Source organism: Carcharhinus amblyrhynchos, chromosome 25, assembly GCF_965287045.1.
Source record: "Carcharhinus amblyrhynchos chromosome 25, sCarAmb.v2.hapA, whole genome shotgun sequence".
Taxonomy (NCBI): Eukaryota; Metazoa; Chordata; class Chondrichthyes; order Carcharhiniformes; family Carcharhinidae; genus Carcharhinus; species Carcharhinus amblyrhynchos.
The window spans coordinates 10,197,549-10,449,633 of NC_137348.1; the positions used below are offsets into that span (position 1 = coordinate 10,197,549).

General features: G+C 43.6%; 1 protein-coding gene and 1 non-coding gene across 2 annotated transcripts; both read left to right on the forward strand.

Annotated features, from left to right (window-relative positions):
• The first annotated feature begins 27,523 nt into the window (after positions 1–27,523).
• Positions 27,524–27,644, forward strand: LOC145358466 (U6atac minor spliceosomal RNA). The gene has a single exon (XR_013889486.1). It is a non-coding gene; the product is annotated as a U6atac minor spliceosomal RNA (small nuclear RNA).
• A 7,205-nt stretch (positions 27,645–34,849) lies between these two features.
• Positions 34,850–179,621, forward strand: ass1 (argininosuccinate synthase 1). The gene is made up of 15 exons (XM_080211813.1): positions 34,850–34,931; positions 39,773–39,885; positions 57,818–57,886; positions 60,539–60,727; positions 67,819–67,875; positions 71,098–71,172; positions 93,872–93,942; positions 94,250–94,280; positions 106,490–106,580; positions 109,515–109,599; positions 115,192–115,256; positions 151,257–151,388; positions 167,626–167,782; positions 178,287–178,352; positions 179,432–179,621. The coding sequence occupies exons 2-15, from the start codon at positions 39,778–39,780 to the stop codon at positions 179,481–179,483; spliced, it is 1,248 nt and encodes a 415-aa protein (XP_080067939.1). The 5' UTR covers positions 34,850–34,931; positions 39,773–39,777; the 3' UTR covers positions 179,484–179,621.
• The last annotated feature ends 72,464 nt before the right edge of the window (positions 179,622–252,085 follow it).

Consider the following 252,085-nt stretch of genomic DNA (forward strand, 5'->3'; position numbering starts at 1 on the left):
TACACCTCCCTTTCTCCCCTCTTCCCCACGCCTCCCCTCCTATACTCTCCTCCTTTCCACGTCTCCCCTCCCCCCTCCGCCTCCCCTCCCCCCTCCGCCTCCCCTCCCCCCTCCGCCTCCCCTCCCCCCTCCGCCTCCCCTCCCCCCTCCGCCTCCCCTCCCCCCTCCGCCTCCCCTCCCCCCTCCGCCTCCGCCTCCCGCCTCCGCCTCCCCTCCCGCCTCCGCCTCCCCTCCCGCCTCCGCCTCCCCTCCCGCCTCCGCCTCCCCTCCCGCCTCCGCCTCCCCTCCCGCCTCCGCCTCCGCCTCCCGCCTCCGCCTCCGCCTCCGCCTCCCCTCCCGCCTCCGCCTCCCCTCCCGCCTCCGCCTCCCCTCCCGCCTCCGCCTCCCCTCCCGCCTCCGCCTCCCCTCCCGCCTCCGCCTCCCCTCCCGCCTCCGCCTCCCCTCCCGCCTCCGCCTCCCCTCCCGCCTCCGCCTCCCCTCCCGCCTCCGCCTCCGCCTCCCCTCCCGCCTCCGCCTCCCCTCCCGCCTCCGCCTCCCCTCCCGCCTCCGCCTCCCCTCCCGCCTCCGCCTCCCCTCCCGCCTCCGCTTCCCCTCCTGTCCACACCTTCCTCCTCCCTACGCCTTCCCTCCCCCAACTCCTCCCTCCATCTCCCCTCCTCCCCCACCTCCCCTCCTGCCCCCCACCTCACCTCCTGCCCACACATCCCCTCACCTCCCCTCCTCCTCTACAACTCCTGTCCTCCCCTACACCTCTTGCCTCCCCATGCCTCCCCTTCTCCCCTACACCTCCCCTTCTCCACAAACCTCCCATCCTCCTTACACTTCCCCTCCTCTCTATGCCTCCACTCCTCCCCGTGCCTCCCATCTTTCCCACACCTCGCCTCCTCCTCATGCCTCCCCTCCTCCCTCTACCTCCCCTCCCTTCCTCCCTCTACCTCCCCTCCCTTCCTCCCTCTACCTCCCCTCCCCTCCTCCCTCTACCTCCCCTCCCCTCCTCCCTCTACCTCCCCTCCCCCCTCTACCTCCCCTCCCCTCCTCCTCCCCACATCTCCCCTCCTCCCTATTTCCATTCCTCCTTACCCCTCCCCCCTCCCCTCCCCCTCCCCCCCTCCCCCTCCCCCTCCCCCCTCCTCCTCCCCCTCCCCCCTCCTCCCCCCCTCCCCCCTCCTCCCCCTGCCCCTCCTCCCCACGCTTTCCCTCCTTCCTCCCCTTCCCCTCCTCCCCACACTCCCCAGCTTCCTCCCACCTTTTTCACCCCTTTAAAAGTTACCAATTCTTCAGGCCTAATGTCTCCTTCTGTGGTTTTGTGTCAAGTTCTGTTTGATTACCCTCCAGTGAAGCACCTTGTGATCTTTCATTCTGTTAAAAGCGTTATCTAAATATTAAAACAGATTGGTGTCCTTGATGTTTTCTTCCTCCGATTGGCCTGCTGTATCTAGCACGATAAACTCACCTCCCGGAAAACAGAAGGAGGATGTACTGCTTTGCAGAGATGAAGAAACAGCCGTCTGCTGCAACACCCAGCACCCTCCAGCTGAGTAAATGCAAAAGCTTTTAATGTCTTTGGTGACCTCACATCACTTACGAGAAATGACAAAATTCCAGGCAACCACACCGAAGTCTGTCAGGGAAGTGAAATTTAGTCCAGCTCTTTCTGATTTGTCATATAATCCAAAGTTCCTCAATTGCCAGTTGCAACCTTATCAAATTTCAAAACTGGGACTGACCTCAAAGAAATACTGAGCGTTTATTTGGCTTTCTTAATTTCTGAGTAACTTTCCTCAAACCTATTGACACTCCCATTCCCAGATTGAGCCTATCTCAGCCTATCCGTTACCAATCATGATCCTAAAATGGCTGCCAGGAAGTGTATGAGTAAAGCTTGGACAACTCTCCTTTACCCTGTGCTCTCTGAGCTGACCTCCAGTTTAGGAATGTATCTGCACTGGGGTAAATCCCAGCCATTAATTTCCCTTTAGCTACTCACTGTGTATCCCCAGTTTTCTTTGCTCTATCATTGGTGGCGAAGTCTTGAGCTGCCCCCTGCTATATCCTCGCTAAACCTCTAACTCCACTTGTTCACCTCTCCTCCATTAAGAGATTTCTTACAATCTGCCTCTTAGATGAAGCTTTTGCTTATTTGTCCTAAGACCATAAGACATAGGAGCAGAATTAGGCCACTGAGTCTGCTCTGCTTTTCAATAATGGCTGATTTTCTTCTCACCCCCATTCTCCTGCCTTTTCTCCATAACCCCTGATCCCCTTATTAATCAAGAACCTATCTGTCTCTATCTTAAAGATACTCAGTGACCTGGCCTCCACAGCCTTCTGTGGCAAAGTGTTCACAGATTCACCACTCTCTGGCTGAAGAAATGCCTCCTCATCTCTATTTGAAAGGATTGGCCCTTTAGCCTGAGGTTGTGCCCTCTGGTTCAGTGGAAACATGCTCTCCATGTCCACTCTATCCATGGGAGGAAATTGCGAGGCATCTTGAAGGGAATTGCTTGATAGAGCAGACACAGCACGGTTTCATTAAAGGGAAGTCGTGTCTGACAAATTTACTGGAGTTCTATGAGGATGTGTCTCGGGCGGTGGATAGAGGAGAGCCGGTGGATGTGGTCTTTCTTGATTTTCAAAAGGCGTTTGACAAAGTGCCTCACAAGAGGTTATTGCAGAAGGTCAAGGGACATGGAGTTGGGGGTAGGGTGTTAGCGTGGATAGAGGATTGGTTGTCAAGTAGGAGGCAGAGAGTGGGGGTCAACGGGTGCTATTCGGATTGGCGGATGGTGACTAGTGGAGTGCCCCAGGGGTCGGTGCTGGGGCCTCAGCTTTTTACCATTTATATAGATGATCTGGAGGAGGGAACCGAGTGTAGGGTGTCGAAATTTGCTGATAACACCAAGATTGGGGGAACGGCAAATTGTGCGGAGGGTGTGGAGAGTCTGCAGAAGGATCTAGATAGGCTGGGCGAATGGGCCAGGAAATGGCAAATGGAATTTAATGTTGGCAAGTGTGAGGTGGTCCACTTTGGTAGGAAGAATGGTAGGAAGGACTATTACTTACGGGGCGAAAAACTGCAGCAGGCGACGGTGCAGAGGGACCTCGGGGTCCTTGTGCATGAGTCGCAAAAACCCAGCTTGCACGTGCAGCAGGTGGTCAGGAAGGCGAATGGGATGCTGGCCTTCATAGCGAGGGGGATTGAATATAAAAGTAGGGAGGTCTTGCTGCGGCTGTATAGGGCATTGGTGAGGCCGCAGCTGGAGTACTGTGTGCAGTTTTGGGCGCCGCACCTGTGCAAAGATATTTTGGCCTTGGAGGGAGTGCAGAGGAGGTTTACTAGGCTGATACCAGAGTTGAGGGGGTTGAGCTATGAGGAGAGGCTGAATAAACTGGGCTTGTACTCGTTAGAGTTTAGAAGAATGAGGGGAGATCTCATTGAGACGTATAAGATGATGAATGGGATGGATAGGATAGAGGTGGAGAGACTCTTCCCGCTCAGAAAAGACAGTAGGACTAGGGGGCACAGCCTCAAGATAAAGGGGAGGCGGTTTAGAACGGAGTTGAGGAGGAACTTCTTCACTCAAAGGGTGGTGAATCTCTGGAATTCCCTGCCCGTTGAAGTGGTGGAGGCTGCCTCGCTAAATATTTTTAAGACGCGGGTTGATGGGTTTTTGATAAGAGAGGGGATTAAGGGTTATGGGGAGAGGGCGGGAAAGTGGAACTGAGCAGCGACAGATCAGCCATGATCTTATTGAATGGCGGGGCAGGCTCGAAGGGCTGGATGGCCTACTCCTGCTCCTATTTCTTATGTTCTAATGTTCTCATCCTTCTAAACTCCAATGAGTACAGACCCAGAGACCTCCTTTATGAGGTTTGGTGGTAAAGCTTGACCCTTTGTCAGAACTGAGAGCAAAAAGAAGACCCCCACCCCCCCAGCCTCCGTCCTCTGCTTCCAAGGGAGGTTCCCCGGTGCTGGGATTGGTGAGGCATGTAAAGTGCATGGACGTTGGTGGGACTGGAAGATCTCACTGGCAGTCAAGGGACAGCTTTCTGTACTGCCGGAAAGCTCACTGCGGGTGGGCTGGAAAATCCCCACTCAGAAAATTTAACTATCTCCTCTTGACATCCATTGGAATTCCCATTGCTAAATTCCCTACTGCTACATTGTGGCACCCCAGCATCATAAAGAGAATTCAGGAACAAGAGATATTTATTGATCAGAGAAGCTTGGTCCAGAAGTTTGCAGCCCTTGGCTGCCCTAGTACAGCAGCTGCAGTCCTTACATGTCTGCTACACGCCTGCTACATGTCTACTCAATGATTCTACCTGAGGGAGGACTCCATCCTTTGGTGTGATCATTCACTCTCCATTTCTTCATTCACTCTCCATTGGCCCCTCAAGTCAGGTGACTCATCACCATCCTGAGCGGGGGGTCACCATTGACCAGAAACCTAACTGGACCAACCACATATTTACTGTGGTTACAAGAGCAGGTCGGAGGCTGGGAATTCTGCAGTGAGTAACTCACTTCCGATTCCCTAATTCTACCAGCTATAAGGCACAGGTCAGGAATGTGATGGAGTACTCTCCACGTGCCTTGATCTGTGATTTGGCTGGTACAGTGGTTAGCACTGTTGCCTCACAGCGCCAGGGACCTGGTTCAATTCTGGCCTTGGGTCACTGTCTGTGTGGAGTTTGCATGTTCTCCCACTGTCCGCGTGGCTTTCTCCAGGTGGCCCGGTTTCTTCCCAAATGCAAAGGTGTGCGAGTTAGGTTGAGTGACCATGCCAAGTGTCTGGAGGACTTGCAAAGTAAATACCTGTGGCTACGGGGATAGGGTCTGGGTGGGATTGTTATCAGTGCAGGCTTGATGGATCGAATGGCCTTTTATGACTCTATGACTCAATCTTCCAATAGCACTCAAGAAGCTTAACGTCATCCATGATGTTCAGCTTCATTGTCACCCCATTTTCCACGTGAAACGTTCACTCCCTCCACCACCAGTAACAGTGGTGACACTGTGTACCTTATACAAGATGCACTGCAGCAACTCTTCAAGCCTCCATCCACAGCACCTTCAAAACTATGACATCCAGCACTGCAAAGGGCAAAGGTAGCAATTGTGTGTGAACACTGCCACTTCCAAGCTGCTGGCCATGCTCCACACCCTCCTGACTTGGAACTAGATTGCTAGTTCAAGATCGTTAGGTCCCTGCCTTCTGCTCGATGATATTTGGGGATGAGCAACAAATGCTGGCCTTGCAAATGACACCCACGGACTGTGAATGGATAAAAGAAATTCAGTGAGTACAGTGGTCCAAAAAATACTCACTAATCTTCCTCCAGTTTTTCTGGGCAATCTTCCGATGGAGAACTTGTGCAGATTTCAGACAGTGCAGGAAACCTTGGAGACATCAGCGAAGGGAATCTGCACAGAAACCATGCCCCCTTTTTAACAGCACCAGCTGCCACATTCTGGTATGTAAAGGCTTTAAATGTTCCAAAGCTTCTCTGAAAGGTTAGGAGAGAAGGTAAGTGAGAGGGTGAGTAGTTCGAGAGGTTCAAGTTTTTAAGTGTCCAAATCACCAACACCCTGTCCTGATCCCCCCCCATGCTGACACTATAGTTAAGAAAGCCCACCAATGCCTCTACTTTCTCAGGAGACTAAGAAAATTTGGCATGTCAGCTACAATTCTCACCAACTTTTACAGATGCACCATTGTAAGCATTCTTTCTGGCTATCTCACAGTTCGGTGTGGCTCTGCTCAAGACCGCAAAAAACTACAAACGGTCATGAATGAAGCTCAGTCCATCATGCAACCAGCCTCCTATCCATTGACTCTGTCTACACTTCCCGTTGCTTCGGAAAAGCAGGACCCCATGCACCCCGGACATTCTCTCTTCCACCTTTTCCGTTGGGAAAAAGATACAAAAGGTCACATGCCAACCAACTCAAGAACAGCCTCTTCCCTGCTGCCATCAGACGTTTGAATGGACCTACCTTGCAATAAGTTGATCTTTCTGTGCTACCTATCTGTAGACTCATTACTTAGCATTTCTGAACGTCACATAGAATCATACAGTGCAGAAAGAGGCCATTCAGCCCATCGAGTCTGCACCAACCACAATCCCAACCAGGCCCTATCCTACATATTTACCCACTAATCCCTCTAACCTATGCACCCCGGGACACAAAGGGGCAATTTAGAATGGCCAATCCACCTAACCTGCACATCTTTAGACTGTAGGAGGAAACCGGAGCACCCGGAGGAAATCCACGCAGACACAGGGAGAACATGCAAACTCCACACAGACAGTGACCCGAGCTGGGATTCGAACCCAGGTTGCTGGAGCTGTGAAGTAGCAGTACTAACCACTGTGTTACCGTATTACCCATGGCCTTTTACATAACCCAGCCAAACCTGGATACGAAATATATATACTGGTAGAAGTGAACATTGCGTGACTCTCGATATACCTCAACTTTATGACATGCAGAAACTTTGCAAATGGCAGTGTAAAGCAATGCGGTTACCAACTTTAACTGGCCTCACCAGGTAAAAAACAAAGAATAAGCACTGAATGACACGATGAACTGGCTTATCCAGGTTTGGCTGGGTTATGCAAAAGGCCATGGATTGCAGAATGCCAAATTAAGAGTGTTCCACTCAAGTTTCAAGAATCAAGTAATCAAGTCAGACTAAAACTAGAACACCAATACTCTGAAGCTAGAATCAGCTTGCTAAGCACTGTCAGTAGTGGGGTTTCAGTCCATTATGACTGTAACACTACATTCTGCACTCTCCCCTTTCCTTCTCTATGAATGGTATGCTTTATCTGTATAGTGCAAAAAACAGTACTTTTCACTGTATGTTAATACATGCTAATAAATCAAATCAAATATAATTGGGGAAGGGGTCAAGGTAGATAAAGAGGTGGGGTGGGTAAGGTAAATAAATGGATAGGGGGTAGATAGATAAAGGTGTGAGGGCAAGATAATTGAGGTAGTGGTGAAGGTAAACAATGGGGTAGGGCCTAAGTTAAATAGGGTAAGGGATAAGGTAGATCAGGGATAGCATGGGTAAAATAAATGGGTTAGGAGGGGATAAGGTGGATAAGGTAATCTGGTTAGGAGGGGTTAGGGTGGGTAAGGTAATCGGGTTAGGAGGGGATAAGGTGGGTAAGGTAATTGGGTTAGGAGGGGTTAGAGTGGGTAAGGTAATCAGGTTAGGAGGGGGTAGGGTGGGTAAGGTAATCGGGTTAGGAGGGGTTAGGGTGGGTAAGGTAATCGGGTTAGGAGGGGTTAGGTGGGGGTAAGGTAATCGGGTTAGGAGGCAGTAGGGTGGGTAAGGTAAATGGGTTAGGAAGGGATAAGGTGGGTAAGGTAAATGGGGTTAGGAGGGGTTAGGGTGGGTAAGGTAAATGGGGTTAGGAGGGGTTAGGGTGGGTAAGGTAAATGGGGTTAGGAGGGGTTAGGGTGGGTAAGGTAAATGGGGTTAGGAGGGGTTAGGGTGGGTAAGGTAAATAGGGTGGGCTGGCAGCTGGGTATGTTGTTGATGTTGGGTCGAGGAGAGTCAGGGGAGAGTCAGATAGTGAGGTCCAGTTGGGGAGTCAGGGGTTGAGGGGAGTGTCAATGTGTTGAGGGTTAGTCAGAGGGGGAGGAGATTAGGGAGAGTCAAGTTTCTGATGTATCAGGAGGTTGAAGGGGAAGATTGTGGGGAGTCAGTGGAGTGATTGGGAATGTGAATTGTACCATTACCCAGGAGTTAAACTAGGATGTCTCTATCTAACATTTCCTGGGTAACTTTCCAGGTAAATAGGTCAGTGACTTGGAGACTGTTACTGAGGATAAGAGGCGCAGAGGAAACGGCTTTGGGACTTTCAATGTGTTTTATCGTGCGCACTGTGGGGGCAGTGGGGTTACATGTGGGGGCAGTGGGGTAATTACATGGGGGGCAGTGGGGTAATTACATGGGGGACAGTGGAATGGTTACATGGAGGGCCGTGGGGTATATGGGGAGCAGTGGGGTAGATGGGGGCAGTGGAATAATTACATGGGGGACAGTGGGGTACATGGAGGGCTGTAGGGTATATGGGCAGCAGTGGGGTAGATGGGGGCAGTGGAATAATTACATGGGGGGCAGTGGGGTACATGGAGGGCTGTAGGGTATATGGGCAGCAGTGGGGTAGATGGGGGCAGTGGAATAATTACATGGGGGACAGTGGGGTACATGGAGGGCTGTAGGGTATATGGGCAGCAGTGGGGTAGATGGGGGCAGTGGAATAATTACATGGGGGACAGTGGGGTACATGGGGGACAGTGGGGTACGTCTTGACTCTGACCACCTGGAGACAGAAAGATCACTGCCAGTGTAGGAGATAAGAGAAAACTACATAAATTGCTGATTCATGTGTAATAAAAGATAATTAGTAAAGCTAAGTGCCCACAGAAGGTTGAAAAGAAATCTGTTGTTTTCCTCTTTATCTCCTGCTCAGAATATGTTTGTTGGTTCTTCTATCCGATCTTGCAATGTTTTACACTTAATCTGAATTACCCCTGAAGTAAACAGTTCAATGATTTGGACTTTTTAAGGCTTATCTGTTCTTGGAACCCGATTATTGACTGTACTTATCGAGGTGATTTCAGCTCCTGGGAGTTTGCTGTGGTAATACGAGACAGCACTCAGTGTATCCGTTCACCAGGACTCTGGGGTGAACTATCAGAAACGGAACCACAGCCAGGCATCTGAGTGTGGGCAGAACAGAGTGAGGAATTAACTGAAAGGGCGCATTGTGAAAGTGTGGGCAACTGGAGGAACTGAATAGATCTTTTTGAGCAACATTTTAAGAGAAGTTACGGAATCCTCCTCCCCACCCCTACTCAGTGACGCTGCCCAGTTTGCTAATAATGGCTCTAAGTTCAGGCTCCTTACTCTGCCAGCTATAGTGAAACACCACAAGGTAATCTCGCTGCTGATTACCTGTTGTCCTACCTATCTATAGGCTCATTACTCAGCATTTCTGAACATCACATGACCTGATACATAACCCAGCCAAACCTGGATAAGTAATATATATACTGGTAGAAGTGAACATTGCGTGACCCTCGATGTACCTCAGCTTTATGACATGCAAAAACTTTGCAAATGGCAGTATAAAGCAATGCGATTACCCAGTTTAACTGGCTTCACCAGATAAAAAACAAAGAATGAGCGCTGAATGACACGATGAACTGGCTGCGCCTAAATTGCATAATGCCAAATTAAGAATGTTCCACTCAAGTTTCAAGAATTAAGTAATCAAGTCAGACTAAAACTAGAACACCAATACTCTGAAGCTAGAATCAGCTTGCTAAGCACTGTCAGTAATGGGGTTTCAGTCCATTAGGGTGAACAGACAAGTCCTCAAAGAATCCAGATCACTGAATTTCAAAGGCAATTCAGATTAAGGGCTCTACAAGACACAAGAACAGATGTGCTCTGAACAGGAGACAAAGATGAAAGCCACAGGTTACTTTGCAGCTTTCTACTGACAACTTAGTTTAACGGCTATCTTTTTTATTCCACAGAAGTCAGCAATTTGCCCTCCCTCCATTACACTGTTCACTGCCACCTACTTGGGAGTCTGAGCGCAATTTGGATCACTGCCTCACAGTTTTTGATTAAACTGTTAGATGAGCTGGGGCACAAACTGGGTGGAACACAAGGATCACAGTTAACCCGTGTAAACATACCTATTATAAACAGGAGTAGGCCATTCGGCCCTTAGGTCTGCTCCACCATTCAGTAAGATCAGGGCTGTTCCACATTCTGCCTATCTGTGATAACCTTTCACCCCCTCTTGTTAATCCAGAATCCACCCAGCTCTTCCTTAAAAATATTCAAAGGTCTGCTTCCACTGCCTTTTGGGGAAGAGTTCCAGAGACGTGCGACCCTCTGAGAGAAAATAATTCTCCTCGTCTCCGATTTAAATGAGTGACCCCCTTATTTTTGAACTGTGACCCCCTAATTCTAGACTCACCCACAAGAGGAAACAACCTCTCTTCATCCACCGTGTCAATACCCCTCAGGGTCTCAAAGGTTTCAATCAGGTCGCCTCTTACTCTTCTAAACTGTAGTAGATACAAACCTCCACAGTCCGATTTTTCCTCATAAGACAACCTGTCCATTCCAGGTATTAGTCTAAACCTTCTTTGAACTTCTAAAGCATTTACATCTTTCTGTTAAAAAAAAGATCAGTACTGGACACAATACTCTAGATTTAGTCTCACCAATACCCCATCAACTGAAATATAACCTCCCGACTTTTGTAATCAATTCCTTTCGCAATAAATGATGACGTTCTATTAGCTTTCCTGACTACTTGTGGTACCTGTATACAAGCCTTTTTGTGATTCATGCACTACATACCCAGATCCCTCTGAATCTCAAAGCTCTGTAATCTTTCTTCATTTAGATACCATGCTTCTTTTTTATTCTGTCCTCCAAAATGGACAATTTCACATTTGCCCATATTGTGCTCCATTTGCCCGGTTTTTGCCCACTCACTCAACCTACGTCACTTTGGTAACCACCTTATGTGAGGACAATAATCTCTCCCTCAATGTCAACAAAACGAAGGAGATAGTCATCGACTTCAGGAAGTGTAGTGGAGAACGTACCCCTATCTACGTCAATGAGAATGAAATGGAAATGGTTGAAAGCTTCAAGTTTTTAAGTGTCCAGATTACCAACAACCTGTCCTGGTCTCCCCCATACCAACAGTGTGGTTAAGAAAGCCCACCAACACCTCTACTTTCTCAGAAGGCTAAGGAAATTTGGCATGTTTGCTACAACTCTCATTAACTTTCACAGATGCACCATAAAAATCATTCTTTCTGGTTGTATTACAGGTTGGTGTGTCTCCTGCTCTGTCCAAGACTGCAAGAAACTGCAAAGGGTCGTGAATGAAGCCCAATCCATCATTCAAACCAGCCACCAACCCATTGACACTGCCTACACTTTTGGCTGCCTCAGAAAAGCAGCCAGTATAATTTAGGACCTTACACACTCTGGACATCCACCACCTTCCATCAGAAAAAAGGTACAATAGTCTGAGGACACATACCAACCGACTCAAAAACAGCTTCTTCCCTGCTGCCAGCAGACTTTTGAATGGACCTACCATTAATTTGATCTTTCTCTACACCCTAGCTATGACTATAACACTACATTCTGCATTCTTTCCTTTCCTTCCCTTCCCTGTGAACCGTATGCTTTGTCTGTATATCGCGCAATAAACAATACTTTTCATTGTATTCTAATATATGTGACAATAATAAAATCAAATGAAATCAAATCTTAACAATATCTTCGATAGTCACGGGTGAGGTGCCTGAAGATTGGAGAGTGCCTTTGTTTAAAAAGGGCTGCAGGGAAAAACTTGGGAACTACAGGCCAGTGAGCCTCACATCTGTGGTGGGTAAATTGTTAGATGGTATTTTGAGAGACAGGATCTACCGGCATTTAGAGATGAAAGGACTGATTAGGGACAGTCAGCATGATTTTGTGAGTGGAAAATCATATCTCACAAATTTAATTAAGTTTTTTGAAGGGATAACCAAAAAGGTAGATGAGGGCAGTGCAGTCGATGTTATCTACATGGACTTTAGCAAGGCCTTTGACAAGGTACTGCATGGTATGTTGTTGCATAAAGTTAAAAGTCATGGGATCCAGGGTGAGGTATCTAAATGGATGCAAAATTGGCTTCTTGAGAGAAGCCAGAGGGTGGTTGTAGAGAGTTGTTTTTCAAACTGTAGGCCTATGACCAATGGTGTGCCTCAGGGGATCAGTACTGGGCCCACTGTTATTTGTCATTTATATTAATGATTTGGATGAGAATATAGGGGTTATGGTTAGTAAGTTTGCAGATGACACTAAGATTTGTGGTATAGTGGACAGTGAAGAATGTTATCTCCAATTGCAACGGGATTTTGATCAATTGGGCCAGTGGGCTGACGATTGGCAGATGGAGTTTAATTTAGATAAATGCAAGGTGATGCATTTTGGTCGATTGAACCAGGGCAGGGTTTACTCAGTTAATGGTCGGGTGTTGGAGAGAGTTACAGAACAAAGAAATCTAGGGGTATGTGTTCAGAGCTCCTTGAAAGTGGAGTCGCAGGTGGACAGAGTGATGAAAAAGGCATTCGGCATGCCTTTCTATCGGAGGATATTATTAAACTAGAAAGAGTGCAGAAAAGATTTACTAGGATGCTACCAGGACTTGATGGATTGAGTTATAAGGAGAGAAGGTCTATTCTATATGAATAGTCTGGGACTTGTTTCTCTGGAGCGTAAGAGGCTGAGGGGTGACCTTTTAAAGGTCTGTAAAATAATGAGGGGCACAGACAAGGTAAATAGTCAATATATTTTCCCAAAGGTAGGGGAGTCTAAAACTAGATTTAAGGTGAGAGTGGAGAGATACAAAAGTGTCCAGAGGGGCAATTTTTTCTCACAGAGGTTTGTGACAGTCTGGAACAAGCTACCAGAAGTATTAGTAGAGGCGGGTACAATTTTATCTTCTAAAAAGCATTTAGGTAGTTACATGGGTACGATGGGTATAGAGGGATCTGGGCCAAATGTGGGCAATTGGGATTAACTTAGGGGTTTTAAAAAGAAGGGTGGCGTGAACAAGTTGGGCCAAAGGGCCTATTTCCATGCTGTAAACCTCTATGACTCTATAACTTGTTTTCCTACCTATTGTTGTGTCATCAGCAAATTTAGCACTATCAGCTGACCTGGCCCTCTGTATGAGATGGGCAGCATGCAAACATAATACCTAAATTTGTGTGAGGCAAACACTATTTAAAGCTAGCTTTCTTTTCTTAAAGGGGAGGTGGGTGCCAGCTGGAAAAGACATTTTGAGCAGGAATGGTACAGCAGTGCTCAAAGGGATTTAAAAGGTGTCCCAACAGTTTGGCAATCTTGCCTCCAGCAGATCAGATTTTAGCATGGCCAATGCTCCTAACCAGCATGTCTTTCAGACTGTGGGAGGAAACCGGAGCACCCAGAAGAAACCCACGCAGACACAGGGAGAATGTGCAAACTCCACACAGACAGTGACCAAAGCTGGGAATCAAACCCGGGTCCCTGACACTGTGAGGCAGCTGTGCTAACCACTGTGCCTATCATTGCTTGCTAGCATTGTAATTACCAGTGGTAGTGTCTCTTACACTACCTCCAGGGAAATAGCAGCACCTCTTTATATTCATTTATATTAATGATTTGGATGAGAATATAGGGGGCATGGGTAGTAAGTTTGCAGATGACACCAAGATTGGTGGCATAGAGGACAGTGAAGAATGTTATCTCCAATTGCAACAGGATCTTGATCAACTGGGGCCAGTGGGCTGATGATTGCAGATGGAGTTTAATTTAGACAAATGCAAGGTGATGCATTTTGGTAGATTGAACCAGGGCAGGACTTACTCAGTTAATAGTAGGGTGCTGGGGCAAGTTACAGAAGAAAGAGATCGAGGGATACATGTTCAGAGCTCCTTGAAAGTGGAGTCACAGGTGGACAGAGTTGTGAAGAAGGCATTTGGCATGCTTGGTTTCATTGGTCAGAACATTGAATACAGGAGTTGGGACATCTTGTTAAAGTTATACAAAACATTGTTAAGGCCACTCTTGGAATACTGTGTGCAATTCTGGTCACCCTATTATAGAAAGGGTATTATTAAACTAGGATGCTACCGGGACTTGATGGATTGAGTTATGAGGAGAGGCTGAATAGACTGGGACCCTTCTCTGTGGAGCATAGGAGGCTGCGGGGTTATCTTATAGAGGTCTATAAAATAATGAGGAGCATAGACAATGTAGATAGTCAATATCTTTTCCCAAAAGTAGGGGAATCTAAAACTAGAGGGCATAGGTTTAAGGTGAGAGAGGAGAGATACAGAAGTGTACAGGGGGGCAATTGTTTCACACAGAGGGTGGTGAGTGTCTGGAACAAGCTGCCAGAGGTAGTGATAGAGGCGGGTACAATTTTATCTTTTAAAAAGCATTTAGATAGTTGCATGGGTAAGATGGGTATAGAGGGATATGGGCCAAATGCGGGCAATTGGGATTAACTTAGGGGTATTAAATAAAAAGGGTAGCGTGGACAGGTTGGGCCGAAGAGCCTGTTTCCAATCTGTAAACCTCTATGGCTCTATGATTTTATGACTTTGTCTGGCCAGAGAACCAGTGGTCCCTCTAAGCTGCACAGTCTGAAAGTTCCAGCGCTGGCTGCAGACAAGTCAGTCCCTCTAATTTACTGTTCATTCACAGCCTTGTTAAAAAAATTAAAGCTACCCACCTTTAAACCAATTGGCTCTGAAACGTGTTTGAGAAAAATCCAAACTTTAATGTGTAGATACAAGCTATCAGTTGTCTGACTGTTTAACCGAAAGGAACGCTTCTTATGAGAAGTTATTGGTGGTTTTAGAGGAAGGATGCTTTGTGATGTAAGCCTTGGCAGTATCAGATTTATTTATTTTCCTTCAAGATTTTGTAAAGATGCTGTTTGATATATGTACTTGTTTTTATTTCTTTTAGAATCATAGAATCCCCGCAGTGCAGAAAGAGGCCACTCGGTCCATCGAGTCTGCACTGACCACAATTCCATCCCCGATAACCCCATGGATGAGGCTTCATGGCCTCGCTTGGGCAAGACTGGAAAGTCCTGCCCGAGGTCAATGAAGATTTCTGTCGGACCCTCATCCACTCCGATTCTGTGGCATGCGCGGTGTTAGAGATTGGGCCCAGCTAATCCTCCAGACACTAAGGGGCAATTTAGCATAGCCAATCAACCTAACCTGGACATCTTTGAACTGTGGGAGGAAACCGGAGCACCCGGAGGAAACCCATGCAGACACGGGGAGAATGTGCAAGCTCCACACAGACAGTGACCCAAGCCGGCAATTGAACCCTGACACTATAAGAAGTGAGAAGGCAATTTGTTGTTGTTGCAAATGCTGTGACAGTTGAGTACATGCTTCAGTTTTGCTTGATATAACCTGGGGAAAGATTGGGGCACATTTTTAGGAACCAGTCTGGTGTGGGCAAGATGGATGGGGGGGATGGATGTTTGGAAGGAAAAAGTAGTCTGCATTATCTGCTATTCTGTATTTGATGAATAAGCCTATGTTGAAGATAGGCTGGTTCCAGCTTCTCCCTTTAGCATATGGAGGTTTATGAGGGTAAGGTGTCCTGCTCTGGGGCCTACAGGTCTGCCTGTGAAAGGTGGCAGACTTCAATCAGCACTTTCTCCATAAAGTGGAGACAGACACACAATTCCTCGCTGAGGTGGAGTTGGGAAAAAAGCTCCCTGAAGAATCTGCATGGATAAGAAAAAGAACAAAGAACAAAGAACAACCCAGCACGGGAAACAGGCCCTTCGGCCCAACGAGCCCGCGCCGCCGCATCACCCTACACCTACTCTACCCTGCATGCCTACGAATGGGACCCTACTCAGTCAGATTCAGGGAAGAAATAGTGTCAATTTGGTAAAAACCGATTAGCCTAAGAGCACATCTTTGGGGTGTGGGAGGAAACCGGAGCGCCCGGAGGAAACCCACGCAACCACAGGGAGAATGCGCAAACTCCCACAGACACAGGCCCAAATCCGTGTGTCTGCACAGCTAGCAGTGCTAGTCACTGAGCTGTTGCGGCGCCCGTCTACCGGTCCAGGATCAAGCACACACACCGACACGAAGTACTAGGCCACTCCCGGAACTTCCAAGAGCAGCCCACGCACGACCCACCGTGTGCATGCCCCTCGTTTGACACGAGGTGGACCTCCACCTGTGAAATAAAGACAAAAATATTAATCATACAGCCTGCCCTTTCAGTGTCTCCCGAGGTTTAACCCTATTTAATAGCCCCTACCATATCCCTCCATTCTCGTTTCACGCATGTGCCTATCTAACTGCATCTTAAACGAGTCCAACGTTCCTGCCTCCACCACCCTACTCGGTAGCGCGTTCCAGACCCCCACAACTCTCTGCGTAAAGAACCTTCTTCTCACCTCCAAATTATACCTCTCCCCCCTCACCCTTAAATGATGACCTCTCGTGTTCGTACCCAGTCTAGGGAGCAGTCTCTCACTATTAACTCTATCTATTCCCTTCAGTATCTTATATACTTCTATCATGTCCCCTCTCAATCTCCGTCTTTCCAAGGAGAATAGCCCCAGTTTCTTCAATCTCTCCTCGTAACCCAGCCCCTCCATGCCAGGCAACATCCTGGTAAACCTCCTCTGCACCCTTTCCAGAGACTCCACGTCCTTCCGGTAGTAAGGTGACCAGAACTGGACGCAGTACTCCAAATGCGGTCTAACCAACGTTCTGTACAACTGAAGCATTAGGCGGCAGCTTTTATACTCTATACCCCTTCCTATAAAGGCTAACATCCCATAAGCCTTCCTAAGAACCTTCTCCACTTGTGACGCAACCTTCATGGATTTGTGAACCTGCACTCCCAGGTCCCTCTGTATGTCTATACTCCTAATCGGCCTACCTTTTATCAGAATCTTAAGATAAGATAAGGCCTCCATGGATAAGAGTCCTCCTCCTCCTCCTTCCTGATCTCTGTGCACTTTGTCCTTTCTATTCTTCCTGCCCCATTTCCTTCCCTGGCACGTGCCAAGCAGAGTGGTAACTAACACATCTGACAATCGGAGCAAGTGTCCTGGTCAGAATCCTTGAAGTGAAGGATTTAATGGAATTGTATGGTATTCAGTGCTGGACAATTGTCCAGGGGAAGTTTGCATTTCTGGGCAATTGCCACTCGTACCTTATCTGTGAACCTCTGGATGGGAATCCTGACAGCATCTTTGGGGCTGGCCCCCCACACGATGCATAGAATTATAGAACCCCTACAGTGCAAAAGCATACCATTCGAGTCTGCACCAACTCTCTGTCACACTTCCCAGGCCCTCTCCCCCTGCCCTATCCCTGTAATCCTGCACACTTACTATGGCTAATCCATCTAATCTACACATTATTCAACACTAATGGATAATTAGGCATGGCCAATCCACCTAATCTGCTCTGGCACTCAGAAGTTACTGCCCACTTTAGATTGATTTACACACAATAAAGCTAACCTCTTCCTTTCAGTTCTTTTATGATCACAGCACAGAAAGAGTTAAGTTCTCACTGAATTGCCAAGAATATCCATTTTAAATAAAACAAACCTACTGCAGTCAAACAAGGTGAGGACAAAAAGGAGAGCCATTCCCCAATTGTCCCTGATAAGGTGGCATGGGAAGGGAGCTGGTGGTACATGGGAAAATCAACTCATGTTTCCACTTCTGAACACAATTGCATAATCATAGGTGGCTGATATATGTGTGTGAGTATCAGATAAAGACAAAACTGGGTTTGTTTGCTACCTCCACCCAGGGTGGCACAGTGGCACAATGGTTAGCGCTGCTGCCTCACAGCTTCAGGGACCTGGGGTTGATCTCTCCAGTTTCCTCCCACAGTTCAAAGTTGTGCAGGTTAGGTGGATTGGCCATACTAAATTGCGACTTAGTGCCCCAAAATGTATAAGTTAGGAGGGATTAGCAGGGTAAATGTGTGACATTACAGGGATAGGGCAGGAGGTTAGCACTGCTGCCTCACAGCTCCAGAGACCCAGGTTCGATTCCGGCCTTGGGTCACTGTCTGTGTGGACTTTGCATGTTCTCCCCATGTCTGCATGGGTTGCCTTCAGATGCCCCGGTTTCCTCCCACAGTCCAAAGATGTGCAAGTTAGGTTGATTGGCCATGCTAAATTGCCCCCTAATGTCCCAAGATGTGTGGGTTAGGTGGATGTGCCATGGTAAATGTGTGGGCCTATGGGAATATGGCAGGGTGAGGGTGTATGTAAGATGCTTTGTCAGAGAGTCGGTACACACTGGATGGGCCGAATGGCCTCCTTCTGTACTGTCGGGATTCTATGGTTTCATGATCAAATGATCTGTTATTCATCAGTTACACATAAGCCCAGATACATTTGGTGGAGCATAGTGATGGGAAACTGTAAGAAAAACTAGAACTAGGGCACAACCTCAGGCTAAAGGGACAATCCTTTCAAACAGGGATGAGGAAGAATTTCATCAGCCAGAGAGTGATGAATCTGTAGAACTCTTGGCCGCAGAAGGCTGTGGAGGCCAGGTCATTAAGACAGAAATAGAAAGGTTCTTGATTAATAAGGGGATCAGGGGTTATGGAGAAAAGGCAGGAGAATGGGGATGAGAAAAATATCAGCCATGATTGAATGGCAGAGCAGACTTGATGGGCCGAGTGGCCTAATTCTGCTCCTATGTCTTATGGTGATGAATGGCTACCAGATTCTAAAACAGCTGTTAATGATCATGATGCCTCCAGCTATGGTGTGGGGAAAAGTATACTTCACCGTCTGACAAAAGTATTACATTTTTAATTACAATCTTGCAGTTGCATCATAGAGTGAGTGGATTTTATTGATAAACATCATCTGCCTACTCCCAACAGTCCATTATTTCTCGATTCCCATTTGCTGTTTCAAGATTAAATCAGAAACGGTTTTTATCTGAGCTTCATTCAATTACTGAGAGACAAACTAAACAGCTGTCGCCGCTATTCAAAGTAATTTATGGTTTATGACATTTTGATAAGATGCTATCTAAATTTCCCTTTCTCTTCCTCAATTAAGAGTGTGTGGTGTAATCAGGATCTGAGCGCTATTTTCTCTTACTCTGTGTTGAATGGTGCTGGTTTGCTGTTTTTCTCCAAACACTGCCAAGGCCAATTAACAGTCAAAGTTTCTTTCTGTTTTAGATTCTCATCCCTTCTCAGTTTTCTACTGGCTTTCCCAACTCATGTTAAATTTCACTCCCTGAGCTCTACTGGACTTCGCTCATTTGGGTGTAGCCTATGAGGTGAACATTTTGTTTTGATTTATTATTGTCACATGTATACAGCCCATACCGACCCTTGGAAAAAGCTCTCTACCTAGGCCCTCTCTCCTGCCCTATCCCCATAATTCCTGTGCATTAATCATTGCTACTCCACCTATACATATTTGGATTGTCAGACGTTTCTTGCACGCTAGACAAAGCGTACTGCTCATAGAGAAGGAAAGGAGAGGGTACAGAACGTAGTGTTACAGTCGTATCTGCGATGTAGAGAAAGATCAGCTTAATGCAAGGTAGGTCCATTCAAAAGTCTGATGGCAACAGGGAAGAAGCTGTTCTTGAGTCATTTGGTACGTAACCTCAGATTTTTGTATCTTTTTCCCGATGAAAGAAGGTGGAAGAGAGTATGTCCGGAGTGATTGAGGTCCTTAATTATGCTGGCTGCTTTCCCAAGGCAGCAGGAAGTGAAGACATTGACAATGGACTTGAGGCTGGTTTGAGTGATGGACTGGACTTCATTCACAACCCTTTATAGTTTCTTGCGGTCTTGGATAGAGCAAGAGCCATACCAAGCTGTGATACAACCATGAAGAATGCTTTCTATGTGTAGAAGTTAGTAAGAGTTGTAGCGGACATATCAAATTTCCTTAGCCTCCTGAGAAAGTATAGACACGGTGAGCTTTTTTAACTACAGCATCCGCCTGAGGGACTAGGACAAGTTGTTGGTGATCAGTACACCAAAAAACTTGAAGCTCTCAACCATCTACTACATGAACAACTTAACCAGGATGAGGAGGGAAGACCACAGTCATGTTCACTCCTGCACCTGCAGTTAAGAAGGCAAATGGTATGTTGGCCTTCGTGGCAGGAGGCCTTGAATACAGAAACAAGAGTATCTTACTGCAACTGTACAGGGGCAGCACGGCGGCAGAGTGGTTAGCACTGCTGCCTCACAGGGACCTGTGTTCGATTCCAGCTTTAGGTGTCTGTCTGTGTGGAGCCTGCACATTCTCCTCTGGGTGCTCCAGTTTGATCTGACAATCCAAATGTGTATAGGTTAGGTGGATTGGCCATGATCAATGCACAGGGGTTTTGGGGATAGGGTGGGAGAGAGGACCTGAGTAGAGAGATTTTTTTCAAGGGCTGGTATGGGCTCGATGGGCCGAATGCTTCTGCACTGTAATGATCCCCTGCATTCTATGGATACAGGACATTGATGAGACTACACCTTGAGTGTTGTGTGGGGTTTTGGCCTCATTATCTAAGAAGAAAGAGCATGTTTGCCATTTTGGCAATATTGTCATGTGAAGATAGATTGGGTTGATCTATAGTCACTGGAGTTCAGAAGAATAAGAGGGAATCTCATTGAAATGTATAACATTCTGATAGGACTGGACAAACTGGATCCAGGGATGATGTTTCCTCTGGCTGGGAGTGGTGCGAGTGGGGGGGTGGGGTCCAGAACAAGGACAACAGTCTCAGAACATGGAGTGGGCTATTTAAGAATGAGGCGGGGAGAAATGACTTCACTCAGAGGATGGTGAACCTGTGGAATTCTCGGCCACAGGAGACTGTGAAGGAGAAACCACTGAATATATTTAAGAAGGAAATAAATTTCTAGGCTCTAAAGATGTCAAGTAGCACGGGAGAGAGCAGGGGTATGGTGTTGGGGTAGAGGATCAGCCATGGTCGTATTGATTGGCAGAGCAGACTTGAAGGGCCAAATAGCCTACTCCTGTTGCTTCTATATTTGCTAGCTAAATATGTGCACTTTCTGACGAGGATCACTGAGCAGAAATCTGGAAACAAACCCTGTCTTTATTACATTTCTCATTTGTCTGGCTATTTGACTCTAAGTCCAGTTATAATGTCCTACTGTGGCTACTGTTCAATGAATAAAGTTGGAACTCTCCTGAGCTGCATAGCTTACAATTACATCACAAAATGCTAGATTTATGCTCCCTGGATGATTCTGAACCAATACCATACAGTGTACACAGAAGGATCACGTAAGATTACTTGACTGGTCCTACCTTATAACATACAGAGTATCAGATACATTAACATTGTTTTTGATTTGTTTTGATATGATTTGATTTTGATTTGATTTATTCTCGTCACGTATTAACATACAGTGAAAAGTATTGTTTCCTGTACGCTATACAGACAACATACCGTTCATAGAGAAGGAAATGAGAGAGTTCAGCATGTAGTGTTACAGTCATAGTTAGTGTGTAGAAAAAGATCAACTTAATGCAAGGTAGGTCCATTCAAAAGTCTGACAGCAGCAAGGAAGAAGCTGTTCTTGAGTCAGTTGACATGTGACCTCAGACTTTTGTATCTTTTTCCCAGAAGAAGAAGATGGAAAGGAGAATGTCCAGGGTCCTTAATTATGCTGGCTGCTTTGCCGAGGCAAGGGAAAGTGTAGATGGAGTCAATGGATGGGAGGCTGGTTTGCATGATGGATTGGGCTACATTCACAACTTTTGATAGTTTCTTGTGGTCTTGGACAGAGCAGGAGCCATACCAAGCTGTGATACAACCAGAAAGAATGCTTTCTATTGTGCATCTGTAGAAGTTGGTGAGAGTTGTAGCAGACATGCCAAATTTCCTTAGTCTTCTGAGAAAGTAGAGGGGTTGGTGTGCTTTCGTAACTGTAGTGTCGGCATGCGGAGGTTGGGGGAGGAAACCAGGACAGGTTGTTGGTGATTGTAGTTCTGCTGAGAACCCTAATCTTTTGCCCAATTTATCTACCACAGCAAGTTAGAGCAGCCCCTTCTAAAGAACAGAACACTGAAAGGATAATTTCAAGAAAAGTTTTGGTGCAACTATGCTTGTCCCATGATCGCTAATTCTGCTTATTTTCTGGATCAACGTTTGTGTATTTTGAATAAGAAACGTGATGAGTTACGCACAAAATGGGCTACTTGGTACACTTCTTCAATTCAGGAATCATTTCTGCAAAAGCTGGCTGGAATTTGCAATGCAGCCCTTGTTGTTTAACTAAAATTACTTTGTCATTCAGCTGATAATTTAGTTGTATTCAGATGGTAATAAGTTACTATTTAACATAGATAGGGTTAGAAGATTAAACCTCTCTGCAAAGTTGAGTCATTGGGCAATGCAAACACCGTAAAGTCAAATAATGTTGGTGCTTTGGCTCCTGGTATAAGGATTTCATTCGATTTAGTTTGCCAAGTTTTTCAAATTTCTTTGAACATGTAGTTTTTCCAACTGCTGGCTCCCAAAAGGTCTTCTGCTTTTTTCTCTCTTCCCCTCGTCCCACGAGTTAATCGAGTGCAAAGGACTTAAATGCCTAACTAAAATCAGTGCAGAACAACAATCTATAAGAATTTAGAAAAAGGGCGTAGATAGATATTTGAAAAAGAAAATTTAATTAAGGATAGCATACATGAGCGTCGCTGGTGGGTCAGCATTTATTGCCCAGTCCTCGTTGCCTGAGGGCAGTTGAGAGTCAACCACATTGCTGTGGTGCTTAAATGATGTGGATATGCTGGCGTTGGACTGGGATAAACATAGTAAAAAGTCCAACAACACCAGGTTTAAGTCCAACCGATTTATTTGATGGTAAACTCACTAGCTTTCGAGGTTTCCCTCTTCTCCAGGTGAATGGAGAGTTCTGGCCTCAGACAGAGCATATAAAGCACAGACAGTTTACAGATTACTGATTAGAATGTGAATCTTTACACCTAACCTGTTGTTCAAGTCCTAAAGTGGCCGACAATGTGAGTGAAAGGAGCACTGATCACACGTTACAGAGATGTGTATTGTCTCCAGACAGTACAGTAAGTGAGGTTTTGCAAACCCAGGCAAGTCACGGGGGTTACAGATAGTGTGATATGAACCCAAGATCCCTGTTGAGACCGTCCTCATGTGTGCGGAACTTGGCTATCAGTCTCTGCTCAGCGACTCTGCGCTGTCGTGTGTTGTGAAAGCCACCTTGGAGAATGCTTACCCGAAGGTCAGAGGCTGAATGCCCATGACCACTGAAGTGTTCGCCAACAGGAAGGGAACAGTCTTGCCTGGTGATTGTCGAGTGATTGTCGATGAATGAACATTGCTCGACAATCACCAATCCTGTTGGCGAACACTTCAGTGGTCATGGGCATTCAGCCTCTGACCTTCGGGTAAGCATTCTCCAAGGCAGCCTTCACGACACACGACAGCGCAGAGTCGCTGAGCAGAGACTGATAGCCAAGTTCCGCACACATGAGGACGGTCTCAACAGGGATCTTGGGTTCATGTCGCACTATCTGTAACCCCCGTGACTTACCTGGGTTTGCAAAACCTCACTTACTGTACTGTCTGGAGACAATACACATCTCTTTAACCTGTGATCAGTGCTCCTTCCACTCACATTGTCGGCCACTTTAGGACTTGAACAACAGGTTAGGTGTAAAGATTCACATTCTAATCAGTAATCTGTAAACTGTCTGTGCTTTATATGCTCTGTCTGAGGCCAGAACTCTCCATTCACCTGGAGAAGAGGGAAACCTCGAAAGCTAGTGAGTTTACTATCAAATAAATCGGTTGGACTTAAACCTGGTGTTGTCGGACTTTTTACTGTGCTTAAATGAAGAATTCTTTCAGAGAGCCTGCACAAGCGTGGTGGGCTGAATGATTACTGTCTGTGCTGTCAGATTCTAATACGCTATAACATCCAATCATAATGCATGCATGGGTGTCAACTGTGTCTCAGTCGGTTGCACATTTGAGTCTGGATCAGAAGGTCATATGCTGGGAAGACTTGATCACAAAATCTAGGCTGGAATCTGGGGTACAGTACTGAGGGAATGCCGCACTTTTGGAGGTGCCATCCTTCAGTTAAAAAATTAAATCAAGGTCCCATCTGTCCATGCAAAAGATTCCACGCTTCTATTTTTAAACAGAACAGGGGAGTTGGAATAGAATTCCAGTAGAATCCCTATTCTAGGGACATTCTATTCTATCCTAGTACAGAAGGAGGCCATTTGGCCCATTGACTCTACACCGACCACAATCCCACCCAGACCCTATTCCCGTATCCACACATGTTTACCCTGATAATCCCCCTGACACTAATGGACAATTTATCATGGCCAATCAACCTAACCTGCACGTCTTCAGATTGTGGGAGGAAACCGGAGAATCCAAAGGAAACCCACTCAGACACCGGAGATGCGCAAATTCCACATAGACAATGACCCGAGATTGGAATTGAACCTGGGTCCCTGGCACTGTGAGGCAGCAATGCTAACCACTGTGTTACGGTGCCGCCCATTGCCTATTGTCCTGGCCAATATTTATCCTCTCAACTAACAGTGCTAAAAATACAAACTAGAGGTACAGTGTGGCACTCAGAAGCATTAAAGGCAGTATAGAGTTACACATGACATGGGAATTTTAAACAATTCATGGGAAAATACAAATTTAACATAACAAGCATGAACCTGCCTGCAAATTAGACGGGTCGAGGAAGTGAATACATTGGATTTCCCATTTTTAAGAGGGGCAAACAAGTTCAACAGGACAAGTCCAACCTTGCCAATGATCATCAGCAGTGTCATGAAATGGCACTTACTGAGTAACAATCTAATCACTGATGCTCAGTTTGAGTTCTGGCAGGACCACTCAGCTCACACCCTCAACCCAGCCTGTATGGGCAAAAGAGCTGAACTCAAGAGACAAGGTGATACTGACTGCCTTTGATGTCAAGGCATCATTTGACTGAGAGTGGCATCAAGGTAAAACTGGAGTCAATGGGAATCAGGAGAGTACAGTCTCCACTGGTTGGAGTCATACCTGACACAAAGGAAGATGGTTGTGGTGTTGGAGGTCTATCATCTCAGTCCCAGGACATCCCTGCAGGACTTCCTTAGGGTAGTGCCACCTTCAGCTGCTTCATCATTAACGCTCCCTCAATCATAAGATCAGAAGTGGGGATATTTGGTGATGGTTGCATAATGTTCAGCACCATTCACGACTCCTGAGATACTGAAGCAGCCAAGCCTTGACAATAATCAACCTTGGGCTGATATGTGACAAGTAACATTTGTGCCACACGAATATCAAGAAACGACCATCTCCAGTTATTAAGGATCTAACCATCTCCACTTCACAGACAGTGGCATTGCCATTGCTGAATCCTCCCACTATAAATTTCCTGCCAAAATTCTAAATGTCATAACAGTGTGAAAACAGGAGTCCTCTATGCCAGTCTTTTGGGTGAGTTCTGAGCTGCAATCTTCCTGCACTCTGTCAGTTGTTCTGGGGAAGCCTGCTGCAGAGCATTTGGGTGCCTTTGTGCAGGGCACCCTGATCTGACAGTGAACTAGGAGACCTCCTCCCACCACCCTTCACTGACATCGAACCCCCACACCCTCCATCAACGGCAGCATTGTCACCGTCCCAACCTACCGACACAGGTCGCCAGCATCGAGGCATCAGGGCACTCCTGATGAGTCCCCAAGCAGCCCCGAACATGTCCACTCCATTGTGATTCCTTCTGCAGCTTGCACACCCATCCACCCCTGCACGACCACCCACCTTGTACAGTTTCCCCACTGATGACCCCCCAGCTTGCACAGCTCCCCCTACATAAGCCCACTGTCATTGTGCATACCCACTCCATTAAAGCCTGACCCACTTAAATCCCTTTAGCACTGACCATAGTGCACTTATGGTGCCCAACCAGGCACTGCCAAGGTGCCAACAATGCCAGGGTGCCAGGTGGGCAATGTCAAGCTGGCACTGTCCAATGGGCACTCTATTCCCCCCCCCCCCCCACCCGACCACCCTGCGGTTTCAATGCCCTTCAATTCCTCCCAGAGTGACCACGACGCCTGGTCTCCGTTACTGCAGAGCTGTAAAGATTCTCAAGGACGTATCTCACTGGCAAAGTGGGGGAAGCATCCAGCAGGGCAGAATCAGCAGTCCCAGACTCGCTAATCGAATTTATATGAAGTCAATCCCATCCAAATAGGCTTCGTGTCCTTTATGGGATGAGATCAGATGGAAGCATTAAAAAACCACAAGGTCTCTGGATGGAGTAGATAGGGAGAAACTGTTCCCACTCTTAAAAGAATCAAGAATGGAGAGTAAATGTTTAAAGTAATTTGAAAAAGAAGCAAAAGCGATATAAGAAGTAACTTTTTCAGGCAGCGAGGGCAGCTCAGGTCTGGAAATATGCTGCCTTAAAGTGTGACAGAGGAAGGTTCAGTCGAGACAATCACAAAGGAATTAGCCTTTATTTGAACAATGTGCAGGGCTATGGGAAGTGAGTGGAAGAATGGCGCTAAGTGAATTGCTCATTTGGAGAGACAGTGCAGACACAATGAGCCGAATAGCCTCCTTCTGCGCTGTGGAACTGCTTCTAGTGATTAACTGGGCCTAAAATGAAGGGGCGTAGATTAAGAGCTGGATTCTCCGACCTCACCCGCGGCTGAGATTCTCCGGTCCCGCTGCAGTGAGCGGCAAATTCTCCATTCTCGCTGGCAGCACCAGCGGGGCGTGAGAATTCACTTGTAAATAAAGAGATTCAGGATGGAAACTGGGGGTTTTGTTTTTACACAAATGTTTGTGAGACCGTGGAATGCAGTTAGCAATTGAAGCAAAGATCAAGTCAATATTTAAAAATAGGTTAGGTGCTTGAAGGCAAGAGGAATGAAGGGATACAGGATCAGGGCGGGCACATCAGATTAGGATTCCTGCTTGTGTGGAAGATAAAACACCAACAGTAAAGACTTGTTTTTGATTATATGGGAAAGTATATGAATAAGTCTCGCTCAGCTGTGGTATTGACAGAATGAAGCAATGTAGGCGTTGGGTTACAACACTGTGTTTGGAAAAGATATTATGAAATGTTATGGTGTAAGAACTGAACATATTTGTCCTTGCATCCACTTGCAGTGCCAAAATATGTTTGAATATCAGCAGTGACTTTTACATACATTGTGCAGAGAGTGCTGATGGAAATCTGCTCACCTTGAGTCTAAAGTCTTACCAAAAATCATATTGGCCACTTGGGGTTCCCAATGTTTTTTCAAATTAAGTATACTGTACTGTGAAAGTACAGTAAGAAGTCTCACAACACCAGGTAAAAGTCCAACAGGTTTATTTGTAGCACAAGCTTTCGGAGCGCTGCACCTTCATCAGGTGACCTGATGAAGGAGCAGCATTCCAAAAGCACGTGCTACCAAATAAACCTATTGGGCTTTAACCTGGTACTGTAGCAAAAGTAAACCAACAGGTTTTTAAAGAATTTGACTAAACTTTAAAACACAACCCTTATCTATAAAGCTGTGATCCAAAAACAAGCGGATAAATATGTAAATTAAGCTGTAGGAACACATTTCACCTGTATCTGAGGAAGAAACATATTTTACACGTAAATGTGAGAAGCAAATGCTAATAATGAATAAACAAATTTGAGGTGCATTTCTACGAGGAACTGAGGATATTCTCCACAGGAAAATGGTGAATCTTCACATTAAAATTATTTTCAGCACTCCGAATATACGACAGTTGATAGATTTACCATTTAAGACAAAAGAAAAAAAAACATGATAATTGCTTTTCAACAGCAAGACTCACTTCCTCAAAAGTTAACTTGTGCAGTGTTGAGTTGTATGAAAGGAGAGAAGATTGGCACTCCCCTTGATAAGCTTGGAAGAGGCCCCAGTGGCCTCACAAAGCACAAATGGTTAAAGCATTGCCATCTACATAGTGGCATCTAACGATGTGAAAAGGGCAGCATGGTGGCACAGTGGTTAGCACTGCGGCCTCACAGCGTCAGGGACCCAGGTTCGATTCTGGCCTCGGGTGACTGTCTATGTGGAGTTTGCACCTTCTCCTTGTGTCTACATGGGTTTCCTCCAGGCGCTCCAGTTTCCTCCCACAGGCCAAAAATGTGCAGGTTATGTGGATTGGCCATGCTAATTGTGTCCCAAGATGTGTAGGTTAGCGGGATTAGTGGGGTAAATACATAGGGTTATTGGGATAGAGCAGGGCAGTGGGCCTGGGTAAGATGCTCTGTTGGAGAGTTGGTGCAAACTCGATGGACCAAACGGCTTCCCTCTGCACTATAGGGATTCTATGAAATCTCTCAGCTTCCTTGCTGTTCAAAGGCACTCCACCCCTGTTCAGACCCAGATATATTATATTCCATCCCACTGTCAACCTTTGTACAGACATATCCTGCAATCTGCCTGGTTTACAGGTGGTCTTCTCCGTACAGCCAAATTACTGATGGTTACGTGCTGGACTTGGGACACCAGACCTGCCAATTCTCACTTGCTTTCACTTCTTGATAGACACACAAAGAGGGGGAATAACTCCTGACTCATAATTATGAATTTAGTGACATAAAAAGCTCCAGCATTCTTCACTTCACTGGTTTCACAATCGATACAACTACTTTTCCATAAAAGTACTTCACTCTTTTTAATGTCTGACCTTACCAAGTGGAAAAGTGCCAGACTGATTTGACACATCAGTATGAACTGGGCAGGTGAATGAGGTGTGTGTGGGAAAGAGTAGTCAGGAGGATGAGATACTGTGTATCTGGGTCCAAGGAGGAGTAATGGCTTAGATAGAGATGGTGCAAGTCACTTTTGGGGAAATGACAGTCTGGTCTGTCTGTCAAAAATCTGATTGTCACTTCTCTTTCCCTTCTGTTTTAGCTGGGAAATCTATCAACTGATTTATTTATTTACTGGTGTCACAAATAGGTTTACATTAACACTGCAATGAAGTCACTGTGAAAACACCCCAGTCACCACACTCTAGTATGTTTGGGTACACTAAGAGAGAATTTAGCATGGCCAATACACCTAATCAGCATATCTTTTGGACTGTAGGAGGAAACCAAAGCACCTGGAGGAAACCCACGCAGACACGGGGAGAATGTGCAGACAGTGACCCAAGCTGGGAACTGAACCTGGGTCCCTGGCGCTGTGAGGCAGCAGTGCTAACCACTGTACCATTCTATGACATTGGAGTGTCAAAAATAAAACAAGTGCGTACATGGGAGGCATGATAGCACAGTGGTTTGCACTGCTGCCTCACAGCACCAGGAGCCTGAGTTCAATCCCAGCCTTGGGTGATTGTCTGTATGGAGTTTACACGTTCTCCCTGTATCTGTGTTTCTTCTGGGTGCTCCAGTTTCTTCCCACATTTCAAAGATGTGCTGGTTAAGTGCATTGGCCATGCTAAATTCTCCCTCAGTGTACCTGAACAGGCACCTCCTCAAAATCTCAATCAAATTGAGATGACCTCCCTCATACAAAACTATGCTATCTGTCACTGATAAGACCATTCAGTTCCAAATGAGTATAGATCCTATCTCTAAGAACCTTCTCCAACAATTTCACTATCACTGACGTCAAACTCACTGGCCTATAATTACCCGGATTATTCTTGCTACCTTTCTTAAATAACAGGACAACATCAGCTATCCTCCAATCCTCTGGGATCTCAACAGTGACCAATGAGGAAACAAAAATTCCTGTTAGAGGCCCAGCAATTTCCTCTCTTGTCTCCCTCAATAATCAGGGACAGATGCCATCTGGCCCTGGGGATTTGTCTACCTTAATGCTTTTTAATATGTTTAATACTTCCTCCCTCATAATGATGACTTGCCATAGAGGATTTACATACTCCTCCGAGACACCATCAATTAACCTGTCCCTCTCCTTTGTAAATACCAATGCAAAGTACTCATTAAGGATCTCATCTCCTTCCTTTGGTTCTACGCATAATTTCTCTCCTTTGTCCTTGAGTGGACCAACTCTTTCTTTAGCTGTCCTCTTGTTCCTAATATATGTATAAAATGCCTTGGAATTCTCCTTAATTCTGTCTGCCGTGCTCATTTCGTGACCGCTTTTTGCTCTCCCAACTTGCTGAGAGATTGGTGCCTTTCAGTCCCTTCTCTCCCACAGAGGGATATCTGTACACTGACTGGTGTGTCTCAGTCCCCTCTCTCTCAGGGGGATATCTGTACACTGACTGGTGTCTCTCCGTCCCCTCTCTCTCAGGGGGATATCTGTACACTGACTGGTGTCTCTCAGTCCCCTCTCTCTCAGGGAGATATCTGTACACTGACTGGTGTCTCTCCGTCCCCTCTCTCTCAGGGGGATATCTGTACACTGACTGGTGTCTCTCAGTCCCCTCTCTCTCAGGGAGATATCTGTACACTGACTGGTGTCTCTCCGTCCCCTCTCTCTCAGGGAGATATCTGTACACTGACTGGTGTCTCTCCGTCCCCTCTCTCTCAGGGAGATATCTGTACACTGACTGGTGTCTCTCCGTCCCCTCTCTCTCAGGGAGATATCTGTACACTGACTGGTGTCTCTCCGTCCCCTCTCTCTCAGGGGGATATCTGTACACTGACTGGTGTCTCTCAGTCCCCTCTCTCTCAGGGAGATATCTGTACACTGACTGGTGTCTCTCCGTCCCCTCTCTCTCAGGGAGATATCTGTACACTGACTGGTGTCTCTCCGTCCCCTCTCTCTCAGGGAGATATCTGTACACTGACTGGTGTCTCTCAGTCCCCTCTCTCTCAGGGAGATATCTGTACACTGACTGGTGTCTCTCAGTCCCCTCTCTCTCAGGGAGATATCTGTACACTGACTGGTGTCTCTCAGTCCCCTCTCTCTCAGGGATATCTGTACACTGACTGGTGTCTCTCAGTCCCCTCTCTCTCAGGGATATCTGTACACTGACTGGTGTCACTCAGTCCCCTCTCTCTCAGGGAGATATCTGTACGCTGACTGGTGTCTCTCAGTCCCCTCTCTCTCAGGGAGATATCTGTACACTGACTGGTGTCTCTCAGTCCCCTCTCTCTCAGGGAGATATCTGTACACTGACTGGTGTCTCTCAGTCCCCTCTCTCTCAGGGAGATATCTGTACACTGACTGGTGTGTCTCAGTCCCCTCTCTCTCAGGGAGATATCTGTACGCTGACTGGTGTCTCTCAGTCCCCTCTCTCTCAGGGGGATATCTGTACGCTGACTGGTGTCTCTCAGTCCCCTCTCTCTCAGGGAGATATCTGTACACTGACTGGTGGCTCTCAGTCCCCTCTCTCTCAGGGAGATATCTGTACACTGACTGGTGTCTCTCAGTCCCCTCTCTCTCAGGGATATCTGTACACTGACAGGTGTCTCTCAGTCCACTCTCTCTCACGGAGATAACTGTACACTGACTGGTGTCTCTCAGTCCCCTCTCTCTCAGGGATATCTGTACACTGACTGGTGTCTCTCAGTCCCCTCTCTCTCAGGGATATCTGTACACTGACTGGTGTCTCTCAGTCCCCTCTCTCTCAGCGAGATATCCGTACACTGACTGGTGTCTCTCAGTCCCCTCTCTCTCAGGGAGATAACTGTACACTGACTGGTATCTTTCATTCCCGTCTGAGGGAGATATCTGTGCATTGATTTGTGTCTCTCCATCCCCCTCTCTCTCAGGGAGATATCTGAACACTAACTGATGTCTCTCAGTTCACTTCTACTTTCCCTGTATTCTTCAAGCGCTTCATCTGTTTTTAGTTGCTGAGACCTAATGTATGCATCCTTTCTCTTTTTCACTAGACTCCCAATTTCCCTGGTCATCCATGGTTCCCAAATCCTGCCTTTCCTGTCTTTCATAGACACACGCTTGTCCTGCATATCGATCAACTGCTCCTTAAAAAACTCCCACATGCCAGATGTGGATTTACCCTCAAACAGTCTCTCCCAAAAAATAGCCTCCAAATCCTGCCTAATCCAGTTTTGGTTAGCCTTCCCCCAATTTAACACCTTAACCCTAGGTCAACACTTGTCCTTTTTCACAAGGGTCCAAAAACTTATGGAATTAGGGTCACTGTTTGCCACATGTTCCCCTACTGCAACTTTGATTACCTGTGTTTTTTGTTATGTGTTTTTTCCCTCTGGTAAGTGAAAGGTGAATATGTACCTATTAGTTTTTGCATGACAACCTTATAAATAGCTCATTCCAGATTGAATCCACCACCACTTGAGTTTGCTATTTCTTCTCTTCAAAAACAGAGATCAAATTACATGTTAAGTAATGAACTTTACTGTTTTTGGGTGTGGCATTTGTCTGAACCATCTTGTATTTTTCTTTAATCCCTTCCTGTTTCATAAATGGAGTAATAATCTTTTCCAGAAATAGACATTGGAAAACCCCTGCAGTGGCCTAAGGAACTGGGTAAAGAAACTTGCTGTGTCACTGTATTGGGTAGAAATTAGCTCACTGAGTTCTACCTAATTTATTTTATTAGTCATGTGCATTTAATGTTTTCTTTCAATTGATCATAACTGTTATTCCTAAAACCTTATTTGATGTCGCTAAGCAGGGTATGTCTGTGCACTTGCTCACATTGGGAACTTTGATACATGGACAGACCACCCTGAGGTTCATCAGCAGTCCTCTGTGACAGATGGGTTATGAAGGATTATCTACAAGTTGCATGTGGCAAGGACATTCTCTTTAATATTCCAGGATGTGTGTGACAGTGACAAATTGTGCTTATTGCCCATTCCTAGTTGCCATGAGATAACAAAGAACAAAGAACAGTACAGCACAGGAACAGGCCCTTCAGCCCACCAAAATCACACTGTTCTATCTAGACCAGCCACCTGTATCCCTCTATACCCCGCGGGCTCATTGGGCCGAAGGGCCTGTTTCCCAGGCTGATTTTGTTCTTTGTGTTTATGTGCCTATCCAGGTAAGACTTAAATGTGGCTAACAAATTTGCCTCAACCACTTCACTTGACAGTACATTCCAGGCTCCCACCACCCTCTGTGTGAAAAATCTTTCCCCGTACATCCCCACTGAACCTTTCCCCCTTACCTTGAACTTTTGCCCCCTTGTGATTATCATTTCTGACCTGGGAAAAAGCTTCCAACTGTTCACCTTATCTGTGCCCCTCATAATTTTATTAACTTCTATCAGGTCGTCCCTCAGCCTTCATCTTTCCAAGGAGAACAATCCCAGTTTATTCAATCTTTCCTCATAGTTATTACCGTCCAAACCAGGCAACACCTTGGTAAACCTTTTCTGTACTGTTGCCAAAACCTCATGTCTTTCTGGCAGTGTGGTTGCTGAGGTACAAATTCTTGAACAGTGGGGGTCCTTGCTCCAGTGGTGCTCCCATAATGGTGTTGTTGGGAATTCTAGGAGATTGATCTAGTGAAAATGCCGGAGTAGTGATACTTGTTCATCAGAACGATGTTCCCATGACATTGCTGCTCTTGCACCAGTGGGTGTTAGGAGGAAGATACCGATGAAGTTACATTGCAGACTTTCTTCATTGCATCCTGGAAACGGGACATATTGCAGCAAGAGTATGTTGGCAAGGACAGAAGCTGAATGCTGAAACCGGTGGCACGGGCACTAATCACACAAGATGCTCTGTCCTTGATAGTACCAAGCTTGTTGAGTTTTGCAGTGGCTGCATCTTTCCAAGAGAGTGGTGAGTACTCCACCACATGCCTACGTAATTTGCACCAAGATCTGTTCACCCATCATCCCTTTCCTTGCTGAGCTACACTGACTCTCAATTGGATTTTAAAAATTTCTTCCTTGTTTTTTAATCCTTCTGTGGCCTCGTTACTCCCTGATTTGGAAATTCATCCAACCCTACAACCCTTTGATACATCTCCACTGCACTAATTCTGGCCTCTTGTTCATTCTACCAGTAGTGGCTATGCTTTTGGCTGCCTTGGCCTTAACTCTGAAATTTCTCTCTGCCGCACTTTCTCTAACTTTAAGGTGCTCTTTAAGCTTAATGATCTGACCAAGCTTGGGGTGGCCTGTTTAATATGGATCGATGTCAAATTTTCTGGTGATGCTCCTATGAAATGCTTTGGATCCTTTACAATGTTAAAGGTGTTACATAAATACATGTTGTTATTGTAGATGGTGGAAAGACTTAAAAGAGTCTTGTAGCTCTGGTGTTATAGAATCATAGAATCCTACAGTGCAGAAGGCCATTTTGTCCATTGAGTCTGCACCAACCACAATCCCACCCAGATCCCATCGCCATAATCCCATGCATTTACCCTAGCTAGTCCCCCTGACACTAAGGGGCAATTTAGCATGGCCAATCCACCAAACCTGCACATCTTTGGACTGTGGGAGGAAACCAGAGCACCCAGAGAAAACCCTCGCAGACATAAATATGCAAACTCCACACAGACAGTGACTTAAGCCAGGAATCAAACCCACATCCTGGCACTGTGAGGCAGCAGAGCTAACCATTGTGCTGCCCCTGTTAATTTAAAAAAACTTGCATTTAAAGTTTATTTATTAGTGTCACTAGTAGGCTTGTATTAACAGTACAATGAAGTCGCTGTGAAAATCCCCTAGTCGCCACACTCCGGCACCCGTTTGGGTGCACTGTGGGGGAATTTAGCACGGTAAGAAGTCTGACAACACCAGGTTTAAGTCCAACCGATTTATTTGATAGTAAACTCACAAGCTTTCGAGGTTGCCCTCTTCGTCAGGTGAATGGAAAGTTCTGTCCTCAGTCAGTACATATAACAGCACAGACAGTTCACAGATTTTAGCATGGCCAGTATTTCAGGCTGACGGAGGAAACCGGAGAGCCCAGAGGAAACCCACACAGACATGGGGAGAGCGTGCAGACTCCACACTGGCAGTGATTTGAGCCAGGAATCGAACCAGACTCCCCGGCGCTGTGAAGCACCAGCGCTCACCACTGTGCCACAAGTGGAAGGGGTCCGGGGGGCGGGGGGGAGGGAGAGGGCGAGGCGAGCGACATCATGACGCAAGGGGCGGGGCCAGGAGGAGGGAAGGGCGGGACTAATGCTAACGGCACCGCCCCTTCCTGGCAGCTGCCAATCAGGAGCCACACCGGCCCCGCCCCCTCTCACCGCGCCCCTCCCCCCCGGCCCAAGCTCCCTGGTCTCTGTTTATAACCCGCGAGCCGGCAGCTTGTGCGCAGAAGCAGCGTGAGCGGTGCTGAAGGGTTAGAGAGTAACCGTCCGAGCGAGTGACAAGTGAACCAGGTGAGTTACCTCAGTGCAGGGGGATAATACACAGGTAAAGGTTCATTAGGCAAAAATAAAAGCTGCATCATTCTGCCTCACATTTTTTGTAACCTCAGACTTTCATCTTGTGTCTGACTTCTTGACTTTCAGTCAAGAAACTTCTTTCATTAAAGCTGGAAAATATATATTGATTATGGATTTTTAAAAATGTTCCCATCTGTTCAATTCCAAAATATAAATCAGCGCAGAAATGTACAGATTTTGTGAAATCTTTTGCAATTCCAAAGACAAATCTGCGCAGAAGTTTACAGATTTTGTAAAATCTTTTGCAATTCCAAAGACAAATCTGCGCAGAAGTTTACAGATTTTGTGAAATCTTTTGCAATTCCAAAGACAAATCTGCGCAGAAGTTTACAGACTTTGTGAAATCTTTTGCAATTCCAAAGACAAATCTGCGCAGAAGTTTACAGATTTTGTGAAATCTTTTGCAATTCCAAAGACAAATCTGCGCAGAAGTTTACAGATTTTGTGAAATCTTTTGCAATTCCAAAGACAAATCTGCACAAAAGTTTACAGATTTTGTGAAATCTTTTGCAGTACTAATCTTAACCTGTTTGTGAAATCTTTTGCAGTTCAGTATTGCCTGAACTCCTCTTATTTATTTTGCGTGTTGGGAAGGAAGACAGAAAAGCACCTCAGGGCAGATGCGAATGATGACATTCCCCTCTGGTGTTACTCAGCTTTGTCAAGTTACTTTGTAAAGCCAAGCAATAACTCCCCTGCTGTCATCATTAAAGTAGTGCCCATACTTGTAACAATCACTTCCTTTTGCAATTCAGCGTGGTAAAAGCTGACCTGTAAAACAAATGGACCTAAAACTTGCAACTGGCGGGGGTTTTGAAGTTTTTCTTTTGTTTTCAAGCTGCCTGGTCACATCACATTAAATTTAATTGCCAGAGTGGACATAACCAGCAAATAGCTGGTTTTAGTGACAGAGGTGGACAGTTTTTACAAACACACAGTTAATGAACCATTGAGGTAATGTAGGCAAAAATCATGGAAGCAATTTAATTTTTAAAAAAACTTTTCATAAATTTGAGCATTGCCGACCAGCGTTTGGTTCCTCCACGTGCTCCGGTTTCCTCCCAGTCTGAAAGATGTGCTGGTTAGCTGCATTGGCTATGCAAAATTCTCCCTCAGGCATTGAAGTGTGGCGACAAGGGGATTTTCACAGTAATTTCATTGCCGTGTTAATGTAAGTCTACTTGTGACACTAATGAATGAACTTTTACTTTGTTGCCCATTCCTAACGGCCCTTGAGAAAGTGGCAATGCTCCACCTTGAATTACTGCAGTCCGTGAGATGTAGGTATGTCCACTACTGTTAGGGAGGGAGCTCCAGGATTTTGACCCAGTGACTGAAGAAACAGTGATATATTTCCAAATCTAAATGGTGTGTGGCTTGGAAGGGAACATGCAAATGATGGTGTTCCTTTGTGTCTGCTGCACTTATCCTAGGTGGCACAAATTACGGGGAATGAAAGGTGTTGAAGAGCCTTGGTGAGTTACTGCAGTACACCTTGTAGATGGTATACATTGCTGCCACACAGGGAGCTGGAATAAAGTACTGCCAGGAGATGACAATCTCTCTAGAACGATGAATTATGATCCCTTCCAAATCTATGATGCACTTGCGAAGGAAATAATTTTATATAGTGCATTTCACCATCTCAGAGCATCCTAAAATGTTTTACAGCTACTGAGGTAGTTTTGAATTGGCTGGGCATTTATCTGGTTTTATAGCAGACAGTTGGTTTGCTCATGTGGTGACTAGGTCTGGTATTTTGCACCGTTGTACACTTCAGTGAAATACTGTCAGAGGGCCTGAGCACATTCCTTTGTCAATCTGCAGTAGCCTTAAAAGTTGTTGGAGACAGAAAACTGTGGTTAGTTTTCGTATATTCCCTTCTACCACTGACTCCTACCCAACGCACTTGTTTCTCATTTGCCTGCAACTGGGCTTTCCATCCTGGACCACATTAAATCTTTGGAGGTGATCATGTTATCCTGTATGCTGCCGCAGTGTGTAGGTAGTATTAGTGGTCTCTGGCTGCAATTGTTTACGATTTACGTAGGTGATTTGGAGTTGGGGACCAAGTGTAGTGTGTCAAAATTTGCAAATGACACTAAGATGAGTGGCAGAGCGAAGTGTGCAGAGGATGCTGAAAATCTGCAAAGAGACATAGATCATCTAAGTGAGTGGGCGAGAGTCTGGCAAATGGAGTACAATGTTGGTGAATGTGAGGTCATCCATTTTGGTAGGAATAACAGCAAAATGGACTATTATTTTAAATGGTAAAAAATTGCAGCTTGCTGCTGTGCAGAGGGATCTGGGTGTCCTTGTGCAGGAATCTCAAGGAGTTGGTTTGCAGGAGCAGCAGGTAAGGCAAATGGAATTTTGTCCTTTATTGCTAAAGGAATGGAGTTGAAACATGGCGAGGTTATGTTGCAGCTGAATGAGGTGCTGGTGAGGCCACACCTGGAGTATTGTGTACAGTTTTGGTCTCCTTATTTGAGAAAGGACTTACTGGCACTGGATGGAGTGCATAGATTGATTCTGGAGTTTAGTGTTGGCTTATGAGGAGACGCTGAGTAGACTGGGGCTATACTCATTGGAATTCAGAAGAATGAGGGGAGCTCGTATAGTAACATATAAGATCATGAAGAATAGATAAGGTAGAAGCAGGGAAGTTGTTTCCAGTGGTGGGTGAAATTAGCATTAGGGGGCATAGCTTCAAAATAAGAGGAAGCAGATTTAGGACTGAGTTGAGGAGGAATTTCTTCACACGTAGGGTTGTGAATCTGGGTTGGGAATTTCCTGCCCAATGAAGCAGTTGAGGCTACCTCATTGAATGTTTTTAAGGCAAGGATAGATAAATTTTTGAACAGTAAAGGAATTAAGGGTTATGGTGAGCAGGCGGGTAAGTGGTTCTGAGTTCATAAAAAGATCAGCCATGATCTTATTGGATGGCAGAGCAGACTCGAGGGGCCAGATGGCCTACTCCTGTTCCTAGTTCTTAGGTTCTTATGTTCCCTGCTTGTGGTGTAGACAAACTTGTCAACTAATTTGAACACAGTAAGATCCCACAAACAGCAATGAATAGATAATCTGTTTTCACTTACGTTGGCTGAGGAATCAGTGTTCACGAGGACACTGGCAGAATTTCAGTACATGTGAATAATGCTAAATACACAGATGATTGTTACATTTTCACGTTTTGATATCTTTCTTGAAACTAAGGAGGAATAATTTAGATGAATATCATAGATGTTTTTATTGAGGGAAAACTCAATAGCATATGAGAGGGAAAGGTTGGATGGATAGTTGCTGACGAAGGTGTGGAGCATAAATACTGACGTAAACCAGTTGGGTTGCATTGTGTGTTTCTGTCTGAGAAAGACCTGGCGGGAGTGAAACCATGATCCCCTGGCTGGAGAGTGTTTCTTGACCTTTTGACTAAGTTTAGTGTCCCATCAAGCTCAGGATGGGGTGCAATACCTTGTTAGCTTGGATCTTATTTATGGGGGCTATGAATCGGATTCAATATGAATTTTTTGGAACGAGCAAGGAGATGGATTCAGGTCCACCCTGTCCGTTCTGCAAATTGGTTTTGTAATTTTAGGAATGGAGGGAAAATCCATTGCAGCTCTGGTGATTCAGCATTCCCTTTATACTACTGAAATGAGAGCCTAGCTTACTTGCTCAAGTTTCTGGGATGGGGGTTGAAATCACTGGCTTCAGACTCGGCCACGGCTAACACGAGAATTGCATGTATTTGGAATAGTATGTTTTTTAATCTTGCCAAACTAATAGAGTTGAATTCATCAGCGCTGTAAACTGATCAGTTGGTTGCATTCACTCATTCATGTGCCAATCCATAAAAATCTGGTTCCACGTGCAATATTTTTAGATTGTTTGGGGAACTTGTGCATGAAATGTGTGATAAGCATTGACTTCTCCTATCAAAAGAGAAAGTGCTGGAAAATCTCAGCAGGTCTGGCAGCATCTGTAAGGAATGAAAAGAGCTGACGTTTCAAGTCCAGATGACCCTTTGTCAAAGCTCACCTGAACTTGAAACTTCAGCTCTTTTCTAAAGCATCAGAGAGGAGGAGAGAACAAAAAGGGAGGTCTCTAATATGGTAGAAGGAAGGAAAGATGAAATGACAAAAGAGAAGATAGTGCGTGGCAAAAAGGGATTTTAATGGGGCCAGTAAAGACACAAAAAAAGGTGTAGGAGAGGGCTAAATGGCAAAAGCAGAATCTTTCTCTCATGTATGGCATAGTTATCATGAATGCTATTTTGCTCTCTTAATGTCAAGAACAAAGTGAGTATTCTGTAAATCCCAATATAATGAACCAAAGTATTTATTTTGATAATTTGTGAAATAGAAGAGATGATAACTTGCTTTTTCATAAATGATTATTTGCAGTATTGGCACGAGCACTTCACTCAAACCTCAATAACACACAGCGGCAGAACAACAATCATACGTCATGGACTATTACCACCTAAAGTTATTCTGTTCCATATTTGAAAAACATGTTTGCTGATTTATACAGCTGTTTGTCCAGGAGAATATGGTTGAGTGAGCAAACTAATTAACATGTATTTTAAAATTATTTCAAATTGTTGATTTGCATTTTTAAATGGAATAAAAGCATCAACTGAAATTTCTCCTTTAGCAACTTGTAAAAGGTTAAAAAAGCAGAATTTTTTAAGAAGAAGCTATTCTGTGATTCCTTTGCCTATTGTAGCATTATCTAATGGCCTTGTTTTTTTTTCTCTCTGCTTCCTAAAGACACAATGTCTCAATCCAAAGGTACAGTTGTTCTAGCCTACAGTGGTGGTTTGGATACCTCATGCATTCTGGTTTGGCTAAAGGAACAAGGATATGAAGTTATTGCGTATCTGGTAAGAATTTGTGGAGGTTTCTTTATTAGTGCAGCCTGTAATTTGTATACAAGCTCAGCGTTCTAAAGTAGTGAATTATCAGCTATCAAATGCAAAATATGCTCTTGTTGAGAAAATTAAACAACTACTTTGCAAAATATTTTTACATTGACACAATGTGACGGAGGTGGTTGCAGCAGAATGCAACAAGCATGATTTATTGTAATAAATTACTTTTGTAACAGACACAACAATCTACTTATGGAAGTGTTTCTTGATGCTGAAAGTAATATTTAAGACTATAAGAAATAGAACAGCAGTAGATGTTTTGGCCCCTTGCACCTGCTTTGCTATTCAATAGGATCATGCTTGATCCGACATTCCACACATCCACTTTCCTGCCCTTTCCCCATAACCGTTCGTTCCCTTACTGATCAAAAATCTATCTCAGCCTTAAATATACACAAGGACTCTGCCACACAGCTGTCTGTAGCAAGGGGTTCCAAAGATTCTCAACTCTCAGAAGAAATTGCTCCTCATCTTATTCTCAAATTGGTGCACTTTTATTCTGAGGCTATGCCATTTGGTCCTAGACTCACCCATGAGGAGTAACATCCTGTCAGTATTTACCCTGTCAGCCTCTTAAGAATCCTATATGTTTCAATGAGATCACTTCTCATTCTTCTGAATTCTAATGAGTACTGAAATTACTCCTCAGAGCCCAGCATCTATTCACCAGATTCCCTTTATTTATAGACTTATTGCCAATCCTAACTTCCTGATTGGGCAGGCAATCATTACCTCAATCAGAGAGTTTATACTCCAAGAGGCCAACCTCATGGGCCTTGTTAAGGCCATTACACCCCTCCCTTCCCTTAAATCCAAGAAATTTCAGCTGTTAACACCCCTCATGAGTCGATTGCGACGTTTGTGTTGATCTGGTTCCTCCAACTTGGCGTCTAATGTGAAGTGAACTGACGCTCATCTATTATGTATGAGCTGGAGTTCCGGTTCACTCCACAGTTGGCTCCTGGACGAACTGCGATTTCAAGACCCACATGAGATGTTTTTTCTGTACACCCACTTGTATTTTGTAGGATACTGTTCCTGGTAGTCATGAAGGACCCTTGGCATAATAGTACTTTTTCGCCAGTCTTTTCTGGCCCCTGTTGTTGTGGCCTCTGCATTGGGCTTCTGGCAATCTTTTCACCTTTTTCACCCCGCCCCACCACCACCACTGTCAGATTCAGGAAGATCAAACTCAATCTAGTGTAGAATCATCTGCCCATGAGCAATTCTGCAGACTCTATTCCCATGGTGGCATGGAGGGTTGCCCTGTAATCAAATAACCAATGGGAGAGCTGCCATTTATTTAGGCTGCCAAATGTTTTTTTAAAATCATTTTTTAAAGTCTAGACTGCTCTCTCCTGGAGGCCATTTGATGATGGTATGGTGCCATCCTGATGTGCCGAATCCCACTCGACTTCATGAACCTGGTGAACTCCTGACTGGAAAAACACAGTCCTTTGTCGCAGAGCAGCAACTTCCAGCATCCAATGTGTTGAAAAGGAGGTGCAAAGTTTCTTTATCATTATTATTGTGGTCGTCAAATGCACCCTATGGACATCCATCCACTTGGAGTGGACATCCACTATGACTAGAAACATCAAGTCCATGAGGGCACGCATAATCCACATGCAACCAAGTCCATGGCCTACCTGGCCATTTCCACAGGTGTTGGGGAGCTGCTGGTGGCAACTTTTGGCACTGCTATCACTGACCCACAAGTGCTGCTATATTCACATCCATTCCCGGTCACCAGACATAGCTTCTTGCCGACACCTTCATTTTGGGTACGCCTGGGTGTCCATGTTGTAGTTCAGCCAGTAATGAATGGTGGATTCAAATCCAGCTATGAGTGACTGTGCAAACTGCACACAGACATTCTCCAGGTCTGTGTAGGTTTCATCAGGTTGCTCTAGTTCCCTCCCACACTCTAAACATATGCGGGTTAGGTGGATTGGCTATGCTAAAATTGTCCCTCAGGGGGACTAACAAAGTAACTACATGGAGTTTTGGAGATAGGGCCTGGGTGGGAATTTTGTTGGTCACTGTAGGCTCAATGGGCGAGTGGCCTTCTGCACTCTGGGGATTCTATGATTCTACTCCAATAAATGTGGAATTGGGGCAATACTGGTCTTTCCATTTCCCCCATCAGCACCAATTGTTTAACTTTTGAAGACCAGGTCCTTTTACATCCAAAGATGTATACCGTGTGTGGCCGCTAGAAGGTTATCCAGAAAATTCATTGTCATTACTGACTCTTCTATTTCTGGTACCATTGGTGGGGTGTCTGCCAAACTTAGCCTAGTCAAGACATTTACATTTATCTCCTGGCCAGTGTTACAACTAATAGTTGGAGGAGACTAAGTATAAAATCCACTGCTGGATACAGGCAATGCTATCGGTGGCATTTCCTTTGTCCTTGCTCGGAGTGGTTTGTGATCATTGACAATCACAAATTTCCACCCATAAAGTTATTAATGGAATTTTTTCAATACTGCCAATCCTTCTTTTTCAATGTGGGCATACTTTCTTTCCAATATAGCCAAGGTCCTGGAGGCATATGCTATTGTGCATTCTATCTATGTGATAATACCACTCCAATGCCTTATGGAGATGGATTGCAGGTTAGCACTAACTTTTCATAATGAGCTAAGACATTCGACGATGAATGTTATTGCTTTATTCCTTTGAAAGCCAGGTCATAGCTGGCAGACCATTCACAAGCTTGATCCTTTTCTAGCAGTTGATGTAGTGGATGGAGGCAGGATTTGGTATAAATTTTCCATAGTACGTCACCAACCCGAGAAACAAGCGTAACTACTGGATGGATGTGGGAACCTTTAATCACCTGCACCCAGTCCTCTAAAGGTTCTAAATCAGACTTATCCACTTTGTATCCCAGATAGCTCACTTGAAGTACCAGAAAACACATTTCTCCCCTCTTAGGCACACACCACCCCTTGAAAAACAACAAAGAACCTCATCCAGATTCTGTAGGTGTTCAATCTTTGTTTTACCTGTAAATGAGAATAAGAACATAAGAACATAAGAAATAGGAGCAGGAGTAGGCCATCCAGCCCTTCGAGCCTGCCCCGCCATTCAATAAGATCATGGCTGATCTGTCGCTGCTCAGTTCCACTTTCCTGCCCTCTCCCCATAACCCTTAATCCCCTCTCCTATCAAAAACCCATCAACCCGCGTCTTAAAAATATTTAGCGAGGCAGCCTCCACCACTTCAACGGGCAGAGAATTCCAGAGATTCACCACCCTTTGAGTGAAGAAGTTCCTCCTCAACTCCGTTCTAAACCGCCCCCCTTTTATCTTGAGGCTGTGCCCCCTAGTCCTATTGTCTTTTTTGAGCGGGAAGAGTCTTTCCACCTCTATCCTATCCATCCCATTCATCATCTTATACGTCTCAATGAGATCTCCTCTCATTCTTCTAAACTCTAACGAGTACAAGCCCAGTTTATTCAGCCTCTCCTCATAGTTCAACCCCCTCAACTCCGGTATCAGCCTAGTAAACCTCCTCTGCACTCCCTCCAAGGCCAAAATATCTTTGCGCAGGTGCGGCGCCCAAAAATGCACACAGTACTCCAGTTGCGGCCTCACCAATGCCCTATACAGCTGCAGCAAGACCTCCCTACTTTTATATTCAATCCCCCTCACTATGAAGGCCAGCATCCCATTCGCCTTCCTGACCACCTGCTGCACCTGCAAGAATGTCATCTTGATAAGTGGCCACCTGGGATAAACCTCCTACCATGTTGTTCATGGCTGATGGAAGATCGAACAGGCTGACAAAAACCCAGAGGGTAACTTTGTATGTTGATAGAGGCCCTTAAGAATATTTGAATACTTTTGCAATCCTTCATCCAGCTGCAACTGCAATAAGCATGACTACTGCCTAATTTTGAGAATAAGAGTACCCCCGCCAATTTTGCATGCAGATCTTCAATTGGGCATTTATCCAGCTGTGAAAATGGTTTATTGTTTGTTTAAAGTCACCACAAAGGCAGACTGAACCATCTGGCTTCAAAATAGTCATGACCTGTGCTGTCCATTTCGTATCTGGTGACTCCGGGTAAGTTAAGCTGCGAATAACTGCAAATGCCAATTGTTCACAAGCAGTCAGAAGAATGACCTGTTAGTTTTTCATCTGCCACAATGTTGTTAGCCCTAAAAAAAAGTAACGCATGCGTTCCACATATTGGGCCCCGTCCTCCAAAGCAGGGTCAAAAGAGTCCAGCTTCCTAAACAGAGGCATGATGCCTGAAAAATGACTTACCCCAAGTGAAACTGGCTGTTAGCGTGCAACTTCCTGTGGGTCGTTTCTTTTCCTCATCGCCACTGAAATAACTCTTCAGAGGCCATTGTTCCTTTACCAGATTCCCTTTATTTGCAAGTTTATCTCCACTCCTAAGAGCGCAAAGTCAGAATCCAGAGTGTCAGTAGACCGGACGCTCCTTATTATATACACAGAGGGGACAATTTAAAAGAGACAATTAAAAAGACAATTCAAAAGGATGGGAACTGCCCGATTTAAAAGACAAAGTGAAAAGAAAACTTAAAACATCAATTCAAAGTGTGATTAAAGGAGTCAATAACGCACCCCGTCCCTGCAGTGTCCAGCAGGAGAATTCCAGCCATTATTTAATTGTAGGCAGTTCAGAGAAAGTTCAGTAGGATGATCCAATGGTATGGCTAATGAGAAAAGGTTAAACAGGTTGAGACTCCACTTGTAATGACCTCAGCGAGGCCCTTGATGTTGGCCTCTTAGAGAATGAGCTGCTTGACTGAGGTCATAATTGCCTGGCAGACCCTGTTGCCATTCGGCAGTGGAGGTCCCTCTATGTAGGGATCTCCTCCACTACCTTAGGGACCTGGGGTTAATGGTACCACTCAGAAACTGCATGCTCCCTCTCCAGGGACTCCCGTCCTTGAATACAACTGTAGTAGAGGGGCAAACAGTCAGGTCACACAGTCACCCACTGCCTGTACCTGTTTATGGCAACGTTTGTCATGACCAGGAGCAGGTTCACGAGAAGGTCCTCCTCCTTTCCCATGCCCCCCCGCCCCCCGCGCACTGGATGCCCGTAAATCAGGAGCGTGGGACTGAGGTGCAAACACAACATCAACAAAAGGTTTTTGAGGAAACTAAAAAGGGTGTGCAGTCTATAACACTCAACATAGACATAGCTCACAGACTCCACAATGTTGCAAATAGGACATGTTGTTTGGGAGCCCATGAACTAATTTAATCTTTTATTGTATGGAACTGCTATGTGCACCACCCTCCACCCCAGGCCCCTAAGGTAGCGGAGGAGATCCCTACATAGAGGGACCTCCACTGCCGAATGGCAACAGGGTCTGTCAGGCAATTATGACCTCAGTCAAGCAGCTCAATCTCTAAGAGGCCAACATCAAGGGTCTCGCTGAGGTCATTATAAGTGGAGTCTCAACCTGTTTAACCTTTTCTCATTAGCCATGCCATTGGATCATCCTACTGAACTTTCTCTGAACTGCCTCCAATTAAATAATGGCCGGAATTCTCCCGCGGGTTTCTTGCCGGCGTGCGGTTACGTCAATGGGAATTCCCATTGAGAGTGGTGAGACTAGCGGATCCCAACGCTAGCAAACAATGCGGCGCTCTCACTGTGGGCAACATGCAGCTGGAAGGCCAGAGAATCTCGCCCAATATCTTTATAAGGGGACAGTATCCCAAATATGGTCTCACTAGTACCTTGTACAGTTGCAGCAAGACTGCCCTACTCTTGTACTAGAACCCACTTGAAATAAAGGCCAACATTTCATTGTTCACGATTACCTGCTGTACCTATGTGCTAGCATTCTGTGTTTTATGCACAAGTATCCCCAAGTCCCTTTGTTTTACAACTTTTTGCAGCTTTTCTCCATTTAAATAATACTCTGTTCTTTTGTTCTCCATCCAAAATGAATAACATCACATTTTCCCACATTATACCCCATTTGCCATCATTTTGCCACTTACTTAACCTATCAATATCCCTTTGTAAACTGTTTGTATCCCTCTTGCAACTTTCCATCTATTTTTGAGATGTCTGCAAATTTGGCTACAGAACATTCACTCACTTCCTCCAAGTCATTTATATATATTGTCAATAGTTGTGATCCCAGCACTGGTCCCTTTGGAACCCCACTACTCATGATGTGGAGATGCCAGTGTTGGACTGAGGTAAACACAGCAAGAAGTCTCACAACACCAGGTTAAAGGTGGAGTGGCTTTTGCGACTAAATAAACCTGTTGGACTTTAACCTGGTGTTGTGAGGCTTCTTATTGTGTGAACCCCACTAGTTGCAGACCATCAACCTGAAAAAGAATCCATTATCCCCACTTGCTGTTTCCTGCCCATTAGCCAATTCTCTATCCATGCTAATACATTACCTCCAAAATCATGGGCTCTTATCTTATGACTTAACCTTCTGTGAGGTACCTTGTTGAATGTCTTCTGGATTTCCAAATAAAGACATACTACTGATTCACCTCTATCCACTCTGAGTCTTCCTTGAAAAAAATTAATAAATTAGTCAGACATGATTTAATGAAGCCACGCTGATTTTGCTTGATAAAATTATGATTTTCCAAACATGCTGCTATTACTCCCTTAATAATTGATTCCAACATTTTTCCAACAATAAATGTTAGGCCAATCAGCTTATAGTTAGCTGTTTTTTCTCCAGAATTCAAGGGTTTTTGAAAATTACAACAAATGCATCCACTATCACTGTAGTTACTTCTTTTAGAATCCTAGGATGCAAGCCATCAGGGCTTTAGCCCAATTAGTTTGTCTAATACTACTTTTCTACTGATGATGATAGTACTTAGTTCCTCCCCCGAAAGACTGATGCAAAATATCTGTTTTAGCCCTCTGCCATTTCCTTGTTCATGGTAGGGAGATGCCAGTGTTGGACTGGGGTAAGCACAGTAAGAATGTCAGGTTAAAGTACCTTTTAAGACTTGATTACCTGTAAAGCCTCGCATTCCAACCGTTATCTTGTAAATTGAGTTTGTGTCTATATATATATATCCTGTTTGTGAACACAACTCCTCACTCACCTGAAGAAGAAATGAGACTCCAAAAGCTTGTACTACCAAATTTCCTTGTCCCCGTAATTAACTCCCCAGATTCATTTTCTAAGTTGCCACTGTTCACATTGATCTTTTTCTTCCTGTTTATATGTTGAAAGAAGCTTTTATTGTCAGTTTCTATATTCCTCAGTAGTTTGCCCTTATAGATAATTTTCTCTCTTTATTATGTTTATGGACCTCCTTTGCTGGACTCTGAATTTATCCCAGTCCTTAGGGTCTCCTATGCTTTTTCTTTCAACTTATTGCTCGTCTTAACTTTTTGGTTAACTATGGTTGGTTTATCCTTCTCTTAGAAACTTTCCTGTTACTGGGATATATTTTTGCTGAGAGTTATGAATTGCTTCCTTAAATGTCTCCCACTGTTTGCTTACTGTCTTTCCTGCTAATCTATCTGCCCATTCCATTTTAGCTAACCCAATCCCCTTTTCATTGTAATTTCCTTTATTTAAGTTAAACACAGTTGTTCCCGACCCAAATTTCTCACTCTCAAACTGAATATCATATTCTAACATGTCATGATCACTACTTCCTAGGGAATCTTTTACTCTGAGGTTATTTATTAAACCTCCCTCATTACACATTACCAGATCCAAGATAGCCTGTTCCCTGTTTGGCTCCATGACATATTGCTCTAGGAAACTATCCCTAATGCACAATGGGCAGGATTTTTGGCCATGCTCGCCCCAAGATTGAAAAATCCCATGGCGGGTGGGATGGGGAAATTCTGACCTCTGTGAATTTGTTGTCATAGCTACCCTTTCCAACTTGATCAACCTAATCAACATGAAGATTAAAGTCAGCCACTAGTATTACAGTATTCTTTTTGCACACTGCTATGATTTTCTGATGTATACCCTTTCCTATAGTGTGGCTGTTGTTGGGGATATACACACTACTTCTACCAATGTCTTCTTTCCCTTGATATATAGGGTCCCCAATGTATTTATTTTTACAAAGGTAGAAAAACATTAAAACAATTAAATTTTGAAAAAGGAGCGGATTAAGGCAGTTTGACAGTGATATCATGTTGTCTGAACTACTCCAGTTGGAAATAGCTGTATAGAATATGATACAAATGAATATTTCTCATAAGTAAAAAAAAGGGTTATGTGATCTGTGGTTTCCTGTTTCTCTTTTCCTCCTTTGATAGACCAAGAATTTGCCTTGTCTATTCCCTAGTATTCTACTTGGGGGCATGATGGCACAGTGGTTAGCACTGCTGCCTCACAGTGCCAGGGATCCGTGTTCGATTCCTGGCTTCGGTCACTGTCTGTGTGGAGTTTGTACGTTCTCTCCATGTCTGCATGGGTTTCATCTGGTTTCCTCCCACAGTCCAAAGATGTGTGGGTTAGGTTGATCGGCCATGATAAATTGCCCCTTAATGTCAAGGGGATGAGAAGGGTAAATATGTGGGATTGCAGGGATAGGACAGTACTTGGGTGCGATTGTTGCTGTTGCAGGTTCGATGGTTCAAGTGGCCTCCTTCGGCACTGTAGATCCTATGATACTGACTAGCTGTTTTTGCGTATCTATAGTCTTAACTTACAAGCACTTCAAGGAGTTGAAATGTGATCCTTTTCAATGAATATTGGCTATGTATAACACAGTACCATGTATGTATAGAGTCATCAACATCTGTTCTTTTTACTATTAATAACGTCAATCAGTATTTTTTAATACATTTGGAAAATAAATTCCACTGGTCTGAAGAATAATTCGGTCAGAATCCTCGTTTTATCAAGAATAAAATTTTAAAAATTTCTCTTGAAGTCTTACTTTAGGAGTATCCCCAGTGTTAATGCATTCTTCTCTGTTTTGATTTTTCTTTGTTTTGCATGTGCTTGAGGAATATCACCATAAATCAAGTTTAGCAGGAGTAATTTTAATTCCAGGGTGGAAATGTGGCACAGTGAGTAGCTAGCCTGATCAAGAGTGGCAGTGAGACTGGGGAGACCAAAGGTATTTTAACAGTCAGCCTAATGACACCATAGAGTTGGCTAATGTCCTAAGTCTGCCATTGCCTGCCCTCCGCCATTTGGTTATGATCAAGTATCAGATCAAGCCCAAAATGGGGTGCAATGCCTTATTTTGTCAATTTGGATATTGTTTGTCTCTCTTTTGGGGACCATGAATTGGATTTTGAATTTGGTTTTTGGAGCAAGCAAGGAATGATTTTGTGTTTTCCCAGTCCATTCTGAGCACTAGCTTTATAACTTTAAGAATTGGGTAACAAAATGAAAAAAAAGTCTGACCATAAGCCCATGAGGAAGTGGTCTGCACATAAAATCCTAGAGGCCCCACGAAAAATGGAGATGATGGATCCTGTTGGATGGTTCTCTGAGCAGACTGTCAGAGTCATTTGGCAGAATGCCTCATCAACAGAACTTGTGGGGACCATGAATTGGATTCAGTTGGAATTTGAATTTTGTTTTTGGAGCAAGCAAAGAATGGATTTGGGTTTGTTTGGTCCACTCTGAACATTGGCTTTGCAACTTCAAGAGCGGAGTAATTTTAAAAAATTGCCTGACCATTGAAATTAGTTGATGGGAGGCCACTGCAAGTAACCAGAAGCAAGGTTCTGGCATTAGTGCAATTCTTTAGGAGGGGCCTAACAGTTGAGTGAGTGAAAGAGAAGGCTGGCGCAGTGGAAGTCCACTGTGTCCTCCTCAACACAAAGGGGCATTTTTGATTCACCTGAACCTCAATAAAACTTCTAAAAAATTCTTGGCTGGAATTGTCAGGCCGTTCATGTCTGTGGGATTCTCTGGTCCTGTCAGCAGCACACCCCCACTCACGGGTTTTGTGGCTACATGATATATCAATGGGAAATCCCATTGACATTGCCGGGACTAGAGAATCCCACACTAACAAACAGCACGTTTGCACGCACCACTGGGAAACACATAGCTGGGAGGCTGGAGAATCTTGCCCCTTATCTTACCAGGCCTTTGGTCCATTTCTTGATAGCTTTGGCTTGGCTGGGAAGCTCATGCTATGGGATGAATTTTACACTCTTCCAAAATTAGTAAAATTGAATAATGGGATTCCCCTCGTGAGCCAGCCTGCCCAAACCCAGGTGCAATTTCATGCTTGGGTGGGCAGGGTTCACCTTCATCTATTAAGACTGCTTCTCACCCAGCCTCAATTCTTTCGGTGGCAACCAGGTAGAGTGGGAAAACTTGCCTCCCTCTTGGGTGGGGGGAAGCACCTCAATCTGCAGGGTCCTTCAAAGTTGGGGTGTGATTCCCCTGGGACCTTGGAGCTCTGGGCCTATCACTCACTCCACCTGTTGCCATGATCCCACTTGCCTTTCCAGCAGTCCTGAATCTTGGTTCCAGGCAGAGCACTGTAATGTCGCTTCTGGCCTCTGCAGCGCCGTGCCTGGCCAGATTGGAGAGCTGTCAGCCAAACGGATTGGCCAATAGCTCTTACAGGTGAGACTTTCTTCCAAGCCCACTGCATTCAAATGAGCAAGACATGACAGTGGGCTTCTGAGAGTTGGCAGTAGCGTGTTGTGCATTGACTCCTGCGATGCGAGGGCTGATCACTTGCCATCCTTAAAATTCTACCCTACTGGTTGCATGATTGGCTTCAATTATGCAACTGGTGCTGATTAACATGCTTAAAGAAGGACCCCCACTGGTTTTTCAGTTTTCTGCCACCTGTAATCTAAAATTGCAGTTGGGTAGATTAGAGTAGGAATCCAATGGATCAATCCCCTGCTCCCCCACCCCCAAATCATGTTTATTCTAAGGACAAGGGTTTTGAACTATCGCAGAATGATAGGTTGAAGGTGTGGCTTGATGATCAATTTGATTTCAGCTTCTTTAAATCCTATTTTTTCAAAATTAATACTTGTTCATTGCAATACCAAGGGAGTGCTGCAATGTTGGAAACACCATCTTTCAAATGAAACATTATACTGATGCCCAGTCTGCCTGTTCAAGTGGCTAGTAAAGGTCACCTTGTCAGCGTTTTGAAAAGGAGAGGTTCTCGTGCTCTTTTGTTCTTTCACCTATTGAAGTCTATTGACGAGGTTCGGGTCTGTAAATAGCTACTTTTAGTAAGGTTTACAGTTTCTCTACTACCAATGTTTCAATTTTTCTGCTTCATTAATTCTTGGAAAAAAGATATAGGAGATAGCAGTTTAATATTCTTCTGGTCCGAGATAAAATGTATAAGACTTGTCAGAAGAAACCATTTAAGCTACAAGTTAGTAGCAGTCAATAAAATATTAAGACAAAACAATTTTCAGGCAGAAAATAGTTACATTTGTTAGTGGAACAATTTGATTGTAATCAGCAAGGAGTTGCTGAGGATGATTCTGCCAACCAATTTCAACTACATATTCTTTGAAACCAACACACTACAGATTGAGTATCCATTATCTATAAATCCGAAAACATCCAAACACCACACTTTTTTTGAACCTCATTAACCTCTAGTGCAGGAAGTCTAGTTATTTAGTTAAAGTTTATTTATAGTCACAAGCAGGTTTACATTAACACTGCAATGAATTTACTGTGAAAATCCCCTAGTTGCCAAGCTCTGACACTGAGGGGCGATTTAGCATGGCCAGTCCACCTAACCAGCATGTCTTTCGGACTGTAGAGAAAACCGATGCATCTGGAGGAAACCTACACAGACACAGAGAGAACATGCATACTCCGCACAGACAGGGACTGAGGCTGGAATTGAACTTGAGTCCCTGGCACTGTGGGGCAGCAATGCTAACCACTCTTCCGCTGTGCTGTCGTCACTGCACCTTTTCAGATACCTGGTATTTATTATTCAGTGATACATCAGACTTTTCTAGCCATTTTCACTTTAGATAGTAGTTAGCTTAGGCTATTGTAATTTAAGTTTATACGCAGTATCAAAAAACTATAATTATTTGAAATCCAAAATGCAATCAGCCCGAGGATTTTGGCTAAAGGATACTTGACCTTAAGGAAGTTTTCCAAAAGCTTATTGAAACTAGAGTGCCACCTGGTGCACAACTTCTCTTTAGCAGGTTTAAAAATAGCCTGTGTTCAGCCAATCTATCAATACAAAAAGATATACAGTTCAAAACAAGCCCTTGTCCTTTGTACAAATTGAAAGAAAATGCTGAATGCAGAAATTGCATACATTCTTTCAAAGGAGAAAACCATTTATGAGCCTATAAAGTGCTAAGGAAAAAGTTTAATTACTTTATTGGTACAGGGGCGACACAGTGGTTAACACTGCTGCCTCACGGTGCCAGGGACCAGGGTTTGATTCCTGGCTTGGGTCATTGTTTATGTGGAGTCTGCACGTTCTCTTTGTGTCTGTGCTCTGGTTTCCTCCCACAGTCCAAAGATGTGCAGGTTAGGTTGATTGGCCACGCTAAATTGACCTTAGTGTCAGGTGATTAGTCGAGTAAATAAGTACGGTTATGGCGATTGTGGTCAGTGCAGACTCAATGGACTGAATGGCCTCCTTCTGCACTGTAGGGATTCTATGAGATGGCCTTTCCTCACTCCTTCACCACTGTCAGAATAAAGTGTTTTCCCTTTCAGCATGGTCTAAAAGGATGTAGATTGATTGGCCATGGTAAATTGCCCCTTAGTGTCAGGGCATTGACAGGGTGAATACGTGGAGTTACAGGATAGGGCCTCGTAGGGATTGTTGTTGATGCACCGTTGATGGTCCAAATGGCCTCCTTCTACTCCATAGGGATTTGATTTGATTTATTACTGTCACGTGTACTAATATACAGTGAAAAGTATTTTTTCATGCGCACTATACAGACAAAACATATCATTCTTGTAGAAAAGGAAAGGAGAGATTGCAGAATGTAGTGTTACAGTCATAGCTAGGATATAGAGAAAGATCAACTTAATGCGAGGTAGATCTATTCAAAAGTCTGATGGCAACAAGGAGGATCTAGAATCAATGATTCTTGATGCATTGCAGGTAGCGGGGCAGTAGTGGAAGGGTAGCTGTAGCCCTTTGCCTTTTGCTAATTTACCCTCTTAATTATAGACAATTTATGGATTAGAGAAAGTAGGAGAGGGGAGAGAATTGGAAGGGAGAAATTAAATTTTCTAAATTCAGTTTAATTAATTCACAGCCATTGAGTTACTATTTTCTATTTCTGCTTCCTCGTACATGCACTCTTCTCACCTGCTTATCGAAACAAAGTCTCAAATGCCAAAGGAGCAGGCCCCCAGAATGTGATTCTCTATGCTGGGACTGCCTGTGTCCACATTGTTAAAGGGAGCTTGAGGCTGGAAAGTCAAGTGAGGTGAGGCACTCTGCTGTCTTGATGGATGGAAACAGGCCACATATATGGAGCTGGAGGAAAGGATGTTGCCTGAATGCCCAAAGATCAGGGTGGGGTGATGGAAGGGGCATGAGGCTCTTTTTAAAGATGCTCCCTAATGGGAAGTCTTGATGGTTGGAAACAGGCCACTTATATGGAGCTGGAAGATATTTGCAGTGGGGTGTCCCTGGAGAGGGAGCGTGCGGTGTCCGAGACCACCGTTAATGCCTTCCATGTCTGCTGGGCACCGCAGAGACATTTCTATTTAATGTTTTTAAGTTTCCTTTCTACTTTGTATTAGGTAGTTCCCTCCTTTTGGGAGCTGCCCCTTTTAATTTGTTCCATTGTTAATTTGGTTTTGTTTATTTGGTTAGCCAAAAAGAACAGAGTAAATTGGAAGGAGGGAATTAAATTTTCTAAATTCAGTTTAATTAATTCACAGCCAATGAATTACTTTTAAAGTTTCTCTATTTCTGCTTTCTCGTATGCACTCTTCTCACCTACTTATAATGCCAATGGAACAAGTCTCTAGAGTGTGATTCTTTATGCTGGGAGTATCTGTGTCCACATTGTTAAAGGGAGCTTGAGACTGGAAGTCAAGTGAGGTGAGGCACTCTGCTGTCTTGATGGGTGGAGACAGGCCACATGTATGGAGCTGGAGGAAAGGATGTTGTCTGAATGCCCAAAGATCAGGGTGGGGTGATGGAAGGGCATGAGGTTCTTTTTAAAGATGCTCCCTAATGGTGTTCCTACACCATTCAGTCACCTCCTAATGGTGATTCTAGCAGCAACCCTTGCTGGAGGGTTGGCTTGGACATCTCTCCCCTGCTGCTCACCCACCCCCACCATACTGCCAAAAATATGCCATTGAGGACCCTCTTATTGGATCCACAAGTTTTGGGTCAGCAATGTGTATAATCCTGATACAATTCCTAGGGTAACATACCAGAATTTCTAGGTCTCTAATTCCAAAATTGCCACCATTTCCAATCTTTGTAGCACTGAAGGTGGCAATTTATTCGCAGTTGCTGTCCCATGTAAGTGGTTATCAATCCAAAATCAATGTCATTACAGTTGTTTGTGAGCTAGATTGTTTTGCTACAGGTGACAATGACAATGGCTGGAATTATGTATGTCCCCAGCTTAGAGGAGGTTACCATGGCTGGAGAGGGGTGAGGGTAGAATTGGGTGCCATAACAGGGGCACTGTGCTCTTTGCCTCCACTGTATTTTGCCAGTGGGGATGGGTAGGGTCTGCCTGTATCACATGGTGAGTGACAGGTTAAATTCAGGCAGCCTCGTTGCTGGCTGCAGGTGAGTTCCTTCAAAATAATCCCTTGATAACCTGCATTCTAAGCTACTCTCCAGCATCTTCAGCGTTTCAGTGAAACATGAAACTGCTACACTCTACTTCAATGGCAAATGAAACTCTTTCAAACTTAAAATATCTTGTATCTCCTGCTGTGATAGCAGATTCAGGTAATTTGGACTGGATTTAATGCACCCAGTCGTGGCAGTAACCATAGCAGCTAGACAACTAGGCCAAGCTCTTACAGTACAGTTACAACACTGGCATCTACCCTACAATGTGGAAAATAGGCCAGGCATGTCTTGTGTACAAAAAGCAGGACAAATCCAACCCGGCCAATTGCTGCCCAATCAGTCTACTCTTGATCATCAGTAAAGTGATAGAAGCTGAGTTACAGAGAGAGATTGAATAGGTTAAGACTTTATTCCCTGGAGCATAGAAGAATGAGGGGAGATTTGATAGAGGTGTATAAGAGTTTGAAGGGTATAGATAGAGTGAATGCAAGCAGGCTCTTTCCACTGAGGCTAGAGGAGAAAAAAACCAGAGGGCATGGGTTAAGGGTGAAAGGTGAAAAGATTAAAGGGAATATTAGGGAGGGATTCTTCACGCAGAGAGTGGTGGGAGTGTGGAATGAGCTGCCGGATAAAGTGGTAAATGTGGGGTCACTTTTAACATTTAAGAAAAACTTGGACAGATTCATGGATGAGAGGGATGTGGTCCAATCGCTGATCAGTGGGACTAGGCAAAAAATGGTTCCGCACAGACAAGAAGGGCCAAAAGCCATTTTTCTGAGCCGTAATTTTCTATGGTTCTGTGGTTCTAAGGGGCTATCTACAGTCCTGTCAAGGAGCACCTGCTCAGCAATAACCTGATCAGTGACGCCTAGTTTGGGTTTTGCCATGGTCACTCAGCTCCTGACCTTATTACAGCCTTGGTTCAAACATGGACAAAAGAACTGAACTCCAGAGATGAGGTGAGAGTGACAGCCCTTGACATCAAGGCTGCATTCGACTGAGTGTGGCATTAAGGAGCCCTAGCAAAACTGGAATCAATGAGTATCGGGGGCAAACTCTCCGCTGGTTGGAGTCATACCTGATACATAGGAAATGGTTATGGTTGTGGAGGGTCAGTCGTCTCAGCTCCACAACATCTCTGCAGGAGTCCCTCAGGGTAATGTCCTAGGCCCAACAATCATCACCTGCTTCATCAATGACCATCTCTCCATCATAAGGTCAGAAGTGGGGATGTTTGCCAATGCGCAATGTTCAGCACCATTCGTGACTCCTAAGTTACTGAGGCTGTCCATGTTCACATGCAACAAGATCTGGACAATATCCAGGCTTGGGCTAACAAGTGGCAAATAACACTCGTGCCACACAAATGCCAGGCAATGATCATCACCAATAAGAGACACTCTAACCACTGTCACTTAACATTCAATGGTGTAATTATCACTGAGTCTCCCACTGTCAACATCCTTGGGGTTACCATTGACCAGAAGCTCAACTGGGATCACCACATAAACACAGTAGCTACAAGAGCAGGTCAGAAGCTAGGAATACTGTGGCAAGTAACTCACCTCCTCACTCCCCAGAGCCTATTCACCACCTACAAGGCACAAGTCAGGAGCGTGATGGAATACTCACCACTTGCCTGGATGGGTGCAGCTCCAACAACACTCGAAGCTTGACACCATCCAGGACAAAGCAACCCACTTAATTGGCAACATATCTACAAACATTCAATCCATCCACCGCGGATGCTCTGTAGCAACAGTCTGTGCTATCTAAAAGATGCACTGCTGCAATTCATCAAAGATCCTCAGACAGCACCTTCCAAATTCATGACCGCTTCCATCTAGAAGGACAAGGGCAGCAGTTAAATGGGAACACCACCACCTGAAGTTCTCCTCCAAGCCGCTCATCATCCTGTCTTGGAAATATATCACCATTCCTTCGCAGTCACTGGGTCAAAATCTTGGAATTCCCTCCCTAATGGCATTGAGGGTCAAGCCACAGAACATGGACTGCAACGATTCAAGAAGGCAGCTCACCACCATCTTCTCAAGGGCAACTAGGGATGGGCAATAAGTGCTGGCCAGCCAGCGATGCCCATGCCACAAATGCATGAATAAAAACTTAATTGCCTCGAATCAGTCTCCTGGCAACAGCCCTGATTAAATCAGAGGGCAGAAAAGGTTGACATGGGTTTCCCAGCTGCCAGTGGTGGCATGTTAATTAGGCTCATGAATGAGTCAATCGATACCCATTATTCCTAAATCCAACACAATTAGATGGTAGTCCAGGGATTAACTAGGAGCCACGTGGCTTTTCCATGCCTCCTGAACACTATCCAATAAATCCTGCTGGATAGGTCAGTGGCATTCAGGGGGCTCCTTCAGGGGCCCAGTATTAGAAATGGGCAAGGCTGCTGAAAATCACCCCTGCCTTTGCCTTTAATCAACTACCTTTTTGCTGTTACCTGGATCTTGCCTTTATTCATCTGTGGCCTGGCTTCCTTGCTGATCCTGGGCCTCTGATGGGTACATTGCTGTCCCAGTGATGCTGATGAGCAGTGAAGAGTTCCCAGCTTCTGATTGGTTGGCAGTCCTTGGCAGGCAGGACTCTTACTGTTGGGCTTGAATCCCAGGGAAGGACCGAAATACCATCAAGCCTTCCCCATGGAATTGGGAGTTCCTTGCTTTGTCCTCTGACTAGTGATGAAATCCCTGTTAGTCCAAAATAATCTAGACCCTTGTTTTCTTCACGGTAGTTGGTACATCTGTGTTTAGTTGCTCATATGTTATATCATGCAACATGGGAAATTTTGAAAAGTAGGTGCAGAATAAAAGGGCACAGGTTCAGGGATGTGAAGTTCAAGTTTAAGGCTGAAAACAGGAAGTATTTTATAGAGGCAGGCTGCCAGTTAGGATGATTAAGGCCAAACTATTGGATTTATAATGAAGCTAGAATGAAAGATGATAGGATTGCTATTCCTAAAAGATGAATTTTTATGGGCTGAGAGTTCAAATCTTGTGATATTGAGTGATTTCTTTAGGTAGCCCAATATCAGAAACAACTTTCATTAACCTTATGATCTGTGGAGTGTTAAATTAAAAATCTTTCTAAGTAAATATAATAATTTGCTCTCTTTCTCATCACAAATAGGCTAACGTAGGACAGGATGAAGATTTTGAAGCTGCTCGAAAGAAGGCATTATCTCTTGGAGCCAAAAAGGTAAAGTAATTCTATGTTGACTTTGTTTAATGCATTAATGAGAGGCAGTGTTGCTGGCAACGCTGAGATTTATTCTCCATTCCTAAATACTCTTAAGAGGGTGGTGGTAAGTCACCTTCTTGAATACAATTGAATGACTTGCTTGGCCAGATTAGAGGACACTTAAGGTTCAGTGGTATCACTGATCTTAAGAACATAAGAACATAAGAAATAGGAGCAGGAGTAGGCCATCTGGCCCTTCGAGCCTGCCCCGCCATTCAGTAAGATCATGGCTGATCTGTCGTGGCTCAGTTCCACTTTCCCGCCCTCTCCCCATAACCCTTAATCCCCTCTCTTATCAAAAACCCATCAACCCGCTTCTTAAAAATATTTAGCGAGGCAGCCTCCACCACTTCAACGGGCAGAGAATTCCAGAGATTCACCACCCTTTGAGTGAAGAAGTTCCTCCTCAACTCCGTTCTAAACCGCCCCCCCTTTATCTTGAGGCTGTGCCCCCTAGTCCTTTTAAGAGTCCTTTTAATCTTAAGAGTTAGAAAATCTCTCACAAAACCCTGAGCAGGTATCCTGTAAGGGCTCTATCCCATTCCCACAGTTCCTTCACCTCTGCTGCCAATATGTCTCCCTAAATTGTGGTTTTCCATCCACTGTGATTAACATGGCTCTCAACCGTGTTGGACCATCACCCGAGCCACTGTTCTTACACCCTCCCTCCCAAAGCCAGGATACAGTCTCTCTCTTGTCCTTGTTTTTCACCCCATTTGCCCCTGCATTCAAAGAATCATCCTCCACCATTTCTGCCAAATACAGCATGATGCCACTACTCAACACATCTTCCTCTCACTCCCCTTGTCAGCATTTCAAAGGGGCTGTTCTATCCGGAATACCCTTCTCCACTCCTGCATCACACCCATTGCTTCACCATCTGCCCACAACACCTTCCCATGCCATCGTAGAAGGTTCAACACCTGCCTCTATACTCCCTATCTGCTCACCATCACAGGTCCAAACACTTTTTACAGGGAAGGCAGTGCTTTAATCTGGTCTACAGCACTTGCTGTTCCAATGTGGTCTAGTCTACATTGGAGTGATGAAATGCAGACTATGTGACCACTTTGCAGAACACCTTCGGCCTGTGTGCAACCACACCTTCCTGTCACTTATCATTTCAGCACACCACCCTGCTCTCCTATCCACATTGTCCATCTTTGGCCTTTTGCAATGTTCAAGTGAAGCCCAACAAAAGCTGGAGGAACCTTGCAGACTGAACATCGAGTTCAACAATGCCACCTTCACTTCATTTCCAATTTTTTTTTCATTTCTTTCTTTCATCTCATTCATCCATTTTTATCACTTTTCATTCTAATTTTTATTTTTCCACTTCTGAAATCTTGCTCTTCATCTTGTCTCCAAACCAAACCTTCCTTCTGCTTCCCAGGGTCAACTGCCACATCCCTCAAGTAATCCCCTAACAATCTATATCTTTGTTCTGCCATTCACACAATCTGATCACTTAATGGATGCTTTTAGCGTCTTCCTCACTCTTTATCATCACCATTTACATTTCCTTTGTCCAATTACAGCACCCCCCCATTGTATAAATTTTGTCCAGTTTTTCTTCTCTTCAGCTCTGATGAAGGGTCATCCAGATTCAAAATGTTGGCTCGATTCTCTCTCCACAGATGCTGTCAGACATGCTGAGATTTTCTAGCTTTTGTTTTGTTCAGGATGACAGATTTTCTTCTCTGGCATTTCGGCAATCTGACAGTTTCATAGTCATCATGACTGGTACTAGTTTCTTATTTCAGATTTGTTTAATTGTTTGAATTTAAATTTCCTGGCAACCATGGTGGAATTCCAAAGATTCATAACCCTGAGTTAAGAAATTCTTCCTCACCTTAGTCCTAAATGGTTGACCCCTTTTCCTGAGAGTTTAACTCTTATTCTACACTCCAACCAGGGGATAGACCATCTCAACATTCGCCCTGTCAAGCGCTCTCAGAATGCTATATTTTTCAATCATGTCACCTATCATTCTTCAAAAATCAAAGGCTATAGGCCTATTCTATTCAGTCTCTCCCTGTATGACAACCCCTTTATGCCAGGATTAAAGCGAGGGAACTTTAGTTCCTTAAGTAAGGGGATCAAAACTGTAACTCCAAATGCTATGTTTGTCAATCTTTTGTTTTATTGCAATGTATGTTGTGTGGCAATTGAAGCTTCCCTGGAAGGAGACCAATATTTTGGGAAACTTGTTTCCATTCCCAGCAGCCAGATTCACAATTGTGCCTCTTCCTCATGAGATCCAAGAACTGGGAGAGAAAGAAAATTTATTTTAACTAACAAACAAAAAATCACTCTGCTTTGCTGATAACTCATGGGCCAAATTTTCAATTTGGATTTGTATGTCTGGCTTCTGGTTTGGTTCTTGGTCCTGATACTGCCTGGTGTGTTCCAGACACTTTATAAAGGCCAAACCAATTAATGATTGGGGACAGGCTAACCATCTAATTGGGGACAGTGGGTGAGCTCCTGACATTGATGTTCAACTTGAGGGACATTAGCAGAAATTAGGGAGTGGGTTGTCTGCCTGTTTTCACTACTACGCTTTTTAAAAAAAACTTTCTCAACTAAAAATGTGCACTTTGATTGCAGGTTTTTATTGAAGATTTGCGAAAGGAATTTGTAGAAGAGTTCATCTGGCCATGGGTGCAGTCAAATGCTATTTATGAGGACAGATACTTCCTTGGCACATCACTGGCAAGACCCTGTATTGCTAGAGGTCAGGTTAAGATTGCAAAACAGGAAAAAGCTCAATTTGTGTCCCATGGAGCCACAGGAAAGGTGAGTTAATAGTAACTTGCTTTAAAAGGTATTATTCCCCTCTCCCCAAAGGAAGTAATGCATCCTTCTCTATTTCAATCTGTGTTAACATCTGATAGCTCAAAATGCTTAGAACCATAGAACATTACAGTATAGAAACAGGCCTTTTGGCCTTTCTTGGCTGTGCCGAACCATCCTTCTGCCTAATCCCAGTGACCTGCACCTGGGCCATATCCCTCCACACCCCTCTCATTCACGTACCTGTTCAAGTTTTTCTTAAATGTTAAAAGTGAGCCTGCATTTACCACTTCATGTGGAAGCTCATTCCACACTCCCACCACTTTCTGTGAGAAGAAACCCCCACTAATATTCCCTTTAAACTTTTTCCCCATCAGCCTTAACCCATGTCCTCCAGTTTTTTTCTCCCCCAAGATGCTTGCATTCATTCTATCTATACCCATCACAATTTTATACACCTCTATCAAATCTCTCCTCATTCTTCTACGCTCCAGGGAATAAAGTCCTAATCTATTCAACCTTCCTCTGTAACTCAATTTCTCAAGTCCTGGCAACATCCTTGTAAACCTTCTCCGCATTCTTTCAACCTTATTAATATCCTTCCTGTAATTAGGTGACCAAAACTGCACACAATATTCTAAATTCGGCCTCACCAATGTCTTATACAACCTCACCGTAACATTCCAAGTCTTATACTCAATACTTTGATTTATAAAGGCCAATGTACCAAAAGCACTCTTTACGACCCTATCTACCTGTGACGCCACTTTTAGGGAATCATGTATCTGTATTCCCAGATCTCTCTGTTCTAGTGCACTCTTCAGCATCCTACCATTTACCTTGTATGTTCTACCTTGGTTTGTCCTTCCAAAGTGCAATACCTTACATTTGTCTGCATTAAACTCCATCTGGCATTTTTCAGCCCGTTTTTATGGTCCATATCTCTCTGCAAGCTTTGAAAACCTTCCTCACTGTCCACTACACCTCCAATCTTTGTATCGTCAGCAAATTTGCTGATCCAGTTTACCACATTATCATCCAGATCATTGATATAGATGACAAACAACAGTGGACCCAGCACCGATCCCTGTGGCACACCACTAGTCACAGGCCTCCACTCAGAGATGCAATCCTCCACTACCATTCTCTGGCTTCTTCTATTGAGCCAATGTCTAATCCAATTTATTACCTCTCCATGTATACCGAGCAACTGACTCTTCCTAACTAACCTTTCATGTGGGACCTTGTCAAAGGCCTTACTGAAGTCCACGTAGACAATATCCACTGTCTTCCCTTCATCCACTTTCCTGGTAACCTCCTCGAAAAACTCTAATAGATTGGTTAAACATGACCTACCACACATAAAGCCATGTTGACTCTCCCTAATATGTCCCTGTCCATCCAAATATTTGTAGATCCTATCTTTTAGTAGTCTTTTCAATAATTTACCTACTGCTGATGTCAAACTTACCAACCTATAATTTCCCAGATTACTTTTTGAGCCTTTTTTAAACAACAGAACAACATGAGCTATCCTCCAATCACCCGGCACCTCACCCATTGATACTGACATTTTAAATATAACACTAGTCTCCTTCAAGTTCCGAGGGAATACCCTATCCGATCTTGGGAATTTATCTACTCTGATTTGCTTCAAGACAGCAAGCACCTCCTCTCCTTTAATCTGTATAGGTTTCATGACCTCCCTACTTGATTGCTTGTATGTAGCTACTCTGTTTTAACAAATGGTTTTGAGGAACAAACAAAATAAGAGAGGTGAAAAAACTTTTCCCCTGTTCTCCCCACAGTAAGCATTTCCCCCTGGTAAAAGCTTAATTTGAATAAGGTAATTACAGTAGCTCTGTTTAATGGATTCATAGCAGTTCTTTTTAAGTAATTATTATTTCTTTATTTTTGTGTTGTAATATATTTATGCAAAATTTGTGCAGTGTCCACAGTCTTACTTGAAGTGAGTGCTAGCTAATGCCACTGGCTGTCCTGTGTTTAAAACTGCAACACAGGACTACTTACACGCCAAACAGCAGAAGCAGTATGCAATAGTTAAGAGCTAAACAATCCCATAACCGACCAATCAGCTCTAAGCTCTGCTGTACTGTAACATCCAGTCGTGAATGGTGGTGGACAATTAAACCACTAACAATTGGCAAGTCATGTTGCAGCTGTAGGCTATACTTGGAATATTGTGTACAGTTTCAGTGACCACACCATCATAAGAATGTGGAGGCTTTGGAGAGTGTACAGAAAAGGGTCGCTATTTCTTTTCTTGTGCACATATGCATATTCTGCAAAAATTTGAATATGAGAGTTGTTAGTACAGGACCTGGCTTATCTGGTATGCATAAACACAGGGCAGAGCTACATCAGGTTCATGACCTAAACTTGGAACTACCTGGATATAAACATACATTTAGATATTCACCAGTCAATGACTTATCTAGGAAGTAATGTGCTGGACTTTGCCGAGATTGTCGGGAATGTGTGAAGGGGCTGTGGCTGACTCATCCCAGCAGGTTGAAATTTTTTGGATAAAGTATGTTTTTGGGTAAAAAAAAAGGTTGTCACCTTTGCTTCTTTTCTGAATCTCTCTTAATTTGGCATCCTCTGGTTGTCAACTTCACCATTAATGGAAATAGTTTCTCCCTATCTACTCTGTCCAGATCCCTCATGATTTTGAATATCGCTATCAGTTCCCCTCTTAAACTTCTCTTCTCAAAGGAGACCAGATCCAGGTTCTATCTGCATAACCAAAGTTTCTCATCAGTACAACCATTGTTGTGAATCTTTTTTCCATCCTGTCTAATACCTTCATATCCTTCCTTAAAGAGTGGGTCCCAGAATTGGACAGAATACCCACATTGAGACTGAACTAGTGTTTTATACAGGTTTATTAAAATGTTCCTGTTTTTTGTTCTCTATGCCCTTACTGATAGTTCTTGACATTATAGTGAGTTGCAATGAATGGCATTTACAATGTTTACATATCGACACCCTGTTTTGACTTTGCAGTGCTAGTTTTGGCTAGCTCTTTACCGATTCCTTTACATTCCACTTTTGACAACCTCAGGATGGGCAAATTACTTCTCAGGTATAGTGTAGAAGTGTTTCTGAAAATGGAGGCACTATTATGTCATGGGAAAGACACTATTCTAAGGCAATTATACTGAAGCATGAGAGACTAACAGGTTCATCTCATAAGGATGCTATGCCCCCATACCTACTCAGCAATAAAATTACACTGCATATTCTCAACAGAAATCTCAACAGAAGAGTTGAATGTGTTTTAGAATGGAAATACCCACCACACACCTACCGGCAATGTATAAAATTGCCCTAGTATGTCCTGTCCATAAAAAGGTTGGAGTCATATTTACCTTGAAGGAAGATGATTGTGGTTGTTGAAGGTCATGCATCTCAGTCCTGGGGCATCACTGCAAGAATTCCTCAGGATAATGTCGAAGGCCCAACCATCTTCAGCTGCTTCATCAATGATCTCTCCGTCATAAAGTCAGAAGTGGGAATGTTTGCTGATCATTGCATTGCATAATATTCAGCACCGTTCACAGCTCCTCAGATACTGAAGTAAAACATGGCACTTCATCCACCACAATAAACATTCACTCCTTCCACCACAGGCACACAGTGACAGCAGTGCTTCCCATTAACTCCAGTTTTACCAGGACTCCTTAATTCCATTCCTGGTCAAATGCTGCCTTGATGCCGAGGGCAGTCAACTTCACCTCACTTGTTGAATTCAGCTCTTTTGTCCATGTTTGGACCAAGACTGTAATGAGCTCAGGAGCTGAGTGGCATTGGTGAAACTCCGAGTTTGCTGAGTAAGTGCTGTTTGATAGCACTGTTGACAACACTTTTCATCACTTTGATTGAGAATAGACTAATGGGGTGGAAATTGGCTGGGTTAGACTTTTCCTGCTTTTGGTGGAGAAACCGTACCAGGACAATCTTCTACATTTCTGGTAGGCATGGGTGGTGCATATTTTCATTTTAAAACACATTCAACTTGCGCTTCTGTTAAGAATATGCAGTGCAGTTTTACTGTTGAGTAGGTATGGGTATAACATCTTTGAGGAGAAACTGTTTTTCTGTCTGTCCACTTGGTGGCACTATGTGTCCAGTGTATCCCGCAATGCAAGACTAATGAAGCAGCATTTTTATCTCATCCCCTGGGCATCATAACATTTTCTGCAGCCAATGGATTATTTTTCCAGGAAAAGTCACTGCTACAACTTTAGTCCTATCCGTAAAGCATAAATCTTGGTGGAGGGAAGTGGTTAAAACGCATTGGGTGACTTGCTCCATGATTTCCCTTCTGTTTTGTACTGATCCTGATTTTAGCCTTCCCTTTTGGCTGGCCGACAAAAAAGTCCTGCATGAAGTTGGTGGGACAATTTAAGTATCTATGTTGTGGTTCATTAATAACATTGGGCCTCCGACTGATATTTTAACTCTGGCCTGAGTCAGAGGAATTCAGCTGTTTTACCGTCAGCTGAAGACAACGAGAAGCAATCTGAATCTTGTTTCAAGTGTGTTCTTCTGGGTCCCACAGGCAAAATACAGACCTCTGCTGCCCAGGCTCCAACCCCTGCCTGTCACCTAGCCTTCTAGAGATTGACCCTTTCTTTGGTGCCAACTGGTGCTGAAATTTAAACTTCAACTCCCTGGCCAACTGGTGCATTCTGTTCATTTAAGACAGGCAACTAACAGGCTGATGATGAGCTGATCAATTAAATACAGATGAGCTCATCAATCAAAATACACTAGTTCTTCCTCTGACACAACAGGCAAGTTACTCATTACCTTTCACTCGAGTTACTAACTCCTGACATCTCCCCCCGCCACCCTTCACTAACCACCTACTCAAAACACCTGAGGTTAAAAATAGATTCACAGTAGTGCAGACGAATGCAGCAGGAAATGAGTGTGTTACAACATCGCATGAACAATAAATGATCTGATGTGGAGTTGTAGCGTTGGACTGGGATAGGCACAGTAAGTAGTCTCACAATACCAGGTTAAGGTCCAACAGGTTTATTTGGTAGTAGGAGCTTTCGGCGTGCTGCTCCTTCATCAGGTGAGTGCTTTAACCTCCTGTTGGACTTTAACCTGATGTGGTGAAACTACTTACAAGAAATGATCTGAATTTGATTATTTTAGTAAAGAAAGTTGAGCCTTTTCTTCCTGCATCCTCCTGGCCGGTCCCATCTCTTGCTCTTCACTAGACTCGTCCCTGTAACACAGTTGGGATCAAGAACCCAAAGATTGGGAGATTAAAGTTCCGAGTTGCCACTATAACGCTTTACTTGCATGTTCTGACATGGTCTTGCTTGTATAGGTATTGTGCATCTTGAAGTATGCAATACAGATTGACACCAGAGACTGATGCTTCTAAATTGAGCAAGATGTGTCAGTTCCCAAAACATAGGTCACTTGCAGCAACATAAAGGTAAACTTGCTGGTCGTTCAATGAGTCCTAGTGAATCCTGGCTGTGTGAGAGCTTTGTGTTGAGAAGTGGCACCACTAATATCAGTCTAAGCCATATAGAAAGAGATTTAAACCAAATTCAACACAAACAGAGAGATATTAAAGTTGAAAGATTTCAAAATAAATTTAATGTGCTGAAATCGCATCAGAATTGATTTAATTAGGTTTAAAGCTAAATATTGCCATTAATGCGTGGTTCTGAATATTCCTTCTCTGTGCAGTTCAGCAATCGCACCTAATTAAGGGATACAAAATTACAACCCACTCTTCTGGTTTTTTGATTCAGTACTTGCATTTTATTTGCCGGCGAGGCAGACTTTTCTTCCTCTACTCTGATGAGGTCTGACAGTGCTAAATGACTTTTTTTGCCAAAAGGCACAATAAAATGTACCCGTTCAGTGTATATTCCCAACATGTACTTTTAGCAGGATTTTCTTCCCTGTATTGAATAATTGCATTAAATGTTTTTGATCTAAGCCTTTAACATTAGCAGGTATATCTGTCCTCTGTAAAGCATTTTCTAGTAATGAGATCGAAGGAGGCTGTCCTGAGGCTGTTCTGAATGGTTTTGATGTAAAGAGTTTGTCCATCTGTAGTGTTGATGTATTGTGGGGAGCAGATGGGCCTGTTTTGGGACTTGCAGGAGGAGAAAAAAACAAATTGCCTCTGTAAGCTGCTGTTGTGATTCTACTAAAAGCACAGACAATGCTGAACAAGTTGGCTACAGATTAAAAACAAGAAAGTACAATGAGGCAAGTCTGATGGTGCCAATATTATTAACCATTCAGCATTAATGAATATGTTACAAATAAACTATTGAGCAGATGATGCTACCTAATTATCATGTGCTGTGCAGCAGGTGAGGCCAGAGTTTGCATTGCTTATTTCTTCCATCTGTTAAATACCTGGCCCTGAAATTACACTGTTGGGCACTTGTGCATGGATCTTGATGCATTGACCTGAAATTTCCCTCCCCCACTAAGCTGTGGAGTACTTAATTGTTTAAAGTAAGGGGGTGACCACCTCTGTTAAAGTAATGGAGTGAATCATTTCAATTTCTAAGCATTTTGCACAAATATTCCAGAGTATAATTTAAGGTTGCCAACTGTGGTTAAATGTGTTTCTGGAGGTTTCATCACATGATTTGCCCCTCACGCTTTAGTCAGCCAACACATCCATAGTTGCGATGCAATGCCTTCCTACACTGATTGGGAAACAAAGAGCCTCATAAACCAATGCTGATGCTAAACTGTCAGCCAAATAGCCTTTTCACCATTTTCAATATTTTCATATCTGGTAAAGCGGTATTGGAGGAAAATGACAACGAAAACAATCATTTTTTAATGTTCCAATGATTTTTCTCCAGGGTTGCACGTAGCAGTCCTGGAGGTTAGCCACCAATTCCTGGAGACTCCTGGCCAATCCTGGAAGGTTGGCAACCCTAGTGTAACTTCAGGCCCTAGACAAAGTATGTCACTTTGAAAATGGCCAGAACGAAGTTGGTTCACCAACTCATCTCAACGCCATGCATGCAGCTGTCCACTATCTTTAATATTATTCATTTGTTTTTCAGGGAAATGATCAGATTCGGTTTGAACTGACTTGCTACGCATTATATCCTGAAGTCAAGGTAAGACCTTTGTGTCATTTCTCTATGTATTTTGTATCAAACGTGTAATTGTGCCTTAATTTATTTTTCCTGAATAATTTTTAGCTACAAATACCAAAAATAATTTAGAAAGATTGCTAATGCACAGTGGGCCAATCTGCAGCTGAAAATCTCCATCCTCGTTCATGGCTGCAATTTTCTGGTGCCACTGAAAGTGAATGGAGCTTTTGCTGGAATGCCAAATTCTCCATTTTCACTTGCAGTGCGGTGGCCACAGATGAGATTGAAGAATCCTGCCAGTTATTTGAAAGTTGATTGCCCTCCATTAGAATTGGCAGCTGGAATATTCATATTGCTGTCTAATGTTGACTGCTTTGCTGTGAATTCGTAGCTTTTTTATTGCTTCAATTTTCTAGGCTTTTATTTATTGTTGTTTAATATTTAAAAATAAGTTTTAACTTGTGATCATTGGACAATGCATTCTTTATATTTAGCTGGGTTTTGTTGATCTTATTTTAAGCCAAATTCTAGGAGTGTAGCATCCGTGAGGTGGCTTCTGCCTTGTTAAAATGTCATTTGCGTAGACAGGAGGCAGGTGACTGAGATTGTGACTTCCCTGATAAAGTGAAGAGCAAGCCCCTACTTGGTTCTCCTTTGTCTGATGAGAGGCTGAGAACTTTTCGGTTAGACCTACCTAAGAAAGTTTTTAAGACAATACAGCCTGGCACAAAAAGGGTTTGAGAACTACTGGCATGGTGGATTTTTATAGTTTCATACTGAAACTGCTTGTGGTGAGCTCTGCTTGCAGCCTGAGTAATCCTCCTTTTGTTTCATCGGATTTAGTTTAATAAAAAGGATGAATAATCCCACTTTGAACCTCAAAACTAATGTGAAGTTTATTTGCCAGTCGCCCTGGCCATAACCATGTAAATGAACAAACAAAAGGGAAAATCATTTTGTCATATTGTTGACCTGTTTCTTTTTTTCATTACTTTTTTTCTAAACTCAAATGATAAAAAAAGAGATTGAGACCTCCTGTGTTCTCTCAAATTGAAAAAAAATCAAGGTGACAGGCCAAAGCCAATAGTGCAAGACACCATCAAAGTTGAAAAATGATATTATTGGGTAGTAATAACTTGATGCATAGGTTTTAAAAGCCTGTGGTTAAGAGAAAAGAGAGGCTGAGTAAAACAATACTGTTTAGTGAAAATATGCTTTAACACAATTTTATTATACGTTTAATTGTAAGCTTTTTAAAATGTATCAAAGAATTAAACTTAGCTTATTAAAGTATGGAATAGCCTCTTACTTTTTTGGAGGGAAAGAAGTGAGTTATTGGGTGGGATTTTCCAGCCATGCTAGCCCCAAATGGACCTGTGCATTATCCACCCCTGCTCATTATGATTCCCACGTGGGCTAAACAGGGAAATTCCCCTGAAAAGGCATATATTTACATTTTTGGAACCCATTACCTAATTAAAGACATATTTATCAGCAGATGAATGTTGTTTGTCTTTGGTGTTGTACCAAGTTTGCAGTTCAAGTTTTTTTTAAGGACTATTTACTTATAAAAGACCAATTTTCTAAAATGCATTACACACTAACTGCTGTTTTTTTTAAGATACAGCTACATTTGCAAAGTTATCGCATTTCTTTCCTGAGAGCAGTACTTCTGATGCTTGTTCCCACTGTGATCCTATTTTAACATTTTAAGGCTGACCCCAGAGTGAGAGGGGAGGGGACAGGATGGAACTGAATCTTATGAGAATTTGCCGTGTGTCGATTCTGGTGAGAACTGGTCTGGAACTGTCCAGCTCCATTGGCCTGTTTTCTCCCTGGATCTTGTGACTTTAACTGCAAAAAAAAATTGGGAAGGTATGTGGCATCACTCTGGCGAGGCAGGTCACTTAGAGATGAGAACTGGCTCCACTGAGATTGTGGTGTCATTTCTGGGGAAATAAAAATAATCCCCCCCCCCACCCCACCAGTGAACCTGTTTTGTACCCCTCGCCAACGTGACTTCATGTCAACGCAGTCTGAAAATCTAATGGAAGGGGAGGCAAGTGTGTATCATTATGTTAAAATTTATTGAAATGCATTAAAACACAGGATCATGCTCATTATGGGGGTGAACCTGATTACGTTGCTGGCGAGATTTGCGATTTTGGGTATTGGCTGAACCCTGAGCCCCTGCTGACAATCTCACACAGGAAGAATGCAGACCCAAGATCCTGCCTGTAGTGTGCTGGGGCCCAGGACTCTGACAAATTAGATACATTGCTACATTACATCTGCCTTTCCTTATTGTGATAACTTGGAAATAATCAACGTATTTCTGAAATGTTGACCCCTGTTAGCAGTCTAGTTATAGTCATGGTGCACAGGGATGTTCACAAAATCACAATTTGCCCACCGTAAGTAAGGCCTGGTATAAAGTGAGAGTGTGAAAATCACTTCTGTTCCAGTGACACCATGGAGCAGATGTATTTGACAAAGGACGTAGAGCATGTACACAATCTTGCTGCACATACAAGTGCACAATAAATTAAGTAATGTATCCCTGGAGAACAGACAGTTAAAATTCAGGTTGCAATGTATACCAGAGGTACCTGTAACAGAAATCGCCACCTCCCTCCCACTCCACAACCCTGCTGTTCGCCACATCGTTTCTGAGGGCGGTGTAGTGAATACTGCTGGATCAATGGCAACAAGATGGAGGCTGGCCTCAACAGGTAGCCAGCCAAATTCCTGCTACAGATTATGCAGCAAAGCCGTAGCTTTGTCAAAGGGGACCATTGCAAGAGTTCCATGACACTGTTCCATGGCCGACATTACAGCCTTGGAACTGTTGACCCCAAACTTTTGTCCTGGGGTTGCAACCAACAGTTTGGGAAGCAATGCCCTAGAACTTTTGGAGTTCAATTACTCAGTTGCTATGAGAATATCTACAGAAGTTGATGCCTATAGCAAACTAGCTGAGTCAGAAAAATAGGCCAGAATTCTCTGGTCTCGTACATCCAACCACCAGTGAGAACAGAGAATTTGGCACTCGACCAAATCTCCATTCATAGTAGTGAGTTCGGAGAATTCTGGCCATAAGATGCCTTTCTAAATGAAAGGAATAAGTCCTTTCAGGCACATTTAGTAATTACAAAAATCCTTCACCTTGATCAATAACAATTTGTAAAGTATCACAAAACTTCTGTTAATTTCTTTTCATGTCTTTTTTTTTATTAATCACAGATCATCTCTCCTTGGAGATTACCAGAGTTTTACAACCGATTCATGGGACGTAATGATTTGATGGAATATGCAAAGGTTTGTTAGAATGCAAACAGTTGTAGAATGTTAGTTACAGAATAATGATAGCATAGTAATTTTGTTACGAGACTGGTAATTTAGAGACCTGAACTAATGAGTTCAAGTTCCTTCCCAGCAGTTGGGAAATTTAAATTCAGTTAAGAAAACCATGAATAAAAAACATCAGTAATGGTAACCTTAAAACCACTGAATTGCAATGTCCTTTAAGGAAGAAAATCTGCTGTCCTTACTCAGTCTAGCCCGCATCTGAATCCAGATCTGTAGCAATGTGATTGCCTCTTAATTTTCCTCTAAACCAGCCTAGCATGTTGAGCTTGCTGGCCATGCCATGATGCTGGCCATGCCATGATGCTGGCCATGCCATGATGCCTACATCCCCTGAATGAACATTTTTTAAAAACTGAAACTAATTTGGATTTTGATTTCATTTATTTAGAGAACCTCTGACTTGCTGTTCTAATAATGACTGCTGGTAGAAGATTTGCTAATGGAAAAATGATTAAAAAGCAGTGCAGTGTTTGAAACCTTTTGGCTCTGTAAAGTGGATTTTGGTTTCAAGACTATTTTAGATTAGAAACAGATTGGGCAATTTTGGTTACTTCCTTGTTGGTGTGAGTTTCTCTAATTGGCAGTTTCTCTTGAAGACACTAGAAGCCAATTTGATATGGAAAACTAAGTGGTGCATTGTTGCATAAAAGTTGTAATTTTGGGACAGTTTATAGGAAGCTGTGCTCAGCATCTAAGTTGTGCTGTAACTAACTCACGTTGACAATGGCATTTAAAGCAAAATATAAAAAAAATTGATTATCCTTGTTCTTGATGAGTGTATACATTTCTAGTGGCAACATTAACCAGTTTAGGGGAAATGTATTGTGCACAATTGATCAGTCAATTTTGACTTTGTCTTGTGTATTGAGTCATATTATGCACTCTTTTATGGTTCATTCCTTACTCCACTTACGTTGTCCTACCATTCCCTGGACATGTTCACCCCCCACCCCCAAACACTCTCCACCTTCCCTTCCTTGACATTTTCTCTGTCTCTCACTCTCTCTCACTCTCACTTCAGGACAGAAGTTTAGGGCAAGGGCAGGGCCATAAAATGCAATGAGTCGTTCAAAGGTCAATCAACTTTGGTGGAAAATCCTGCCAAAGAGTCCTTTAATTGTGCAAAAACCAGAAAGAGTGAAAAATGACCACTGCAAACAGAAGTAACATTTTAAATTAAAATTCTATGCTTTAGGTGAGGGAAAGCTACAACTGCTGGAACTGTGAACTAAAAACACGAAGGGTGAAATTCTCCAGCCTCCCTGCCACGTGTTTCCCACCGGTAGATAGCGCATTGTTTGCTAGCGGCGGGATTCTCTGGTCCCGCAGCTGTCAATGGGAATTCCCATTAATGTCCCCCCATGCCGACAGGAATCTCGCAGGTGGGAGTGCGCTGTTGGCAGGACGGGAGTGTGAATGGCTGGAGAATTCTGGCCAAAATGTGAGAAATGTGAAGCAGGTCAGTCAGCATCAGTAAAAAGAAAAGGCAGGTTAATGCTTTATGGGCATGTGCCTGATCAGAATTTCCGACAGATAACTTTCTTTCTAAAGAACTGTCCACCTTTTTGTGTTTTTGCACTTCTCATCTGCTTGGTCATTGGGCTGACTGTGCAGGTCTTTGTGTAAATCTCTGAGCGTTTGGACAATGGCCTTGCAATATCATTATTTTAGATAAAAGCAGCATGACAGATTCTATTCCTTGAATCCCATTATTTACACTAGCTTTTCGCTCCATACTGAGAGCAGGAATTTATAAACCTCTTCTGGGGAAAAATATAATTTTGCTAAAATGGCCAAATTTGACAAAGAAACAAAAGGATGGAAGATTGACCATTCATTATGGGGATTCCATACACCATACATGTTCCCTCACTGGTTGATTGGTTTATTTTGAAAACATTGAATAAACCAATCAGAAATTCCTGTTTCTGCCTTTTTAAGCCCAAATAATGGTAAAAATGTCAACCAATAGTCCTGGCTCTTTCAACTTGGTGAATTGTTGAATATTATTAAGCAAGGATTTGGATGTCATGGTTTAGTGTACTAACTCAAATGAATTACTGAATCTGAATGAAGAGCAGTTATATTGCAGTTTTAAATTGCCTTTATTTTATGTTAATTGCCACTTTGACACTGTTGGCTTTTGATGCACAAGACTTGTGCAAACAGTGGTAAAATCAATCTTGCTGAATTCACTAAATCTAGAGGCTAGAAGTCTTTTTTTATTAGCTGGGGCTCTCCAGATTACAGCTTTAGTAAATTTGGCAAACTTATTTTAGGGCTGGCATTAGCTGTTCAAAAGCAGTGTATAAAAGCCTGGCAAGTGCTGTAGAAGTAGCTGTAAAGGGAGTGATTAAAAACAAGCATGATTAATCATAAAATGTGTATTAATTGAACTTCACACTGCTAGGTTCAGTAACCCTTCAAAGCTGGTATCTCTTATGCCAAAAATAAACAGCAAATCAGTCCGCATCTGTGGGGGAGAAAGAAAGACTTTTTTACATGTTGTTCACACCTTGATCCTGCTGCAGTGAAGTCAGATATTTGCCTGTGGGATGGGAAATTCTGGCCCATGACTTTTTGTGTTTGCTTTGCAGTTTTACCTTATTTTCTTCCCTGATATCTTCAGCACTTGGCAAAAATACTTTTTAAATCCATTGAAATCTGTATTTAGTGATTTGGGAGTGCTTTGGTACTCTAACTTAAATACAGTTTTAATCTTGTCATAGAGCAGTTTTGTTGCAGTATAAAATTGAAACCATAGTGTAAAACAATTGCTGACCTCTCCTAAGTTAAGTATATTGCCTTCACCAAGCTCTATCTGACGAAGGGTCATCTAGACTCGAAATGTTGGCTGTATTCTCTTCTCTCCCACAGATGCTGTCAATCCTGCTGAAATTTTCCAGCATTTTCTGTTTTTGTTTAAGTTACTATCTATTATTTATAATCTCATTTTAAAAATATTTGTAACAGCTTCAATTTAATTCAATTAAATGAGTAAATGATCAACATGCATTGTTGAATTTAAGGACAATTATTTTAAATAGTATATATGGTGAACAAAAAATTTGTTACTCCACAGCAACCATGTACGAAGGAGAGATTTCACAATAGCTGTTTGGAAGGAAAATGGCAAAGTTAACAGGCTGAATTTTCAGAGGGCCACAGGGTCAGGACCCAGTGCGGGCAGGAATTTAAGATTTCAGCTCTCGAGGTTGACTTAGAATCTTAACGTCTCCAGTTTTCAAAGGGTTGATGCGGAGGGGGAAGAGTGAAGGAAGGGAGTGGGAAACCCAGTCACCACCGATTAATGTCCCCATGAGCTCTCTCTGGAATTTGTCAAGCAGGTATGTCATTGCATACTTCAGTCTGAACATGTGTGTGGAAGCAACTAGTGCCGTCGCGAGTACCGCTCCTGACTTTGCGCTCCGTGATGCATTCCGGCATGTTTGATTTCCTGCTTATTTGATGAATGCCCTGTTCTAAATAGCAAGGCAGTGGTGGTGTGCTCAACATGTCCTCCACTAATTAGGTGCCGAGCTCTCCTCCTGGCCAATTTAGGCCATTTGTACTTAAAAATATTATAGCAAGAGCAAAGAGCTGAGGTGTGGGGTCAGGGCCCAGAATTTACCTGGGTTTCAATTTCCCGATCCTGCTTTGAAAATCGGGGTCAAACCCTGAAAGCTTGTGAGTTTACTATCAGATAAATTGGTTGGACTTTAACCTGGTGTTGTGAGACTTCTTACTGTGTTTACCCCAGTCCAACGCTGGCAAGGTACCTCACAAGAAGTTATTGCAGAAGGTCAGGGGACATGGAGTTGGGGGTAGGGTGTTAGCGTGGATAGAGGATTGGTTGTCAAATAGGAGGCAGAGTGTGGGGGTCAATGGGTGCTATTCGGATTGGCGGTTGGTGACTAGTGGAGTGCCCCAGGGGTCGGTGCTGGGGCCTCAGCTATTCACCATTTATATAGATGATCTGGAGGAGGGAACCGAGTGTATGGTGTTGAAATTTGCTGATGACACCAAGATTGGTGGAACGGCAAATTGTGCGGAGGGTGTGGAGAGTCTGCAGAAGGATCTAGATAGGCTGGGCGAATGGGCCAGGAACTGGCAAATGGAATTTAATGTTGGCAAGTGCAAGGTGGTCCACTTTGGTAGGAGTAATGGTAGGAAGGATTATTACTTACGGGACGAAAAACTGCAGCAGGCGACGGTGCAGAGGGACCTCGGGGTCCTTGTGCATGAGTCGCAAAAACCCATCTTGCAGGTGCAGCAGGTGGTCAGGAAGGCGAATGGGATGCTGGCCTTCATAGCGAGGGGGATTGAATATAAAAGTAGGGAGGTCTTGCTGCGGCTGTATAGGGCATTGGTGAGGCCGCAGCTGGAGTACTGTGTGCAGTTTTGGTCGCCATACTTACGCAAGGATATTTTGGCCTTGGAGGGAGTGCAGAGGAGGTTTACTAGGCTGATGCCGGAGTTGAGGGGGTTGAGCTATGAGGAGAGGCTGAATAAACTGGGCTTGTACTTGTTAGAGTTTAGAAGATTGAGGGGAGATCTCATTGAGACGTAGAAGATGATGAATGGGATGGATAGGATAGAGGTGGAGAGACTCTTCCCACTCAGAAAGGACAGTAGGACTAGGGGGCACAGCCTCAAGATAAAGGGGGGGCGGTTTAGAAGGAGTAGAGGAAGAACTTCTTCACTCAAAGGGTGGTGAATCTCTGGAATTCTCTGCCCGTTGAAGTGGTGGAGGCTACCTTGCTAAATATTTTTAAGACGCGGGTTGATGGGTTTTTGATAAGCGAGGGGATTAAAGGTTATGGGGAGAGGGCGGGAATGTGGAACTGAGCCACGACAGATCAGCCATGATCTTATTGAATGGCGCGGCAGGCTCGAAGGGCTAGATGGCCTACTCCTGCTCCTATTTCTTATGTTCTTATGTTCTATCTCCACATCTTGAAAATCCAGCCCAAGATATCTGTAGTAATAGCTGGGAGTCACAAGAGGGCACACAAGATTTTTGGCAGAACGTGGAACTTTTCTAACAGGGGAACAATTAGAGAAAAATGAGTGGCATTATTTTTCTACACAGGAAATTAAATTTATATTATCACAATTTAAATCTTCAATAATCAGATAACTCAGAATCTGTATGTTGCACGAAGATATAGATAGAAATGTCAGTGAAGATTTCAGCTTAGTTCCAGAGATAATCCACTGCTCTTTTTATAATGTTGAAACCCATCATTAGACTGAGGGTGGAATTTTACAGCCCCGTCGCAACAGGGGGAGAGCAGGAAAATGCAGCGAGCCATTTACTTCGGTGGGAACAGAAAATCCTGCCAATAGAAGGGGTGCCCTTAGTTCTATCCTTAGTTTGTTGTTCTCATCCCTGTTCAGCTGTTATTGTTTTCTTTACAATGGGGCAGCCATTTGGTAGCAGCAGTCAGCCTGGCAGAATGCTACATTTTTAAATTTTAGCAATTATTTTCCACCTGTTTGCATACTGCAGATATAGTCATATGTGAAACACAAGCAGTCACGTACCACTGAAGAATAAACCATCCAGTTAAAATAGTCTCTAGTGTCAACCATGACAGTTGTTTTTTGCCACATGCCACATTTGTTCATCTGTTGCTGACATTTTTATACCCATGATATAAAGGAAAACATTTTGGAAAAATCATTTGATCCAAATCTATCCAATAAAGACAAAATATTGGCTGGAACTTTCTGGCTGCTCATGCTGGCAAGGTCTTCTGCTCCCTCCGATGATACATTCTCACCATCCCAGCAGTGTGGGGTGGAGTCAGTGGGAAATCCCATTGACATCGATGCGACCAGAAGATCCTGCTGCCAGCCAATGGTGTGCTGCCTCCCGCCACAAAGATGCCATGGGAGGCCAGAGAATCCCCTTCGAAGTCTCTCTCTTGCTTATTCCACATGTTCCATTAGCAGCCATTCATTTACATCATACACATGGAAAGCTGAAAGAAAAACAATATTTTTTTTTCCTTCAGTTTCCATATGTATGATATGCTCAATGCATCTTCATGATGCACAATGTGCAACTCACCCCTTGATAATTGTTATGAAAACAACTGAACTAAATCTGATCATGTTCTTGTATTGAATGTTTATCATGTGGACAATAATCTCTTCAATATAATTGCAACATCAGTTCTTTTAAACTCAAATCTACAAGTTCTGTCGACACTCTGAATACAGGAATTGCATCAAATATAAAAATATTCCACAAATTAACAATTGCTGTAACAAAAATTGCAAATAATAAATGATTTAATTCACAGCAATAACATTTTTTTATTTATTTCCAGTCATATTTTAAGTAGCGGCAAGGAAATGGGTGTCTTTTTCATTATGCCATACGTGCCCTGAATAACCTTTTAGTTGATTTCCTCCAACTGAATATTGGAAACACTGAAGCTATTGGCAGCCGCCACAAACTCCACTCCCTAGCCACCAAATTCATCCCTCTCCCTGGCTGCTGCCTGTGGCTGAACCAGATTATTTGTAACTTTAATGTTGTATTTGAAGTGAGGTGAGCTTTTGACCACATTTTTGCTCAATTCCATAATACAACATCATCTGATTCTACCTCTGTCACAGTGCATCTGCTTATTTAATCTTCACCCGTGCCTCCAGTCTTGGCTATTCCAATGCTCTTTTAGATAGCTACCCCAACTGGGAGCTCATTCAAAACCCAAAACTGCTCTCATCTTAACTTGTTCTATATCCCTTTCATTTATCATGTATGTTAATTGATCTACATTGGTCACTGCTCTGGTGATACCTTGCAATATATAAATGCAAGTTGAAATGCAGAATTTCTCATTCATTTCTTAAAATCCATACGTATTGCGTCAAAGATACTAATTCTCAACAGTACTCATTGGACAGAACAAAATCTGGGTGTCAGACCTGGAAATGTTGGTGGTGTGATCTTGAGGGAGACTTTTGAGGAGACAATCAATTAAGTTCAATTAAAGACAGTGGGCAGCCTTGCGATCTGGAAGTGTAATAGGAGACTATCCAGTACTGAAGGATTGGCAACCCCACCATCAGAGGTGGGCACTGCTGAAATATGTAGGGTGGTGTGAGGTCAACTCCATTCCTGGTGGCTAGCCACGAATGGGGATATATGAAGAGCCAAAAGGATCAACACCATTGGGTAGAAAGGAGAAGTCCTTCCTGAGTAATGGCCACTGCCACAGTTGCTCTGTTTCTAAGCCTGGAGCCTTCTCTAATTGAATGGAGCTTGCAATTCTGATGGCTAGCTGGTTTGTCACTGACTGACCATTTCACAGACAGCCTCCTGATTTAGTGGTTATCTCATATGCTGGCTGGAAAATTCAGGTGGGATTGGGAAGGTGCCCTTTATTAAGCCCTCTTGGAGCTCAATCGACCAACTGCTACAGCAGATTGTCACCCACCTCTGCAGAATCCTGGAGGGAACAAGAATGTACTGTGGAGACAGCCAGATAGAATTGCCCTCCCTGCCTCCAAGGGCCTTTGAAAATTCTGCTCATTGTCACCCATCCAGACTACAGAGTGCTAAGGCCAAAACACAGAACTGTCTGAAGTTGAAATTGGTATGCATGTTTCTAAGCATAGTATGTATACAGAGTATAAGCAATGATAATTTCATTACTTAGTGTTAACTGCTCCTGCTTTTGTTTACTGTTTAGCACTTGTAGTCCTAAATTTACACACTGCTGTGCAATGATCGATTATAGCTTATAACTCGCTCTCAGGGAGACATTATTCCAAATACCAGCTTGATCATACGATTCTTGTAATCATTCCCAGATATCCAGTACTCTGTGTCTTTTGACGTTTTGTTTCGAATTGGTTTGTCTGTTTTGGTTGTGTTGCAAGATTTTTCTTCTCGTAAACATTTTAGTAAAAATGTTTAGTTATAGTTTTGAAGTACATGCATTAGCTTTCTGTTAGCTAAAGATTTTTTGCAAATTTCTAATGTTGAATGTTTATAAATTACTTGAAGGCAAATATACTGAACTGGACAACATGACTGCAAGCTGAAGATGGACAAGAAAAGGACTAGGAGAGAGTAGAAATATTTGACAATGATAGTTCGGCTGAGCTAGGCGAAGGACTGGCATTATCGGTAAGAGATAATGTAACATTAGGAGAGGAGATGGCAGATGTAGTTTGAGTAGAAATTTTATTAATGGCGAACTGGTGGTTAGTGAGTTGTTTAGACAATTGAGGGCAGTTTTAGTGATTCATAATGTGAGAAAACATTCAGTATCGGATGTAGGAGGACAAATCAGTCTCATGTAAAGGACAATTGCTCACACAAATTGAGCTTGGAAAAAGGGCATTTTTGGTGCAATCTTCTGCCAAATTCAAATTATAATTCAATTTCTAGCCATACATTCCTATTTTTGTATTACTTACACTTACTTTGAATTGAGTAATTCTGTTTTTTTTAATTTAAAAATGTCTCGGATTTATCTGCCGCTCTCACTGGCAGGGTCTTCTCATACTGCCAATGGTTTCCCAGCGGCTGGGGGGGTTCCATGGAATGGGAAACCATGTTGACGGTGTCAGGATCAGAAAATCCTTCTGCTGGCCAATGGCAGGCCACCTCCGTCACCACAAAAGGCTCTACAGGGGACATTGAATGTCTCGCTCAATATCTTGAATTATCAGATGAAGACTATTACATAAAATCTGTTGACACCACCTATGATAGCATACAACTAATTAGTAGAATTCAGTAGGATCAGGGAGCAGTAAGAGAATATGTTATGGCATGGGCAATGAGGTATTATGGACGTAATGTTCTCACAATATGTAAAATGACTCCAGCGAGTTAAGTGGTGGCAATTTATGGCACTGCAATTCAGAGGACGTAATCTGAATCTTGCCGGGGTGGAGGAGGGCTCAGCTTGCTGGGAAGCTGGCTGCTGAACACTAGGGACGCCAGTGCGCAGGTGCCTCTGTCTCCCAAAATACTGTGTACACAGTATACTGGGAGATCAGTTGATGCTCCCCCTACCCCAGTCGTCACTTTCACTCCCCCCTCCCCAATTGCTGCTCCAGCCCCCCAAGCAGAGTTTGCCTCCTTTCCTTCCCTCAAATGTCCCTCTGCCCCACCCTTGATGCTACTAAGCTGGAACTGACCAAGAGACACTGCCTGGCCCTGCCCCCAACTACCTGGGGGCTTCAATGGCCTCTTGTCCCATTGGTGAGGCCATCACATCTGCTCTCCATTGGTCTGGACCGTCTGTGATCCTCTGGTGAGCCTTTCCACTGCTAAAGTGGGAAAGATAAGTGAGCCCAGACTATTGAGTCTCGGGCTACGTCATTAATATTTAAATCAGCCTTGCACCCTTTCCAGGCGTGAGGCTGATTTCACTGGCAGAATAGGGCTGGCAATATTGCAAGATGCGAGAATTCGGGCGTGAACCCGATTTTGTTTTTTTGACTCTTGTCCATATTCCCCATCCTGCTACGCTACTCAACCAGTGCAGCCAAGTGGAAAAATCCTGCCCAATGTGGTTGAATCTAAGGAAATGAACATTCATACATAATAATGAGTATCCTTAAGTACTTGAGAAAGCACCAAAGGTGAAAATGCTGTATCATGAATTGCTCTCCAGGTATCCCCAATTTGACAATTGAATTCAGTTCTCATTACCACATCTAGAATTATATATTGCTCTTAGAGAGGGTGCAGTTCAAATTCACCAGAATTATACTGGGATTTAAAGAGTTAAAACATGAGGCTTGGTTAATAAACCTGGTTTCTATTCTCTGGAGCATAGAAGATTGTGGGGGGACCCAATCGAGGCATGTAAAATGATGAAGGCATTGTGGAGAATCCAGAACAAAAAGGGCATAATCTTAAAATTTGAGCTAGCCCATTGAAGTCTTAATTAAGAAGGACAGTAAAAATCCAAATCTGTCTTTCTCCAAAAAGGCAGTGTCAATTGAAGCTTACAAAACTGAAATGAATAGATTTCAGATAAGGGTATCTAAGAATATGAAACAATAATGGGAAAATGGTGAAATAGGTTTGAGTTGCTGAAGAGCCTACTCCTGCTCTCAAGCATGCTGCTGGTGACAGTGAATGCACACATCTTGTAACTTGTACTCCCCAGATTATTTTAGTTTTCTGAATTGTTGCCAGTACATTTCAAGATGGAGTGTACATAATATTGGCATGTGTGATCTCACCATTGAACTGTGGGACATTAAAATGAGGCCTAATCCACCCTCTAGAGTTGTGGGTCCTGTTGTGTGCAAATCTCTGCCATGTCTCCTTATATCACAATGGTGACTACACTTCAAAAAGAAGTCCTTAATTGGCTGTGAAGTGGATTGGAACATTCTGATGCCAATAAAGCCATTGCGAGTTATTTCCTTATTTAAGGTTTTTTTTTCTTTGAAGAAGGAAGGGACATTAACCAAGGTTTCCATCTCTGATTGCTGAAAATATGAGTTTATTCACGGTTATGATTAAATTTGGCAATGCTTTTTATTAATCCTTGCCCCTCCCCTATACAGCATGGTTTCATGGATGGTGTATGGTCATTGATACGTCACTCCAATAGTTAATCTTCATATTTAAGCCTAGATGCTGAGTGTTGGTAGGTTTGATCATGAGAACTGTCACAATCAAATACAACCATGACATATTTCCAACTGGACATCAGGTTTGTGTATGATGCCACCGACAAAACTACTCGTTGACACCCACAGGACAAGTATGCACCTTTAACAAGAGTCACGAGATCACAACAAAATTCTTGGCTGATTCTTTGCCCTATTCTTATCACATTCCAGCTGAGATTAGCTGTTTTCAAGCAGAAATTGAGCTCAGCACCAATTAAGCTGCATCGCTCTGCTAGTTACTTAATAAACAAAATAATCATCACGCGATTAAAATTATTCTTGTCAAGGAGTTAAAGTAACATTCTCGTATATAAAAAATTATCAGATAATTAGAATTATGAAGTTCATTATGTATTTTCTAAATTTAAATTTTTGCTATGTATAAGTAGGCAACAGGAGAAAATGAATAGCTGAGCATATGATTTAAATAATCGTTGCTTGAGTAAACTGCTAGAAATATGGTTTGATCTGCCACTACCCTATTTACTTTCTTTCTTGCTAGGGATGTCATGATGTTATGACATGCTAAATGATGCTGTGTATGTATATATATATTATGAATGGTTGTAGATGGTATTATGGAAAATGTGGCAGAGAGTTAGTTCAGCTGCTCATACGTAGGAGTTGGCAAAAGATTTAATCAGTGTTGGTACTTCTTTACCAATTCTCAGTATAAATCAAGAAATACGAGAGCTTGTAAAATATTTATTGCAATAATTGTGAATGATTTTAATCTTGCAGAGGGTGATGAATCTCTGGAATTCTCTGCTACAAAGGCAGTGGAAACTGGATCATTCAAAGTATTCAAAGTGGAGCTGGATAAAAATTTGAAAGATCGAGGAATAGAGGGCTATGGGGAAATGGCATAGGAAAGGAGCTGAGGTCAGCGTAGACTAGCCACGATCATATTGAATGGTGGGACAGGCTTGAAGGGCCTGATGGCCTACTCTTCCTTCTACTTTTTGTGTTTATGTAGATTAGGCAAATCAAATTGGCAAAGGTTGCTTGGAGGATTAGTTCATGGATTGTATTTAGGACTTTTTTGTAGAACAATACATACCGGAACAAACCATGGGCAAACTATATTAGATGTCGTAATGTGTAATGAGACAGGATTAATTAATTACCTCATAGGAAGGGATTCACTAGGCAAGAGCAATCATAACATGATTGAATTTCACGCTTTGTTTGTGAGTGAGCAAAGTGGATCTAAAACTAGTGGCTTTAAGACAGAGCTGGCTGATGACGACTGGGAAAATAGCTTAAAGGATATGATGGTAGAGAAACAGTGTCAAACATTTAAAGGAGGTATTTCACAACTCTCAACAAAGATGTTTCATTGAGAAAGAAAGACTTTGAGCAGGATGCTAATTGATGAAGCTAACGATAAAAAATTTAAGAAGGATAGAATTGCAAAAAAAGGTTTATAATGCGGTAAGATTAATATTAAACCAGTAGACAAAGACATTTTTAGAAACCAAAGGATAACTAAAAAACAATGGATAGAAAAGTACAGTATGAAAGAAATCTTGTCGAGAAATATAAAAACAGATTAAGAATTTCTACAAGTCTATAAAAAGGCAAAGAATAGCTAAAGTAAGCATTGCTCCTTTACAGAATGAGATTTGGGAATCAATGGGAAACAAGGAAATGGTAGAGACTGTGAACAAGTATTTTATATCTATAAAATACGATCCCCATAGAGACCAATAACTTAAAAAGAAATTTGAATTTCGAGTTAATAGCTGAGAGAATGACATGACAAGATTTCACATTTTAAATATGTTATTGCAACAAATGACCAAAAAAAGCACCATTGACTACACCTTATTTTATTGTGGACAACAAATACTTTAAACTCCAGAAAGGAATGTTCCCCTTTTATACTTATCATATGTTATGTTCTCCATGAATACTGTCCACAGTTGTTCCTAGCTTATAATGGGTTTGCATTTTCCTATTTCTCCAAGTAGTAACTTCAAGTGACCACTCCACTAAAAGTAGCCTGTCCCAATGAAGTTTCCCATCTGGCCTTGCCAGAATGAATCTCCTGGAATTCTTAGATGGCTGTGGAATTCATCTCTTTGATTCACGATCATTTCTCTCCCACACCGAGCAGTAGTAGTTTTCAAAGTCAAGCAACCTCTTCTCTTTGCTGAGCACACACAACTCCTGTTTGTTTGTGATATTTATTGATTTGTAAGGAAGCCTGTAACCTGATCTCAAAACTGACTTCATCTGCACTCTTTCCCCGCGGCAAAGTAAAACATTAGCCGTGCATCCAGGGGAAATGCTGATTAGCTATTGTTGACATCAAATCTCTTTTATCTTGAAAGTAAATAGATAATTTACAACTCAAATGTTTACAAGCATAAACTTTCAACATCTTTCTGGAACTTTGGGAGTCTACCCATTGTGAACATGGGGACTGTTGTTATTGTCTCCAACTGTGAACGTTTTATACTGTCATCCCAGTAACATAACCTAGGCCTCTCTATGCTCTTTAACCTGCCCCAGTTTGTTGTCAAGCATGCTTCAGAGCAGTTCACATGACTCCCTACATTAGATATAATAATCTTAAATCTCTATAGTTATAATAGTCTACACAATAGAAGATGTAATAGTCTACACAGTGGAAGACACAAAAAGCATACCAAGAACAGTAGAAAATTAAGTGGCAAAAAAGAAGGGAGGAACTTAAACAATATGATCACTAGAAAAAATGTACTGGGAAAACTAACAGGACTAAAGGCTGACAAGTCCCCTGGGCTTGATGGCCTGTGTCCTAAGGTCTTCAAAAAAAAAGTGATGGCAGAGATAGAAAATGTGTTGATTGGAATCTTACAAAATTCTCTAGATCCTGAAAAAGTCCCAGCAAATTGAAAAACTACAAATGTAACACCTCTATTCAACAACATAGGAAGCAGAAAGCAAGAAACTATAGGCCAGATAGCCTGACATCTATCATTGGGAAAATGCTGGAATCCATTATTAAGGAAGTAGCAACAGGACAGTTAGAAAGTCATAATACATAGAAAATCAGGATACGATCAGGCACAGTCAACATGATTTTGTGAAAGGGAAATTTGACAAATTTATTCCAGTTCTTTGAGGATGTATTAAGCAGGATGCATTAAGGAGAACTAGTGGATGTCGGGAAGAATGTTCCCTCCTGGGATTACATCGTGTGGTGAGGATGGGTGTGTTACCTGTTGCGGACACGGCTGAGAACTTGCACTGTACCACATAATCCTGACTTCATTAACTATACATTGGAGCCTTTTATGGTGTTTTACATGATGGGGCAGGCTGAATGGTTTGTGTCCTGCCGTCGTATTCGGATGACATTTTTAAAACACATCCAGACATAACTGACCCAGATCCTTGGAAGGCTGCCCAGCCAAATCTGCCAGCATTGCCATTAACCTTCCTGAGGGATCCCTCATTATCAGGCACTTTGTGCTCGATCAAGAGACCTAGCTTTGGGCAGAGTGTTGACCACTGAAATTCATACCCCTGACCATGCCTCTGACCCCACTCATGATCCCCATCCTATCTTCAGTGATCTGGGGTCCCTCTGTGATCCTGAGCCTTGGGCAGATGCTGCCAGCAACCACCACTTCCGCTACCACTGACGATAATGATGAACTGTTGGCCTTTGGTCAGCAGCTCATGGCAGGTGGGAATTCTGCCACCTAGGGCTTTAAACAGAGGGAAGGTTCAAAGGCGACCAATTAGATGCATGAAGGCTAGTTGATTCTGTCGGATCTCTCCCTCAGAACTTATGGGGGTAGGAGATCGGGTCATTAAATATATTTACAGCTTGAGTTAGACAAATTTTTGTTCAATCAGGGAAATGGAACGAATGTAGGAAAGTGGAGTTACTGACACAATAGAATGAGCCATGATCTTAGTGGATGGCGAAGTAGGCTTGAGTTGCCAAATTGCCTATTCCTGATCCTATTTATCCTATTCTTCCATATCCCTTTTGATTTTGGATGATAACAGAGTAATATTCTAAATATCTCCTGAAGGAACGAAATCATACTTGCCACCAGTGATAATTAGAAGATTATGGCTGGAATTTTCAGGCTATTCATTGCCCATTGCCGCTGCAAGCGAGGACAGAGAATTTGGCACTCAGCCAAACAGGGACTAGAGAATCCTGCTGGCGTAAATAGCCAGAAACAGTCTGACCTATGGGTGCTTTTACATACTTCAGTGGATGGAAAAGCGAAAGAAGATTCCCCCCGAAGAATCTCCATTCGAAACGCTCCTTGTATTGAGTGAAGGGTTGCTAGCATCGATGAGGTAAATGAAGAAAAGGCTTTGTGATGTCAGTGGTGCAATGGAACAACTTGATGCCAGATGTACTTAAATGCAGGAGAGTAATAGGCATATTCTGTTAGATATTACAGCCTGCTAACAGTGAAAATTTCAAAGCTGTACTCTCTTGATGTTTAGTCATAAAATTCAGTTAAATTATAGTCTATATTATTGACAACATTATAATTTAAGAAGTGCTAGCCTGAAGAAACATAAAAATGAAATCACGGTTCTCTTGAAAGCAATGAAATTCATATTCGGAGTACAGTGAATTTATGCCAGTGAAATCAGTGGAAAATGTAATATGTGTGGTTTCCTGATGTGTAGAAGAAGCATACAAATTAAAAGGACTGGACTTTACCCTGGGCAACAATTTAAAACTTGCATTTGGCTCTATATAGGGCAATTGCTTGGCAAGTTGTTCTTAGCCAACAATCCAAAGGTGGCAGCACCTCTCCAAGGTCTTTTGTGATCTGTGTGAAAAGGGCAAGCAACTTAGTCTCCCCATAAACAATCAGATTTAAAAAATGATTGATGAAAAGTGAAGTCTCAACCAACAATTGTCAGAATACTGAATTCGATGTCATTCAAGTACAGAATTTAGAGAGGGAAAGGAAGGTTGGAATAGGAAGGAGAGTTGAGAGATGAAAGAATAGTAAAAAAAATTCTAGAAATCTCCAACAATGATTAAAATCCAAAGAACCAAAATTGCACACTTAAGATGGTTAATTTTCAATGCCAGAAGGTGCTTCCAGCATTTACAGTTTTTGTTTCAATTTTAGACGGTTGCCTATCAACCAGCTTACAAATTTGATTAAATTCACCTTTTAATTCACGCTTAACCCTTATAATAAACAATGTAGGTGTTTTAACTAGTATTCTTGTGTAATGAAAGTAGGTGACTGTTGCACAGAAAAAATGATGTTTGCTAAACATGTGCAGAGCTTGTCATTTAACTAATTTTTCCTATTAGCAAAGAACAACTAAAATGCACAAATCCTTTTTGTAAAAAAAATTAATTTTTCACATGAACTTTAATTCCTACAGTGTCTCATTTCTGTCTGGAATGTCACAAAGCTTTTCACCTACAATGAATAAATTCTGAAGTACAGAAAGTTGTTATATGGACAAATGTGTGAGAAAATAGTGAATTTAATTTAACTTAGGAATGTGAAATCTGGGCATTTTAAAACCATGATTCCATACGCTCCAATGCATTTATAAAAATTCAGTGCTGTTACATACACACCTTTAATTATGTCTCCAGTTTGGTTTATTTGTGACCTTCTTTGAAATTTAAAATATTAATGGAATTTATGAAGAATTTAACGCTTACAGGTCACAATGGTCCTCATTGTTTATAAAACATAAAACAAATGAAAATGAAAGAGTTACATTTTGCCATTTTAAATGAGCAAAAGTGGGTGGAAGCAACTGCTAACAGTCTTTGGCCCAGACTGTGTCCATATTAGACCTGAGACCACCGCTTTCGGGCTGCACCCTGTGCTAATGATAACAGCCCATTGAAGCTAAAAGGCATTCAATGAAAAAACAACCTCTTGAAACCTAATGAACCATTCAATGGCTTGGTTGCTCAAGCATTAACAATTGCTCCATCTTCTTGTGACATGAGGAAGACACTTTGTAACAGTGGGTAACCTGTTGACACCACTCAGGGCTGATGCAAAACTGCTTGAGGGGGGAAAATATCAGGCCAGGTAAAAGCATCAAGTAAATAGCTACTAATTTAACATTTATTGTTGAGGAACAATAATACACAACTGCATTTGTCCAACTACAACTCATTAGCCATTAATTACTTTATCTTTTCATGTTTATTCTAGAACAAATCTATAGGACATTATTGACAGCAGCAGTTTATTATAGAAGTGAGTTCATGAGTGCAAACGACCCATAACGGCAAGTGAGTTATGCAGTTTCTAACTAGTGAGACTTGCTGAAGCTTAAATCACAAGGCAATCCTGTATTCCGTGCTGTGGTGCTGTGAATTCCACAGTCTTTGTGCCGTCGAACAAGCACCCTGGTGTAAATCACACAACTTGTGTTGTCGTAGCAGCAAACATTCACTTTTCATGAGTTTCCAGACATGTGTTTTGGAATAAGAAAGCCAGTTTTATTAAGGCAAATATGGACGTCCATTGAAAGGATTACACTGTCCTCTGATCTGAATTAAACTGATTTGAGGAGAAAAATGAGTATTAACTGTGAGCCTTTCCACCCTGAAGTACAGAAGAGGGAAATAACTTTTCTACTATGAATTCACCTCTTAAAAGCAAAACATTTCCCCGATGACTGCTATCAGATCAGCTTATTGCATCTGTGTTATTTGTCCAAGATTGTTCTATTTCATTTCTGCACTACTATGAAGTATCATTTCTGTCTGCAATGATATAGGAGCCCTGAACTTAACCATCAAGAATGAATGGGGTTTAGAAGAGCATGATTTCTGTTAAGATGACTATTTTTGAAACATGGAAAAAAGTAAGTTAATTTTGCAGATCAGAGATGCACTCTGCAAATCAGCTAATCTCATCCCTCTGTGGGTATATTTAGCTGTTGCAGCCTTCAGTATTTCAGAGATTCTTCAGTTTTTTCTTTTTAGAAATAGATATCTTTAATCACCCTAGGGAGTTAGATCATTGTACCACTGCTGTACTCTGCAACAACCATGTAGTGGAAGTGTTCCTGTGACAATTCGTAACTTGTATTTTCTCATCTCGCTGTTTCCTAAGGCCTGTGTAGCACATCCACTGACTGTAGGCTTCAGCCATGAAGTAGTTTGGGAATCCAAATTGACTCTACAGAAAAACAAATTGCTGCAGATGCTGGCATCTGAAACCAAAAGAGAAAATGCAGGAAAATCTCAGCAGGCCTGGTAGCATTTGTAAGGAGAGAAAAGAGCTGACGTTTTGAGTACAGAAGATCTTTTGTCAAAGTTAAAAGGATGGAAAGTAGAAGATACTTATCCTGTAGGATGAGGGAATGAAAGATGAGTCATAACCACAAAAACAAGGTGCAAGGCTGCTAATAGCAGCCCACAGAGAGAATAGAAGGTGTGAATGGCCAAATGGCAGAGAAGCTGAAATCAGAGGATAAGCTCTGACAGATGAAGATGTGGGGGGGAGGGGGGAGATGGTGGGAGAGAGGTAACATAAGAACATAAGAAATAGGAGCAGGAGTAGGCCATCTAGCCCTTCGAGCCTGCCCCGCCATTCAATAAGATCATGGCTGATCTGTTGTGGCTCAGTTCCACATTCCCGCCCTCTCCCCATAACCCTTAATCCCCTCGCTTATCAAAAACCCATCAACCCGCGTCTTAAAAATATTTAGCGAGGCAGCCTCCACCACTTCAACGGGCAGAGAATTCCAGAGATTCACCACCCTTTGAGTGAAGAAGTTCCCCCTCAACTCCGTTCTAAACCGCCCCCCCTTTATCTTGAGGCTGTGCCCCCTAGTCCCACTGTCCTTTCTGAGCGGGAAGAGTCTCTCCACCTCTATCCTATCCATCCCATTCATCATCTTATATGTCTCAATGAGATCACCCCTCATTCTTCTAAACTCTAACGAGTACAAGCCTAGTTTATTCAGCCTCTCCTCATAGTTCAACCCCATCAACTCCGGTATCAGCCTAATAAACCTCCTCTGCACTCCCTCCAAGGCCAAAATATCCTTGCATAAGCGCGGCGCCCAAAACTGCACACAGTACTCCAGTTGCGGCCTCACCAATGCCCTATACAGCTGCAGCAAGACCTCCCTACTTTTATATTCATTCCCCCTTGCTATGAAGGCCAGCAACCCATTAGCCTTCCTGACCACCAGCTGCACCTGCAGGCTGGGTTTTTGCAACTCATGCACAAGGACCTCGAGGTCCCTCTGCACCGTCGCCTGCTGCAGTTTTTCGCCACGTTAGTAATAATCCTTCCTACCATTATTCCTACCAAAGTGGACCACCTCGCACTTGCCAACATTAAATTCCATTTGCCAGTTCCTGGCCCATTTGCCCAGCCTATCTAGATCCTTCTGCAGACTCTCCACACCCTCCACGCAATTTGCCATTCCACCAATCTTGGTGTCATCAGCAAATTTCGACACCATACACTCGGTTCCCTCCTCCAGATCATCTATATAAATGGTAAATAGCTAAATTGAGAAAAGGTAAGAAAGGGGGATAAAATGGGGGGAAAGAGTGGGGAGGATGAGAAATAAAGAAAGGTAGTAAAGAAATAAAAGGTAGAGAACAGTTAAAATTTAAATAAAGTGAAAACAAGGGGTCAAAGTGGGGTAGAGCTGATCATCTGAAGTTGTTGAATTTGATGTTGAGATCGGATGGCTGTAACATGTCTAGCCGGAAGATGAGATGCTGTTCCTTCAATTTGCTGGACTCGAAACGTTGGTTTTTTTTTCTCTCCTTACAGACCTGCAGAGATTTTCCAGTATTTTCTCTTTTAACTCTGCAAAACTCTGTTATGGATTTGGCTGAATCTGGAATTTGGGTGCACCCAACATTAGTTATGGATTTTTAAATGTGTATGTTTATCCAATTTGGAGTTTAGAAACTTGAAATCAAGATCCAGAAATTTCAAATTCACATTTAGACCTGAATCTAACTATTCCTCTTGACCAATGTTAATTTTCTTGTGTAACAAGGTAAAACCTGGTTCTCAAAGTAAATAACAGGAAATACCGGAAAGGTCTAGCAGCATCTATGGAGAGAGAAATGGAGTTAATGTTTCAAGTCCATTTGACTTCTTTATAGCTGAAGAGAGATAGAAATTTGATGGATTTTATAATGTTGAAGAGAGGGAGTAGAGCAAAATAGAGTGAGCTCAAATGAGATTTGACAAAGATATCATGGACACGAGACAAAGGAAGTGTTAATGGTAGTGTTAAAGACAAAAGAACATGCAAATAGTGGCATAAACATTCTGCTGTTAACACATTCTGCTATCTTGTAAGGGTCAGTGCTCTATGAAAGCAGGTTGGGGGGATTTGTTTTTTAAAGATTGAAATGAAAGTGATAGTTCATGGGTTGAAGTTGTTGAACTTAATCTTAACTCGAATCTATAAAGTGCCTAATTGGAAGAGGTCTGTTCCAACAGTTTGTTTGGACTTCATTAGAACATTGCAGCAGGCTAAGACTGGGAATGTGGGCATCAGAGGAAGATGGTGAGTTGAAATGGCAAGCAACAGGAAGGCCAGGATCATGCTTGCAGACTGACTGAATATGCTCTGCAAAATGGTCACCTAGTCTCTGTTTAATCTCTCCAGTGTAGAGGAGACCACATTGTGAGCAGGGAATAGTGTAAATTAAATTGAAGGAGTGCGTGTGAATCACTTCTTCACCTGAAAGGAGTGTTTAAGATCCTGGATGATGAAGAGGAAGGAGATAAAGGGGCAGGTTTTACATCTCCTGCAATTGCATGGAAAGGTACTATGGGAAAGGGATGAGTGGGGGGTGCTGAGCCTGGGTAAGATGCTCTTTTGGAGAGTTGGTGCAGATTCGATGGCCAAATGGCCTCCTTCTGCAATGTGGGATTCTATGATTCTAGAAATCAAAATAATCCTTTGCTCACTGAGTAAGTACAGTGCATATTGCATTGAACTGTATGGACTAGAGTGTTCCAAGTATGATATTTGTTTTCTGCTGCATGAGGCAATCTTAGGTGTGAAAGTTGTACTGTTTTCCGATCTGTGCTCTGATCAATATGTTTAGGGCTCCTCTGCGTAATGTGTTTCAAGATAAAGCCTGTTCTCCCTGCTGGCTGAAACGGCAGGTGCCATAAGTAAACCCAGAAAGGATATAATTTGTGATGCTACATGGCAACAAACAAATCATTTTCCAGTAGTAGATTTTTGGCTTATGAACAAATTTATATAGTTAATTTAATTATTTTTTCAAAAGTATAGCTGCAGCCTTTTCTAGAATATTTAGGGTGGAAATGTTTCAGCTTTAACAGGGTATAGAATTATAATTACCTTTCCATTTGAAAAAAAACTAATCAATTGAAATTTAGTAATTTTAAGGAATTGGGATATTATTTTTGGTTGGATTTGTATGACTCTGACAGTAAGAAGAAATGAAGAAACTTTTTCTCTTCAGTGCTGGGCTCATGAATAGTATCATTTTTTTGAAGCAGTGTCTGAGTGTTATTCATCACCGGAGCTTGTTTCATGTGAAAGGTTCCACACTAAAGCTTTCTTTCCGTCTGCCTTAGTAGCTGGTGGCATTTCTGCAAGACTGAGTTTCGAGAGCTGATGGCCCTGGTCACCAGGGGTACTGCTCTGTCGCGGTGATTAGAGATAATTGGGGCCAAAGTAATGAATTACTTCATAATGTTGTTTGTTATCTATGCTTCAGTGTATTGTGTGTGATCTGAAGGAGGAGCCTCGCAGTGGGAGGTTGGGAAATCGTATCAGTTCACAAGAATAGATACTCATCTTCTCTGCATCATGTCTTTATTTCATCTTCTTCTCCTGCCCATAACTCTTCCCTCCTGCCTTGCCTCCCACCCCCCTCACACTACTTACACAACATCCTTGTAAACAGGTGTTGATTGTCTCTTAAGAACTCAAATTATTTTCACGTTTTATAAAAAAAGACTAGAAGAAACCAGAAATATTAAATAATTCAACTGAAGATTCCTCTTTAACGCACTGATCACACATTAAGTTCCCCTGTGTAATCTTTTGTTCAGTCTTGGAGCTTGTCTGTAATTCGTAGATCATTTCATAGTAGTTTGTTCCCAGCACAGCAGTGAACCTTGAGGGGAAATTGATGAGCAGTGTGTGGCTTTTAAAGCAGGGCTTAATTTGACAGCTGGAAATGGCACATGCCGAACAATTAGTCAAAACCACAAAAAAAATAGTAGCCCAGTGAGATTGGGTGGTTGGAGTTCTACGAAGTGCGGCAAGGTGGGCAAACAAATAACTAGATGCGGTAAAGAGAATGTCAAGCCTATGTGCACACTAACTTCAATGTCTTTGTAAAATAAAGAATTCAGCAGAAATCCTTTTATCCAGAGAATGGTTAGAATTTAGTACGTGCTATCAGGAGGAGAGTGTGAAGCGAACGGCATTGATGCATTTAATGGGGAGCTTCGTTAGTACATGAGGGAGAAAGGAATAGAAGAATATGTGGATCGGATTAGATGAAATAAGATGGGCGAAGATTTGTGTGGATCCTAAGCACTGGTACAGATCAGATGTTTTGAATAGTCTGTTTTTCTGCTACAAATTCCATTTAATAAATTTTTTTGTGTGGGTTGAGATTGTGTCCTCCAGTCAGCAGCAGTACTCAAAAATGACAGCAGCAAGCGATGATATATAATGTGGCGTGCAGAGATTGCTTTTCTTTGTACTAACTTGGGGATATATTTTGGTTGAATTGACACTTCAATGTTAGTAGTAAAAATGTTAAATGTTTATAATAATTCTTCTGCTAATGAAGACAGTAATATTATTTAAAAGGAGGTGCATCTGAACTTTACCGACGAACACTTTCTTCATCTATTGAGTTGCAGAAGCATTGTGAGGCACATTTTATTGTAAAGAATTTTATTTACAACTAGCAGGACTATATTATGGATGTTGGTTTAACATTTCCCAAATAATCATTGATTTTCTTTTATAATGATAGGCACATGGCATTCCTGTTCCTGTCACTCCCAAAAGCCCTTGGAGTATGGACGCTAACATCATGCATATCAGGTAAGAAGCTGAGCAAATTGAGAGTTCACAGCAGGCCCACCTATATCTGAAAGAGAAAATATAATTATGGAGGCCCTTTGTCGGGTCCCGTTTGATGATGGACTCTACTAAACATGCAACAATTCTTTTCCTTTTCAAATACTGACAGACCAGCTGTGTATTTCCAACAATTTTCTGCTCTTTCCGGATTTCCAACATTCATTTTTATTTTAATCTCTACTCAGTAATGTACTTGTTTCAAATACTTGCCATCGTGATATAGTCTGGCTCTTGTTGTTTATTTCCTTTTTTAAATATTTTCCCACAGCTACGAGTCTGGGATCCTGGAAAACCCCAAGGTAATATTTCATGACATTGAAATACTCTCAAATATGCTGTTAAGCTTATAATGTGTTATGTGTGTGACCCATAATTTGAAATTTCATGGGGGTAGGGGGAATGGCAAGGCCAAGCCCTGGTAGTATTATCATCTGTGTTTTAAAGCTTTTTATTGCTTCCAAGATCAATGGGGAGGGAAACATTCTATGTGACATTGTACAATACAATGTCACATCGAAACAATAAAGAAGCAATTAGACAGATGAGCCACATTCACAGAGGAGCGCTTCAAAGTTGGCAGCTTGCAGCAGTGGTTTCTCTCAATGTGAAATGTAGGGTCTTGTTTGATCGAAGGTCATGAACTAATACAATTTTCGAAGCAGTAGCAACCAATAGGCTGGCTTTTCCATTGCCATTAGCCATTTTCATGTCTTCACTACAAGCTTTTATCTGGTTTTACTAGCATGTTTACTCATTTATATTAAAGAGGGGGAAGCAACTGATGGGTTTGATATAATTTGGAGGAAAATACAATTTGCTTTAATGAAACTTTGCTTGAAAAATTTACAGCGTTAAATCTGACATTGTATTTTTAATCATTAAACATTTAAGGATAGTTTTTACATCCCACTTTGAGTGATGTACTTTGGCTCTGTGCAGCCACACTTCAAAAATTAATGGAAGAACACTTGGTTTAAGAAGTGTGTTTTTGTGTATGTACATATGAGCAACCTGGAATTTGTTACAGGACGTTGAATGCTTCTCCGAGTTGAGGTGATGGCTCAAAGCACAGGAGTGAAACTTGAATGGTTTAACGTCATTCCAACCTTGAGATGTTTTCAAGGCACATCAGACTGCGATAGCCTCTAATATAGGGAAAATTACTGATTTTCACTTTTTTGTGCTGGTGACAGTTGTCGGGCTTCTTTTGTGCAGTATGATTTGATGAAAAGGTAGTATCGGTATTTTACTGATTTTAAATGCTTTAGTGATATGAAAACATCCATTGCAATAGAGTGAAATTTTACTTTAATAGTAACCTTTGAATATCTTTTTCTGTTATCTTAGCTGAAGCGTTAACCCATTGAGGAATTTAAGGATGCTGACATGATAGAGATCAAGTAGCCGAGCTATTGTATGCCCTAAGCAGGCCTGAATCGATTATCATCCAGATCCCTACTTCCCCCGACCATGTCTGGGCACCTCCCCCACCATCCCCGCCCCGCCATCACCATCAGTAGTGCTCACACCCCGCCCCTGCACCCCCCCAAGAGGCTGCCCTTCTGTCTCCAGAAATCTGGCACTGGGAGATGTGCGGAGGCCTGGATACTCAGCACAAATTGGCCGCCATTAGAGTCTCCTGGCCCGTTGTGCTAAAAAAGCAGTGCAGCGGGATGGGAGAATCACTCCTGTTGTGTTTCTTCCAGTTAAGTGCCATCAAGTGAAAGATCATGGGCTCTAATTATGACCAAATCAGGATGACTTGGGAGCTCTTTAAAAATGGAACCTGGAACCCGATTCTGGGTTTCTTGACCCCTTTTGAGTGCTTCTGATTTTCAGAAGTGCATTTTGAGGGTGCAAGCTAGTTCCAGATTATGAACTTGTTCCCTGTATTCCTGACCTGGCTAGCTCCATTGCAGGAATAGGCATGTCCTAGCTTACTTCAATTTTCATGGAGTAAGACCAGCTTTTCAAAGAGTTCTGGTTCATAGCACATTGTGAACCAAAGCCTGCATGTGTGGATCTTTTGAAAATTAAGTTCAAAAGGCTCTCCTGATTTCAACCCCCATCCCCCCCATGCCAAGCCTCTTTTTGCACTTTTGGCTGACAATGCGGAAATCCATTAGCCTGTTGAAACACCTGAGCCTGGGGAAAAACTGCTCCAGCTCCAGCTTTCTGATCTATGCTGTCAACTTCACAATGTTTATTTGCACAACACATGGAGGTTTCAACTGCTTACAGTTTCTGCTATTGATAAAGATCTGGAGGCTGTAGGTCAAGCCGGAAATTTTCCTCACTCCCAATACCTGCCTCAAGGATGAAAATCCAGCCCTACGTTACACAAACAGGCTATTTGACCCTAATAGCTTATGATGGTATTTATACAAGCCCCCTCTCACCCCTCTTCATATGACCCTATTATGCACTTCTATACCTTTGTGCTTAATGTAATTCATTAGCTTCCTCTAAAATGGGTCTTTTCCAAGCATCTCATCTGCTCTTTGTGATAGTGTGGTATCACTTTCTTAACATTCTTTGAGTAAAAACGCAATATGAGAATCTGTCTCCAGTGTGCTTTGCAAGTGCCAGGTTCCATTATTACAGCAGTGAATATTGGGATATCTAAGTGCTCTGCCATGGAGAGGTGGAACAGTTAATCAACATATTTAAACCTGACTCCAACTGTACAACTGGGGACCTGGTTTGAAATTTACTACCATTTCACAGATTCCAAGGGATTGTGAAATTTTGCAGCAAAATTGAGGTAGGAACTGCTGGCTCCCCAAGTAAAAAAATGTTTCAACACTTCTTGTGTGCCAGGAGGAGCAGGAATGCTCCCTGGGCCCCTCAGTGGAAGCATTCAGATTCCCCTAGCCCTGCTTACCTGAAGGAAGGTTGGATTTAGTGTAGTACACAATATGGTCAACACTTAGAACTGCATGATCAATATATGCCTGAAGCAAGAGGGCTGAGGAACAAAAGAAACCAATCCTCCGGCTACATCAGTATATTTGATACAAGCTTATTGCTACTGTCCATAGTACCACAGATTACTTGCTCGAGCAGAGAATTCAATTTCTATTCATCCCCTGATGTTGAAGTGGGGTACAAGGTTGGACAGAGAATGAATGCAGCTCTGCAAGAATGTTTTTTTATTTGAAGTTTTTTGCAACTTAGCTTCAACTAGTAGTTGCTAGGAATACTGAAGATTCCATTGTGGGATGAGCACTGACTCCTATGTTGCCAGTGACTTCTGAAAAGGACCCTCAACACGGTTTGAAACACTTTCTTTACATCTCCGTATGGATCCCACATATTTAACGGTGCAAGTGGTGCTTGTGCAGTTTAGGCACAGCTAATCCCATTGTTAAATTGGTATGTGTTTATGGCTGAAAAGCATAAGTAATACATATAATTGCCAGTATTTTACGACCTCGCGTGGACAAGACTCATAAAATCCCACCCGAGGCCAATGGAAAATCCCATTCTGCGAGCCTTGCCCGCCCCAGACCCGGGGTGGGTGTGCTGGTAAAATTCCGGCTAACTTTTCCACCCAAGTGTACAACAATCTAGGCCTAGCTGGAATGGGAAATCGATAAACAGTAACTGATTCAGTGTCTTGTGCGGTAGTTCAATGCTATTTAATCCTGTTGTGAGATCAATAGGTAATCTGAATTTGTTATACCAAAAATAATTGTAAAATTTAAACAGTTTTTCAAAGCACACCCTATATGTATATAATTATATATTTTTTATCTTTCTGCAACTCCTGGTTCCACCAAGCCATTTCCTTCCATGTGAGAGTTAATAGTTGTTAACTGCAAAAAGTGCAACAGCTCATGTCCTGGAGACCTTTTTGCTAGCTTGGATTTTTTAATCTAGATTAAAAGTAATTCAGTTATACATTTGAAAGAGTTCTAATTAATGCATGTTCTACAAGTTCGAATTAGCACAATTATGCCCTGTTTAATGGAAGAAACTGCTACTCTTATTGCACTTGTCTACTTTGCTTGGAGGTCTAGTAATTTTTGTAAAACTTATTGGGGTTAAGCAGTGCAACTAAATTGTTTATACTTTTATCAACTGAGTTGCAATTTGTCCTAAAATTAAAGTTTATTTTGATAAATATAAACTTCTTTGGTCAGGCCTATTTACTTTGCAATGGCATTTTAGGCATACCCAGAAGGCTTGGTGGTAGGGGCGTTGGAGGGGGAACTGTTCTGAATGTGTGCAGTGGCGCAACAAGAACATTTGGCTACAGAGAATTGAAAGCAGATGGTATAACCATTTTCTGCTTTTGTGAGGCTGATTGAAGGGCAATGAGGCAGCTAATGCAGAAAAAGATAGAAATTTACTTGCTTTAACTTCATGCAGCACCCTGAAAGACTTCATTCAGGCCAAGCTCAACAATATCAGGCGATTGAATAAATGTTATCAGCATCGATAGCTCTACATGATGGTTTAGTTCACGGCCCATTTGCCTCCAATTTCTTCTCTTCACCCCTTTCTGGGTAGACTTTCTTCAGATTCTCTGAGGCTGACATTGCAGTCTGGCCTCCTACAGCGAGGGCTAAATGGAACTCAGTGATACAGTGTACAAAACGATTTGTTTTTTTTTGAACTATAGCAAGCAGAACACCGAACAATCAAGGAAAGCTGATCGAGCGGTGGTATATTTTCATTTAAGAAGTAGTTGAGGTCAGATTCAAATTGGAGGCGATCTGAATTTTTCTTTCAATGTTTGGTAAAGAGGAAAAAATAATTTAAGTAAACTTTCTATATGCAGGAAGAGACTGGTTATTGTGTTTAAATAAAATATAAAGTATGACTAATGTGTTTCAATTTAATATGTTCCCATCAGTTCCCTTTAATTTGTTTTTCTTGGCACAGTACACGGTAGCATTAACTCCATAGTTGCTAGAGAAGGTTACAGATAGTAATTGTGTGACAATCATAAAATGTCGGAGATTAGAAAATTAAACTTGTCTGATAAATTGATTAAGCAAATTATTTTACCACCTAGGTTTTATCCCATTCTGTGTATTATTAAAACATTTGTTACAAATTGTTGCATAGTAAATCTCTTAATTTATAAAACGATGTAAATCCAATGGAAATCACACATGGCCTAAAGAGTTGTGATAAACTTTCACAAATTTGGGATATTTGAACAAGATATAATTTACTTGCTTGGTCCCTGACTCTTTAAACTGTCATACGGTTGGGGGGGGGGGATGAGTTGTCTCTTTAGCTTCCCTGCAGCATGTTTCTTGTGGTGTGCCGTTCGCTATCAGGATTTTCTGGTCCTGCCATTGTCAATGGGATTCCCTGTTGACTGCACCCCACACCACTAGGAAACCCGCAGCGGGACCAGAAAATCCCGCTGGCATGAACATTTGGAGAATTCCAGCCATACTTATTATACAGCATTTACTAAAACTGCTTTTCTCCCTTCCATGTCTTGTTCACTGTCTGCCTTACACCAACACAAATGATGGCACTATGTTGCTAAACTGAGCGGGCATGCTGCAGTTTTTATAACTGTGCAACGTACTGAAATTGGCATAGTGTTAGAAATGTCAACAGTTGGAAAAGTGAGTATCTCAGAAGAAAAAAATCCAATTATAGTGACAAATTGCACAGTGGAACTGGACTTGTGGGTATAATGTAGCAGCATGGGCATTGCAGCTAAAAGATATTTTTCAGGGCATAATTTGGGAGCACTTCCTCATTTATTTGGTATTAAGTAGTGGAATGTAATGTCTCTGCTATTCAGAGACAAGTTTGGAGGCATAAAGGCCTTTGTAATTGGACAGGATTGCAGGTGGAGATCTTGCCACCTTCCCAACTCTCTTGATCAAATTCCAGGTGTGAAGGATGGAGGCCTTCACAACTGGAGGCTAACTGAGATGCTTAAGTAACCCTACAAGGGCCTTATCCTACAGCTACTGGAATTTACCATGTGGGTTAAACACAAAGCAAATCCTGTAGGATTGGCTTGCAGCCTGATGGGGAGGGAGAAAGTGTCCCTCATTCTCAGGCATTACATGCTCAATCAAGAGACTTGGTTTTGGGGGAGGGGAGACACACAGAAAGCCCACCTCTGTCCTTGTTGTTGACCTCCCTGGGTACCCCATCTCTCTCTATTTACATCTCTCCCGTGATCAAAGACTTGCTTGTGGAAAGTTGTAAGCATAAGCCCATATTCTCTGCTCCTTACATTTTTTAATTTCTTTATTGAAAGAAAGATTTTAACCTGTTTTTTGTGATGGATTGCCATTTAATGCTGTTAGTAGAGGGTGTCCCCTAATGGAAACCTTTTTTAAGCAGTATATTTGCAAAGGATTATGATTGATGCTCATTACAAAATAGTTCAGTTTGTAAGTGCCAAGGATGTAGTCGGAGTGCTAGCTTGCAAAAGTTTCTGAGTCTAACAGTATACAATGGAATTGAACTAAAATGCCAGCCTTCAAACAGTATCACCTCCCTGTTATGTCTTCACAGCAATTTGGCTTTCAAAGCAGTACATGTCACTCTAACTTGAAACTTCAGATTGCACCTTATTTGCTGCAGTGCTAGATTCTGTTAAAGTATTTCTGAAAACATAGTTTAATTACATGGATTAGTTGGGGCAGGTTTTTTTAGTTCTATCAGGGACAGGAATTAAGGTAGGCAGGGGATGAAAATGCCAGTGCCAGTCTCCCAGTGCCATTTCTAGTATGTTTCACCAGGGGGGCAGGAGGGTCACCAATGATGTTGCCCATGTGGCTATCAAAGCTCCCAGTGACTAGCCAGTGAGATTCATTAACAAGAAAGGCTTCCAGTTGCTCAATGTTCAACTGGTCTACAAACATAACAGGAGATTCCTGCAAATGTGCCCTCACTTTTCTGGCAACTGCCATGATTCGGTCAAGCTCCAGCAGTCCAGATTGCTGCAGTTCTTCATCCAACCCCAAATAATGCGGATGGATTCTAAGGGATGAGGGCTAGGGGTTAACCTTGGGTTACTCTTGAAGACATGTCTACTCACTCCTCTACCAGAACCTGACACAGAGGGACTACAGCTGCAGCCATCTACTCAGTAGGACAACTGCTGAGCAGATCAGTAGACTTTTGAAGATGCAGTTCCATTGCCTGGACTGTCGAGGTAACATCCTGCAATACCTTCCCGCAAAGGTCTTGTGGTGGTTTTCTGCTGTTCAGTTCATGACATGGCCGTCCAGGGAGGTGTGGACCTTGAAAGGTGGTGTGACCTGGATGGAGACAGTTCATTGGAGAATGAATGAAATATGAAAGAAGATGAGGAGGAAAGTGCAGAACAGAAGTCCTCCAGCAGCACAAGTAGTTGGCCAGAGCCTGTGCAGGTCTCCAGGTCCCAGAAAGGCATTTATTTCAGGAATCATCTGATCCATGCCTGTTTCAGGTGACCTCCTCTGACCCAAGAAGATTTGCATGGTATCAAACTTAATTGAAGCTGCCTATGAGAGTGCTTCCATTAAAGATGTAGCCTGTAACAGCTCTACTCTTCACCACCAATGAATGCCAAAATGTTTCATTGCTATAGTTCACAGAAGCATGCTCCATTCAAGGTTTTATCCCTCTTTTCCTGCATGGCCATTAACAAAAGAAGGTCCAAATGTCTAGTTTCATCGATCAATTTATTTGTGTGATCCACACCTCAGTGATCCACTTGATGCTGTCCCCAAAACAGTCACTGATTCTCAGCGACTTCCAAGCTTCGGAGGAGGCAGAGGGATCTGTTAATTGCCTAATGTTGGCAGAAATGCACATGGCAATCATTCTCATCATGGAGATGCCAGTGGGGACATTTCCAGAGGCCGCTACATCACTGTCATTGCAGGAGCAGCCTTTGTCACTGTACCTGCTACACAGGTTCTCCTTCAGGCAGAATGGCCAAGCAAGCTGCTGTGAGGGTGACTGCCTCAGCTCTTGGATGGCGCTCCCGAATCTGTCATGGCAATATCACTGGATGAGTAGCAGCGAATGCTCTGGGTGCAGGTTCTGTGTTAGGATTTGAACCCTGGTGAAAATTAATAAATCTGGAATTATAAGGCTATAATCTTGGTGATGGTGACCATGCAAGCTATCAAACTGGTTCACTAATGCCTTTTAGGGAAAGAAATCTGCCATCTTTATCCAGTCGAGCCTACACACGACTCCAGATCTACAGCTATGTGGTTGACTTTTAACTGCCCTCTGAAATGCCGAGCAAGCTGCTCAGTTCAAGGGCAATTAGGGATGGGCAATAAATGCTGGCCTTGCCAGCAATGCCTACATCCTCTGAAAAAATAAACTAGTCAGTGGCGGTGTTTGGTCAGAGCTCTGCTTTGGAATGCTTGGCCCAGTGATGGAGAAGGAGTCAGTCTTAGCACCTCGATGTCAGTAGCTATGGACGATAGATAATGAGAACTAGCCTTGGAGAGCAAAGGACTCTGCACTGCTGAGATTTCCCAATACAGCTCAGTCTTCATGCTGTTGTCAAGCTGGAGTGCAGTAAACCCCCTATAAGTACACATTGACTGGAATTTTCCCATCCTGCCCACCATGGGAATCGTAGTGGGCAGGGGATGGATCATTGACCTCGGGTGGGATTTTCTGGTTTTGGGGCAAGCACGACTGGAAAATCCTTTCCGCTGAGTATCTTCGCTGTGCATCCCAATCTTGCCTTGCCTGACTTGCCATTTATCAACAACTCTGGAGATATCCAAGGCTCCTTCACCCATTGTGGTGATGACATGTAAGTAGGGAATTCCTTCTTCTATCTTTGCCCTCTTGCAGACCTCTTGCAATTATAAAAAAGAGACCAGGCATTCCTGGCTTTTGTGGCTAATGCTAGTGGCTCAGTTATCAAAGCTGCATGTATCAGTGCTGAGAGGTCCTCAGCAGCACTAAGGCTCTAAGCCTTGCTGAGGGGTCAGTAATTACCTTGGGCACACACTCCTGCTTGTTCAGGAGTAACCTGCACCCTCAGGCTCCCCTACTGGTATGTCTGCTGGAAGCTGAACACCCAGATCTCTGTCTTAAAGGTGGTAGCCTTGGTGGGTTTAAATTGGGCCTGCTGTCACTCAGTTGAGGTCTGTTCCTGCCCTCAGTGCTGATAATTAGATGTCCAATCTACCAACCAGCCAACTGATTAGTCCACCCCTTTAAAAATTGTCACAGTCCTGCTCAGCTGGGCAAAGTCTTCTTCCTGCTCCTGGAAGGAGAATCCTGCCCTTGATTTCAATTGACCAGGTGTAGGGATAACTGATGTCCTGCTACATTGTAAAATATATGCATGAATTGTATTTTGATTCATGTTTAAATGTTGCTTAAGTATTAAAGAGCAGTTGGGACACTGCTCTATCTTTCAGAATTTTTTGGAACTGAATTAAAAATTTGAGGAGCATCTTATCTGGATGATTTTGTGGTTAGATTTTACTATACAAGAACGCCATTGATATATTAAACATAATGAAACAAAGCTGAATATTGAATTGTAATTTGATGTAGATTTTACAGAGATGGATGGGTCCAAGGCTGGTGTGCCAGTTTGCTGGCACCGTCCGCCTTGGGCCATTTTCCCAGAAACAGGATTGGGATGAGTGAGTTTGGTGTTCAAGGCCTATTAAGGCCTTTCAGAGGCCGACTGGAATCAGTACAATGTAAATATGTAACAAACTGATTTTGTTGAGAAAAGTTGTTTTACTTGTCAATCTTTTAAAAATATTTTAGTCATTTTGTTCTTATCAATATAATCCTTCCAATCTATTTTGAAACAATTTTTGGCTGAAGTGAATTCCCAAAATGCTCATTATGTTCTTTTATTGTATGTGTTGCTTTGTTTCTTCCCATTAACACTGTTGCTAATGAAAAAACATTTAGTGTTTGCTGCGTGTTTGGCACAGTTTATAATGGGGATTCCTCCCATATAGCCAAGCTATTAAAGTCTTTTTTAGAAAGATGGTCCAACTCCCCCCCCCACCCCCATGCTGTGATTGATGTTGTATCTTAAATAAAGTATTCTATCCTTTGACACAGAATCGTTCTCTAAATGGCTTCATCTTTAACTGACCTATCACAGCCGCACAAAGTGTCCATTTTTTTTTAATAAAGTGTGGTGGTCAGACATCTGCCAAGGTCATAGATCTGCACTGGCTTTCATTCAATACCAAATCAACTCAAATTTTATATCAACTGCAGGCTTTGCTTCTTGCTTGACTTGTTCCTCTAAGACTACTCTGGCTCCAGCTGAGAGCATGTCAAAGGATGAGATGAAATCAACTTGAGGGGAATTAAAGGCGTGAATTTTTAGCCTTTAATAATGGCACAAGGGTACCAGTTTTAAAGAAACAATTTGTCTTTAGGGTTTAAAATCTATATATTCAGGGACTTCAGCTTGAGGTAGGCTTTTTATTTTTGTCTTATCAGTACAATTACAGGGTGGAAAAGTTCTCTGAACGAATAAATTAATGTTGTTGGTAATTAAAGTTTTTCTTTAAATAATCATTTAATATCTCTTTTTAAAGAGAGGGTACCAGGAATTACAGTTTTGTTTGATACCAATGGTGCTAATTGTTAGGGAGATAGTACAATATAGTTTTTGAGTTGCACTAACCCCAAAATTACTGCAACTATTAATTCCCCTTCTACATTTGAAGAAACGTGCTTCTGCTTTAATAGCAAAACAACTAAAACTTAGCTCAGTTTGATCAACATGTGGACTGCCCTGATTAGACCACTGTCTGTTCCTGTTGACAAAATTGTGGCTGAACTCAAAATGCCAGAGCGCACAGTTGGGATATTTTTAATTTTGCTCTCTTTTTTCAGTGCTAAAGTACCTTAAAATGGGGACCTAAGAATAGGGAGAATTTTATTTTGAAAAAGCAAGTTTGTTTTTTTTTTAATATCCCAATTTCATTAATGCTGGGAGCGGTTATTGTTTTGCAACCATTGTGGGTCTTGCAATCACTTTTGTGTTTCAGGTCTCAAGTATCAACAATTGATTTAACAATTAAATGAAACAAAATGTGCTCCCTTGCCACCACCCAATTTTGGTGGTTGTTTGTAAAGTGCATAGTCATTTCCTCCAGTTTCCCAGACCAGACTGAATCAGTAAAAGGCAGGGCTTCTGATCAGATTTTGACAGTGCTGTTTTAAAGCTCACTGCTAAAGAGGTGTAGAGCAGTCTCTGGTGGGTGTTTTCACTTGGTCAATTTTTTCTCCTTTCTCATTCTCTCACCCCTACTTTCTCTTTCATTTACCCTTCTGTCTCATATTTCTAAATATTTTCACGATCTGGCTTTTGCCTTTTCTTCAGTGGGGAAACTCGCAGACTGTGTTTACGCTTTCTCTACAACTGGAAAGTTTTCATCTCTATGTTTGCAGATGTGAATCTGCATCTCATCATTCTAAGGCACCACATGTAGGATACCAAGCAGCATTAGTAGAACCGACATTGCATGGAGAATTAGACTGAAAACAGTAGGGAAACAAATATCGTACAAAAAAATTTCATTTTGTTTAATTGCTTTTGTTTGATTTTGAACGCAACAGCACCATAACTGATATGAAAGACTACTGAATGGTGTGTATAGTGGATACTTCTTGTAGATAAAAGGTTGTGGAAGCAGAGTTTTTAGGGCAAAGGTTGATAAATCCTTGGAAAGCAAGGGGTGATAGTTATTGAGAGTAGGCAGAGTGCACATTTGAGATTATGGCCCAATCAAATCAATTATGGCCCAATTAAATGGCGGACCGGGCCAGATGGGTTGAATGGCCTGCTCCTTGTTCATGTTTATAAATTTGCATTGTTGCAAAGGTTCCACTGAGGTTTCACATAGGTCACTGCTCAGCTCAGGACTCGGAGACACATTGCCAAATGTGAAGTCAGCTAACTTAGCACATGAAATTGAGAATGCAGCAAGTTCCAATCTTGAAATCCATTTTAAGCGCTGCATGTTAATTGATTAGACCTGTGCTCAAATTTTCATGCAATAATTACTTGAAAGTTAATAGAATTCATCCATTAAGTTGCAAAGCAAGGGAATTAGAAAAATTTAAAGTTTTTGTTTCAGAAACTGAGTAGTGTTTTGGGCATCTACCTCCTCAACTCGTTTATGAAGGACAAAATGTATTACTGCAAATGGCAGGCGTGGGGTACAGGTCGTGGGTGGTAGATTATTTTAAGTAAGGAATTCAGCATAATTTTCATTTGAAATCAGCCCAGTGACAATATGGGTCCTGATTGGGAAATTGACTTTTTTTTGTATATGTTAAACAGATGCATATTATTCAATCAACCAAACAGGTTCAAATTGTCTTCCATAAGTAAAGAAAGTGGAAAAAGAAACAGGGAGAGAAACAATTGCTCTTGTCCCTTCAGGATTGTTCAGGCAGCACGGAATGTCACACTTCAGTACAGTACTTTTAGAGGCCAGACAGTAAGTATAAAAATGCTTTGCCATTGGAAATTGAACTGTTTTCATTTTTTTCAATAACCCAACAGAATCATGCACCAGATGGTATGTTCATGATGACAGTTGACCCAGTGAAGTCTCCAAACACTCCTGACGAATTGGAGATTGAGTTCAAAAATGGTAAGCTTTTTTTTTCATTTTGGGATAGGGATGGATAATAGAGGAAGAGATGATTGTAACTAAGAAGCAGTTGGACCATAATAAACTTCTGAATGCGAAATCCAAAATAGCTTTGTGTCTTTCTCACCGAAAAATCAACTAACATAATGGTTTGGAAATTTGCCTGCTGGGAGTGCCAATTAGAACTTCGAGCATGCATTGCCTATGATTTTCTGTCCATTAAAATTAATAACAACAACTACAATTTGCATTTATATAGCATATAGTGTGGTGCCCAAAATTGAACACAGTACTCCAGCTGGAGTCTGGCCAGTGATTTATAAAGGTTCAAAATATCTTCCTTGCTTTTATACTTTATGTCTCTATATATAATGATGATATAATGATCCCATGTGCTTTTTCACCAACCTTATCAACTTATACTGCCACCTTCAATGTGTGAAGTTCCTGTTTTCTGTTTTTCCATCCTTTTAAGATTGTATCATTTAACTTATATAGCCTCTTTTCAGCCAGCACAGTGATTAGCACTATTGCCTCACGGCACCGAGGACCTGGCTCAATTCCTGGATTGGGTCACTGTCTGTGTGGAATTTGCACGTTCTCCCTGTGTCTGCATGGGTTTTCTCTGGGTGCTCTGGTTTCCTCCCACAGTCCAAAAGATGTGCTGGTTAGGTGCATTGGCCATGCTAAATTTTCCCTCAGTGTACCCGAACAGGCGCCAGAGTGTGGCAAGTACGGGATTTTCACAGTAATTTCATTGCTGTGTTAATGTAAACCTACTTTTGACACTCATAAATAAACTTCAAACTAAGTTCATCTTCCTTTCTTCCTTCCAAAATATTTCAATTCACACATTTCTATGTATTTAATATTGTCTGCCATATCTGTTCATTTCACTAGTCCCATGTCCTGAAGTCTGAAATTAATGTGCCCATTGTTTACTATATTTCAAGTTTTATGTTATCTGCAGACCCTATTATAACTTAGTGCAAGTCATTTATTGTATGTATTTAAAAGGACAGTGACCCTGTCGGACACTTCACTGCAGTCTCAAAAACCACTGTTTTTCTGTCTCTTGGCCACTTTCATATCCATACTGGCAGTTTTGCTGAACAGTCTTTTCTGTGCTTTTTAATCAAATACTTCTTAAAATCCATTTACACCATTTGCAAAACTTTCCCCATGGGCTTTGGAACCCCACCGTCAGGGTCAAATGGGGATCAGAAGCCTACACTGTGTAGGGAACAGTAAACTGGCTGTGATTTTCCCCAGATTGGTCAATTAATGGCCAGAGGGCAGGCTTGCTACTTAATTAGGACAGTGAGTGGGCCCTTGAAGCTACAGAGCCAATAGGAAATCCTCCAACACTGAAGAAACAGAAGGCTGTCTTTTGGGCGGCTTCACAGTAAAAAATGCCCCGAGCAGCACCCAGTTGCTTTGGACGACCTTCCCTTCTTCCTCATAGGAATGTGTCTATACCTGAACTATCATCTTGGGGCAAGTTTGAAGATTCAGGCTCCAACACTTGATTTGCTCGTTGTTGCTCTGTGTCCTGGCCCTTGCACTTGTTGATCTCCTTTTCATTGTTTCAATATTTTCAACAGGCTTGAGGACCCCCAGCTCTAATGCTTGTAATTGCTCTGGACCTTAGGCCTGATGCTCTTACATGGGTTCAAATACCCGAGTCCTGATGCTTTTGCACGGCTGGGGAACCCAGGCCCACATGCTCTCACACAGGCTTTCTTGGGTTACAACACATGATGAAAATGGCATTGACACAATGCATCTGGTATAAGTGACTGTATTGTCATTAAAGTATATATTTATGACTTAAAATCTATAATAATTCATTTTTAAATTTATATTTTTAGAATAGTCAAGTAAACATTCTGCTGCTGATGTGAAACAGAAAGAGAAATACATCTTGAAAGTGCTGCATTATTAAGCCTTTCCTTTTAACACTGCTTTTTATTGTGTTTTTATTTCAGAAAAGCAACACACTGCTTTTCTACAGCACTATTATGTTAACGTCTTTTGTGTCTGGGAATAGATTCCCCAAAATCTAATACATTTTAATGGCTGTAGTGGACTAAGCCCCCCTGCTATAACTATTCATCTTAGAGTTAATTTATTTGAAGTTTTAATCTAATTATTAACTATTTTCAGACTTAAGTAGCTTTTTGGACAACAGGATGACTATGTTGGTGCTCACGAGGCTGAGTGGAGGACAATACAACAGGCGCAAAAATTTGTCGGGGTTTAGTAATCATTAATGTGGAGCTTACATTTTATAGAGAAAAGGCTAAAAAGGCTATTTTACTCTGATTGGCAACTGATTGCTGTGCTATATGCTAATAAGGTAGACAGATGGATGTGAAGGAGATTAGAGACTGGCTTTCTGCTTCTCCTCCTTCTACACCCCCAACTGCTTCCTGTTTCATTTATTGCTCATTTCGTGCAGCTAATAAGAAGGCCAATGACATCTCCTTTTTTGCCTGTTTTGAGCAATGATTAATTCATGGGGTTATTCCCCTTGATGGACTACTACAGACATTCACCTTTGTAGGGCAGGATAATGTGGAGCATGTGTGCATGCCGACCGTGCAATGTGCGCTCCCCTCCATTTATCAGCCTGAAAAAGCCCATTCTATTCGCTCATTTGTCCAGCCTGCATGAGGTACTGGTGGGACAGAAGGTGCTGTGGCATATACAATGCTGAAGTGTGAAATTTAATTAGTAAAGGGCTTGGCCATGATTTCACGGCCCGAAAGAAAGGAGTTTTTATGTCTCTTGAGCTTCCTCAGCCAAGGCCCACTGTGCTCTTAGTTACTGGGGTGTATTCATAGTTCATATATGTCAGCCCCATTTAATGCACCAGCCATGAAGTTAGAGATCTTTTGCCTTGAAATGCTTTCCTTTTTTGCTCTGCTGCAGGTGTCCCTGTCAAGGTCACCAACCTGGGTGACAAGACCACTCATAGCTCGGCCCTTGAACTGTTCATGTACCTCAATGAAATTGGGTAAGACTATTACAAACTTTATTTCCCTCAACAATTTTCTCAGCTCATCAAATTGAGTCCTTGTTTTTTGATGGGAACAAAAGAATTGATTCCCTTTGTTTAAATTATATGTAAAATTTTGTTGTTACCTTAACAGCTCCTTGCACTATGATAAGTTCTGTCCAATAAAGATAATGGATAAAATAAGTGGAGAATTAAGATATAAGAACTAAGATTGGAAACGCAGTTACAAAGTTTCCATCTCAATTATTTCTTAAATAATGCATTTAAAATCAATAAGGTATATCAATAATTTATGTAGTAAATATGATATTCCAGACAATGGCTCTTGTAATTCAAGTGAAAAGTGTGAGGGCAGAAAGTGTCATCTTAGCAGTCTGCAGGTACATTCATTGGAAAAGAGGCTGATTGAGAGATCACGCATCAGGAAGTGGGTCCACTGAGAGTTCTACCTTGCTTCTGAGCAAGCCTCCCTGCTGCCCCCCGCTCCCCCCTTCCCACAACTTGCCCCTTGAAACTCCCTTGCTCTGCAATCACGCCCATATCTGTTAGATGCGTATACCCTGGATCCTCGGCCATCCTGGGACTTAGGGTGAGGTGAGATAGATGTCCTTTCAGTGGCACAATTCACATCCACAAGCACAGGACACAATACAGGCAGTAGTCTCTAATGGCACGGCTAATCTGGAGAACCAGTGGCTTCTGCTAGGACAGCTGTTCTCTGAAGTGAGGCTTCCAGTCCCTGAGGAGCAGGAATCCCATCTCTAGTCCATTAATATTCTCCCAGCTCCCAGGATCTTCCAGCCTTCTGATGCTGAGTTCAAGAGTTTCCACTCTAGGCAGGACCTCTGCTCTAGGGGGTCTCAATTCCAGGGTAAGGCCCACTGGTGGCTTCGCCACTGCTTGGTGGGCCTACCCAAAAAGAAGCACTGCGGGTGTTTGGCTGGCTCTCCAGATAGTTGGCAAGACCTCCAAAACCCTAACAAGATTCCACTCAGAGTTTCTAACTTCATTGGAGTGTTATTCTCAAAAATAAGAATCTAGCCAAAGAATTTCTTCCTATGTGTTGGTATAACAGCTGAGTAGCATTTATGCTTTTCAAATTTTGCTAATTATATTTAGTTTTAAGGTCAGCATTCATAATAACTGTCTAATGGACAAAACATTTTCATTGAGAAAGAAAATGCCTGGGCATCATTGATACTCAGACACAGGCCCTGAAAATCTACTTGATTTGTTAATAACCTGCCATGACTGCACTTGAAAGCCGCATTACTAAAAAGTGTAATTGTAAAATCACAGGGACCTGGTTGTGTAAGATCTGATTTTCTGGAAGACACCTTTCCTTTATAATGCAACCACTAGATCATTACCGGCCCATGTGCAAATGTAGGAGGCTATTTTCCAGCCTTGCTGCGCCTGGTGCAGATTGCGCTAATCCAGGAAAATTCCATCCCGGCTTGAAAACAGGTCTTGCACCCGGTGCCAAAGAGTTTGCAATTGTCCTAATCCCTTACTCCTGGCACAAACTGGATCTCTCCAGAAGCAGCACAAGGTCGATTAGCATATTTACTGGCGAAAATCAATATTGGTCTCCACCAGCAGAGACCAGGTGTGGTGGCCAAGTATGGAAACTCGGAGGCCATTGAAGCCCTGAGTGGTCGGGGACATGGCTTGGCAGTGCCCACCTGGCAAACTACCAATGTCAACTGGCACACTGGCAGTGCTGGTTGAACACTGCCAGGGCAGTGCCAAGGGGATTGGGGTTGAGTGGGGATGGGGCCTGAATGGGGGTCATGAATGGGGGGCTATGGGGGGGTGGGGGGAGGTCATGAAGAGATAGGGCAGAGGTTATGTCACCCATGTGTCATGAAGGGAGACCCATTGGGCATCCCCTGATACCAGCGATCGATGTCGGGAAGAGGATGGGAAACATGCTGCAGATAGGAGCGTTCTCACTGTCTGGTGGAGAGGACTTGATATCTGGTCGTGGGGGTACAGGATCTTGCACTGAGAGATTGGGGACACCCTTTCAAAATTCCCTCCCCCGCTATGAACATGGAAACCCTTCCTCCATGGAACTCCCTGGAGTTCATTCCCACAGAATAACCTCCTGGTTATGCTATGGTACTGTCCAAGCATGACCAGCTCCCCCACCCCGGGGAGCACTCACCTGTGCACCACTAGTGTGTTCTGCTCACCAGGTGCATATCTTGGGGAACCTGTTCTGATTCACATTGGTGTACCTTCATGCTGACATGAATGGACAATCCAATGGGGGGAGCAGGAAAAAACTATCATTGTATAGGCTTAATAATGATATTTAAATCTATTCAAATGGGGATCCGGAGTTTCAAAGTCAGGATTCCCATTATATTATTGGTGGTGAGCAGGGACAATCAAATCTGGAAAATCCCACCGGCATAAAACCCATTTTAGAACACCTGTGTGATTTTCTGCCCCTGCTGCTGTTCCCAACCCTAAAAACAGGACCAGAAATTCTGGCCCCTGCCCCCATACACCAGGATTCCCTGACCTTCCCTTCAGACGTGCGAGGCAGTTGGCTGGCAGCAGGATCTTCTGGTCCCACTGCTATCAATGGGATTTCCCATTTATTCTGCTCCATGCCACAGGGAACACCCCTTGTTTGTATTCCTTTGATTATAGAATGTTGTGGAGTGATTAAATCCAGGTTTTTAAAATTACAGAGTGATTTGATTGAATAAATTCAGTGAACAAAATGACCACTTTGATGAAAAAATTCACAGCAAGGTGTCATAATCCAAAAAGTAGGAGTGAGGATATTTAGGAGTGAAATCAGAAATCATATTTCTTCTCTTAATCTTATTAAAACAAAGAGTAATAATATTTTCAAACTCTTTCCTCCCAACAGGATGCTAAGTCAATTGCAAAAAGACTGAGACTATAGATTTTTGTTACGCAAGGGTATCGGGTGTTATAAAACAAAAGTGGGCAAAGGGAATTGAGAAGCAGGGTCTATGTCATCTAATTGATGGTCAAAGTGGCTGAAGGAGTTGAATGGCTTAGTGCTGTTCCTAATGCGCCACGATTGACTTCGAGGAAACTGATTAGGAAAGGCTGAAAATCAGTAAAATCTTCTGCCCCTAGTCATAGTCTTTCTGAAAAGGCCATGGGCTGAATTTTGGGCCAGTTCCCACCTCGTACATCATTGCCATGAAGTGCACATTGTGATTTTTGAGTGAAAAGCCAGTTAATGGCCAGAAGGCAGGTAGCCATTGCACTTTAGACTGAAGGCAACAGGATGCTAGTAAACTGGCAGGTTGCTCTCCAATAGCAACCTTTCTACCCACCTGCCATCAGATTCTGAAAATCAAGCCCATTTTTGTGGGTGGTAGGATCAAACTCTGTTAGGATGTTTGACATGGTCAGCATTCACTGTCCAGGCTTACAGGTGAAGAAATACCTTCACGAGAATAGGACCCAAAGAAAACTAGCCCACCATTAATAACTGATTTTGAGAGGAAAGGAGGCATGCAGAAAAGTTATACAAATAAGCAGGAATTATTTATTATAAAGATTAAATATCCATAAGCACAAGCTCCTCCTGGCTTCCTTGAGGTTTCTGGGTGTACTTACTGGACTATTTCATGAATAGATTTTGTTGGTGGTATTAACTTCTTGCTTCCTTCTTCTTTGTACTTTTTTTCTCTAAAACATTTTCTCTTCCTTAGCATGGAAGTTATAGCATGGGAAAGACCACTTGACTCAACAGATCTTTGGTTTGGTTCACAAGAGCCGCCTTCTACCTTATTTCATCACACCTGTCACCATACCCTTCTATTCTGCTTTTCCTTAACTAGCTTTGTTTTCAATTTCTCTGTACTATTCCCATTGCCCACTCCCTTATGGCAGCGAGTTCCACTCCCTGGGTGAAGTAACCTGCGGATTTGCTTGAAGAGGAACTTTAATGGCTCTTGGCAACTTTCTGCCACCTCACCCAAGTGGCCATCCTGCAAGGATGGCTGTGGCTGCTGGGTACTAGTAGACAGATCTGATGTGGGTTTGAATCAAGCCCAACACAAAAATTCAGATACAGCAGAGCAGACTAGGTAACAAACAAGGGGATGAAGTAATACTATACTGTACAATATTGACAAAACCTATATTTGTGTAAAATTCCTTTGTTTGTATTATATAAAATTATTAGACCTTTTCAGGATTAAAATAGAAAAATATCTTCTCAGTGTGTTGAACAGAATCACCACTAATATCATGAAATAATATTAATATGGGAGGAAACTCCTGACCATTGATGTCACAAAACCAGTTCTGGATCATCTAAATGATAATAAAACATCATAATTGTAGGGACTCAGAATAGGGTGAATTTAAATAGCCCAATATTTATGAATTTGATAAATTCACTAGTAGGTTTTCTCTGTAATCCTGGTACATTGAATTTTATTTTAAAGGTTGTCCACTTTTTAGCCCCAAATCATGAATGTAAAGGATTGATCTTTAATAAATGTTTATTAATATATATGTATGGTAAAATAAAATTTGAAATTCAGACAGTGTCTATTTGAAACTGATGTGGTTTTAATGTAGTCTCAGCCTTTTGAAGGATGAAAGGCCTGGGAAAAGGTTTATGCAGTGTTAAATAAAACAAGCATCAACCGAGTTTTGTTTAGATATTAGTTTATTGTTTTGTTTTGTTCCTTAAAGAATGCGTGACACAGCAATTATGTGTTGTATTGGGACAAAATAGTACAATGATATAAAACTTTGCTTTATCCCCTTTTAAACTGGTATTTAAAAGATTGAGCGAAATGACTTCACACGCACAATGAGGCTTGTATGAATACAGCTGTGATGTTAAAAAGGTTTATTTTTTTTGAAAAATCTTGTCTCCTGGTTACTGTCACTTTTAATTGTCAACTTCCTCGGTCACTATTCTTCCTCAAAAGCCACTTTAAGTGCTGTGTGCTTGCAAGATGAAAGCAGGATTTGCATTGCAATGAGTTTTTATGTGATGCTGAATAGACATGTATAAATGAGATTGGATTTACTGTATTTTTTCCCCCGCGGGCCTACTGTGATGGTCCTGAGTGCCTGCCTATAGCAAACTGGACTGTGAGAATTTTGCATGGATTTTTGTCTGTGTACCCTGAATGTGGCAGCCTTGGAGGTCTTCTTCCGGATTTAATCAGCTGCTGCTCATACCGCACAGCTCCAACAGCATGCTGTCGACCTGGAGAATTGCCTCTTTGTGCACCGCTCGACGTCTCCCTTCAAAGTGTGTGAAAAGATCAGTCTCATTTTATTCTAATCTGACTTCACTCCCATTCAGCACCCGACAAAGTGCCAGGCTGTGTGCCTTGGAATTGTGCAGCCATCCTAAAAAATTTTGACATCCTTTAATGAGGCAGAATGTTCATTGTGTGAGTTTATCTCGCTGTCTCTCAGTTGACTGGCCCTTTTTAACCTCAACCATATTAATGTCTACATCACTTGAGCCAATTACTTAATGCCCTGTTGTACCTTTATGGGGGTGATTCACCCGCCTGAAAAGGAAATTGAACTATACCATTCGTCTTCTGCCTTTTTCAGGGGTAAGCATGGGGTTGGACGGATAGACATCGTGGAGAATCGCTTCATTGGCATGAAATCACGTGGTAAGGGACTCCTGAAGTGTTTTATCTAATGTTTTTAAATCTATTCTGATACTGTATTGTCCATCGTAGTCAAGTATCTGCATCAGTGTTGTCTGATATTGTGAATGGCAATTCTGCCTGCAACTTTTAGAGATCAGTTAATCAGTGTTCAAATAGTTCCATATCTATCTGCAGCCACAGATTTACAGGAAAAATATGTCTGAGTAATCCATAGAAAATTCTGTGGAGTAAAGAAATTTGGGTTCCTATTTCTCAAAAATATTTTCAGAATTATCATATTTTAATCCATCAAAACTTTGTCATGTAGTTTTTGGTGATCAGATTGTATTCCTGCATTTTTACAATAATTGTCTACAGGAAAATTATATTGATATTAAAGAAAATACTATAGCAAAATATGCTATACAGGTAAAGACTGATTTAGCACCTGTTCTATGCCTTGCTTACAATTGAAATTTGGTTTACCTTTGCAGTGTCCCTATCAAACCCTGTTAAGATTTTGACTGATCTGTTGAGTTAAACTATGTGAACAACTTGAGTCCGGATTAAATCGCTTGCTTGCTTTAAACTGAGTTTCGATGAGCGTGGATTAAAGCACACTTAAAGAGCTTCACAACTGATGACAGCATATATATTTGGAGTGACAATGAAATAGAGGGTCACATTTGTGGTTCTCTCTGTGGTGAATTGCTAATCTCAGTTGTGCAATCTAAAATGATGCCAAGTGGCAGCCACCCAATTTCCAACTAGATAGGCAAACCAAGCTGTGCCATATCCTAGCGCCTAAATTCAGAACAGCATTGATATGAGCAGGCAAACTGCCCAAACAGCTAACCATAATGTTGCATGGCTTGAGGAAACCAAAGAAATGGAAGGTTTTTTTTTTAAGTCCTGTAATTTTCACCTCTCATCCTTTCCACTCCTGAAGGTTGACTTCTTCTTGGAGTACAGTGCAACAGAGGGTGATCAATCTTCAGCATTGCATCCATGTAGATATTCTTCAGTTCTGAGACTTGATGGTCAGTACCAACAGGTTAATTGACAATTGGAGCCATCACATGCAAACGCGATACTCCTTTGCTCAGTGCTCATATACATTTACTTCCAGCAGAGGTCACTGGTCTGCAATAAACAGCAACCCAGACTGATTATTTTCTTCCTCCCCACCCTGCACCTCAAAATGATGCCATTTGTACCTCTTGCAGGATATAATCTGGGCTTTCTGATCGATTCAGCTGAATTACTCCATTGGATAAACCTGCAGATTCAATGTTGGAAGAAAAGTAAAATCCAGTTTCAGACAGTAGATCAGGCTGCACCCAAATAACAACTGTTTCTGATCAGAGATCAGATTCTCTGACCTCACCTACAGCTGGGATTCTCCAGTCCCACTACAGTGAACTCAGATCTAGCTGAGCGCCAAATTCCCCATTCTTGCTGACAGTGGCAGCAAGTTGTGAACAGCCAGAGAAGTGCAGCCCAGATGTCTATTTAGTAGGAACTGTTACCAATTGAAAGTAAATTAAACTTCGGTAAAGAATCTGCCTTCAACAGAAATATTATAAATAATGTAATGGAACTCCTTCTCAGTCAAGGAATTCTCGCCATCTCACCATGAGGGAATTATCAGTACATAGGAAGGTGCATGAATACCCATCTAAGATTGAAGAGCCCACAATAAATATCTAGAAGCGAACATTTTCCATCATTTATTAATGCAAAACCATCCAAAGGAGTTTGAAAGAAATAATCATTTCTTCAGATTTTTCTGACCTGGGAGACTGGGAATTGATGATCCATCTGTCAAGCTATAAAAACTGTAGGCAACTATTGACTCCAGGGTCTGTATGACTGGGTGTCAGGGTGACACAGTGGTTAGCACTGCTGCCTCACAGCGCCAGGGTCTCTGGTTCGAATCTGGCTTAGGCTCACTGTTTGTATGGAGTTTGCATATTCTCCCTGTATCTGTGTGGGTTTCCTCTGGGTGCCCTGGTTTCATCCCACAGTCCAAAGACATGTGTGTTAGGTTGATTGGCCATGTAAATTGCTCCTTAGTGTCAGGATTAGCAGGGGATTGTGGGGATAGGGCCTGGTCAGTGCAACTCAATTGTCCAAATGGCCTCCTACTGCACTGTAGGGATTCCATATTCCCTAGTTGTGTAGCTCTTTAGAACACCAGTCCCAGAATGATCCCAATGGTACAGATCCCTCTTTCCCTAGTACTAGTGTGAGTTTCCCATGAACTGAAATCCCTTTCTTCCACATCAGTCCTTAATCTCTGATTTGTCTATTCCAGTTTGCACATGGCTCAGATAATACTCCAGAGATTATGACCTTTTGAGGAACTGCTCCTTAATTTGGGCCTAGGCCCTCACACTGACTCTATAGAACAGCCTTCTTTGCCCGGCCTATGTCATTGTTAACTGCATGAACTGCAATGACTGGGTCTTTGCCCTCCAACTACAAGTTCCTCGCCAGCCCTAAGCAGATGGCACAGGCGACACAGTTGTCTGGGTTCACACTCTTGAATGGTGTCAATTCCTCTGACAACATTATCTCCCACAACCAGTACATGCCTTTTTGTTCCCCCCCGCCCCCAGCTCCACTCACACTTGACTGGCTTCCTGTACCACAGTCAGTTAGCTCATCGACCCTGCAGCCCCCCACTCTTATTCGAACAAGCTGAACAAACTGCAAACCTTTTGGACAGTTGTAATGGTTGAGGCTCCTGTGTCCTTGCCCTTTTCCAGAGGGATTTTTATGGTTTTGGAACAAGCAAGGCCATAAAATCCTGCTGATGATCTCGGAGCTGAAGCAGCCCGAACCTCAATTACTGCAGATGTGTTTGTCCTGGACCAAACTGGCATCCAGTAGCTCCCACATACTGCAGTTGTGGCACATTACCTGTCTTGCCATCCTTAATGTTTTTGAGTTAATTATTTTGTTTATTTGCATATTTCACTTTTTTTTTAACCCAACCATCCATTCCTGTACTGTTATGAACCTTAGGAATAAAATAAACCATTGTTACTTATTAGATACTCACAAATAACTAGCTTCTTCTCTTGTAGTAGAGTAAGACCACTTTCTGAGACTGAGAAAGTTGGAAAGCAAAAGAGCATCTCTTTCCCTTCCTTCCTGAATTCCCATACTTAACCCAATTCCAGCACTCTATTCTAACTCACGATCAGATGCTCAGTTGGATTAAATTGGCTGGTTTTATATGCTGCTGAATACAAAAGCTAGCTGAGTCAGCTACACAAGAACTCAATGAGAATGATGAGGGCCTTGAAGGTAAGGATGCAAGTGATCAGGCCATTGCACTGGATAGACAAGGCAAATGTGCCTGTGAGACCCTCATTGCTGCAAGATTCCAGGAGGAGGAGGATAATGACAAGATCCTGTGAGGACCCTCCTGAGATCTTCACTCTGCAAGTGGGAACATCTGACACTTGCTAAGGGCAGTGCACATTTGCTTTGTGAAGAGGGTCATATCATGGATGCTGCTGAGATACAGATGGCATATGGACTGTAATAGCACATAATCCTCTGGCAGACTTCATCACTTCTTCCCTTCAGCACCACGTTTTTTGAGATGAAGGGGCGGCCCCACCTCCAAGGTATTGAGAGGACACAGGACAGCACAGAACCCTGTGACGAATGAGATTCCTGCAATGAATACAAGCCACATCAAGGCGCAGGTATCACTTATCTGGAGAGTGACTTTGAAGTTGGACAATCACTGTGCTCGGAAGGTTACACACTGCACAGGATAGAGGCCCTGGACTGCAACACTTGCCTTCCTTTTGTGCAGGAACCAGAAAGCATTCTTTCTGGTTGTATCACAGCTTTGTATGGCTCCTGCTCTGCCCAAGACTGCAAGAAACTACAAAAGGTTGTGAATGTAACCCGATCCATGCAAACCAGCCTCCCATCCACCGACTCTGTCTACACTTCTTGCTGTCAGCAGAATTAAGGATCCCACGCACCTTGAACATTCTCCCTTCCACCTTCACTCATCAGGAAAAAGATACAGAAGTCTGAGGACACATACCAGCTCAAGAACAGCTTCTTCCCTGCTGCCATCAGACTTTTGAACAGACCTTGCATTAAGTTGTTCTTTCTCTACACCCTAACAATGACTGTAACACTACATTCTGCACTCTCTCGTTTCCTTTTCTATGAATGGTATGCTCTGTCTATATAGTGTGCAAGAAACAATACATTTCACTATTCCAATGCATGTGACAATAATAAATCAAATCAAAATCAAGTCAAATCTGATTGACAGAGGTGAATGGTCCCAAGATGTGTACCTGCTGATCCTCCACAAAACTGGTACCCAAGAACCCCTAGCTGAATGAATTAGGAGCTGAGGTAGCTGGTGTGAGCGCACGATGTCCTGCCTCCCCTTTACATTGATACTGACAGATGCCAGCAACTGCCTAAGCGATCGAGTGCAGATCCTGCAGCAGTGCAGGACCAATGTCCTGGACCAAAGTTTCCACAGTGACCTCCACCCTACTATGGTACAATTGGTATGCTGGCACTATCACCTCGACATCAAGGTGGATAGACTCCTCCAATCTGGGGAGTGCAGCAAACACCCCTTCCTGATGTTCCAGAAATTGTCTTTGCAGCTTTAGCAATTGAGGCATGACCAAGTCTAGATGTTCCTCATCTGACTTGGACAAAGCAGATTCCTGGTTTCTACCAGTCCTCTGAGTGGTGACACCCTGGGATATCCCTGCTTCAATCTGCTGTTGAACAGACAGTGCGATGTGCTCACCAGGTTGTGACCTCAAGACTACTTTAGCACTAGGTTTCACTGAGGTGTATGTCTCCGCATTAGTGGAGGATGTGGATGAGTGCTGTGACGGGTCTTCAGTGTTAATGTCTGTGGATTCCTCTTCTATGATGTTCTCAGGCTGGAGTCGAGGACCTGGCTTGTGGACTCCCTCAGCTGCTTCCCAGATGTGCCTGTGAAAGAAAGGAGAGATAATTAGTGCATGTCAAGGGCCTGTAAAACAGGGTACATCACTCACAGAATAGTTGTCTGATAGGTGGTGTAGTGCTTGATCCTCACTTGGTTGAATGCTATCAACCTCACTGTCAGAATATGAACAGCCCACATTCTGGCTGGCCAGCTGAATTCTCTATTTTCAAAGTCCTAACAGCTTCCTGTTCATTGGAGAGTGCTAGCTGTGGTGCCCATATTACTAGAACTCTGAGGTTACAGCAGGGTGGGTGAATCAGAGGTTGCCCTGTCAGCAATCCAATGTAAAACCTGTGCCTCTGATTCTTTTTAGTAATGTTGCACAGAATGCCATTGCTATCAGTGGGTGATCCACTGATTTCCCTGCCTGATAATCAGCTTTCATTTGATTTATTATTGTTGCATGGATTAGTATAGTGAAAAGTATTGTTTCTTGCATGCTATACAGACAAAGCATACCATACATAGAGAAGGAAAGGAGACAGTGCAGAATGTAGTGTTACAGTCATAGCTAGGTGTAGAGAAAGATCAACTTAATAAGAAGCAAGTTCATTCAAAAGTCTGATGGCAGCAGGGAAGAGTCTGTTCTTGAGTTGGCTAGTATGTGACCTCGGTCTTTTGTATCTTTTCCTGATGGAAGAAGGTGGAAGAGAGTACATTCAGGGTGCGTGGCATCCTTGATTATGTTGGCTGCTTTTCCAAGGCAGTAGGGAGTATAGACAGAGGCAATGGATAGGAGGCTGGTTTGAATGATAGACTGGGCTTCATTCACAAGCCTTTGTAGTTTTTTGGGGTCTTGGATAGAGCAGGAGCCATATCAATCTGTTTTAGAGCCAGAAAGAATGCTTTCTATGTTCCATCTATAAAAATTGGTGAGAATTGTAGTGGACATGCCAAATTTTCTCAGCTCCTGAGAAAGTAGAGGCATTGTTGGGCCTTCTTAAATATAGCATCGGCATGGAGGGGCCAGGACAGATTGTTAGTGATCTGGATACCTACAAACTTGAAGCTCTTGACCATTTCTACTTCATCCTCATTGATGTAGACAGGGGCATGTCCTTCACTATGCTGATTTCAGCAAAAATTCCTGATTTCCACTAATGAGGTGGAAAGCTTGAGTCAGGAAATTTGCCAACATGGTAAATATCTCTCCATGTCATAGTACTGAGTTAGATTGGATGATCAAATCAGGCTGCTAACTCTGGAAGCATCCAGCCATGAAGGCGGGCTGGTATCAAAGTGGGCTGATTGGAAGGCCTGTCTTAGTTCTCTGGGGCTTCATCTTAGTTACATTAAAGACTGTTAGTTCCTTTAGCCCTTATCCCTTACACTCCATGACGCAGTTAGGTTATGCTTTCTTTGGCTAGGAGTGTCCCTGTTTCTATGCTGTTTCACGAGTTGGATGATGGAATTTACTTTGTCCTCTTGTTTACATTCTCCCCTTAATATATATCTGTGCTGCAATCGGATTTCAGATTGTCTGACAAGGATTAGAGCTTCCTTTGCTCGAAGCATGTCTGAAAGTGCATTGCCTGTCATTCCTCCAACTATTTTATCCCCGATTAGCTCAGATTCTGGGTCATTGTAATCAAGGTCTTCAGCCATTCAGTACAGCTCATTAATGAAGGAGTTAACCGGTTCCCCTGGCTGCTGGATACAATTAGTCCTTCCAAGCATTTTGTTATTCCTGAGATTAAGTTAAGCATTGAATGATTTTAAAATTTCATCGACGTTTGCTGATGATTTGTTGATTTCTATCATTGGCTATGGGGCCTACCGAATAAAGCAGTGTGGCAACTTGTGATTTTGCGGTTTTGGGACGAGCGAGGCTGTAAAATCCCACCTGTGGTATTTTCCCCCTTCTCTGCATTGCATGTGATGGGAGGGGAGCTAGTGATGTGAACAATTTGAACTGAAGATTTATCATACCAAATGTATTACAATAAATAAGTCTTGCATTTTATAGCGCCCCATATCTTGAAACTCTCAAAACGAATTCCTTGCAATGCAGTGGACTCTTAAGGTCAAACCAAATAAACAAACTCAAGCTAAATCAGACAAAGTAAAAGGGGCAGCTGCCCAAAAAGGAAGGGGAACAGCCCGAACAAAATCAAAGTACAAAGAAAACTTAAAAACATCAAACTAAAATGTGATTATTGGGGTCAATAATGCACCCCAACCCTTGCAGTGCCCAACAGGTGCGGAAGGTGTCAACTGCACCCGTGGACACCGCATGCTCCCTTTCCAGAGACACCTGGACAACTCATGGCCATGTTTTGTAAACTTTATATCGCAGTTTAGCCATTCAGGTCCATTTATACTGAAGCATTATTAGATGTGCTCCCTCTACAAGTTACAGGAAATAACATTTTCTATGTAGTAAATACAATCAACATATTTTAGTTTGAAAATTTTAGCAGGCACTTGGATCAGAATCCTACAACTTCCTCCCTAACCATACTGTGGATGTACCTACAGCAGTTCAAGAAGGTGGCCAACCACTACCATCTTGAGGGCAACAGGGGATGGGCAGTGAATACTGGCCTAACCAAGAACACCCACATCCTATGAAATAATAAAAAAAACCAACATCACAGACTAGAATAAAAAAAACCAACATCACAGACTAGAAGGTGCTGATTATTTGTCAGTGTTCGGTGCTGCTTTCAGGAAAAGTGGGTGAACAAGCGTTACTGGAAAGGGAAGAGTTAATTAATATTAGTTAATAATTAATAAGAAATTGCTTAGCATTCCACAACTGCATAGGTAAAGAGTTAATATTCCAAGTCAGGTCTGCTTTAAGTAAGTTTAAAAAAATGTAAACATTTCAAAATAGCATTACTGTAGTCCACTGTCCATGATGAAAAATTGAGTTGATTTGACCAACCTCTTTGAGTTAATTGAACCCCATGGCATGGTGGCACAGTGGTTAACACTGCTACCTCACAGTTTCAGGCACCCGGGTTCAATTCTGGCCTTGGGTGTCTGTGTGGAGGTTGCACATTCTTCGCTTATCTGCATGTGTTTCCTCCGGGTGCTCTAGTTCCCACCCACAGTCCAAAGATGCACAGGTTGAGTGAATCAGCCATGCTAAATTGTCCCTTAATGTTCCAAGATGTGTACGTTAGATGGATTAGTCATGGAAAATGTATGGGGTTATGGAAATATAGTGTAGGGGAGAGGGCCTAGGTAAGTTACTCTGTCAGAGAGTCAGTGCAGACTTGATGGGCTGAATGGCCTCTGCTGCACTGTAGGCATTCTATGAAAAAGCAGCAGGTTAAAGGAAAATGTTCTCTTGATTTTAAAATTTCAGATGTCTCATGCAGAGCATCAGGTAGTGCAGTTGTGCAGAAAATAGTTTAGGAGGTGGAGGTAAATGTTTACAGTAGACATTTGAAAGTAAGCTATAATAATCATTTAATGTAAAGAGAAAAAGAAAACACAATACAAGTCTGTGTCTGTTTTATAAAGAAGCAAAATGTCAGGAAAATGGTAAATGATTGAACAGAGATGTTAGATGTAAGTTCTGGTGTAGCTACTGAGCAACATGCTTTGTCCATATTTTTGTTGTTTATTGTATTTTTCACATTGTTGCCCTGAAGTGTTTTACCTTGTACAAGATGCATGCTGGTCCAAGTGTATGGATTTTGGTCAACAGGATGCAAGTTGAGATTTTTTGTAACTGGAAGCTGGGATGCCCTGTGTTTTAGCAGATTTTTTTGGAACTTGGGCAATATAAGACTACCATTTTTATTTGAAGAATATCAATGACTGTGCACTTCTACCACCAACTTTTTCACTTTCAAATATTAACCCTCCTCCAGTTAATCAAAGGACAGAAAAGATTTTGTTTTTTTTTACCTCAATTTGTGGGACATGGGCATTGCCAGCTAGGGCAACATTTATTGCCCACATCTAAGAACTAGGAACAGGAGTAGACAATTCAGCCCCTTGAGCTTGTTCCACCATTCAGTACAATCATAGCTGATCTTATCTCAGCTTCATCGCCACTTTCTTGTCTGTTCTCCATAACTCTTCAATGTCTCAGCATCCACCATACACTGAGGTAGCGAATTTCGTAGATTCACAACCCTTTGAGAAAAGTGTTTCTCCTCATCTGTTTTAAGTCTACTACCCCTTACCCTAAAACTTGGAGTGCCCACAAGAGGAAGCATCAGCTGTATGCCTACTTTGTCATTACAGTTTATCATCTTGTATACCTCAGTTAGATCTCCCCTCGTTCTTCCAACCTCTAGAGAGTATAGGGCTAAGCTGCTCAATCTTTCCTCATAAGACACACCCTTCATCTCTGGAATCAGTCTGATGAGCCTCATCTGTACTGCTTATAATGCCACTACATCCTTCCTCAAATAAGGGATACTCCCCTGCTTAAAGCCTTATCTACAGAAATATATTCCGATGGTAAAGAAGGAATGTAGGAGAAGGAATAACCAGCCATGGTTATCGAAGGAAATAAAAGAGAGTATTAAATTAAAAGCTGATGCGTTTAGAGTGGCTAAAAGTAGTGGGCGAGTAGAAGATTGGGAGAGGTTTAAAAATCAACAAAGAATGACTCAGAAGTTGATAAAGAAAGGAAGGATAGACTATGAAGTAAACTAGCACTAAATATAAAAAAGGACAGTAAGAGTTTTTACGAATATGTAAAGAAGAGGAGGCTGGCTAGAGTGAATGTTGGACCCTTAGAGGATGAGAGGGGGGATTTAGTGGTGGGAGATGAGGAAATGGCGGAGGGCTTAAATAAGTTTTTTGCCTCGGTCTTCACGGAGGAGGACACAAATAGTTTGCCAGATATTAAAGATAGAAGGATGGTAGGAGTTGAGGGCCTGAATGCGATTACTGTCACTAGAGAGGTAGTGCTTGATAGACTAACGGGACTGATGGTGGACAAGTTCCCAGGACCGGATGGAATGCATCCCAAGGTTCTAAAGGAAATGGCAGAGGTGATAGTAGATGTCTTAGTGATTATTTACCAAACTTTGCTGGATTCCGGGGAAGTGCCGGAAGATTGGGAAACAGCTAATGTTACGCCGCTGTTTAAAAAAGGTAGCAGGCAAAAGGCAGGGACTTATAGGCCGGTTAGTTTAACATCTGTAGTTGGAAAAATACTTGAATCTGTCATCAAAGAAGAAATAGCGAGGCACCTAGAAAAGAATGGGTTGATAGAGCAGACGCAGCACGGATTCGTTAAGGGGAAGTCATGTTTGACGAATTTATTGGATTTCTATGAGGATGTGACTAGTGCGGTAGACAGAGGGGAACTGGTGGATGTGGTGTTTCTCGATTTTCAAAAGGCGTTTGATAAGGTGTTGCACAAAAGGTTGCTTCAGAAGGTTAGGGGGCATGGAGTTGGGGGTAAGGTGTTAGCGTGGATAGAGGATTGGTTGTCTAATAGAAGACAGAGAGTTGGTATCAATGGGTGCTATTCTGATTGGCGGTTGGTGACTAGCGGAGTGCCGCAGGGATCGGTGCTGGGGCCTCAGTTATTTACCATTTATATAGATGATCTGGAGGAGGGGGCTGAGTGTAGGGTAACGAAATTTGCTGATGACTCAAAGATGAGTGGAAAAGCAAATTGTGCGGAGGAAATTGTGTGTGGAAAGTCTGCAGAGGGATCTGGATAGGCTGAGCGACTGGGCGAGGACCTGGCAGATGGAGTACAGTGTTAGCAAGTGTGAGGTTATCCACTTTGGCAGAAATAATAGTGGGAGGGATTACTATTTAAAGGGCGAAAAGCTGCAGCATGCTACGGTGCAGAGGGACCTGGGGGTCCTTGTGCATGAGTCACTAAAACCCAGTCTGTGGGTGCAGCAGGTGATCAAGAAGGCAAATGGGATGCTGGCCTTTATAGCGAGGGGGATAGAATATAAAAGCAGGGAGGCCTTGCTGCAACTGTACAGGGCACTGGTGAGGCCGCAGCTGGAGTACTGCGTGCAGTTTTGGTCGCCGCACTTGCGCAAGGATATTTTGGCCTTGGAGGGAGTGCAGAGGAGGTTCACTAGGCTGATACCGGAGATGAGGGGGTTGGACTATGAAGAGAGACTAAATAGACTGGGTCTGTACTTGTTGGAGTTTAGAAGGATGAGGGGGGATCTTATAGAGACGTATAAGATAATGAAAGGGATGGATAGGGTAGAGGTAGAGAGATTCTTCCCGCTCAGAAAGGACAGCAGGACTAGAGGGCACAGCCTCAAGATAAGGGGGGGGACAGTTTAGAACGGAGTTGAGGAGGAACTTCTTCACTCAAAGGGTGGTAAATCTCTGGAATTCTCTGCCTGTTGAAGTGGTGGAGGCTACCTCGCTAAACATATTTAAGTCACGGGTGGATAGGTTTTTGACAGACAAGGGACTTAAGGGTTATGGGGAGAAAGCAGGAAAGTGGAACTGATCCACTTCAGATCAGCCATGATCTTATTGAACGGCAGGGCAGGCTCGAAGGGCTAGATGGCCTACTCCTTCTCCTATTTCTTATGTTCTTACAGCCCTAGTAATGCGCTTCACTCTGGTCTCAGTATGATTCAGGTGAAGATCATCCCACTTGAACAGCTCTCTCCTTCCCCAGAACTGGTGCCAATATCCCATGAATTCAAACTCATTTCTTCCACACCAACTTTTGAGCCATGCATTTATGTCTCTAATCTTATTAACCCGTAAATGCGTGGCTCAATAATCTGAAGATTATTACCTTTTTGGTTCTGCTTTTTAATTTAGCCCCCTAGTTATTCGCATTCCCTTAGCTGAACCTATATTCTTGATCTGCTTATATCATTGGTACGTATGTGGACCACGACAACTGGATTTTTACTTTCCACTTTCAAGTTCCTCTGCAGCCCAGATGAGATATCCAGAACCCTGGCACCAGGTAGACAACACAATCTACAGTACTCTAGATCCTGGCCACAGAGAAGAATGTCTATGCCCCTAACTAAACTATCACTGATTATGACTACATTTCTCTTCTCTCCCCTCACTTGAATGCCTCGCTGTACCACACTGCTGTGGCCAGTTTGCTCATCCTCCTTACAATCCCCACTCTTATCCAGATAAGGAGCAAGAATCTTGAACCTGTTGGACAAGGACACCTTTCTGTCCTTGGTAGTTCATAAACATTCAAGGTAGTTAATAAACAGGTGTGAAAGCCTCCAGCAACACAGCCTCTCCTCCTCCCTGATGTTTTGCAGTGTCTGGAACTCAGACTCTAGCTCATCATTTCTGAGTTCCTTGAGCAACTAAAATTTACTAGAGATGTGTGCATTAGAAATCACAACAGGGTCCACCAGCTTCCCCATCATGTAGGTACAGCACATTACCTGGCCCTCCACCCCTATTTTATGTAATTAGATTTTAATTTGGCTTTTCTAAATTTTCAACTTTTTAGCTTCTTGATCTGTAAAACGTTCCTTCTTATTACCTTTAATCTGAAAGCAATTCAGAATGGGTAATTCAAGTTAGCAATTACTGTTTTCCTGTAACGTCACTCCTGATTTGTTTTTCAAACTCAGTAGAGGTGTCCCTCACAAATCCAGCTGTCTCCACTGTCTCTAATTGCCTTGAAGAAGGTGTTGGAGTGCTTCCTTCTTGAACTGCTATAGTCCATAGTGCTGTCCGATATGACGCTGCCAGTATGTCTAACTCAGACTAAAACTCTCATGCCAACAATTTTCCCAGTTGACAACCCAGTCTTTGAAAAGTGATGTAAGGTGTTTATAGCAGTGATGGAGAAATGTATGGAGCAAGATGGGAAATGGTAGACAAATCTAGCTGAAGGCCAAAGAATGATAGTGCAGTCTCACACCAAATTGAAAAGAATGCGAGGAGATTATTCATCAAGAGTGACTAATGTGATGACACTTTCTTTTAGAAACTTGAGGATTATATTCATTTTAAGTACACCACTAACCAGCCGTGGTTCATTAGTGAAGCTATAGTGAGAAAAATAATGATGCATATTAATTTATAGCATTTGTGGAGTCTTTTTGTAGAATTGGTACATGAAGAGTTGAATCTTCACACAATCAGGAAGACAGCACAGACCTTCAAAAATGCCAGCAGGATCCTGATGCAGTCAGATCTATTTTTTGCTAGAAAGAGAGATGGAGCATGGATCACACATGAGGGAAACACTAACACAGCAGAACCATTTGAACTCAGTTCTGAGTTCAGACAGATCCCATTTTGGCTAATGCAAGGCCTTAATGCATAGCATGGGAGTTACTAATTGATGGAGTGGATCTAAATGCTCCAGAAAGCCAGGTGAGGTTTTCTAAATGTCACGATCTGAAGATCTAACAGAGTTGGCGGTGGGTGGAGTGTATAATTTGGTATCATGGGAGTTGTATGAGGGGCTTGAAGGGTGGGTAATGTGGGGGGAGATGTGAGGAGTTAGGCTTGAAGGCGTTACGGTATCTAAAATAAACTGGGAAATCCCAGAGAACAAAGGTGGGCCTTCTAACGAGTCCATCTTGGCGCTCACCCAGCCCATGTTCATGTAGGCCAGGATTGTCCAGGCCCTTTTGATGCAAGTGCAAATCCTGTTATGGTCGCTAACTCTTATGAGGGAGCCGTAATGGGATTCACACTGGGGAGATCTCATTCCAGGATGCAGGGCAATGATGGGTGTTTTGTTGGGGGGAGGAGGGGATGGTGAGGATTGTTAATGATAATGGATGGAGCGAGAGGGGAGAAATTGTTTCAGTCTCCTTTGAGGGTGAGGAGAGGGCCTTGTCTCTTAACTTTGAGATCAGGTGCCTGATCTCTGTGGAGCCGGTCATGCTGGTATCTTTAGGTCCTGTCCCTCAGGAGTGACATTGCAACACACGCCCCCTTGCATTTTTTTTGATAGTGTTTGAAGATCTGTAGAGAGAACCTGGCTAAGTCCAGAATCTTAACCACCATTCACGCCAGCGGGATTTTCCCATCCCACTAGAGGGAACGGAGATTTGGCTGGCTGCCAAATTCTCTGACCTCACTGCGCTCGAGCACGCCTGAACAGTAGTTAATGCCATCTGGGGCGAAACATGTTGGTTTTCAGTCAAAACCTGACCATTTTTTGGGAAAATTCCACCTATGATATTTTCACAATAGAGTATTTAAATGTCCTAAATGCGTTAATAGACTGTGTTAGTTTATTTCTTAAATGTTCTGCTGTGAGTTAAAATAGCTTCAGTGCCAAATAGTACATTTTCTTTTATTGAGTTTTTATATTTGTTTGAAATCATAGGTTGGGTCATGTTTTTAAATTCTTGGGTGTCCATTCACCTGTTTTACGAACCCACTGTACATTTTTGTTATATTGTTCATGGGGAAATGCATTGATAAATTCAGGCTTCTTAATGTTACAACAGCTTGTACTGGGAGCTTGTGCATGTTTAAGGGTCAAGGAAATGCCTCAGAATCCATTGAGTCTGACACTAAGCTAGGGGAGGGCTTGGGAGGATCCATGAGTAGTGGTAATGGTTTGGGTCTCTCTTGGGTCATGAAATATATCTGTGTCACTCAGTTCCTCAATTTAAGCACTGAACAAAAAGCTGAATGATTTTTTTTCCCTTAAGTTAAATATACATGTTATGAGCACAGCCCTTTTTGGCAATGAACTGGAACTCTCAGTCAAAACATAAAGGGAGGCCAGGCTGATGGGCAGTAAACTGGAGGTAGAATTTCAATCTTGTTGGTTTGTTTCAACAAAACAAGCGTGGCTTTAAACTGATAATAGCAGGAATCTGTTGTAAACAGCTGAAAGAATAAAACCTCAGTAAATCAAGGTTAATATTCAACCACTAATTAGCCTGTCCTGCTAATGGCAATTAAAATGTGGGCTCCATTGTGTCTCTCCATGTTTTTGATCATTCCACGACATCGCCGTTAGAGGAGCAGTTGTGTGAATTTGTCAATGGAAGTGGTACATGCTTATTACTTGGTATTAGTATAGCAAGAAACATTAGCTTTTCATTACCGTCATACAATAAAATGTAGTGAATCATTTGCACTCAAATTTGATGGTTATCTTTTCTGTTATTTAAAAAGTTGCATGCCTATAAAGCATCCAGGATTATACAATTAAGTACTGTGTAAAAACAGTTTGACAATAGTATCCATCAAGCAACTGGGCAAGGACTTAAATGTATTTCCTTTTAAACAAATATCTCAGAACAATGCAAAGAATGAATATTAGTTGCAGTGGCCAGTGATGCAGGACAATTGCTGCTTGCCTCAGTGGAACGGGATGCCAGTTCCTGTGGCAGCCTTTTTCCTCGGAAACTTGCTTGGAGGCAGAACAATGTTATGGAGCCATCCTAATGCAGAACTGCCTGAATTTCCCCACCGCATGTCTCAAAATCTGCTTTGGCTTTACCTCCATGGCAAAATTCAGCCTAGCATTTTTCAGGGAGTTTATGTATATAGGAAGAAATAGCTATTCAAAACTAGGCTGGATTTTCAGACACTGTTAGGACCAGCATCAGTGATGTTCGGGCTGTAGAATACCCCCAGCAATCCTGTATGTGGCTCCATGCCGGTCCTGGGATAATTTGCAGTGGTAAAATAGGGTGCAGCACCTGCCCACATGGCACATGGACAATTAAATTTGTTGTATGCCTTTTGGGGCCAATTAAAAGAAACTAACTAGGATTTTGCAGTTAGCCTTTAGGTCCCTATTGGGTGCCAGGAGGTGGCTGCCCGGTGGTGGAGGATGGGTTGGGGGGGTGGGAACTGTGTGTGTGATGGCAGGGCAGTGCTCCATGCAGCCCAGAGACAGTGGTGAGTTGAAGTCAAGATCTGTTTTTTAAATTCAGTCTAAAGTTGAAAAGAGCTTCATATCTTTGAATGTCTAGCCCCCTTATTTACCTTCTATTGCAACCTGCTAGTCCTCTTGGCCCTCCAGTTTCAAGAGCCCCCCCCTTGATTAGTCACCAAATCTGTCGCTGGGTCAATTAAAGGAGTGCTCTCTGAAAAAATTGGGACCAGTGACTGTTGCAGTGGAGCGATGTAGCACAAGGAATGCTTGTTATACAACTAGATGAGTAAATAAAAGCAGTTGATTATACTTCTGGGCTCTTGAGTATGAATTAATTTAGCTAGTAATCAAAGCTAAATAGAAATCAATAACATCTGTGAAAACCATAATTACCTGTCTCTCAAAGTGTCTTAAAACCTAATGGGATAATTTACATCCCTTAGTAAGTCCATTAATTGTATACCAAACAGAAAGAGCTGCATTTTGTGAACCCAGCCTGTTCCTATCAGAAAATTCAAACAATGGGATAAATGGATGACTCTGACTCACAAAAGGTTTTAGGGCAGATGTAGAAACATTCTTGGTGATGAGCCTGGAGAACTGAAATAAGTAACATGTATTCTTCTTTCTTAATTGAGTGAAGGGTGGTGTAGCCACAGTCTAAAGCAGTTAAGACAAGACTGCATATAACAGGAAATAGTCCAGTAATACCAAGCAAAAGACTAAAATGATAAGACAAAGAAAAGATTGAAAATGATGAGTTTGAGGTCCCCGGAAAGAATGTGGTGCTAACTTGGATTTTCAACATGGTCAGCTTAAGCAGAAGAGTATGTGAGATGATGGTCAGGATGGTCTGGTTTCACCCTCGGACAGGTGAGATTGGAAACTTTGGAGAACAGCCAAAAGCCCATTTATTTTGGGTGGGATTTTCTGGTCCCAACAGGCTGATCTGTTTGCATCCTAGAGTGAGGAAAGTTTTAAGATCTTTGTAGTACCATTGTTTTAAATGGAAAGAGAAAACAGGATTGTAGTGGATGCTGATCTTGCTACTGACGTTTAGAAAGGCCTCAGAATTGTCTTTAACTTTTAGGTTTTCTTTTCATTCTTGAGATGTGAATGTCGCTGACATGGCCAGCATTTGTTGCTCCTGAGTAATTGCCTTTGAGAAGGTCACCATGAGCTGTTTTCTTGAATTGTTGCAGTCTGTGTGGTGCAATACACCCACAGTCCTGTTAGGGAGAGAATTCCAGTTTTTAAATTCAGCAATAGTGAACGTGGTGATATGGTTGCAAATCAGGATGGTGTGTGTCTTGGAAGGGAACTGAAGATAGTTTTTTTTTTGCATCTATGCTTGTTTTCTAGATATGGTGCTGTTGAAGGAGCCTTGGCGAGCTGCTGCATTGCATCGTGTAGATGGTGCGCACAGCTTCCATTGTGCATCTAAGATTAACCATAAAGAGACTCCTTTAGTTCAATAAGTTTGTCTAGTCACTAGTTGAGTCACAGAGCAGAAATGTCCTAGGTTTGATAACTCCTCTTTGCTGAGTTCACTTCACTTAGCTCAGTCTGGATCTTGCCAAAACACAAGTTGGTGGGTTTTGCCAGGGGTGCTACCCCTTGACTTTAGCAAGGAGGGAAAAAATTTCAGCTAGGACACCTGCTCCAGGAACCGTGTGTATGTGGTTAGCATCTTGCTCAACATGCCATGAATAGCTTGACCAACTACTGACTGGACTCATTCAGGAATAATGATTACTTGGATATGGTGTTCATTGAACCATATTTCACCTAGGAGTAGTTGCCTTCAGGATAGAGGAGGTAGGAACAAGGGTGGCAGGCAAAAAATATTCATGCAGTCATGAATGCAGCTGTAGGAGTACTTCCTGAAATGTGTTTCAAGAATTGATTCCCAGCCCTACCTATTTTATATTGCAGTGACTTCTTAGCTGGATCGCCATGCAGTTTTAAATAATGAATATTTTGTTCAGTATCTCAACAATTAACTTATGGAAGTGAATGATCTGTAAAGCCAGTGACACAAAAATGCTTTCCTGCTGTTTATAGAGGCTGATAGGGTCACTGCAGTCACTTGACCTTCTATTGGTCATACTGGCTACCTCTGACAGCAAGTAGTTTGGAATTTACATTACCATTCAGGTGGTTAGAAAAGCAGTGATCAAAACTGTTCATTTTAGTTCACATTCACAATTTCTTTCCTAACTTTGAAGTGGGATTAGCTATAAATATAAATATGGATGATTAAAAAGCACAAGTACCACATAAATGTAGGGAAAGAATGAGAAGTCCAGGTGAAGCTGTTGACAGCTTTCCTTTGTTACGGTTGAAGTGAGGTTTGTGTAAACAGTCCCATTTAAACCTCTTTGCAGATTGTTTGCCTATTCACAACTGAATAACAATGTCATAAATGGGTTTCTGTGTGTATTAACATTCTAATCGCCTGTGCCTTTGTTTACCCAGACATGACATTTAGAACAAAATATTTTGTATTCAATTTATTTTGTTTTGTACTCCCTATCCCTGTTCTCTCCTGGATTAGAAAAAAGGAAATTGTGAACAAATCCAAAAATTAGCATTAACACCTCAAGCTTAGAGTTCTTTCATTGTGTGCCAGTCAAACAAAAGCCCTAATTAAAAAGCTTTGTGTCTGCAACCTCACATTAAAACTTGATGCATCATTCATTTAATAAAGATAAATTCGCATCACATAAAGTACATCAATGAGTACATTGTGCCTGGATTATCAAAGAGTGGTTAGGCCCATTATCGGATATTGTTAATTGACAAACACAAAGTTTGTGGGTAGAGAGATATTCTGTTATTCCAAGGCTACTTTTGAAAATAATAGTCACTTGTATTGATTTTTGTCAAAGCTTTTATTTAATTTTGTGGATGACTGTGAGTTGCATTAAAACACAGGCACAATAATATTTCAAGATTGTCATGACTGCTATTTGTGTGTCAGTTTGTTAAAACAAACGCATGATCAGGCGAGAAGTTTAAATTTATTTATTAGTGTCACTACTAGACTTACATTAATACTGCAGTGAAGGTACTGTGAAAATCCCCCAGTCAGCACATTTCGACACCTGTTTGGGTACACTGAGGGAAAATTTAGCATAGCCGATGCACGTAACCAACACATCTTCTAGAGCACCCAGAGGAAACCCATACAGACACTGGGAGAATGTGCAGATTCCACACAGAGAGTGGCCCAAGGCAGAAGCAAGCCCTGATCCATGGCACTGTGAGGCAGCAGTGCTAACCAGTGTGCCACCGTGCCAAACTAAATACCACAAATATTTTCAGAAGATAGTGGATACAGGTCATGATAGAAATGCAAATAAGACAACTTTTAACTGGTTCAGCTAACAGCAAAACGTGTTATTTAAAGAGCTTTCTATGTTAAGTGCTCGAAGGTCAAACAATATTTATCCCAAGCCAGTTTATCTGATTGTTTGTATTATTGCTGTTTGTTGACTTCCTGTGTACAAATTGGAGGCCACATGTTTCCTGTGTTACAGCAGTGACTACAGGGGCAATTCTCCGGCCCCTTGCATCCAAACAGAAATTGCATTACGGCTGGAAAATATTGCAAGAGCACCTAAAAGTAATTTGTGCCTCGGAGAGCCCCTTTTGGACTCCACAGAGATCAGGCCTGATGGCCATGCCAGAGGATTTGGAGGCCATTGAAGCCCCATGTGGTTTGGGACATGGCTGGGCTGTGACTTGGCACTGCTCCTGGCATCCTGACAGTGCCAACATGGCAGGGTGACACTAGCAAGAGGCGGGGCCTCAAGAATGAACCTGAAGGGGGCAGGGCCTGGAGGGTGTCCCTGAAAGGGTTGGGGCCTGAGGCAATTCCAGAACAAGAATATTCCTCACTTTTGCTGATGCCAGCGATTGGGGGAGGGATGGTGGGGGGGCGTGGAGGGAAGGCTCACCACCAAGCCTGCGTTGTGAGTGGTGGGGAGTATGACTCGGACATTTGATGATGGGGTGAGGTTGCTCCTCCGAGGTTGACAGCTTGGAGTGTTCCTGCAGGGAGTTACAATGTGGGGGAGGGGAGGATGACCGTTGAAATCTCTGAGGAAGCGGTCTTGCTGTCATCTTTCAGTCCCTCACATCTTTTTGCCAGCAGGAATCTCGTCCAGCTTAAAAAAAAGACAAATGGGTGAATTGCAATCTGGATCGCGGCCACCCACCCAGTGGGATTCTCATCGCTTTTCCCACTAGAGATGACATTTCATCATTTTTTCAGAAGTACTTATTGGCTGTTGAATGCTTTGTGACCTTCTAGGGATAAGAAAACGCTATGTAAATGCAATTTATTTATTTCTTCAACACAGCTGTTCTCTGTGACATTGTGACATTTCATTTAGGGAGCAGCATCGTGTGTCAGTGGACGTGACATTTTGTATTTTTACAAAGCAAGGTCAGAATACCTGGGGCAACACGGTAGCACAGTGGTTAGCGCTGCTGCTTCACAGCTCCAGGGACCTGGGTTCGATTCCCGGCTAGGGTCACTGTCTGTGTGGAGTTTGCACATTCTCCTTGTATCTGCGTGCACATCCTCCGAGTGCTCTGGTTTCCCCCCACAGTCCAAAGATGTGCCGGTTAGGTTGATTGGCAATGCTAAATTGATGCATAGGTTAGAGGATTAGTGGGTAAAATATGTATGGATATGGGGGTAGGGCTTGGGTGGGATTGTGGTCGGTGCAGACTCGATGGGCCAAATGGCCTCTTTCTGGACTGTAGTATTTCTATGATTTACCTGAGAAGGTGAGGTTCTGCAAATATAAGGTTATTGCGACAATGAGATAAATTTCACATCTGGTATGAGAACATCATCAACCAGTAATGGCTCCTACACTTTGACTATTTATAAACAAAATATTGCAAGTAAAGTATCTTTAAATTTGCATTATACCATTATAGCCTAAAGAAAGGCCTACAAGTGTATCTGACCCCTTAATTTGTGCTCTCTTAATTTCATTTTCTTAATACTTAAAACACTAATTTATTGAGGATATCTAGTAGTGATGTATGATCGAGAAAGGAGAGCTAAACTAAAGCAGATTTTTATTAACAATGGATAGACCGTTGCCAAGGTGGCTTATGCTGTCTGTACCTGTGGTTGAAGAGCTGTCGCTGTTGTTCTGAATTCTGGTAAACAGGAGAGCAAAAGATCCTTGAAATGTCAGACTTCATTTCATCTACGAGCCAGATAAGTAGTTGCCTACACTTCGCCTTTGCAGCCCTGTATTCACTAGTCAGATTTGTATCCACAACCTTTTAGCATCAAATCCCTGTCAAAGCAAAGTGCTCCTATGTTCTGATCCCTACTGCTGACCAGAAACTAGTATTGTAAAAGCATAGCATTTAGCATTATTGTGATATTTAACTTAATTCTGCTATACTTGATTTAACACTTCAGTTTAGAAGTCATAGAAATTACAGCACAGAAGGAGGCCATTGTGTCACTGCTGGTGCTGGTTCCTCAAATTGGAGCTATCTACTCTTAATCTATTTCTCTTCCATGCATCCTTTCAATATACTTCCTTTTCAAGTACTCGCACAAATTCCTTTTAAATAATGTCGTAGTCTGTGCTTCAATAGTCACTTATGATAGAGCATTCCATATTCTAATAATAGTCTGTATGAAACTACTGCTTCTAGCTTTTCCCTTCTGGTTCTTCTGGTTTGTGCTGGCTTATTATCAATTTGTCAAGCAGCAGCAAGTCTTTCAATATCTACTCTTGTAAAACTATTTATAATTTTGAAAGCCTCTTAGATTCTTCTTTCCCTTCACTTTTTGTACCAATGGGAAAAAAATACTCATTTCCTTTTTAACTGTAACTTAGAATTCCTACTGAATTTCCCTGTGTCCTTTCCGTGGCTCTGATCTTTTTCCCTATAATGAATGCCTGGAGCTGCACACTATTTCTAATAATGAAATTATCAGTACTTTGTACAAATGCAACATACGTTTCATCCCTTTTATATTCTCAGCTGTATGTGTAAAATATGGAAACACATGTGCCCTGAAAGGTTTTTATACTTGCACTTCCATTTTTAAAGATTGTCACAACTTCAGATTTCTTCAATTCTGAACCTTGCCATCCTTTTTGAAAAATGTATAACTTTATGTTTGTTTGTAATGAATTGAATCTTCCAACTATCTACTTACGTTGTTTATTTTATTTCCACCTGTAATCTGCTGTATTCTTATTCTTCTATTCTCCTGTATCCTTCTTATCATGTCCTCTAATTTGATATATCACTAATTTTGATAGCATTTGTGCAATCTCAATACCTAGATTATTCATAAACTCAAAAATGTGAGCTTTCCAATAAATGATAAAGTAGATTTGTTTATCAACAGAACCTTAGAATCCCTGCAGTGCAGAAGGAGGCTATTCAACTACCGAGCCTGCACTGACTCTTAAAATTCACAGTTTGCATGATGTGAATGGATGACACTATTATATATAGAAACCTATTATATGAAAACCTTTTCCATGCACATTTTTGTTGTGGTGAGATAAATTGGAATAGCTTTCAAGTTTGCCACTCAGTACTAGTATTTGGCACATTCTGATCAAGTTTGCAATCCACAGTTGCCTTGGAATCCCCTGAATAGTGTAGCCTAATCACAGCCCTCGTCCCCTCAAGAATGATGCACAGACGTGTGGACAAACCTGATTTTCTATTACCTTCTGATTGATTGATTACACAAGGCAATTGAGCTAGTTTGATATTAAGTCCTTATCTTAAAATATTGGAGTATCATGGTACTTGTGACTGGATTTTCACCTGTGAGTTGGTATGCAAAGTCAGGAGAATTCCAGCCTCCACAAACCCAACCTTTTAAAAATGGCTTCCTACACTTATGATTTTAGGTGGGGGAGGGGGGTGCTTGATTGGAAGTTGGGATGGGCGACCCGAAAGCAGTGAGGAGGATGATGAATGGAGGCTGGAAAGATAACCTGCCTTGGGATTCAAAACAGCAAAACATAAAAATACTCTCCAGCCCTCTCCACCAGCATCCCCCCCCACTCCCCCATACACACTTCCCATGCTACCTCATGCACTGCGCCAACTTCAGAACTCATCGTAACTATCATGACAATCTGTGCCTCAAACCCACCCCCCATAGCCTGTCCATGTTAACCTACGCCCCCATACCTACCCTCATGGCTCTTTATAGCCCGTGCCAACCCATGACCCACCACTCTTTACCATTACACCTGCCATGAAACTCAGTTAGTATCCACCATGGGCAGACCTCAAGATCCATGCAGAGATTAGGTAAAATAAAGTTCTAAATGTCTGTTACAGACTTCACAATATTAAAAAAATCATAAAAACATTCTCTACATTTACAATCCTTTAGCTGTAAAAAAAAATGATAGCAATGAACATTTTATTCAAGTGCTCATTTCCTTACACTAACAAACATTGGAATTCATGATCCCAATTCAAAGAATCTATAACCATTTGTAACCGTCAATCAAATTGTGAAATGACAGGCACCCTACTGTGCTAATGGATGGTTGTGAATTTAATTATTTAGCACCAACCCAGTATTGTCAGCCCTCAGGCTTATGTCAACATTCAGAATGAAATAGTATGCAATCATGTTGTTTTAACACTCCTGATATTTTTTCAAACATTTAAGAGGTAGGACTTTGACTTGATATCTTGACAGGTGCTTTTGACAGTTGATTTTGACAGGTCTGTTGATTGTTCCAATGAGCTTAATAGTTAATGAGCTTATACATTCTTTGTGCGCATTCATTTCTACTTTTAACACTTATAAAGACCACCTGATTTCTCCCAAACATGTCGCCGAACCAAATACAAAGGGGTACTCTGACTGTCTGAATACACAAAGCTCTGACTTGCTCTTCAGGTCCATTCTGCACATTTTGTGCATCACACTCCTGGGCTACCAAAATCTGTCTTCAATGAAGGGAGCTGATGATTTAAATGCCAGCTGCCTCCTTAAACTACATACATGTGAAATGGGAACCACCCCAATTCTAGGCTCTCATTAAAATAGGAACTGTCATGTTCAGCGATGGGACTTCAGATTTTTGCGCAGTCCCGCTATTTTTGTGATTGGACATTTTTCATCATGGTGAATATACAGGCCATATATATTGTTTTTAGAAATCAAAATGATCAGATTACTTTCAATGTCAAGAAACTTATGAGCAGTCCTACAGCCACTAATGCAGGACACCAGATAGAATAAAGAAGAAAGCAGTGCATCGGCAATGTAATGATTAGCAGAAATTAAATATAGAACAATGTTGGAACTTAAGAGGAACAAGAGAATAAAATGCAGAAAGGGACTGGAGGGTGGGTGGGGAGAGTCTACAGAAGGATCTAGATAGGCTGGGCGAATGGGCCAGGAAATGGCAAATGGAATTTAATGTTGGCAAGTGCGAGGTGCTCCACTTTGGTAGGAATAATGGTAGGAAGGATTATTACTTACGTGGAGAAAAACTGCAGCAGGCGACGGTGCAGAGGGACCTCGGGGTCCTTGTGCATGAGTCGCAAAAACCCAGCTTGCAGGTGCAGCAGGTGGTCAGGAAGGCGAATGGGATGCTGGCCTTCATCGCGAGGGGGATTGAATATAAAAGTAGGGAGGTCTTGCTGCGGCTGTATAGGGCATTGGTGAGGCCACAGCTGGAGTACTGTGTGCAGTTTTGGGCGCCGTACTTACGTAAGGATATTTTGGCCTTGGAGGGAGTGCAGAGGAGGTTTACTAGGCTGATGCCGGAGTTGAGGGGGTTGAGCTATGAGGAGAGGCTGAATAAACTAGGCTTGTACTCGTTAGAGTTTAGAAGAATGAGGGGAGATCTCATTGAGACGTAGAAGATGATGAATGGGATGGATAGGATAGAGGTGGAGAGAGACTTCCCGCTCAGAAAGGATAGTAGGACTGGGGGCACAGCCTCAAGATAAAGGGGGGGCGGTTTAGAACGGAGTTGAGGAGGAACTTCTTCACTCAAAGGGTGGTAAATCTCTGGAATTCTCTGCCCGTTGAAGTGGTGGAGGCTACCGCACTAAATATTTTTAAGACGCGGGTTGATGGGTTTTTGATAAGAGAGGGGATTAAGGGTTATGGGGAGAGGGCGGGAATGTGGAACTGAGCCAAGACAGATCAGCCATGATCTTGTTGAATGGCGGGGCAGGCTCGAAGGGCTAGTTGGCCTACTCCTGCTCCTAATTCTTATGTTCTTATGTTCTGACTGGATCAGAAATGGAGATGAATAAGAAGTTTAATGAGGGGAAAGAAGGAAAGAGGTTCAAGATGAAAAATAAGAGTCTAAATAATGGAAGTGACCTTCCCAAAAGTCTGAAGTATTTCACTATTTTTTCAGCAAGCTATCCTGTGCAATGTTCCCACACTGTCAATTTTTTGGCCGTCAGGAGTTTCACGCTGGTGGGGAAGGGGAGATGGAACCTGAGCTCACCAAGGAAGTTGGCTGCAGACTGCTCCAATCACCCCCCTACCCCGACACAGACGACCCCTTTTCATCCCTCCCATAATTGCCCCACCCCTGCTCAGGTTCCACCCCCTTCCCACTCAAGCCCACCCCCTTAGCACTGCTGGTGATGCCTGCTGGGCAGTGCCAAGGTGCTCAGTGTGCACTGCCCAGTCCTGCCTTTGACTACCTGGGTCTTCAATGGCTGCCAATTTCCCACTGTCATGACCATCATGCCTGGTCCCATTGATGGGGACTCTGAGTGATTCCCCTTAGTGAGACCTCTCGCCAACAAGGGGAGGAATGTCCAGGAGACCAGAAATAGCTGTGCCGGACGCCTTAGTTTCATGTAAATCATGACGTTGGTATAGGGCGCGAAGCCGATCATGCTGGCAAAACAAGGCTGGGAGAATGGTTTTGGGCATGAGACCAGTCCGTGCCCAACACAAAAGCCTCACTCGCTTTCTTCACAATGCAGCAGGCTGGGAAATCACATGCAATATATTTTTAAATCTTGTCTGGCAATGTAAGAAATGCACGAAAGACCATCCCCATACATCAAAGCCCTTTTGAAGTCTTAGATGTATTTGATCTTTATAAAGAGTTTAGAATTGAGGATAAAGGAACTGTGTGCTCTGAACTAGTGAAGTTGAGCTTCTTGGAGACAAATCAGCAATGGGTTAGATATGGATAGCAGTTTAGATTTGAAGCAGCTCAGCCTATCAAATTGTGAGCTTTACTTCATGGCTGATGTAAACTAAAGCTGTTTTCAATTAGTATTTACATGAATATGCATGTGTTTCTTGTGTCTTGGCTGCCTAAAATAGGAAAAGTGTTTTGTTTTATTTTCTTTTGGGGATTTTCCTCGCTATGGTCCTCTGTAAAATAAAAATGCCTGCTTCTTATGTAAATTATTAACTGTCAACCTGGTTCAATTGCCAGTACTGTCTCCACTAAACCAAATGCAATCCTTAAGGACTTGAGGTCAATAATTTAGATTGACACTTCAGTTCAGTGTTGAGGGAATGCTGCAGATTGAGATAGCAGCATCCTTGATTGGGGCCTTGCTGCCTATTCTAATGCTTCAAGACATTAAAGAGCCCATAGTACTTGTTAATTGTATATTAATTGTGTTTAATTATAGGCATGTAGTGAGCATTTACTACTGATTCCTATAAATAGGCGCAGACTATTATTGAAATCCATGGTGGTGTATGCTTGTACTGTAACTCTGTAAATAAATATAGAAGTGTTTAAAGATCGGCTTCAGTTCTATCCTTGTACGATGGTGAGAGGATGAGTAAATTAGGCCTACGCAACCTGTCATTTAAAAAAATGAGATGAGATCTCATTGAAACATATATTCCGAAAGGGCTTCAAAGGGTAGACACTCGGAGGTCGTCTCCGCTGGCTGGGGATTTTAGAATATTGGGACAGAATTGCAGGATAAGGAGTTGATCATTTAGAATTGAAATGAGGAGAAATTTCTTCACTCGAAAGGTTGTGAATCTTTGGAATTCTCTATCCCACAGAGTTGTGGATGCTGTATCATTGAGTATATTTAAGACTGAGATAGATTTTCTGTCCCTGTCTGCCACAACAATTTCTGCCACAGGTGGGACCAGAAAATCCCAAACTTGGTCTCTCAGGGAATCGAGGGATAAGGGGACTGGGTGGGAAAGTGGAGTTGAGAGAGAAGATCAACATGATTGTGTTGATGACGGAGCAGGGCTTGCGGGTCATATGGTCTGTTCCTATTTCTGATGTTCACCAACTGACATTCTGGAACAGAATAGCACTGTTCAAAGCAGAGCATGGCATTCACCTTCTGTTTGAATCAATATTCTTCCCTCAACAAACACCACCACAAATAGATCAATTGGTTGTTCATCTCATTGTTGTTTGTTAGATCTTGACGTCTGCTTATTAATTGGCATACTGATTTGCATAAAAGTGATTGTATTATTGATTTATTTTGTGTTATGATTTGGAATATGCAGGAGAGATGTGATGAGGTGAAATATTTCTTCCTAGCTTAATATTAACAAAAATAAATGTTGGGTGGTAGCTTCCATTCTGGGATATTTTGGGTAATGGGAGTGGAAACAATAGTAATTTGTGCTAGATGGCTTTTCAAGGCACATAAGTGGCATGAGTGTACAAACATTGTATACAGTTTTGGCATGAAGTGTCCTCAATTCTCATCTTGTTGCTGGAGTGGGACAGACGTTTAATGGCATGGAACCTGGTTCCCCATCGGCGTTGTCTCACATTACCACTTCTCTCACATTATCGACATTGTGATTACTGAATATTCCAACATGAGGATACTTAAGCATTGGTTGTCATTTGTGAGTGTGCAGCCTGAATATGCATCATGTGATTGCAAGAGACCAAATGTTCTACTCGTGCTGTTCTTTCCTATGCACCCATATTTCCAGTTATGCCTGAAAGATTTGCCCAGTAAGCATATTTGTAAATTAGCCTGCTTTGTGGAGCCACCAAACCAGTGCAAAGCCTGGCTTCCATCTAAATGTGACATCTGCACTCCACCCCTCTCCTTGCAGGTGAAGAAATCCTGGACAGCCACAGTTGAGTGTTCTCCTCATTCAGACATGACTGTGTGTGAAGACATAGCACATTAACTGGAGTGTTGATTTCATGTAGGGGATCCCTCCCTCAGACACTATCCAGCTTGCCTATATTATCTTTGAGAAGCTATAGAGTGACTAATTAATGTCTTGGCATCATAGAAACACCACATTAGCTCTTCTCAGCCATGACCATTTCTCCACGTGAATGGAGATTGAGAATCGGGAATTTGTTGCCAGCCACTACCAGCTCACGTGAGCTTAGTTTTCACTGGAGTGGATGAGTAATTAACAGGCTGCTCCTTTGCTTGATCCAAAGAACAAGGCATTAACTGCACACACCCAAAAGAGACCCCTTTCATGTCGTTGTTTTATGAACTGCACAACAACCTTCAGAGTTTCAGCAGGGTATGTGTGAGATTTGGCAGCACATCAAGCACCGTCTACTTTCCCCTTGTTACTCATCAAGTTCCCCCCACCACATCCTTCTACATAATCACCACCTTTTTTTCCTGTATTCATTCAGTCTCCCCCATTACCCTGGACCCAGCTATCATTTGTGTGGACTCTGCTGTGTCCACTGTTCCCGATACTATCAATATGCCCACGCCCCTCCTGTCCTCAAGACCAGCTCTACTATGACTTCCCTGGCCCCGCCCCCATTAGACCATCCACTATCTGCCTCTGAGCCGAGTACTTTCACCCTACCTGATCCAAATCCTGCTGCTGACTGTGACTATACCCTCTGTCTCCCAATACAGCTTGTGTGCAGTGCCAAATGTGAATGTTCTAATTTCTTGCTGGCAGAAAACTTAATTTGGAGGAGGCTCTTAATTTTGATCAGCTGGTCTTTTAATGAGTATGCACGGCATGGAAAACTGATTTTTTTGGTTTTCTTGCCCGCCAAGCAGGTGGGACCAGAAGATTGTTGTTTTGATTGCAAAAGTCATAATTTATGCCATGTGTACTTTGGTAATAACAAATCTGACTATTGATACACTGTCAGGTTCATGCCGCACTGTTAAGGTGGACTATTACAATGGTTCATAAGAACATAAGAAATAGGAGCAGGAGTAGGCCATCTGGCCCTTCGAGCCTGCCCCGCCATTCAATAAGATCATGGCTGATCTGTCGTGGCTCAGTTCCACGTTCCCGCCCTCTCCCCATAACCCTTAATCCCCTCTCTTATCAAAAACCCATCAACCCGCGTCTTAAAAATATTTAGCGAGGCAGCCTCCACCACCTCAACGGGCAGAGAATTCCAGAGATTCACCACCCTTTGAGTGAAGAAGTTCCTCCTCAACTCCGTTCTAAACCGCTCCCCCTTTATCTTGAGGCTGTGCCCCCTAGTCCTACTGTCCTTTCTGAGCGGGAAGAGCCTCTCCACCTCTATCCTATCCATCCCATTCATCATCTTGTACGTCTCAATGAGATCTCCCCTCATTCTTCTAAACTCTAACGAGTACAAGCCTAGTTTATTCAGCCTCTCCTCGTAGCTCAACCCCCTCAACTCCGGCATCAGCCTAGTAAACCTCCTCTGCACTCTCTCCAAGGCCAAAATATCCTTGCGTAAGTACGGCGCCCAAAACTGCACACAGTACTCCAGCTACGGCCTCACCAATGCCCTATACAGCCGCAGCAAGACTGCCCTACTTTTATATTCAATCCATGAAGTTGGTTCAGCATTACCTCCGCAAGGGCAATTAGGGATGGGCAACAAATGCTGGTCTTGCACATTTAAACTTTTGAGTGCTGAATTAAATTTCATGTGAAAGATGCATTTGAGGCAGATGAGTTGCTGCATCTCTGAACTGTTTCCCTGACCAGAGTTATGAATGTTGTGGATATTTTCCCTGTTTTTAAAAAAAAAATTGAATTGAGTGGAACTGGCAACAACTCCTGTAGCTTTTGGTCTCTTCCTACATCCTTGCTCACACGACAACATCAGGGACCTGCAGTGCATCAAATCTGCAATAAAGCTGAGTGCCTATCAGCATGAAGTGAACAGATTATTTGACTTGGTTCTGACAAGCAATTACTTAATTTTTACACGTGTCATCCTTCATTTCCTGATAGAAGACTAGCACTCACTGTTTTTAGACAGAAATGCAGGAAGATTACTAGCTTCCAAAGTTTACTTACCCATCTCTTTTTTTTGTTTATTCACCAATAAACTAATTGTCAGATTCACTCAGTATAATGGGTTAGAAAACTGCCTTTTAATAGAATATTCATTGTTTATGCTCTGACTGGCAGATGTGATGAATTTGGCTGAAAACTGCTTAAACAATTGCTAGCATTGCAGTTGGAAAAATTTTTGCCCCTGAGAATTAAAGATAAATTTTTAAAAATCTTTGAAGGAAAGAGGAAACAAACTCCAATTGTTCCAAGTGATGGTATTTCCCAGTGCCTGGCTTCATCTGCTTGCATTCTCTCCTAATTAATAAGCAGCCCCTCTGCTAATTCTTGCCCTATTAGAATCTCTGTGGTTTGGGTCAGCTTCATCAGGTATTCCTCACCTTCCAGATCACCCTATCCTAACATAAAAGCTATTAAAAAATCTCTATGATTGTAATAAAGGAATAATCTCTGAATTGACTCCTATCCTTGACATAGTGCTTAATTCTTTACGTGGTATAAGATTTCAATGCACCTATATATAATAGTTGATTTTCCAAAGCATTATGAGTGCGCAAAGAAACATTCTGCTTGAATCATAATTCTGTGAGTCCCACATAAAAACAGTTATTTGGAAAATCTTTTGTTCAAGCTCATTTAATAATTCATTTGGTATATAGGCTAAACAGAAACAAGAAAAACACAAGAAAAGCTACCTTTCACAAGTTGGTTTGATTCCTAAAATGTTTGACTGCCCTTGGGTTATACCTACAGTGAATTAGCTACTTAAAGTGCTGAACATCAAATAACATAGATATCGGGCAAACATGTTGTACTTCAAGAAATTTGTATTTAAAAATTGGATTGTAACCTCTCTACAATCAAAGTAAATGAAGCATTTTTTAATATTTTGAATTTGTTGTTATGGTCATCAAGGAAATGGAACTCATTGATGAATGAAAACATTTTCAATTTTGATCACTTTGGTCAAACTTAATGCCCTCCCCAGCGGAGAGTTTGGTAGCAGGGGAGGCATTTCATGAGGTAGAGTAATGGATGGGTACCCCGTCAGCTCCCTGCCACTCCTTCAGTTAATTATGTACGAATTAATGCCCACTGGGGGACTTGCCAATCTGGAAGCTGAAAAAGCAAATTCTAGTGTGTTTGCTTGCAGGCTTCCAGGGTAGAAAAGGGTCTCTCATTTAAAGATTCTCAATACCTGATTGACGGACCCAGCATCAGCTGAGAGCCACTACCTCCTTGCTGCCACCTCACCCATTCTCACACTCCATTGCAATTACCCTGCTGCCAACACACACCTATGCTTGAGTCCACTAGGCTTTTGGTGGATGTAGTACTGGCAGCAACTACCACCTTCTGTGTGCTGGCACTGCAAATCATTGAAGACCTGGTGGTCTGTGATGAGCTGACATCTCCCAACACGCAGCCCATTCACCTCAGAAGCCCTTAATCCTGGGGAAGACCCGCTACTGCCTACAAAAGTGCTTAACCAGCTCTTGATGCAGTGGGCCTTGTCTATAGGATATGATCCGGGGCTCCCACCAGCTCTCCAACTAGCAGGCGAGACCCCCATCCCCTCCATTAAATACCATCCTCTATGTCAGTGTTAAGCATGCTTTAGTCAGCCATAGCATAATAATATAACCAGATGCAGGGTAAAGTTCCTACTCTTTCTTTCCTAAAAATGCACTTAAAGTTTAAAGTTTATTTTTTGGTGTCACAAGGCCTACATTAATACTGCAATTAAGTTACTGTGAAAATCCTCTTCATTTCAACTCCAATCTCAAGTTCCAGTACTATTGTACTTTTCTATTTTTCCGTACCAATTATCTTTCTATCAGCAAGATGAATAATTTTGTTCTAATTTATGCTTTTGCAGAGCTCAGTTCAGTAATAACACCAATAACTGGTCCAAACTTAGTTAAAATTGGACCTTTACAGCTAACAAAGCGAAGGCCATTTGAGCTCGTCTACCTGTAATTCTTTTAAAGTTTAAGTTTCCTTGTGTCATTTAATTCTTGAATGGGTCAAAGGTTTTCACTTCTATCGCCCTACTCCAAAGGTCAACCCAAATGTTGCATTCTGATTGTATGATGGAAAAGAAAATGCATCATGTCACGGTGGTTGTTGATTTACTATTCGTTCACTTGGCATTACTAGCATTCACCAATTTCACAACGAATTTGTGGTTACCTGGTCTGAATCCACTCCAGGTCAAAATGAAGAAAGTTTCCCATTGACCTGGCTGTAAAGATCCCTTATGAAATGGGTTTGGGCTGTCTTGGCACAGTTCCTTGTACTTACTGGTCCATGTTGCAAAACTACCTATAATTCAGCACAAATTGGCACAAAATTGCCAGTCTCGGAGAGATTACAAAGATATCTCTCTCTATCTTGAGAGCAGGCTGTCAGACAGAACATGCTCTCAGACAGGGAATATGGGATGTGGAGGAGGGGACTTAAAATCTGTGCAGATGATTTCCTCCCTGTGTGTGTATCATGACATTGGAAACAAATTAAACAGGCTTCTGATTCTGTATGTAAGAAATCTTCCTGCACCAGAGAGCGAAGAATGCATTTTAAAGTAGGATATTTTTATTTTATTTGAAGCAAGCGATCATCACAGGAATAGTACTTTACAAATCATTTTACAAGTCACTATTTTTTAAATTTTTTTTTATGTTGAGTTGAGGTCAGTCTTTGATGACCTGTGCTTCAGAACCATGGAGCAGCACCTTGTACACCTCCCACTTAATGGGCTGAAAATGTTAGAGTCTCTGCAATGTTGGTTATAAATAACATACAGTTATCATGAAAGTGTTACCTTTCTATTAAGCTAACATTTGCTGTATTATGCAGAAGCTTTCAAACCCCCAGAGATCCCTGCTTGAAAAGACAAAGTGGTTATGCGGTAACTCTTACAATTGTAAATAATAGTAGGACAGGATCCAATTTGCATTGTACAATGAATCACAGTTTATAAAGTCCCACTGTAAGTGAAGATCACCTACTGTTCTGCCAAATTGAAGTTTGTACCGATTGTTTCATGCTTGTAGAATGTGATTCAAGTTTACATTTTGTGTTGCATAGAAGCATCATGTGGATTTTCCTGAATTTTTGAATTATTGTTGATGGGCATTGTAAAAATTTAAGTCGTTGTCATGACAACATTTAACTTTTGGCCACATAGTCCATAATACCAGTATATTACAATTTAACAATCCAAAAGGAGGACATAAATAACACACCAGAAATGTTGGGGAACACAGGGTTCAGTGAGATGGGCGAACTGAAGGAAATCTGTATTAGTCAGGGAATGGTGTTGGGGAAATTGATCCCCCAGGTATTCCACTTTGGGAGCAGAAAAAACAGGATGGTAGATTATTTATTATCTGAATGGCTATAAATTGAGAGAGTAGAATGTGTTCCGAGACCTGAGTGTCCTTGTACACCAGTCACTGAAAGTACGCATTGCAGGTACAGCAGGCAGTGAAGGAGGCAAAAGGTATGTTGGCCTTTGTAATGAAAGGATTTGAGTACAGAATCAGGAATGTCTTGCTGCAGTTATACAGGGTCTTGGTCAGGCCATATCTGGAATATTGTGTGCAGTTCTGGTCTGCTTATCTGAAGAAAGATATTCTTCTTATGGAGGGAGTGCAGCAAAGGTTTACCAGACTGGTTCCTGAGGTGGCGGGACTGAAGTATGAGGCGGGATTGAGTCGGTTTGGATTATTTTCGCTGGAGTTCAAGAGAATGAGGGGGATCTCATAGAAACCTATAAAATTCCAACAGGACTAGACAGTGCAGGGTCGATGCAGGAAGGATATTCCCAAAGCAGGGTTGTCTAGAATCAATGGTCACAGACTGAGGATATGGGGTAGACCATTTAGAACTGAGATAAGGAGAATTGTTTTCACCCAGAGTGGTGAGCCTGTGGAATTCTCTACTACAGAAAGTAGTTGAGGCCAAAATATTCTGGGTGTAATCTTACCAAAAAATGGCAAAGTGTCAGAGTGTACTGAAAACCCGATGTGTATCAGGCTGTTTTTTTTCCCCAGATCTTATGGCACTTTAGCAAATGAAACTGGGATGGTGGAGTTGTTTCGTGTCGTCATGTTGAGGAGTGGGGCCTTAATGCAGCTGGGCTTTGCTGGCATGTTGAGATCGAGGTGCCGTTTTTAAAGGGTGCCCCGATTAGAGGAAAAAAACCCACCCCGACCGAACATCCACAGGCATCACCAGCTCTCAAATCTGCTCCCAAACTTTTAATTAGTAATCTACTTATATTACCAAGTGGAGCCTTGGGCAAGATAACAGCTTTAGAATTAAGCATTAAGAATGAAAATTGAATAGTTTGTGAGCTTGATCAAAAGGCCATTTTCTTTTGTTTTAAACCTACTGTCAAACATTTATTATGTATGTATTCCTTTAGTTTCTTTGTTCTGCTTTCATGGAGCTAAAGGGTGATAAAAACGACAATAAGTGTTTGACATCATGTATTCTTGCACTTATAGTTTGCTGCTGACAACTCAAAGTTGTTTTGTACTAAATAAATTTGAATTATCCAGTCCAGGAGCTATATTTATTACAAAAATTCCAAGTTTGATTCTTACTCTGTGATGTTACGTCACCATTACCTTGATGGAGATAATCTGTAGGTGAAATTTTCCAGCCCTTCCGCCAATGGGATCTTTGGGTTCGACCTAAGATGACCCCTGCGGCGGTTATCTCTATGGCGGGATGGATGATGTCTACAAAATACTGTAGATATTGGTGGAACCAGAAGATCCCACTGGAAGCCAATTGTGGGCAGCCACTTCTGCCAGAAAATATGCTGTGGGGGAAAGGGAGGGGCTAGAAAATCCTGCCCTGTGTGTGTGACTATTGGATGAGAACCAGAACTGGCATATCTGTGATGCATCCTGTAGTTGAACACCCTATTAACATTATAAACATCAAGAATGGCCAACTGGGTGAGGACTGTAGTGTGACGGGTTGCAATCAAAATGTATCTCAACAAGAAACCGATGACTTCAGGTGAGGGGGAAACATATCATCCAGTTCCTTCTCTAGAAACATGTCTGCGTTTGAAAATTGTTCGGGGGGGCGGTTTTGGAATCTTACTCTAAAACCACATATATATGTTGGAATATTAGTGCTCTTGTAAATGAAATTTATTTTATTTTATAAACTTATGTACTGTGGACCTGCCAAAAATTGGCCCAAAAAGAAACCGAGAAGCTTTAGTGGGAGTGCAGAATATCAGTTGTTTGCAGGACTTAACAGAAAAATATTGAGAAATATCGTAAGCAATATCCATAGGTTAACAAGTTGATGGCTGAAATTTATACAAATTTTCATGTTAAATTTATCAAGACCAGATTGAATGCAGCTGTGCTGCAGAAGAAAATGTGCATTTTTGCACCTGAAAGGTATTTACTTATACTTAAGGTGGCTAAATAAACTGTATTGTCACAACTTGCCATGTAGAGGTAAATCTGCTTACTTCTGTTTTTATTTTAACAATTTATCCCCTTATCCACTACTGACTGCAAAACCTAGGAAGCAGCTCAGAGCTGTATTTTACAAACCTAATCAGATTTTTCCAAGTGCTTTCCCTTTGAACGGATAAAGAGGAGATCCTGTACTGAGGACTTGGTGACAGCTTAATTTTCACAGCTGAGTTTCTCTCTGCTCACTGGCAGTTGTTTAATTACAGGCTTTCAGGGAGGCCACTGGGCATACATTGAGGGGGATCAATGCTTAAACCCTGTCATTTAGTCAGAATGAGTGCAGACAGAACAAGGAATCTGGAAATTTTCACTGCAAGGTGTGAAGTGGACTGTCTGAGTCCCAGTGAGCAGATAATGACAGATGCATTTTAGAGCAAGCTGGGACTGAATGGTGCCCAACTCTGTTTCTGTCAGAAAAGTGATTATTTTTGTCACTCAACAATAATTTTTTGTGCTGTTTTTCTTTTTCTTTCTTCTCTCGGTAAATGGTTAGGTATCTATGAGACCCCAGGTGGGACAATTCTGTATCAAGCTCATCTGGACATTGAGGCCTTCACCATGGACAAGGAAGTGAGGAAAATCAAGCAGCAACTGTCACTGAAGTTTTCGGAACAGCTGTACAATGGTAAGCAAGGAAAACAATGAAAAATAATCAAATTTAAGGGCTAGAATGCTGTTAAAATAAAGCAGTCACTCTGCTTAACCCCCTTAGTTCTGTTTATGATACTGTGCTTTCCCAGAAAGTTACCTGAGGGGCTCAAGTGGAAATTCAGGGTTCACCTTACTAAAGCGGCCCCATATGCCACACAGAGCAACAGAGGAAATAGAATTACTAATATTTGTTTAAGGTTTCTTTTCAGTTATTCTACAAAATTGACTGAGTTTTTTTTGAGGGAAGGTAGAAAGATCTTTTTTTTCTATTTGCATGCACACAACAACAAATTATATTTATATTGTACTTTTAACATCATAAAATGCCCCAGTATGTTACACAGAAACATTATGAAATGTTTGGAACTGAGCCACATCAGATGCCTGGTCTGATGAGCCAAAGCTTGGTTAAGATTTTAAGGATTCTCGCACAAGAAGAAAGTGCAATCGAGAGATACAAGGAGGCTCTTATTCCAGAGTTTAGGGCCAAAGCAACTGAAGGCACAGCCATCAAATTAAGGAGTGATTAAATTTGGGGATGCACAAATGGCCAGAATTAACAGAGTGCAGATAGCCCAGATAGAAGTGAGGTTGGAAAATATTACAGAAAATATGAATGAATTTGAAAACAAGGATGAGGATTTTTAAAATCAAAATATTGCTTGACTGGGAGTCAGTGAGCATAGGAGTGATGTGGGAATGGGATTTGCTGCAAGTTGTGGCACAGACAATAGGAAGGCAACAAGTTTACAGAGATCAGCTATGAGTATGCTGGAATAGTCAAATATGACGGTAACAGAAGCATGAATGAGGATTCCAGCAGCAAGTTTGCTGAGATGGCAAGGGGAAAGTTATGGAGGTGGGAATAGGCATCTTTGAGATGGCGTGAAAATGTGTTCCGAAGCTCATGCTGGCCAGATATGACAGGTTGTGAACAGATGTGCGACTTTGCCTGGGAGAGGAATGGTATCAAGAGCAAAATATTGCAGATGCTGGAAAGACTCCAGTATTCTGACAGCCAGTCTCTAGCATTAGTTAATCAGCATCCCCACCTGCTGAGGTGGGTACTGTTGATCTGAAGGTGAAGGGAAAGAGGAAGAAGGCCAGGTAAGTTTCTTTTCCTGGCCATGATCCTGGAGGGGGAATCCTACCAGGGAACAGCCAATGGTTGCAGCTTTAGCCCTGTCATAGTTCTGGCTCCACAAAAGGGGGACTCTTACGTGATCCATCATGGCCACTCCCCTTCTCTTCTTGCCCTGAACCCACCATGTTAGCCTTGATGCCCCATTGCCAAGTCAAAATCCCACTCAGAATGGGAAGGGGGGAGGGAGCCTGGATAATCTAGTAATTATTAATAATTGGCTGTCGGGCAGCCCTCATTGAAAATAGCTTAAGATTGGAGGCTGATGTACTAAACTGCATGCCTGCCCGCCTATGATCTGGACCCCACATTAATTAAAAAATCCCTGCCCTTTGTCAGCTGTGGACTTTGGCAGTGCAAAGACCTGTAGAACAGTCTATGGGAAATTATTTGAGATTGTACTGGCAAGATGCTCCTTTTTTTTCTCATCATGTCAAGCATCACATTTTTAAAAAAACAGCAATTGACCTAGACTACCCCAGAGTGCTAGCCCCGTAACTGGAAGAAGAGCTGTTTTCTATATGAAGAATCTCTCTAATTGCTACAATTCGCCTCCTACTTCAAGGATTATTTGCTTTTGTCAGTGCTCCCTGTTGATGAAATGAATATTTTAAACAGATTTGAACTGGTAAATCCTCCTTCTAGGGTACAGCCCAGGTGTTTAATCCTATTGTCTTTTAAAGAGCTTTAAGTTAATAGGATTTATTTTATTAATGTTTGGATGTTGGTTGCAAAGAAATAGCGCAAGTTTTGGAAAAGTAAGGTGAGATCAATGAAAGAAAGAACTTGTTTAGAGCTGGAGATGAAAGGAATGTAATCTCCGCACCTGTAAATAAGCAACTCTCCGACAATTTTAATCGCAGTGAAGTAATTGTGCTATTGCAGTGAGCTGCTGCTGAGTCACATTCTTGCTGAGGGAATACCAATCACACAGAGAATGACCTTCCTTTAAGACGTTTTGTGATGTCATGGTATAATGTTAGTCAGATGATCTTGTGATCCTGCTCCTGGGCAGTAGATAAAGGCTTGTGCCACTTTGGAAAGTCAGTTTGTACTAACACAAAATTAAATATTCTCATGCACCAGTCAAAAACTTTTAATTGTTTGTACAGTGTGAGCATAATTGGCAAGGCCAACACTTAGCACCCATTTCAAATTGCCCGTGAGGAGGTGATAGTGAGCCACCTTCATGAGCTGCAACAGGAGACAGTGGCATAGTGGTACTGTCACAAGGCTAGTAATTCAGAAACTCAGTAATGCTTTGGGGATCCGGTTTCAAATCCCAGTGCAGCAAATGGTGAAAATTTGAACTCAATAAAAATCTGGTGGCTGTTGTCAATTTTTCTTAAACGTGCCATTTGGCTCACTAATGTCCTTTCAGGGAAGGAAATTTGCTGCCCCTGCCTGGTCTGGCCTACAAGTGACTCCAGACCCACAGCAATGTGGTTGACTCTTAAATGCCCTCAGGGATGGGCAATAAATGCTGAACCAGCCAATGATACCCACATCTTATGAAAGAATACAGTAGCACAGTGGTTAGCAGTGCTGCCTCACAGTGCCAGGGACTCAGATTCAATTCCTGTATTGCGTCACTGACTGTGCGGGGTCTGCACTTTCCATGTCTACGTGGGTTTCCTCTGGGTACTCTGGTTTCCTCCCACAGTCTGAAAGATGTGCTGGTTAGGTGCATCAGCCATGCTAAATTCTCCTTCAGTGTACCCAAATAGGAGCTGGAGGGTGGTGACTAGGGGATTTTTACAGTAACTTCATTACAGTGTTAATGTAAGCCTATTTGTGACAGTAAATAAACTTCAATTTAGAAAAAGTCAATATGGTCTAATAAACGCACAGTTTTATTAGGGAGGAAGTTTCAGGACCTCAACCCATTGACGGTGAAGGAGTGGTGTTGTACCCATTTTTAAAATGGGTATCAGGAGTCAGGAAATTTCCTGACGGTGGTGATGCTCACATGAATTGGGCCCGCTGTCCCTAGAAAGAGTTGGGAGGCATTCTCATGGGTTGTAGGTACTAAGGACAGTTAGTCTTCCTCTGTGCTCTGAGACTTCATACCAGTTATAATAAAAAGGAAATCACCACGCTCTATGCACCAAGTCCCATCTATGCCACCTCCTACCCCTCCACCCACACCTATCTCTCCATGACTCCTATCCTTTATGTTAAGCTCTGACATTCCATGTCCATTCACCCAATATACACTATATATAAAACCGATGAACCCTATCATGACAATAGGATGTTCTGGAGTAATTCCTAGCCAAAACACCCTGTCCTTGGTGAAGAACATGTTTTGCTTTCCCGCAATACTATCTGCCCCTTTGTTGCTGTTGTATGATCTCTTCAGTTTTTGGAGGTTTTAACAAGTCAAATGCCAAAAGTAGTTGTCTCTTTAGCATTCATATTACAGGAAGGGTTTTGATCGTAGAATGGGTAGTATTCATATCCATTGGTAGGAATTGGTTAAGATGTTTGATCAACAAACCTTTGTTCCTGGTTTGGACAAAGCATCCTGCTAGTCCATTCATAGCTGTATGGTATGGGGAAGACCTAATATATTGAATACCATTCTCTTTCAGTAAACTTCTGAATTCTTGGGAGACAAATTGAGGTATGTGGCCAATTAAGAATTGTTCAGGGAGTTCAAACCTACTAAAAACTTTGAACCTGTCCATAGTCTTTTCCAATTAAGTAGATTTCATTATCAAAACTGCTGGCCACTTTGAGCATCGACCATTACTAAGAATACCTTCAAAGGTCCTGCAAAGAATACATGCACTCATTGCCAAGCCTCTTCTGGCTGTTCCCATGGATGCAGCAATGCAAAGAATGGCAGGTTATTTATCTTCATACATGAAGTACATGTTCCAGCTTTTTCTTCAATCCCTGCATCCAAATTCAGGCCACCAGAAAAAAACCCCTGGCTATTTCCTTCATGCTTACAATTTCACAGTGGTCCTTGAGCAACTTGTCTAACACTCATCTTCTCAGTGGTGACAGAATTATCACTCTGAGCCTCCAAAGAAGACGTTCTGACTTTTCTGACAGCTCAAATCTTTCAGAGGAGTACAGTGTCAAGTCAGGTGTTAGTTCTGAGGACGTCTTTCGTAAGACCATCGCAATCACAAAGAATATCAGATCACTCCAAGTGTACTTCCTCACTGGTCCATAAGTGACTGGTGTGCTGTCTACCTGTTCAAAGTAGAAGATATTCCTGCTTGAATAGTTTGATGATTTGTTGGCTAGCAAGCTATTTAGTAGTGGTAACCTTTACAGTCCAACCACATTACAATGTAGACTTGATTGTCGATACTTGATGGTATATGTATGTGCAGCCAAAAACAATGCCCATAGTTGCATTCTACGTCCAGCCAGTGACGGAATTTCCAAAAATGGTAGGTAATGGATGATGGTCCATCAATAGTGTGAATTTGCTTCAGTCCAGGAATTGATGGAATTCCTTTACTCCAAGGATAATTCCTAATGCTTTGCGTACAATTTCAGTCTTCAATGTTCGAGATGCAAAAGCAATGGGCCTTTCTTCACCTGATGACATGATGTTGGATGCCACCGCTCCAAATCTTAAGTGGACGTGTCACACGCTTCTTATGAGTCATAGACAATGTGTGTGGAGGACACTGAATGTTTAAGTGAGTGGGCAAGCTTCTGGCAGATGGAGTACAGTGTTGGTAAATGTGAGGTCATCCATTTTGGTTGGAATAACAGCAAAATGGACTATTATTTAAATAATAAAAAATCGCAGTATGTTGCTGTGCAGAATGACCTGGGTGTCCTTGTGCATGGATCACAAAACATTGGTTTGCTGGTGCAGCAGGTAATTAAGAAGGCAAATGGAATTTTGCCCTTCATTGCTGGAGGGATAGAGTTTAAAAACAGGGAGGTTATTTTGCAGCTGTAAAAGGTGTTGGTGAGGCCACACCTGGGGTTCTGTGTACAGTTTTGGTCTCCTTCCTTGAGAAAGGATATACTGGCACTGGAGGGGGTGCGGAGGAGATTCATTGGGTTGATTCCAGAGTTGAGAGGGTTTGCTTTTGAGGAGAGACTGAGTAGACTGGGACTATTCTCAGAAGAATGAGAGGAGACCTCATAGAAACATATAAAATTATGAAGGGAATAACAAAATAGAGGCAGGGAAGTTGTTTCCACTGGCAGGTGCAACTAGAATTAGGGGGCCTGGCCTCAAATCTGCTCAGGGGAGCAGATTTAGGACTGAGTTGAGGAGGAACTTCTCCACCTAAAGGGTTGTGAATCTGTGAAGCACTCGACGCTGTCTCATTGTACGTTTATCAGGCAAGGAGAGATAGATAGGTTTTTGAACAGTAATGGAATTAAGGGTTATGGTGAGCGGTGGATATGTGGAGCTGAGTCCACAAAAAGATCAGCCATGATCTTATTGAATGGCAGAGCAGGCTCAAATGGCATATTCCTACTTCTACTTATGTTCTAACTATAAGATTGGATCAAAATGTGTAAGAACTTCAGATTTGAGCAATGCTTCTTTGGCTTGTGTGAAAGCATTATTGCCTTGATCCGACCACTTCCACTTCTTCATAGAATCCCTGCAGTGCAGAAGGAGGCTATTTGGCCCATTGAGCTTGCACTGACAACAGTCCCACCCAGGTCCTTTTCCCATAAGCCCATGTATTTACCCTGTTAGTCCCCCGACACTAAAGACAATTTAGCATGTCCAATCAACCTACCCGCACATCTTTGGAATGTGAGAGGGAACTATAGCACCCAGAGGAAACCCACACAGACATGGGTAGAATGTGCAAACTCCACACAGTCACCTGAGGCCTGAATTGAACCCGGTTCCTGGTTCAGTGAGGCAGCAGTGCTAACCACTGTGCCACAAAATGTTATGCAATGGTTTTAAAATTGTTGCCAAATTTGGAACAAATTTTCCACAGTAGCTCCTAGGAAGAATTGCAACTGTTTTATAACCTGAGGTGCAGGCACTTCTGTGATTGCCTTGACCTTCTAAGGAGATTTGTGAAGACCCATGGCATCCTTCACATGCCCCAAATACTGAATGGAGGACTGGAAGAACTCAAATTTGTCCTTGTAGACTCTCAGTCCATAGTCTTCCAATCCCTGAAGGGTGGCATCCAGATTCCGAAGGCATTCCCTTTTGTCTCTTCCAGTGACCAGGATGTCATCAGATAGCACTGGACTCCGCTTAGTCCACTAGGATCTTATCCATTAGTATTTGAAATAATTCAGTGGCAGAAGTGATACCAAATCTTCGGTACCAGAACAAGTCTTTATGTGTCACAATTGTCAGAAGATCCTGTGACTTCTTGCCCATGTTAATCTGTAAGTAAGCCTGACTTAGGTCAATTTTGCTAAAATGTTGGCCTCCTGCTAATCTTGTAAACTGGCCATCAATATGGAGTAATTGGTACTGTTGTGCACATAATACTGGTTTTAGCATGGCTTTGAAGTCTGCAATTCTTATGGATCCATCCTCCTTGATGACTGGTACTATTGGTGTGGCTGATTCACTAAAGCTGAAAAGGTTCCAAAACTCCCATCTTCACATGGTTCCTAGTCAATCTCCACTTTCGACCTGATAGTGTTGGGTACTGACCTTGACTTCCAGCATTTTGCTTAGCTTGCTTCTCTAATTTCGCTGTGATTTCTTTCATGCTCCCCAGTCTCCATCCTACACAACTGTGTGTTTTGTGAGGCCTGTTTCTCCATTAGTCATCAGGTTGACTTGGCCCAGTTCAGTTGAATCTTCTGTAATCTTGTTCAACTTTCAAAGTTGGATAATTGCCCTTTACTACATATTTGTAGGAAATCTGTCTCTGCGGCACTTCAGTCAAACCACTTCACTTGTGTATCCAACACTATTCTTGAAGCTTTCAACGGAATCTGTCTTCAGTTTTTCCTTATATGCAGTCTCTGGCACCAGCAAGACTGCTGTGCCACTGTTTACTTCCATTCTTACTGGCTAATTTTGGCACTGAGCTTCTACCATATTATGGCGATCAGGTCAGGTATGAGCAGAGAGCTGATGTGCTAGCAAGCAACCCCTCCTCCCGGCTGGAACTATGCTCTGATGGGGGTTGGGAGTGGGGGTGGATGGTGCAACAAGGTAAAATCCAGCCCTGTCATTACAAAAGTGGTAAGAAGTCTCACAAAACCAGGTTAAAGTCCAACAGGTTTATTTGGTAGTAAACCCAGAAGCTTCCGGAACACTGTTTCTTCGTCAGGTGAGTGGAAAGTTCTGATCAGAGAAGGGCTTATAAAGGCACACGCAGTTTACAGAATACTGATTAGAATGCAAGTCTCTACAGCTAACCTCCTATTCAAGTCTTAAAGGTGCAGACAATGGGAGTGGAGATAGCATTAAGCATAGGTTAAAGAGATGTGTTTCGCCAAGATCCCGGGTTCATGTCACACTATCTGTAACCCCCATGACTTGCCTGAACTTGCAACATCTCACTTACTGTCCTGTCCTGTCTGGAGGCAATGCACATACAGATGCATGGGACTGAGGGTGATTTAGCAGTTTAAATCAGGAATTGGCTAGCTGATAGAAAACAGAGGGTGGTGGTTGATGGGAAATATTCAACCTGGAGTTCAGTTACTAGTGGTGTACTGCAGGGATCTGTTTTGGGGCCACTGCTGTTTGTCATTTTTATAAATGACCTAGATGAGGGTGTAGAAGGACGGGTTAGTAAATTTGCAGATGACAGTAAAGTCGGAGGAGTTGTAGACAGTGAGGATGGATGTTACAGTTTGCAGAGGGACATAGATAAGCTGCAGAGCTGGGCTGAGAGGTGGCAAAGGGAGTACAGTGTGGAAAAGTGTGAGGTGATTCACTTTGGAAAGAGTAACAGGATTACAGAATATAGAGCTAATGGTAGGACTCTTGGTAGTGTCGATGAGCAGAGAGATCTCGGTGTACATGTGCATAGATCCCTGAAAGTTGGCACCCAGGTTGATAAGGTTGTTCAGAAGGCATACAGTGTGTTAGCTTTTATTAATAGGGGGATTGAATTTCGGAGCCGTGAGATCATGTTGCAACTGTACAAAACTCTGGTGCGGCCGCACTTGGAATATTGCGTACAGTTCTGGTTGCCGCATTATAAGAAAGATGTGGAAGCATTGGAAAGGGTGCAGAGGAGGTTTACCAGGATGTTGCCTGGTATGGTGGGAAGGTCCTATGAGGAAGGGCTGAGGGACTTGAGGTTGTTTTTGTTAGAGAGAAGAAGGTTAAGAGGTGACCTAATTGAGGCATACAAGATGATCAGAGGGTTAGATAGGGTGGACAGTGAGGGCCTTTTTCCTCGGATGGTGAGGCTAACACGAGGGGATATAGCTTTAAATTGAGGGGGAATAATTATAGGACGTCAGAGGTAGGTTCTTTACTCAAAGGGTAGTAAGGGCGTGGAATGCCCTACCTACAGCAGTTGTGGACTCGCCAACTTTAAAGGCATTCAAATGGTCATTGGTTAGGCATATGGATAATATTGGAATAGTTTAGGTTAGAGGGTCATTAGATTGGTTCCACTGGTCGGCACAACATCGAGGGCCCAAGGGCCTGTACTGCGCTGTAATGTTCTATCTCTTTAACCTATGCTTAATGCTATCTCCACTCACATTGTCTGCACCTTTAAGACTTAAATAGCAGATTAACTTGCATTCTAATCAGTATTCTGTAAACTGAGTGCCTTTATATGCCCATCTCTGATCAGAACTTTCCACTCACCTGACGAAGGAACAGCATTCTGAAAGCTTGTGGGTTTACTATCAAATAAACTTGTTGGACTTTAACCTGGTGTTGTGAGACTTCTTACTGCGTTTACCCCAGTCCAACGCCAGCATCTCCATGTCATGATTACAAAAGCGGATCAGAAGTAGTGTTGGAATTTTACTGCCTCGCTGCCCAAGGCTCGTAAGATCCCACCCGAAGTAAAAGGAGAATCCGTTCTGCGAGCCTCGCCCGCCCCAATCCTGGGATTCCGGCATAGGAATTCAATAGCGAGCAACCCATCTCTTGATTAAAGAGTGCATATAGAGAGCTTCCATTAGCAAGGAAATTGCGGAAACTTTCAGCATTGTGGAGTGATTCAGTGTTTATTCAAAGAATCAGTAATGGCTAGCACATTCAGTGATAATTCATCTTCAGTCTGAGTCACTTTGTTTGTCTCAATCCTTTTCCGCAGCATGAACACTTCTTTTTTTAACATGTTCTTTTCTAATTGGCTTATCACTATTTTTACTTGTAGCTTGCTTTTTCTTCCAGATGCTCTGTCATTTTTTCTCCCCCACAGCTTCTGCATTCCATGTCTTACACCAGCATTCTGCAGCTGAATACCCTTACTTCACACACTGATAACCTGTACGGGTTTCAAAACTCTTGGGTATCGATTCAGCTGACATTTTGTGCATTTGAGTACACAAACTCAGTTGCTGAGCTTCTTTTGCAGCCGACTCCATTGAAACAGCAATTTCTTAGGCCTCTTTCAGAGTAAGATTAATCTTGGTTTCGCAAACATTTTGGTATTGCTTCACCATAGCAGACCACTGACAAATCTGTCCTGAATTGTGTCATTCAACACATCACCAAACTCACAATATTCCGCAAGTCTTTTTAGTGTGGCCATGAATTATGCAGTCGATTTCCCCTCTTCATTTCTTTGTGGAATTTCAAGTGCTGTGCAATCACCAAAATCTTCGGCGAGAAATGTCTACGAATTGTTTATATGTTTTATTGCCTGGCTTCTACAGTTGCACTAAACTTCTGAGGAAGTTAAGTGTTTTATCCCCCCATCAAGCTCAGGAACGCAGGCACCCTCATATCTTCTGCTATTCTGTTTGCCTGCACAAAATAGCCAAAACACTCAGTACAGGAGATTCACCGCTTCATATTTTCATTGAAGGTTCCCACAATGCTGAAAATTCCAGTAATTTTCTTGCTAATGGAGGTTCCCTATATGCATTCTTTGAATCAGGAGATGGGTTACTCATTATCAATTTCCTATGTCGGAATTTTACTGCCTTGCAGAACTCCTTTGGCCTTGGGTGGTACCTTGCGAGCTTTGAGCAGGCGAGGCGATAAAATTCTGGCACTAGTTCTGACCTGCTTTTGTTAAAACAGGGGCTGGATTTTACATTGATGCACCATCCCACCCCTCCCGATCCCCATCAAGGCGTGGTTCCAGCCGGGAGGAGGGGTTGCTTGCAAGCACACCACTTCCCTTTTCATACCTGACCTGATCGCCATAATATGGTAATGGCTGGGTGCCAAAAATAGCAGGCAGCCTGCCATTTTTTAATAAAAAATAATTAACGGGAAAAGGAACTTGTTACCAAGCTAGTTGACCCGTACTTTGTGCTGCATTTACCCTATAACAGTTGGCGAGAGCAGACAAACTGTGAAAGTGAAAATGGTAAGCCCACTTTTGTGAAAAAAAAGTTTTGGAAAGGAAAGAAAGGAGGGTCCAGCATTTGGGATTTGCCCTTTCACATCAGGCTCACCCTCATTCAAGCTGTTTTGCCTGTTCTCCTCCCCATCTGGCTTTCAAAACCTGCCACCCCACCCAATCCCCTCTTTCCCTTCTCTAGGCTGCCTGATTTAACGCTGCTGTGAAAGGTTTGGACTTAACTGGCTCCAGGATCCATCAAAATTCTTTCAACAGCACTGACTACTGTGACCTGATGCTGCTGGAGCTGTTGATCAGTCAGATTGGTTGGCTGCTCTCAAAGATGGGACTTCCTCCCTCTGAGGGGCAGAAGATTGTCAAGTCTCTTCAGCTTGATGCTGTAAGGCAGACTTTCATTAGATCTGATGGTCACTTTTTGAAAAAGGGTGCAAGCAATGGTTACATTTTTGATCAATGGTAATCCCAAGAATGTTAATGGTGAAGGTTCCAGCATTGGTGTTGCTTTTTAACGTCAAGGGAGCTTGTTAGATTCTCTTTTTGAGATGATTGCCTGGCACTTACGTGGCACAGCTGTTGTTTACTATTTATAAGCTCAAGCCTAACTATTGTTCTGCCTGTGGGCAAGGAGTTGCAACTGGTGCTGAACACTGTCCAATCATCAATGAACATTCCCATTACTGACCCCATGTTGGGGCAGCTGAAATGATTGGGCTTAGAACACTTAGAACTAGTGCAGTGATGTCCTGAGTTGAAATGCTTGGCCTCTAACAATCTCAATCATCTTCATTTGTATAAATCGGCCTCGCAGGTGGAGGAGGTGGTCAAGAAGGCGTATGGTGTACTGGCCTTCATTAATCGAGGGATTGAGTTTAGGAGTCGGGAGGTAATGCTGCAACTTTATAAGACCCTTGTCAGGCCTCATTTAGAGTATTGTGCGCAGTTCTGGTCGCCTCACTATAGGAAAGATGTAGAAGCTATTGAGAGGGTACAGAGGAGATTTACAAGGATGTTGCCTGGACTGGGAGGCATGCCTTATGAAGTTAGGTTGAGGGAGCTGGGACTCTTTTCCCTGGAGAGACGAAGGTTGAGAGGCGACCTGATAGAAGTTTACAAAATGTTGAGAGGAATAGATAGGGTGGACTCTCAGAGGCTATTTCCCCAGGTTGAAATGGTTGCTACGAGAGGACACAGATTTAAGGTGAGGGGAGGGAGGTTCAGAAGTGATGTTAGGGGTAAGTTTTTCACTCAGAGGGTGGTGAGTGAATGGAATCGGCTGCCGTCAGTGGTGGTGGAGGCGAACTCGCTGGGGTCTTTTAAAAGACTTCTGGATGAGTATATGGGGTTTAATGAGATTGAGGGTTATAGATAGGTCTGTAGGTTGGTAGGTGTTGATGTGATCGGCACAACTCGTGGGCCGAAGGGCCTGTTTGTGCTGTAGTGTTCTATGTTCTATGTTCTATGTATAAGGCATTCCTCCTGATGCTAAGGGTCCTTGATGCTATATTGCGTCAAATGCTGCTTTGAAGTCAATGACATTCACTCTCACCTCACCTCTGGGATTTGACTCTTTTGTCCATGTTCAACATGGAGGATCACCAGCTGGGGCAGGACAGTAGGTGGTAATCAACAGGGGGTTTCCTTGTCGTTGTTGACTTCCCGTCAAGAGCATCTTTCAGCACCTTTAGCACAGAATTTGGTTTTTGTGTTTTTTTTTTGTTTACACCAATATTTCTTTTAAAATGTTCTTATCATTTGGCCGAAACCCCTCTTTGGGGAAAAAAACACTTTGTCTCCTGAGTTGTTGTTGTTGGGGAATGGAATAAGTGCCCATTTTAATATTGTCAGCAAAGCCAGGTGTAAAGCAAAACTTCTTTTACTCTTCCCTGATTAAACCCATGCTTTGAATTACACCTGCACCACATCATTGAATTATGTCTTTTAGCAAAGAGAACTCTGAACTTAGAAATTTTATGTCAGTCTCTGGGGTCTTTACACTGTGGGTCAAACACAATTCTGAAGGTTGAGGCTGCCCCAGGTTGATGTAGCATGGGGTGCTGAGCCGATAGATGTACACTTACCTGGGCTTCAGCTGTACTAAGCTCTGTGCGTTCTGGAAAAGGGTAAAGCTAATGGAAGGGTTATGCCACGATTTCTAAAGGTTAAGTGGGTGATTGAAGGTTATAAGAGGTTAGTTGAGTGGCAGCCCCTCGCATACCTTTATTATCTAAGAAACAATAAATACCTAATTACTTTCCTTCATTAGTTACAGCAGACTGGGCAGGAATGGTGTTTACAGGTATGTGGAATGTACTCTGTTAATGTTCGGCTTTTGCAGATACTTAGTCAGAGATCTCAGTTGTTTAGAGTAACTAGTGTTTATACTTGGGGCCAGCGTGAAAATTACAAACTCAATTAAGGTTTAAGACATGAAAATCCTGGCAGTTTTTTGTATTGTTATGGTCAACTGAAACTTGGTGAACATATTATTTTTGGCAGCAACAGTTTCAGCAGCATTAAACAATAAATGTATAATGAAGACACATCATGTTGATATAACTTAGAACACTAAAGTGATAGAATGTCAGTTTTAGTCACCCTCCGTTTGCTGAATTCCCTTGATGCAAGGCACAATGTCATTTAGCCTCTGGGGTTGGAGCTTGAATAGTGTCCAGATTGATAAGAAGCTGCAGTAGTTCTGAAAGCTGCAAAGTCTTAAGTGAAAAAAGTAACAATTGTGTCTCTCACTGAGCCTGGGCCTGTAACACAATTCATATGTTGGCACCAATTTAATTCACAAAGATAGGTGATGTAGGAAATTGAAATATTACACTGGTAAAGTAAAGGTTGTTGTTCTGAACTTTAATTTATATTCTTGGGACAAAGTAGAAGGAATTATTTTACATGTAACTGATCTCTAAGTGCTGGATGGGTAAAGAAGAATGGATATTGTTCCATTCCCAGCATGAACATCCCTCAATCTGGGTACAAAACAAAAGTGAATCTTAAATACGGTTTATTCAGAGTTGCAGGTAAGTTTGCCCATCGTTATCAGCAAAGAGTCTTTTCATGGCAGAAACTCATTTTGGTTTGAAATAAAGTATACCTGGGTTAGTATTTACTGGTTCATCGTTTTAATGGGAAGTATTGCATCAAAGAAGATAGGTGATAGTTACAGGTCTTTGCTCAGGATAATCATAGGCTTTGTGCGATGTTTTTGTGATAATACTAAAAACAAATTGCATTCTCTTTCTCAAGGGAGTTGAGAATTGAAGAATATGTTGGCAAGGTGTGCATCAGCCAGATAAACAGACAGATGTGGCAGTGATAGCTTGTTGTAAAGACAGGAAAAGAGGTACTGGAAAAAAAGGAGAAATTGGAGACTGTCCGCTCTTTTGAGCTCTGAAATGAGATGTTATTTTGGAAAGAGAGTATCGGTGAGCAGCAACAAAAACGTGTAGCTTTGCAGAAAGAAACATATGGACCTTTGATTTCAATCCTGATAAATACTGGGTCAGGTCTCCGCTATTCAGTCAGATTTACTCGAAGGGTCTGAGGAGCCTCTCGTGGGACTGTTCAGCCAACTACCAGGAGGCCACGCCGTGCTGTTCATTCGGGGCTCAAAGGCCTGCAGGATGAATTTGAACTGCCCTTTGTGACTTCATTGTCAGGGTTGGTAGAGCTTTATAAGGTTGAAAGAAGCCATTTTTCAGCCCTTTCTTTCCTGAGAGGCCCTCTCTTGTAATGACTTTAGTGATTCCCAGTAGGTTGTGAATTCATCATGTGATGTCATTTCTAATCGATGCTGTTCCCTACATCTCTGAAAAAAGTTAATAAAATCATTGATATAAACATCTGTAAACGGTATAAAAAAACTGGCAAATAGGCTTTTCAAATAACTGAATTCAGTAGTAGCTTCAACCTCTGCGGTAATTAACAGTGTTTGTCCAAATTAGATGAAAGGATTCCAGGTTATTAGTAAATTAGAGCATGTTTGCAGTCTATTAATCAAATGCAATTACAGTAGAAACAATAAAAACACAATATTTGGTGAACAGAACAGCTGGAGAAGCCATTGGTGGAAGCAGTTTTTATTTGTTGCAGCATGTGACAAATTGCATTCATAGTTTGCCATGCTGATAATACAGTGTCCATCATAATAATGAGCAAGTTTTACTGAGCAACTGGCATTGTTGACACCCTGAGGGAAATGGCTGTCATACTAGTGTCTGCCTGTTCAAGCAATGCCAGACAGATTGGACAGCCTGGGTTTAAAAGTTACCCTGGTCCATTTCGTGGTTAATCCTTTGTTTATCTTTTCATCAAGTTGTCTGTGCTCATGAAGCTCTGAAGTTGGCACTAAACTCTTTGTTACAAGGATTTGATCCAAACAGAATATGTTGTGCAAGCTTCAGGTGTCAGATGCCCGGTTGTGTTCAACTATACACCTGCATATTACTAGTACTATTGCTAAACAACTTTTTTTAAACCAGTAAGCTGTTGGCTCCAGTTTGTAGGACATACTGCCCATTACCCCCAATGTTATTGCTTTATTATTATTTTTTGCTGTGGTAAGTGCTGAGAATGAGGAAGATGCATGTTGGCAGTTGGAGAGAAGCTCCATAGCTTCATTTAGCTTTTGAGTATTTATGCTGGGAGCTCCACATTACTCACTGTCGTAACAACACTAATAAGTCAAAAAAATTGTGGCTTTGACTAGCCATGCAATGAAAATTGTTTGGACAGTGTAATATAATAGTAAACTATTCTTTAATCTGTTTTCTTCCTGTCTCTCCTTCCCATTTTTTTCTTTCCTACTGGCCATTTTGGTATTGGATGATTCTTTAGACCTAGAGGTGGGTCTTTTGCAGCATTCACAGAGAAAGCAAAGAGACTCTGTTACACTTAAAGCCTACAGCTTTAATAATGTTGTTTCAGACTTTCTCTGCTACCATTTCTGATCATTGTGTGTTGTCTTGATATTGGACAGCACTTGCTTCAATGCTGTTGTTTTGTTTCAACGATATTACATCTCCAGTTGTGTTTTGTATAAATAAAATGTTTGGAAAGACTACAGATTAGGATTTACTTTGCAGAAAATTAAACTGTAGATGGTTTTTTGATCACAGCCATTCTTAGAGGTGCAGCCTGGAGGCATTTTGGGGCCATGAAAATGACTTATATCCATAAATCCAGGGCTTTTGCATGTGCTTTGCCTTGCTCCTGGTAAGGCATGAGGACTGGGGGATAACATTGGTCCTTGATTTATTTAAGAACTATAGAAATTAGCTCTTTAGTACTTTCCAAAATGTAATGATAATCAGATTGCATGAAAAAGCTCTGTCAAATATTTGAAGCCATAGGTTGTTGGATTGTATGGAGAGGACCCTCCTATTTTATCGCTATGAGAAACACACTCTCCAACCTTCCTGCAGTGCAGCCCAGATACAGTGCCATCAACAAGGCAAACCGTTGTTCTTAGTGGGATTCGGGTGGTATTTATGAACCACTTGGTTATGGTTATCATGATTTGCGATGTTTCCTTCCTCAATGAGATTACCACTTTGCTACCATTTCAGATTATCTGCTTAATATTTATTTACTTACTTATAAATTCTTTTGTATTCGTGATTCAATAGGATTTTGGGACAGCCCAGAATGTTCATTTGTCCGGCACTGCATCAACAAATCACAGGAGCATGTCGCAGGGAAAGTTCAGCTCTCTGTCTTTAAGGGACATGTCTATATACTAGGTCGGGAGTCACCTACTTCCTTGTACAACCTCAGTCTTGTCAGGTATGTGACATCACAACTGATATCAATTTATTTGCAGTTTTGTTTGAATAATGTGAAAACAATTGCGATGTGAACTCTTACCACAAGGTCAGCTTGGCTGATTAAGACTCTCTAATCCATCTGGTCACATTCTAAAATGCCAACCATAACATCTTCCTAGTACAGCAGTTAACTTTTTCTTGTAAGTCTGAAGCTTGAATAATTCCTATCAGACCTTAAAGTAAGTGTGTGGAGAGCAAAAATGTGCCAAGTTTGAGCATGATGCCAAAATAGGAAACTAGGCATTTAAAGAGAAACAAGACAATCAGGAGCAGAAGATTTTCCTTCCACTAAGGAGATCAGTTAAAAATCATAAATAGCTGCAATAACAGACAAAACAGAAGTTACTGCTGTGTTAGTTTGTGCCACATCTGAATTTCCCTGAAAAGAGCTCCTAACAGCCTAAGTCATGGGTGGCATGGTAGCACAGTGGTTAGCACTGCTGCTTCACAGCTCCAGGGACCTGTGTTTGAATCCCGGCTTGGGTCACTGTCTGTGTCTGTGTGGAGTTTGCACATTCTCCTCGTGCCTGCGTGGGTTTCCTCTGGATGCTCTGGTTTCCTCCCACAGTCCAAAGGTGTGCAGGTTAGGTTGACTGGCCATGCTAAAACTGCCCCTTAGTGTCCTGAGATGCATATGTTAGAGGGATTAGCGAGTAAATTGTAGGGATGGGGGGTTAGGTCTGGGTGGGATTGTGTTCGGTGCAGACTCAATGGGCCAGATGGCCTCTTTCTGCACTGTAGGGTTTCTATAATTCTATGAAGTCACTTGACCTCCAGAAGAAGAGCCCCAGAAATGCTGACTGACTCACAATGCATTCCCAGCAGATGCTGATACTTTAAATTGCTGGCAGCTTAACATTTTGTCTACAGTATAATTTATGAATTTACAGAATATCATAGTACAGTTTTACTAGTTTATAAATGGGGAGTTTTGCTATAAACTTTTAAGAAGTAATTTTCTGATGTGATTGGAGGAAACAATGTACTAAAAACTAAATGTTTTTTACTGAGATGCAGTAGTTATCTATTATAATTCAGGTTAGAAACTCCAAAGTGTTTTATGAAGTCTGCCTGAACCATAAGTTTTGCAGTTTGAATTTGGCTAGGGTAAGCATGAGATTTTCACTCCGGGTATGATTCGAACGATCCACTAGGGAGCTTTTATCAAACAAAGTTTGTTTAAGAATATTGTTAACATGTATAGAAAGAAAATTAGCAATAATTTTTACCAATTACAAACAAGAAAAAAAGCCCCATGAGATTGTATAAACCTTAACAGCTAAATACAGTTCCAATCAAACAAATCCCATCAACAAAACCCTTGCCACAGGTTTAGCACAGAAAATATGAATGCTCATGTGTTGCTGGAACTTAGTCCTTTTTGTTGAGTGCTGCAGTTCTCTTGACACATACACACTCAGACAAACTTGAAGTCAGAACTGCTTCTCAAAACACCAGGGAGAGAGAGGCTCGAGGTCTTAGCTAGCAAATCACGAACGGCAGAATTTTCACTCCAAGAAGGCAAGAAGCCTTGTTCCCAGCTAGCCAGCAGAAATTACAATACTGGGGGGAGAAAAAAACAGAAACACTGCTTTTCATGCCTGATGTCCAAACGTTTTCTAAACTAAACCTGGAAGTAAATCCTTGGATTCCTCCTGTGGAGGAACCACCTGACTTGACTTGTCAATCAATCTTCCCACAACATTTCAGTAAACAAAACCTCATTTAAACCATTTAAGCAGCAATAAACAGATATCTAAGCCTGCAACCTGTCCACAGTGAAACCAAAAGGCCTGCTTACAAACTGCAGAGAACATGATTTAAAAAAAAATACATTTCTTAAAGGCACATTGTATCGAAACATTAGTTGAGTAACTGTTTTGAATGCAAAGTGGCAAAACCAGCCTCTTGCTCCTATGTTTACTTCCAATTTTTTCACTTTGAGTTTCTATAAATAAAATAGATTAATGGGAATAAAACACTTAAGTTATAAACTAAATAACATTTATTGTGGAGCAGTTGATGTTGATCAACTGAGATTTAAACTGTTACGATTTAGATTACTGCCCTTTATGTCCTTTCAAACTCATTCATTCATTGTCTAAATACATGCTGTGTATAATGTATATATTGGATACTAAAGGCAGAAAAATTATGTGTTTGATATAGTATTGAGGTTGATGTTTTTTAACTGGACAAATATGGGGAGGCAATGCATTACTGTTGATACAGTGAGATTAGTTATTGACTGTCTCATGCCCCAAAGAATGTGTACATCTGCTGCACATATTACAGTGTTGTAATCTTTTATCGATTTTAATCCACCAATTATAGCCATAAAAAATCAACAATAACACGTACAGATCAATAACCCATGGTACCATTCAGTGGATCAATACAAATCTGTGTTAAGCTTCTTGCAGTCCACTCAAAAGGCAACAAACTGTGTCCTTTATCCTTGTTTTTAAATAAGTAAACACAAGTACTCATGCAGAGTTGGAATTGTATTGTGTTACACATGCAGTTTACTTTCTTTATTGTCAAAGTTATGTTTTGTGATTGTAAAGACATTGAAATGTTTTTATCCCTGAGGAAGAAGGTATCGGGTAGGATAAATACCTCAGCTGATTTATCTCTTTTGTAGGCAAAATGTGCACAGAGTAACCCTTAATAATCCCCTTCTTTATGGCTTACAGTCACAGAAGGAGCTAAATGAATAAAGTAAAAGTAATCAGGAGCATTTATTCCCTGTCAGTTCCAAAGTGATTTCTCTTTCAATTTCTACATCAGTGCCTTTAAAATGTTTGAATGATGATGGAATCATACTAATAAAAGAATAGCAGTAAGCAGTACAGGAGGCTGGAAGTGACTGGTCACAGTAGGTATAAAGTAATGTAATTATACGGCATACAGCCCACTCGACTGCACAAAAATAAAAGCATGGAATTCTGGAGAGACATCCAGCACCATTGTAAATTCTTCAAATTGCTTGTTTTTTATCCTCTCAAATAATTCATCAGTCGCAACAAGCATGGTAACTGCTGTGGAGTTTTGAAACCGATATGGAGGGGCGATGAAGAAAATCAGAAAATTTAAAAGCAAAAGTTAAAACAGAAGAGATTTTAAAGAATTATATAAGGGTATTTTATTTGAATTTCACCTTTTTTTTTGGCTCCCTGGGTACATATTACCTACAGCTGAGAGGTAGACATTCAGGCAGATGACCTTCTCTCCCAGGCCACTGCCAATATAGTACTGAATTGCCGCTAAGAGCTGCAAGAGAAATGTACAAGACCTTCGCAGCTATATTTTTCCTTCTCTCGTTCCTGTGAGGGCAGAGTTGCAGGATTGAGTTCAGTCCTTCGCCATTGCCACACAACAGGGATCAACAGAATATAGAATTAAACTTGCGCCCAGCACTTTTGGTGAAGCATTTCATTGTGTTATACACCTCAAACTAAAAGAAGAGGTTTCCGAAATAACATTCTGGTACTGTATAACAATAATCCTCTGAATGGTGCAATCCCAGGGAAGCCAGGCTGATATAATGCATAACCCACTAAAAAAGCATAAGATATAGTATGAAAAATAAATTTGGGAAGCTAAATGCTGCAGCTTTGCAAATCAGGACAACGCTTTTGCTGAGCAATAATTGCCACAATGATGTGAGTAACAATTCCATTTGTACGTTTTAACCTCATTATATAGAGCTTAGTCATCTGACTTGATGTGATTTTTCAGGGCCTGTCATATTGTTTCTCAAAAACCATGAGCCAGTTTTACATCCTTGGCTTGTGTAAAGCACTCACCTGTCTATATTGGTTTTTGAATAGGTGAGGGGGTCACCCACGGGAAAGCAGCGATCCTTTTTCAAATCTGATGATGTTACCAGGACCAAATCTGCTGTTTTTAGCTGGAGGACTGGGTGTAGAAGTAGTGACAACTTCCCCACTGGGGAAAATCTGACAGATGTCAGATTATGTGCCAGAGAATTTCACTCCAGGTTCCCTTGTCAGCCACGAGGAACAGGTGTGCTGCACTGGGTCTCGAAGAAGTCTTGGGTCACCTTTGCACTGGACTCCCCTGTCTCCAGCCCCATCACAGCAACAGCTTCTCATTAAATAACATATTTATTGTAATGAAACTTATCAAGGTGCTTCACAAGAGCATTATAAAACTAACCTACACAAAGAGATGTTTTAAATCAGATAATGCTTGGTCAAAGCAGTAGGCTTGAAGAATTGTCTTAATGGAGGAAAGCAAGCTAGAGAGGTATAGGGAGGGTATTCCAGAACCGTAGAATCCCTACAGTGCAAAAGGAGGCCATTTGGCCCTTTGAGTCTGCACTGATTCTACGAAAAAGCATCTTACCAACGCACCCCTCCATTCCTGTGCCCTCACGCATTTACCATGGCTAATTCATCTAATTTACACATCTTTGGACACTATGGGGCAATTTAGCATGACTAATCCACCTAACCTGCATATCTATGAAGTGATTAAAAGAAGTAGGAAACCCGAGCTTATCTCTCAACCCAGTGACATTGATGCCCACTGTAACACCGTCTCCCAAACTGCTGCCTTGGTGAGGTCAGCACAAATCAGAAACCAAACCTAATGTCTTCTGAACTTCATGACTTAGTGCTTCTGTTGACAGTTGTATAACTTTTTTTTTGAAGATGTAATGAGTAGAGTAGATAAAAGAGAACCAGTAGATGTATTGTACTTGGATTTCCAAAACAATAATCAATAAGCTGCCATGCAAAAGGTTAATCACAAGATAAAGGCTCATGAAGTTGACGCTTAAAGACTGGTAAAGAATTGACAGACCGGAAACCGAGTAGGATAATGGGCATTTTCAAGTAGGCAGCCTGTAAACAGTGGAGTGCCAAAAGGATCGATGCAGGGGCCTCATCTCTTTACAGTCCATATTCATGACTTGGACAAAGAGATAACAGTAATGTATCCAAGTTTGCTGAAAATACAAAGCTAGATGGGAATACAAGCTATGAGGGGGATACAAAGAGGTGACAAAGTGATGTAGACAGGTTAATGAGCAACAAGGTGAAAAACTGTGGGTTAATATGAGATACTATGATCATAAGATTAGAAAAGCAGAATATTTTTAAAAAGGCATGAAACTTAATATATGTCGATGCTCTGAGGGACTTGGATATACTCAAACAAGATTCACAGTTAGAAACACACAAAGTACAGCAAGCAATTAGAATGACAAATGACATGTTGCAAGGGGATTGGAGTACACAAATAAAGATGTGTTGATTTAGTTGTACAGGACTTTGGTGAGACAATACCTGGATATTAAAGAAGGACATACTTGCATTGAAGGTGGTACAGTAAAGGTTCAGTAGATTGGTTCCTATCATGAGAGGCTGAATAAATTGAGCCTATGCTCTCTGAAGTTTAGAAAAATAAGAGATGATTTTATTGAACCATTCACAATTCTGAAGGAGCTTGACAAGGTTGACTCTTAACACTTAGATGTTGGGCAGTCTCGAAGATGGATTTATTATGTGCTTCAGTGGCCAGCAGCAGACCTTCCCTTAAGTTAAGGATCCTGGGGACAGAATTCCACTGTTGCTGCTGTCGACCAGTCAGCTCTCCGTTGCATGCAGAATCACCAGGAATGATGGCGGCTGCGGCAATGCATCCAGCGCAGGCCCAGGATCAATGAGTGACTGGAGGCCAAAAATGAATGAGGATTGGAGGGGTGTTACTGATTAGAGGGAACAGCAGATCAGAAGAAAGGTGGCTCTAAAGTGGGTTGCGCCTCTTCCCGACGTTGTGTCCCTCCAGTGAGGCACTGAGCACCTCCCCCCACCGCCAATCTGGGAGCCCACAAGCATTTAACACGTGGGTTACCCCACTTGCAGTGGGTTGAATAACTGCAGCAGCAGAGTGAGACCCATTTAATTGCCCACTTCTGGGCCTCAATTGTCATTGGGTGGGAAGACCATCCATGAGCCTTTCTGCCCAGCTTAACTGTGGCAAAGGCCTAAAAACAATTGCACTCTGTTGCCCGATGAAATGCTTCCCGCCTTCAAGCATGTCTTAGGGAAAGGTGTTAAATTTCCTATGTACCCCTGTACACAGATACTGAGGCTGAATTTTCCAGTTCTTCACGCTGGCAGGACCTTCTAGTCCCACTGGTGCAAGCAGAGGTTTCAATGGCCTCTTCACAGGAAACCTGTGGTGAGGGTGCTGAAAAATTCCAGCCTGTGTAAGTCCCGTTTTTTCTGTTGTTATTAAAGAATCACGTATGTTCTTCCTTTCCTTTCCCAAGCATTCCCTTCACCATCCCTGTTCCCAGCAGTACATTACTCCATAGTTTATTGTACTGAGAACCAAGTGCTACAGTATTATTACTATCCTGCAGATATACATTGTAGAAAGAAGGAATCAAGTCCTGTGGTAGGTATAAGAGGACATTTGTTTGGACCATGGCCCAGATTTTCCGGGCCACTTTGATGCATGTACAAATCGGGTTATAGCCGCTAATTCTTGTGAGAGAACCATAAGGGAATTTGCACCAGGGATATCTCAGAATGAGATCTTCCCTGCCCACTGCTGGCAATACAGTCAGGTTCTTTGATTTCCATCTACATAAATATATTTAAATATGCATAAACGCCATAGCTTTCAGGTTCCCCATATGCTCCCTCTCCTCTCCCCGGCGTGACATCACACTGGTGGGATTCAGTACGGTTTCCATATGGTCAGGAGTATGGCTGGGCAGTGGCCATCAGGCACCCGAGCGGCACCAGTTGAGCACCGCCAGTGTGCCAGGACCAGTGGTAATGGGCTGGGGCCTGGGTGGAGCCATGATAGGGGGGCTTTGTGACGGAGATCGTGCAGGGGTGGATCGTGGAGGAGGTGCATGTCAGGGTAATGATGGGGGGGGCATGCCAGGCATCATGATGGAGGGCCATGATGGGGGGCATGCCAGGCATAATGATGGCGGGGGGTGTGCCAGGCGTAATGATGGCGGGTGCATGCTGGGGGTAACAATGGGAGGGGGCGTGCCGAGGGTAACAATCGGGGTGGGGGGGATGCTGGGTGTAACGATGGGTGGGGGGAGAATGCCGGGGATAACGGTTTGGGGCGGGGGGGGGCATGCCGGGGGTAACGATGGGGGGGAGGCATGCCGGAGTAATGATGAGGGGCGTGCCAGGGAACCATGATGGGAGCATGCTGGGATAATGGTAGTGGGGCATGAGGTTGAAGGAAACTTGCCACTGATGAGGGGTGGAGTCCTGATGTTTGTTGGGGGAAGGAGGGCGCTCCCCCGGTGTGCGACCTGGGCGCTCCCCCGGTGTGCGACCTGGGCGCTCCCCCGGTGTGCGACCTGGGCGCTCCTTGCGAAACGGTACCTGAGTTCCCTGCAGCCAGCTCACCAGCATGTTTAAGCCCGCCTTACCACTCGCAATTCACCACTCTCCAAAAAAAGTGATTGAGTGAGGGACGATTGCAGTGTGGAGAGCGCCTGAGAGATCGGCACGATCACTCCATCACGCTCGCTGTTGGGAGAAGTCCGCCCCACATGTTTTTATTGCAGAAGTCTGCAGCTGTCAGCATAAATGCCTGTGCCGCTCTAGCAGCCACTTGTAGGCGCATCAGCGTGTGACCCTTGGTGGCTTTATCCTACATTTCATTTATTTTGTTAAACACCCAAGTAAATGTTTTGCTATGTAACTAAAAACCAGTCTCTTCTAATCAAACCCCATAATTTGAGACACCGTACTCCCATGTCGACCATGTAATTTGATTGGTTTTTATCAAATTGCAAGGGAGTGGAGTGTCTGAAGATGTACTTTCTACATATGTGTAAGTTTTTAACAGATTCTCAGTACAATTGGCCATGTCACCTTGAAGGTTCGCTACATCCTTGACGTTGTCAGATTACAACTGGCAACAAAAGCTATTTTTGATAGATGTTCTCTAATTGTTAAGTTCCTATTATATGGAAGCATTCAGTGCAGCCTATATACTCTAGATCAACAAAAGAACAATAACTTGGCTTTTAATTTTTCTTTTAAAAGCAAAACTCTGGTGGTTTAACTGAGAGATGTCATTTTATTGCCCCTGAGTGTCAAAGAATAAAAATAAATCAATTTGTTGAGCAAAAGTTTTCCATTGAAAAGGCAGTGTCAATATGCTGTGGCTTTTTAGACTTGGCTTCATAAAAGACTGAGGAGTAAAATTAAAGTGATGCATGTTTCATGGACATGTTGCTGTCAACGTACATTATCCTTGAACCGTTTATTGATCCTAATTTATCTGTTGAAGCAGTTGACCCTATGTTTAGCAAGGGTAGAACAGATTGATGTATTAGTGTAAGCAAAACCTTGGATAAAAACACTATTTAGCAAACACTAGCTACCATAGGGGTATAGGAACCTTGGGGAGTTACTTTCATCATTCATCTCCTCATATGTTATTCATGGTTCGAGGAGTTAAATGTAGTTTTTAAAATAAACAATAGGTTTGTTTATTACACTGTGTGCTTTGTGAGTAAATACTTAGCAGTCCACTCTAGTTCATCTGTATAGTGAAATGCACATGCTTACTAAGTGAATAATGCTACGATGTTAGCTATCACCATTTTCTCTATAATTTGCATTGATCATTACATATGGAAATCACAAGTGTACAAATGAGTTAGTACTTAATGAATTTGACTTATTCATTCACTAAAACTTCGACGGAAGATACTTCCCTTTCATTTAAAGTCATTTTAGCACAACGATACATCTTACAGATATGTCTCCAAATATCTACCAATTTCACTGGATAGCTGGTCCTAAGGGAGTGTATTTCCGCAATCTGATGCCATGATCTTGATCATAGATGAAGTCTTCTCCAAGCATTTTCTTTTACCCTTCATCAGCCATTTCCTTCCAACGAAATTTCCTTCAACGTTTGTCCCAAGAAGAAAACTCTCCCCTATATCACTCACAACTATAGTTTCAAGTTTCCAACTGCTTCGTCTTTGACCCTGCCTTTGCACAGTACTTCAGCAGCCCTCAATCTGCTCAAACATTCTCTCACTTCACCTCTTATGTCCTTGCCCCTACTAAAACCTTTTGTTTCCCCAAGTCCAAAGACTTGAATGTATTTACATGTATCTTGAAGCAATCCAACATTGATGTGGTTGCTTCCAAACCTTGCCTCATTCATTGCCTGAGACTATTCACATTCTTGTTGTCAATTTCAAAATGACCTTCCAAACCTTTATTCTTCCCATCACAAAGACTACCAACTTCCATTTCCGTAACATTGCACAGAATTGTATAGAATTGACTGGACAGAAACATACCATTTGGCCCAACTAATCTTTGCAGACGTTTTGTTCTATTTCACCTAAGCCCATCTGGAAAACCTCTGTTTCTTTTTCCCTCATTTACTTTTCCTCCTGGGCATCTGTTATTTAGCTTTAGCTACTCCATGTGACAGCAAGTTCCACAATCTAACTGCTGTCCAGGTAAATAGGTTTTTCCTGAATTCTGTTTGAAATATCAGTGACCGCTTCAGCACCCAGCTCCACCATCCTACTATCGAAATGCTTATCTATATTTGCATTGCCTCCAGACTCATCTATTCCAATGTTCTCCACCAAGTCCCACCCAACACTCCATCCTCACTGATCCCTTGTACTTCAGTGCCTCCTATTTAAAATCTGTTATCTTATGCAGCCTCACAGCCCTCCCTGCATGAACACCCAGTTCCTCCTTATGCATTACCTCCTCACTTTGGTTAAATATTGATGACTCTGGTTTTGTCACCAGGGAACATAGGGGCAGACCATTTAGTTAGATTGAGACTCTTCTGTATTACCAATTCCATTTACACACCCCCATCCTTTCCCAATTTATCTGAAATGCTGCAGGATATATTGAAAGGCATTGAATTGATGCAAGTTTTTGCTGTTGCATGGTATCCCACCTCAGTAATAGATTAGGGTTTAGCTTGTAGGGGAAATCAAAGAGATCATCCAGCTGTTCTATGCCTTGGAACTTTGGTTTCCTAACATGCTTGAACATGGACTTGGTACAGTGATCAAACTGTTAGCTTTCTGGCGAGACTTTAAGGTATAGGCAGCGATTACATTTAGATTTAATTGGAAATGGGGGCCAGTTTGCTCAGTTTGCTAGATGGCAAGTGTGTGATTTCAAATAACACCAACAGCCTGAGTTAAATTCCTGCTCTGGCTGAGGTAGACCCATGACCTGCCTCCTTACTTTACCTCTGAAAGTGGAAGTCAATGCCAAACAACTACTGACAAAAAAAAATTGCAAGCGGCTCAGGCTGAAGCAGCAGCAAATAATGAGCCAAGGACCTGTCTTCAGACAAAGCATGCATAATATGATTTAAAAGTATTAAAATGTAGCAAAATAATATTGACCAAAAGTAGATTGATGTGATTTATTAATATTTCTTTCTAGCATGAACGTACAGGGTGATTATGACCCAATTGATGCAGGTGGATTTATTAGGATTTGCTCTCTGAGGTGAGTGCTACTATATTATTTTCAAAGGGAAACTTGTACCCAGCTGTTTAATGCTAGTTCAAAAGTTTTGTTTTTTTTTTCTCTGTTGTCACAGGACAATAATTTATAAACTCATTCCAAGCAAGAGCTAAAAGATTGTACAACTTAATAACTAATAGCTATGATACAAATGTGGTTCCGGTCTGACTTTATTATCTTACTGCAGATGTGCCTGCACCCATGCACTCGCCACTATTGGGGTATGCAAACGTGTTGAGGTCTGGCACGAGGAAGGAGCACCTGTAGCCCCCACTTGTATCTCCCTCTGTTTCCCTGCTCCTCCATCCAGTAAACTGCCTAATCTGATCCTTCTTTTTCATCTTGCAACCAAGATTGGAAACCACCAAGAGAGGAATCTTGTGCCTGAACATATTCCCTTTCATTCCCAAGGACAAATTACTATTAACTTTTTGGCAGAGGGGCATGGTGCCACTAAATGTTTAAAATTTAAATACTCTGGTTGAAAGGTTTATCACCTAAAAACACTCACTGCCTGACAGTTGCAAAATCTCTCTTCATGGGTGGCTTATTTAAAGACAGATACAGCGGCGCAGTGCTTAGCACTGCTCCCACACAGCGCCACTGGTTTGATTCCCGTCTTGGGTTACCATCTCCCCGTGTCTGCATGGGTTTCCTCCTGGTGCTCCGGTTTCCTCCCACATCCCATGCTAAATTCTCCTTCAGTGTACCCGAACAGGTGCCGGAGTGTGGCAACTAGGAGATTTTCACAGTAACTTCATTGCAGTGTTAATGTAAGCCTACTTGTGACTAAAAAACAAACTTTCAAAAAAATTAAACTCTGAGAACAAACGAGCCACCATTATAGTACATTAGTTAAGATGTGTGACCTTGCTGTATATGGCACACCCTTGGAAACTGCAGTGATGGATTCAGGTAGGACTTGAAAGAACACACAGAAGAGTTTTGGTGGAAAAAGATGGATTTCTGTTAAAATCTGTATAAAGTGAATACTTTACCTTTTTGATGCCTCTCTGTTTTATTATAGAGAAAGCTAAATATCCTATTGTATTTTCAAACAGGCTGAAGGAATACCATCGTCTCCAGAGCACCACAACTCCAAAACCCAAATGAAAGAGGTTGAACTTTGACTAGCAAGTTGGCAGACGTGAATTTTACAGGATATGATGTTCTGTGATGAAAGGAAAGTGTAGATTTCCCCTGTATGTTACTGGTTCCATTTTAAATAAAATGAATAATCTTGAACACAAAGGCATATTCGTTGACCTCTTCTCTGATATTTCCTTTAAATGACAACGAAGAAGAAAGACTCTTAAATTTTTTTTAAGACGTTGGACTTTGATTTTTCAAAATACATTTAAATTACATTATTTGAGGTTTCTTATGAAAAACTTGGATGAAGGAACAAATGGCAGTGTGGGCTGAATTGGCTATTCCTACTCCTCGTTCCTCATCCCTTCAACATGGGTTACTGTCAAGGTGAAAGATTAACTGACAAAGCTCAATAAATGAAGAATTGATTAGATGTTACCAAGCTGGGTTTTAAAGGCTGAAGATTGTAAGAGTAAGGAAAGGTAAGGAGCTTGTATGCAATTTTAAAGCATAGGTCCTGTTAGATCAACATGATGGCATACAGTTGAAAAGCTCACTGAAGTAGTGGACATGGGAAAGTCTATGGATATTTCATTAATGGAGTTCTGGAAAGCCTTCAATCTAATTCCCTGTGAGAAACTTTTAGATAAAGTTGAAGCTCATGGAATTAAGAACAAATTATTGCTTTAGGCCAAAACTTTATGCAGAGGCAGTGCCTCTGGCTGAAAGGCCCAGGGCGAGCCAGCCTCCACTTAGCAAGGTCACCTGAACACTTTTATGGTCGTTGGGCTATTAATTGGCTCAGGATGAGACTTCCACCCCTATCTGAGAGGAAGTCTCACCTCCGAGAACTGATAGATAATCAGGTAGCTGGCAGCTCTCAAGTCGCAGTAGGGCCTCCAGGAGCAGTAGCCATTGCTGGGCCTGTAGACAGCCCCAATGATTGTTAATGGAGCCAGATTAAAAGACAAATCGATGTCTTCTACCTGGTCCAATCTGGCAGGCCCTGCATAGGGGGTAGGCTCAAACAACCGTGAAAAACCTCAACACCATTCTGGACAAATCAGCTACTTGATTGGCACTCCATCCACCACCTTCAACATCCACTACCTCCACAGTGGCAGCAGTGTGTTCCATCCACAAGAAGCACTACAGCAACTCACCAAGGCTCCATCGACAGCACCTTTCAAACCCGCAACATCTACCTCCTAGAAGGACAAGGGTAGCAGTTGCATAGGAACACCACCAGCTGCAAGTTCCCATCTAAGCCACTCAACTTGAAACTGTCACTGAATCAAAATCCTGGAATTCCCACCTATAAGACCATAAGACATAGAATCAGAATTAGGCCACAAAAGGAAATGGATACTTAGGCCTGAATTTTCCTAAAGTGAAAAGCCTCCCTGCCATTTTTTAAATGGCAGCCGAGGACTGGATCCAGAATTCCCAACCCTATGGAACATGGTGCCTACCATTTTCACAATGGAGAATGGGGTCAGATTCTAAGTTGCACATCTGTGGTTCACAGAGGAAGCGGCCCAGGTAACAAGAGTTGTCTCCAGGAATGTTTGATTTTCATCAGCCAGGAATGGAAACGCAATGGGTGGAATTTTCCCATTCTGCCCGCCACAGGAATCATAGCAGGTGCAGCTGGACCATGTGAAGGTCCATTGACCTTGGGCAAGATTTTCCATCTTCGGGCGAGCGCAGCTGGAAAACCCTGCCTGATATCAACAGGTTAGACCTGATAGGAGCAGGCCTAAACTTTGCAGAGTTGCCTGTATAGATGGGATACACTTTTGGATATGATCCTGGAAACCTTTGGAAGAGGTAAGGTGCCATTTGGGATTGTTAAAAGGAGAAATGAATGTGTGTTAGAAGTACATAAACTCATTGGAATGGTTAAACTCATTGGAACGGTCAAAAAAACTGGCAAGCTTCAAGGTATGTAAAGCTCTTTCCCTTTAAATACTTGGGGGGTGAGGGGGGGAAATGTACTCAATGTTTAAAAATACCTAGTGCTTTCTATTTCAGTCCATTGATATAATCCTGATGGTTATCATTACTGTATTTGCGCCATATGATTGATTTTCATAACCTTCTTTCACAGTCAGCTGCTTCTCAGCTTACTGTTTGATTGACAGCTCCAAGTGGTTACAGACTCTTTGAACTGGGACTGTGAATTCTAATGTTTTTGTTTGTTATGAGGATTAAACGAAGTTAATTATAGTCAACTTTTATCAATGAAAGGGTTTTTTTGTGCAACAGTGAATTCTTCAACAACTTTATTTTGTCTTGTCTCAGAATGGGCCCTGAGATATGCCCGTGGCAGGCACTGAGTTAGTTGACAAGGTCAGTGTAAGGACAAGGGCAGAAAGTGACGTTTAGGGGTCATGGTCCTATCAAAAACCTGTTCCTTACTCATTCACTTGATTTCTTTTACTCTGAGTTGTACAGCTGAAGCGTTCAATGATTAGCAGCGTCTGGTGAGGATTTTCCCACTACCAACCCTCCAAAACCCAACAGCTGTGCAGATGAACATCTGGGGTCAGGGCCTAACTGAAGCCAATCACAGCTCAGCTCAGAGCTCCTCATAAATGTTCTCCATCTCATCCCAATACAAAATAAAACTTAATTCGGAATTTTATTTAATGACTTAAACTTCAGAGTACTTTTTGTAGTTAGTTAGAATAGTTTCCCTGATGCATTTCTCTCTCCCTCTCTCTAATTTGCCTCACTCTCCTGTGACCCTCTCCTTCTATCTCTTTTACTGACACATTTTACAGTCCCGGTGCAGTGGGGATGGAAAATGCGGCGAGTAGGACTGGGAAGATTCCACTGGTAGGGGCTGTAATACTCCGCCCATAATCACTTTCACATGTAAAAATTATACATCATGGGTGCGATCTTACCACTCACCACGCCAGTGGATTTGTGTGGCAAACAGGTAAGATAGGGCGAGAGGCAAAAAAATTGGGTTCACACCCGGTTTCTCGCCTCTCCCAATTGTACCAGCACTGTTTTGCCGGCAAACTCAATGGTATGAAGTTGATTTCAATATTAATGACATCATTTAAATGTTATTGTCCAAGCTTGCTTGTACTCAGCCTTTCACCGGCCAAGTTCCACGCCGGCAAGAATCACAGACGGGTGCCACCAAAAGGGGCCAGACGTGACCCTTCGACCCTCCAAGCAATCACCAACCATGGCTGCCCAAGTTAACTAAAACTCCCTACCTTTCCGGGGACCATATCCCTCTACTCCCATCTCTTTCATGTACTTGTCAAGACACCCCTTAAAAGTCACTACCGTATCCGCTTCCATTACCTCCCCCGGCAACATGTTCCAGGCACCCATTACTCTCTGTGTAAAAAATCTGCCTCGTACATCTCTTTTAAACCTTGCCCCTCGCACCTTAAACCTATGCCCCCTAGTAATTAACTCTTCTAACCTGGGAAAAAGCTTGTATCACTCTGTTCATGCCTCTCATAATCTTGTAGACTTCTATCAGGTTGCCCCTCAACCTCCGTTGCTCCAGTGAGAACAAACCAAGTTTCTCCAACCTCTCCTCATAGCTAATGCCCTCCATACCAAGCAACATCCCTGATAACCCTTTTCTGTACCCTCTCCAAAACGTCCACATCCTTCTGTTAGTGTGACGACCAGAATTGAACACTTTATTCCAAGTGCAGCCTAACTAAGGTTATATGAAGCTGTAACGTGACTTGCCAATTTTTAAACTCAATGCCTCGGCCGATGAAGGCAAGCATTCAATGGCACTACTGTCACTGAATCCCCCACTATCAACATCCTAGGTTACCAATAATCATAAATTGAACTGCACCCACCATGTAAATGCTGTGGCTACAAGAACAGGTCAGTGGCTAGGAATTCTGCAGTGAGGAACTCACCTCCTGACTTCCCAAAGTCTATCCACCATCTACAAAGCACAAGTCAAGGGTGTGATGGAATATTTTCCAATTGCCTCTGTAAGTGCTGCTCCAACAACATTCAAGGAGCTCAATACCATGCAGGGCAAAGCTACGGCTTTATTGGCACTCCTTCCACAAACATCTCCTCCCTCCACCACCAACGATCAGAGGTAGCCGTGCGTACCTATAGCTTCTACATGAAGCACTGTAGGAACTCACCAAGTTTCGATGGCAACTTCCAAATCCATGGCCACTATCATCTCGAAGGACAAGGGCAGTAAGATGCATGGGAACTCTACTACCTGGAAGTTCCTTTCCCTCCAAGCCACTCACTACCCTGACTTGGAAACACATCACCAATCCTTCAGTGTCACTGGAACAAAACCCTGGAACTCCCTCCCTAACAGCACTGTGGGTGGACTTACACCACAGGATCTGCAGCGGTTCAAGAAGGCAGCTCACCACTACATCCTCAGTGCAGTTAAGGATGGGCAATAAATACTGGCCTAGCCAATGATGTCTGCATCCATAAATTAATTTTTAGAAAATGCATTTGATATAGTGCATGGGAAATGGTAGTACATTTGGTTATGTTACTGGACTTTGTAATCCGTAATTTTTAGATCAATGATCCGCTACATTCTGATCAAATATTACCACTGCTGCTGTGGTAGTTGAATCGAAAAATAGATTATCACTAACAGGTGACTGTGTAACTACCTGATTATCATGTAGGAAATCTCATTTCTTTATGCAGGGGTGGCATAGTGGCACAATGGTTAGCACTGCTGCTTCACAATGCCAGGGACTTGGGTTCGATTCCTGGCTTGGGTCACTGTCTGTGTGGAGTTTGTAAGTTCTCCCCGTGTCTGTGTGGGTTTCCTCCAGGTACTGCGGTTTCCTCCCACAGTCTGAAAGACGTGCTGGTTAGGGTGCATTGGCCATGCTAATTTCTCCCTCAGTGTACCCGAATAGGCACCAGAGTGTGGCAACTAGGGTATTTTCACAGTAAATTCAATGCAGTGTTAACGTAAGCCTTCTAATAAATAAACTTTACCTGTGATTCCAGACCCATAGCGGCATTGTTGGCCCTTAATTACCCTCAGAAATAGGCGAGTTAAGACACTGAGTTGTCAGAAAGATGGCTCACAACTAGCTTCTCAAGGGGCAATTAGGGATAGGCAATAAAACAAAGCAAAGTTTATTTATTAGTGTCACAAGTAGGCTTACATTAACACTGCAATGAAGCTTTTGTGAAATTCCCCTAGTTGCCACACTCTGGTGCCTGTTCGGGTACACTGAGGGAGAATTTAGCATGGCCAAAGCACCCTAACCAGCACATCCTTCAGACTGTGGGAGGAAACCGGAGCACACCCACGGGGGGTTGTTTGTGGAAGGGGTAGCAGTGCTGCTGGCCTAGCCAGCGACACCCACACCTGCAGACAATGTGAAAGAAATGTTTAAAAAAAAAACCTGGGCGCATCTAATTTTACTCCAGTTGAAGTTGTTGCAGATTTGAATCATTCTACTTTGTTTCGTTTAGCTGCTGTGTGCGAGATGTGCTAAGCGCAGTTTCCAAATCTTTCAGCTGACCTGAAATGGGAAAAGAAAACGCACCAGTAGCTGGAAAGATCCAATGAATGAATCTTCGTCTGAAGTTTCCCTTCAAATACAATATACTGAAGATTAATGATTTTCTTCAGAAAGTTTCAAATTAGCTTCAGGAGTACAATAATAACAAGCAGCATGTGGTATACTACAGTGAAAATATTTGATTGAATCCTCTTGTCAGAAGCGTGTATCTTTAAGGCCAGTTAGTGTGACCCCAATTTCGATAGTGTTAAGAACTCAGCAAGGAAGAGGTCAGTCAAGATAGCCCAAGGCCAGGAGAGCTTAGAAATAATCGCGTATTGACCACCATTCTATTCTGAAAGGCTTAACCCACCAGTTGCCACAGTGTAGAGAGTTACTGAAGTGTAGAGGCCTCGGGCTGGCTGTTAGGCCCTCCCGCAGGTCATCAGGATCAATATCTCATCTACCGAGTCTTGTAGCGGAAGTGATGATCAATTCGAGGCCTCTAATGACTCCACTCATGAGGCAGGGTAATCTCCACCAGGCGCACTGCCCCCCAGCAGGTGTACTGTTTGCCAGTACTCCTATGGATAACACTCCTTCATGCCTCTGAGCCTGCTTTTTTTTTATTGTAATGCGTCCTTTGAGAAAATGGAAGTCTGGTCTGGGTTCAGGCTCCAGTTCATTACTGAATAAATGTCTTTGGGCCAGAATTTTCCTCCCTCCTCTGAAATGAAGGGAGAAGTTCAAGTCTGACGCCTCTCATTTCACCTTATTCACCATGAAGAGGAAGAGTTTGCATTGAAGTAGCATCTTTCACCCTCTCGTTATGTCCCAAAATGCTCTACGGCCGATAAATACTTCAGAAAGATTTGCTGCCATCCCCACCGGGCATTGGGTAGTGCCGAGGAGACGGAGCCTATTGCAGACAGAGCCTAGGGGCGATTGGTGGGGGTGGAGGAGGGATGTTCCGCTGCCACTCGGCCTGGGATGGAAGGAGGGCAGCGATTGGGGGGGGTGCTGGAGGGGCAGCAGTGCGGTGGCCCTGGCTGGCCAGTGATTGGGGAGACTGACAGATCGGGGGACCACTGTGCACACACAGAGTTTCAAAACTGTCAGGTTCTGGCACGAATAGGCTATGCCTCCCCCCCGCCCCCTGCCCCCCCACACACCCCCCCACCCCCCCGCTCACCGCCGGGGTTTTTAATGAGATTCACGACTGGGACCTCTGCAGTTCACAGAGGGCAGAGATGGGGTGAGAAGCTGAACTGACAAAACAGTCAGGATTTAGAACAGTTTTCCCGCCAATTCAGCACTTTTGGGAGAATCGGGGGCATCGTCACTGTGTAGCATGGGGTGCAATTTTAGTCCATGTGCCCAGCACAGGTGGCTACATCGCTCAAAGGGCAGAAACTTTGCATCAATCACAGGGAAGTCTATCATGAGCTATCGCAGCCCGGTATAGGGATTGAACCTGCACCAGTTGTGTCATTCAGCATCACACTCTAGCCATTTAGCCAAGTGAGCTAACCAGTCCATTCATCCCATCCTATTCCATCCTTTGCCCGGCACGGTGGCACAGTGGTTAACACTGCTGCTTCACAGCACCAGGGACCCAGGTTCGATTCCGGCCTTGGTTGACTGTCTGTGTGGAGTCTGCACATTCTCCCCATGTCTGCATGGGTTTCCTCCGGGTGCTCCGGTTTCTTCCCACAGTCCAAAGATGTGTGGGTTAGGTGGATTGAACAGGTTGAATGGCCCATTTGTGTCAGGGGAATTAGCAAGTTAAATATGAGGGGTAGCAGGGAAAGGGCATGGGTGGGACTGTTATTGATATAGGTTCAATGGGCCAAATGGCCTCCTTCTGCACTGTAGGGATTCAATGAACCTTCTCTTTTGTTGAACGATCAGTTGGACAATGGCATATACGTGGTAGGAACTATTTGCGAGGGTTTGTTATCTAACACAAGAAGCACAGAAATGATTTGCTGAATTAGGAGACCTTGCTTTTAATTTTTGTTCAATTTCCAATGACATACAAGCCTGGGTTTTGATTTTCAGCGTCTGAACAAGAGAGGGTCTAATATTTTTTACTATGTTTTAGTTGGTGGTAAATCATAGAAAGCACAACAAACATCTGATAGGGGCATCTGAGAGGCAGAAAAAGGAACTTATAATCATAGAATCCCTGCAGTGCAGAATGAGGCCATTCAGCCCATCGAGTCTGCACTGACCACAATCCCACCCAGGCCCTATTCCCTTAATCACATATATTTACCCCACTAATTCCCCTAACACTAGGATCAATTTAGCATGGCCAAGCAGCCTAACTTGCATTTATCCAACACTCACTGTGACCTCAGAAAACCCCAGAGCACTTTACGCTGTTGTTCCAATGTAGGAAATGCAGCAGCCAATTTGCACACAGCAAGCTTTTTTTAATTCAGTTTTTTTCTTAATTCATTCATGGGACATGGGCGTCGCTGGCTGGCCAGCATTTATTGCCCATCCCTAGTTGCCCTTGGAGGGCAGTTGCGAGTCAACCACATTGCTGTGGCTCTGGAGTCACATGTAGGCCAGACCAGGTAAGGATGGCAGATTTCCTTCCCTAAAGGACATTAGTGAACCAGATGGATTTTCTGACAATCGACAATGGTTTCATGGCCATCAGTAGGTTCTTAATTTCAGAATTTTTTATATTGAATTCAAATTCCAACATTTGCAGGATTCGAACCCAGGTTCCCAGGACATTAGCTGAGTTTCCGGATTAATAGTCGAGCGATAATACCACTCAGTCATCACATCCCCGCAAAGCAAGAGCATTATGACCTGGTTAGAAATCTGCCCCCGCCCTCCATGGGAATTGTTACAGGCAGGATGGAGAATTCGATGAACAAGCAGAACATCCATTGACCTCAGACAGGAATTTCCCATCCTAGGGCAGACAAGAAAATCACACCTCTGACAATTTGTGTTTGGAATCTAAGGGAGTTAAGGGTTACGAGGTGCGTGTAGGAAAGTTGAGTTGCAATGTAAGATCGGCCATCACTGCACTAAATGTTAGAGATAGCTCAAAGGGCCAAACGACCTATGCCGGCTCCTATTTCTTAGGTAACATTGGATGAGGGATAAGTATCCAGCAATTCCAAGAATTCTCCCATCCTTCTTCAAAATAGGGCCATGTGAAGGATTATGCATCCACCCAAGAAGGCAGAGCCCGTGTTTAACATTGGGAGGCACAGTGGTTAGCACTGCTGTGTCACAGCGCCAGGGACCCAGATTTGATTCCGGCTTGGGTCACTGTCTGTGAAGAGCCTGCACATTCTCCCCATGTCTGTTTGGGTTCCCTCCGGGTGCTCCGGTTTCCTCCCACAGCCTGAAAGACATGCTGGTTAGGTGCATTGGCCATGTTACGTTCTCCCTTAATGTACCCGAACAGGCGCCGGAGTGTGGCAACTAGGGAATTTTCACAGTAACTTCATTGCAGTGTTAATGTAATCCTACTTATGACACCAAGAAATAAACTTTAAACTTAAACTTACCTCTTCTGAAAGATGACACGTCCAACAGTGCTCAGCACTGTGGAGTACTGTCAATTTTGTGCTACTGTCTCTGACGCTAGGCTTGAACTAACAGCCATCTGAGTCAGTGGCGAGCGTTCTATCCAAGCCTGTCAACCCCCTGAATTCTCAGATGCAGAGGATACCATTCAGACTCTGGCCGTGCTGTCTGATATCCAGAAGTCTCTTTATTTTTGCAAAAATATATTTTATTCATAAAATATCTGAAAGAAGCATGACAAAGCATTTCAGATTATCATAATATGCACATTTTCTCCACAGGCACTCTGCGGAGCTTCAATTCAATGATGAGAACATTACACATGATTCAATGTTTTCAGTACAGAGAGTACAATTCTTTTCGGTCATGTTGCACTCTCCGGTGCTTCAGTGCAGTTACACAGGACATTGTTCCTGAATGTTGTAGATGCTTCAGTTTGTTACAGCATTCAATTAACCACACAATTCTGCTGAAGCAAAGACATATTTCTGCCTGTCTGCAGAGTTTCTCACAACGTGTACGTTGGCACAGTGGTTAACGCTGCTGCCTCACAGGGCCAGGGACCCAGGTTCGGATTTCCGGTTTGAGTCAGTGTCTGTGTGGAGTTTGCACTTTCTCCCCGTCTCTGCGTGGGTTTCTTCCGGTTTCCTCCCACAGTCTGAAAGACGTGCTGGTTAGGTGAATTGAGCATGGTAAATTCTCCCTCAGTGTACCCAAACAGGCGCCAGAGTGTGATGACTAGGGGAATTTCACAGTAATTTCATTGCAGTGTTAATGTAAGCCTACTTGTGACACTAATAAATAAGCTTTAATTTTACATTACCAAATGCAAAAGAGGAATCAGTGTTGGTTATTTTTTCTGTAAAAGGGAATAATTTGCTCTTTATCCCTGAGTGATTATTGCAGCAATCATTATCTACATTTATTTCTAAACTGACACAACCAAATGTTTGCTAAGTACTCCTGTCAGTGCTGTACGTGGGATTCTGCACTCTATATAACCCACTGCAGTCTGTGTTAATGTGTGTGTAGCACACTCCGATTTTGTGTCCTACACTGTAAGGAACAGTTTCATGGTCATCAGCAGATTCTTAATTCCTGATTTATTTTTATTGAATTCAAATTCCACCATCTGTCGTGGCGGCATTCAAACCTGGGTCCCCAGAACATTAACTGAGTTTCTGGATTAATAGTCTAGTGATAATATCACTAGACCATCGCCTCCCCAATTATGCAGCATTCAGGAGGGGACTTGAATTTCTAGGTGTGTCAAGAATGAAGAGGCTGACATTTCGTTGAGGACTGGATTTCACTTCGATTAAACCAGTCGAGTTGCTGCCAAACTGGTGCCTCGATGTGCCTCGCAGGATGTGGCTGACCCAACGTGGGTTGGCGAGAAGTGGCTGAAATTGGTTGCAAGGCAAGTTCTTGGTGGGGGTGGGTGGGAGGGTGGTGGTCAGTGATGGTGTAGGGTGGGGGTACTGTGTCGTCGGCAGCATCCCCTTTTTGTTTTGGAGCTCTGAGAAGCTTTCTTATTCTGCTCAGCTCCACACCAGGATCTTTCTCACCAGAGTGAGCAGTGAAACTGTTTAATTACAGAGAGCTTAGCACACGTGCTGTTCAGCTTTGTCTTTATATGGAACTTGGAGTTCTTATGTGTACAGTGTGAATTCTGTCTCACCTATTGAAGGGTCGTATACCAGCTGAAAAAGGCAGACATTTTAACGGGAAGGTGCTTTTGCTTCCTAGCAGAAAACCCTTTAACAATCAGAGTGAATATTAACTGTGATGCATATGAAGTTACTCAAGCTGATGTGTTCATTGGATGGATGATGGATGGTCATGTAGCCAAAGACCAAAGGTCACTGAATCATGACCTCTATCCTTCCACCACCAGGACACCTGAGATATGAAGGTAGCAGATATTGACGCTGACAATTTTAAAGATCATTTATTAGCGTCACACACAGGCTTACATTAACACGGCAATGAAGTTACTGTGAAAATCCCCTAGTTGCCACACTCAAACGCCTGTTCGGGTGCACCGAAGGAGTATTTATCAAGGCCAATGTACCTAACCAGCACATCTTTCGGACGGTGGGAGGCAACCGGAGCACCTGGAGGAAACCCAAGCAGACACAAGGAGAATGTGCAGATTCCACACAGACAGTGACCCAATCCGGGAATCTAACCTGAGTACCTGGCGCTGTGAGGCAGCAGTGCTAACCACTGTGCCGCCCTGGGAGACAGTCGCTGATGGCCATGCTCTGTGGATGCTGACCATTTGGAGGGGCGTTGGGAGAGGCAAGCAGGAACAGACAGCTGAGCCGGCCAAGAGCAAGACCCGAGAAAACCCCAACAACCCACTGATTTTCTCTGTAGCAAATGCAGCAGAGATTGATGTGCTGAAGTGTGACTTCTTAATCACATCGGCTGATTCTTCATACATAGTTGACCACCACAGCACAAACAATTACACTATGAGATTGAAGGCTGCCAACATTAACCATGAGGGGTGATACAGTGACACAGTGGTTAGCACTGCTGCCTCACAGCGCCAGGGACTCAGGTTCGATTCTGGCCTCGGGTCACTGTCTGTGCAGAGTCTGCACATTCTCCCCGTGTCTGCGTGGGTTTCCTTCAGGTGCTCCAGTTTCCTCCCACTGTACAAAAATATGCAGATTAGGTGGGTTGGCCATGCTAAATTGCCCCTCAGTTTCCCAAGATGTGTAGGTTAGGTTGATTGGCCAAGCTAAATTTCCCCTTAGTGTCCAAAAATGTATAAATTAGGGGGATTAGTGGGATAAATATGTGAGGTTATGGGGATAGAACCTGGGTAAGATACTCTGTCAGAGAGTGGTGCAGACTCGATGGGCCAAATGGCCTCCTTCTCCACTGTAGGGATTCTGTGAGTCCATGAGGGGAACACAGTCAGTGTCATTTTACAGCCTGATTATATCAAATTACACCTTTTCATTCATTGTCATGGTGATGTGAGCACAAATTACTCCAAGTTACTTAACTCAGCCTTTAGTCATGACGATGGCCAGAGAATCAGAGCTCATTAATAAGTTTCTAACATGTTAACACAAATTCTGCCAAATCCCTCTATCTATTCATAAAAATCATAGAATCCTACAGTGCAGAATCGAGTCTGCATTGACAACAATCCCAGCAAGGTCCTATCCCCGAAACCCCACAAATTTACCCCTCTAATCCCTCTAACATACACATCTCGGGACACTAAGGGCCAATCAATCTTACCCGCACGTCTTTGGAGTGTGGGAGGAAGCCGGATGAAACCCACGCAGACATGGGGAGAATGTGCAAACTCCACTCAGAGAGTGACCCAAGCCGAGAATCGAACCGGGCTCCCTGGAGCTGTGAGGCAGCAGTGCTAACCACCGTGCCAATCTGTTATGTGTTTCTGTGTATAAATAAGGAGTTTGATGCAACAGGGTTTCTGCCAGCTGCGGATATTGCATCTTAAGAAAGCACCTTATCCGGGTCTTATCTGTGAGCTTTCATTTACAGGGAGACCATTCCAACTACAATGTAACTGTGCCACAGCCCACTCTATTCTTCTGCTTCATTGTGAGCTGAAAGGTAACATTATATTTTCTCTGATCTGCAGGTTGAGGCTTAGACCCTATTTAGCCCAGATCAGCAAGCTGAAATCGCAGTACGCCCTGAGGGGGGGGGACAGAGACGGAGACTGATGCAGCAAGGCAAAATAAAAAAGGTAAGCCGCGTAAAGGGCTAAAAGAGCAATCCCATATGGTCAGAAAATAATGGCCAGTGACCTGCTGGCCACTCCTGTGATCGCTTTTCCAGGCCGCACCATCTCAAAAGACTGAATTAAACAATACAAAAAAGGGAAAGGTAAATTAGTTGGAGTCACGTTTGAGGGCCACAGGGCAGGTGACTGCTGTGGACTTTAGAAATTCAACACCAGAGGCTATTCACGTCCCTCCGCTGCCCCCCGAAAGCAAAGCCATGAAGAACAGATTTAGGATAATAATAGTGCGGTGACCTGTGTGACCTCGCGGCTGGAAATTGTCATGTTTGTCCAGGACGGTATCAGGCTGCAGGACCTCAGGGAGTAACCTTCCCAGGTAGTGATCTAAACGCCTGGCCAAATGCTAGCCTGGGAATGTGCAAGAACAGACCTTAACTGATCTTCCCGGGCTGAGCAACTGGCTCAGGTTTAAGTGCTGAGACTTCTTTCTTTAATCCAGCTCCCCTTCGCTGTCTCCGATTTTCATAGAATTTACAGCATGGAGACAAACCCTTTGGCCCAAACCGCTCCATGCTGACCAAAATGCCCATCAAAACTAACCCCATTCGTCTGCGTGTGGCCCCTACCTGGCGCAATGATTGGCACGTGGTCACCTCATGGATGCAGTGCAGTTCACCACCACCTTCTCAAGGGCAATAGGAGATGGGACATCCTCACATCCCGAGAATGACTTTTTTAAAAGCGGGCTGATACCATATAATCATATTCATTGACCAATCAAGATACATAAGCATGTGGTACGGTGGCACAATGGTTAGCACTGCTACCTCACAGCTCCAGGGACCCGGGTTCGATTCCTGGCTTGGGTCACTGTCTGTATGGAGTTTGCACGTTCTCTCCATGTTTCCTCTGGGTGCTCCGGTTTACGTGCTGGTTAGGTGCGTTGGCCGTGTTAAATCGTCTCTCAGTGTACCTGAACAGGTGCCGGAGTGTGATAATTAGGTGATTTTCACAGTAACTTCATTGCAGTGTTAATGTAAGCCTACTTGTGACACTAATAAATTAACTAAAGCTAAACATATAGCTCTAAACCTTTCCTATCCATGTATCCGTCTAAATGCCTTTTAAATGTTGTCAATGTCCCTGCTTCAATCACTTCCTCTGGCAGCTCACTCCACATACGTATCACTGTCTGTGTGAAAAAGTTGCTCCTCAGGTTCCCATTAATTCTTTCCCCTCTTAACTTAAACCTGTGCGCTCTCGTTCTCAATTCCCCAAGCCTGAGAAAAAGACTGCATTCACCCTATCTGTGCCTCTCACAAACATACACACCTCTATAAGATCACCCCTCAGTCTCCTACACTCCAAAGAAAAAAGTTTTTAAATCTTATCTGCAGCTCTCGCATTATCAGATTAGAACATGCAAATTTAAAACCAGAGCCAGGTCACTCAGGAGGGAAGTTGGGAAACTTTTCTTTCCAGGGAAGGTGTTCGGAAGTGTAGCAATCTCTCCCACAGAAAGAACCAGGTTCCAGCTCAGTGAGAGAGGGGTGGATGTTTTTCCAGCTAAAGGTTATTAGTTAGAGAGCCAATGTGGTGAGTTTGGATAGTCGTTTGAATTTGATTTGATTTATTATCATCACATGTATTAACATACAGTGAGAAGTATTGTTTCTTGCACACTATACCGACCCAACTGTCTACACTTCCCGCTGTCTCGGCAAAGCACTCAGCATTATCAAAGACCTCACACTCCCTAGACATTCTCTCTTCCGCCTTCTTCCATTGGGGAAAAAGGTACAAAAGTTGGAGGTCATGTACGAACTGACACAAGAACACCTTCTTCCCTGCTGCTGTCAGACTTTTGAATGGACCTACCACATATTAAGTTGATCTTTCTCTACATTCTAGCTATGACTGTAACGCTACATTCTGCACCCTTTTGTTTCCTTCTTTATGAATGATATGCTTTTTCTCTATAGCATGCAAAAAACACTACTTTTCACTGTATGTTAATACATGTGACGATAATAGTCCAAGGGTGTACAGGTTAGATTGATTGACCATGCTAAATTGACCCTAGTGTTAGGAGATTAGCAGGGTAAATATATGGGGTTACAGGAATACGGCCTGGTGGGATTATGGTTGGTGCAGGCTTGATTGGCTGAGTGGCCACCTTCTACACTGTAGGGATTCTATGATTCTATGACGCTATGAATAAATAGAGGGTGGCACGGTAGCGCAGTGGTTAGCACTGCTGCCTCACAGCTCCAGGGACCTGGGTTCGATTCCTGACTGGGGTCACTGTCCGTGTGGAGCCTGCAAATCCCCCTCTCCCTTTGTGTCTGCATGGGTTTCCTCTGGGTGCTCCGATTTCGCCCCACAGTCCAAAAGAAATGCTGGTTACATTATTTGGCCATGCTAAATTGCTCCTTAGTGTCGCGGGATGTGTACCCCTTTTCCTAACCCATTTCTTTTTATTAAAAGGCATTCAATTTGGCTCCCAACTCCCGTCCTACCTGATGTTATGTTTGAAAGCTGAAGTCCTTTGATGTTAATTTTGTTTTTAAAACACCCGATCAAAATTGTTTATCAAGATGAAACGGATTACATTTCCTGGTTTTCTTGAATCATTCTCTTTCTCCTGCCTTCCTCTGGAATCTCATTCTGCAAACAAAAATAGTTAATTTTATCAGGTAAGGTCTCAATCGATCTGCCTGTTTGGAGGGGTTTTGTTGCAGTGCAAGGTTAGATTTAAGAGGCTTTCACTGTAAAACAATATCTCACAAACACAGTTGTCCCTGCAATTAAATGTGTGGGGTTGTGGGCCTGGGATGGGATTGTCGTTGGTGAAGACTCGATGGGCCAAATGGCCTCCTTCTGCACTGTAGGGATTTTATGATTCTATCAAATCAAATCGTGACCCCCCCCAAGTGTGTTTTTAAAGGGCTATTATATTGTTAACACAGCACCTCCAACACAGCAGCACTCCCTCAGAGCTGCACATGGGTGCCAACCCAGATCAGGTACTGGAGGATTTGGAGTGGGACTGAACCCTCAAACTTCTGAGTCAGAAATCAGAGGGACACCCGACAGCCTCCAACCCCCTGGTTGTTGCCTGACACCAGCTGTAATTGCAGGGACAACTGTGTTTGTGAGATATTGTTTTGCTGTGAATGCCTCTTAAATCTAACCTTGCACAGCAACAAAACCCCTCCAAACGGGCAGATCAATTGAGACCTTACCTGATAAAATTAATTATTTTTGTTTGCGGAATGAGATTCCAGAGGAAGGCAGGAGAAAGAGAATGATTCAAGAAAACCAGGAAATATAATCCGTTTCATCTTGATAAACAATTTCGATCGGGTGTTTTAAAAACAAAATTAACATCAAAGGACTTCAGCTTTCAAACATAACATCAGGTAGGATGGGAGTTGGGAGCCAAATTGAATGCCTTTTAATAAAAAGAAATGGGTTAGGAAAAGGGGTTAATGTTCATGTCTTCTAAAGATGCAGAAAAGGCGACTTCTCTGTGTATGACTGCTGGCCTTGCCCTGAATGAAGCTTTTGTGAATTGTAGATTTTCTAATCGATTCCTAACTCCAATGAAAAGATCTCTTGGCATTTAATGGAAGAATTGAACAAAAATACTATATTGATGATTTCTGCCTAAATACCATTTTGGAAAAAGAAATGCTTTTGAGAATCTGAAAAATAAATACATTGTAAGTACGTTTTTTTAAAATTAGACTTTTCAGACAGTACAATGGGTTGTGGGCTATGCTAAACTTCACGGTATGATGTGCTTCAGCTAATGTTTTAACCCTTTCCTCAGCACAGCCCAGCGTGCCTGCAATTCTCACAGAGAGAGATACAGAGAGAGAGACAGACTTCCATTTCAATGATACTTTTCATGATCCTTCACACCCACCCCGCCCCCCCAGACCTGTCAAAGCTCTTTGCGGCCAAGCTGTCTGTGTGGAGTAGTTTGCATGTTCTCCTCGTGTCTGCGTGGGTTTCCTCCGGGTGCTCCGGTTTTCTCCCACACTCCAAAGATGTGCAGGTTAGGTGGATTGGCCATGCTAAATTGCCCCTTAATGTTCAAAGATGTGCAGGTTAGGTGGATTGGCCATGCTAAATTGCCCCTTAATGTTCAAAGATGTGCAGGTTAGGTGGATTGACTATCGATGGACCTGGTGAGGAGCCCGGGTAGGCACAGGGTGAGGATGAGGAAGCAGAGGGGATGTAACCTAAGGGAAACAAGGACATGAGGGAAGTTTGATTCAACATTCCCTCACCGAGGCTGCTAAGGGCTGGCTTCCATTTCAATCTGAGGGCATCGCTTCCTTGACACACATTTCTGAGAAGCCAATGCCATGACTGCAATGACACCTCACACCCTCGGTAATAACATTTACTTCCCCTGCCATTGATCGTGAGGCCCAGATGAGGCGGGTACCTGTAGCAGGTCAGAAGGACACCCAGCACTGAAACAAAATCCTGACTGATGTTTCTGCCTGACTGATGCAAGCAAGGAGCAAACCATAAAACAGTTACCATAGTTACTCAAATGCAATAACACTAATGAAATGAACCAATGTCACCCTTGAAAACCCCATCACGGTGCCATAAATATAGCGTGCAAGTGCCCCATCCCGGTACCACGCCCTCGCTGGCACGGCAGGTGGGCAGATTGATGCGGTCATGTTGTCCCTCAGAGCCTCAGTTGTTGTTCTCTGGATGGTGAGGCCTAAGGAGTTCCCCCTGGTGGGTGCCTCCTGCCACATGGCTGGGCACTCCTCAGTCGCCTCAGCTTCAGGAGCTGCCCATAGTCATTGAGTCATAGAATCTCGACAGTGCAGAAGGAGGCCATTCGGCCCATCGAGCCTGCTCAGGCAACAATCGCACCCAGCTCCTATTCCCGTAACTCCATATATTTACCCGACTGCAAGCGAAAATTTATCATGGCCAATCAACCTAATCTGCATGTATTTCAGACTATGGGAGGAAACCCACGCAGACATGGGGAGAACATACAGACTCCACACAGACAGTGACCCAAGCCGGGAATCGAACCGGGTCCCTGGCACCGTGAGGCAGCAGTGCTGACTCTGCCAGTGCCATCCTAGTCACTGGCAGAGGACCAGGGTTGCTGTTGCCCTCGTCCAGAGCAGCAGTGGAGGAGCACCCAGAGAATCCGGGCAGTTTCCTCTGCCAGGGTGCAGTACATCTGGCATTGTGAGGCAGTAGTGATAACCACTGTGCCATCCTCTAGAAGGAACTCTTTTGGTGTAGGCAATAAAACATAACCAAACTTATTCCAACTTATAAATCAAAGAAGAAGCTTCAGTAAAGAAACTTCATTACTCCAACACTTGAGGCCTCACCCTGGGCCACTCCAAACTCTCCACAATTTCCAACAGGTTCTCATTTATAATGAGTCAGCCGATCATCACATCATTTCGTCATTGGTTACATAGTTTATTGGGTCAGCTGACCCTTACAGCTTGTTATCATTGGTCACACTACAACAGATCCAATGTAATCATTGGTTACATTCTAACAATGGGAACTGATGCAGGAAGTCAGAGGGAAGTAAAGTGGGAACAGAAAAGGCAGTAAGGGGAAAAGTGGAAGTCAGAGAAGCGAAAGACAAACATCAAAAGGGCCAGATGACATCATAATTCTAAGAGGGCAATAAATGCTAAAGAAACAAGCCTGAAGGCTCTGTGTTTCAATGCGAGGAGTGTTTGTAATGAGGTAGTTGAATTGACTGCACAGATAGTCATTAACGGACATGTGTAATTGGGATCACGGAGACCTGGCTCCAGGATGACCTGGCTCAAGGATGGGAACTCAACATTCAGGGATATTCAATATTCAGGAAAGATAGACAGAAAGGAAAGAGGATTAAAGAGAAGATTAATGCAATTGTAAAGAAAGACATTAGCCTGGATGATAGGGAATCTGTATGGATGGCGTTATGGAATACCAAAGGACAAAAAAACGCTAGTGGAAGTTGTGTACAGACCACCAAACAGTAAATAGTCAGGCTGGGGATGGCATCAAGCAGGAAATTAGAGATGCTTGCAGTAAGGATACAGCAGTTATTATGGGTGACTTCAACCTGCATACTGTTTGGGCTCACCAAGCTGGTAGCAATGCGATGGATGAGGATTTCTTGGAATGTATAAGGGATGGTTTTCCCGATCAATATGTTGGGGAACCAACTAGAGAACAGGCCATGCTAGACTGGGCATTGTGTAATGAGAGAGAATTAATTAGCAATCTTGTGGTATGAGATTCTTTGGGGAGGAGTGACCATAATATGATAGAATTCTTCATTAAGACAGCGAGTTAAGTCTGAGACTAGGGTCCTGATCTTGAGGAAAGCTAACTTCGATTGTGTGAGACATGTATTGGCTAGGATAAGCTGGCAAAGAATACCTGAGGAGTTGACAGCGGATAGACAATGGTAGACATTCAAAGAACACATGGATGAACGTAAGAGTAAAATCAGGAAGGTGGATCATCCATAGCTAACGAGGGAAATCAAGGATAGTGTTAAAGCCAAAGAGGAGGCATATAAATTGGCCAGAGAAAACAGCAAACCTGAGGATTGGGAGAAATTTAAAATCCAGCAAAGGAGGATATAGAGTTTAATTAAGAAGGGGAATACGAGAGCGGTGTTGCAGAAATCATAAAGACTGATTGGAAAAGCTTCTGTAGATACATGAAGAGAAGAAGACTGGTGAAGGCAAATGTAGCTTAGAATCAGGAGAATTCATAATGGGCAAAGAGATGGCAGACCAGCTGAACAAATATTAAAGAGGACACAAATAATCTTCCAGAAATATTAGGGGACAGAGGGTCTAGCATGAAACAGGAACTAAAAGATATCCTTATTCATCAGGAAATTGTACTGGGGAAACTGCTTGGATTAAAACCCAATAAGTCCCCAGGGCCTGATGCTCTGCATGCCAGAGTACTCAAGGAAGTGGCCCTAGAAATAGTGGATCCATTGGCAATCATTTTCCAGCATTCTATAGACTCTGGAAGAGTTCCAGTGGATTGGAGGGTGACGAACGTAACCCTACTTTTTATAAAAGGGAAAGAGAGAACGGGCAGATTGTTCCATTTATGCCACAACTAAAAATGACTGCACCCCTGACAGTGCAGCACTGCCTCAGGTACTGCACAGGACCTTGAAGCCAGAGAGAAGGAAGTTATTAACTGAGCTGCATGTAGGATTTAACAAAGAGATAAGAGGAAGCTGGTGGCTCAGTGGTACTTTCACTGGACTGGTAACCCAGAGACTCAGGATAATGTTCTGTGGACCCGTCTTCAAATCCCGCCACTGCTGATGGTGAAATTTGAATTCACTAAAAATCTGGAATGAAGGTGAGATTTTCCCCTCCCTCCCGCCTGTCAAGGGAATCGTAGCAGGCGGGACACAGGCCATGCTAAAGGTTCATTAACCTTGGGCGAGACTTTCCAGTCTTGTGCAAACATGTCTGGAAAATCCCACCCCAAATGTCTAATGATTGTCCTAAAAGCCCTTTGGATTCACTAATGTCCTTTAGGGAAGGAAATCCTTACCAGGCCTAGCCTGCGCGTGACTCCAGACCCATAGTTGACTCTCCACTGCCCTCTGAAAATGGCCAAGCAAGCCACTCAGTACAAGGGCAATTAGGGATAGGCAACAAATGCCGGCCCAGCCAGCGACACCCATGTCCCATAGAATCACTACAGAAGGAGGCTATTCGGCCCATTGAATCGGCACTGACCACAATCGCACCCAGACCCTATCCCCGTAACCCCACAAATGTACCCTAATAATCCCCAGACACTAGGGTCAGGTTAGCATGGCCAATCAACCTAACCCGCACATCTTTGGACTGTGGGAGGAAACCGGAGCACCCGGAGAAAACCCACGCAGACAACGGGGTGAATGTGCAAACTCTGCACAGACAGTGACCCAAGTTGGGTCCCTTTTGCTGTCAGGCAGCGGTGCAATAAAAGAAATCTGGTTGTGTCTCAATCAGAAAGCTACAGTGATACCGAGACTCAGTGACCGGACAAACCACAACATTGAAGGTAGCAGATGGTGAAATCCTACCCCAGGTATATACAGTAATTATTAAGGTAGAAACCCCAAGGCAAACACTGAGCCCTAATTAGACTGAATAGGTGGACATTTTGCCGACATTATAAATAATAGTATCTTCAGTATATTCGAGAGAATAGGCTTGTATCTACTTACAACAGAGTACAGGACACAAAGTGTAGATAGTGCACCCTCTATATTCTAATAATCCTCACACTGTTGGCTGGAGCATTGAGCTGCAGGGATCCAGGGTTTCGAACCTGTTGCAAAGGAAATACACAGATTAAGTTTCCAACTTGCCACCTGGAAAAGAACCTTGAGAATTAAACTCCTGCTGGAAGTTAAATCTGAGACTAGGTGGCCAATTCCCACAGCCCAATTTCCGCCTTTACACCAAGGTCGGAATTCACTTCCAGTCAAATCTGAGAGGAAGGCCATTCAGCCTTCCCTGTCTGTGGCAGCCCTTCAAAAGGTCTGTTCCACTGCAGCAGCCCTGAGCCCCTGCTCTTTCCCACAGACATATCAATTTTTCCTTATTAATTATTAGTCCAATTTCCTTTTCATGTGTTTGAGTCTGTTCCCATCAGCCTGTCAGACTGCCCACTCCAGATCTGAACTACTCGCATTGCGAAAAAGCATCTCCACCACACACTACCCCCCGCCCCCCACACTGGATTGTCAGCCAACCATCTCAGATTGGGGTCTTTTGGTTACTGGCCCCCCCCCTGCCGTATGTGTTTATGGTGTGAAGCCTTTGTGACTGAACCCCCTGCCAACACAAGACACAAGGGCAGCACGGTGGCATGGTGGTTAGTACTGCTGCCTCACAGCGCCAGGAACCTGGATTCCATTCCTGGCTTGGATCACTGTCTGTGTCGAGTCTGCACGTTCTCCCCACGTCTGCGTGCATTTCCTTCGGGTGCTCCGGTTTCCTTCCACAGTCCGAAACACATGCCGGTTAGCTGCATTGGCCGTGCTAAATTCTCCCTCAGTGTACCCGAACAGGAGTGTGGTGACAAGGGGATTTTTACAATAACTTAATTGCAGTGTTAATGTAAGCCTACTTGTCACAGTAATAAATAAACATTACTATAAAAGGCTCACAGTGTGTGTGAGTGTGTGTGTGCATATGTGTATATGTGTGTGTGAGCATGTGTGTGTGCATGTGTACACTTGTGCGTATGTGTGTGTGTGCATGTGTGTGTGTTTGTGTGTGCACGTATGTGCGTGTGTGTGCACGCATGTGTATGTGTATGTGCGTGTGTGCATGTGTGTGTGTTTGTGTGTGCATGTATGTGCGTGTGTGTGTGCACGCATGTGTGTGTGTTTGTGTGTATGTGTGCGTGTATGTGCGTGTGTGCATGTGCGTGTGTGTGTGCATGTGCGTGTGTGTGTGCATGTGTGTATGTGTGCGTGTGTGTGTGCATGTGTGTGTGTGTGTGTGTGCACCACAGAGCTTCTGGAATAAAACTATTAATGGGAAATCTGTAAGAGGTGGAGCTGAGTAAGGAGGCTCCGGGAGTCATTAGAGAATAAATGGTCCGTGTGTTTAAAGTGTGAATGAGTCATCTAAGAACAGGAGAAAAGAATAAAATGCCAGTGGGATTATTTAAATATGTGAGGGATTAATGGGATAGAGACCCTCTCAGGCTGCCTCATTTGCAGACGCGGTGAGCTCTGCACTGAAGCTGGTGATTCATTTCTTGTTTTGGCTATTACTGCAGCCTAACCACCATCAGTGTAATTACCATCATTACCAAAGTGGTAACTGGCAGGTCCCTGTGTGTCAGAATTACCTCTCTGGTAATTTCTCCTGCTACAGCTGTCACCCTCCCAGAGTGATTTGTTGATGAAATTGTTGCTTGCTGGAGTCTGGGAGGCTGCAGGCTGCTATTTCAGGCTTCCGAGGTAACTCCTCTCTCCGAGACAGTCAGTGTGAATTGTTTTAATTTTTATTTTATCTCTGTATTTTTGCCTTTGAAGATGCGGACAGGCCTGTTGTGATTTGACATGTTGTGTTGAATGGAGGTGGTATCAAAGCAGAACTGCGCCTCTTCCCTTTCTTCCTTTGACTGAAGCTTTATTTTTAAAAATACTTTTCAGAAAAATCAAATAGTTGCGCTAATAGTTTGCTCCAACTCTCTCCAAAAGTCCTCAATAACCCTTTGTGCTTGGGGGAAGCAGCATTCTGGGGAAATGGTATTGCCGCCTTTGTGTTTTGGGCAGAAGGCAGGTTTCTATTCAAATTGGATTGCATTTCTTCTGAGTATAGAGATAACTGCCGGAATTCTCCATCCTGGCCCATGGCTAGGGTTCCCCGACCTCACCCCGGGACTGAGACTCTCCGACCTTGCCCCACAGCCAGGATTCTCCAGTCTCACTCTGGGGCTGAGATTCTCCGACCTCACCCATGGCTGGGATTCCCCGATCTCACCCTGGGTCTGGGATTCTCTGACCTCGTCCCATGGCTGGGATTCTCCAGTCTCACTCTGGGGCTGAGATTCTCCGACCTCGCCCCACAGCTGGGATTCTCTGACCTCGCCCCATGGCTGGGATTCTCCAGCCTCGCCGGCAGTTGCGATTCTCCAGTCCCACTGCAGTGAATGGAATTTTGGCTGAGCCCCAAATTCTCTGAGATCAGAGAATCCCCCCGCCACCTCCCCCCCCCACCCATCTCTCACCTTCTTTTAGTTTCCCTTCTTGACCTTGTGCCTTGATCCAATCAACATCACCAAAAGCAACAACTACAAGTTTTACTTAATTTACGTAGTGCCTCTAACATCATGATACAATCCACGTACCCCAGACATTCTCTCTTCCACATTCTTCCATTGGGAAAAAGATACAAAAGTCTGAGGTCACACACTAACCGACTCAAGGACAGCTTCTTCCCTGCTGATGTCAGGCTTTTGGATGGACGTATCTTGCATTAAGTTGAGCTTTCTCTACAGCCTAGCTATGACTGTAAAACTATATTCAGCACTCTCTCCTTTCCTTCTCCCCCTGTACTCTATGAACAGTGTGCTCTTTCTGTATAGTGCGCAAGAAACAACACTTTTCATCATATCCCAAGACAATAAGAAATCAAGTCAAATCACAAGAGCATTGTAAAGCAAAGACTGGCACCAGTCCACATGAGGTGAAACTAGGGTAGGTGACCAAATGCTTGCTCACAGAGAGGTTTAAAGAAGGGCCTTAAGGAGAGAGAGTTGGAGACGTGTAGAGGTTGAGGGAGGGAATTCCAGAGCTTAGGGCCCAGGCAGCTGGAGGCATGGCAGCCAATGGTGCAGCGATTCAAACTAAGGATATCCAAGATGCCAGAATTAGATGAGAGCATATATCATGGAAAACAAACGCTCTTGATGGTCATCAGGTTATTTTTATAGAATAGAATCCTTACAGTGCAGATGGAAGCTATCCAGTCCATCGAGTCTGCACTGACCCTCTGACAGACCCCCTCCCCTGCCCCATCCCCTTAGCCCTACATATTTATCATGGCCAATCCATCTAACCTGCACATCTTTGGATGCTAAAGGATAATTTACCATGACCAATCCAGCTAAACCCGCACATCTTTTACAGAGGAAACTGGAACACCTGGAGAAAACCCACACAGACACAGGAAGAATGTGTAAATTCCACTCAGACAGTGACCTGAAACTAGAATTGAATCTGGGTCCCTGGCATTGTGAGGCAGTGGTGCTAATCATTGTGCCCCCGTGCTGACCCCCTTGGCAGCCTTCACTCTCATAGTATGATGATTTGTCTGTGATGGTCAACTATGTATTAAGCATAGGCCAGTGTGGCTATGGAGTCCCACTCTATGTCCCTGGCACTGTGAGGTAGCAGTGCTAACCACTGGGCAATGGGGGATGGGCAAGAAATACCAGCCTTGATGGAATGCCCACAACCCACAAATAGACTTTTGAAACGATACAGCTGAGTGTGATCAGGATGTAACCCAGTGTTGGCAGGTGTGCAGGAACAGGGATACTCATAAATCTTCTTCACTTTGTGTCTGAGACATTGAGATTCTATTGTTCTATTAGCCAAGATCAGCAACCTTAATGCAGACCAGAATTAAACCTGGATCTGGGTAACAACAGGGCGCACTCGCCAACCAAGCAATCAAGAGACCCCAAAGGGATTCTTTTACTGATTCATCCCCCCCACTCCTCCCACTCTGCCCTGGTGAAAGGGCTAGGCCCACACTTCCTTGGTGATTGCAAGGTTGTGTTAGTGGAACCATGGGATAGACAAGAAGCAGTGGTTAGATGACCATCACCGACCCCATCGACCCTCCTAACCTGAGATTTGGTAATAGGAACAGCAATCTTGTGGAAGATGAGAAGGCAGGGTGCAAAAATCCTCAGTTCAGCAGGCAAGGAGGGGGAGGTGTGAATTGGGATCTTAGAAGGAGCAAGAAAGAGCAGTTTGGAGAAGCGATGATCCTCATGCATTCATAATAAGGAGAAGATAAGAGATATTCTTACAAAGAGTCATAGAATCATAGGACCCCTACAGTGTAGAAGAAACCCATTCGGCCCACTGAGCCTGCACTGTAAACAATCCCACCCAGGCCCTATGCCCATAACCCCGTGTATTTACCTTCATAGTCCCTCTGACACTAGGGGGCAATTTAGCATGGCCAATCCATTTAACCTGCACATCTTTGGACTGTGGGAGGAAACCGGAGCACCAGGAGGAAACCCACGCTGACATGAGGAGAACATGTAAACTCCACACAGACAGTCACCTAAGACTGGAATCGAACCCTGGAAGGAGAAGGTTGGAGGCCAAGAATAAAAGAAGGATTACTATTATTATTGATTACGGCACAATGCCATGTTACGCTCAGAGTGATGTTATTGTAGCATTTTAACTTCCATCACAAGGCAGTAAGTCTTTAAATACAACCATTATATCACCCGGTGTGGTTAGAAAGATTAATCCAGTGTGGTTAGAAAGGATAACTATACTCTGTAGATGGCAAAGTGTGTGGGGAACGGGCAAAGAGATATCAAAATGAATGCTCTCAGTGTGTGGTAAGCAATACCAAACCCCCTCCCCCTTTATGTTTTGCCTTGTAAGTGAAGCAAATTGTTTGCGGACAATGTGAGGTTGGCTACTGGTTTAAAACAAATCTCACACCACTGGGAACAGAAAGACACCTTAGGGGGAAATATTGATTGAGGTAAACTGAATTCTTAATAGCCTCTAAGGGCCAGGCGGAGAGTGCAGTTGTACTTAGGAAACACTGGTCATCTGCTTTGAGCCCACTCGCCACTTCTTAAATATCGACTCCCAGTTTGTTTTTAGAGAGCTGAGATATTCCTCAGGGGGCTTTGCCAAAGTGCTAAAGTGAGGGTGATGAAAATTAGGCCCCGGCTGTTACTGGCGACTTTTTGACCCTGTTAGAATCATCAAATGTTGAGGTCTGCACTGTAAAGCAATGCGGCGGTGACGCATGGTGCTGGTTAAAGCACTAATAATGGAAAAGCCTAATTGAACAAGGAATTAAAAAGCCGGGGACCCCGTTATGTACTGGGAAGGGTGCAAGTGGATACCGCGGTAATGAAAACATGTTGACTTCAGGATGTTGACTCCACAACATGAGCTTTCCTCCTCAGAATGCAACAGTTGACTTCTGGCATTCAAGGACAAAATTTGTCCTGTCAGATCTTTCTTATTGCTGAAGGAAGATCTGATCATGCAGGTCAAGCTCTGAGAGAGAGAGGACACTAGTCAGGACATGGTCATTAAAGCACACCACAGTTTGGATTTGGTTATGTGGAGTTGGGGCAAGACAGTGGTTGGCGCTGCTGCCTCACAGCACCAGGGACCTGGGTTTGATTCCCAGCTAGGGTCACTGTCTGTGTGGAGTTTGCACATTCACCCTGTGTCTGCGTGGGTTTCCTCTGGGTGTTCCGGTTTCCTCCCACAGTCCGAAGATGTGTGGGTTAGATTGATTGGCCATGCTAAATTGCTACTTGGTGTCCCGCGATGGGTAGATTAGAGGGATTAGTGAGGTTAATACGTGGACCACGGTGATGGGGCCTGCGGTGAGATTGTTGTTGGTGTGGGCCGAATGGCCTCCTTCTGCACTGTTGGGTTGTTTTGATTCTATGAATCGATTGCACTGCTTCCTACATGACCATACTCCCAAACTCACTGGCTGTGAAGTGCTTTGAGATGTCTGGGGGCTAGAAGAGACGCTATATAAATGCCAAACTCTTCTTTGTCTTAATCACATCATCGCTGGCCTTTTTTTTGAACCATCTGATCATCCACAGGGGCAGTGTTGTGATTTTGGTTCGCTCCAATCCAAGTGGCCATTTACAATTTGGAAGGAGAGGTGTTTCCACAAAGGCGCAGTTTGTATAGAGCGAGCTTGGTGCATCTTAAGTGGGTTTTTAAGAGTATGGAACGCTGAGAGTTGCCCAGACAATGGGGAATGCAATTGGTTTTGAAACACACAGTTTCCACACAGCTGACCTTCTTAGCAGCGAGGAGAAAAGAAAGGGAAATATACCGATGCTCCAAGCAAATGTGCTGTTAATGGATAGCAACATTCAATAATTCTCACTTCCCCCTCCCTCCCTCTCCAAGTAACAGGAGTCTGTATGCTTTGCTGACTATAGAATTGCTCACCGTAACAACCACACTGACAATCAAATCTGTTCCGAGGCGCACCTTGCGCTAAACCGACTCCGGGTTTCTAAAATACACCCTCACTCAGGACGCATTCAAGGACAGAAGTGGGCCAATTTGAGGAGATTGTTTCATTAAGACTCCACAATGATTCGTACCAGGCAGTCGCTGCCTCTTCATATTTAAAAGCAGGAGGAAAAAAATATTTACCTCTTGTCTGGGTTGAGCGGGCACCAATAATGATCTTAAAACTAGCATTGTGTGCGCTCTACATTGTAACAGATGGTCTTTGAGTGAGCCTTTCATCCCAGTTGTTGTGTTGGAACATCACGGTTTATATTGACAGGAACAATCCCTTTAAGAGAGAAAGTATCAGGGAGTGGGGAGGGGGGGAGTGGCGGCTAGGGACATAACAATTCTGTGGCAGATATAAAGACAGTTTGAGTACATTAACTTCCATTAAAGCTTAAAAGATGTACACAATAAGAGAGAGTGGCGGGGGTGGGGGAATCAGGCACTTAATTGAATAACTGGTCAGAGCAAACTGCTGTATTACGGGTCTAGGAGATTTCCTGTGTATGGTGTTTTTTTAAGCATATTCTTATTAATGGCTGGTCAGGTCTCATTTTTACCTCTGAGAGTTGCAGAGGGCAGATGGTTCCATCCATTTAAAATCATTAAAACCCCTCTAAGCAATTCCATTCCCCCTCCTCACCCTCCAATCCACTCTGTGCTGAAGTGGGTCGTGTGTGTGTGTGTGTGTGTGTGTGTGTGTGTTCTTTGTGTGTGCGTGTGTGTATATCTGTATGTGTGTGTGTACACACACAGATGTGTGTGGTGTGTGTGTTTGTGTGTATATCTGTTTGTGTTCTGTGCGTGTTTGAATCTATATATATATATGTGTGACAATGTGTGTATCTGTGTATGTGTGTGTGATATGTGTGTGTATATGTGTGTGTGTGTGCATGTGTGTATATGCATGTGAATGTGTGTATGTATAAAAGTGTACATGTGTGAGTGTGTTTATATATGTGTGTGAGTGTGCGTATCTGTGCATGTGTATGTGTGTGTGTATATATGTGTGTATATATGTATGTGTGTGTGAGTGTGTGTACTTGTGTGTGTACATGTGTATATGTGTGTATGTATGTGTGTATATGTGTGTGAATGTGTGTGTGTTTGTGTGTAAGTGTGTGTGTGTATATAGATGCGTGTGTGTCTTTTTAAATCAGATTCCTTTATGAAATCCAGTCAAAAATCTACCCAATTCACCAAATCTAAAACCTCTGTTGTCCGAAGGAAGGCTTTCAAAACACAATGGGATTAGTCTTTTTTTCCACTTCGAGGGCAATTGAGAATGTGATGCTGTCAGTACAGACCGACTAAAACTTTATTATAAATCTCTCATGGCTGGATTAAAACAAAATGGTCTGGGTTGTTATGCCATCAAAAGACTGGTATGGGTCTCTCTCTTATCCTTTTTGTCAGCACCTTCTGAATCTGTCTAGCACGCCTCACTTAAACCTCAGCAGTGAATCTGTAATCAATGAGGATAGGCAACAATATCTCCTCTACGATCATCCTCAACATCAGTGCTCCACAAGGCTGTGTTCTCAGCCCCCTGCTATACTCCTTATACACCTATGACTGTGTGGCCAAATTCCCTCCAGCTCAATTTTCAAGCTTGCTGACGACACCATCGTAGTGGGTCAGATCTCAAACAATGACAAAATAGAGTACAGGAATGAGATTGAGAATCTGGTGAACTGGTGCAGCAACAATAAACTCTTCCTCAACGTCAACAAAACAAAAGAGCTTGTCATTGACTTCAGGAAGCATAAAGGAGAACATGCCCCTGTCCACATCAACGAGATGAAGTAGAAAGGGTCAAGAGCATCAAGTTTTTAGGTGTCCAGATCACCAACAACCTGTCCTGGTCCCCCCACGCTGACACTATAGTTAAGAAAGCCCACCAACACCTCTACTTTCTCAGAATGCGAAGGAAATTTGGCGTGTCAGCTACGACTCTCACGAACCTTTACAAATGCACCATAGAAAGCATTCTTTCTGGTTGTATCACAGCTTGGTATGGGCTCCTGCTCTGCCAAAGACTGCAAGGAACTACAAAAGGACATGAATGTAGCCCAATCCATCACGCAAACCAGCCTCCCATCCATTGACTCTGTCTACACTTCCTGCTGCCTTGGCAAACCAGCCAGCATAATTAAGGACCCCACACATCCCGGTCATTCTCTCTTCCATCTTTTTCCGTTGGGAAAAAGATATAAATGTCTGAGGTCATGTGCCACCTGACTCAAGAGCAGCTTCTTCCCTGCTGCCATCAGATTTTTGAATGGACCTACCTTGCATTAAGTTGATCTTTCTCTACACCCTGGCTATGACTATGACACTACATTCTGCACTCTCTTGTTACCTTCCCTATGAACGGTATGTTTTGTCTGTATAGCACACAAGAAACAATACTTTTCACTATATGTTAATACATGTGACAATAATAAATCAAATCAAAATCTCCCCAAAACTGATACAGAACAGCAAAGCATGTTCTTCAATAGGGCAGTGCAAATCTTTTCCATTTTCAGAGCCACTCACCCAGGTTATACCAGAATTGGGGGAAGTGACCCCACAGAATGACACAGCGCTGACAGAGGCCATTTGGCCCATTGGAAGAGCTATCCAATTCGTGCCAGTTCTCTGTTCTTTCCCCATAGCCTTGTCATTCTGCCCCCCAACCCCCCTTTCAAATATTTACCCGATTCCCTTTTGAAACTTTCTGCTGAGTCAGCTGCCTCACCCCTTGCTGAATAATCTCAAATTCTCTTCAGACCCCCTTTACTTCAATTGCTGATTATTGTAAATCTGTGTCGTCTAATTACTGACTCACACACCACTTCAAAACCTTTCTCCATATTAATGCTATCAAATCCATAATCTTGAATATCAACAGTCCTTCTAGCTGGACTAGACAGGATAGATGCAGGAAGGATGTTCCCAATGGCGAGAGTGTCCAGAACAAAGGATCATAGTCTCAGGATAGAGGGACAGGCCATTTAGGACTGAGATTAGAAGGAATTTCTTCACCCAGAGAGTACTAAACCTGTAGAATTCGCTACCACAGAAAGTAGTTGAGGTCAAAACATTGTATATTTTCAAGAGGGAGTGAGGTATAGCGATAAGACAAAGGAACAGAATGAGGCCACTCGGCCCATCAAGTCTGCTCTGCCATTCAATCATGGCTGATATTTTTCTCATCCCCATTCTCCTGCCTTTTCCCCATAACCCCTGATCCCCTTATTCATCAAGATAAGATCAAAAAGTATCTCTTGGATATGGGGGGTGGAGGGGGGGAGGTAGCAGGAACAGGTTACAGAATTGGTTGATCAGCCATGATCACAATGATCAATAGGTTTGAAGGGCTGAGTGGCCTATCCCTGCTCCTATTTTCTGTGTTCCTATTAAATCTCCCCTTAACCTTCTCTGCTTGAAGGGGGACAACCCTAGCTCCTCCAGTCTCTCCTCTTCACTCCACTCCCTGTGACCAGTCTGGTAACTCCCCTCTGCATCCCTTCCAAGAATGATTAAGAAATCTGTTAAGGTTTCACCGTGTCCGAGTCTATCCCAATCCTTCTTCAAGACCCCACAGCCCACTCCTTATCCGAAATCCACTTTGCATTATGGATCACGACTAAGAACATAAGAACATAAGAAATAGGAGCAGGAGTAGGCCATCTAGCCCTTCGAGCCTGCCCCGCCATTCAATAAGATCATGGCTGATCTGAAGTGGATCAGTTCCACTTTCTCGCTTTCTCCCCATAACCCTTAATTCCCTTGTCTGTCAAAAACCTATCTACCCGTGTCTTAAATATATTTAGCGAGGTAGCCTCCACCACTTCAACGGGCAGAGAATTCCAGAGATTCACCACCCTTTGCGTGAAGAAGTTCCTCCTCAACTCCATTCTAAACTGCCCCCCCCCCCTTATCTTGAGGCTGTGCCCTCTAGTCCTGCTGCCCTTTCTGAGCGGGAAGAATCTCTCTACCTCTACCCTATCCATCCCTTTCTTTATCTTAGACCACATTTCCACTTATTTCCACATTTACCTCATGAATAACCCTCCCCTGCCAATACCCTCACTACACCCAGTAACAGCATGTCCAACTGCAGCCCTACCCATAGAATTGAACCTCAGTCTGCACCAACTCAGCAATTAGATCAGGATAAGGAATGCTGGCATAGCCAACGATGCTCACACCTCATGAATAAACTAACAATAACCTTTGTGCTCATTGCATTAAAGTTTTTTTAATTAGTGTCACAAGTAGGCTTACATTAACACTGCAATGAAGTTGCTGTGAAGATCCCCTAGTTGCCACACTCTGGCCCCTGTTCAAGCACACTGAGGGAGAATTTAGCATGGCCAATGCACCCTAACCAGCACGTCTTTTGGACTGTAGGAAGAAACCGGAGCACCCGGAGGAAACCCACGCAGACACGGGGAGAATGTGCAGACTTCGCACAGACAGTGACCGAAGTTGGGAAGCGAACCCGGGTCCCTGGCACTATGAGGCAGCAGCGCTAACCACTGTGTCACCGTGCCGCCCTTACATTGACCTACACTGGTGATCCTCAAATTTTAAAATTCTCATCCTTGTTTTCAGATCCATTCATGGCCTCGGTCCCTGCCAGCTCTGTAATCTGTGCCACTATTGCTACCTCCTGAGATATCTGTGCTCCCTTATCCATCCATGATTTCATAGCTCCAGTCTCAGTGGTCATGTCTCCAGCAATCCCGGCCCAATTCTGAGATTCCTTTCTGAGTCATATCTGTCTCCAACTTTAAAAACTCCTTGAAACCTATTGTTTGACCAAACCTTTGGATGTCTCACCTCACTTCACTTTCTTTTGCTCAGTCAGACTTTTTTCATTAATTCTCCAGTGAAGTGCCATGAGGATGCTTGAAGGCAGTGGCACAGTGATATTCTCACTTGGGCTAGTAATCCAGAGACCCAGGGTAATAGTCTTGGGACACAGGTTAGAATCCCATTATGACAAGGGCAGCACAGTGACACAGCGGTTAGCACTGCTGTCTGACAGCGCCAGGGACCCGGGTTCGATTCCCAGCTTGGGTCGTTGTGTGGAGTTTGCATGTTGTCCCCGTGTCTGCGTGGGTTTCCTTTGGATGCTCCTGTTTCCTGCCGCAGTCCAAAGAGCATGAGTTATGTTGATAAATTGACCCTTAGTGTCCCAAGATGTATAGGCTAGGGGGATTACCCATGGGAAATGTATGGGGTAAACACAGTAAGAAGTCTCACAACACCAGGTTAAGGTCCAACCAGTTTATTTGATAGTAAACCCACAAGCTTTCGGAAAAGGTGTTCCTTCGTCAGGTGTGTGACTTTAACCTGGTTGGACTTTAACCTGGTGTTGTGAGACTGCTTACTGTGTTTACCCCAGTCCAACGCCGGCATCTCTACAAATGTATGGGGTTCCAGGGATAGGGTGGAGGAGAGGGACTGGATAAGAGAATTGGTGCAGATTCAATGGGACGAATGGCCCATTGTGCACTGTGACGGTTTTATGATTCTATGGAATTTGAATTCAGTAAATAAAACCTGGAGTTAAAAGTCTAACAATGTCCTGTCAGAAGCAAAATCCTTACCTAGTGTAGCCTATACTTGACTCTAGATCCACAGCAATGTTGCTGACACTTAAAACAAATGCCCTCTGAAATGGCCTTGCAAACTATTCGGTTCAATAATTACTGACCTAACCAGCAACATCTCATGAATGAAAAAGTATATAAATGCAAACTTTTGTTAGCTGAGCATACGTCCAGGATGGAACCCCGAATCTTTGAGATGTGTGAACAATCTTACACAACACTGATACATTTATCCAGTGAAACATTTGCAGAATTATTTTCTCTCACTTGAGACAACTTATACTTGAATCAAACCATGTTCGCAAATTTGGTGGCAGAGTGGTCAGCACTGCTGCCTCACAGTGCCAGGGAGCGGAGTTTGATTCCAGCTTGAGTCACTGTCTGTGTAGAGTTTGTATGTTCTCCCTGTGTCTGCATGGGTTTCCTCCAGGTGCTCCGGTTTCCTCCCACAGCCCAAAAATGGTGCTGGTTAGGTGGATTGGCCGTGCTAAATTCTCCCTCAGTGTACCCGAACAGGTGCCGGAGTGTGGCAACTAGGGGATTTTCACAGTAACTTCATTGCAGTGTTAATATAAGCCTACTTGTGACACTAATAAACAAACTTTAATAAAGAAACTTTTTACTTTGTATGTCATGGGGACATTAGATAACCAGGGTTTTTGTACACTCTGTTCCTGACTCAGTTGTTGCTTCATTCATTTAAAATTTCACTTTGGCTTCTCAATCCATGATCCCATGCACCCCAGACATTCCCTCTTCCACCTTCTTCCGTTGGGAAAAAGATACAAAAGTCTAAGGTCACGTACCAACTGACTGAAGAACAGCTTCTTCCCTGTTGCTGTCAGACTTTTGAATGGACTTACCTCGCATTAAGTTGATCTTTCTCTATATCCTAGCTATGACTTAACATTACATTCTGCACTCTCTGCTTTCCTTCTCTATGAACGGTATGCTTTGCCTGTCTAACGTGCAAGAAACAGTACTTTTCACTGTATGTTAATACCTGTGACAATAATAAATCAAATCAAGTTTTAAGAAAGCGAATCAATCCAGCCTGAGCTCACAGTCAGAATCCTGAATCCCATAGTCCCCTCAGGACGTCAGGGGCACGAGGAGGGAGAATTCTCTCGGTTGAATTCAATTATTTGTCTCAAATTGATTTGATTTGCCTCACCTTTATTTGTGAATGATTTAAATTAAAAAATCAACCAATAATGTTTCAAATTCATCCCATTCCGAGTCCATAGAGCTACACTCCCTTTCTGAAACCATAATGGGAATTTTGGGAATGTTTGTTTCGTGGGAAAGGTTGGGGGGTGGCGTTGAGCACTGAGTGGAATCTGATATTACTCAGGCATGATGTGGAGATGCTGGTCTTGGACTGGGGTGGGCACAGTAAGATGCCTCACAACACCAGCTTAAAGTCCAACAGGTTTATTTGGTATCACAAACTTTCGAAGCACTGCCCTTTCATCACTTGAGTGACCAGTGGCACTAAAGTTTTTTAAAGTTTATTTATTAGTCACAAGTAAAGCTTAAATTAATAGTGAAATGAAGTTACTGTGAAATTCCACTAGTCACCACAGTCTGGCACCTGTTCGGGTCAATGCATCTAACCAGCGCGTCTGTCAGAATGTGGAAGAAAACTGGAGCACCCGGAGGAAACCTACGCAGACACGGGGAGAACATGCAGACTCCACACAGTCAGTGACCCAAGCCAGGATTCAAACCCGGATCCTGGCGCTGTGAAACAGCAGTGCTAACCCCTGTGCTTGCCATTAATCAGGCAGTGATAGATTTCAAGATGATTTGCATCATTACATTGTATGGAATGAACCATGTTTATTGGGTGGCACAATGGTTAGCACTGCTGCCTCACAGCACCAGGGATCCAGGTTCAATTCCCGGCTTGGGTCACTGTCTGTGTGCAGTCTGCACATTCTCCCCGTGTCTGTGTGGGTTTCCTACGGGCGCTCCGGTTTCCTCCACAGTCAGAAAGATGTGCTGGTTAGGTGCATTGGCCATGCTAAATTCTCCCTCAGTGTGTGAACAGGTACTGGAGAGTGGCGACTAGGGGATTTTCACAGTAACTTCATTGCAGTGTTAATGTAAGCCTTACTTGTGACACTAATTAAAATTAAAACTAAAATAAGTGGCAATTCCTATTAATCGAGACCAAATCACCTAACCTGGGTGTTCACTGCATCTTTAATTCGCGTGTGGTCTCGGTTCAAAGAGGGTTCAGAGTAGAGAGATGAAAGAGTTCCATGCTTCACTGACTAACAGATCTCTCCTTCTGATGGGTGTGTGAGTTTAAAAGTCACTCTTCCAAGTCAATGGTTCAAAATGTACCTTCAAATGCCGGTGAAGATCAGCATTATCTCCACACCTCTGAGTTGAATTTCCCCACCCTCTCCCAGGTTCTCCGATGAAGTCACCCATTCATTGATTGGGTCTATCCCGCAGGAACAAGAGGCCGTTCTGAATGAGAGCCTGTCTGCGTGCCGTGGTGTGACGTGTTGCTCAGCTGTCGGAGCTGAGAGTCCACACCCGGTGCTGAAACACCTGCACTTTCCATTTAGGAACCAACGGGAAAGACTGAACAAGGTGGAGCTGTCTTTAGAAAAGCAAAGAGTGAGGGGTGACTTGATAGAAGTCTTGGAGAATTATGAGAAGGTTTGACTGGGTTGACGTAGAGAAGATGTTGTCACTTAAGGTGGTGCCACAACACAAATAAGATGTGATGTGGAGATGCCAGCGTTGGACTGGGGTTGGCACAGTAACAAGTCTCACAAGACCAGGTTAAAGCCCAACAGGTTTATTTGGAATCACGAGCTTTCAGAGCACTGCTCCTTCATTGGGTGAGTCACATGAGGAAGGAGCAGCACTCCAACAGGTTGTGATTCCAAATAAACCTGTTGAACATTAACCTGGCGATGTGAGGCTACATGTAAGATCGTCACTATTAAATCAGAGAATTCATCTTTACCCAGAAATGATTGGAATAAAGAACTTACGATCACAGGATGAGGCATGGCTGCTATGGGGAAGTTAGATAAATGAATGAGGGAGGAAGGAATAGAAGGATGTATTGATTTTGTGAACTAGGAGAAGGATATATTTAATAGGGGTCAGATCACGCACTGAATGATGGAGTAGACTTGATGGGCTGAATGGCCTACTTAGAATTACAGAATCCCTACAGCGCAGAAGCAGGCCATTTGGCCCATTGAGTCTGCACTGACTACAAACCCACCCAGGTTCTATTCCCGTAACCCTACGTATTTACCCTGCTCACCCCCCTGACACTAGGGTCATTTCAGCATGGCCAATCAACCTAACCCGCACATCTTTAGACTGTGTGAGGAAACCGGAGCACCCGGAGGAAACCCATGCAGACGCGGGGAGAATGTGCAAACTCCACACAGACAGTGACCCAAGCCAGGAATCAAACCTGGGTCTCTGGAGCTGCGAGGCAGCAGTGCTAATCACTGTGCTACTTCTGTTCCTGTGTCTTATGGTGAAATAGGTGAAAGCTCATACACAGCGTAAACACTGGCATTGCCCCGTTAGGCCGATTGGGTTGGTTGTGTTGCTGTAACTGGAGATCTGAGGACTCAACAACTTTCAATCAGTAGGGCTGAGCGCCTTTGTTCTCCTCCTGGGCATGATAAAGTGCCGAGGGTTTTGTGTCCTCTCCGCTATTCAGATCACCATTAAGCTGAGTATTTACCTGAGCTTTTCCCTTGTCTGCGTTGCACAGCCCCACAATAGCTCATTCTTCACATCACTGTCAAGACCAACATTTCTTACTCAGCCTATACTGTCCTTGGAAAGGTGGAAACTCCTTCAACTGCTGCAGTCAATGTGCCGTAGGTGCTCCCATATTGCAGTTAGCATAGAGGCTATAAACAATTCCAAGGAAGATACAACTGACCACGGATTGGGAACATTCCCTCCCTCCCTGCATTTGGGGATTGGGAACATTCCCTCTCTCCCTGCATTTGGGGATTGGGAACATTCCCTCTCTCCCTGTATCCAGGGACTGGGATCATTCCCTCTCTCCCTGTATCTAGGGACTGGGAACATTCCCTCTCCCCTATATCCAGGGATTGGGATCATTCCCTCTCTCCCTATATCCGGAGACTGGGATTATTCCTTCTCTCTCTGTATCTGGGGATTGGGAACATTCCCTCTCTCACTGTATCCGGGGATTGGGAACATTCACTCTCTCCCTGTATCTGGGGATTGGGAACATTCCCTCTCTCACTGTATCCGGGGACTCAGAACACTTCTCTCTTTGTATCCAGGGACTGGGATCATTCACTCTCTCCCTGTATCTGGGAACTGGGAACATTATCTTTCTCTCTGTATCCAGAGATTGAGAACATTCCCTCTCTTTCTGTATCCATGGATTGGGATCATTCCCTATCTCCCTGTGTCCGGGGACTCTGAAGGTTCCCTCTCTCTCTGTATCTGGAGACTGGGTTAATTCCCTCTCTCCCTTGTCCCAGGATTCTGAACATTCCCTCTCTCTCTGTAACTGGGGATTGGGAACATTCCCTCTCTCCCTGTGTCCGGGGACTGGGAACATTCTCTCTCTCCCTGTATCCAGGGACTGGGAACATTTTCTTTCTCCCTGTATCCGGGGACTGGGAACATTCTCTCTCTCCCTATATCCGGGCACCGGGATCATTCCCTCCTTCCCTGTATCCGGGGACTGGGAACATTCTCTCTCTCCCTGTATCCAGGGACTGAGAAGTTCTCACGTGCTTTCCTGCTGTTTGCCGGGAGTTCTGTGTAAGCAGGGGTTGGTTATTTAAGTGAGAGGAGCTCGAGGGACTGAAATACATTTCTGAAATTAGATTCTAATTGCTTCCAATTCTATCACACATTTTGCTATCCTTCAGTGAGTGCAGTATCAACCTAGCACTCTACAGCAACAAGTTCCAACTATATACATTAACATCATAACAGCTATGTTCTATGTTCTGTAGCTTGATCTTGGATTTGGACATAGCTCGGCACAACATTGAGGGCTGAAGGGTACTGTTCTATGCTCTATGTAACTCTAAAGATGTTTCACAGGAGCAGTTAAAAAATCAAAGAGTGACTATAGGAGGAGATGTGATGGCCTGACAAGTTGACATGAGGCTGGTTTTACGGATGGTTTTAAGGGAGAAAAGAAAGAGAGGGGGAGAGATGGGGAGGGGTAGGGAGGGAATTCCAGAGCGTAAGCCCCAGATATCAGAAGGCAAGGCTGCCGATAGTGGAAAGATTAAAATCTGGAATGGTCAAATGTTAAGAAATCGGGGAGCGCAGCTACCTGGTGTAGCACAGTGGTTAGCACTGCTGCCTCACAGCACCAGGGACCTGGGCTCAATTCCTGGCTTGGGTCACTGTCAGTGCAGAGTCTGCACATTCTCCCCATGTCTGCGTGGGTTTCCTCCCACAGTCTGAAAGATGATGCATTGGCCATACTAAATTCTCCCTCAGTGTACTCGAACACTGGTGCCGGAGTGTGGCGACTAGGGGATTTTCACGGTAACTCCATTGCAGTGTTAATGTAAGCCTACCTGTGACACTAATCAACAAAATAAATCCCGCGGTTAGAATCACACCTTGTGTTAGTGGGATTAGCAGTGCAGTACACAGGACATGGTTCCTGACGGGTAAACTGATTTCAATATCTTTGTCTACAAGGGGAATGGCTCCTTCTCCACTGTAGGGTTTCGATGATTCTGTGATATCTCAATCATGGCCTTATCTTCATTAGTACATGGGTTAAAGGGATCAAATAAATTGTTGTCTGCACTCCTTCACTTTTGCATAGATAATCGATTAAGTTGGACCCTGAATTCCTGGCTGTTTTGCCACACAAATGCTCAGAGCTTGTACCCCAATGTTCAGGTTTCAGAAGCGAAATTAAATGAACATGTTCACATAAACATGACCTTAACATAGTTCTTAAATCTCTTTAAAAATAGGTGGATTAAAGTCTGCCTTCAACCAGGTGCAAACTTAGTTCAGCACATTAACCAGCTCCCAGAGAATGGAAAGACATAAGCAGTTTTCATGGCTCAAGGACACTTATTGCAGGTTGCTTCGACCTCGTGATTCTGTTTTTATATTAACAAAGCACGACTCTGACACACACAGTCGCTTTTCAAGGATTTAAAATGATGCCCCCAGTATCTGTCTGCTCAGACCAGGATGTGGGCACCAATAGCTGATGCTCCAGTGCAGTGTAGAGGGAGTGCTGCACTGTCAGGGGTGCCACCTTTCAGATGAGACCTGTGTCCTCTCAGGTGGGGGTTAAAGATTGGACAGCTGGGAATTTCTCCGCTATACCCCAGCCAATATTAAACCTCTCAGTCAACATTCATAGAATCCCTACAGTACAGAAGGAGGCGCATCGAGCCTGTACCGACCACAATCCCACCCAGGCCCTATCCCCATAACCGCATGCATTTATCCCAGCTAGTCTCCCTGACACTAAGGGGCAATTTAGCACAGCCAATTCACCCAACCCGCACATCTTTGGACTGTGGGAGGAAACCGAAGCATCTGGAGGAAACCCACGCAGACTTGGGGAGAACATGCAAACTCCACACAGACAGTGACTCAAGTCGGGAATCAAACCCAGGTCCTTGGTGCTATGAGGCAGCAGTGCCAACCACTGTGCCACCGTGCTGCCCCCATTCAAAAGGAAACGATGTGATCATTCTCACATTGCTATGTTTATTTAAAAATTATTTATTTATTAGTCACAAGTAGGCTTTCATTCACACTGTAATGAAGTTACCGCGAAACTTCCCAAGATGCCACACTCCGACACCTGTTCAGGTACACTGAGACAGAATTTAGCACCGCCAATACACCTAACCAGCACATCTCTCAGACTGTGGGAGGAAACTGGAACACCCGGAGGAAACTCATGCAGACATGGAGGAGAACGAGCAAATTCTGCACAGACAGCGACCCAAGTCGGGATTCAAACTACTGTGCCATTGTGCCGTGGGATCTTGCTGTGCACAGATTAGCCATGGTTTCTCCAACATCTCAAGAGTTACTCGATTGGCCATGAAATGCTTGGAGAGAGGGTGGCACAGTAGCACGGTGGTGAGCATTGCTGCCTCATAGCGTGAGGGACATTGGTTCAATTCCGGCCGTGGGTTACTGTCTGTATGGAGTTTGCACGTTCTCCCCATGTCTGTGTGGGTTTTCTCCGGGTGCTGTGTTTTTCTTCCACAGTCCAAAGTTGTGCAGGTTAGGTGGATTGGTCATGCTAAATTGTCCATTGATACCCGATGATGTGTCAATTAGGAGGATTAGCGGGGTAAGTATGTGGGGACAGCACCTTGGTAAGATGCTTCATCGGAGAGTCAGTGCAGACTCAGTGGGCTGAATGGTCTCCTTCTGCACTGTAGCGAGCCCATGATTCTACATCCTGAAGTTTGTGACATAAATAATAGTCTTTCTATCCATCAGTGCATCCTTGTTAAACTCTGCATTTGTGAAGAATTTGTTGCGGTATCTGACTTTCTTTTTTACTCCAGCTTTGCTCACATTACAACATCTGTATTATTAACTGATAAACAAGTGGAAGATTCAATGTAAGAATCACGGTTGTGGGGCCGTTGCTTGTGTCTCCGATGTGAACTCTGGTGTTCACAGCCAGAGTCTGGGATCTGTTCAAGGTGGCGTAGGTATCAGTCTTGCCACTAGAGGGCAGGACCTCTGTTCTGCAGAGCCTTGTTCCAGTCCTGGGATTTCTGTCCTGTATCTCTGGCTCTTGTAACCAGCACTTAAATCACATTAACACTTTTAAAGCCCACTCTTTGACCATATCACATTAACTCTTTCAGACTGGATGTGCTGTCTGCACTTTAAAAATTGACATGACACAGTGGTTAGCACTGCTGCCTCACAGCACCAACAGACCCAGGTTCGATTCCTGACTTGGGTCGCTGAATGTGTGGAGTCTGCACATTCTCCTCGTGTCTGCATGGGTTTCCTCCGGGTGCTACGGTTTCCTCTGACAGTCCAAAAGGCGTGCTGGTTATCTGCATTGGCCATGGTAAATTCTCTCTTAGTGTACCCAAATAGGCACCAGTGTGTGGTGACTAGGGGATTTTCACAGTAACCTCATTGCAGTGTTAATGTAAGCCTACTTGTGACACTAATAAACAAATTTTAAACTTTGGTGCAGTTATGTCAATTCTGTTGACACACTATCCAGGACAAAGCCTGTGCCCCACAGTATCACGGACCCAGGTTTGATTCCTAGCTTGGGTCACTGTATGTGTGGAGTCTGCACATTCTCCCCGCACCTGCACGGGTTTCCTCTGGGTGCTTTGGTTTCCTCCCACAGTCCAAAAGACATGCTGGTTAGGCGCATTGGCCATGCTAAATTCTCCCTCAGTGTACCCGAACAGATGCCAGAGGGTGGCGACTAGGGGATTTTGCCAGTAACTTCATTGCAGTGTTAATGTAAGCTTACTTGTGACGCTACTAAATAAACTTTAAAACTTTAGACTTTGAGCTGTCTGCTTCACCAGCAGCCCATTCACAACCCGAAACATTCACTTCCTCCACCACTGATGCACAGTGGGTCACTTTATCTCAGTTGGCGGGACAGCTGTTGAATGATGCCAAGTGATGCCAACTGTGTGGGTTCAGTTCCTGTACCGGATAATGTTATTCATGAAAGCTCTGCCTTCTCAACCCTGCCCCTTGCCTGAGGTTGTGGTGACCCTCAGCTGACCACTAGTCAGCTCTCCCCTTGAAGGGAAGCCTATGGTCGTCTGGGACTATGGTAATTTTTACCCTATTACGCTGACAGCGGTGTGTACCATCTACAAGATACCAATTCACCAAGCCTCGGAGGACAGGGACGGGAGATGCAGGGAACACCAACACCTGCAAGTTCCTATATCATTCTTACGCCGTCACTGGGCTAGACAAGCCCTTTCTAACAGCACTGTGGGTGTACATACGCATGAGGGCTGCAGCGATTCCAGAAGGCGGCTCACCACCACCTTCCCAAGGGGCAATTAGGGATGGGCAATAAATGCAGGTCTAGCCAGCAATGTTCAGATCCCATGAAAGTACTTTCTGAAGTTCTGCAAGCGAGTGTCACAAGTCGGCTTATATTAACACTGCAGTGAAGCCACTGTGAAAATCCCCTAGTCACCACACTCTGGCACCTGTTCGGGTACACTGGGGGAGGATTTAGCATGGCCAATGCACCTAACCAGCACGTCTTTCGGTCTGTGGGAGGAAACTGGAGCACCCGGAGGAAACCCACGTAGGGAGAACATGCAGATTCCGCACAGACAGTGACCCGAGGCTGGAATCGAACTTGGGTCCCTGACACAGTGAGGCAGCTGTGCCACCATGCTGCCCATAGGTTGTTTTGAATAAGTGCATGGTTGGGAGGAGGGGTCAGTAATGAAACAAACAGGTTTAGATGTGGTGCCTTTTGTAGTTGAATAGCCTGACAACTCTACCTTGGCTCAAAGATGGGGAAAAGCTGTGGTGCTGAATGCCAAAATATTGTTCCATGGGGACAAAGGCTTTACACTGGCTTTCCTTTAGGCAGGGGCTTAAGGCACAGGGTGTCAACTCTCTGACCGGTTGCAGAGATCATAACTCTGTAAATTCATGTCCCCAAGCACTGGGATTATGTTCCTGAGCCAATAATCCAGTGAGCGTTAATACAAATCCCTCCCCCCCATGGAAATGTGATGGATAAACCATCCCAAAGTACTTCAGAGGAACCACCATCAGAAAGAATTTGATACAGAGGCACACACACACAGACATGAGGTAAAGATTGGTCAAAGAGGGTAGGATTTAAGGACCTCCCACATGAGGAGAGAGAGAAGGAACAGGGGGAGAGGTTTGGGGAGGGAATTCCAGATCTTAGAATCCAAGTAGCTGAAAGCAAGGTTGCCACTGGAAGAGTGATTAAGATTGGAGAGGTGAAATTAGTCAAAATTTGAGGTGTCAGACAATTTGAAAGAGGCAGAACTACAGAGAGACAGAGGTAGGGAGGGGCAGAGATAGGGAGGGACAGACATAGAGAGGGACAGACATAGGAAGGGACAGAGATAAGGAGGGACAGAGATAGGGAGGGACAGTGATAGGGAGGAATAGAGATAGGGAGGGACAGTGATAGGGAGGAATAGAGATAGGGAGGGACAGACATAGGAAGGGATGGAGATAGGAAGGGTTGGGATAGGGAGGGACATGGATAGAGAAAGACAGGGATAGAGAAGGACAGGGATAGGGAGGGACAGAGATAGGCAGGGGCAGTAATAGGGAGGGACAGGGATAGGGAGGGACAGGATAATGAGGGACAGGGATAGGGAAGTACAGAGACAGAGAGGGACAGGGATAGGGAGGGATAGAGATGGGAGGGATAGAGATGGGGGGGACAGAGATAGGGAGGGACAGAGATAAAGGGGGACAGGGATGGGGAGGGACAGAAATAGGGAGGGACAGAGACAGGGAGGGATGAAGCCATGGGGAGATTGGAGACAGGAATGAGAATTTTAAAATGGGGACATTGCCAGACTGGAAGGCAGTGTGGGGCGAGTGAGTGCAGGGCTGATAGCTGAAGGGGACAGGTTGTGGGTTCAGACAACAGGGTTCTGAATGATTTACAGAGGGTGTGGAATGGGAGTCTGGCAATGAAAGTATTTAAATATTCAGGATTTGACACCAGTACAGCCATGGAGATAGCAGGTAAACTACCAGCTCCTTACTCTGGGGCAACAACAGGGTAGTGAATAAATGGCTTTGCTAGAAGTGTCCATGGAAAGGAATATCAGAGATTAGAACTGAACTGAGAGTTCCAGCAGTTCCACAAACACAATATTGCTGCAATTCTGGGATCCATTACAGGCTGAGCCACTGACTCAACCTTTACGTTTCTACTCTGTGGACTTGTTATGCGGGTCACGTCTTGTTCAGTAACATTCTCGTCTCGGAGACAGAATGTTCAAGTGGGGTCAAGTTGCACTCAAGAGGATTAAGCACAAAGGTTAAGGTTGATACTCCAGTGCAGGACTGCGGGTGTGCTGCACTGTCAGAGGTTCTGCCATTCTGCTAAACTGAGGACGTGTCTGTCCCTCTCAGGTGATGATGTGGAGATGCTGGCGTTGGACTGGGGTAAACACAGTAAGAAGTCTCACAACACACCAGGTTAAAGTCCAACAGGTTTATTTGTAGCAAACGCCACTAGCTTCCTCTCAGGTGACACAGCGCTGGGGGTTAACCCTGAGGTCCTGACCAATAATTATGTCCCCCACTGACATCACCAAAACAGGTCATCTGCCTTTTGTCACCTTACTCTCATTTCTTTACAATTGTGTGTACTCTTTATGTCAGCCAATGTCTCGTTCAGTAGCTATATAAATGCAACTTTATGGGCGGCACGGTGGCAGCACTGCTGCCTCACAGCACCAGTGACCCGGGTTCAATTCCGGCTTTGGGTGATTGTCCACGTAGTGTTTGCACATTCTCCCCGTTTCTGCGTGGGTTTGCTCCGGGTGCTCCAGTTTCCTCCCACAGTCCAAAGATGTGCAGGTTATATTGATGCTAAATAGCCTCTTTGTGTCGGGGGGTTAGCAGGGTAAAGGGGGAGCGATGGCCTAGTGATATTATCGCTAGACTATTAATCCAGAAACTCAGCTAACGTTCTGGGGACCCGGGTTCAAATCCTGCCACGGCAGATGATGGAATTTGAATTCAATAAAAATATCTGGAATTAAGAATCTACTGATGACCATGAAACCATTGTCGATTGTCGGAAAAACCCATCTGGTTCCCTTTAGGGAAGGAAATCTGCCATCCTTAGTCGGTCTGGCCTACATGTGACTCCAGAGTCACAGCAATGTGGTGGTCTCTCAACTGCCCTCTGAGGGCAATTAGGGATGGGCAATAAATGCTGGCCAGCCAGTGACGTCCGTGTCCCATGAACTGAAAATAAATGTATGGGGTCAGAGGGATAGGAGCCTGGGTGGGATTGTTGTCAGTTCGATGGGCCAAAAGGCCTCCTTCTGCACAGTGGGGATTGTATGATTCTCTGAAGTTCTTTCTCTCTGAGGTGGGAGCCGGAGCTCGGAATCTGGAGAGTACTGGACTGGCGTGGCATCTGGCTGAGAAAGGGTTAAAACTGCTCTGAGGCTTTAGAAGGAATGAAAGGATTACAGTTGTTACTGGGAGCTGCCCAGCTGTCACCAAGATAGCTCGGTAACAACCGACTGAACTGGCAAGGCTCAGTCCCTAACATTAAAACTCCATTAGAACAGAAAAAAATCCGGGGCAATCTCTGCTCCTGTCAAACCAGTCTGTTACCCCGAGAAATACACACTTCACAGCTCTCTGGGGAAAGGGAGCCAGGCTGAAGCCTGTACTTACTGGTGGCTTTTGCACACTCTCTGCATTGCTTTCCAAACTGCCGCATTTCCGGCAGCTTTAAGATGATGCCTCAGTTCATTTCATATCTTCCTCTTTGCTCTGTCTTAATGCCAAGTGCAGGCGTTAGGGTCAGAGTTCAGAGAGAACCCACCGTCACCACCACCCCCCCCACCCCCCCCCCCCCCCGTCAACACCATCCCCCAAAAATGCAACTGTCATTCTATAACTGACCAGTAGGAGCAACTGGGGTGGGTAATGGGGCGATGGATTCTTACCTGCTCCCCATCCCCCAACATGCCACCCGCCAACTCCCCCCCCCCGCCACATGCACAGCGCCCTCCCGCAGCCCACTCCCCCCACACACACACAGCCCCCTCCCCCTGACACCTTCTCTGCCCATGCACTCCCCCGACACACAGCCCTCTCCCCCATCCCCACACACCCCCACACGCACAGCCCCCTCCCCCCCCTCCAAAATGTACAGCCCCCTCCCCCACCCCTCTCCACCCCACACACACAGCCCTTTCTCCCAAACACCTTCCCCCCCAGACGCACAGCCCCCTCCCACACACACACAGCCCTTTCTCCCAAACACCTTCCCCCCAGACGTACAGCCCCCTCCCACACATCCGCCATTGTTGCCAATCCCAGCAGCACTTCTTTTGGGAACCTCACAGTTGCTGTCTCTGGTGCAGCACGGTGGCAGAGTGGTTAGCACTTCTGTCTCACAGCGCTAGGGACCTGGGTTCAATCCCAGCCTCGAGTCACTGTCTGTGTGGAGTTTGCACGTTCTCCCCGTGTCTGTCTGGGTTTCCTCCAGGCGCTCCGGTTTCCTCCCACAGTCCGAAAGATGTGCAGGTTAGATGCAGGTTAACATTGGCCATGCTAAATTGCCCCTTAGTGTCCTGGGGTGTGCAGGTTAGGTGGGTTAGCAGATTAAATAAAGGGATAGGCCCTGGGTACGACGCTGTGTTGGAAAGTCGGGATGGACTCGAATAGCACTGGGATCGCATGTGCAGGAGAGAGCAGCTGGGATCACACTGTGCAGGAGGGAGTTGCTGGGATCACACTGTGCAGGAGGGAGTTGCTGGGATCACACTGTGCAGAGGGAACTGCTGGGGTCGCATTGTGTAGGAGCAAGCTGCTGGGATCACACTGTACAGGAGGGAGTTGCTGGGATCGCACTGTGCAGAGAGAGCTGCTGGGATTGTACAGTGCAGGAGGGAGCTGTGGGATCGCACTGTGCAGGAGGGAGTTGCTGGGATCACACTGTGCAGAGGGAGTTGCTGGGATCGCACTGTGCAGAGAGAGCTGCTGGGATTGTACAGTGCAGGAGGGAGCTGTGGAATCGCACTGTGCAGGAGGGATTTGCTGGGATCGCATTGTGCAGGAGGGAGCTTGGTCACATGATCACTTGGTCACTCAGTCATGTGATCAGTTGGTCACATGGTCACTCGATTACATGATCACTTGGTCACTCGGTCATGCGGTCATTTGGTCACATGGTCACTCAATCACATGATCACTTGGTCACTCAGTCATGTGGTCATTTGGTCACATGGTCACATGGACTCCTGGGTCAGGTACAGCATAAAGGGAAATCCATCTCTAGCTGTTCAAACTCTATTCACACAAGGTGTGTTGAGAGGAGACTTTCACAACTAGTCCGTGATGGATTTAACCCCTCATTTCCAGAGGTGGAAAGGGTAATGTACCAAATTCTAATTAATCCCAGTGCTCAGTCTGATTCATATACAGAGGCAGCAATCCTATTCCCAGGTGGCACAGTAGCACAGAAAGCAGCATGGAGGCACAATGGTTAGTGAGCCAGGGTTTCTCCCACACTTCATCAATGGCTAGACCTCAAAAATACTCGATTGGCCATGAAATGCTTGGAGACAGGGTGGCACAGTGGCACAATGGTTAGCACTGCTGCCTTATAACTCTCAGGGACCTGGGCTTGAATCCTGGCTTGAGTCAATGTCTGTGTGGAGTTTGCACATTCTCCCCGTGTCTGTGTGGGTTTCCTCCGGGTGCTCTAGTTTCCCCTCACAGTCCCAACGATGTGCTGGTTAGATGCATTGGCCATGCTAAATTCTCCCTCAGTGTACCCGAACAGACTTCAGCATGTGGGATTTTCACAGTAACTTCATTGCAGTGTTAACGTAAGCCTACTTGTGCCTAATAAGTAAGCTTTAAACTTAGGGGATGATGGACATTATAAATGGTGGTGTCTGATAAAGGGCATGCAGTGACTATTGGCACGGTCACTACAAGGCATCCCTGTCAGCTTTTATTTATTCATAGCATTAATCAGCACAGGAGGCCATTCAGCCCATCTTGTCAGTGATAATTGAAAACGTTATCCAATCAGTCGCACTCACTTTGCACATTCCCCACAGTGCTGCAAATGATCCCTTCTCAATTATACACCTCCCTCCTGCACAGTGCGATCTCAACACCTGCATGCCCGTTAGGGTTAGGGTTACGGTTAAGGTTATGGTTAGGGTTAGAAAGTGGCAGACTCTGGGGCAACAGAAATGGCGACAAGGAAACATTGGAGGACGAGAAACGGTGAGTTAGAAGGAGAAGATCAAATCTATACAAGAGTTGGAGGGGAGAGCGCAGTGTCTGGAGCTCTGAATCCAGATTCAGACAGAAATGCTGCTTAGAAGAAAACTGTCACCCCTTTGAAATGCCGTGTAGCAGACAGCACTCTGAGTGGGTAGTGGCTGAAATAGGCCATTGCTATCACAATGGACGGCTGGTATTAACCCTGATGTGACCTTTCCCTCGGTGGATTATGTAATGATACAGTGCGGGGATAGATGTTCCTTTAACTTCAGTCATTGTCAGGTGGATAAGTGGACAAACCCTGCAAAACCGCCCTCTAACAGGAGGGCACCACTAATAACATGACAGACTGCCTGTCCAAACTAAAAATCAACACGCGCTGAAGGTTCAGAACTCCACATCAATGGAGCGTTCGATTGCCTGGCTGCCAGTGAGCTTGACACCATGCAGGACAAAGCAGCCCACTTGATTGGCACCCCGTCAACCACTTTAAATATCCATTCCCTCCACCACCAGCACACATCTACAAGATGCACTGAAGCAACTAGCCAAGGCTCCTTTGACAGCACCTTCCAAACCCACGACCTGTACCCCCTCAAAGGACAAGGGCAGCAGACACATGGGGACACCACCACCTGCAATCCACACACCACCCTGACTTGGAAATATATCGCTGTTCCTTCACTGTCGCTGGGATCAAAATTGAGAAACTCTCTCCCTAACAGCACTGTAGGTGTCCCGACACCGTATGGACTGCAGCAATTCAAGAAGGCAACTCACCATCACCTTCTCGAGGGTAATAAGAGATGGGGAATCTTTACCAGTGACACTCACATGACCATGTGACTGCCCTATGTGACTGAGTGACCATGTGACTGACCACATGAGCCAATCAAAATACATAAGCATGCTGCACGGTGGCACAGTGGTTAGCACTGCTGTCTCACAGTGCCAGGGACCCAGGTTTGATTCCTGGTTTGGTGACGTGCAGAGTCAGCACGTTCTCCCCGTGTCTGAGTGGGTTTCCTCTGGGTGCTCCGGTTTCCTCCCATAGTCCAAAAGACATGCTGGCTAGGTGCATTGGCCATGCTAAATTCCCCCTCAGTGTACCCGAACAGGTGCAGTGTGGCACTAGAGGAATTTTCACAGTAACTTCATTGCAGTGCGACTTGTGACTAATAAATCAATTTTCATGGAGAGGCAGATAAAATCAGTGTGCACTGTGAAATCAAACAATGATCCAAGTCTATGTATATCTGTGTGTAAGAGTAAGTCTGTGTATATCTGTGTGTGTAAGAGTGAGTCTGTGTATATGTGTGTGTAAGAGTGAGTCTGTGTATATGTGTGTGTGTAAGAGTGAGTCTGTGTATATGTGTGTGTGTAAGAGTGAGTCTGTGTATATGTGTGTGTGTAAGAGTGAGTCTGTGTATATCTGTGTGTGTAAGAGTGAGTCTGTGTATATCTGTGTGTAAGAGTGAGTCAGTGTATATCTGTGTGTGTAAGAGTGAGTCAGTGTATATCTGTGTGTGTAAGTGTGAGTCTGTGTATATCTGTGTGTAAGAGTGAGTCAGTGTATATCTGTGTGTGTAAGTATGAGTCTGTGTGTATCGGTGTGTAAGAGTGAGTCTGTGTATATCTGTGTGTGTAAGAGTGAGTCAGTGTATATCTGTGTGTGTAAGTGTGAGTCTGTGTATATCTGTGTGTAAGAGTGAGTCAGTGTATATCTGTGTGTGTAAGTATGAGTCTGTGTGTATCGGTGTGTAAGAGTGAGTCAGTGTATATCTGTGTGTGTAAGAGTGAGTCTGTGTATATCTGTGTGTAAGAGTGAGTCTGTGTATATCTGTGTGTAAGAGTGAGTGTGTGTATATCTGTGTGTGTAAGAGTGAGTTTGTGTATATCTGTGTGTGTAAGAGTGAGTCTGTGTATATCTGTGTGTAAGAGTGAGTTTGTGTATATCTGTGTGTGTAAGAGTGAGTTTGTGTATATCTGTGTGTGTGTAAGAGTGAGTCTGTGTACATCTGTGTGTGTAGGAGTGAGTGTGTGTATATCTGTGTGTGTAAGAGTGAGTGTGTGTATATCTGTGTGTAAGAGTGAGTTTGTGTATATCTGTGTGTGTGTAAGAGTGAGTCTGTGTATATCTGTGTGTGTAAGAGTGAGTGTGTGTATATCTGTGTGTGTAAGAGTGAGTGTGTGTATATCTGTGTGTGTAAGAGTGAGTGTGTGTATATCTGTGTGTAAGAGTGAGTCTGTGTATATCTGTGTGTGTAAGAGTGAGTGTGTGTATATCTGTGTGTAAGAGTGAGTCTGTGTATATCTGTGTGTAAGAGTGAGTGTGTGTATATCTGTGTGTGTAAGAGTGAGTCTGTGTATATCTGTGTGTAAGAGTGAGTCTGTGTATATCTGTGTGTAAGAGTGAGTGTGTGTATATCTGTGTGTGTAAGAGTGAGTCTGTGTATATCTGTGTGTAAGAGTGAGTCTGTGTATATCTGTGTGTAAGAGTGAGTGTGTGTATATCTGTGTGTGTAAGAGTGAGTGTGTGTATATCTGTGTGTAAGAGTGAGTCTGTGTATATCTGTGTGTAAGAGTGAGTGTGTGTATATCTGTGTGTAAGAGTGAGTCTGTGTATATCTGTGTGTAAGAGTGAGTCTGTGTATATCTGTGTGTAAGAGTGAGTGTGTGTATATCTATGTGTAAGAGTGAGTGTGTGTACAAGAGATTCTGGGAGGTTGAGCGGGGTGGGGGTGAATGAAATTGGTCTACGCTGACTGGCTGAAATAACTCTTATTGTAGCAGATTTTTCACTGTACTTGTCCCTGACCAGAAAGACCCTTTTCGCCATCTTATTCCCTAGCCTGGTTGATAATTTTTTTTTAGTTTGAGATTAAAAATGGTGGCAATATTTTCCCATGTAAAGTCGGGCAGAGAGACAGCAGCTGGCAACGGGCTCTGAGCCGTTGGTGGAGAATAATTTCAGCCCCGCCGCACTCCCACACTCCAATCTTTCCAACACTTTTGATGGATGCCATTTAATTATTCCTGTGTGTAGCCTCAATGTGGAAACATCACAAGATGTGATTACAGGCAGAACGTGGAGGTATAACTCTGTCAGGCGATATCCTAATGATTGGACAAGAACATCAATTTACCTATTACTCACTTGCCCAGCGAGATACGGAATAATTGTCGGAGATTTGAAAGCCTGAGCCTTTATCATGTTAAAAGTGAAGTTGCTGTTGTCCAAAAAAAAAGCCAGAAAAACACTGGGAAACATCTGTGATTATCACCATGGGGATGGCTATAATTGGGCTATTTGTTAAAAAAAAAGAAAAAAGGAGAGAATCATAAAAACTATCAGCAGGCATTGGTATAAAGAAAACCTGAAACCCAAGAAGGGCAAAGCAAGGCCTTCTCCTGAATATTTAGACCCAGCAGGATATGAAATCATTTTTTTTACTGCTGCCTTTGCCAGTTTGACAACTCAATTCAATTCTTGAACTGTCAAAACTAATTTAGATCTTTCCATTTCTCTCTCCCCCACCTCCCCTCTGTTTTGAGAAAGATTTCTGTTTTTCACATGGCAAATTTGTTTCTGGAAGTGGTTAAAGTCCCCCCCCCCCATCCCATTTCATGTTCTCTCCTTAACTCGTACGGTGACTCTCCCTCCCTGATCCGCCAGCCTCATGTGTAAACTGTTTACCAGGAGTCACCACGTTCTCACGGTGACAGGTTTCTGGCCCGATGGCTCAGCCTGAGGAATCTCAGCTCAGTCACTCTTCAGCTTCTGGCAAAGTGGGTCCTTCTCAACTGAACCTTCACCCCGGCCAGTGCCTCCAGGCTGTGGGAGTCACTGGCGGGGCCAGCACTGGGGAGGCGATGGCCTAGTGGTATTATCGCTAGACTATTAATCCAGAAACTCAGGTAATGCCTGGGGGACCCGGGTTCAAATCCCATCACAGCAGATGGTGGAATTTGAATTCAATCAAAAATATCTGGAATTAAGAATCTACTGATGACCATGAAACCATTGTCGATTGTGGGAAAACCCATCTGGTTCACTAATGCCCTTCAGGAAAAGAAATCGGCCATCCTTACCTGGTCTGGCCTACATGTGACTCCAGAGCCACAGCAATGTGGTTGACTCTCAACTGCCCTCTGAACAAGGGCAACTAAGGATGGGCAATAAATGCTGACCCAGCCAGTGACATTCCTGTCCCAGGAATGAATAAAAGTTATTGCCCATCCCTAATTGCCCTTTCAGAGGGCATTGCTGCAGGTCTAGCTCAGTTGGTTAGACAGCTGGTTAGCAATGCAGAGCGTTATCAGCAGCGCAGGTTCAATTCCCGTACGGCTGAGGTTATCCATGAAGATCCCGCCTTCTCAACCTTACCACTTGCCTGAGGTGTGGTGATCCTCAGGTTAAATCTTCACCCTCCCCACCCCACCCCTCCCCCACCCTGCCTCCTCAAAGGGGAGAGCAGCCTATGATCATCCAGGTTCAACAGCAACTTTACTATATGTGTATTCACGTGTGTAAATAAATCTAGCACTGAATAAAGACCTACACTGAACCTACAGAGGAGAATGGAGCACAGGTGGGAAAGGTGGTGAAGAAAACATACGGCACGCTTGCTTTCGTAGGACGGGGCATCGAGTATAAAAGTTGGCAAATGATGTTACAGTCGTATAAAACATTGGCTCGGCCACATCTGGAATACTGTGATCAATTCTGGTCACCACATTACCAGAAGGACGAAGGTGGCTTTGGAGAGAGTGCAGAAAAGATTTATCAGGATGTTGCCAGTTACGGAGGGTATTAGCTATGAGGAGAGATTGAATAAACTGGGATTGTTCTCCTTGGAAACTCAGAGGCTAAGGGGCGACCAGCTAGAAGTTTATAAAATTATGAGGGGTATGGATAGGATGAAGAGTTGGAAGCTTTTTCCCAGGACAGAAATGACAATTACAAGGGGCACAAATTCAAGATAAGGGGGTGAAAGGTTCAGTGGAGATGTGCGGGGGAAGTTTTTTACACAGAAGGTGGTGGGGGCCTGGAATGCACTGCCAAGTGAGGTGGTTGAGGCAGACAAGTTAGCGACATGTAAGACTGGTCTAAATAGACATATAAACAGATGGGGAATAGAGGGATATGAGTGGTTAGTTTAGATAGATAAACTTGATCAGTACAGTCTTGGAGGGCTGAAGGGCCTGTTCCTGTGCTGTACTGTTCTTTGTTCTTCAAGATATGTTGATCTGTAAGCAAGGCCCTCCCCACATCTGAGAGAGTCCCACAAATAAATAAATGTCAAATTTTGTTGCTTCACTTCTCTCCTGCTTACTCTCCAGTGAGCCCCCCCCCCATGAAATGTATGCCAGCGTCAGGTCAAAGCTTGAGCTTCCCTTAGCCAAACTGTTTCTACCAGTTAGTGCCTCTCATTAGCTTCTGATTCAGTGACGCCTCCGTTTTGGAATTCTCTTCTTCATGTTCAAATCCCTCCATGGCCTTCGGTAATCTCCTCCAGTCCCACAACCCTCCATAATATCTGTTACTTCTCTAAATCTGGACTAATGATTATCTGGGCCCTAAGTGCTGGAATCCCATCCCTATTCCTTGCCCGCTTTCCTCCCTTAGGTTGCTTCAGAAAATCTTGCTGTTTGGTCGGGTTTGGATCATCGGCCCTAATGTGTGGCTTAGGGTCAGATTTTGCATTATAACACAACAGTGAAATACCTGGGGAAGTTTTTTTACAAAAAGGGTGCTATAAAGATACAAGCTGTTGTTGTTGTCTAAGATCACTGTGATAACTCCATGGACCACTCCATGGATTCCGTGAGGAATCTCGAATTCATCTCCCCCTGGGGCTTGTTGAATGCGAGTTCCCCCGGTAACAGGCTATGGCTTGCCCAGGTGGGAACTTGTCACGTGAGCCCCTTGAAAGGCAGACACTGGGAAGGGTCCACAGAATTGTTGTCCGTGTTGGAACTTGTGTGTCCTGGATGGCGAAATCTTGGAAGGCAAAGCTCCGGAAGGCAAAACCCTGAACAGAGCATCCCCAGGAGGTGATAGATAGCTTACCTTATAATGGACTCCATTTTCATTGGAAAGGAGGTTAGAACAAAGAACAAAGAAAATTCCAGCACTGAAACAGGCCCTTCAGGCCTGCACTGACCATGCTGCCTGACTGAACTAAAACCCCAAAGTGTAAGGTTGATCAGTGTAAGGTTGTTTTCTGCTGTATTAAGGAAGATATGATTGTTGTTGACATTGTAACTATATTAGCTTATTGATTTAATAACTTATCATTGTGAAATTATTGTATTTGGATTGTAACTTATAATGTGTTTGGATGGATTGTTTAAAAAAGAAATAAGTTGGGACTTGGGCTTTTATGCCATGGAGTAGTCACTTTATCTTATGTTTAACATAAAATATCATTTCTTTCCAGTCGGGCTTCCTGAGTTATTACAATCACCCGACGAAGACCACCTAATAACGGCTCCCAGTCCTGTGAAATTCTATCCCAGTGTCTTCAGGGAAGGGACAGAGAGGGGAAAAACACACGGCACAGAGTTGGAATGAAAAGAAGTTTATCGCCTTTGTCGATACCACGTTAAAAATCAATTGTTGTATAAGGAAACTTGCAGGCTCCTTCCAGATGCCTTGAACAGTGGTTCTTGGGGGCTGTACTTGTTCCGTCTGTACTCAGCACGTATACAGCACAATATTGCTCTTTGTGAACTTTGTGCTACTGATGAGTCAGGAAGGAGTTAAAGTCTATGTGGGAGGAATATTGCCGCAGGGCATCCCTCCATGGGAGAATGCATTACAAGGGCACCTGGACATTGCGGCAGCTAAATAGCGCACAGCTGGTCAGAGCGACTATAGGGTTACCTTTCTCTCAGCCCCTCGGTCTACCTTATTCAGATGTGCAGATGTTAAGTGCTCAACACCCATCCCCCGTCTTCTAGAAAAATACTGTTTGTATTTCGGACCCTGTGCTTACTACTGACTGCAGTGATGAGTGCAGAGAAGTTAATTCTCTTGGATCTTCTGCAATGTTAAATAAGAACCCACTGAGTTGCAGAAAATTTAAAGCAATCTTCTTGCCGCTTACGGCAATACCTGTCAGACAAGAGAAATACTAACACAAATGCTCATCTGGAAGTTTCTTGATGGCTTGTTTAATATATCCAGTTTTGAGGTGGGCCGCAAACAAACCAGGTCTTTGCTGGGATAGAAATGGGATGTTCGAGTTAACCTCAGGACTCTGGGTGAGGAGGTGGGCGGGTGGGGTGGGTGGTGGACACCCAACTCCTAATCAGGAAACATTGACCCCTGCTGGAAAGTGTGCACCAGTGCATGTTGAATCAGCTTTACTATCATAGAATTCCTACGGTGCAGAAGGAGGCCATTCAGCCTATCGAGTCTATACCTATTCCGACAGAGCATCTTACCCATGTATTCTCCCCTGCTTTATTCCCGTGCCCCACACATTTACCATGGCCTATCCATCTAACCCACACATCTTGGGGTACTAAGGATAATTTAGCATGGCCAATCAAGCTAACCTGCAAATCTTTGGAGTGTGGGAGGAAACCAGAACACCCAGAAGAAACCCACGCAGACACAGGGAGAATGTGCAAACTCCACACAGATGGTGACCCAAGGCCGGAATCGAACCTGAGTCCCTGGTGCTCTGAGGTAGCAGTGCTAACCAATGTGCCACTGTGCCGCCCGTCTCCTGGAACTCATTCCTCAAGCCCCTCACATGTGTCATAGCCATTTCTGCAGCAGTCCTGAGGAGCGATGGTACCTGGAGGCCCACTCCCGGCATCAGGAAGTGTGACAAGGGGTGGAATTTTATGGAGGAAATTGTCTAGAAATAAAAGGTGTTCACAACACTCTTAAAAATGACCAAACTGAAATCAGTTCAAACACAGGCCAAGAGTCAACCCTAAGAACATAAGAAATAGGAGCAGGAGGAGGCTATTCAGCCCCTTGATCCTGTTCTATCATTCAATTACGTCGTGCTGACATGAGAGTGGCCTTAACTTCACTTCACTACCCCGAAACCTTTGACTCTCTTGCAGATCAAAAATCTATTCTGAATAAATTCAATGACTTAGTCTTCACTTCTCGCTAGTAAGAGGATTCCAAACACTAAAGTGTCACAGGCAGGCTTACATTAACACTGCAATGAAGTTACTGTGAAAATCCCCTAGTCGCCGCACTCTGGCGCCTGTTCGGTTACACTGAGGCAGAACTTAGCACGGCCAATGCACGTCTTTCGGAGTGTGGGAGGAAACCGGAGCGTCTGGAGGAAACCCACGCAGACACGGGGATAATGTCTCCAAATTGCCCCTTAGTGTCCCAAGGTGTGTAGGTTAAGGAGATTAGCCATGGTTAACGTGTGGGGTTACGGAGATAGGGCAGTGGACAGGGCCAGTCTGTCAGAGAGTTGATGCAGACTCGATGGGCCGAATGGCACTGTTGAGAGTATATGAAATTGGGACAGGAGACTAAATGTACATTTAAGGAGGTGGATCTCAAGCAGCATCAATATTAATGAACCATTGATTAATTCTCCACCCGCTTATTAGTTACACAATAGGCACCGATTAAAGCTACTGGACCCGACAGAGTGAACTCAATCACTGACCTTGGCAGGTTCTGTTTGATTAAAGCCACTAACCTGGGTTTCATTCACTAACACTGTGTCCCTGTTCGATCAATAAATACTTTCAATCCCATGAGGGAAGCTCACATTAAATCCAGTCATCCTGTTCCCCCTCAGCACCCGTCATTCCTCTTCTGATAACCTTTATTACGCGGCTTTCTCTCAAACAAGTTGATTTGTGCCTGTAGGGTGGGGAGTCAGGTGGATGACACACTGGCTGGGCCAAGCCTTCAGATCCTCTGGATTATGGATTTCACAGAGAGCTAGATTGTACATGAACTGCAGTTGGACTCAGCAATTAGCCGGAATTTCCCTGCAGCAGTCCTGCTGCCGTGAATGAATTCTTGGCTGAGCGCCAAATTCTCAGTTCTTGCTGGCAGCAGTGGAGTGCCGTACGAGATCGGAGAATCCCGGCCAGAGGTAGATCCAGGCCCAACGTTCCCAGAAGCGGTGGGTTCCTGACCCTATCCTGATGTTAACCATTTCTGGGGGATGAATGTTTGGGCAGGGGTGGGAGGAGGGTGTGTGGGATGGGGGTGGGGGGTGCGGTAGCAAGACTGCTCAGCCCCATGAGGGATGATTAGATCTGTTAAGAGTCTTATTAATGATAGTTCATAGAATCATAGAATCTGCAGTGCAGAAGGAGGCCATTCAGCTCATCGAGTCTGCACCGACCACAATCCCACCCAAGCCCTATCCCGTAACACCACATATTTACCCTAGCTAATCCACCTGATACTTAGGGGCAATTTAGCATGGCCAACCCATCTAATCAGCACATCTTTGTACTGTGGGAGGAAACCGGAGCACCCAGAGGAAACCCACGCAGACACAGGGAGAACATGCAAACTCCACACAGACAGTGACCAGAGCTGGGGATCGAACCCGGGTCCCTGGTGCTGTGAGGCAGCAGTGCTAACCACTGTGCCAATGTGCCACCCATAGTTAAAGGAGGGGACTGGAAAGAATGTAAGAATTGTAATGGAATATAAAAGTAGGGAGGTTTTGCTACAGTTGTGCTGAGCATTGGTGAGGCTTTGGCCAAAATTCTCCCATCTCACCGGCCACGGGAAACATAGCGAGCAAGATAGAAAATTGAGTGGACCAGTTAAAGCTCCGTCTGGCAAGAATTGCCAGTATTGGGGTGCTTGTGGCCAGAGATTCCCACACTACATCTATGGCCTGTGACACTTTAGTGTTTGGAATCCTCTTACTAGCGAGAAGTGAAGACTAAGTCATTGAATTTATTCAGAATAGATTTTTGATCTGCAAGAGAGTCAAAGGTTTCGGGGTAGTGAAGTGAAGTTAAGGCCACTCTCATATCAGCACGACGTAATTGAATGATAGAACAGGATCAACGGGCTGAATTTTGGCCTCCGTATTCAATAAAAGGTGCATTTGAAGCAATTCAGAGAAATTTCACTTGACTGATTCCTGGGATGAAGGAGTTGTATCATGAAGAAAGGTTGAGCCCGTATCCATCGGAGTTTAAAAGAATGAGGGGTGATTTTTGTTAAACGTATAAGATCCTGAGGGAACCTCTAAGTGGATGCTTCGAGAATGTTCCCCCTACTGCGAATGAACCAGGGACATAGTTTAAAAATAAGGGGTCTCCTATTTAAGACTAAGATGAGGAGAAATTTCTTTCTCTCAGAGGGTCTTTAGTCTGTTTCTTACCCAGCGACCCGTGGAGGCTGGGTTACTGAACAATTTTAAGGCTGAGTTAGAGGGATTTTTGATTGACAAGGGTGTCAGAGGTTGTAAGGAGGTAGTCAGGTCAGCAGAATTGAGGCCGCAACCAAATCAACCATGAACTTATCAAATGGCAGAACAGATTTGAGGGGCTGAAATGGCCTACTTCTGCCCCTAATTCATACATTCATAAGACAAGGGCAGCAGATGCACTTGGGCATCGCCGCCAGCATGTTCCCCTCCACCTTTCACACCATCCTGACTTGGAACTATATCACGGTTCATTCACTGGCACTGAGGCAAAATCCTGAGATTCCCACTCTATCAGCACTGTGGAATGAGGGCCTTAGCTTATGAAGGAAGGTTGAACAGATTTGGGGCTTAACCCCTTGGCGTTTAGAAGAAAGAAAGGTGGCCTTCTTGAAACATCTAAGATCATGTGGGGATTTGACAAGGTGGATACCAGGCGGATGTTCCCACTCGTAGAGAGGCTGGAACCACAGGACACATTTTGAGAATATAAGGCCTACCTTTTAGGGCGGAGATGAGGAGAAATTTTTTCCCTCAAAGGATTCCCGCTTTGAATTTTTTCAAGGCAGAGTTAGACAGATTTTTGATAGACAAGAGAGGCTTATGGGTTGCAGAGGGTGGAGTTGAGGCCACAATCCAGATCAGCTGTGATCTTATTGAACAGTGGAGCAGGCTTGAAGGGCTGAATGGCCTACTGTTGCTCTTATTTTCCTCTGTCCCTATGGATTGCAGTGATTTGGTTTGATTTATTATTGTCAGATGTATTAGTATACAGTGAAAAGTATTGTTTCTTGCATGCTATACAGATAAAACATGCCACACATAGAGAAGGAAAGGAGAGGGTGCAGAATGTAGTGTTGCAATCATTGCAGGGTTTAATTAGAGAATCGTTAGGTGTTATAATGTAACCGGTGACAACTTTATATTGGATGTAATGTGACCAATGGTAACAAGCCGTAAGGATCAGCTGACCCAGTAAACCATGGAACCAATTATGGAATGATGTGATGGTCAGCTGACTCATTCTAAATAAGAACCTATTGGGAATTGTGGGGCGCTTGGAATGGCCCAGGGCGAGGCCCCAAATTTAGAGTAATGAAGTTTCTTTATTAAACCCTTTCTTTCATTAAAAAGTTGGAGTAAGTTTTGTTATATTTTTATTGTCTGCATTTGAAGAGTTCCTTCTGAAGAAACATTAGGGAGTTTAGAAAAGTTAGAGTTTTGTAGGCTTAGAACAAGAGTAAACGTTAGAATCAGGGGGAATGCAAGAAGTCTTCATGCTCTGGTGAGACTTCAAAATTGAAGAAGGCAGCTCACCAACCACTTTCTAAAGGGCAATTAGAATTAGACAATTAATGCCAGCCTAGCCAGCGATTCCCACATCCCTAGAATGATTTTTTCATTATTTAATTGGTCAAGTGAAAACAGGCAGTTAATGAGGAGGTTTATGAAACTGGGGTTGTTAAAAGAAGTTAGCAAAAAGGTATTCTCCCACAATGGGTGGTGATGGTTCAACAGTGTCTATATCCCTATTTCTCTTTTCATAAAACTGTACGGAGCAGCTTACCGTTCAGGGACAAGAGCTTGGTGACATTCAGTCCTCTGGGAACCTGCGAGGAATCTGTGGGATAAAATAATGGGAAAACCTTAGGGAACAGCAGGACTCAGTGACCTGGGACAACAGACAATGGAAGGGAGAAGAGAAGGCTCTGGTTTCAGGGATAGGGTTTCAGTTGGGTTTGGAGTCACTGGTTGTATCCATCCTCACAGTGTTCAGTGAGCATGTCAATGTGACTAAGTACCTTCCAGTTACAAGACAATTAACATATTCCCTGCAGCCAAGAAAATTGCAGGAAGTCTTTGCACAAAAATGTGAACACCTGAACTCATGAGACACTCTTTTCTGGAGTTCCCTTTAAAAACCATTTTTTAAAAATCTCTTGCCCATATCTAATTTCCCTTCCCCCACCCCCTAACACTCAGACCTGATACACACTGCAAAATCCTCCACCATAATACGCAGAGTAAGGGTCAGTGAAATGTTTCATCATGGAAGCAATGGAGTGCTTCCAAATCCAGTCTCTAGTCTGTGCCACTGTGCATGCTGTGTCAGGTAAAGACATGTTACAGTGTACGCACGGTTGATCAGCCTACCAATATTCACCATCAAGCTGTGATTCAACCAGAAAGAATGCATTGTATGGTGCATCTGTAAAAGTTGGTGAAAGTCGCAGTGAACATGCCAAATTTCTTTAGCCTCCTGAGAAAGTAGAGGCGTTGGTGGGCTTTCTTAACTATAGCCTCGGCATAGAGGGACCAGGACAAGTTGTTGGTGATCTGGATACCTAAAATTTTGAAGCTCTTGACCATTTCCACTTCATCCCTATTGGGCCATGTCTTCCACTGCACTTCCTGAAGTCGATGATTTTCTCCTTTATTTTATTGACATTGTGGGAAAGACTATTGTCATTGCAATAGTTCATCAGATTCTCTATGTTAAGCAGTACAGTAAACACCTCCCATATTAGCATTCTGCAGAAACTGCTGACACCCTGGTCCACTCATCCATCATGCCCATCTCTTCATCCTCTTCCCACGGAACCTTCCCATGCAATCACATGCCCTTGTTATCTCCTCACCAGCCAAGGTCCCAAACACTCCTTTAAGGTTAAGAAGTGTTTCACATACACCTCCTCCAATTTGGTCTACTCTATTCACTGCTCCCAATGTGATCTCCTCTACACCAGGGAGACTAAACGCAGACTGGGTGACCACTTTGCGGAACAGCTTCGCTCAGTCTGCAAACATGACCCCAGCCTTCCTGTTCTTTCCATTTTAACTCAGCCCCCTTGCTCTCATACCCATACGTCCATCCCTGGCCTGCTGTAGTGCTCCAGTCAACATACACACGGTGCATGCACACAGTGGGTCATGCGTGGGCTGCTCTTGGAGGTTCCGGGAGTGGCCTAGTACTTCGTGTCGGTGTGTGTGCTTAATCCTGGACCAGCAGATGGGCACCGCAACAGCTCAGTGACTAGCACTGTTAGCTGTGCAGATACATGGATTTGGGCCTGTGTCTGTGGGAGTTTGCGCATTCTCCCTGTGGTTGCGTGGGTTTCCTCCGGGTGCTCTGGTTTCCTCCCACACCCCAAAGATGTGCTCTTAGGCTGATTGGTGTACCAAATTGACACTGAATCTGGCTACATTAGGGGTTCCACTCACATACACACAGGGCAGGGTGGGTGTAGGGTGATGTGGCGGTGCGGGCTCATTGGGCCGAAGGGCCTGTTTCCCGTGCTGGGATGTTCTTTGTTCTTTGTATAAATTGGAGTTGCAGCACCTCATCTTCCGATGAGGCACATTACAGTCCTTAGGATTTAACACTGAGTTTGACAACTTCACCCCCTCTTATACCCCATTTTTTCCTCCCAACTGCACCCCCCCCCATTGGGCCAGCTGTCACTTGTTCTCAAGTTTTGCTTTCACAGAGTGCTGACCTTTTGTTCAGTCCTCTGCTATCTTATATTTGTGGTACTATCGGTATCTTCTGTGCTTTTTAACATGACCATTAACATTCCCCTGTTGTGTCCATCACATCATGGTCCAGGCTCTCCTATCACCGACCTAGTGCTCTGCCGAGCTGTATTAATTAGTTAAAATAGAACTTAAAATAGAAACTATTTAAAATAGAACTCTCCTATCACTGACCTTGTGCCCCACCCTCCCTTATACAATATAAAACCCACCACATTTTCCCCCTCTCTCTAACTCTGTTTCTCTATCCATGGATAGTGCCAGACCAGCTGAGATTTTCCAGCAGTTTTTTTTTACATATAAAGATGTGGGGGTGGGGGTGGGGTGGGACGGTGTGGCGGAGGAGGGGTTAGTGTGACTCTCCCAGCTCTGGCGGTGCAGCAGGCCATGAGACTCAAAACAGAGACTGGGCAGGGAGCTCCCCGCTGGGCGCCATGGCCTCCACGAGTCTCCGGCCACCTGGTTTCCGGTTCCATCAGCTCTGCACCAGAAATCGGTGAGAAGCTGTACAAATTACTTAAAATACAACTTGCATATCAGTAGCAGGCCTGGGACTGAAGGGGTCGAGACTGGCCCAAATATGTCTGAGGGGCCAGCGATCGGGTTGTTGGTGGGGGGGGGAGTCACACAGCCAGCAATGGGGATCACGGAGCTGGACAGCGAACGGGAGGCCAGCAGTATGGGGCTACTGTACATGTGCCAATCTTGGCACTGACAGATCAGCGCACGCGCAGTGGCTCACTCAGTGCTATGCTGCCGGCCTTTCCAGCAGGAATAGGCAGTACCCATTGATTTTTCACTGAAATTCACACTGGGGCACTGTGCAGTGCACAGAGTGGGAGACTCATTTCGGATTTTTCTAGTAGGATTTACTCCAGTTTTTAAGCAATTTCAACGCTTTGAATTTTTATGGGAGAATTCCACTTGTGTTTTTTGTCATTTTCATAGAATCATAGAATCCCTACAGTTCAGAAGGAGGCTGTTTGACCCATTGAGTCTGTACCAACCACAATCCCATCCAAGCCCTATTCCCGTAAGGTCACACATTTACCCTGCTAATCCCGCTGACGCTAGGGTCAATTTAGCATGGCCAATCAACCTAACCTGCACATCTTTGGAATATAGGAGGAAACTGGAGCACCCAGAGGAAACCCACGCAGACATGAGGAAAATGTGCAAACTCTGCACAGCCAATGACCCAAGGCCAGAATTGAACCCAGTCCCTGGCACTGTGAGGCAGCAGTGCTAACCACTGTGCCACCCTATTGTTTACTTAGAACATTTCTCTGCCAGATATAAAAACATTGAAAATCGGGGAAAAAGTCTGTTTAGCTCACAGTCCAATTGGCTAATGAGTCTTTTTGCTTTCCAGTTGGCGATACGAGGTGGTGCATCACAAAGATGGATATATTGGCTGAATAAAGGCTGGAGAGTGATGGGAAGCAGCATGTGGTGAAACCTCTAAGGATATGTTGTCAGCCTTATGGGGAGAAAGCTAAGCTGTGGGACTAAGTTGGAGAATTCTTCCAAAGTGTTGACAATGGTAGGGCAGCCAAACAGCCGCCTTGTACACTGTAAGAATCTATCCAAACAGTCAGCAATGTGAGGTGAGTTCATTGATCTTTTACATTGTTGCACTCTCTACCTTCCATACACACCGCCTGCCAAGATCAAAGCGGATGGGACTTCTTATGTTAGAAGCTGATAAGGGCATTCATTGGCACATGCCACTCTGCCCTGTGCCGTTGGGCATCCTCAAACAGGGTTATCTCTTGCTATTGGCTGCTTTCAACAAGAGGTGCCTTCTGCCTGCTCCGCATACATGTGGACTGAGAGTCAGGAGGTTGGAGAGAGGTCATAGAACTCTACAGTGCAGAAGGAGGCCCATGGAGTCTGCACCGACCACCCAGGCCTATCCCTATAACCCCCTGCATTTACCCTAGCTAGTCCCCCTGACACTAAGGTGCAATTTAGCATGGTCAATCTACCTAACCCACACATCATCTGCATCTCCCTGCCGTAACCTTGGCAGGCACTACCTGGTGTCCATGCACTGGAGTAGATCACCAGGTCTGGGGTAATGCAAAGTTTGCAGATGACACCCTTTGAAGAACTCAACCCATGTTGGAAGCTTCTCCGAGCTGGTCCAATCAGTGAAGAGATTGTGCCCCAATTTCCAATCTGGGCTGCTAGTGAGGAAATTTCCCAACTGGGAGCCCGAAGCAGGAAAACAATCCTGATAAAACAATGATACACAGATAACAGAATGTACGGTATGGTAAGAGGCCATTCAGCCCATCACTTCCACTTTGCTGTTTATGTTCTTCATGAGCCTCCTTCCACCCTCTTCAGCTAACCTCATCAACACTTACTTCTGATCCTTTACCCCTCATATTTATCTAGTCGCACCCACACTACTCATCTCAGCTATTCCACGTGGAAGCAAGTTCTGCTGTTTCACAGTTTGGAACTGAAGTTGTCAATAGTTTTATGCAAGTATGTGGATAGGTGATAAATCAGCCTTTCCTTATTATTACCATGGGAAGTTAATAGTCATTTTTGGAAGCATTATCAGTTAAAATTGATTATTTTTTGTGTCACCAAGGTTGGTATGTTGGCAACAGTGAAATGAGAAAGTGTGATATGGATAACAAACTGAACAGGGCTTGTTTATTGCCAACTGCAGCTCCTAAAAATGTTACTTTTTAATATAATCAGTAACCATCACTGGAAATAAACAAGATTTGGTAGGCTGTATCTGTGTTATTCAATATATTTTTAAAGAAGGAAATACACTAGCAAATCCTTTAAAAAAATCTTCAGTGATAGAGAAATTTGACAAGTTTATTTAACAATCTTTTGAATTATTTTCTGTTCTTTCTGGAAAAATACTGATGTCTGATACTCATTGGAGTGGATGTTCCATTCACCACCTGAGCGTCAAGTGATATCAGTCTGGAGTTAGACCAATGTTAGCCTGGCTTTAGACTGGGTTTAGAATGGGTATAGACTGATATTAAGCAAATGGTAGACTGTTGCTAGATTGCTGTTGGATTGCATGAAATTAGTGTTGGGTTAATATTAAGAACATAAGAACATAAGAAATAGGAGCAGGAGTAGGCCATCTAGCCCTTCGAGCCTGCCCCGCCATTCAATAAGATCATGGCTGATCTGTTGTGGCTCAGTTCCACTTTCCCGCCCTCTCCCCATAACAAGCATCAGATGGCATTGCAGATTGATAGCTCACTTAGCAGCTAGCATTGCTGCTTCACGGCGCCAGGCACCCTGGTTCAATTCCGGCTTTGAGTGCCTGGCTTTGTGTGGAGTTTGGACATATCGGCAATGGTTTCCTCCAGCTGCTCCGGTTTCCTTCCACAGTCCAAAACAGTGCAGGTTAGATGGATTGGCTATGCTAAATTGTCCATTAGTGTCCCAAGATGTGTAGATCAGTGGATTAGCCATGATGAATGTGTGGGGTTATGGGGGTGGAGTGGGCCTGGGTGGGAAGCTCTTTCAGAGAGTTGGTGCAGACTTGATGGGCTGAATGGACTCCTACAGCACTGTATGTATTCTATGGGGTTCTACGACTACACATAACATTAAACTTGAAATGAAAAGCTGTAAATACACAATACAGGTGTTATAACCTGGGCTGCAAGTTGAAAATCAATCCCATTTGTAACAGGGAGGGATAAATGTAACACAGAGACAAAGTCTAATATTATGGAAGGAACTGAATATATGGAGATTGGAAGTAACCTGAGTTAATGAGAGCATCTATTGATTGTAAGATCCTTCACACTGGCAGAATCATTGGTGTGAGTGAGGATCTTGATGTTATAATTAGCCTCACCCTCCAGGGTTTCAGGAAGGATCAATCAACTTGAGTTCCCATCATTAATCAATAACTTGTGGCCTCTGCTGGACAGCAAATTACTGACAATATTAAAACGGAACAGCACCAAGTTGGATGAAATCAGAGTAAAATAAATTCTATATCTTTTCCCTTCCTATTCATGTCTATAAGTTGCCCCTCAGTAACATTGTCCAATGACATGTTATCATGCTCAAATTTTATATTAAAGATACACAGCTCTATCTCATCACCAATCCGACATCTTTCAACCAACCCTACCTCATCACCACCTCCCTCAACCAACCCTACCTCAACACCACCTCCCTCAACCAACCCTACCTCATCACCACCTCCCTCAACCAACCCTACCTCATCACCACCTCCCTCAACCAACCCTACCTCATCACCACCTCCCTCAACCAACCCTACCTCCTCATCACCACCTCCCTCAACCAACCCTACCTCATCACCACCTCCCTCAACCAACCCTACCTCATCACCACCTCCCTCAACCAACCCTACCTCAACACCACCTCCCTCAACCAACCCTACCTCATCACCACCTCCCTCAACCAACCCTACCTCAACACCACCTCCCTCAACCAACCCTACCTCCTCATCACCACCTCCCTCAACCAACCCTACCTCATCACCACCTCCCTCAACCAACCCTACCTCAACACCACCTCCCTCAACCAACCCTACCTCATCACCACCTCCCTCAACCAACCCTACCTCATCACCACCTCCCTCAACCAACCCTACCTCAACACCACCTCCCTCAACCAACCCTACCTCCTCATCACCACCTCCCTCAACCAACCCTACCTCATCACCACCTCCCTCAACCAACCCTACCTCATCACCACCTCCCTCAACCAACCCTACCTCAACACCACCTCCCTCAACCAACCCTACCTCATCACCACCTCCCTCAACCAACCCTATCTCATCACCACCTCCCTCAACCAACCCTACCTCAACACCACCTCCCTCAACCAACCCTACCTCATCACCACCTCCCTCAACCAACCCTACCTCAACACCACCTCCCTCAACCAACCCTACCTCATCACCACCTCCCTCAACCAACCCTACCTCAACACCACCTCCCTCAACCAACCCTACCTCATCACCACCTCCCCCAACCAGCCCTATCTCAACACCACCTCCCTCAACCAACCCTACCTCAACACCACCTCCCTCAACCAACCCTACCTCAACACCATCTCTCTCAACCAATCCTACTTCAACACCACCTCCCTCAATCAACCCTACCTCATCACCACTTCTCTCAACCAACACTACCTCATCTTCACCTCCTTCAACCAAACCTATGTCATCACCACCTCCCTCAACCAACTCTACCTCAACACCACTTCCCTCAACCAACCCTACCTCAACACCACAGCCCTCAACCAATCCTACCTCAAGACCATCTCCCTCACCCAACCCTACCTCAACACCACTTCCCTCAACCAACCCTACCTCAACACCACAGCCCTCAACCAATCCTACCTCAAGACCATCTCCCTCAACCAACCCTACCTCAACACCACAGCCCTCAACCAATCCTACCTCAACACCATCTTCCTCAACCAACCTTACCTCAACATCACCTCCCTCAACCAACGCTACCTCAATACCACCTCTACCTCAACACTACCTTCCTCAACCAATCCTACCTCAACTCTCCCTCCCTCAACCAACCCTACCTCATCATCATCTCCCACAACTAACCCTACCTCATCATCACCTTCTTCAACAAACCCTACCTCAACACCACATCCCTCAAACAACCCTACCTCAACACAACCTCCCTCAACCAACCCTACCTCAACACAACCTCCCTCAACCAACCCTACATAAATACCACCTTCCTCAACAAACCTACCTGAATAGCACCTCCTCAACTAACTCTATCTCAGCACCACCTCCCTCAACACCTCCTCCCTCAACACCACCTCTTTCAATCAACTCCACCTCAACAGCACCTCCTTCAACCAACCCTATCTCAACAGTACCTCCTTCAATCAACCCTACCTCAACACCATCTCCCTCAACCCAACCTTATCTCAACAGTACCTCTCTCAACTAACCCTACCTCAACACCACCTCCCTCGACTAACCCTATCTCAACAGCACGTCCCTTAACTAACCCACCCTCAACACCATCTTCCTTTCCAACTGTCCCTCAATACCAGCTCCTTCAACCTTCCACTGCTTCCCAGATGCTCCCAGGTCAATTACAACTGCACTTTCATATTCCCAGCTGCTTCATCATTTGCCGTCCAGTGACTATGGCATTTCTGCAGCTACTAATCTCCTCAATCACATCCTGAGCTCCCTCTTTGATATCTTAGACATTAGCACTATCCCTCTCTCTCAGCTTCTTCACTCCCAGTTCATGACTTTCAACTTGATTTCCTTAATTTTGAAGATGTACATCTGAGCATTTATGGCAGGAAATTGTTTTAGTCAATTATTATCAAACGAGGCGTGACCACATGAAGCATGGCTCAATCCTGCTGTCTTCTGTCTAATCTTCTCACTATTCCAGGGTCATCCTGAAATTCAAAGATTCCCTCACACTGTGGTAAACAATCTTTCTCTCTCTCAGTCTCTGACATCCCTGCCTCCAGTACGAGGAGCTCCTGAGTTTCTTTGTGACTAAAGTTGAAGCTATTTGTTCAGTTTCCTGTGTCACTCCCATCCTCTAACTCGCTGGTTGCCCCTCGCCCTGTCCCTGAACTCATAGCTTTCTCCAGCTTCTCTCTCACCTTCTCACCATGTACTGCGTCAATCTAGTCCCTCTAAAATGCTGACCATCCAACTTCCCCTCCTGGTCGCCATATTCGTTAATATTACCAATGGTTCCCTCTCCTCAGTCACAGTTCGTCTCTCTTTCAAATTTGTTGTCAACACCCTTATCCTCAAATGAACAAATTTTAATCCTTTTCTCCTCGCAAACCAGTACCTCAATTCCACTTCTTTGCAAGGTTTTTAAACACTTTGTTACCTTCCAAATCATAGAATAGAATCATAAATGAATATAATAGCGAAGGAGGCCATTCAGCCAGTCACATCCATGCCAGTTCTCTGCGACAGCAACTCAAACACTGATCTTGCTGATCCATGGTGGGTTAATGGAGGGTTGATTTTCTTGCTGATCTAACTTAGTGGTTAAAAATAGGGGCGGCATGCATAAGTTGGATCGAAGGGCCTATTTCTATGCTGTAAACACCTAAGACTCTATTGTCAGGAATCACATTCACATATCATGTTCTCCTATCCAATTAAGTCACCGGATGATTAGAACCTAAGATAAATGAAAAATACTGCGGATGCTGGAATCTGAAATAAAAACAGAAAATGCTGGAAAATCTCAGCAGGTCTGACAGCATCTGTGGAGAGGGAATAGAGCTAACGTTTTGAGTCAGGATGACCCTTCGTCAGAGCTAAATACAAAGGACAAGACTTATACTGTGAGGGGAGGGTGGGTTTGGGGCTGTAATTGATAGGGATGGCAGAGGCTAAAAAGACAAAGGAAATGAAAGGGATTGTAATTGGTGATGATAAAGCTAGGAATGGACGCCATTAGCACAATCTCTTAATGGACACTATTAACACCATTCCTAGCAAGGGAGACCCAGAACAATGCTCTGGGGACCTGGATGTGAATCCCACCATGGCAGATGGTGAAAGTTAAATTCTATGAAAAGTCTATGAAACCGTTGTCATTAAAAACCCATCTGATTCACTCATGTCCTGTGGGGAAGGAAATCTGCCATCCTTACCCAGTCTGGCCTACATGTGACTCCAGAACTACAACAACATGGTTGACTCTTAACTGCCCTCTGAATTGGCCCAGCAAACCACTCAGTTTAAGGACAATTAGGGATGGACAATAAATGCGGGCCGAACTGGTGACACCAACATCCCGAGAATGAATTTTAAAAAACCTTCAAGATATCTGTGCATCCCTTGCACATCCTGGAGATGAATTGCTCCACCACAGACGGCCATGCTTTCAGCTGCCTGGAATTTACTGTCATTCAATAAGTCAATTTCCAAACCTGTCCACCTTCCCAAATCTCTTTCCTTCTTTCAGCCGATCCTTACAATCTTCCTCTTCAGCCAAGATCTTAGCTGCCAGTCATAATATTTCATAGAATCCCAACAGTACAGAAGGAGGCCATTCAGCCCATCAAGTCCATACCAACCGCATCCCACCCAGCCCTTATTCCCGTAACCCCACACATTTACCCTGCCAATCCCCCTGACACTAGGGACAATTTAGCATAGCCTATCAACCTACCCCGCACATTTTTGAATTGTGGGAGGAAATTGGAGCACCTGGAAGAAACCCATTCAGACATGGGGAGAAAGTGCAACCGAGGCCAGAATTGAACCCGGGTCCCTGGCTCTGTGAAGAAGCGGTGCTAACCACTGTGCCACCATGTTGCATATCTCTTTGTGTGCCTCAGTGTTAAATTCTTTTTGATAATGCTTCTGGTGGTATTTTAGTACATGCCAGTTGTTGGTGTTGTTGTACAGTCAGAGTGCATGTCTGACATCCTGTCCTGGATAAGTCAAAATGTCCTCCATTAACACATTGGCTGGATATTAGCCTTTCACTTCTCCGCTGGACTTTCTCTATTCTCCAGCCACTGGTTCCATTCCACTCTCTGACCACTGCTTCAGGCTTTTCACCACCTCGGCATCCAGTTTGAGTCTCTGTATCATAAAGACCACTGACACTGTAAGATTGCCTGCTTTCTCTCCTTTCTCAAGCATTGACCATGCCCGTATTACCTCCACACTTATAATGTGTGTTAATAATGTTAATATTTTCTTGGCAAAGCTCCTGCTTTTCAGCTTTTGTAAGCTTCAGCTCATCCAAAGCTCTGCTGCCTTTAGGCTAACTGGCACTAAGGCCTGTTTACCCAGTGCCCTGTGCTAGCTGACTGACCTACATTGACAGACCTATATTGGGTGGCATGGTGGCACAGTGGTTAGCACTGCTGCCTCACAGCTCCAGGGACCTGGGTTTGATTCCTGGGTTGGGTCACTGTCAGTCTGGAATTTGTGCATTCTCCCCGTGTCTGCGTGAGTTTCTTCTGGGTGCTCCGGTTTCCTCCCAGTCTGAAAGAATGTGGCAGCTATGGAATTTCATAGTATCAACCCAGTCTGCAGGTGCAGCGGGTGATCAAGAAGGCGAATGGAATGTTGGCCTTTATAGCGAGGGAGATAGAATATAAAAGCAGGGAGGTCTTGCTGCAACTGTACAGGGTACCGGTGAGGCCGCAGCTGGAGTACCGTGTGCAGTTTTGGTCACCGCACTTGCGGAAGGATATTTTGGCTTTGGAGGGAGTGCAGAGGAGGTTCACTAGGCTGATACCGGACATGAGGGGGTTGGACTATGAAGAGAGACTAAATAGACTGGGTCTGTACTCGTTGGAGTTTAGAAGGCTGAGGGGGGATCTTATGGAGACATATAAGATAATGAAGGGGATGGATAGGGTAGAGGTAGAGAGATTCTTCCCGCTTAGAAAGGATAGCAGGACGAGAGGGCACAGCCTCAAGATAAGGGGGGGTGCAGTTTAGATCAGAGTTGAGGAGGAACTTCTTCACTCAAAGGGTGGTGAATCTCTGGAATTCTCTGCTACCTCGCTAAATATATTTACGTCACGGGTAGATAGGTTTTTGACAGATGGGAATTAAGGGTTATGGGGAGAAAGCGGGAAAGTGGAACTGATCCACTTCAGATCAGCCATGATCTTATTGAATGGCAGGACAGGCTCGAAGGGCTGGATGGCCTACTCCTGCTCCTATTTCTTATGTTCTTATGTTCTTCATTGAAGTGTTAACGTAAGCCTTACTTGTGACTAATAAATAAACTTTACATTGGCTGCTGGTTCTCTAAACTCTCAATGTTATATTCATAGCCCTGTGTTCACACCCTTCCTTTTCTCTATAACCCTCCCACAGCCACGCAACCTTCTATAAACACTGTTCCACCAATTCTGGCCTCTTGTGCATCCTCTACCATTGGTGACAACACCTTCAGCTGAGACCCAAAGCTCTTGAATCCTTTCATTCATTCATGGGACATGGGCATCACTGGCTGGGCCAGTATTTATTGCCCATCCCTAATTGCCCTTGAGAAGGTGGTGGTGAGCTGCCTTCCTGAATCCCTGCAATCCATGTGCTGTGAGTTGACCCACAATGCCACTAGGGAGGGAATTCCAGGATGTTGACCCAGCGACTGTGAAGGAACGGCAATATATTTCCAATTCAGGATGGTGAGTATCTTGGAGGAGAACTTGCAGGTGGTGGTGTTCCCATTTATCTGCTGCCCTTGTCCTTCTAAATGGAAGTGGTCGTGGATTTGGGAGGTGCTGTCTAAGGATCTTTGGTGAATTGCTGCAGTGCATCTTGTAGATAATACACACTGCTGCTACTGAGCACTTCGAAATACTCTCCCTAAACCTCTCTCTTCTCTTTTAAGCCATTCTATGCAGCAATAACATTGATTGTAAAGATTAATAATTATGTGGTAATTGTATGATTTTTCTGGCTCAGGTAAG

Bases quoted from the DNA above. Each gene is read 5' to 3' on its own strand.
- ass1 (XM_080211813.1), top strand. From the start codon at position 39,778: ATGTCTCAATCCAAAGGTACAGTTGTTCTAGCCTACAGTGGTGGTTTG. The intron at 94,281-106,489 runs GTAATATTTCAT...ATAACCCAACAG, and splicing joins GGATCCTGGAAAACCCCAAG to AATCATGCACCAGATGGTAT. The intron at 115,257-151,256 runs GTAAGGGACTCC...GTAAATGGTTAG, and splicing joins CATTGGCATGAAATCACGTG to GTATCTATGAGACCCCAGGT.